At 59.9% G+C, this 265638-nt stretch overlaps 4 protein-coding genes, 1 long non-coding RNA gene and 1 other non-coding gene across 9 annotated transcripts; 1 reads left to right on the top strand and 5 right to left on the bottom strand.

Moving 5' to 3' along the window:
- Window positions 1-29588: 29588 nt before the first annotated feature.
- Window positions 29589-45653, bottom strand: IHH (Indian hedgehog signaling molecule). Its single transcript, XM_075932930.1, has 3 exons — window positions 44668-45653; window positions 34032-34293; window positions 29589-31512 (listed from the first exon to the last, which is right to left on the bottom strand). Exons 1-3 carry the CDS (start codon window positions 44968-44970, stop codon window positions 30851-30853), a joined length of 1227 nt encoding a protein of 408 aa, XP_075789045.1. The 5' UTR covers window positions 44971-45653; the 3' UTR covers window positions 29589-30850.
- A 5658-nt stretch (window positions 45654-51311) lies between these two features.
- NHEJ1 (non-homologous end joining factor 1) lies at window positions 51312-216404 on the bottom strand. 2 transcript variants are annotated; one of them, XM_075932929.1, is made up of 8 exons: window positions 216282-216404; window positions 213238-213424; window positions 209576-209785; window positions 199488-199626; window positions 197993-198051; window positions 55086-55203; window positions 54720-54847; window positions 51312-51846 (listed from the first exon to the last, which is right to left on the bottom strand). In XM_075932929.1, exons 2-8 carry the CDS (start codon window positions 213421-213423, stop codon window positions 51766-51768), a joined length of 921 nt encoding a protein of 306 aa, XP_075789044.1. In that variant the 5' UTR covers window position 213424; window positions 216282-216404; the 3' UTR covers window positions 51312-51765. The 2 variants fall into 2 exon arrangements, with proteins under 2 accessions (XP_075789044.1, XP_075789042.1); XM_075932927.1 differs by lacking the exon at window positions 216282-216404 and adding an exon at window positions 213803-213932.
- On the bottom strand, window positions 141665-141802 carry LOC112544616 (U4 spliceosomal RNA). The gene has a single exon (XR_012905501.1). It is a non-coding gene; the product is annotated as a U4 spliceosomal RNA (small nuclear RNA).
- Window positions 183853-190328, top strand: LOC102462157 (uncharacterized). Its single transcript, XR_012905090.1, has 3 exons — window positions 183853-183897; window positions 184077-184211; window positions 190018-190328. It is a non-coding gene; the product is annotated as an uncharacterized LOC102462157 (long non-coding RNA).
- A 14947-nt stretch (window positions 216405-231351) lies between the features above and the next one.
- On the bottom strand, window positions 231352-248386 carry LOC112544615 (solute carrier family 23 member 3). 3 transcript variants are annotated; one of them, XM_075932942.1, is made up of 12 exons: window positions 247907-248385; window positions 245967-246124; window positions 244853-244938; window positions 239787-239860; window positions 237176-237357; window positions 236731-236854; window positions 234951-235098; window positions 234616-234869; window positions 233887-233992; window positions 233180-233347; window positions 232801-232896; window positions 231352-232269 (listed from the first exon to the last, which is right to left on the bottom strand). In XM_075932942.1, exons 1-12 carry the CDS (start codon window positions 248012-248014, stop codon window positions 231971-231973), a joined length of 1803 nt encoding a protein of 600 aa, XP_075789057.1. In that variant the 5' UTR covers window positions 248015-248385; the 3' UTR covers window positions 231352-231970. The 3 variants fall into 3 exon arrangements, with proteins under 3 accessions (XP_075789057.1, XP_075789059.1, XP_075789058.1); XM_075932944.1 differs by lacking the exon at window positions 233180-233347 and having other exon boundaries at window positions 247907-248386; XM_075932943.1 differs by lacking the exon at window positions 244853-244938 and having other exon boundaries at window positions 245967-246069.
- A 920-nt stretch (window positions 248387-249306) lies between these two features.
- On the bottom strand, window positions 249307-258322 carry CNPPD1 (cyclin Pas1/PHO80 domain containing 1). The gene is made up of 8 exons (XM_075932947.1): window positions 257751-258322; window positions 256276-256378; window positions 255547-255628; window positions 254661-254781; window positions 254300-254428; window positions 252011-252072; window positions 251140-251257; window positions 249307-250435 (listed from the first exon to the last, which is right to left on the bottom strand). The coding sequence occupies exons 1-8, from the start codon at window positions 257817-257819 to the stop codon at window positions 249797-249799; spliced, it is 1323 nt and encodes a 440-aa protein (XP_075789062.1). The 5' UTR covers window positions 257820-258322; the 3' UTR covers window positions 249307-249796.
- Window positions 258323-265638: the final 7316 nt, after the last annotated feature.

Below are 265638 nucleotides of genomic sequence, written 5' to 3'. Positions count from 1 at the left end.
AATGGCACGAACAGACTCCACCAGCCGGTAGAACAGAGGGAGTTTATTGCCTCTCCAGAATACAGCACAGCACAGATGTCACCAGGTTACAGGGCAGGCCTAGGATGCCTCAGCCCCCCTTGATATGGGGGAGGGGGTCTCGGCTTCTAAACCCCCCAGCCTGTTGCTGAGGCTGCTTCCTCCATGCTCCCAGACAGACACTCACTCCCTCTCCTCCAGCCCTGCCCCCCAGCCAGGGGCAGCATTCACCTTCCTTTGTTTCTCCCCATGGGGGGTAGCTGGTCAGACAGGTTTGGAGCCCCCTTTGCATAATGACTCGTGTTACAGACAGCAGAGGTCGCCACAGCCTTAGCAAGGTACCCCCACTACGTCACACAGCCCCAGAGAGGAGCTCTCAGTGGTTGGCAGTCATGCTGGAAGGGCACAGGTGGGGTCCCTGGGGTCAGTCCTGGGGCTGGCTCTGTGCAGTGCGTTAGCGGATGGCCCAGCGCGGCTGATCACGTTTGCAGCTGGTCCCGAGCTGGGAGGGGTGGCGGGTGCTTTGGAGGAGGGGGCAGAATTCAAAGTGATCTGGACAAAGTGGAGAAATGGTCGGAGGTCAGCAGGATGAAGTTTAATAAGGACAGATGCAAAGTGCTCCACTTAGGAAGGAACAATCCGTGTCACACACAGAACAGGAAGCCACTGGCTAGGCAGGAGCCCTGCAGAAAGGGATCGAGGGGTCAGCGTGGCCCACAAGCTAAATGAGTCAGCAGTGCAACACTTGCAAAAAAAAGCCAACATGACTCTGGGCTGCTGTGACGTAGTGGGGGTACTTGCTGGGCTGTGGTGACCCCTGCTGTCTGGAGCAAGACCCAGCAGGGAAAATCTCGCTAGGCAGAGATAAGGCCAAACTTGTCGAACCAGTGGCCAGACACCCCCCATGGAGAGGAACAAAGGAAGGTGAATGCTGCCCTGGACTGGGGGGCAGGGCTGCAAGGGAATTTAGTTGTTACTGGGGGAGAGCATGGAGGAGACAGCCTAGGGAGAGGAGCTGGAGTTTAGGGGCCCAGTCTCCCCCCAACTCAAGGGGGCCTGAGGCATCCTAGCCCAGTTCTGTGACCAGACTACATCTGTGCTATGCTGTATCCTGGAGAGGCAATAAACTTCCTCTATTCCACTGGCTGGTGCAGTCTGTTTGTGCCATCTCGGGGTGCAGGAGACGGGGAACCCCCAACACGCCGTCACACTGGTGTCAGGAGTGGGATGCACTGCACCCCGTGGATGAAGCTTCCAGCGGTGAGCGACAAGGCGCTGTAGAAGCAAGAGCCCTGGAGCCAGGCGTGCTGGAGACAGAGCGAAGCGGTTCCTGGGAATCGTGGGGCGCTGCAGCACTAGACTGGTGAGTCTGCACCGAGGGGCCCAGCGGGCAGATGGCCTACGCCCGACTCTTGAAGGCAGAGCTGGTGGGGCTGTGCAGAGAGAGAGGCTTGCCGGTGCGGAAAGCAACCAAGGCCCAGCTGATTACCCAGCTGGAAGAGAATGACCAGCCACGGGGCCAGGATCTTGTCCCCAGGGGAAGCAGCCAGACCCCCCCTGAGAGTGTGTCAGGCTCAGAGAGGGGGAGGAGCGCTGGAACCCACCGGAGAGATGAGACAGCGTCTCCCGGGAGGCCTGCAAGCCGTAGCCCATCTAGGGCAGGGGCCAGCCCAGCGGAGCTGCGGCGGCTGGAGATCCAGCTGCGGATGAAGGAATTGGAAGTACAGGACAGAGAGAAGGAACGCCAGGACCGAGAGAAGGACCGCCAGGACCGAGAGAGGGAGCGCCAGGACCGAGAGAGGCAGCGACAGCATGAGCTGGCCATGGCAGAGCGGAGAACCTGCGGGGCCCCGGCTGCGCCAAGAGTGGATGGGCCCCAGAGTCCCGGGGATGCCAGGCGCTTGGAGAGGCTCACAGTGGCCCAATTGAAGGACGTGGGCGACATAGACGGGTTCCTCAGCTCCTTTGAGAGGGCCTGTGGGCTGCAACAGGTCCCCCCAGCTGACTGGCTGCAGGAGCTCGTCCCCGCACTGAACCAGGAGGCGGCCGGAGTGCTCAGTCAGCTGGAGGACCTACAGCCAGGGGATTACAACCGAGTCAAGGAGGCCCTGCTGCACAAGTTCGGGCTGACCCCCGAGATGTACAGGAAGAAGTTCCGGGGGGTACAGAAAGGGCCACGGGAGACCTATGTGGACCTGGCCTCCCGCCTGGCGCAATACTGCCGCAAGTGGGTGTCTGGAGTCGGAGCCCAGACCGCAGAGAAGCTGCTCAAGCTGGTCATGATGGAGCAGTTCTATGAAGCGTGCCCACCCAAACTGAGGCTGTGGCTCAAGGACCGGAGACCAGAGAACCCCCAGGAGGCCGGGAGACTGGCGGATGAGTTCACGGAGAGCCGGTCCGGGGGTGAACGGGAGTCCCGGAGAGAAAGAGAATCGCGCAGAGACCGGTTCTCGGCGGAGCAACGGAGAGAGACACCTCCGAGGCGAGCCCCAGGGACCAGGACCAGTCGTCGATACCCCAGAAAACCAGCCAGGGCCCGGGCAGAGCCGACCCGAATGGGCCCACAGAACCTAACTTGCCATCGCTGTGGGCAACGAGGCCACAAGAGGGCTCAATGCACCAGGCGCAAGAACAGGTCCCATGACCTGGGACGTTCCAGGGTTAACTGGCTGGGGCGGGAGGAAGGGCAGGCTGCCCCAGAGGCAGGGGCTGGCAGGCAAACCTCAGCTCAGAGAGAGGGGAAGGATGCTCAGTGCACCTCCCCTGGGAGGTCTGACCCTCGGGAGACAGATTTCTCCGTGCACCGGGTGGGGGCGGGGCGGCCCCTACGGAGGGACTGCCTCGTACCCCTGGAGGTGGATGGCAGGAAGGTGACGGGTTTCTGGGACACGGGGGCGGAGGTGACGCTGGCCCGGCCCGACATAGTGGCCCCAGACCGTATGCTACCCGACACTCAGCTGACACTGAGGGGCATAGGCGGCACCCCCTTTGAGGTACCTGTAGCCAGGGTGCATCTGAAATGGGAGGCCAAGGAGGGCCCCAAGGAAGTGGGGGTGCACCCGCACTTGCCCACCGACGTGCTAATGGGGAGTGACCTAGAGGAGTGGCCAGACGGACCCCACAGGACGCTGGTCACCACCCGTAGCCAGAGCAAGCGAGGGGCTTGTGGCCCGGAACTCGAGGAGGTTCCCCAACAGGGGGCCCAGGGCCCCGTCCCAGCGGACCTAGAGTTGGACCTAGGCAGTGGGGGGAACCACGGCCCTGTCCCAGCCCCAGCCGCTGAATTCCAGGCGGAGGTGCGAGCGGATCCCTCCCTGCAGGCCCTGAGGGACCGGGCTGACCTGGGTGCCGCTCAACCCCTAGGAGGAGATTGCCAGGAGAAGTTCCGGTGGGAGAGGGGATTTCTGTACCGGGAATGGCTTTCCCCCGGGGCGGTAGGCAAGTGGGGGCTCCAGCGGCAGCTGGTGGTTCCCCAAAGGTATCGCCGCAAGCTGCTACACCTGGCCCATGACATCCCGTTCTCGGGACACCAGGGGATCCGGCGCACGCGGCTGAGGCTGCTCCAAAACTTCTATTGGCCGGGGATGTTTGCAGCTGTCCAGCGGTACTGCCGGTCCTGCGACTCCTGCCAGCGGGTGGGGAAGGCCCAAGACAGGAAGAAAGCTGCATTGAGACCCCTGCCCATCATAGAGGAGCCTTTCCAGAAGGTGGCGATGGATATTGTGGGGCCCTTCAACAGAGCGACCCGGACAGGGAAGAAATACATCCTGGTGGTGGTGGACTTCGCCACCCGCTACCCCGAGGCCGTGGCCCTGCCCTCCATCGAGGCAGACACGGTGGCAGACGCACTGCTGACCATTTTCAGCAGGGTGGGGTTTCCCCAGGAGGTTCTCACGGACCAGGGATCCAACTTCATGTCGGCCCTGCTCCGGTGCTTGTGGGAGAAGAGTGGGGTGCAACACACCTGGGCCTCGGCGTATCACCCCCAGACCAACGGGTTGGTGGAGAGGTTCAATGGGACTCTGAAGCAGATGCTACGGACCTTTATGCACAAACACCCGCAGGACTGGGACAAGTACCTACCCCACCTGCTGTTTGCGTACAGGGAAGTGCCCCAGGAGTCCACGGGGTTCTCGCCGTTCGAGCTGTTATATGGGAGGCGAGTGAGGGGCCCCCTGGACTTATTGAAAGACGAGTGGGAGGGGAAGGTCTCCCCGGAGGGTGAGCCGGTCGTGGAATACGTCCTGACATTCCGGGAAAGACTTGCCGAGCTCATGGGCCTGGCCAGAGAGAACCTGAGCAGGGCCCAGAGGAAGCAGAAGGTCTGGTACGACCGCAATGCACGGGCCCGCGCCTACGCTACCGGGGACCAGGTGATGGTCCTGATCCCCGTGCGGAAGAACAAGCTGCAAGCCGCCTGGGACGGCCCCTTCAAGGTGGTTAAGCAGCTGAACGAGGTGAACTACGTGGTGGAGCTGACGGGCCGGACGCGCGGCCAGCGGGTATATCATGTTAACATGATGAAGCCGTACTGGGACAGGGAGAACTTGGTGCTGGCCGTGTGTAAGCCCTGGGAGGAGCAGGGGGAGGATCCCCTGGTGGGCCTGTTCCCTGGGACCGGAGAGGACTCTTCGCTGGAGTCAATTTCCCTCTCGGACCAGCTCACCCCGGCCCAGCAGGCCGAGATCCGGGAGGTGCTGCGCTCCCACCAGCAGCTGTTCTCCAACAAGCCGGGTCTTACCAACCTGGCTGTCCACCGGGTGCAGACGGGCACTCACCCCCCGGTGCGCTGCTCCCCATTCAGAGTCACAGGGAAAACAGCCCAGGACCTGGAGAGAGAGGTCCAGGACATGTTGGCCCTGGGGGTGATCCAGCCGTCCTCCAGCCCCTGGGCCTCTCCCGTGGTGCTGGTTCCCAAGAAGGACGGGTCGATCCGGTTCTGCGTGGACTACCGGAAGCTCAACGCCATCACGGTGTCCGACGCCTACCCGATGCCAAGGCCCGACGAGCTCCTGGACAAGCTGGGGGGAGCTCGCTATCTCACCACCCTGGACCTCACCAAGGGCTACTGGCAGGTGCCGCTAGACCAGGAGGCCAGACTGAAATCGGCTTTCATCACGCCACTGGGGCTCTATGAGTTCCTGGTCCTACCCTTTGGCCTCAAAGGGGCGCCGGCCACCTTCCAGCGCCTGGTGGACCAGCTGCTGCGGGGAATGGAGAACTGTGCCCTAGCGTACATCGATGACATCTGCGTCTTCAGCCAGTCCTGGGAGGACCACGTGGCCCAGGTCAGCCAGGTACTAGATCGGCTGAGGGAGGCTGGGCTGACCGTAAAGGCTGGGAAGTGCAAGGTTGGAATGGCCGAAGTGTCCTACCTGGGCCATAAGGTGGGGAGCGGCTGCTTGAAGCCAGAGCCGGCCAAAGTGGAGGCCATCCGGGACTGGCCTGTGCCCCAGACCAAGAAGCAGGTCCAGGCTTTCATTGGGATGGCGGGGTACTACCGGAGGTTTGTGCCCAACTTCAGCTCCATCGCTGCCCCGATCACAGAGCTGTGCAGGAAGGGGAGGCCCGACAGGGTGGTCTGGACGGAGCAGTGCCAGAGGGCTCTCTGTGCACTGAAGGGAGCCCTGGCCAAGGCCCCAGTGTTGGTAAACCCAGACTTCGACAAGCCCTTTATCGTGTTTACTGACGCCTCGGACACCGGGCTGGGGGCGGTGCTGATGCAGGCGGATGAGAAAGGGGAACGCCACCCCATCGTGTACCTGAGCAGGAAGCTGCTGCCCCGGGAGCGGAGCTACGCGACCGTAGAGAGGGAATGCCTGGCCATGGTGTGGGCCCTGCAAAAGCTGCAGCCGTACCTGTTTGGCCGGCGTTTCACGGTGTTCACCGACCACTGCCCCCTGACCTGGCTGCACCAGATGAAAGGGACGAACGCCAAGCTGCTGCGGTGGAGCCTGCTCCTGCAGGACTACGACATGGAAGTGATCCACGTCAAGGGGAGCGCCAACATCATCGCCGACGCGCTGTCCCGTAGCGAGGGGCCCGAACTTCCCCAGGTCACGAGCGGAGTGACCCTGCTCAGTTCGCTCTCGGAGGGGGGAGAACTGTGACGTAGTGGGGGTACTTGCTGGGCTGTGGTGACCCCTGCTGTCTGGAGCAAGACCCAGCAGGGAAAATCTCGCTAGGCAGAGATAAGGCCAAACTTGTCGAACCAGTGGCCAGACACCCCCCATGGAGAGGAACAAAGGAAGGTGAATGCTGCCCTGGACTGGGGGGCAGGGCTGCAAGGGAATTTAGTTGTTACTGGGGGAGAGCATGGAGGAGACAGCCTAGGGAGAGGAGCTGGAGTTTAGGGGCCCAGTCTCCCCCCAACTCAAGGGGGCCTGAGGCATCCTAGCCCAGTTCTGTGACCAGACTACATCTGTGCTATGCTGTATCCTGGAGAGGCAATAAACTTCCTCTATTCCACTGGCTGGTGCAGTCTGTTTGTGCCATCTCGGGGTGCAGGAGACGGGGAACCCCCAACACGCCGTCACAGCTGCATGAGCAGGAGTGCTGTGAGCAAGCCACGAGACGTCCTTCTTCCGCTCTGCTCTGCGCTGATTAGGCTTCAGTGCTGAGTGAAAAACACTCCGTAGTACTAGGCCCAGGTGTAGAACAGTGGTTGGTACTGGGCAAGGTTGAGCGCTCAGTCCAGAAGGATGGTGCCACCAGCTCATTAGAAAAGCCCTTGGTACCCACTCCCCACACATACGGACCCGTGTTCAGGAACGGCTCTAAACTGACAGCCTGATGGACAGAGATGTTGGAAGCAGACACGAGGCACAGGGTGATGGGTGGTATCTAAGCAGTGCGGCGTGTGGTAGCCTGACACGCCAGGAGTGATGCGTAACTTGTTTGTACCTGTATGTACAGGAGGGTCCTGGGGGGACAGTCCGTGTCCATCCAGGGGTGGCAGTGGGACCTCGCACTGACTGTCCATTGTTATGGGGTACATGTGCGTAGTGGTTGGGTTGAGTCTGCGGACAGCTCTGACCAGGGCTCGACAAAGCATTGAATCTTCGCGCCCATGGTGAGTAGATTTCAGCCGGGCGCCCGTTTGTTTCCGGCGCTTGTGCGATATGGGTCCTGTGCGTGCGCAGTGCAGGGCTGGCGAGCGGCTTTCGCCGCCGTCCGTCAAGCCCTGGCTATGACTGTACTTTGCTTAACACTAAACCTGGCCAGGCACCTTCGATCCTGATCTGGTGTGTGGTCTTCGGGGACTCTCGTGGGGTCTGCGCTGTTGCCTAACTGCACAAGTCGACAGCACATGACTGAGCACACACGCGGGCAGCAGGAGCAGGAGACCAGTCGGGACACCACGACTGTAAATCCCAACCTACTACATCGATGGCCCTACTATACTATCCAATCGGGCTTCGGCCATGTGTGGCTGACCAAACAGCTGCTGGTCCCCACCCCAGAAGTGGCTGCATCTCAGCAGTGAGCACAAAGTACTTGGTGCAGCTGTGGGGTCACATCTGACAGACCCAGTTCATGGGTCACAGGGGGAGGGAGCAAACCCCCAGTGTCTCCCCAGCGCCTTGGCTGGGCGTCATTATGCGAAATGTCTCCAGTTTGGAGCAAAGGGGTGAGAAGAGAAATTGGCTGTGACCTGCAGCAAACACCTTTGCTTTCTCCCGCGCCTGTCTGATACTATCGGCCTCTGATCAACTGCACTGTGCTTTCTAGCAAGAACTGTCTGGCTTGAGAGAGGAAATATCGTGCTGCTCTGGATAACGCCATGGCAGCCCACAGCTTGGATCCGGCCTGCAGCTGTGGTTGCCTCTCTCAGAAAAGATCTAGATTAGAATTGGAAAAGGTTCAGAAAAGGGCAACAAAATGATGAGGGGCTTGGAATGGCTGCGGTGTGAGGAGAGATGAATAAGCTGGGGACTTTTCCGCTGGAAAGAGAGACCGCGAAGGGGGGAGCTGACAGGTCTATAAAATCATGACTGGAGTGGAGAAAGTAGGTTAAGAAGTGCCATTCACTCCTTCCCAAGAACTAGGGGGCACCCAATGAAATGAACAGGCAGCAGGTTGAAACCAAACCAAAGGCAGTATTTCTTCATGCAGCACAGCGTAAACCTGCGGAACTCCCTGCCAGAGGATGTTGTGAAGACCAGGACTTAAACAGGGTTCAAACAAGAGCTGGATAAATCCATGGATGACAGGTCCAGCATTGGCTGTTAGCCAGGTTGGGCAGGGATGGGGCCCCCACCTCTGTTTGTCAGAGGCTGGGAATGGGGGACAGGAGAGGGGTCACTGGATGGTTCCCTGTTGTGTTCCCTCCCTCTGGGGCACCTGGCACCGGCTGTGAGATGAGAGGACACTGGGCTGGGTCTTATATTTGCCTCCCTTTCCCAGTGTTGTCTATACTAGCCCTGTGCCTCTCCCCCAGGCCAGGGCCCTGCTGGCTCACTGCAGCCCTCAGGCTGTGGTCCTGCAGCCGTGGGCACAGCTCTGAGTGTTGGCTGTGGAGGGTGGCCCCAGGCCATTGCAGGGAGTGGGAAGGCGACGGGTGCGGGAGGGGGGGGAGGCAGCCCTCTGAGCCCCTCCCCCCACCCTGGGCCGGGTTTAATGAGAGCCCGTTCACAGGGCATCCATGAACACAGACGCTTCTCCCAGGACCTTGGGCCCTAATGTCAGCTCGTTAGCGAGATAACAACCCTTTATTGCCTGGCCTCCCTGGTTTCTGATTAACTGCTTCCCCTGCAGGGGAGGGGGGCGAGGGGGACGGGGCGAGTGTGGCCCCACCAGGGGCTCCAGTGCCAGGCCTGGGAGGTGCCCGGCGCAGGGCTGGCGGAAGGGCAGGGCACAGTGGCTGCCAGGGACTGGCCTGGCTGCACAAGGCAGTGAGCAAAGGCTGGTGGGGGGCGCAGCTGGCATGTCAGGGCTCCTGGCGGTGACACTGCGCAGCGTCAGGGAGCATCCGCCCCCCATGCTCCTTCTCTGCAGAGAGCTCATGTGGCGCAGGCCGCTGGAGGGGCCTGGGGCCACCCCCTCCCCCCACCGGCTGAGTGGGTCGGTCTGTGGCAGGGGGAGCCGGGAGCTCACGTGTGACGCAGGCCACGGGAGGAGTCCAGGGACCCCCCCCCCGTGTCGGCTAAGGGGGTGGGACGGTGGCAGAGGGAGTCAGGAACTCGTGTCCTGCGGCTGGCACGAAGGAGGCTGCGGGCCGGGGACTGGGCCGGAGACAGCAGCAAGGGAGTAACCAGCCCCCCCGCCGTGGGTTGTCCAACAGCCGGTGTCCAGCGAGGGAGCTTCCGCTCAGCCGGGGGTTGCTCGAGGACTCAGCCATACCAGGACTTGTGCCCGCCTTGCACATGAGACCGGGGGCCCAGGCATTGCTTTCCTCCCCACCCCCACTGCAAGCAGCCACTGAGAAGGCGCCTGGGTTGGGGGGGGGGGGGGGAGAGAACAGCTCATGGGGTTTCAAACCGTGGGTCAGGATGGAATTAATGTGTGGAATTAATGTTGTTCTGTGCACCGAGGCCTGGGGGGATGTGCACCACCAGTAGACACACAGGCTGCCAGCAGTGGGCGCTCTGCTGATCAGCTGGGTGGCACCTAAATCTCTCCTGGGCAGTTGCCCCAGGCTGCAGCTTAGAGGGAACCCTGGTCACCACCCCATTTAATGGGGTCACCAAGGCAGGTGTCCCCTCCCCCGCCTCAGCAAGTCCAACACCTGGGTGTAAGGGGCAGACTCAGCACCATGGCGCCTCCTGCTGGCTGCTCTGGGAATTAGCTTGTGGCCTCACCGGGCGCCCCCCTCTCGCTGGTGTCTCCCCGTGTTCCTTTGCCCCCAGCATCACCCCAGGACACGGCCCCCCAGCAAGGCCCACACCAGGGTCCGAGCCCCCTTCCAGGGGGTGCTGTTTACCCAACTGCACACTCCAGCGTCCACCCCCCTCCCCAGGGGCCCCCAGTTCCCCTGCCCCCGCCTTGTCTCAGGGAGCCACTGCCAGTCTCCCTGTAGCCCCTGCCTCGGGGCACCCTGCCGCCTGACAGCCACTCAGCACCGGCAAAGGGGTGCAGACCTGCTGCCTCCCTACAGCCCTAGCAGCTTCAGGCCTTGCAGCCTGGGGGCTCCCTTGGCCGGGGCTTGCCTGAGCTCTGCTCTTCCTCCCGGATCCTCCCCGGCAGTCAGGTCCCTCCTGCTCTCTGTCGACAGCCCCCCGCCCTCCGGGAGCCCTTCTTTATACAGCCCCAGCTGGGCCCCCCTTAGCCAGAGCGGCCTCAGCTGGGGCTTCACTGGCAGCCCTTGCTCAGGGCTGGGGGTTTCCCTTAAAGGGCCAGTGCAGGGCAAACGCCCCGTCACACTGGGCCAAAGCCCCCCCGCCCAGGGCAAAGGTGACTTGCCCCCGCCCAGGGCCTTGGGCTTCAGCTTTGCCCCAGCCCTGGTGGCAGCTGGGCGGGCTGAGCGGTGCAGCAACTTCTGGTGGCAGAAGGGGCTGGCGGCGCGATGGCGCTGGGGGGGGCGCTGGGGGAGGGGGCCCAGGCTCGCGGCGATGGGGCTGGGGGGGCGCTGGGGGAGGGGAGCCCAGGCTCGCGGCGATGGCGCTGGGGGGGCGCTGGGGGAGGGGGCCCAGGCTTGCGGCGATGGGGCTGGGGGGTGCTGGGGGAGGGGGGCCCAGGCTCACGGCGATGGGGCTGGGGGGGCGCTGGGGCTGGGGGGGCGCTGGGGGAGGGGGGCCCAGGCTCGCGGCGATGGCGCTGGGGGGGCGCTGGGGGAGGGGGGCCCAGGCTCACGGCGATGGGGCTGGGGGGCGCTGGGGGAGGGGGGCCCAGGCTCACGGCGATGGGGCTGGGGGGCGCTGGGGGAGGGGGGCCCAGGCTCACGGCGATGGGGCTGGGGGGCGCTGGGGGAGGGGGGCCCAGGCTCACGGCGATGGGGCTGGGGGGTGCTGGGGGAGGGGGCCCAGGCTCGCGGCGATGGGGCTGGGGGGTGCTGGGGGAGGGGGCCCAGGCTCGCGGCGATGGCGCTGGGGGGCGCTGGGGGAGGGGGGCCCAGGCTCACGGCGATGGGGCTGGGGGGTGCTGGGGGAGGGGGCCCAGGCTCGCGGCGATGGCGCTGGGGGGCGCTGGGGGAGGGGGGCCCAGGCTCACGGCGATGGGGCTGGGGGGCGCTGGGGGAGGGGGGCCCAGGCTCACGGCGATGGGGCTGGGGGGTGCTGGGGGAGGGGGCCCAGGCTCGCGGCGATGGCGCTGGGGGGCGCTGGGGGAGGGGGGCCCAGGCTCACGGCGATGGGGCTGGGGGGCGCTGGGGGAGGGGGGCCCAGGCTCGCGGCGATGGGGCTGGGGGGTGCTGGGGGAGGGGGGCCCAGGCTCACGGCGATGGCGCTGGGGGGGCGCTGGGGGAGGGGGCCCAGGCTCACGGCGATGGGGCTGGGGGGCGCTGGGGGAGGGGGGCCCAGGCTCGCGGCGATGGGGCTGGGGGGCGCTGGGGGAGGGGGGCCCAGGCTTGCGGCGATGGGGCTGGGGGGCGCTGGGGGAGGGGGGCCCAGGCTCGCGGCGATGGGGCTGGGGGGCGCTGGGGGAGGGGGGCCCAGGCTTGCGGCGATGGGGCTGGGGGGTGCTGGGGGAGGGGGGCCCAGGCTCACGGCGATGGGGCTGGGGGGCGCTGGGGGAGGGGGGCCCAGGCTCGCGGCGATGGGGCTGGGGGGTGCTGGGGGAGGGGGGCCCAGGCTCGCGGCGATGGCGCTGGGGGGGCGCTGGGGGAGGGGGCCCAGGCTCACGGCGATGGGGCTGGGGGGCGCTGGGGGAGGGGGGCCCAGGCTTGCGGCGATGGCGCTGGGGGGGCGCTGGGGGAGGGGGGCCCAGGCTTGCGGCGATGGCGCTGGGGGGGCGCTGGGGGAGGGGGGCCCAGGCTCGCGGCGATGGCGCTGGGGGAGCGCTGGGGGAGGGGGCCCAGGCTTGCGGCGATGGGGCTGGGGGGCGCTGGGGGAGGGGGCCCAGGCTTGCGGCGATGGGGCTGGGGGGGCGCTGGGGGAGGGGGGCCCAGGCTCGCGGCGATGGCGCTGGGGGAGCGCTGGGGGAGGGGGCCCAGGCTTGCGGCGATGGGGCTGGGGGGGCGCTGGGGGAGGGGGGCCCAGGCTTGCGGCGATGGCGCTGGGGGGCGCTGGGGGAGGGGGGCCCAGGCTTGCGGCGATGGCGCTGGGGGGGCGCTGGGGGAGGGGGCCCAGGCTCGCGGCGATGGCGCTGGGGGGGCGCTGGGGAGGGGGGCCCAGGCTCGCGGCGATGGCGCTGGGGGGGCGCTGGGGAGGGGGGCCCAGGCTCGCGGCGATGGCGCTGGGGGGGCGCTGGGGGAGGGGGCCCAGGCTCGCGGCGGTGGGGCTGGGGGGGCGCTGGGGAGGGGGCCCAGGCTTGCGGCGATGGGGCTGGGGGGCGCTGCGGGAGGGGGCCCAGGCTCACAGCGCTGAGGTTTCACTGTGCGCTTGGTCATTTTCTTCTGGTTACAACTCCGACCTTTTACCTCTCAGTCACTTTCCATCTCCACTGTGGGCAATGCACCTGCCCACCCCTTCTAGCCACGGCCCTGCGCCTTTCCGGAGCAGGTAACCCCGCCCCCCGCCCACGGAGCCCCGCCCCTGCAAGAACTTGTGGGCCTGTTTGTCTCTCCTGGCGTGCTGGTCGGTGCCAGGCGGGTTGTGCTGAGGTGCGGGGGGGCGGGGGTCCGGCTGGTGTCTCTTGGGCAATTTGCGAGTGGCTCTGGGGGCAGGTCCTGCGATCACCGTGCCTGGAGGGGGCCGCTGCCGGTCGCTAGCGGAGCCTTGCAAGAGGCAGCCGTGGCTGGAGAGTTGGGGGCCCCAGCAGCCCCACGGCCCCAGACTGCAGCATGGGGACCCCATCACACCGGGCTCTAGTCCCAGCCGTGCCCATGGGCAGGACTGACGGCCCAGGCCTAGGACCCGGGCTCACTCCTTGCGTGAACGCAGGCCAGGCACTTCGCCGCTCCGTGCCTCGGTTTCCCCTCCTGGCAAAGGGATGACAGCCCTGCCCAGCCTGCCCGGGACAGCAAGGCCAGTGTGTAGGCGCCAGAGCGGGTGGGGCTGGTGGAAACCAGGGCCGGGTGTGGGGGGGAAGCAAGGTGGGAGCAAGCCCCCGGGGAAGGTGTGAGGCCCCGAACCGACCTTCCTCTGCACCCGGGGCCCGTTGGCCGGGCACTAAGGGAATAAACAAAGCTGGCGTGGGCCCCTGGGCCGGCAGCGCCAAGCGAAGCCACTGAGTCCGTCCCTCCGTCCGTCCGTCCGTCCCTCCGTCCATCTGTCCACACTCCGCCCGGCGGCGTTCTCTGACGGGAGCAGCGGCTGGCTAATCAGGCGAGGGCTTTGGCTCGTTAAGCTGACACCTGCATTCCGGGAGCAAGGGGGGGGGGGGGGCCGCTCGGGGGCCATGTCTTTACGGACCCTTTGCCGGGGAGCAGAGAAGCCGAATGAAATCCCTGGGCCGGCCAGGCGGCTGGGCCAGGACCCGGGCGAAGCTGCCGCCCATCCCAAATCCTGAAAGCAGGTGCTGCCCGCTGGCCTCCCACGTGTCCCCAGCAGGGCATGAGCCTGGCACTGGCACCCCCCGGCCAGCTGCTCCAGGCCCCACAACCCCTTTTGTGCTGGAAAGGCGTCTCTTTCCCACTGTCCAGGGCTGTGTGATTCCCAGCGAGTCCAGCTGTGGCGCTGTTACGGGCCTGCTGCTCCACCCCAGAGCTGGCTGCATCTCAGCAGCTGTGAGATGCCAGGTGGCGCCTAGACAAACCGACAGATCAGCAGGATTATTGTCCGTTTGACAATGTGGAACAAGCCCCCGTGTGGCGAAGAACCCCTCCCCTTGCCCGGCGTCTGCCGGCCCATCCCGCCCCGCACACCTGGCTGCACCCTTCAGTGCTGCTCCTCCGAGGCCTGGCCCCACCTTGCCCGGGTGGCAGGGCGACTCCCCGGAGGTTAGTGACGAATTAGAACTAATTGAATTTACCTCTCTCGTCAGGAGCGATGATGAGCTGAAAGGCCCTTGTCAAGCGGCGAATCCATCTTCCTCCAGCCTTACATCGAATTTCATTCACTAATTAGAAACTCTTGGCCCGGCGCGCCCCGGGCCCCCAGCCCCCCCCTCTCCCCGCCGGCACCATTATGAAAATAAATTGTTCCATTAGCCGCATTGTTGCGGCTGCCGGCTCCCGGACGCGCTGAGTTATTAGAGCAGGGGGAGGGCGTTTGATTAAGATGAACGATTGATTAAGGAAAAGGGCTCTGATTAGATTTTATTCCCCCACCCCCACCCCCACCCGCAGCCCACTGGCCACCCCTCCCCCCACCGATCTGTCTGTGGGAAGGTCACCATGAAATCGCTTCACGTTCCTTAGCAAAGCTCCGGCTGAGCCCTGGCAGGGGGTCCCCTGGCTCTGGGGGCCATTTAGAGGGGTCCCATGGTAACTGCGCTAGTTATCACGTGGCCCCCTGGGTGTCTGTGGGCTGCGCCTCTCGCTAGTGACCAGTCCGTATGAGAAGGTAACAGCCTGTTATTGCTGCCAGCTGGGGGAGTCGCTCCCCTCCTGGGGGGCTTGCACCCAGCACTGGGGTCAGATCCCAGGGAGGCCCCATGGCGAGGGAAGGCAATAGCCGGGCTGGGGCGCTGGGCACTGCAGGGACACGCTGCCCCCGCTGCGGGCAGGCAATGGCCGGGCCTGCGGGCCTCTCGGAGCCGCTCACAGGCTGCATTGCTGGGCTCCACACAAGGCCACGGGCAGGCTCCTGCCACCAGGCCCTGGCAGAGGAGGCTGGAGCCCCGTTGCCCGTATGGTGGGGCTGGGGCGGATCCAGCACTGTGCTGTGGGGGGCACTGGGGCGCAGCGCTGGGAGCAGGCCCCTTGGCGAAGGGCGGGGGGGCTGACAGGCCGGTGGGGGGCTGCTGGAGAGTCTCTGAGGATGGGGGGCAGCTTTGCAGGGAGCCCGTCTCTTCCTTGGTTGCCGTGTGCACTGGGGGCCGGGAATAGCTCGGTGGGACCCTGGGGGGCAGAGACGGGTCGCAGCAGGAAAGGCTGGACCCCGAGCAGGCCCTGTTGCACCTGCTGCCGACCCAGGAGAACTCGGCCCTGGGCTCCCTGGCGCCCCATGCAGAGGGAGCCGCGGCTGGAGGCTGGGGAGGGCGAAAGGGAAGGAAGCCCTGGGCCGGGCAAGCGGCTCACCAGCCCCCGAGCCCTTGGCCTGCACGTGGTCCTCGCTCCGCCCCAGAAGTGGCTGCATCCGAGGAGCAGGAGGGAGCGATTCCAGTGTCTGGCGCTTTGGGACGGGGCCCCGCTGGAGCTAAGGCCTGGGGCAGGAGGGAGGGATGTGCCCCCACACGCCTGCCCGCCAGGCCCACGCGCTGCTTCCTGGCACGGGGGTGGGGAGCTGAGCACTCGCTGGGGAGGGGAGGGCTGCACCCCCAGGCATGGACAGGCCCCAGAGAGCCAGGGCCCAGCCCCAGTCAAACACCAGGGCACTGCCAGCCCCAAGCGCCTGGAAGGAGCCAATAGTGGGGCGGGGGAGTTCGGGGGGGGGGGGGCTGGATTTGGGGCCAGGTACTTTAGCGCTCCCAGGCTTTGGCATGTAGGGGACCAGAGCTCTTGGCTGTCGGGGGAGGGGGGCCCTGGGGTGTCCATGCCGGTGTTGGGGGAGGGGGGTGCCCTGGGGTGTCCATGCCGGTGTTGGGGGAGGGGTGCCCTGGGGTGTCCATGCCGGTGTTGGGGGAGGGGGGTGCCCTGGGGTGTCCATGCCGGTGTTGGGGGAGGGGTGCCCTGGGGTGTCCATGCCGGTGTTGGGGGAGGGGTGCCCTGGGGTGTCCATGCCGGTGTTGGGGGAGGGGGGTGCCCTGGGGTGTCCATGCCGGTGTTGGGGGAGGGGTGCCCTGGGGTGTCCATGCCGGTGTCGGGGGTTGGGGGGTGCCCTGGGGTGTCCATGCCGGTGTTGGGGGAGGGGTGCCCTGGGGTGTCCATGCCGGTGTCGGGGGTTGGGGGGTGCCCTGGGGTGTCCATGCCGGTGTCGGGGGTTGGGGGGTGCCCTGGGGTGTCCATGCCGGTGTTGGGGGAGGGGTGCCCTGGGGTGTCCATGCCGGTGTTGGGGGAGGGGGGTGCCCTGGGGTGTCCATGCCGGTGTTGGGGGTTGGGGGGTGCCCTGGGGTGTCCATGCCGGTGTCGGGGGAGGGGTGCCCTGGGGTGTCCATGCCGGTGTTGGGGGTTGGGGGGTGCCCTGGGGTGTCCATGCCGGTGTCGGGGGAGGGGTGCCCTGGGGTGTCCATGCCGGTGTTGGGGGTTGGGGGGTGCCCTGGGGTGTCCATGCCGGTGTTGGGGGAGGGGGGTGCCCTGGGGTGTCCATGCCGGTGTTGGGGGTTGGGGGGTGCCCTGGGGTGTCCATGCCGGTGTTGGGGGTTGGGGGGTGCCCTGGGGTGTCCATGCCGGTGTCGGGGGAGGGGTGCCCTGGGGTGTCCATGCCGGTGTCGGGGGTTGGGGGGTGCCCTGGGGTGTCCATGCCGGTGTCGGGGGTTGGGGGGTGCCCTGGGGTGTCCATGCCGGTGTTGGGGGAGGGGTGCCCTGGGGTGTCCATGCCGGTGTTGGGGGAGGGGGGTGCCCTGGGGTGTCCATGCCGGTGTTGGGGGTTGGGGGGTGCCCTGGGGTGTCCATGCCGGTGTCGGGGGTTGGGGGGTGCCCTGGGGTGTCCATGCCGGTGTCGGGGGTTGGGGGGTGCCCTGGGGTGTCCATGCCGGTGTTGGGGGAGGGGGGTGCCCTGGGGTGTCCATGCCGGTGTTGGGGGTTGGGGGGTGCCCTGGGGTGTCCATGCCGGTGTTGGGGGAGGGGGGTGCCCTGGGGTGTCCATGCCGGTGTTGGGGGTTGGGGGGTGCCCTGGGGTGTCCATGCCGGTGTTGGGGGAGGGGTGCCCTGGGGTGTCCATGCCGGTGTCGGGGGTTGGGGGGTGCCCTGGGGTGTCCATGCCGGTGTTGGGGGAGGGGTTCCCTGGGGTGTCCATGCCGGTGTTGGGGGTTGGGGGGTGCCCTGGGGTGTCCATGCCGGTGTCGGGGGAGGGGTGCCCTGGGGTGTCCATGCCGGTGTTGGGGGTTGGGGGGTGCCCTGGGGTGTCCATGCCGGTGTCGGGGGAGGGGTGCCCTGGGGTGTCCATGCCGGTGTTGGGGGTTGGGGGGTGCCCTGGGGTGTCCATGCCGGTGTTGGGGGAGGGGTGCCCTGGGGTGTCCATGCCGGTGTTGGGGGAGGGGGGTGCCCTGGGGTGTCCATGCCGGTGTTGGGGGTTGGGGGGTGCCCTGGGGTGTCCATGCCGGTGTCGGGGGAGGGGTGCCCTGGGGTGTCCATGCCGGTGTTGGGGGTTGGGGGGTGCCCTGGGGTGTCCATGCCGGTGTCGGGGGTTGGGGGGTGCCCTGGGGGGTCCATGCCGGTGTTGGGGGAGGGGGGCGCTGGGGGGTCCATGCCGGTGTTGGGGGAGGGGTGCCCTGGGGTGTCCATGCCGGTGTCGGGGGAGGGGTGCCCTGGGGGGTCCATGCCGGTGTTGGGGGAGGGGTGCCCTGGGGTGTCCATGCCGGTGCGCGCCTGGCCCTGCGCGTGCACTGTTTGTGTGCCGCTGTGAGTGCGCACGGTGCGTACCCGGGTGCACCCTCCACTGCCCGCTACCGACCAGCTGGCGGCCCTGCTCTGCCTCGAGCCCCGGACCCTGCGGGGAAGGGGGGTTCTCCCTCCGCCCCAGCGGCCGGGCGAAGGGGCCAAACCCCGAGCCGGCCCCGCCGATCGCGCCTGTCCCGGGCTCCCGCGAGGCCCCATTAGCTCCACGGGAACGTGCCGCAGCCGGGCCGGGCCAGACACGCGCGGGTCCCCCGGCTACGGGGCAAGGCGGCGGCCCCATCCAAAGGGCCGGAGGGAGCCTCTGCGGCGGGGCCGCCCCCGGGGTCCGAGGGGCCGAAGTGAAACGCGGGGCAGGCGGGGCGGCGGGTGAGCGCTCTCCGTGGGTCCGGCAGGGCCCGGAATAGCGAACCGCCCCCCCCCCCGCTGCGCTCGGCGGCTCCTGCCCGGGACGCCGCAGGCCCGGCGCTCTTGGAGAAGTAATTAGGCTAATGAACGTGTCAGTGTCGGGCCGGCATCTGGGACCCTCCCAGCGCCCCCCCCCCCCCCCGCCAGTCGCACAATGGCGCGGCCGGGGGGGGGGGGGGCGCAGGCTGACAGACTCCTCCGGCATCTGTTGCTATTTCACTACAATGAGCAGCGCCCGCGCTTTGTGCGGCCTTCCCGGCACCTTCCCCCGCCCCCAGACCCCCCACAGAGCCCCCGCCCCCCGCCACAGGACCTCTGCCCCCCCAGGGCGCCTGCCCCCGCACAGAGCTTCCCTGCCCCCCCCAGGGCGCCTGCCCCCCGCACAGAGCTTCCCTGCCCCCCCCCCAGGGCGCCTGCCCCCGCACAGAGCTTCCCTGCCCCCCCCCAGGGCGCCTGCCCCCGCACAGAGCTTCCCTGCCCCCCCCAGGGCGCCTGCCCCCCGCACAGAGCTTCCCTGCCCCCCCCCAGGGCGCCTGCCCCCGCACAGAGCTTCCCTGCCCCCCCCAGGGCCCCTGCCCCCCGCACAGAGCTTCCCTGCCCCCCCCAGGGCCCCTGCCCCCCGCACAGAGCTTCCCTGCCCCCCCCCAGGGCCCCTGCCCCCCGCACAGAGCTTCCCTGCCCCCCCAGGGCCCCTGCCCCCTATGCCCGCGGGTACTCCCCTGCCGGTCACACAGCCCCGCTCCCCACAGCCCCTCTGCCCTCATGCGCCCTGTGGGGCCCGGGGCTGGGGGGCTGAGTCCCAGGGCCGGGCCTGCCTGCAGCTCGCGGCCGCGGTGCGACTCCCCTCTTCCCTGCGAGCCCGCCCCGGGCGCCCCTTTGGGGACGTTTCCTCCCCAGGGCCAGGCCGGCGGGTGCGGGCTGCCTCGACCGCCCGGGGCAGAGGATGGGGGCGGGGCCGGGCTCCGTGCCGGGGGGTCCCTTTGTACCAGACCGAGCTCTGTCCCCGGCCCGGCCCCGGGTCCGGTTCTCGGGGCCCTGCCTGGCTCCCGGCCGGTGCCTGGATCCGGGCAGCGGCGACTCAGCCCAGCCCCGGGAGCGCGCGGCAGGAACGCGGGGACCCCGCCGCCTGGCAGATACCAAGCCCCCCCCCCCCCGGGAGCCCCGGCGGGGAACCTGTCCCGGGCCGAGGGGCGGGGCCGGGGCGGAGGCCCCTTGTTAACATCTCCGGGGCGTGTCGCCCTTTCGCGGGGGCGGGGGAGGCGCCTGCAGCTGCCCCAGATGGGAGCGGGGAGGCCGGGCCCGGGCCCCTCCCTCCCGCTGCCCCTTCGCCCCGCTCCATTCACACGGCAACGAGGACAAATTGGCGGAGACGCCTCCATTGTGCCGGGCCCATAAACCGCCACCCACAGCCGGGCGCATCGATCACCGCCGGCCGGGCCGGGCCACGAGCCAGGGTCCCGCGTCCCCGCTCCCTCCCCGCCGCCTTCCCCTCCTGCCTCACGCGGCCCCTGCCCTGGCCCGGCCGGGGGCTCCCAGCAGCGGGGCCACAAGGGCCCCAAGAGCAGGGCTCCCTGGCCCCATGGAGTCCAAACGGAGTGAGGGGACAGACCCTGCCCCATCCCCTGCCCCCCGGGACAGCCCGGCCCTGCCCCATCCCCTGCCCCCGGGACAGCCCGGCCCTGCCCCATCTCCTGCCCCCCGGGACAGCCCGGCCCTACCCCATCCCCTGCCCCCGGGACAGCCCGGCCCTGCCCCATCTCCTGCCCCCCGGGACAGCCCGGCCCTACCCCATCTCCTGCCCCCGGGACAGCCCGGCCCTGCCCCATCTCCTGCCCCCCGGGACAGCCCGGCCCTGCCCCATCTCCTGCCCCCCCGGGACAGCCCGGCCCTGCCCCATCCCCTGCCCCCCGGGACAGCCCGGCCCTGCCCCATCCCCTGCCCCCGGGACAGCCCGGCCCTGCCCCATCCCCTGCCCCCCGGGACAGCCCGGCCCTGCCCCATCTCCTGCCCCCGGGACAGCCCGGACCTGCCCCATCCCCTGCCCCCGGGACAGCCCGGCCCTGCCCCATCCCCTGCCCCCCGGGACAGCCCGGCCCTGCCCCATCCCCTGCCCCCGGGACAGCCCGGCCCTGCCCCATCCCCTGCCCCCGGGACAGCCCGGTCCTGCCCCATCCCCTGCCCCCCGGGACAGCCCGGCCCTGCCCCATCTCCTGCCCCCCGGGACAGTCCGGCCCTGCCCCATCCCCTGCCCCCCGGGACAGCCCGGCCCTGCCCCATCCCCTGCCCCCCGGGACAGCCCGGCCCTGCCCCATCTCCTGCCCCCCGGGACAGTCCGGCCCTGCCCCATCCCCTGCCCCCCGGGACAGCCCGGCCCTGCCCCATCCCCTGCCCCCGGGACAGCCCGGCCCTGCCCCATCCCCTGCCCCCGGGACAGCCCGGCCCTGCCCCATCCCCTGCCCCCGGGACAGCCCGGCCCTGCCCCATCCCCTGCCCCCCGGGACAGCCCGGCCCTGCCCCATCTCCTGCCCCCCGGGACAGCCCGGCCCTGCCCCATCCCCTGCCCCCCGGGACAGCCCGGCCCTGCCCCATCCCCTGCCCCCGGGACAGCCCGGCCCTGCCCCATCCCCTGCCCCCGGGACAGCCCGGCCCTGCCCCATCCCCTGCCCCCGGGACAGCCCGGCCCTGCCCCATCCCCTGCCCCCCCGGGACAGCCCGGCCCTGCCCCATCCCCTGCCCCCCCGGGACAGCCCGGCCCTGCCCCATCCCCTGCCCCCGGGACAGCCCGGCCCTGCCCCATCCCCTGCCCCCGGGACAGCCCGGCCCTGCCCCATCCCCTGCCCCCGGGACAGCCCGGCCCTGCCCCATCCCCTGCCCCCGGGACAGCCCGGCCCTGCCCCATCCCCTGCCCCCCGGGACAGCCCGGCCCTGCCCCATCTCCTGCCCCCCGGGACAGTCCGGCCCTGCCCCATCCCCTGCCCCCCGGGACAGCCCGGCCCTGCCCCATCCCCTGCCCCCGGGACAGCCCGGCCCTGCCCCATCCCCTGCCCCCGGGACAGCCCGGCCCTGCCCCATTTCCTGCCCCCCGGGACAGCCCGGCCCTGCCCCATCTCCTGCCCCCCGGGACAGCCCGGACCTGCCCCATCTCCTGCCCCCGGGACAGCCCGGCCCTGCCCCATCCCCTGCCCCCGGGACAGCCCGGCCCTGCCCCATCCCCTGCCCCCCGGGACAGCCCGGCCCTGCCCCATCTCCTGCCCCCCGGGACAGCCCGGCCCTGCCCCATCTCCTGCCCCCCCGGGACAGCCCGGCCCTGCCCCATCCCCTGCCCCCGGGACAGCCCGGCCCTGCCCCATCTCCTGCCCCCGGGACAGCCCGGCCCTGCCCCATCTCCTGCCCCCGGGACAGCCCGGCCCTGCCCCATCCCCTGCCCCCGGGACAGCCCGGCCCTGCCCCATCCCCTGCCCCCCGGGACAGCCCGGCCCTGCCCCATTCCCTGCCCCCGGGACAGCCCGGCCCTGCCCCATCTCCTGCCCCCCCGGGACAGCCCGGCCCTGCCCCATTCCCTGCCCCCGGGACAGCCCGGCCCTGCCCCATCTCCTGCCCCCGGGACAGCCCGGCCCTGCCCCATCTCCTGCCCCCGGGACAGCCCGGCCCTGCCCCATCCCCTGCCCCCGGGACAGCCCGGCCCTGCCCCATCTCCTGCCCCCGGGACAGCCCGGCCCTGCCCCATCCCCTGCCCCCGGGACAGCCCGGCCCTGCCTTGCGGCACCCAGAGGGGCCAGGCCCCGCGGTCTCCTGCCCTGGCCGGGGCTGTGCTTTGTTGGGCGGGGCCCGGCGTGAGGGGCCCCCGCCAGCTGCCGCGCAGAGCCAGGCCCCGGGGTCCCCAGGGGCAGCTTGATCAGCGTCTCCCGCCCCGGGTTGGAGCCTCGCTCCATAAAGCGCCTCCCGCCCCCGACCCCGGGCCCTGGGGACCAATTCGTCCCGCTCGGTGTAAGAAGCTAATTGAATTAGCGAAACCGCCCCCGCCCCCGCCCCGCCCCGCCCCCGCTCGCCACACGAGGGTCCTGCCGCTGCGGGGGGGGGAGGGGGAGGGGCTGGTGCCAGGCAAAACAATGGGGGGGGGTTGGAGGTTCAGGGGGTTTGTGGCGTGGAAGACTCGGGGTGTTGGGGGGCTCAGGGAATGTGGGGGGCTCAGGCGGGGGTGGGGGATGGTGGGGATTGGGGAGCATTGGGAGCTCGGGGGGCTCAGGCGGGGGTGGGGGATGGTGGGGATTGGGGAGCATTGGGAGCTCGGGGGGGGCTCAGGCGGGGGTGGGGGATGGTGGGGATTGGGGAGCATTGGGAGCTGGGGGGCTCAGGCGGGGGTGGGGGATGGTGGGGATTGGGGAGCATTGGGAGCTCGGGGGGCTCAGGCGGGGGTGGGGGATGGTGGGGATTGGGGAGCATTGGGAGCTGGGGGGGCTCAGGCGGGGGTGGGGGATGGTGGGGATTGGGGAGCATTGGGAGCTCGGGGGGCTCAGGCGGGGGTGGGGGATGGTGGGGATTGGGGAGCATTGGGAGCTGGGGGGGCTCAGGCGGGGGTGGGGGATGGTGGGGATTGGGGGGCATTGGGAGCTCGGGGGGCTCAGGCGGGGGTGGGGGATGGTGGGGATTGGGGAGCATTGGGAGCTGGGGGGGCTCAGGCGGGGGTGGGGGATGGTGGGGATTGGGGAGCATTGGGAGCTGGGGGGGCTCAGGCGGGGGTGGGGGATGGTGGGGATTGGGGAGCATTGGGAGCTGGGGGGGGCTCAGGCGGGGGTGGGGGATGGTGGGGATTGGGGGGCATTGGGAGCTCGGGGGGCTCAGGCGGGGGTGGGGGATGGTGGGGATTGGGGAGCATTGGGAGCTGGGGGGGCTCAGGCGGGGGTGGGGGATGGTGGGGATTGGGGAGCATTGGGAGCTGGGGGGGGCTCAGGCGGGGGTGGGGGATGGTGGGGATTGGGGAGCATTGGGAGCTGGGGGGGCTCAGGCGGAGGTGGGGGATGGGGATTGGGGAGCATTGGGAGCTCGGGGGGCTCAGGCGGGGGTGGGGGATGGTAGGGATTGGGCAGCATTGGGAGCTGGGGGGGCTCAGGCGGGGGTGGGGGATGGTGGGGATTGGGGAGCATTGGGAGCTCGGGGGGCTCAGGCGGGGGTGGGGGATGGTGGGGATTGGGGAGCATTGGGAGCTGGGGGGGCTCAGGCGGGGGTGGGGGATGGTGGGGATTGGGGAGCATTGGGAGCTGGGGGGGGCTCAGGCGGGGGTGGGGGATGGTGGGGATTGGGGGGCATTGGGAGCTCGGGGGGCTCAGGCGGGGGTGGGGGATGGTGGGGATTGGGGAGCATTGGGAGCTGGGGGGGCTCAGGCGGGGGTGGGGGATGGTGGGGATTGGGGAGCATTGGGAGCTGGGGGGGGCTCAGGCGGGGGTGGGGGATGGTGGGGATTGGGGAGCATTGGGAGCTGGGGGGGCTCAGGCGGGGGTGGGGGATGGTGGGGATTGGGGAGCATTGGGAGCTGGGGGGGGCTCAGGCGGGGGTGGGGGATGGTGGGGATTGGGGAGCATTGGGAGCTGGGGGGCTCAGGCGGGGGTGGGGGGATGGTGGGGATTGGGGAGCATTGGGAGCTGGGGGGGCTCAGGCGGGGGTGGGGGGATGGTGGGGATTGGGGAGCATTGGGAGCTGGGGGGCTCAGGCGGGGGTGGGGGATGGGGATTGGGGAGCATTGGGAGCTCGGGGGGGTTCAGGCGGAGGTGGGGGATGATGGGGATTGGGGAGCATTGGGAGCTCGGGGGGCTCAGGCGGGGGTGGGGGATGGTGGGGATTGGGGAGCATTGGGAGCTGGGGGGGCTCAGGCGGGGGTGGGGGATGGTGGGGATTGGGGAGCATTGGGAGCTCGGGGGGCTCAGGCGGGGGTGGGGGGATGGTGGGGATTGGGGAGCATTGGGAGCTCGGGGGGCTCAGGCGGGGTGGGGGATGGTGGGGATTGGGGAGCATTGGGAGCTCGGGGGGCTCAGGCGGGGGTGGGGGATGGTGGGGATTGGGGAGCATTGGGAGCTCGGGGGGCTCAGGCGGGGGTGGGGGATGGTGGGGATTGGGGAGCATTGGGAGCTCGGGGGGCTCAGGCGGGGGTGGGGGGATGGTGGGGATTGGGGAGCATTGGGAGCTGGGGGGCTCAGGCGGAGGTGGGGGATGGTGGGGATTGGGGAGCATTGGGAGCTCGGGGGGCTCAGGCGGGGGGATGGTGGGGATTGGGGAGCATTGGGAGCTCGGGGGGCTCAGGCGGGGGTGGGGGGATGGTGGGGATTGGGGAGCATTGGGAGCTCGGGGGGCTCAGGCGGAGGTGGGGGGGATGGTGGGGATTGGGGAGCATTGGGAGCTCGGGGGGCTCAGGCGGGGTGGGGGATGGTGGGGATTGGGGAGCATTGGGAGCTCGAGGGGCTCAGGCGGGGGTGGGGGATGGTGGGGATTGGGGAGCATTGGGAGCTCGGGGGGCTCAGGCGGGGGTGGGGGATGGTGGGGATTGGGGAGCATTGGGAGCTCGGGGGGCTCAGGCGGGGGTGGGGGATGGTGGGGATTGGGGAGCATTGGGAGCTGGGGGCCTCAGGCGGGGGTGGGGGGATGGTGGGGATTGGGGAGCATTGGGAGCTCGGGGGGCTCAGGCGGGGGTGGGGGATGGTGGGGATTGGGGAGCATTGGGAGCTCGGGGGGCTCAGGCGGGGGTGGGGGATGGTGGGGATTGGGGAGCATTGGGAGCTGGGGGGGCTCAGGCGGGGGTGGGGGATGGGGATTGGGGGGCATTGGGAGCTCGGGGGGCTCAGGCGGGGGTGGGGGGATGGTGGGGATTGGGGAGCATTGGGAGCTCGGGGGGCTCAGGCGGGGGTGGGGGATGGTGGGGATTGGGGAGCATTGGGAGCTCGGGGGGTTCAGGCGGGGGTGGGGGATGGTGGGGATTGGGGAGCATTGGGAGCTGGGGGGCTCAGGCGGGGGTGGGGGATGGTGGGGATTGGGGAGCATTGGGAGCTCGGGGGGCTCAGGCGGGGGTGGGGGATGGTGGGGATTGGGGGGCATTGGGAGCTCGGGGGGCTCAGGCGGGGGTGGGGGATGGTGGGGATTGGGGAGCATTGGGAGCTGGGGGGGCTCAGGCGGGGGTGGGGGGTGGTGGGGATTGGGGAGCATTGGGAGCTCGGGGGGTTCAGGCGGGGGATGGTGGGGATTGGGGAGCATTGGGAGCTCGGGGGGCTCAGGCGGGGGTGGGGGATGGTGGGGATTGGGGAGCATTGGGAGCTCGGGGGGCTCAGGCGGGGGTGGGGGATGGTGGGGATTGGGGAGCATTGGGAGCTCGGGGGGCTCAGGCGGAGGTGGGGGGTGGTGGGGATTGGGGAGCATTGGGAGCTGGGGGGGCTCAGGCGGGGGTGGGGGGATGGTGGGGATTGGGGAGCATTGGGAGCTCGGGGGGTTCAGGCGGGGGATGGTGGGGATTGGGGAGCATTGGGAGCTCGGGGGGCTCAGGCGGGGGTGGGGGATGGTGGGGATTGGGGAGCATTGGGAGCTCGGGGGGCTCAGGCGGGGGTGGGGGGATGGTGGGGATTGGGGAGCATTGGGAGCTCGGGGGGCTCAGGCGGAGGTGGGGGGTGGTGGGGATTGGGGAGCATTGGGAGCTCGGGGGGCTCAGGCGGAGGTGGGGGGTGGTGGGGATTGGGGAGCATTGGGAGCCCGGGGGGCTCAGGCGGGGGTGGGGGGATGGTGGGGATTGGGGAGCATTGGGAGCTCGGGGGGCTCAGGCGGGGGTGGGGGATGGTGGGGATTGGGGAGCATTGGGAGCTGGGGGGGTTCAGGCGGGGGTGGGGGATGGGGATTGGGGAGCATTGGGAGCTGGGGGGGTTCAGGCGGGGGTGGGGGATGGGGATTGGGGAGCATTGGGAGCTCGGGGGGCTCAGGCGGGGGTGGGGGATGGTGGGGATTGGGGAGCATTGGGAGCTCGGGGGGCTCAGGCGGGGGTGGGGGGATGGTGGGGATTGGGGAGCATTGGGAGCTCGGGGGGCTCAGGCGGGGGTGGGGGATGGTGGGGATTGGGGAGCATTGGGAGCTGGGGGGGCTCAGGCGGGGGTGGGGGATGGGGATTGGGGGGCATTGGGAGCTCGGGGGGCTCAGGCGGGGGTGGGGGGATGGTGGGGATTGGGGAGCATTGGGAGCTCGGGGGGCTCAGGCGGGGGTGGGGGATGGTGGGGATTGGGGAGCATTGGGAGCTCGGGGGGTTCAGGCGGGGGTGGGGGATGGTGGGGATTGGGGAGCATTGGGAGCTGGGGGGCTCAGGCGGGGGTGGGGGATGGTGGGGATTGGGGAGCATTGGGAGCTCGGGGGGCTCAGGCGGGGGTGGGGGATGGTGGGGATTGGGGGGCATTGGGAGCTCGGGGGGCTCAGGCGGGGGTGGGGGATGGTGGGGATTGGGGAGCATTGGGAGCTGGGGGGGCTCAGGCGGGGGTGGGGGGTGGTGGGGATTGGGGAGCATTGGGAGCTCGGGGGGTTCAGGCGGGGGATGGTGGGGATTGGGGAGCATTGGGAGCTCGGGGGGCTCAGGCGGGGGTGGGGGATGGTGGGGATTGGGGAGCATTGGGAGCTCGGGGGGCTCAGGCGGGGGTGGGGGATGGTGGGGATTGGGGAGCATTGGGAGCTCGGGGGGCTCAGGCGGAGGTGGGGGGTGGTGGGGATTGGGGAGCATTGGGAGCTGGGGGGGCTCAGGCGGGGGTGGGGGGATGGTGGGGATTGGGGAGCATTGGGAGCTCGGGGGGTTCAGGCGGGGGATGGTGGGGATTGGGGAGCATTGGGAGCTCGGGGGGCTCAGGCGGGGGTGGGGGATGGTGGGGATTGGGGAGCATTGGGAGCTCGGGGGGCTCAGGCGGGGGTGGGGGATGGTGGGGATTGGGGAGCATTGGGAGCTCGGGGGGCTCAGGCGGAGGTGGGGGGTGGTGGGGATTGGGGAGCATTGGGAGCTCGGGGGGCTCAGGCGGAGGTGGGGGGTGGTGGGGATTGGGGAGCATTGGGAGCCCGGGGGGCTCAGGCGGGGGTGGGGGGATGGTGGGGATTGGGGAGCATTGGGAGCTCGGGGGGCTCAGGCGGGGGTGGGGGATGGTGGGGATTGGGGAGCATTGGGAGCTGGGGGGGTTCAGGCGGGGGTGGGGGATGGGGATTGGGGAGCATTGGGAGCTGGGGGGGTTCAGGCGGGGGTGGGGGATGGGGATTGGGGAGCATTGGGAGCTCGGGGGGCTCAGGCGGGGGTGGGGGATGGTGGGGATTGGGGAGCATTGGGAGCTCGGGGGGCTCAGGCGGGGGTGGGGGGATGGTGGGGATTGGGGAGCATTGGGAGCTCGGGGGGCTTAGGCGGGGGTGGGGGATGGTGGGGATTGGGGAGCATTGGGAGCTGGGGGGGCTCAGGCGGGGGTGGGGGGATGGTGGGGATTGGGGAGCATTGGGAGCTCGGGGGGGCTCAGGCGGGGGTGGGGGGATGGTGGGGATTGGGGAGCATTGGGAGCTCGGGGGGCTCAGGCGGGGGTGGGGGATGGTGGGGATTGGGGAGCATTGGGAGCTGGGGGGCTCAGGCGGGGGGATGGTGGGGATTGGGGAGCATTGGGAGCTCGGGGGGGCTCAGGCGGGGGTGGGGGGATGGTGGGGATTGGGGAGCATTGGGAGCTCGGGGGGCTCAGGCGGGGGTGGGGGATGGTGGGGATTGGGGAGCATTGGGAGCTCGGGGGGCTCAGGCGGGGGTGGGGGATGGTGGGGATTGGGGAGCATTGGGAGCTCGGGGGGCTCAGGCGGGGGTGGGGGATGGTGGGGATTGGGGAGCATTGGGAGCTCGGGGGGCTCAGGCGGGGGTGGGGGATGGTGGGGATTGGGGAGCATTGGGAGCTGGGGGGGCTCAGGCGGGGGTGGGGGATGGTGGGGATTGGGGAGCATTGGGAGCTCGGGGGGCTCAGGCGGGGGTGGGGGATGGTGGGGATTGGGGAGCATTGGGAGCTCGGGGGGCTCAGGCGGGGGTGGGGGGATGGTGGGGATTGGGGAGCATTGGGAGCTCGGGGGGCTCAGGCGGGTGGGGGGATGGTGGGGATTGGGGAGCATTGGGAGCTGGGGGGGCTCAGGCGGGGGTGGGGGATGGTGGGGATTGGGGAGCATTGGGAGCTCGGGGGGGCTCAGGCGGGGGTGGGGGATGGTGGGGATTGGGGAGCATTGGGAGCTGGGGGGGTTCAGGCGGGGGTGGGGTATGGTGGGGATTGGGGAGCATTGGGAGCTGGGGGGCTCAGGCGGGGGTGGGGGATGGTGGGGATTGGGGAGCATTGGGAGCTGGGGGGGCTCAGGCGGGGGTGGGGGATGGGGGGGATTGGGGAGCATTGGGAGCTCGGGGGGCTCAGGCGGGGGTGGGGGATGGGGGGGATTGGGGAGCATTGGGAGCTGGGGGGGCTCAGGCGGGGGTGGGGGGATGGTGGGGATTGGGGAGCATTGGGAGCTCGGGGGGCTCAGGCGGGGGTGGGGGATGGTGGGGATTGGGGGGCATTGGGAGCTGGGGGACTCAGGCGGGGGTGGGGGGATGGTGGGGATTGGGGAGCATTGGGAGCTCGGGGGGCTCAGGCGGGGGTGGGGGATGGTGGGTCTTGGGGAGCATTGGGAGCCCGGGGGGGCTCAGGCGGGGGTGGGGGGGGATGGGGATTTTGGGGTGTTGCGGCTCCGGGGACGCTGGAGTTTGCGGGTGTTGCAGTCCGAGGGGTCGGGGTTGGCTGGAGGCAGCGCGGGGCCCGGAGTGGGGGTGGGGTGAGCTGGCTCGGCCGGGGCTTGAGTCCCAGTGTTGGCAGAGCATCAGATTTAGGCCGGGGGGGGGGGGGGTGTCAGGCGGGGGCGGTCAGTGCCGGGTCCATGACCAGGTGGGTGGTGGAAACAGGCGAGTTGCCCAAAGCCCCTCCGGCAGCCCGGCCAGTGCCCCCCCCCCCGGCTTCAGGCCGGCCCCTAAGAGCCCAGGGGACCCCCAGGCGAGACTGGGGGGGGGCGCAGGAGCCAGTATCCGGATGCCCCCAGCCCAGATCCTCCGGGAGGTGTCTCCACAGCCCTGCCCGTCCCCGCACTGGGGCAGCCGCGGGAGGGGGGCCCTGGCCTTCCCGGGGGAGGGAGCCGCAGCTTCTCCCCCCCCCCCCCCCCGCCCGGCAGAGCTGGCCCAGGCCTGGCGCTCGGCTCCCCTGGCCCTGGCCGATTTGCTGGCGGGCAGCGCCCCCTGCTGCCCTTTGCGAGCACTGCCAGAGCGGCCCGGGGGGGGGGGCAGTGCGCGCCAGGTGCCACCTGCTACCGGAGCTGGGTCCTGCCCTGCCACGTGGGCGGTACAGGCCCCCCGGCACGTCCCACGCGTGGCCGCTCCCGGCCTCCCCCGGAGCTCTCTCCCAGGCCTGCTGCTCCTCTCCAGAGCCGGCTGCATTCTGCCGGCGGGAGGCTGCGCGGCGGGGGCGGGGACCCGCTGGAAAGCACCGAGAGGCGGAGACCCGTGAGTCCATCGCTTTATTGGCCTTGCCCCCGGGAAACCTCCCTCCAGTGACACAAACTGCACAAGGTGGCCAGCCACGGCCCCAGCCCCAGCCACGGCCCCAGCCCCAGCCACGGCCACGGCCACGGCCACGGCCCCAGCCACAGCCACAGCCCCAGCCCCAGCCCCAGCCCCAGCCTCCCCGGGCCGGGCCGGGCCAGCGAGCAGAGCAATAAATAAGGAGGGGGCACGTCCCAGGGCGCGGAGCCCTGACTGCTCGGGGGCCCCGTGGCAGGTGGGGGAGGGCCCCTGGCATCAGAGGAGCAGCCCTGGGGTTTCCCGGGGGCTGCAGGGCCTGGCCGCAGGCTCAGAGTCCCAGGACACCTGGCTTTGGGGGTGCCCATGGCAGATTGGGGGGCGGGGTGTCAGAGCTGCTCCTATTATTAAATGGGGGGTTTCCACCCCTTCCCCCTCCCCCCGCTCACCTCTGGCGAAGCGGCACCATTCCCGGGCTGTGCGGGGCGCCCAGTCTCCTCCATCCATGCCTAGCCCCAGCGCCAGGGGCACCCGCGCTCATACCCCAGGGCCCCCAGGCCCAGCTGAGTGGCCTCAGAAGCCATGTGGGGGGCAGGGCCACCCCAGGCCAGCTTGTTCTCAGCTGTGACTTTGCTCCCATCTGGCATGGGGGCTGCCCTGCCCAGCCCATGGGGTGCAGGTGGTGGCCTGGCCTGGCCTGGCCTGGCCTGGCCTCTCTCTTCTGCCGCCCACCCTACCATGGCGGCGTAGGGGAAGGGCTGGGCTCCCCGATACACCGGGCCCTGCCACCCCCATCCTCCTAGCTTGGGGTGCTCCACCTGGCCCCTCCCCCTTCCCCGGAACACGCTCGTTAGCAACTGGTGCAGCAAAAATAGCAGCATGTAGATCCCACGGGGGCCCCCCCTCCTGCATGCCCCCTGGGGCCCTAGGCCAGCCAGCTGGCAGGGCCCAGGCTGGCAGGGAGCTGGAGCAGCCCTGACGCTGGCAGCAGAGGGCAGAGACCGGCTTCCAGGCCCCCAGAGCAGCGGGGACGTGAGCTGAGTGCCCCCCGGGCCCAGGGGTCTGTGAATGGTGCTGCCCACCCACAGGATCCGGGCCCAGGGCAGGATGTGCCGCCGCCTCCCTGCCTCAGTGGGCCCCTCCTCCTCGGGCAGCCTAGGAGCTGGTGGCTCCTCTTCCCAGGCAGCTGCGCTGGGCGCAGCCCCCTGCAGTGTCCCAGAGCAGCACTCCTCCCCCAGCAGCCCTCAGCTCTCGAACTGGGCCATGGCCAGCGGGTGGAAGCTGTCGGGGGCCAGCAGCAGCCTGCCCAGGCGGTACAGCAGCCCTGAGTACCAGTGCACGCCCTCCGGCTGGGTCCTGGGCCCGCCTGCCAGGCCGTGGTAGAGCCGGAGTGGCCAGAACGCCAGCTGGGCCAGCCGCTGCTCCTGCACCAGGGCAAAGCAGGAGGCCACCACGTCATCTACCACCAGGGTCCCGTGGCGGGTGAGGGGGGCGTAGGCCCCAAAGTCTGTCTGGGTGGCGACATGCACCACTCTGGCCGGCTGCAGGCTCGTCCCCACCGCTGCCACCAGCACGTAGTGTCCGGGCCGCACGTGGCTGGCAAAGGTGGCCTGGAAGTGGGCGGCGGGCGCTGTGGCGTTCTCTGCCACGAAGAGCAGGTGGGCGGGGGTCAGGGCCAGCCGCCGGGGTGGCTCCTGGGTCTCAATCACGTGGAAGGTGGTGAGGGCCGAGGCCTCCTTGTCCAGGAAGGCCAGGAAGTCGCTGTAGGTGGCCCGGCCCTGCTCGTCCATGGCCAGCACCCGCTGCCCGGGGCGCAGCGCCCACAGAGGGGTCCTGGCCCCGCTCTCCAGAGTTGCCAGGGCCCGGGCGGGGAAGCAGCCGCCCGTCTTTGCTGCCGCCGAATGCTCTAGAGGGAAACATAAGAACATAAGAACGGCCGGACTGGGTCAGACCAAAGGTCCATCTAGCCCAGTATCCTGTCCGCCGACAGTGGCCAGCACCAGGTGCCCCAGAGAGGGTGGACTGAAGACAATGATCAAGCGATTTGTCTCCTGCCATCCCTCTCCAGCCTCTGACAAACAGAGGCCAGGGACACGATTTCTATCCTCTGGCTAATGGCCTTTTATGGACCTAACCTCCATGGGTACGTCTACACTGCATCCCTAGTTCGAACTAGGGATGCAAATGGAGACAATCGAACTAGTTAATGAAGCGGGGATTTAAATATCCCGCGCTCCATTAACATGATCTCGCCGGCGCGCTAGTTCGAATCACAGCTGATTGGAACCAGGAAGTGCGCGCCGGGACGCGTTAGTTCGGACTAAAGCCCTTAGTCCGAACTAATGTTACTCCTCAAAAAATGGGGAGAACTAGCGCGCCGGCGAGATCATGTTAATGGAGTGCGGGATATTTAAATCCCCGCTTCATTAACTAGTTCGATTGTCTCCATTTGCATCCCTAGTTCGAACTAGGGATGCAGTGTAGACATACCCCATGAAATTATCTAGCTTCTCTTTAAACTCTATTATAGTCCTAGCCTTCACAGCCTCCTCTGGCAAGGAGTTCCACAGGTTGACTACACGCTGTGTGAAGAAAAACTTTCTTTTATTAGTTTTAAACCTGCTCCCCATTAATTTCATTTGGTGTCCTCTAGTTCTTCTATTTAGGGAACTAATAAATAACTTTTCTTTATCCGCCCTCTCCACACCACAAGAGAGATAAGGCAGTTACCCTGCAGGCCCGGGGCCCACCCCAGCTGCCGTGACCCCTCATGTGGCGGGTAATGCAGCCACTTCTGGGGTGCGGCGTAGGGCCCGTTTATACACGGACACACAGCCCAGCACTGAGCCCTGGCTGCCTCCGGTGGGGTGTGCTTCAACCCAGCAGTCAGAGCAAAGGTGCGACCCCTGTTCCCCATTGTAAGGCTGATGCCCTGCACCCCGAAGCCCCAGCACCCTGCACAGCCTTCACGCCCCATTATAACACCCAACAACTGGAGCAACAGGGCTCCCTGGGCGGGGGGGAGGACTAAGCGGGGGTGGGGATGAGTCGGGGTGGGCATGATACACAGAACATGCCACATGGCCAGGCAGCTGCCCCGACACGCAGCACTGAGCGTAGGAAGCAGCCCCCTGGCCCAGGCCTGGTCCTGGCCAGGCCCCACGTGCTCCAGCAGCCCAGCAGTGCCGGGGCGGGCCCTGCCCCTCTGCTCCTGGGCACCGGGTCCGGGCTAAGGCAGCAGGATGGGCCAGCGCAGGGGGAGCCGGGGCCTAGCAAATGTTTCCTGCCCAGCAGCGAGAGCCCCTCGGGGCCTGGCATCACGCGACGGGGCACAGGACGCCGAGGTCAATGCCCGACCCGGCCCCGGCTCAGCACAGCTGGTCCCTGCCAGCCGGGCACTGGGTGCTGTGGGAGAGGGGACCTCACTGCCCCCTGCTGGGAGACCAGCACTGCCCACGGGCACCTTCTCCCTGGGCACCATTGGCCTGCCAGGGCCCCTCCCTCCCCCCCGCATCCCCTGCCCCTGCCCCCCAGCCCTGCCGGGGCCGCTCCCCCCCCCCCCCGATGGTCCAGGCCAGTTTCCCCCTGAGCGGACGTTGCCAAACGGGGCATTTGGAGAGGCCATGTCTGAGCCCTGCCCTGAGTGGCTTGTTATCACCATGGCAACCAGCCCTGCCTCCCCTCTCCCCACCCGACCCCCTGCACAGGTTGGGGGTAAGCAGTGGAGTTGGGAGGGGGAGACTCCCAGGGGGTGGGGGCAGGGGAGGTGCCGTGGGGCTCTGATGTGGGGTGGAGAAAGCACGCGGGGGGAAGATGAACGGGGCTGGCAGGGACCATAGCGGGCAGAGATGGGACAGCTGGGGGTGGGTGGGGCGGGGCGGCTCTGGGATGCCGTGGGCGAGCGCAGGCTGGCCCATGGCGTGGGGAAGGGGGGCGCTGGGGGGGGCGGCTCTGGGATGCCGTGGGCGAGCGCGGGCTGGCCCATGGCGTGGGGAAGGGGGGCGCTGGGGGGGCGCTGGAGGGGCGGGGCGGCTCTGGGATGCCCTGGGGAAGGGGGGCGCTGGGGGGGCGGGGCGGCTCTGGGATGCCGTGGGGAAGGGGGCGCCGGGGGGCAGGGCGGGGCGGCTCTGGGATGCCGCGGGGAAGGGGGGCGCCGGGGGGCGGGGAGGGGCGGCTCTGGGATGCCGTGGGGAAGGGGGGCGCCGGGGGGGCGCTGGGGGGCGGGGCGGCTCTGGGATGCCGTGGGGAAGGGGGGCGCCGGGGGGGCGCCGGGGGGCGGGGCGGGGCGGCTCTGGGATGCCGCGGGGAAGGGGGCGCCGGGGGGGCGCTGGGGGGCGGGGCGGCTCTGGGATGCCGTGGGGAAGGGGGGCGCTGGGGGGCGGCTCTGGGATGCCGCGGGGAAGGGGGCGCCGGGCCCCGCCGTACCTGACTTGACGGAGCAGTGGACGTGGGCCTTGGACTCGTAGTAGACCCAGTCGAAGCCGGCCTCCGCGGCCAGCCGGGCCAGCATGCCGTACTTGTTGCGGTCCCGGTCCGAGGTGGTGATGTCCACGGCGCGGCCCTCGTAGTGCAGCGACTCCTCCGAGTGGTGCCCGTCTTCGTCCCAGCCCTCGGTCACCCGCAGCTTCACCCCCGGCCACTGGTTCATCACCGAGATGGCCAGGGAGTTCAGGCGGTCCTTGCAGCGCTGCGGGGGGGGCAGAGTTAGTGCAGAGCCGGGGGCACCGTAGGGCTGGAGTGGAATGGGGGGCAGCGTGGGGGGACACAACAGAGCGGGGGCAGGACAGGGTGGGGGGAGGGTTTCTCAGTGGGTTCCCCGGCCCCAGGACACGGCTGGCAGCCAAACTGGCTGTACATGGGGCAGCAGCACCCCCCAACCTCCCGCCAAAGCTGTGCTGGGGGGGCTCCCTCCCGCTGCCCCATACGGCGAAGCCAGGCTCCTGCTGAGTGTGGGGGTCCCCATGACCCACAGAGTGCACCGAGCGAACCCCCCACCTGTAAGCCCAGCCTGGCCCCTCCCCCATCACAGCCCCTGCTCTGCAGCCAGCAGGGTCTGGCCAGGGCGCCTTTGGGAGGCAGCCTGGCTAGCAGCCCTATCCCTGCTTGCTCACTCCACTGGGGCAGAGGATCACAGGCCTTCCGCTGGGCTCAGACCCTGGCCTGCCTGCCTGTCTGTGCCAGCGCCCAGTGCAGATACCACAGGGAACTTGTAGGAGACCACCCAGGAGCAAATGGAGGGAATCCCCCCCCCCCACGCGCACACACACACGCAGATTGGCTCAAACCTTGAAGCAGGAGGGACAACAGCCCTGTCAGTAATTTCATGTGGCAGGGAGTTCCACAAGTGAATCAGACGTGTGGGAAAGTATTTGCTTGTGCAGTGAGCTTGCATTCCCCACTTTTTAGTGTCAGCCTAGTGCCCTTGTTCATGTTCCATGAGCCAGGGAGACGAGAGGGGCCGAGCTCCGATCTCTCGCCCAGCCAGTGCCTCCTAGCTGCCTCTCGGGGCCCCTCCTCTGCGAGGGCACAGGCAGCACCACTCGCCTGAGAGCCCTGCAGCCGGGCTGAGATGGGCTGCACAATGCGACTGGACATGGAGCTCATGCAGTGAATGCAGACCCTGCAAAGCGTCCACACACACACACAGCGGCGGATATAGGGCAGGGCGAGCGGGACGGCTGCCCCAGGCTCTGTGCTTCAATAGGCCCCATGCCAGCGGGATACCGGGAATTTCCCGATGGGCTGTCCGCTGAAAGGCCGGCTGGCGGCTGCTGGAGGAGGGGGATGTGGCGGGGCGCCGTAGCCCTGCACTTGAAATTCCCCACCGGCCAGTACGGGCTATGTGTGGCCGAGGGATCGCATGTGCGGTGTGCTGAAATGCCGTGCAACAGCTGAGAGGGGAGACGCCTGGGCGTGGCGTGACTTTAAAACCACGTGGCCCAGCGTTACACCGCTCGCTTCGGCACGTGGTCGCGGCCGCCCTGCACACTGGAAGGCAGAAGGTGGATGGAGAGGAAGGGGCTTGTGCTGAGGGGAGGGGGGCAGGTCAGGAGAAGAGAGGGGAAGGCACCAAGGGACAGGGTGGGGGAGAGAGAAATGCCAGGGGGCCAAGTGCAGACAATGAGGAAAAGGGCAGGAGGGAGGTGTCAGTGGGAGGGGGACAGGGTGATGCTGCGAGAGGAGAGGGGAAGGGCATTGGGGGCTTGAGGGGGGAGGGGGAGGTGCTGGGAGAAGGCTTGAAAGGAGGGGTGGGCGTGAGAAATGTGGGGAGCAAGTCATGTGTGAGGGCACAGAGGGGCAGGAGGGGAACGGGGGCAGAGAGTGGTGAGGGGGGGCATCAGGGAAAAAGAGGGCAAAGGGGGCAGGGGCAGTGAGGGAAGGGGGGACACCAGGAGGGTGCAGGGCTAAGGGAAGGTGCAGGTGCCAGGGGATTCTGGGGTGGAGCAGAAGGGCAGAGACCTGCAGGGGAGGGACCAGCACCAGAGGAGAGAGGCAGGGCAGGTGGAGAGGGAGGGGTTAGGAGAGGGGATGGGGGGAGCTCACACGATCAGAGTGGGGCTACTGGAGGAGTGGGCACAGGGGAGACACCTTTTTCTATTTTTTCTCCAAGGGGGGGGAGCCCATGAAACTGTGCTGCCCTGGGCCCCGCAAAACTCTCATCTGCCCCTGCACATAAGCGCACGCGCGCACACACACACACACCCTGGAAAGTGACTCCACACACACACACACACACACACACACACACACCCTGGAAAGTGACTCCACACACACACACACACACACACACACACACACACACACCCTGGAAAGTGACTCCACACACACACACACACACACACCCTGGAAAGTGACTCCACACACACACACACACACACCCTGGAAAGTGACTCCACACACACACACACACACACACACACACACACACACACACCCCCTGGAAAGTGACTCCACACACACACACACACACACACACACACACACACACACACCCTGGAAAGTGACTCCACACACACACACACACACACACACACACACCCTGGAAAGTGACTCCACACACACACACACACACACACACACTGGAAAGTGACTCCACACACACACACACACACACACACACACACCCTGGAAAGTGACTCCACACACACACACACACACACACACACACACACACCCTGGAAAGTGACTCCACACACACACACACACACACACACACACACACACACACCCTGGAAAGTGACTCCACACACACACACACACACACACACACACACACCCTGGAAAGTGACTCCACACACACACACACACACACACACACACACACACACACCCTGGAAAGTGACTCCACACACACACACACACACACACACACCCTGGAAAGTGACTCCACACACACACACACACACACACACACACACACACACACCCTGGAAAGTGACTCCACACACACACACACACACACACACACCCTGGAAAGTGACTCCACACACACACACACACACCCTGGAAAGTGACTCCACACACACACACACACACACACACACACACACACACACACACCCTGGAAAGTGACTCCACACACACACACACACACCCTGGAAAGTGACTACACACACACACACACACACACACACACCCTGGAAAGTGACTCCACACACACACACACACACACCCTGGAAAGTGACTCCACACACACACACACACACACACACACACACACACACCCCCTGGAAAGTGACTCCACACACACACACACACACACACACACCCTGGAAAGTGACTCCACACACACACACACACACCCTGGAAAGTGACTCCACACACACACACACACACACACACACACACACACACACACACCCTGGAAAGTGACTCCACACACACACACACACACACACACACACACACACACACACACACCCTGGAAAGTGACTCCACACACACACACACACACACACACACACACACACCCTGGAAAGTGACTCCACACACACACACACACACACACACACACACACACACACACCCTGGAAAGTGACTCCACACACACACACACACACACACCCTGGAAAGTGACTACACACACACACACACACACACACACACACACACACACACACACCCTGGAAAGTGACTCCACACACACACACACACACACACACACACACACTCACTCTACCCAGCGTTGGGCACATGGCTTCCCTGAGCACTCGCAGCCCGGCTGGGCCCCTTTTGCCCGGTGCCCATGGACCCATTAGTCCCCCACTTGCTCTGGCTCCTGGCCAGGCCTGGGCCATGCCAGCACTTGTCCCTCAGCCCCGGACCCTTCACTTCTCTAGTGGCCTTTACTGCTGTGGAGACGCCTCCCTGGCTCCCCTGGCCCCACTTGCTGGGCTGGTGGGGCACATGCTCCTCCCCAGGCCAGGTGCCCTGCACTGCCCCAACTGGCCTCCTTCGGAGCAGGGGAGAGCGCCCCCTGGGGGATGGTGGTGGGGCTGCGCTGCCGGCTGAGGCTGAGGCACTCCCTGGCTACGTCTACACTGGCACCCTTTTCCGGAAATGCTTAAAATGGAACAGTTTTCCATTATAAGTATTTCCGTAAAGAGCGCGTCTACATTGGCAGGATGCTTTTCCGGAAAAAAGCCCCGATCGTCATTTTCGCGATCGGGGCTTTTTTGCAGAAAAGACTAATGTGCCGTCTACACTGGCCCTTTTCCGGAACAGTTTTTCCGGAAAAGGACTTTTGCCCAAACGGGAGCAGCAGAGTTTTTCTGGAAAAGCGAGCAGCCAGTGTAGACACAGCCCCTGGGTCTGATCAGAGCCCCCTCCCCGGGACAGCCCTTCCCCCCAAGGACCCAGGGACCACCCCTGCTCCAGCCCCCAGGGGACATGGCCCGCTGCTTCCTCAGCCTGGTGATTATGGTGCCAGTCCACAGCCCCGCCCTCTGCAACCCCCACCCCAGGGGCCTGCAGCCCCGGGATCAGGACAGGCTCCCCAGAACCCAGGCTGAGAACCGGGAGGGGGCTGGAGCCAGCTTCAGTCTGACCTAGCGACCTCGGGGGGAGGGGGGCTCAGTCTGCCAGACCAGAAGCACCAGGCCCCTCTCAGCCGCATGAGGAACCCGGCTCGCCAGCCAACGGGCAGGGCAGGGGCAAAGAAACTGACCCCCCCCCCAGAACTGCAGGAAAGAGCCCAGAGCAGGGGCCGTAAATCTCTGCTTGGTGATTGCCACCAACCCAGGCCCCCAACCCCTCCTCCACCCCAGCCCTGCTGGACCCCTCCCTCCCTCCCGCCCCACAGCCCCTGCCGGCCCAGCCCTGGCTCCCCCCAGCCCCGCCGGTGCCCCTCCCTCCTGCCCCACAGCCCCTGCCAGCCCAGCCCTGGCTCCCCCCAGCCCCGCCTTGCCCAGGAGCAGGAAGGTGGCTCGTGATGAATAGCCATGTGGTGATAATTTGGGACGTTCCAAGTCAGGCCCTGGGACTGCAGCTGAGGCCCCTACACTCATGTCAGTTGTGAGCTGGAGGAGATTCGAACCCAGCTCAGGGGACTCCAGCAGGGAAAGGCAGGACAGGCCATCAGCCCAGGCTCCAGGCATTCAGAGCCGGCACAGGGCTCTCCCCCTGGGGCTCCCCCAAGTACCCCCTGCCCCTCCCGACCCAGGAGACCCAGCCCCGGCTGTCTGGCCACGACGCCTCCCCCAGGCTGGGCAGAGGGGTCAGCAGAGGGGGCAGGCCCAGGGTGGGTCACAGACAGAGGCTGCAATGTGGGGGGCTGAGAGCTCTTCTGGGTACAGCGCTGGGGGGAGGGCGGCTGGGATGCAGAGGGAAGGGGCAGGAGAAGGGGCCGTTGCCCCACAGAGGGTCCTCTCGGCCCTCACCCCTCCCCCGGGCCACAGAGAAGCCAGGGCAAGAATCTGACAAACCCAGTTCTAAGGGGGTTGTCCCCATGAACCGCCCATCCCAGCACCGCCCGCCCTGTGCCCCTGCCCCGCTGCACCCCCAGCCCAGCCACCAGCGCACCCAGGACCAGGCCCTGTGCCCCTCCCCCGCTGCACCCCCAGCCCAGCCACCAGCGCACCCGGGACCAGGCCCTGTGCCCCTCCCCCGCTGCACCCCCAGCCCAGCCACCAGCGCGCCCGGGACCAGGCCCTGTGCCCCTCCCCCGCTGCACCCAGACACCCCCTGGCTGGGTGGCAGCTCCTGAGGGCGGCTGAGGCTGGGAAGCGAGAAATGGGACCAGCCTGGGGCACCAGTTTGACTCCAGCTCCCAGCAGCCAGTGGGGAAAGGGCGGGGGGGGGGGCTGTTCTGCCTCCTGGGCTCTCAGCAGCCCTGCTCCTGCTCCTGCCCCAGCCCCAGCCCAGCTGCCCCTGCTGCCCTCCCCGGCAGAGGCGGGGTGCTCACGCCGAGGCTCCCAGCAGCGCCAGCCCCCTGGGCCCAGAGAATCGCCCGCTGCAGCCGGGCTGCCCTGGACCCGGACAGACCCTGACACCGAGCCAGGACACCCTCCCCGCCTCATCCCCCTTGGCCCCCGGCTCAGTCTGCACGTGGCCCCCAGCCCAAGCGCGCTGGGTGGGAGGGACAAATGGCCCGGCCAGGCCTGCACCCGCAGACACGGCATCTCAGCTCTCCCCGGCTGTGATCCCTGCACCGGACTGGAGCCGCCCTGCAAGCGCCTGGCCCGTCCCCGCCCCTCTGCCGTTCCTCCGGGCAAGTCCCCTTTCCCCTGGCTCGGTCTCCCTCCCGACAGGGCAGGACGCTCGCGCCAGCTGAGCCACCAGCCAGGCTCCCCCGGGCGAGAGGCCGCGAGGACGGAAAGATGCCTGCTCCCCCCCCCGGGATTCCCAGCTCCTCCCAGGTTAGCACCTGGAACCCCCAGACGTCTGATCTCACCTCCCCGCCCTGGGGCGCACTGCCCAGGCACAGGGCACACAGCGCTGCAGGGACGGGGGCTCAGACCCCATCGGCTACTGGCAAGGGAGCAAACCCGGCCCAGGCCCACGCCAGGGAGGGGGCGTGCAGGGGCAGCGGGAGAGTAGAGGCCCCTGTGGCTGCTCTGCCAGTCCAGGCTGTAGCCAGCAGGTGTCACTGCAGTGCCAGAGGCAGCCAGGGACGGGACACAGCTGGCAGCCTGGCGCCCCCTTGAGGGCCTGGGGCGCCCCTGAGTGGCTGGGCTGGCAGCGCGGGGGGGGGGGGGGGGCATGCAGGGACTTCACTGGGTTGCTGCGGGTGACAGGACTCTGGGGCCGGGGACAAGCCCGAGGACACGGGCCCTGCAGGGCAAGCTGCCTCCTGCCGCTCAGAAAGCAGGGCCTGGGCAAGGCAGCGTGGGAGGCCAGGCCCATGCCATCATCGGGGGGGGGGGCGCGAGAGGTGCCCAAAGCGGGGGGGGGACGGACGGACAGAAATCCCTCCAGACCTGGCAGCTCTGTACCTGGGCACCTTGCAGCCCAGCCGGCATCCACATGGCTACATGTAGGGTGGGGCCACGTCTCCTGGGGGGGCGGCCCAGGCCATCGCCATAGCGACAGGTGGCAGCCGCCACTCAGATCGGGATGGGCAGCGAGAGGGAGCACCCAGAGCTGGGCCCGGAGCCAGGTGCTCACGTCGCTGCCTGGGGTGGTGATGGCTGGGAAAGGCCCGGCGAGGACCCTGGGCTGTGGTAGGGGACTCAGACCCTCTGGCCAGCGCCAGTTGGGCTGTGGAACTCCCTGCCACATGAGAGCGGGCGGGCAGTGTCGTGGTGTCCAGTCCTGCGCTGCAGGGCATTCTGCGCAGCCAGCCAGGGGCATTGCAGGGGACAGGATAACACCCATCAGCTACGGGCCACGGCTGGAGACCAATGGCCATGCCCGCTGCTCAGGGCTCCCTGCGAGTTCTGAGAGGGCTGGGCCTCTGGGCCAGGCGTGGCCGCCCGCAGGGAGGCTGAGGGCCGAACGGCACCTAGGAGAGGGAGCTCCCTTCCCCCAGGGTGCTGCTGCTGGCAGGGCATTTGGCACCAGCACTTGTTCTGTGCCCGTCAGCTCCCATTGGAGTCATTCACAAGCCAGGCCAGGTGGGACCCGCTCCGAGGGGAGCCCTGAGATGGCAGGGCCAGGGGCCTGGGCCTTCCCCACTCACGGGCAGGGCAGGCAGCAGCCCCTTCCTGGAGGTGAGGCGGGGCTGGGGAAAGGGCGAGGGGCCCTGCCTGAGGGGCAGCACGCCGGGTCTGCAGGCCGGTGGGGCTGGGCTAGGAGGGTGTCCCGTGGGGCGCTGGGGAGGGTGCCTGGGACATTCCTCTGCCCAGCAAGGTGGAGAGGGGCTGGCTGCCCTGGAGAGGAGGGTGGGGCCTTCGGCCAGTGGGCCCAGCACAGAGCAAACATGCAGATTCTTGAGGCAGATGAACCGATAAGGGGAGGCGGGGAGCAGCCCTGCCCCCCCTCCCCCGTATCTCCCAGCACCACCGGGCCCAGACCCTTGGACTTGGGGAAAACAGGTTCTGAGTGAGTCACCAGCAGTAAAAGCCAGTGAGTGGGTCCCGCGGGGCCCCTCCGCCAGCCGCCACATCCCTGGGGCATCTCTCCGTCTGCCCTCCCCCCAGGGGGCACTGGAGGGCGGGGCAGCTCCCCCAGTCAGGTGTCCCTGCATCGTGGACACTGGGTTGCCAGTGGGGCTGGGTTCGGATGGACCGTCTGGGAGGAGGCCGGGCCCCACTGCGCGCCCGTGAGAAGAGAGCGGCCCTGGGACAACTTGGGCCCCAGAGGCAACTTGCTGCCCCAGAGGCAGACTCCACTGGGACACAGGAGGCTGGCCCTGATCCTGCCCCAGAGCAGGGACTGTCTGGCTTGGGGGGGCCCAGGGCCTGTCCCCCAGAGGGGGCACCAGCTGATTCAGCAGCTGCCAGCAGTGAGGGTGGGACAGTCGCGACTCGCTGTGGGGGCTCCGGGCTCCCAGCGCACAGCCCAGCTGCCCTGGCAGGCACCCAGGGGAGGTCCAAGCAGGCCAGGCAGGAGCAGTGCGGGTGCAGGGGGCTGTCCTGGGCGGTACCTCTCCAGGGATCACGCGCCACATTCACTTCCTGGAGTTCTGGGCCCTCGCACACACCAAGGCCAGAGTCCACTAACCCTCCGGCTCCACAGCCCGTGCTCAGCCCAGGCTGCGCTGGCCATTCTCCAGGAGCCAGAAACCCCCAGCTCCGGCGACTCGGCTGGGACAGTCACCTGGGCTGTACATCAGCAGGCTCCTCACCCACCCTGAACACAGGGCAACCTTCCTCCCGGGGCCCCCTCCCTGCCCCAGCCTGTCTGCTGGCTTCCCGGTGGAATTTACGACAGGCCATTGTCCCCTCTGTGAGACGCAGCCTCCCGGGCTAGGGTCATCCAAACACCCCACCCCACCCCTCAGTCATCCGCACCCCAGCACCCGCAGGTCCTTTCTCACACAGGCAGGGGAAACTGAGGCACAGAGCAGGTGAAGGGGCTTGGCCAATGCTCTGCAGCAGGCTGCCTGCTCCAAGTGAAGACTGCGCCCACTAGGCCATGCTGCTCAGGCTCCTGGCACATTAATTCCCTCGTCAGTGGTGGGGACTCGGTTCTGCTTTGCCGCCCTGAGGAATGCCCGCCTGTTGCGCTGACAGAGCCCTGCAAAGCCACTGCCCCCGCTTCCACTGCCATCCCAGGGGCTCAGCCCATGAGCACAGGCCAGGGAGTGGGCATGCAGGGCACCCACACCGGCCACACCCGAGCCCGCCCATCCATGGCCCCACAGCCCAGGGCTCTGCCCGGCCAGGCCAAGCTCCCAGCCATGCCCAGAGCCTTCCTGGGAAGCTGCCAGCGACCTGCCTCCATTCTCCCAAGTCACCCACACCAACAAGGGGCTCCAGCCACCCACGGAGCCCACATGGCCACGTCCTCCACCCGGACCCCTAGCCACGGGGACGCCAAGGAGGCAGCAACTGAGCGACACGGCTCAATCTGTGTTGGCCACACTGACAAGGGTCACGCCACAGGCCACTGCCCGTCCTGGCCTGGAGCCGCTCCAGCCTGAGCAGGCTCCACGCTGCTTTAAAGCGGGCACTGCAACCTTCAGCTGCTCTGCCCCCAACGCCGGGTCCCAGACCCCCTCCGGCGCCAGGTCCCAGACCCCCTCCGGCGCCAGGTCCCAGCCACCCTCCAGCAGCCCCCCCAGGCACTGAGTCCCAGACCCACCCCCAGCACCAGGTCCCAGATACCATCCAGCACTGAGTGCCTGACACCCTCCAGCGCCCCTCCCCCCTCCAGCACTGGGTCCCAGCCACCCTCCAGCACCCCCCCCCCCCCGGGGCACTGAGTCCCAGCCCCCCCCCCCAGCACCAGGTCCCAGATTCCATCTAGCACTGAGTGCCTGACACCCTGGAGACACCCCCCTCCCAGGCACTGGGTCCCTGACACCCTCCAGCACCCTCTCCCCAGCATTGGGTCCCTGACACCCTCCAGCGCCGGGTCCCTGACACCCTCCAGCGCCGGGTCCCTGGCACCCTCCGCTGCAGCACTGGGACCCGGAGCTGCCGGCCTCTGGAGATTCCAGACACTGAAGCCCTCCTCCGCCCGTGCCCTTCCCGCCCGCTGCCCCCAGCATCCGACCCCGACTCCCTCCAGCGCCTGGAACTTCCCAGCCGCCGGGGCAGCAGCTGCGCCCAGGTAGCTCGCGTGGCTCAGCGCATCTTGTGGCTCGTGGGGGCCGGCTGCGAACTCGCCTCCCCGGCGCGGGCTCACGCTCCCCGCAGATGAACCGGAGAGCCGCTGCCAGAGCCGGGGCGCTGGAAGGAGGGCGGTGGCGGGTCGAGAAGCGGAGCCGGGCCGGGCCGACGAAGCAGGCCCGCCTGGAGAGGGGACCGGCGGCAGGGCAGGTGCCGACAGCCGAGGGAGCGCAGCGGGCTGCAGCCCGTGGAGACTTGTCTGCTCGGCCCATTGCTCTGCCCCGCACTGCCGGGCACTTCCCGCTCCCTCCCGGCCCGAGCGCCCGGGGCTGCAGAGTCCCCGGAGCGGAGGAGCCAGGGCCCCGGAGCCCGGCGCGGACGGGCTGGGGGAGCCGCTGGGCCCGTACCTGGGTCATGAGGCGGTCGGCTCCCGTGTTCTCCTCGTCCTTGAAGATGATGTCGGGGTTGTAGTTGGGGGTCAGCTCCTTGAAGCGCTCCGAGTTGCGGGCGATCTTGCCCTCGTACCGGCCGCTGGCGCCCAGGGTTTTCTCGGGCACGTTGGGGCTGAACTGCTTGTACGCCAGCGGGATGAGCTTCCTGGGGGGCCGCCGGCGGCTGCCCACCACCCGGCCCGGCCCGCAGCCCCGCACCGCCGGGGCCAGCAGCAGCGCGCACCCGCTCAGCAGCAGCAGGAGCCGGGCCAGCTTCATGGCAGGCGCGTCCGGGGGCAGCGGGGACGCTGGACTGCTCCGCCGGGGAGGAGGCTGCCGACCAGGGGGCCCTCAGGCTCGGGCGCGGCGCTGGCGGAGTCCCCCGCGGGTCGCCATCCAGTGCGCCACGGCGGCGTGTGCCGGGCAGGTGCTGCTGCTGGCCGGCGCCGGGGCTGGCCGCCTGCTCTGAGCTCCCCCGCCGGCCGCCGCCAATAAATAGCGAAGGGCCGTTTGTTTTGGCAGCAGGGCGGCTGCTGCGGGGCCGGGGCCCGGCTGCCCGGAGTCCCCGCGGTTTGCGCCCTGGCGGTCAGGGCGGCGGTGGCTGGAGCCGGAGCCGGAGCCGCTGCAGCCTCCAGTCCCAGGGCACGAGTGAGAGGGGAAATTGAAGAGATCCGGGATCGGGAACCGCCAGGACCGCACCCTGCCCATGTCCCCTCCTTCCCTCCGCCTCCCCGCGGCACCGGCCATGGGCCGCCCGCAGCCTCCTCCCCCTGCCAGGCGCGCCTTCGGGCAGCCCGCCCCGCTCCACCTGCCCCCGAGGCGCGCTCAGCCCGGCTCCAACCAGAGCGCGGCTGGAGGGATCCCCCACCCCGGGAACCAGCCCTGCTCCGGGGGCGCCGCGCCACTGCCACAGGTGTCAACAAAACACACGTGGAGGGCCCGAGCCCATCCCAGCGGTGCCCCGGCCCTGCAGAGCAAGCGCCGCCTGGGCACCGGGGCTCCAGGTATGCGGGGCTCCTGCGGCAGAGCCTGCAAAGATGCCCCCCCCCCCGATCCCAGGTGCCCTCGTGCCCCGGGAGGGGGGATCAAACAGAGCGGGGAGGCAGCTGGTTGAAATTTAACCACAATATTCTCGGGCTCTATTGTTCGGAGGGAGGCCCAATATTTCCACAACAGGATTGTGGGATCTGATTAACTCGCTGAGACAACAATGCGGGGCTGGGATGGGCTTCCCCTTCCAGCTGCCAGTAGGGGAAAGTAAACACAACACCCTGATTTCACTGCCCGGGCCCCTGGGCCTGCCCTGGGGAGGGCCCGAGCCCCCGAGCTCTTCCCCAGGTGAGTGGACCCTTGGGGCAGCCTCCGCCGGCGGCCGGGGCTCCAGCAAGACCAGGCAGGAGACAGAGGCAGGGAGGGGCAGCGGGGCCGGGCCCAGCTGGTGCTGAGGGGCCCCACTCTGGCTCTAGGGGCCCTGGTGCAGGGAGCAGCCAGTGGGGTTTGCTCTGGGGACTCCAGCGGGCAGGCAGCTGGGGCCAGACTTCCTGGGGTGCTGCCTTCCTCATCCCCGGGCCTGGCCCCTCGGGGAAGCAGGACCAGGGCCCCAGCTGTGCAGCCCGAACCAGCACCAAGGGACTAGCTGCCCCCAGCCCAGTGCCAGAGGGACAGCAGCTCCTGGGGGCTCAGCCAGATGGAGCGCAGGGGCATGGGCAGCCTGGGGCCTCGTCCCACTGCACCCACCTCTCTGGGCATCGCCAGCCCATGGCAGGCCAGTGCGGGCAGCGTGGGCTGGGAAAGGCGCACGCAGACTGGCCGTGACGGTCCCTCGGCTGGGCTGGCCCGGCTGTTCCCAGGGCCAGGCCGTTGTGACGCTGGCCCTGACCTCTCCCTCCAGCCCAGAGCTGCCTTCTCCAGCTGGTGGGTCACCCGCTCGCAGGGTCTGCGTATGAGACACCCACCTGCCCTGCTCCGGGCCCCACGATGCCCACGAACGCCCCCTCCAGCACTGCAGCCCCCGAGCTCACAGGACCACGGGCCCCCTCACCTCACGAATGGCGCCACAGCTCCCTGACACCCACGTATGCCTCCGCCACGGAGCCACTTCCACTGTGGCAGGGCCGGGGAGCCCCAAGAGCCTCTGCCTGGCTGCGGCCCTCGGGCACAGGGACACCAGCCTCCAGTCTGGGTGAAAGCTCTGCAGCTTCCCCCACCGGCGGGCTGATCAGGAGCACAGACAGAGGGGGGCCCCCTCCCTTACTGGGGCAGGCTCCATCCCCCACAGCCCATCGGGAGCACACAGAGTGCCCAGCTGATCGCAGGGTCTGGGCAGTGCCCGGTCTCAGTGGGCACAAGGGGGCCCGGGTCTGTCGGGGGCTGTGCAGCGCCCAGCAGAACGGGGACCCCACCCGTAGCTCCCAGCACGGCTGCTGCAGGGCGGGGCAGGAGGCAGGTGCCCTAATGAAGAGAGCAGGGTGCCAGCCGATGGCCCACGGGGCAGGGAACTCCACAGCACATGGGGAAAGCCCCCACGTGTCACCTCCCAGCAGGGCAGGGCCTGGGTTAGGAGCATGGACAGGATGGGGACTCCCGAAGAGCAGCAGTCCCTCTACGCCCCCGGGCCTGTACCTCACTGGGTCGCTCCCACAGGCCAGCAGGGGGCGGCAGGGGTTAATCTTGGGGAGGGGCCTGGCTCAGCGCCAGAGATGGGACTGTGGGCACCGAGCACATGCTGGGCATGGGAGGAGGAGGGCAGATGAGAGCCCCCCGGGCTGGCACTGGCGCTGTGCTCTCTGGGCCCCGCAGGGAGGGGGGAGGGCAGGAGCTGGGCACAGGCTGGGGGTGCCCCCTGCTGCCAGAAACCCTGCAGGGTCTCTCTGCCCCGGCCCCATGGTGGGAGAAGGGCCATGTGCTCTCCCGCCCTGCACTGGGCACATGAGGGCGTCTCAACTGCCTGGACCAGAGCACCCAGGCCACGGGACACATGGGGCCAGGGCTAGAGGGACTCCCTGGCTCGGGGGCGGGGGGACACCCCCCTGCTTGGGAACTGCCCTGTGCCCTATGGGAAAGGCAGAAGCACGCTCAGCACTGCACAACGTGAGTGGGGGCATGGGCAGCACCTCGGGCAGGAGCCACAAGGCCCGAGGGACAGCGGGGCAGGGAACGGCCATCCAAGAGCCTGGACTGGTCCCGTAACCACTGGCAGGCCGGGGAGCGGGGAGCCAGGACTCCCGGCTCTGTTCCCAGAGCTGACTCACTGGGTGACTTGGGGCAAGTCCCATCTCTTTCTGTGCCTCAGTTTCCCCTGAGGCTGAGCCCAAGGAAGGTGCGCAGACGTATTATTGAAGCATTCCCCTCCCCCAGTCAGTCCGTGGGCACCTGGCGCTGGGCAGGGCTGGGAAGCCAGCGGGGAGGAGGCCCAGGCGCCCCATGGCCCCAGACCTGGCAGGGCGGGGGAGAGCACGGCTGGCCCAGCAGAGCCAGGCAGGGAGCTGCAGTCTAGGGGGTGCTATTTCCTTAGTTTTGCACCAGGCCAGCTCGGGAGTTTCCTCTCCTGGCTTGGCTGAGTTTTCCCCCCTTTTCTAAAAATACTTGAAAGCGACTGAAAGGTCCCTTTAATCGAGGCCACAGAGCCGTTATTAAGGCCACGGGGCCGTGCCCTGCATAACAGCTTCATTAAACCCTGCGAACACGTATTTCTGGGCTCAGCCTGATGGAGGCGGAGTCTGTAACGTGCACTGGGAGCCCGGACAGATCACAGGCGCACAGGGCAGGGCCGCAGTCCCTGAGCCCCGGGAGACACGGGGTCCGGCCGGCAGGATCCGGGCTGGGGCCAGAGCCCCGGGGCCAGCAGGGCTAATCCGGGGGGGGGGGCTGCCCCTCTCCCTGCTGCCATGGCTCTGAATGCAGAGAGCACAGCTGAGCTCTGCACTTCCCTGCCCCATAGCGTCTCCTTGGCAGGTGATTTCCCAGCCCATCTGCCTGTGGGTCCCCCATAGGGCCGGATTCCTGTGTAACCCCCCCACCGGGGCAATGGGCCGACTCGGGCAGGGCCACGTGGGAGCCCTCCCCACGCTCCAGCAAGCGCCCCCTCTCTCGCGCAGCACCCGCCGACCTGCACAGGCAGCGGGGGAGCGACGCGAGGGAGGGCCCGGCTGCTGAGGTTGCCTGGGGATCCAGCTGAGCATATCACAGGAATGGCACTGAACCTAGCACGAGTGCAGGCTGGCTGGGGCTGTGGGTCACGAGGTCGGGGGGCGGCCGGGCTGGGGGGGGGCGGGGGCTGTGGGTCAGGAGCGAAGGGCACTGGCAGGGCTGGGGAGGCTGGGGGCTGCGGGTCAGGAGGTCAGGGGTGGCAGGGCTGGGGAGGCGGGGGCTGCAGGTCAGGAGTGAAGGGCACCAGCAGGGCTGGGGGGGCAGGGGCTGTGGGTCAGGAGCGAAGGGCACCAGCAGGGCTGGGGGGGCGGGGGCTGTGGGTCAGGAGTGAAGGGCACCAGCAGGGCTGGGGGGGGCAGGGGCTGTGGGTCAGGAGCGAAGGGCACCGGCAGGGCTGGGGGGGGCGGGGGCTGTGGGTCAGGAGCGAAGGGCACCAGCAGGGCTGGGGGGGCAGGGGCTGCGGGTCAGGAGCGAAGGGCACCGGCAGGGCTGGGGGGGGCGGGGGCTGTGGGTCAGGAGCGAAGGGCACCAGCAGGGCTGGGGGGGCGGGGGCTGTGGGTCAGGAGCGAAGGGCACCGGCAGGGCTGGGGGGGGCGGGGGCTGCGGGTCAGGAGCGAAGGGCACCGGCAGGGCTGGGGGGGGCGGGGGCTGTGGGTCAGAAGCAAAGGGCACCGGCAGGGCTGGGGGGGGCGGGGGCTGTGGGTCAGGAGTGAAGGGCACCGGCAGGGCTGGGGGGGGCGGGGGCTGTGGGTCAGGAGCAAAGGGCACCGGCAGGGCTGGGGGGGCGGGGGCTGGGGGTCAGGAGTGAAGGGCACCGGCAGGGCTGGGGGGGCGGGGGCTGGGGGTCAGGAGTGAAGGGCACCGGCAGGGCTGGGGGGGGGCTGCAGGTCAGGAGTGAAGGGCACTGGTAGGGCTGGGGGGGCGGGGGCTGGGGGTCAGGAGCGAAGGGCACTGGCAGGGCTGGGTGGGGCGGGGGCTGCGGGTCAGGAGCGAAGGGCACCGGCAGGGCTGGGGGTTCTGGCCAGGACTGGGCCAGACATGAAGGGTTGGGCCTTAGCTTGTGGACTAAGGGGTGGGGCAGTGCCCCTGGGACTGGGGAAATCCCCACTGCTACTGGCCCCCTCTGCCAGTCCTGCCCCTCTGCCGTGCCCCCCACTGCACCTTGGGGGTGGGCTGCTGCCTCAGGGGCCACAGCCAGACTGATGGAGGCTCTGAGTGCCTTGTGGAGCCGCCAGCACGGCATGGGGGCCAGGGGATTAACCCCTTAGCCACCGGCCCCCCTCCAGGAGCTGTCCCTATGCACCCTGCCGTACGCAGCACGGCATGGGGGCAAGGGGATTAACCCCTTAGCCACCGGCCCCCCTCCAGAAGCTGTCTCTACGCACCCCGCCCTACGCAGCACGGCATGGGGGCAAGGGGATTAACCCCTTAGCCACCGGCCCCCCCCCCTCCAGGAGCTGTCCCTACGCACCCCGCCCTACGCAGCACGGCATGGGGGCAAGGGGATTAACCCCTTAGCCACCGGCCCCCCTCCAGAAGCTGTCCCTACGCACCCCGCCCTACGCAGCACGGCATGGGGGCAAGGGGATTAACCCCTTAGCCACCGGGCCCCCCCCTCCAGGAGCTGTCCCTACGCACCCCGCCCTACGCAGCACGGCATGGGGGCAAGGGGATTAACCCCTTAGCCACCGGCCCCCCTCCAGAAGCTGTCCCTACGCACCCCGCCCTACGCGGCACGGCATGGGGGCAAGGGGATTAACCCCTTAGCCACCGGCCCCCCTCCAGAAGCTGTCCCTACGCACCCCGCCCTACGCAGCACGGCATGGGGGCAAGGGGATTAACCCCTTAGCCACCGGCCCCCCTCCAGAAGCTGTCCCTACGCACCCCGCCCTACGCAGCACGGCATGGGGGCAAGGGGATTAACCCCTTAGCCACCGGCCCCCCTCCAGAAGCTGTCCCTACGCACCCCGCCCTACGCAGCACGGCATGGGGGCAAGGGGATTAACCCCTTAGCCACCGGCCCCCCTCCAGAAGCTGTCCCTACGCACCCCGCCCTACGCAGCACGGGCTCCCCACTGCCGACTGGATCAAGGCTTTTACCAGCCACGCCCAGCACAGAAGAAATCAGACTTGCCCACCTTGGGCTGGCACCCCTGCCCTCTGCCCACTCTGCACCACCGGCACCAAGGGGAAGGCCTGTTATCCACAGGGCTGGCCTGCAAGCCCCTGCAGGTGCCACAAGATTACACTGGAGCAAAGCACGCTGGGAGCTGTAGTCCCCACAGGCTGTGCCCCAGCAAGCGGACGAGGGTAGCTGCTTGGCCTCTGGGCTGGGCAGAACCTCTCTCACTGGGCACATACAGGCTGGAGAAACAGGTCGGGGCTGGGGCAGAAATTGCTCCCATGGGGTACCTGGCAGGACCAAATGGGAGGAGCCAGAGCTTGCCCCTCCCCCAGCCAGACACAGCATCTTGAGCAGTGAGGGGCCTTTATTGCAAACTAGTGTAAAACCAAAGCGTGGGGCCACTGCCTGAGGGAACAGGAGCCTGCCACTCCCACCCCCTCAGCTCTCCAGCACTCAGCCCTGTGGAGCAAGGGACGGCCAGCCCTAGAGCTGGGTTGGGGGGGTGGAGAGCCAGATCAGCGCGGGGCAGAAGCACTTGGGGTGAGGAGCAGAGGCATCGGCTGCCACACCTGCTCTGCCCGCGGAGAGGCCTGGCCGCATGCCAGCCGCATGCCAGCGAGGGGCTGAATGAGCTGCCACAGGGGAGGAGAGCAGCCCGCAAGCCCCCCAGGGCAAGAGCCCTGCTTGGCCCTTCTAGATGCTGTGTCATGGTCAGATTCAAGGCTCCGTGCTGGGGTCCTGAGCAGCTAGGCCCTGGGGCCAGACTCCTCCCCACGGCGAGGGGGCGGAGCAGCGATGTGTCAGCCAAACAGCCCCTTTGCCTTCTTCCTCTTGACCTTGGACACGGGCAGCTGGGCTCTCTGGGCCGGAGAGGAGGGAGTCTGGAACCAAAGGAACCTCTGTCAAACCAACAGGGATGCTCCTGCAGGCCGGGGCCGTGTGCACATCTCGTGCAAGCTCAGCGGTGCTGGGGGAGCTGCCACACGCCCTGAGGTGGTTTCAAGGTTGGCGTATGGTTCAGCGCTTTTTGCGCAAAAACTTGCCAGCTGTCTACACTGGCCGCTTGAATCTGCGCAAGAACATTGACTGTGTAATGTACAAAATCAGGGCTTCTTGCGCAAATCCCTTCACGCTCCCGCTCGGGAAAAAGCCCTTGCACAAGAACACTTGCTCAAGAGGGCCAGTGTAGACGGGAAGAACTGTTTTGCACAAAAAAGCCCCGATGGCTAAAATGGTGATCAGGGCTTTCTTGTGCAAATCGCGTCTAGACTGGCCACGGATGCTTTTCCACAAAAGCACTTTTTGCACAAAAGCATCCGTGACAATCTAGATGCACTTCTGCAGAAATACTTTTAACGGAAAAACCTTTCTGCTAAAAGTATTTCCACAAAATCATGCCAGTCTAGACGCAGCCCTTGAGTTTCCCAAGAGTAGCCCATTTAGGAAATTGCTAATTCGTTTGTTGGAGCGTCGCTTTCCTACACGTGTGTACCCCGGCTCCAGCCTCCAGTCAGGGCAGAGACTCCATTCAGAGTGTTGTTCTGGGACATCACAGGTGCACACAAGGTCACTGTTGTATCAGCAGACTGTCAGGGCTGCAAGCAGGTTTTCTGTTCAACTGTTTTCAAAAAGCAGCAACAGGGATGGAATTCACTTGCTGGGGTGTTTCAAAGTTCTAGAGAGTGCGTACGTAGGTTAAACATTTCCAGGCCTTTAAAACAACTCGCTTTTATAATCATTACAAAAAGCTGCACCTTTTAAGGCAAAATTGGTGGGCAATTTGTTTAGACATTTTGTGTGATGGACACACGACAGCATAACAGATTTCAGGCAAGGGAAAGCAAGTTCTTCCTTTCTTTCCACTGGCTCAGAGCAAAGGCCCATGCAGCCCAGGGTCCTGTCTGCTGACAGTGGCCAAGGCCAGGTGCCCCAGAGGGAGGGAACAGAGCAGGGAATCCTCATGTGATCCCTCCCGTCGCCCATTCCCAGCCCTGACAGAGGCCAGGACACCCTCCCTGCCCGTCCTGGCTAATAGCTATTGCTGGACCTGTCCTCCGGGAATGTATCTAGGGTTTGAAACTAACATTTACGGGAGGGACAGAAGTAAGAAGACGACGACGTGTCAAAAAGTATTTGACATGGTTAAGCCAGATTCGATTCATTTAGTAAGAATTGTCTGGGGCAGGATTGTGCCTCTTTTGTGGGATTTGCGGGAGCAGGTTTTGGCCAGTCTGCTCCGGGCTCCCTCCCATCTCGTAAAGCCTCCATGGGAAGTTCAGAGGAGACACGGCAGGGCGTCCTGGCTGGAGTGAGGGGGAATCAGGCTGGTGGAGCTACAGGAGCTGCCGTGGGGGTGGCACAACAGAGGAGCTGGAGGCTCTGCAGGCGAGCCAGGGTCACCTCGCTCCGTGCAGAAGGTGGCTCCGTACCTGCCCCACAGACGGGGCGAGGGCAGAGAAGGGGAAGTTCACATCCAAGGCTGGGAGGTGCCTCAGTGCTTGGGCTGGACACTTCCCATTAGGAGCTGAGACCCACCAGGTCCCCTAACAGCCACTGGACGGGAACAAGCTTTGATCCAATAGGGCCAGAAAGGCGTCATGCGCAGAGTGCTTGGAGCCAGCCAGAGCCAGCACCCCCTCGAGGGGAACGGCTCCTGCCCCATCCCCCGCCCCGAGCCAGCCAGCCCTGCATGGGGCCGGGTCAGCGCCAGCACCCCCTCGAGGGGAACGGCTCCTGCCCCATCCCCCGCCCCGAGCCAGCCAGCCCTGCATGGGGCCGGGTCAGCGCCAGCACCCCCTCGAGGGGAACGGCTCCAGCCCCATCCCCCACCCCGAGCCAGCCAGCCCTGCATGGGGCCAGGTCAGCGCCAGCACCCCCTCGAGGGGAACGGCTCCTGCCCCATCCCCCACCCCGAGCCAGCCAGCCCTGCATGGGGCCGGGTCAGCGCCAGCACCCCCTCGAGGGGAACGGCTCCTGCCCCATCCCCCGCCCCGAGCCAGCCAGCCCTGCATGGGGCCGGGTCAGCGCCAGCACCCCCTCGAGGGGAACGGCTCCTGCCCCATCCCCCGCCCCGAGCCAGCCAGCCCTGCATGGGGCCGGGTCAGTGCCAGCACCCCCTCGAGGGGAACGGCTCCTGCCCCATCCCCCACCCCGAGCCAGCCAGCCCTGCATGGGGCCGGGTCAGTGCCAGCACCCCCTCGAGGGGAACGGCTCCTGCCCCATCCCCCACCCCGAGCCAGCCAGCCCTGCTTGGAGCCAGCCAGAGCCAGCACCCCCTCGAGGGGAACGGCTCCTGCCCCATCCCCCACCCCGAGCCAGCCAGCCCTGCATGGGGCCGGGTCAGCGCCAGCACCCCCTCGAGGGGAACGGCTCCTGCCCCATCCCCCGCCCCGAGCCAGCCAGCCCTGCATGGGGCCGGGTCAGCGCCAGCACCCCCTCGAGGGGAACGGCTCCTGCCCCATCCCCCACCCCGAGCCAGCCAGCCCTGCATGGGGCCGGGTCAGCGCCAGCACCCCCTCGAGGGGAACGGCTCCTGCCCCATCCCCCACCCCTCCCCCACTGAGGCAGCCAGAGGGGCAAGGCCCTGCACCCCACACACAACCCTCTGAGGCAGCTACTCCTCGCTGCAGGCTGGTTTGTCAGGGCCTGAGGGGATGGGGCTGCGGAGCCGAACCCCTCCTTGGAACCCCTGGGGGGGGCAGGTACAGCTTGTCTGCTCTGTCCAGGCAGCTGCAGGCTTGGAAGCGGCACTTACCGCTGTGGCTCCCAGGCTCTGGGGCAGGTCAGAGGGCGGCTCGTCCTTTTCCTGCTGCGTGACCAGGGAGTCCAGAGCCTCCCCCGGCAGCGGGTGAGACGAGGCGAGCTCAGGGGGCTCGGCCTCCCCTGTCCCAGAGAGAGAAGGCAGGAGTCAGAGGCACGAGGGGCAGAGGCCAACAGTGAGGGGAGGAGCCGGTCCCTCGCGGACTGCAGGGAGCAAAGCAGCCCCAACACCGAGCTCCAGCTACCGGAGCCTCCCAGCCTGGCGGGCCAGACGCTCCAGGAGCACTGGGATGGGGCGAGGCCCGGGGGGAGGGCTCTATGGTACAAGCGGCCCTGGACACATTTCCATCTGGTTCCTCACCTGGGTGGGGGCGCTTCTGCCCTGCCCTCGCCTCCTGCCTGGCCACGGCCGTGTAGAGCTGCTGCAGGGTGTCCGCGAACGCCCGGCCGTCCCCCGCGCCGCAGAGCTGGGGCAGACGCTGCGAGGGACAGAGACACCGTCAGCCCCCTCCGGGCCAGGCCAGCGTCCTTGTCCAGACGGATGACGCGGCTGCTGACGATTCCGCTGGGGCAGCCAGAACCGCCGAGGGATCTCACCGATCCCGGAGGGCAGGCCTTAGGCTCCATCGCGTTGGAAACAACCCCCAGCGTGCTACACCGCCACTGCCTGCCCGGGGAGAGTCCCTCCCGGCACCACCCCACCCCGGCACAACCCCCTAGTGCCACGCTGGACCAGCCCCTCCCGACACCACCCCACCCCCCAGCACAACCCCCTAGTGCCACGCTGGGCCAGCCCCTCCCGGCAGCACCCCACCCCGGCACAACCCTAGTGCCACGCCGGGCCAGCCCCTCCCGGCAGCACCCCACCCCGGCACAACCCTAGTGCCACGCCGGGCCAGCCCCTCCCGGCAGCACCACACCCCCCAGCACAACCCTAGTGCCACGCCGGGCCAGCCCCTCCCGGCAGCACCCCACCCCCCAGCACAACCCTAGTGCCACACTGGGCCAGCCCCTCCCGACACCACCCCACCCCGGCACAACCCTAGTGCCACACTGGGCCAGCCCCTCCCGACACCACCCCACCCCGGCACAACCCTAGTGCCACGCCGGGCCAGCCCCTCCCGCCAGCACCCCACCCCGGCACAACCCCCTAGTGCCACACTGGGCCAGCCCCTCCCGCCAGCACCCCACCCCGGCACAACCCTAGTGCCACACTGGGCCAGCCCCTCCCGACACCACCCCACCCCCCAGCACAACCCTAGTGCCACGCTGGGCCAGCCCCTCCCGACACCACCCCACCCCCCAGCACAACCCTAGTGCCACGCTGGGCCAGCCCCTCCCGACACCACCCCACCCCCCAGCACAACCCTAGTGCCACACTGGGCCAGCCCCTCCCGGCACCACCCCACCCCCAGCACAACCCTAGTGCCACGCCGGGCCAGCCCCTCCCGGCAGCACCCCACCCCCAGCACAACCCTAGTGCCACGCCGGGCCAGCCCCTCCCGGCAGCACCCCACCCCCAGCACAACCCTAGTGCCACGCCGGGCCAGCCCCTCCCGCCAGCACCCCACCCCCAGCACAACCCTAGTGCCACGCCGGGCCAGCCCCTCCCGGCAGCACCCCACCCCCAGCACAACCCTAGTGCCACGCCGGGCCAGCCCCTCCCGGCAGCACCCCACCCCCAGCACAACCCTAGTGCCACGCCGGGCCAGCCCCTCCCGCCAGCACCCCACCCCCAGCACAACCCCCTAGTGCCACGCCGGGCCAGCCCCTCCCGGCAGCACCCCACCCCCAGCACAACCCTAGTGCCACGCCGGGCCAGCCCCTCCCGCCAGCACCCCACCCCCAGCACAACCCTAGTGCCACGCTGGGCCAGCCCCTCCCGGCAGCACCCCACCCCCAGCACAACCCCCTAGTGCCACGCTGGGCCAGCCCCTCCCGGCAGCACCCCACCCCCCAGCACAACCCTAGTGCCACGCTGGGCCAGCCCCTCCCGACACCACCCCACCCCCCAGCACAACCCTAGTGCCACGCTGGGCCAGCCCCTCCCGACACCACCCCACCCCCCAGCACAACCCTAGTGCCACGCTGGGCCAGCCCCTCCCGACACCACCCCACCCCAGCACAACCCTAGTGCCACGCCGGGCCAGCCCCTCCCGGCAGCACCCCACCCCCAGCACAACCCTAGTGCCACGCCGGACCAGCCCCTCCCGGCAGCACCCCACCCCCAGCACAACCCTAGTGCCACGCCGGGCCAGCCCCTCCCGGCACCACCCCACCCCCAGCACAACCCTAGTGCCACGCCGGGCCAGCCCCTCCCGGCAGCACCCCACCCCCAGCACAACCCTAGTGCCACGCCGGGCCAGCCCCTCCCGGCAGCACCCCACCCCCAGCACAACCCTAGTGCCACGCCGGGCCAGCCCCTCCCGCCAGCACCCCACCCCCAGCACAACCCTAGTGCCACGCCGGGCCAGCCCCTCCCGGCAGCACCCCACCCCCAGCACAACCCTAGTGCCACGCCGGGCCAGCCCCTCCCGCCAGCACCCCACCCCCAGCACAACCCTAGTGCCACGCCGGGCCAGCCCCTCCCGGCAGCACCCCACCCCCAGCACAACCCTAGTGCCACGCCGGGCCAGCCCCTCCCGGCAGCACCCCACCCCGGCACAACCCTAGTGCCACGCTGGGCCAGCCCCTCCCGGCACCACCCCACCCCCAGCACAACCCTAGTGCCACGCCGGGCCAGCCCCTCCCGGCAGCACCCCACCCCAGCACAACCCTAGTGCCACGCTGGGCCAGCCCCTCCCGGCAGCACCCCACCCCCCAGCACAACCCTAGTGCCACGCTGGGCCAGCCCCTCCCGACACCACCCCACCCCCCAGCACAACCCCCTAGTGCCACGCCGGGCCAGCCCCTCCCGCCAGCACCCCACCCCGGCACAACCCCCTAGTGCCACGCCGGGCCAGCCCCTCCCGGCAGCACCCCACCCCCCAGCACAACCCTAGTACCACGCTGGGCCAGCCCCTCCCGCCAGCACCCCACCCCGGCACAACCCTAGTGCCACGCTGGGCCAGCCCCTCCCGGCAGCACCCCACCCCGGCACAACCCTAGTGCCACGCCGGGCCAGCCCCTCCCGGCAGCACCCCACCCCGGCACAACCCTAGTACCACGCTGGGCCAGCCCCTCCCGGCAGCACCCCACCCCGGCACAACCCTAGTACCACGCTGGGCCAGCCCCTCCCGGCAGCACCCCACCCCCCAGCACAACCCTAGTGCCACGCTGGGCCAGCCCCTCCCGGCAGCACCCCATCCCCAGCACAACCCCCTAGTGCCACGCTGGGCCAGCCCCTCCCGGCAGCACCCCACCCCCCAGCACAACCCTAGTGCCACGCTGGGCCAGCCCCTCCCGGCAGCACCCCACCCCCCAGCACAACCCTAGTGCCACGCCGGGCCAGCCCCTCCCGGCAGCACCCCACCCCCCAGCACAACCCTAGTGCCACGCTGGGCCAGCCCCTCCCGACACCACCCCACCCCCCAGCACAACCCCCTAGTGCCATGCCGGGCCAGCCCCTCCCGCCAGCACCCCACCCCCCAGCACAACCCCCTAGTGCCATGCCGGGCCAGCCCCTCCCGCCAGCACCCCACCCCCCAGCACAACCCTAGTGCCACGCTGGGCCAGCCCCTCCCGGCAGCACCCCACCCCCCAGCACAACCCTAGTGCCACGCCGGGCCAGTCCCTCCCGGCAGCACCCCACCCCGGCACAACCCTAGTGCCACGCTGGGCCAGCCCCTCCCAGCAGCACCCCACCCCGGCACAACCCTAGTGCCACGCTGGGCCAGCCCCTCCCGGCAGCACCCCACCCCGGCACAACCCTAGTGCCACGCTGGGCCAGCCCCTCCCGGCAGCACCCCACCCCCCAGCACAACCCTAGTGCCACGCCGGGCCAGCCCCTCCCGACACCACCCCACCCCCCAGCACAACCCTAGTGCCACGCCGGGCCAGCCCCTCCCGGCAGCACCCCACCCCGGCACAACCCTAGTGCCACGCTGGGCCAGCCCCTCCCGGCAGCACCCCACCCCCCAGCACAACCCTAGTGCCACGCCGGGCCAGCCCCTCCCGACACCACCCCACCCCCCAGCACAACCCTAGTGCCACGCCGGGCCAGCCCCTCCCGACACCACCCCACCCCCCAGCACAACCCTAGTGCCACGCCGGGCCAGCCCCTCCCGACACCACCCCACCCCCCAGCACAACCCTAGTGCCACGCCGGGCCAGCCCCTCCCGGCAGCACCCCACCCCCCAGCACAACCCTAGTGCCACGCCGGGCCAGTCCCTCCCGGCAGCACCCCACCCCGGCACAACCCTAGTGCCACGCTGGGCCAGCCCCTCCCGGCAGCACCCCACCCCCCAGCACAACCCTAGTGCCACGCCGGGCCAGCCCCTCCCAGCAGCACCCCACCCCGGCACAACCCTAGTGCCACGCTGGGCCAGCCCCTCCCGACACCACCCCACCCCCCAGCACAACCCTAGTGCCACGCCGGGCCAGCCCCTCCCGGCAGCACCCCACCCCGGCACAACCCTAGTGCCACGCCGGGCCAGCCCCTCCCGGCAGCACCCCACCCCCCAGCACAACCCTAGTGCCACGCCGGGCCAGCCCCTCCGGGCAGCACCCCATCCCCAGCACAACCCTAGTGCCACGCCGGGCCAGCCCCTCCCGGCAGCACCCCATCCCCAGCACAACCCTAGTGCCACGCTGGGCCAGCCCCTCCCGGCAGCACCCCACCCCCAGCACAACCCTAGTGCCACGCTGGGCCTGCCCCTCCCGGCACCACCCCACCCCCCAGCACAACCCTAGTGCCACGCCGGGCCAGCCCCTCCCGGCAGCACCCCACCCCCCAGCACAACCCTAGTGCCACGCCGGGCCAGCCCCTCCCGGCAGCACCCCACCCCCCAGCACAACCCTAGTGCCACGCCGGGCCAGCCCCTCCGGGCAGCACCCCATCCCCAGCACAACCCTAGTGCCACGCTGGGCCAGCCCCTCCCGGCACCACCCCACCCCCAGCACAACCCTAGTGCCACGCCGGGCCAGCCCCTCCCGGCAGCACCCCACCCCCCAGCACAACCCTAGTGCCACGCCGGGCCAGCCCCTCCCGGCAGCACCCCACCCCCCAGCACAACCCTAGTGCCACGCCGGGCCAGCCCCTCCGGGCAGCACCCCATCCCCAGCACAACCCCCTAGTGCCACGCTGGGCCAGCCCCTCCCGGCAGCACCCCACCCCCCAGCACAACCCTAGTGCCACGCCGGGCCAGCCCCTCCTGGCACCTCCCACCCCCCAGCACAACCCCCTAGTGCCACACTGGGCCAGTCCCTCCCGGCAGCACCCCACCCCCCAGCACAACCCTAGTGCCACGCCGGGCCAGCCCCTCCCGACACCACCCCACCCCCCAGCACAACCCTAGTGCCACGCCGGGCCAGTCCCTCCCGGCAGCACCCCACCCCGGCACAACCCTAGTGCCACGCTGGGCCAGCCCCTCCCGGCAGCACCCCACCCCCCAGCACAACCCTAGTGCCACGCCGGGCCAGCCCCTCCCGACACCACCCCACCCCCCAGCACAACCCTAGTGCCACGCCGGGCCAGTCCCTCCCGGCAGCACCCCACCCCGGCACAACCCTAGTGCCACGCCGGGCCAGTCCCTCCCGGCAGCACCCCACCCCCCAGCACAACCCTAGTGCCACGCCGGGCCAGCCCCTCCCGACACCACCCCACCCCCCAGCACAACCCTAGTGCCACGCCGGGCCAGCCCCTCCCAGCAGCACCCCACCCCGGCACAACCCTAGTGCCACGCTGGGCCAGCCCCTCCCGACACCACCCCACCCCCCAGCACAACCCTAGTGCCACGCCGGGCCAGCCCCTCCCGGCAGCACCCCACCCCGGCACAACCCTAGTGCCACGCCGGGCCAGCCCCTCCTGGCACCTCCCACCCCCCAGCACAACCCTAGTGCCACGCTGGGCCAGCCCCTCCCGGCACCACCCCACCCCCCAGCACAACCCTAGTGCCACGCCGGGCCAGCCCCTCCCAGCAGCACCCCACCCCGGCACAACCCTAGTGCCACGCCGGGCCAGCCCCTCCGGGCAGCACCCCATCCCCAGCACAACCCTAGTGCCACGCCGGGCCAGCCCCTCCCGACAGCACCCCACCCCGGCACAACCCTAGTGCCACGCCGGGCCAGCCCCTCCGGGCAGCACCCCATCCCCAGCACAACCCTAGTGCCACGCCGGGCCAGCCCCTCCCGACAGCACCCCACCCCAGCACAACCCCCTAGTGCCACGCTGGGCCAGCCCCTCCCGACAGCACCCCACCCCAGCACAACCCCCTAGTGCCACGCTGGGCCAGCCCCTCCCGACAGCACCCCACCCCAGCACAACCCCCTAGTGCCACGCTGGGCCAGCCCCTCCCGGCAGCACCCAACCCCCCAGCACAACCCCCTAGTGCCACGCCGGGCCAGCCCCTCCCGGCAGCACCCCACCCCCCAGCACAACCCCCTAGTGCCACGCTGGGCCAGCCCCTCCCGCCAGCACCCCACCCCGGCACAACCCCCTAGTGCCACGCCGGGCCAGCCCCTCCCGGCACCACCCCACCCCGGCACAACCCCCTAGTGCCACGCTGGGCCAGCCCCTCCCGACACCACCCCACCCCCCAGCACAACCCCCTAGTGCCACGCTGGGCCAGCCCCTCCCGGCACCACCCCACCCCCCAGCACAACCCCCTAGTGCCACGCTGGGCCAGCCCCTCCCGGCACCACCCCACCCCCAGCACAACCCCCTAGTGCCACGCTGGACCAGCCCCTCCCGGCACCACCCCACCCCCCAGCACAACCCCCTAGTGCCACGCTGGGCCAGCCCCTCCCGGCACCACCCCACCCCCCAGCACAACCCCCCAGTGCCACGCTGGGCCAGCGCCTCCCGGCACCACCCTCACCCCCCAGCAGAACCCCCTAGTGCCACGCTGGGCCAGCACCGCCTGCCCGGGGAGAGCGCTCCCACCCCACAGCACCGAGGTAGTGCTTGGCAGTCTGCCATGCCAGTGCCTTGGGCGCTGTGACGGAGCCTCGATACACAGCACAGCTCTGGTGGCCTTCTGGGAGTTCAGTGGGGTGCACTGGAATATGCCCCTGCCTGCCCCCCACCACATCACCCGCTCTGCCCAGCATGTTCCTGAGCTGGCTCCATCCGAGCACTGGCAAAGCCGTCTGGGAGCTCCTGGCTTGGCATTGCATCCCGCACTGCCCTGCAGGGGCCGCTGGCCAATTCCAGCTGGGCGAGTCTCGGCCCACCCAGCGCCTCATGCTGCCCCCAGTCTAGTGGGCGTTACTGCAGGGCCACAGATGGCAAGTGCAGCTCCCTGTTCCCGCTGGCGCGGCCGCAAACCAGGGCAGCTTCCTCAGCCGGTGGGGACCAGGAGAGGTGACATGGGCAGGCCCGTGGAGCCAGGGCTGCGGAGAGGACCTACTTTCTTCTCACTGCCACTGATGCTGCAATAGCACCAGCCGGGATCAGGGTGCCCGTCCCGAGAGCCTGGCAGCCCAAACCGACGGGCGAGAAGGCAGGGTGACGAGCCGAGGCCACAGACGCTGACCCTGGGCTTCCTGTCCCTGGCCTGTGAGGAGAGGGGGTGGTGCCCGGCTTGCCATGTGCACATGGAAACCGTGGAGCTGCCTTAGGTCAGGGGAGCTGCATGTGGCCACCTCACCCTTGGCCCAGGGCCCCAGGCCCTGCTGCGTGAAGAGGTGGCTGGACTCCTGTGGCGCAGTGAGGGGCTGTCTGCTCTGTGACCCGGGTCCCCCTGCGCTGGGAGGGGAGATTCTCACTGACTCTCCCAATGTGGATTCACCCAGACACCCAGGCTCAGCTCCCAGGGAGAGACAGAGGGAGGAGGGCGGAGACCAGCACCTGGCTGGGGGGCAGGGCTCGGAGGAAGGGGCAGGGGCTGTCTGGGAAGCACGGAGAGAACAGGCTAAGCGGGGGGCCTAGGGACGATGGGCCCCTAACCCTGGGGTCTGAGGGATCCTGGCCCTGGGCCCTGTAGCCACATCACATGTGCAGGGCTGGCTCCTGAAGGAACAATAAACCCCTCTCGATTGTACCATGCGGAGTCTGTTCTTGCTGCTACGGGGGTGCAGGAGTCTGGGAAACCCCAACTCGCCGTCACCCCCCATCCCCAGACTCGCTGGGACGCTGCTGGCCTGGCAGCTCGGCACCAGTCTAGGCCCTGCCAGGCCAACGGGCGCCCGGGCCTGCAGGTCCCAGTACGGCTGCGCTGGCCCCGGCCCAGCTCCTCCCACACGGGCTCAGCAGCTGGTGGCCAAGCTGCAGCACTTGGCAGAGCCCGGCGCGCTCAGCGGCGCGCACACACACCTGCTCCTGCCTGCAGCCGGAGTCCCATTCAGCAGAGGATGCCAGAGGCCAGGCCCAGGGCTGGGAGCTGAGAGTCATTCATGAAACGCTGCTGATAAGATCTAATGGGAAGGGCCGCGGCTTCCCCTGCAGCAGAGACTGAAGTCTTGAATCGCAGGCCGCCTGTGTGATAAGGGGCCGAGCAGGCTCTGTCAGCTGGGCAGGGGCAGAGACGCCCCGTCCCCCTGAGCCCCCCCGCCGGCCTAAAGCCAGGCCCAGGGCAGAGCTGGCATGTGGCCGGGGGTGGAGACAGGGCGAGGCACCGGAGAGCCTGCTGAATAACTCCAGAGCCAGCTCCGACCCAGAGCCCAGTGCTGCTCCTGCCACCTGGCCCAAGCCACCTGTAGCAACAGGCCATCCCTCGCTCTCTGAGCGCCCAGCGCTAGGGGGCCACCCTCTCCCAGGACACCCCCCGACCCCATCGCCCACCTGTCCAGGGAGCAGAGAAGCCCCGCACAGCCGGCCCCGCCTTTATTTCAACACGGCAAGGAAGGAGCAACAGGGCTTGGCAGAGGTTCCCCGTCCCAAAGCCACCAGGCAGAAGAGAAGCTGCCCATGCAGCTCCTATGGGAGCAGGCCAGACTTGCAGAGAGCATCTCCCTCCACTTCCCCGCCCCCTCCGGGCGCAGGGCCCAGCAGCCCTGTGTGCCCACAGGGGAGACTGGGAAACGCTGCTCCAAAGGCGGTGAGGAGTCCTGGGCACCTGAGAGACTAACTGACGTGTAGGAGCAAAAGCTTTCGTGGGCAAAGCCCCGCTTCGTCAGATGCATCTCATGCTCCTACACGTCAGCTAGTCCCTGAGGTGCCCCAGGGCTCCTGGCCGCTTCTGCAGATTCAGACTAACACGGCTCCCCCTCTGATACTTGACACGCTGCTCCAAAGGAAAGCAATGGCCAGGCAAGGCTCTCTGCTGCCTAGCTCATCTTCCTCATGTCCAGCCAGCGGTGCTGGGGAGCACCCAGCTACTCCAGCCCCGCCTCTCCCAGCAGGGGGCGCTGTGGGTGGGGGCGAGACAGGCGCTCTGGCAGTGGGGGGTCTCCCAGCTACTCCAGCCCCGCCTCTCCCAGCAGGGGGCGCTGTGGGTGGGGGCGAGACAGGCGCTCTGGCAGTGGGGGGTCTCCCAGCTACTCCAGCCCCGCCTCTCCCAGCAGGGGGCGCTGTGGGGGGAGGCGAGACAGGCGCTCTGGCAGTGGGGGGTCTCCCAGCTACTCCAGCCCCGCCTCTCCCAGCAGGGGGCGCTGTGGGGGGAGGCGAGACAGGCGCTCTGGCAGTGGGGGGTCTCCCAGCTACTCCAGCCCCGCCTCTCCCAGCAGGGGGCGCTGTGGGGGGAGGCGAGACAGGCGCTCTGGCAGTGGGGGGTCTCCCAGCTACTCCAGCCCCGCCTCTCCCAGCAGGGGGCGCTGTGGGGGGAGGCGAGACAGGCGCTCTGGCAGTGGGGGGTCTCCCAGCTACTCCAGCCCCGCCTCTCCCAGCAGGGGGCGCTGTGGGGGGAGGCGAGACAGGCGCTCTGGCAGTGGGGGGTCTCCCAGCTACTCCAGCCCCGCCTCTCCCAGCAGGGGGCGCTGTGGGGGGAGGCGAGACAGGCGCTCTGGCAGTGGGGGGGTCTCCCAGCTACTCCAGCCCCGCCTCTCCCAGCAGGGGGCGCTGTGGGGGGAGGCGAGACAGGCGCTCTGGCAGTGGGGGGTCTCCCAGCTACTCCAGCCCCGCCTCTCCCAGCAGGGGGCGCTGTGGGGGGAGGCGAGACAGGCGCTCTGGCAGTGGGGGGTCTCCCAGCTACTCCAGCCCCGCCTCTCCCAGCAGGGGGCGCTGTGGGTGGGGGCGAGACAGGCGCTCTGGCAGTGGGGGGTCTCCCAGCTACTCCAGCCCCGCCTCTCCCAGCAGGGGGCGCTGTGGGGGGAGGCGAGACAGGCGCTCTGGCAGTGGGGGGTCTCCCAGCTACTCCAGCCCCGCCTCTCCCAGCAGGGGGCGCTGTGGGGGGAGGCGAGACAGGCGCTCTGGCAGTGGGGGGTCTCCCAGCTACTCCAGCCCCGCCTCTCCCAGCAGGGGCGCTGTGGGGGGAGGCGAGACAGGCGCTCTGGCAGTGGGGGGTCTCCCAGCTACTCCAGCCCCGCCTCTCCCAGCAGGGGCGCTGTGGGGGGAGGCGAGACAGGCGCTCTGGCAGTGGGGGGTCTCCCAGCTACTTCAGCCCCGCCTCTCCCAGCAGGGGCGCTGTGGGGGGAGGCGAGACAGGCGCTCTGGCAGTGGGGGGTCTCCCAGCTACTCCAGCCCCGCCTCTCCCAGCAGGGGGCGCTGTGGGGGGAGGCGAGACAGGCGCTCTGGCAGTGGGGGGTCTCCCAGCTACTCCAGCCCCGCCTCTCCCAGCAGGGGGCGCTGTGGGGGGAGGCGAGACAGGCGCTCTGGCAGTGGGGGGTCTCCCAGCTACTCCAGCCCCGCCTCTCCCAGCAGGGGCGCTGTGGGGGGAGGCGAGACAGGCGCTCTGGCAGTGGGGGGTCTCCCAGCTACTTCAGCCCCGCCTCTCCCAGCAGGGGCGCTGTGGGGGGAGGCGAGACAGGCGCTCTGGCAGTGGGGGGTCTCCCAGCTACTCCAGCCCCGCCTCTCCCAGCAGGGGGCGCTGTGGGGGTGGGGAGGTGGGACAGGAGTGCTGGCAGTGAGGAGCATGGTGGCCCTCCCCGACCCTGCACCCCCATAGCAGCACGAACAGACTCCCCCAGCCAGTAGAACGGGGGGTTGTTGCTCCTCCAGGACACAGCCCAGCACAGACGTGATGTGGCTACAGGAGTCAGGGCCAGGATGCCTCAGTCTCTTTGGGTTAGGGGGGGCCATGCAGCCCCCCCAACCCTCAGCTTGGGTTGTTCCCTTCATGTTTCCCAGCCAGGAACTGCCCAGCCCCCAGGCCCTGCCCCCCAGCCAGGTGCCGTCTCCACCTCCCTCCCTTTGTCTCTCCCCTGGGAAGAGCCTTGTTATCTGCCCAGGCTGGGACTGGGTGTCTGGGCCAATGCACGTGGGGGTGAGTCAGTGGGAATCGCACAGCCCAGCACAGCGGGAGACAGGGGGGCTGTCTACACTACCCCCCTAGTTCGAACTGGGGGGGTAATGTAGTCATACGGAGTTGCAAATGAAGCCCGGGATTTGAGTTTCCTGGGCTTCATTTGCATAAAGCCGGCCGGCGCCATTTTTAAATGCCGGCTAGTTCGGACCCTGTGCCGCGCGGCTACACACGGCACGGACTAGCTAGTTCGGATTAGGCTTCCTAATCCGAACTAGTATTATGTCTCGTTCCATGAGGTGTACAGCTAGTTCGGATTAGGAAGCCTAATCCGAACTAGCTAGTCCGTGCCGCGTGTAGCCGCGGGCACGGGGTCCGCACTAGCTGGCATTTAAAAATGGCGCTGGCCGGCTTTATGCAAATGAAGCCCAGGAAATTCAAATCCCGGGCTTCATTTGCAACTCCGTATGACTACATTACCCCCGCTAGTTCGAACTAGGGGGGTAGTGTAGACATACCCAGGGTTACAGAGTAGACAGACCCCCCCCCCATTATGCCACAGGGGGTCTCCCAGCTACTCCAGCCCCACCTCTCCCAGTAGGAAGCACTGTTGGGGGTGGGGAGGTGGGAGAGGAGCACCGGCTGTGGGGGGGGGTCTCCCAGCAGGGGGCGCTGTCGAGGGTGGGGAGGTGGGAGAGGAGTGCCGGCTGTGGGGGGTCTCCCAGCAGGGGGCGCTGTCGAGGGTGGGGAGGTGGGAGAGGAGTGCCGGCTGTGGGAGGTCTCCCAGCAGGGGGCGCTGTTGAGGGTGGGGAGGTGGGAGAGGAGTGCCGGCTGTGGGGGGTCTCCCAGCAGGGGGCGCTGTCGAGGGTGGGGAGGTGGGAGAGGAGTGCCGGCTGTGGGGGGTCTCCCAGCAGGGGGCGCTGTCGAGGGTGGGGAGGTGGGAGAGGAGTGCCGGCTGTGGGGGGTCTCCCAGCAGGGGGCGCTGTCGAGGGTGGGGAGGTGGGAGAGGAGTGCCGGCTGTGGGAGGTCTCCCAGCAGGGGGCGCTGTTGAGGGTGGGGAGGTGGGAGAGGAGTGCCGGCTGTGGGGGGTCTCCCAGCAGGGGGCGCTGTCGAGGGTGGGGAGGTGGGAGAGGAGTGCCGGCTGTGGGGGGTCTCCCAGCAGGGGGCGCTGTCGAGGGTGGGGAGGTGGGAGAGGAGTGCCGGCTGTGGGGGGTCTCCCAGCAGGGGGCGCTGTCGAGGGTGGGGAGGTGGGAGAGGAGTGCCGGCTGTGGGGGGTCTCCCAGCAGGGGGCACTGTTGGGGGTGGAGAGGTGGGACAAGAGCGACGGCTGTGGGGGGGTCTCCCAGCAGGAGGCGCTGTTGAGGGTGAGGCTGCGGGGGGTCTCCCAGCAGGGGGCGCTGTGGCTGGGTGCCAGATGCCACGCCCAGACACTGCTCTGCCAGGCAGCGGGCGGGATCCGGAGTGAGCACTTTACCCCAGCACAAAGCAAAGCCATAAACTTGCCTGCAGCCTGCGTGTCAAAGGTCTGAGGCTAATCTCCCGGCTCTGCCTGCTCCACACCCAGACAGCAGGGAGAACAAAGTGTACCAGATAACGGCCAGTTCCTCTGTGCTGCTCAAGGCCAGAGTCCACAGCCTGCGCCCAGCAAGTCACAGCAAGAGCCTGCGGCTGGCGTCCCCTCCTTCCTGGGCCGGGGTGTCTCCCTGGGGAGCTGGCAGGCCCGGGGGCTGGGGCTGGTGCAGCCCCGCAGGTCTCACTCCCGTTTGGGCCACACTTGCACTTGCACTAGCAGCGTGGAGCCGAGGGAGCTGCTGCCACCAGTGCCCAGGCGCCAGGCCCACAGGTGGTTCAGCTTCAACCCCAATCACTCGGGCCAGGAGCGTAGGGAACGTGCCTAGCCCAGCGCCCCTGGGACGAGCCAGCCAGCCCCCGCTCCCAGTGGCAGGCTGGGCCCACGGGACAGGAGCCAGAGCAGCCTGGAGGGCTGCAGGCCTCCACCGTGCTTCACCAGCCTGCTCTGGTTCCTGGGCTGGTGTTCCTCCCCTGAGCCCCAAGGCCAGCCTCCGGGCTGCGAGTCAGGGACCAAGAAATTCCTGCGCAAATGGAGCACCAAGGAATCAGCCCTTTGCGACATGGTCCCAGGGCTCCCGCTCCACCATCCCGGCTCCGCCAGCCCTGCTCTCTGCCTGAGCTTCCCCGCATTGCTGCTCCGACGTCCCCAGGGCTCCCGCGCACTCTGCCAGCCCCGCTCTCCACCCTGAGCTTCCCTGCATTGCTGCTCCGACGTCCCCAGGGCTCCCGCTCCGCCAGCCCCGCTCTCCACCCTGAGCTTCCCCGCATTGCTGCTCCGACGTCCCCAGGGCTCCCGCTCCGCCAGCCCCGCTCTCCACCCTGAGCTTCCCCGCATTGCTGCTCCAACGTCCCCAGGGCTCCCGCTCCGCCAGCCCCGCTCTCCACCCTGAGCTTCCCTGCATTGCTGCTCCGACGTCCCCAGGGCTCCTGCTCCGCCAGCCCCGCTCTTCACTCTGAGCTTCCCCGCATTGCTGCTCCGACGTCCCCAGGGCTCCCGCGCACTCTGCCAGCCCCGCTCTCCACCCTGAGCTTCCCCGCATTGCTGCTCCGACGTCCCCAGGGCTCCCGCTCCGCCAGCCCCGCTCTCCACCCTGAGCTTCCCTGCATTGCTGCTCCAACGTCCCCAGGGCTCCCGCTCCGCCAGCCCCGCTCTCCACCCTGAGCTTCCCCGCATTGCTGCTCCGACGTCCCCAGGGCTCCCGCGCACTCTGCCAGCCCCGCTCTCCACCCTGAGCTTCCCCGCATTGCTGCTCCGACGTCCCCAGGGCTCCCGCTCCGCCAGCCCCGCTCTCCACCCTGAGCTTCCCTGCATTGCTGCTCCGACGTCCCCAGGGCTCCTGCTCCGCCAGCCCCGCTCTCCACCCTGAGCTTCCCCGCATTGCTGCTCCGACGTCCCCAGGGCTCCCGCTCCGCCAGCCCCGCTCTCCACTCTGAGCTTCCCTGCATTGCTGCTCCGACGTCCCCAGGGATCCCGCTCCGCCAGCCCCGCTCTCCACCCTGAGCTTCCCCGCATTGCTGCTCCGACGTCCCCAGGGATCCCGCTCCGCCAGCCCCGCTCTCCACCCTGAGCTTCCCCGCATTGCTGCTCCGACGTCCCCAGGGCTCCCGCTCCGCCAGCCCCGCTCTCCACCCTGAGCTTCCCCGCATTGCTGCTCCGACGTCCCCAGGGCTCCCGCTCCGCCAGCCCCGCTCTCCACCCTGAGCTTCCCCGCATTGCTGCTCCGACGTCCCCAGGGCTCCCGCTCCGCCAGCCCCGCTCTCCACCCTGAGCTTCCCCGCATTGCTGCTCCGACGTCCCCAGGGCTCCCGCTCCGCCAGCCCCGCTCTTCACCCTGAGCTTCCCCGCATTGCTGCTCCGACGTCCCCAGGGCTCCCGCTCCGCCAGCCCCGCTCTCCACTCTGAGCTTCCCCGCATTGCTGCTCCGACGTCCCCAGGGCTCCCGCTCCGCCAGCCCCGCTCTCCACCCTGAGCTTCCCCGCATTGCTGCTCCGACGTCCCCAGGGCTCCCGCTCCGCCAGCCCCGCTCTCCACCCTGAGCTTCCCCGCATTGCTGCTCCGACGTCCCCAGGGCTCCCGCTCCGCCAGCCCCGCTCTCCACCCTGAGCTTCCCCGCATTGCTGCTCCGACGTCCCCAGGGCTCCCGCTCCGCCAGCCCCGCTCTCCACCCTGAGCTTCCCCGCATTGCTGCTCCGACGTCCCCAGGGCTCCCGCTCCGCCAGCCCCGCTCTCCACCCTGAGCTTCCCCGCATTGCTGCTCCGACGTCCCCAGGGCTCCCGCTCCGCCAGCCCCGCTCTTCACTCTGAGCTTCCCCGCATTGCTGCTCCGACGTCCCCAGGGCTCCCGCTCCGCCAGCCCCGCTCTCCACTCTGAGCTTCCCCGCATTGCTGCTCCGACGTCCCCAGGGATCCCGCTCCGCCAGCCCCGCTCTCCACCCTGAGCTTCCCCGCATTGCTGCTCCGACGTCCCCAGGGATCCCGCTCCGCCAGCCCCGCTCTCCACCCTGAGCTTCCCCGCATTGCTGCTCCGACGTCCCCAGGGCTCCCGCGCACTCTGCCAGCCCCGCTCTCCACCCTGAGCTTCCCCGCCTTGCTGCTCCGACGTCCCCAGGGCTCCCGCTCCGCCAGCCCCGCTCTCCACCCTGAGCTTCCCCACGTTGCTGCTCCGACGTCCCCAGGGCTCCCGCTCCGCCAGCCCCGCTCTCCACCCTGAGCTTCCCCACGTTGCTGCTCCGACGTCCCCAGGGCTCCTGCGCACCCTGCCAGCCCTGCTCTCCACCCTGAGCTTCCCCGCCTTGCTGCTCCGACGTCCCCAGGGCTCCTGCGCACCCTGCCAGCCCTGCTCTCCACCCTGAGCTTCCCCGCCGTGCTGCTCCGACGTCCCCAGGGATTCTGCGCACCCTGCCAGTTCAGCTCTTCTAGCCTGAGACCCCCAGCTCCTCCCCGCGCTGGGACCCAGATGCGAGCCTTGGTCAGCGCTGGAGAAGGCGCTGAGCAGGAAAGTGGGCGGCAGAGACAGGAGCGCCCTGGGGGGACACTGCCCGTGCCCAGGCAGCCTGCAGGGCTTCTCTGGGCAAGGCAGTCCCAGAACCACAGGCAGCTGAGTGGGTATGCTGGGAAAGCACGGAGAGCCATGGGGCAGGTACAGGCTGTCTGCCTGCCCCTCCTCCACAGCCAGGCACAGGACGCAGCTCCCCGCTGCTGCCGTGGCAATATGAAGATCCATGACCTGAAGCGGCTGCTTTCCCTGTGCAGTGACCCAGCCTGGCGTCTCCTCGCCCGCTGCCCGTGGCAGGAAGGACTGAACAGCCCTGCCATCCTTGGCACATTGCCAGCATGCTCCCGGCTGCCCTGCGAGGGAGGGGGATTCAAGGAACAGGGGGGAGATGGGCTCAGCCCTGCAGGTGAATAAACACAGAGATGGCGGGCTGGGATGGCAGGCTCAGAACCCTGTGGGACTCCCTGCAGCAGGAGACAAGTGAGGAGCCACCCCCCATGCACGGCAGGGGGGATTAGATGGCCACAGGTGCCACTTGCAGCTCAGCTCTCTGCCCAGAAGTGCCCCATGCTCTGCCCCCGGGGGGCTATGGACACCCCTCACAGGGGGCACGTCTGAGCTGTGCCCACCACCGAAGCATCCAGACCCGCTCCCCAGGTCTGCTCCAGAGGCAACACAAAGCAGGGAAGGTAAATGCACTTCAAAGGAAGGCCAAGAGCAGCCCAGATCAAAGGCACAAGCTGGAGTCATAATTCAGAGAAAAGCAAACAGCAGCTCCCAGAAAGCTGGGCACGGCCATGGAGTGAGCAAAGTGTACCAGATAGCGCAGCCCATGGATCAATGCCCCGGGGAGGGGCACAGCAAGCCGGAAAGCACAGGGCACAGCGACCTCTGCTGCCTGCCACCTCCAATGGAGAGTCAGTCCGAGCTCTACGGCGGGCAGGGCACTGGCGCCTGGGACGACACCCTGGCCACAGAGCTCTGCGCAGACAACACAGCGCTGGTGGCGGGTTCCCACGGACACCCCCGGACGGCTGCCCAGTGCTGCACCCTGGGAAGGCAGCGAGCAGGGAGAGACGTTAGGCGGAAGTCCCCGGGCAGTGCGGAGCAGGAGTGACTCAGCGGCTCCAGGCACAGCAGGAGCGCCAGGCTGGCACCCCCATGCGAGAATAGCTGGGCTTGGAACAGGCGTGAGCAGCGCCTCTCCAAGAGCAGCAGTGCAGAGGCAGGTCGCTGTGCTTCTCCGAGCGCCTGCTCGTGTGCATTCCGATAGGCGGCTGCCAGCAGGGGTCAGAGCTCATCCCTGGCCTGTGGGGACGTGAGCGTGTGAACGGGGCCCCGCTGCGGAACGCTGCAGCAGATGCCTGCGCTCTGGCAGAGTACGCTGTCCGTGCCGGAGCCGGAACCTCGGCCAGGTTGCAGCAGGTGCTGGTACGGGATGTGATCCCCGATGAGACGGGCAGCCCCTCGTCCTCTTGGCTACGGCAGCAGACCTGTGGGGGTTTACAACTCGGCTGTGTGTGCTCCCTGCAGAAGGCCAGGGCGCGCCCGACCTCCAGGGAGCAGAGGGCTTGCTCCTTACTGCTGGCCTGGGGTCTCAGAAGGAAAAGCAGCAGGAGGAGGGCCAGGTGCACGCGACAGTGCGAGGCTTCCTTCGGTAGGAATGCTGCATGTGGACAGAATGGGCTCCACAGGGATGGGGCTCGCCGGTCCCACTACTGCTGCGCCGGCCAGGGCTCCGTGGTTCCCCGCTGCTGCTGTGCCAGAAGAGGGCTCCGCAGGGATGGAGCTCGCCGGTCCCACTACTGCTGCGCCGGCCAGGGCTCCGTGGTTCCCCGCTGCTGCTGTGCCAGAAGAGGGCTCCGCAGGGATGGGGCTCGCCGGTCCCACTACTGCTGTGCCGGCCAGGGCTCCGTGGTTCCCCGCTGCTGCTGTGCCAGAAGAGGGCTCCGCAGGGATGGGGCTCGCTGGTCCCACTACTGCTGTGCCGGCCAGGGCTCCGTGGTTCCCCGCTGCTGCTGTGCCAGAAGAGGGCTCCGCAGGGATGGGGCTCGCTGGTTCCACTACTGCTGTGCCGGCCAGGGCTCCGTGGTTCCCCGCTGCTGCTGTGCCAGAAGAGGGCTCCGCAGGGATGGGGCTCACCGGTCCCACTACTGCTGTGCCGGCCAGGGCTCCGTGGTTCCCCGCTGCTGCTGTGCCAGAAGAGGGCTCCGCAGGGATGGGGCTCGCCGGTCCCACTACTGCTGCGCCGGCCAGGGCTCCGTGGTTCCCCGCTGCTGCTGTGCCAGAAGAGGGCTCCGCAGGGATGGGGCTCGCCGGTCCCACTACTGCTGTGCCGGCCAGGGCTCCGTGGTTCCCCGCTGCTGCTGTGCCAGAAGAGGGCTCCGCAGGGATGGGGCTCGCCGGTCCCACTACTGCTGTGCCGGCCAGGGCTCCGTGGTTCCCCGCTGCTGCTGTGCCAGAAGAGGGCTCCGCAGGGATGGGGCTCGCTGGTTCCACTACTGCTGTGCCGGCCAGGGCTCCGTGGTTCCCCGCTGCTGCTGTGCCAGAAGAGGGCTCCGCAGGGATGGGGCTCACCGGTCCCACTACTGCTGTGCCGGCCAGGGCTCCGTGGTTCCCCGCTGCTGCTGTGCCAGAAGAGGGCTCCGCAGGGATGGGGCTCGCCGGTCCCACTACTGCTGCGCCGGCCAGGGCTCCGTGGTTCCCCGCTGCTGCTGTGCCAGAAGAGGGCTCCGCAGGGATGGGGCTCGCCGGTCCCACTACTGCTGTGCCGGCCAGGGCTCCGTGGTTCCCCGCTGCTGCTGTGCCAGAAGAGGGCTCCGCAGGGATGGGGCTCACCGGTCCCACTACTGCTGCGCCGGCCAGGGCTCCGTGGTTCCCCGCTGCTGCTGTGCCAGAAGAGGGCTCCGCAGGGATGGGGCTCGCCGGTCCCACTACTGCTGTGCCGGCCAGGGCTCCGTGGTTCCCCGCTGCTGCTGTGCCAGAAGAGGGCTCCGCAGGGATGGGGCTCGCCGGTCCCACTACTGCTGCGCCGGCCAGGGCTCCGTGGTTCCCCACTGCTGCTGTGCCAGAAGAGGGCTCCGCAGGGATGGGGCTCGCCGGTCCCACTACTGCTGCGCCGGCCAGGGCTCCGTGGTTCCCCGCTGCTGCTGTGCCAGAAGAGGGCTCCGCAGGGATGGGGCTCGCTGGTTCCACTACTGCTGTGCCGGCCAGGGCTCCGTGGTTCCCCGCTGCTGCTGTGCCAGAAGAGGGCTCCGCAGGGATGGGGCTCGCCGGTCCCACTACTGCTGTGCCGGCCAGGGCTCCGTGGTTCCCCGCTGCTGCTGTGCCAGAAGAGGGCTCCGCAGGGATGGGGCTCGCCGGTCCCACTACTGCTGCGCCGGCCAGGGCTCCGTGGTTCCCCACTGCTGCTGTGCCAGAAGAGGGCTCCGCAGGGATGGGGCTCGCCGGTCCCACTACTGCTGCGCCGGCCAGGGCTCCGTGGTTCCCCGCTGCTGCTGTGCCAGAAGAGGGCTCCGCAGGGATGGTGCTCGCCGGTCCCACTACTGCTGTGCTGGCCAGGGCTCCGTGGTTCCCCGCTGCTGCTGTGCCAGAAGAGGGCTCCGCAGGGATGGGGCTCGCTGGTTCCGCTGCTGCCCTGCCTGGCCGGGGCTTTCCAGGGTCGGGGCTCGCCCATGGGATGGTGGGGCTCCCCTCCGCTGGACTCCCTGACTGGCTCACATTCCTGGGCACCAGGGCTCTCTGTCCAGCAGCATCTGTGAGCCTGCCAGACCAGAGTCCCAGGTTTAAGAAGTCCAACCTGTAGTTTTCCTAATATCCAAACTAGCCCTCCCGCACTGCACCTTGAGCCCATTGCTCCTCCTGCCACCTCTGAGAACAGCCTCTCCGGACCCCCATGAGCTTGGAAGAGCCCAGGTTTGTAGCTGGCCATGGTGCTGTGTGATGCAGTCTGGGAGCCTGTCCACTGACCGTTCCCCATGCGGCTGGACCTAGTGCCGTAGGGCCATGCCGATGCGGGATGCCTTGTCCTGCCAGCTCCTGAGGAGAACCCAGCGTAGGAGCAGGAAGGCAGGAATGCAGGCAGGAGGGAGGAAGGTATCCGCTGTGGTTCTGGAAGGAGCAGAGCCGGCAACACTTCCTGTGGCTCCATGTCACAGAGCTCCACTATGACGGTGCATCAGGGACCCCCCACCCTGCACCCCGTCTGCAGCCAGATGAGACTCTGCCAGCCAGTAGAACAGGGGGGTTTATTGCTTCTCCCGGATACAGCCCGGCCCGGGTTCAATGTGGGCATTGAAGTGAGGGGGCAGGCAGCCCCAGACCTCTTGGGAGGGGGTCCACAAGCCCCCGAAGTCCCAGTACTCAGCTTAGTCTCTTCTCTTCATGATTGCCCAGCCAAGACTAAACCCAAACCCCCAGCAGCTGGTCCCTGAGCCCCCGGGCAGCTCCGCCTCCTGCATTGTCCTGCTCCCAGACCCAAGGGGAATCTTGTGTCACCTGGACCCCAGGAGGTGACACACTGACACTTCCTCAGTGAGTCATGCCTGGCCTCCCCCCCTCATGCAGAGAGAGCTGCAAAAAGGGGGGGGGCTGAGGTTCTGCCACACACACGCACACACATTACAGCACACCCCACTACTCACATCCATGTGGATGTAGTGGACGTTGGCGAGGGCTCAGAGTGCCGCTCGTGGGTGCTGAAGAGCAGCTGAGGGGTCCGCAAGGTCGCTCTGTGCCATAGTAGGTCTGAGGCCTGCAGGTGGATGTGGCGAGTTATGCAGAAGCCCCACAACTGGAGGGTTTCTTGGCCTAGGGGAGAGGAGACCACCTCTGCGGTATGGCTGGGACACCCCTGCCCTGCAGTTGGGCAGGAGAAGTCTGGCAAAGCAGGAGAAGGCTCTGAACTGCAGCGATCGTTCTGTGACCCCAGCCCGTCTGCAATGTGTCTGAGCGGGGGAGGGTGGCTTGGGCCTGGCCAGGGCCCTCACACACAGCCCACTACCCGAGGCTGAGCCCAGGGTGGACAGCTCCTCTAGAGAGTCCCGCTTGGACTTGTAAAGCCTTGCTAACTAGGCCTGCAAGGGGTGCAGGCACACTAGGGCATGCTGCCCCACGGAGGAGCCGCCGTGTGCCTGGGAAGCCTCATGCATTTCCTGGCCGTGGTGCGTGGGAACCACAGGCTGTCCGTGAGGGCTGTGATGGTTCGGAGCCAGGTTTTGGACAGGTAGGCTCTCGCCTGCAGGGCGTCCGGAAAGGCCCCGGTGACCTCTGTCTTTCACAATCCGCATGGGCCCAGGCTGCCGAAAGTGGTTCACACAGTGCCAAGCGCTCCAGTGCCTGCTCTCGGGACTGGCCCTTCATGACCCGGGAAGACGTGTGCCCAGGGTCTGCGCTAGAAGGCTGATGCTACCGCTCTGCCCTCAACACCTGCGGGGCCGCGGAGAGTCCGAATGGTCCCACAAGCCACTCGGCAGGCCAGGACATCTGCTTCTGCTGTCAGTGCCGAGATCAATGCCAGGCTCTCGATCGGTGCCATGCGCCGTGGGACACGGCCACCCCCGACTGGGCCTGACACGGGAGGAGTGAAACCCAGCGGTGCCAGCGAGCAGTCCGGCGCAGTGATGAGCCATGCCTTGCCATGGTGCGTTTGCTGTGGCGGGGCCGCGGTCAGCGCTGCCGCTCAAGCTGTGGATGGCGCTGAGGACAGTACCATGGATGGAGCTACAGACGGTGGAGCGGGCAGTACCGTCTGCGGTGTGGTACCACAGTGGGGCCAGCGTTGGGGCCAGGCATGAAGTGGCAGCCTGGCGTGCTGACGGCAGGTGGCTGAAGAGCCAGGGAAGGGGCTGAGGACGGTGCCATCATGACGACTGAGTCCCTCACGGCACCAAAAGCATCCGGTGTGCAGGGAAGGTCCAAGTTCTTCTCCAACATCTCACGCACTGGGGAGTCCACTGTGACCAGACCCAGTGGCCCTGCCCTCGAGGCCAGAGTCAACAGCCCTGGGATGGAGGTGCCAACCTTTTGGTGTCCCGATGTGGGGGATCTCAGCTGGCCTGCTTAGCTGGGGAGCAGCCCTGGGTTGCTGTGAAGGGTGTCACATAGATGAGCCGGTCTCCCACCCTGGGGAGTGGCGTCTGTGCTCCTTGTGGCCATCCCCCCAGCAGTTCCTTCTGCCTCCGGAGATCGGCTCCCACCCCTTTGCGGCGGGCTCCCCCCGGCTCTGTGCCTTGGGAAAACAAGCTCTGGGGCTGCAGTCTCTCCACAGGCAGGTGCCCCAGCCAACAGCTCAGCCGCCCGCCCTTCTCCGTGCAGCTCCCCTACAGGATGCACCTGGCACTGCTCTGGAGTCTGGCTTGGGGGCCGGATGCTCTCTCTAGCTCCATGCCGGCTCCTACGCTGTGGACCCTGCAGGCAGACCCCAGTGGCCCTGGGAATTGAGGCTCGCCTTCCCAAAATGCAGCTCATAAGCTGCCCAAGCCCTGAACCTTCCCATTCCCCCAGGGAGCGAACACAATCCTTAGTGTCTTGCACTAATGGAACCAGCAAGTGCACCAGGCCACTGGCCACCTCCCCCACGAGTCACTGACACACGGGACTGGCCCGGTCCCTGCCTGGCACGTCCAGCTCTCACCTGACAGCCCGCCTGCAGCTGCGCTCCCAGCACGAAACCCTGGCCCTGCCCACCCGCAGGCTGTGCCTCGGGGTTGCTTTCCTTACCCCTCCCGAGGCTGAACTGCACCACTCAAGTCAGCTGGTGGCCAGCCTGGGGCGGCAGAGGGGAGCGAGGTAAATGGGGTTCTGGGGGAAGGCCCAGGACAGCAGCTGGGTGGTTCATATGAAACTCCTTGTCCAGGAAGCACTGCGGGGGGTGAAGCTACTTCACCCACTGGCGGGGTGGCACAAGCAGCTGATCCACACAGCCCCGATCCCAGCCCAGGCCGGAGAGCCAGCCGGAGCGTCGTGTGAGCGGGGGATGGCCAGCCTGTTTTGACTACCTGGCCACAAGGCCGAGTGCGCTGCATGGCTATCAGATGCAGCGCTCAAGGCTCTGGCAGGAGCGCAGGGCTCTTGTAGCATGCCCTGAGCTGTGAATTTGCAACCGACAAGGCATTCCAGGGGGCAGGCAGGGGCTCGGATCCCTGCCTGGGAGGAAGAGGAGTTGCTTCCCCTCCCTGGCCCTGCAGCTCCTCGGGAGGGTGGCTAGACAGGCTGCACCCCGTGTTGGCAGGGGACATGCTTGCTGGGAGGGAGGGGGCTGCAGACACTAAGAGCTGCCTTTCCTTCCTGCCCAGAGGGCTGCATGGCATGAGAAGGGAGGGGCACATCAGCACCAGAAGTTAGGGAGCTGTCTGAGAAAGGCCTCAGGGGCAAAAGTAGATTATCAGGAGGAAAGTTTCAATCTGGGCCACAGAAACTGCCAGGGAGCGCCAAGACGGGCTTTTCCACACTGGCAGGGCCGGCCTTACCATGAGGCGAACTGAGGCGGCCAGACTGTGGGGGGTGCCACGAGGACCCAGAGTGTAGACAATTGTGTCTGTGCTGGTGCAGCGAGGGGGATGGGGACGTCATTTGAGCTCCCCATCTCAGGTGCCAAAATGTTGTGGGCCGGCCCTGCACACTGGGCTAGCGCTGATGGGCAAGACTTCAATACTGCCCCGCCCCGATTAGCCAAAGATCCCCATGGAGTTTCTAGGTGGGGCAGGGGGACAGTCTGGCCCTGCAGCAAACAGCCGGGAGCACAGAGCTGTGTCTGGGCCAGAGAGCTCCCGCTGACCACGACCCTCAAGGGCAAACGGTGGCTTTGAGGTTTACAGCACAACCGAGCACACTGCACACCAAGCACAGCCCCTTGGTGCAAACCCACAACACGACATCCAACTCCTGCCTCCAGCCCAGCCCTGCCCCGGCCCAGCAGAGGACAGGCTGTGAGTTCAGGACGTCTCTCCAAGCCCTAATCAGTCTCTGACCCCCCTTCTGCGTTCTGCAGGGTGGACAGTAGCAACGCCCACATGGTTCTAGCTAGGCTGCAGCAAGGACTGTCCTGCAGGCCTGGCGAGAGCACAGGGCCCGCTCCGCTCTGCTGTGCCCCATCGTTTGTGCTGAGGACCACAGTCGCAAACAGGTGTTGGACGCATTTTCCATGTAGGGAGGGTTTGTCTCAGTCGCACCCGCGTCCCTGACAGAAATCCAGCCCGGGAGGTTCCTTGGCGGCCAGGGAAGAGCTGGTTTGAGTAGTCGAAACATTCCGCTGGGCTCGCCCCTGAGCCTCCGCACAGACACCGGCTGCAAAGGCCTTGAGGGATTTTAATCTTCTCTTTGGCGGGCTCTGCAGGTCATTGCGCAGCGGAAGCCTCACATTTGCATGGCCTGGTTAAGAAAGAGATGTCGGAGCGGCAGCTCTTCTAACCTGCGGAGGCCGGATGTGCGATGGGACCAGGAACCAGCTGGTGAGTCATGTGAGCGTCCCTGATACGGAGGGTGCACCTACACAGCAGGGCTAAACTCGAAAGAAGCGAGGCAACTGGAGCTTATTTCGAATTTGGGCACGTCTACCCAGCACTAACTTTGAAATGGAGCGCTCTTCCCTTTCTCCTCGTCCAGGGCGGGTTCCAGGAGTGGAGCCAGACGGCATTCCGACACCAAGGCGCAATCACTACTCGGTCACGGCGACGTACCCGAGCGCTAGTGTTACTGGGCAGAGCCTCAAGGAGGCGAGTGGGACTGTGGGGAGACCACACGGACACAGCACTCGGCTGCAGAATAGACCAGGGCAGTTGTGGCTCATACGGTCCGCTGACTGCAGCCCCAGGATGTTCGGGCAGGTCCCGGGCCCATTGCTTTACAGGAGAGCACTCTAGCATCCCCAGACGGTTCCCCAGCCTGCTCCTTCGCCATCCTGACGCCCCCTCTGCTCGTAGGACCACAATCCACGTTCAGCCAAGAGCCTCTCAGCTGCCACAACAGTGTGCAAGTGCCAAGGGGATCGAGTATCCACGATCGGCTTGAGACGAGGGGCGCGCAAAGGAGCGAAGGCGACGCCCTTGCTGAGCGCTGCCTGCACGCGTCACACACAGGCGGCCTGTGGAAGCCACTCACTGCAGCCCCAGCGGCGGGGGCACGTTGGCACCGCTCACACACCTGGTGTCGCACAGCCGCGGACGCCCAAAGGGCTCTCTGTGGCCAAACAGGGAGGTCTGCCCCCTGGGGTAGCCTCGCCCAGTCACGCCGGCAGCGGCAGGCCAGACTCCACTCCATGGGGAGTCGCAGGCCTCGTGGAGCGGTTCCAACGGGTCATTCACCTCCCAGGTACCAGTCTGCACCTTATTTCTTGGCTGCATGTTCCTGGCTCTGGCCCCAGCCACTTGGCCTCGCTGTGCCCTGGCCCAGAGGTGGGAGCCCTCTGCTAGCAGCGACCGTCTCTCCAGCGCCCCCTCCCTGGGCACAATTCAGTGACAATCTGGGGATGAGCAAATCGCCACCTCCTGGCACTAGCCCTTGTCAGGGAAGGGCAGCGCAGGACCCGGCCTGGCCTGAGACTTGGCTGTTGGCCCTGCCGGAGGCAGGTCACAGCCTGGCTGGACCAACAGTCTGATGTGCTGGAGCAAATCCTCAGCTCCGTGTTCGTGCCAAATGCCAGAGTCTAAATGTGTCGCTCTCGCGGCTGGGGACTGACCCTCTCATTATCACACCGGAGCTCTCTCCCTGGCTGCCAACACTCCTCTCTGCCACCCCGCAGCCCTATTTTGTTATATATTTTTAACTGAAAAACCGAGCGATTGGGGCCTGTAGGAAATTACAGGCTGGCTGCTGTGGCTTGTATGTCAGATCTGCCCACATTCTCGTGGCCAGCTTCAGCACATGTTCCACCAAGGGCACGCTTCAGAATTCACGCTGCAGCTGGGCGCCACAGGGCGTGGGCTGGGGAGGGGGAGCTCCGGCTTTCCCAGACTCACTCCCACAGCAGGCTCCATGGAAGCGCTGTGGTGGAGCGACAGCCAGGGAACGGCACTGTGACTGCCGGCATGGGCAGAGCTGCAGAGGCTGGCGGCTCCGAGCGACTCCACACGGGTACAGGAGGACGCGGTGGCCTGAGACATTTTGAAATCACCCCACCAGATCTCCTTGTCCCCAGGCCTCCCCATGTCGCCCCCTTCCAAAGCAACAGCCTGGCGCCAGAGGCGCGGAGAACACATGCCACCCCCAGCTGTCTCAGCCCGGGAGCTCTGGGAGGCCTTCCTGCTTGCTAGGTACCCCGCTCCCGCCAGCACAGGCTGGACGCAGGTGAGGGGATGCCAGCCGGTGCCCACAAAGGGCCCTTCAGTTCCCATCCCGGATCAGGCAGGGACCAGTGCCCCCCGCTCCTCTTCAGCCCACTGACCCAGGGCTTCCGAATACACAAGAGTCTGTCTGGCGAGCCTCCCACATCCCCCTGCCAGCAACAATCCCAACCAGTGGCCAGCAAAATCCTCCCCCAGGCCCCGTGTTGGCTGGGACCCAAGAAACACAACGGCCCCCTCTGCCCATCCTAGGCACACCACTGCCCCGCAGACCAGACCAGCCTCCAAACAGCCACCGTCCCGCTGCCAACAGCCAGCCTACAAACCGCCCCTTGGCTGCTCCTCTCCCTAGGCTCTGTCCGTCCCAAGGCTGAAGTTCCAGGCCAAGAGAGGGCCTGGCACATGGCAGGTGCCACCACAACAGAGCCAGGAGAAGCTACGTAAGGGGACCTGAAAAACTCCTGCCCTCTCCCAGTTCCAGGCCTGCCTGAGAAAAGGGGCTGCCCCGCCAGAGGGGAGGGGTCGGGGTCGGAGAGGCACTCCCGGCCTCAGCCCACTGCAGACACAAGAGACAACAGCGCCCGCGCGTTCGGCACAGCTGCTCCATTCACCCGCTTCAGGGACAGTCGCCTGCTCCCCGAGAGAGCTTCAATGGGCCCAGAAACACCCACACAGCGCCTGTGAGCTCACCCCCAGCACCCCACCCCTGCACTGCATTGCCAGGAAACACCCAGTCCCCCTGGAACCTCCCCACCCACCGGCCTCACCAGCATCCCCCCCCCCCACTCACCAGCCTCACCGGCATCCGCCCCCCCCCCCCCACTCACCAGCCTCACCGGCATCCATCCCCCCCCCACTCACCAGCCTCACCGGCACCCACCCCTCCCCACACTCACCAGCCTCACCGGCACCCGCCCCTCCCCTCACCCACCAGCCTTACCGGCACCTACCCCTCCCCTCACTCACCAGCCTCACCGGCACCCGCCCCTCCCCTCCCCTCACCCACCAGCCTCACTGGCACCCGCCCCTCCCCACACTCACCAGCACCTGCCCCTCCCCTCACCCACCATCCTCACCGGCACCCGCCCCTCCCCACACTCACCAGCACCTGCCCCTCCCCTCACCCTCCAGCCTCACCGGCACCCGCCCCTCCCCTCCCCTCCCCTCCCCTCACCCACCAACCTCACCGGCACCCACCCTTCCCCTCACTCACCAGCCTCACCGGCACTTGCCCCCTCACTCCCCAGCACTCCCCAGCACCTGCCTCCTCCCCCACACTCACCAGCCTCACTGGCACCTGCCCCTCTCCTCCCCTCCCCCACACTCACCAGCCTCACTGGCACCCGCCCCTCCCCTCACTCACCAGCCTCACCGGCACTGGCACTTGCCCCCTCCCGTCACCCTCCCTCCACTCACCAACCTCACTGGCACCCGCCCCTCCTCCCTCACACACCAACCCCACCTGCACCTGCCCCTCCCTGCTCACTCACCCACCCCACCGGCACACGCTTCTGCCCCCGCTCAAACGCTAAACCCGTTGGCATCTGCTGTTCCCTCCCCACTTCCTCAGGAACCCTTCCCCTATGGCCACGAACTCCCTCACACACATGCACCCCATCAGTAACTCTGGCAGCCCGGCACGGCTGGGCCCTGTCCTTCGGGGAAGAAAAAGCAGAGAGAAGTTCTGGGACAAGAGCTCAGCCCTGGACTCGCGGCCCCTCTGGGGTGGAGGAGGGCAGGCAGCGGGCTGGTCTTGGGATCCCTAATGTCCTTGGGAAAGGGGCGGAAGGGCGGCCGAGGGCCTGCCCAGAGCCAATGCACAGAACTCCCTGGCTCCACCTGGGAGGTGCCAGGCCGTCACCCCGGGGTGCTAGGGAGCCAGGCCTGGGCTCAGCACTGCAGTCTCACCTCCTGCTGGCTCGGCTGTGGGAGGTGGTGTGAGCACAGCCCAGCACAGCAGCTTTAGGGGTCAAATGGTGAATGGGTCGTGGCGCCTGTGCCCGGCCCAGCAGTAGGGCCAATGCCATGGCAAGAGCCGCAGGCGACCTGGGTCGCAGGGCAGCCTGGCTCAGCCCTCCTCCCAGCCCTGCTCAGGCACCCGCGTGCACGGTGTTTTCCTTTCCTCTTTCCAGAGAGTAAATGTCAGGCACATAAAGGCCGGCACTGTGAGCGGAAGGCAGGCTCTGTCGCGGCGTAAGTGCCGCCTCACACATAATCAAGGCAGTCTTTCCGTGCAAGGCACCCGCTTAACAACCGAGGGTCTATGCCGGCACGGAGACCACAGTGGGCCTGCAAGTCAATAACCTTTTCTTCCCCCCGTGCTGTTTGCTCGGCTTGGCTCGCAGGCTTTTCTCACAGACACTGAGTGATGGGGTGCTGGGGGAGGGGGACTTGTGGCAAACCCGGGTGCTTGCAGCCAGCGCAGCAGGGCTGCTGGGCATGTCCCCTTCCATTTGGAATTTCCTTGGCTTGTTACCACAGGGCTGGTTAGAAGGGCTGGACGGGCGGGGCAGGGCGGGCACCGCAGGGGCGCCGAGAAGGGCCTGACGGGCGGGGTCGGGCGGGCACCGCAGGGGCGCTGAGAAGGGCCGGACGGGCGGGGCAGGGGCAGGGGCGCCGAGAAGGGCCGGACGGGCAGGGCCGGGTGGGCTCCGCAGGGGCGCCGAGAAGGGCCGGACAGGCAGGGCTGGGCGGGCGCCGCAGGGGCTCCGAGAAGGGCCGGACGGGCAGGGCCGGGTGGGCTCCGCAGGGGCGCCGAGAAGGGCCGGACAGGCAGGGCTGGGCGGGCGCCGCAGGGGCTCCGAGAAGGGCCGGACGGGCAGGGCTGGGCGGGTACCGCAGGGGCGCCGAGAAGGGCCGGACAGGCAGGGCTGGGCGGGCGCCGCAGGGGCTCCGAGAAGGGCCGGACGGGCAGGGCCGGGTGGGCTCCGCAGGGGCGCCGAGAAGGGCCGGACAGGCAGGGCTGGGCGGGCGCCGCAGGGGCTCCGAGAAGGGCCGGACGGGCAGGGCCGGGTGGGCTCCGCAGGGGCGCCGAGAAGGGCCGGACAGGCAGGGCTGGGCGGGCGCCGCAGGGGCTCCGAGAAGGGCCGGACGGGCAGGGCCGGGTGGGCTCCGCAGGGGCGCCGAGAAGGGCCGGACAGGCAGGGCTGGGCGGGCGCCGCAGGGGCTCCGAGAAGGGCCGGACGGGCAGGGCTGGGCGGGTACCGCAGGGGCGCCGAGAAGGGCCGGACAGGCAGGGCTGGGCGGGCGCCGCAGGGGCTCCGAGAAGGGCCGGACGGGCAGGGCCGGGTGGGCTCCGCAGGGGCGCCGAGAAGGGCCGGACAGGCAGGGCTGGGCGGGCGCCGCAGGGGCTCCGAGAAGGGCCGGACGGGCAGGGCTGGGCGGGCGCCGCAGGGGCGCCGAGAAGGGCCGGACGGACGCCGCAGGGGCGCCGAGAAGGGCCTCACGGGCAGGGCCGGGCGGGCGCCGCAGGGGCGCCGAGAAGGGCCGGCCGGACGCCGCAGGGGCTCCGAGAAGGGCCGGACGGGCAGGGCTGGGCGGGCGCCGCAGGGGCGCCGAGAAGGGCCGGACGGGCGCCGCAGGGGCGCCGAGAAGGGCCTCACGGGCAGGGCCGGGCGGGCGCCGCAGGGGCGCCGAGAAGGGCCGGCCGGACGCCGCAGGGGCTCCGAGAAGGGCCGGACGGGCAGGGCTGGGCGGGCGCCGCAGGGGCGCCGAGAAGGGCCGGCCGGACGCCGCAGGGGCGCCGAGAAGGGCCGGACGGGCAGGGCCGGGTGGGCTCCGCAGGGGCGCCGAGAAGGGCCGGACAGGCAGGGCCGGGTGGGCTCCGCAGGGGCGCCGAGAAGGGCCGGACAGGCAGGGCTGGGCGGGCGCCGCAGGGGCTCCGAGAAGGGCCGGACGGGCAGGGCCGGGCGGGCGCCGCAGGGGCGCCGAGAAGGGCCGGACGGGCGCCGCAGGGGCGCCGAGAAGGGCCTCACGGGCAGGGCCGGGCGGGCGCCGCAGGGGCGCCGAGAAGGGCCGGCCGGACGCCGCAGGGGCTCCGAGAAGGGCCGGACGGGCAGGGCTGGGCGGGCGCCGCAGGGGCGCCGAGAAGGGCCGGCCGGACGCCGCAGGGGCTCCGAGAAGGGCCGGACGGGCAGGGCCGGGTGGGCTCCGCAGGGGCGCCGAGAAGGGCCGGCCGGACGCCGCAGGGGCTCCGAGAAGGGCCGGACGGGCAGGGCTGGGCGGGCGCCGCAGGGGCGCCGAGAAGGGCCGGCCGGACGCCGCAGGGGCTCCGAGAAGGGCCGGACGGGCAGGGCTGGGCGGGCGCCGCAGGGGCGCCGAGAAGGGCCGGCCGGACGCCGCAGGGGCTCCGAGAAGGGCCTCACGGGCAGGGCCGGGTGGGCTCCGCAGGGGTGCCGAGAAGGGCCGGACGGGCGGGGTCGGGCGGGCACCGCAGGGGCACCAAGAAGGGCCAGACGGGTTGTGGGGTTCAGGGATGCAAAGCTTCCAGGGGGGTGGGGGCAGACACAGCAACAGTGGCCGTGGGAAAGGAGCCTGCTGACGCTTCGCTGGGTGGGAGCAGCTGCAGGAGAGCCAGGGGACAGGCAAGGGACAGCGGATGCCCACGTGCCACCCCAGCCGTTCCTCAGTGCAGGCCAGGCTGCCTGGATTGACTCTTCCCTTTGAAAGCTGTCTCTGGCCACACAGCCATTCCCCTGCCCCTGTCCATCACGGCCCATTCACCTGACAGGTGACATGGACAGCGGCCCACCCCGCCCAGAGTCCGGTCTGCGACGGTGGCCACTGCCAGACGCCCCAGAGGGAAGGGTCACAACGGAATCCTCCCGTCACCCACTCTCCATTTCTCTACTCTGCCTGAGCTGGTGAAGACAGGAGCCAGGTGCATTCACTCCCGCGGGGACACCTGCAACCCCCTTTATTCTTCCAAATCTGGGGTGACACTTCAGAAGCCGGACGTCAGGCCCCTCCTCCCTTGTCCAGCGAAGTCTCTGTGCTCCGCCGGGGGCCTGGGTGGAAGGGCAGAGCACACTGCCTGTGCCTGCAGAGCCGGTGCAGGTGGAGGGGCGAGGGGGTGCGACCCTGCGGGTTTGTGCTGCTCTAGCCCTGGTGCTGACAGCTTGCAGACAATGCTGGGGAAAGGGCTTCCCTGCGCAGCTGGCTCCTGAGGGCCTGGCGCCGGCCCAGGCAGGGAGCAGTGAGCAGCCAGCGGCCGGGGGAAGGCCAATGAAGAGCGTGACCGAGCGCCTCGTGCAAGGCGAAGGAGGCGAGGCGAGGGGCCGGAGAGGGAACCTGGCACATTCGGGAGCAACACAAGCCGTGAGGGATGCTGGGAGCAGCGCCGGACCTGGGCCTCTCTGGCGACTCCACAGGAGTGAGAGCTGCCGGGGGCACCCCAGGCCAGCGCCTCCCCGACTCAATCGCAGCAGGGAGTGGCTGGACGCAAGGCAGAGATGAGAGAAGCAGCACTAATTCCACAGCGGACCGGGGCAGCCCCAGCCCTGACCGTACATCCCCCAGCCCTGACCGTACATCCCCCAGCCCTGACCGTACATCCCCCAGCCCTGCCGCCACCGATGGGCAAATCGACTGAGACTGAGGGCGCGCCCCGCTCCCATAGCACACAGTGCCTACCCCGTGCAGCCAGGCGCTGGTGCCAGCCAGGTTCCCAGGCACGGGCCTGAGGACAAAGCCCCCCAAGGCCAGTCAGGTTCCCAGGCGCCCCCACTCACTGTCCTGCAGCGCACAGAGGCAGGAGGCCAGGCTGCCCCACGAGTCCCTCCATTCACGGCCAAAACCACCTCTGGGCGTGTTCCCCAGCCTGCCCAGCCACCGCTAGCCAGGCAGCCAAGTAACATTTCCCGGGGCTCCCCTCCCCCAAAGCCCAGCGGGAGGGGCAGTTGCCAGGGAGTGGTCACAGGCAAGGCGCTGGCCACTCAGGCACCCCAAGCTCACCCACGCAAACCAGCCCTGCTTCCAGGGGCCAGGCAAGCCTCAGCCCAGCCGGCCATGCCACAGGAGCCCGCTCTGGTAGCAGTGCCAGGCCCAGCATTGCCCCCGGGAGCTCCCTGCCAATGCCCAGCCGCTGAGGAACGGGAGAAGGGCGGCCAGGGTTCTCCGCTCACTATCGCCAGGCCCCGTCACTCCCGCTCACTATCGCCGTCACTCCCGCTCACTATCGCCTGGCCCCGTCACTCCCGCTCACTATCGCCATCACTCCCGCTCACTATCGCCTGGCCCCGTCACTCCCGCTCACTATCGCCATCACTCCCGCTCACTATCGCCTGGCCCCGTCACTCCCACTCACTATCGCCGTCACTCCCGCTCACTATCGCCTGGCCCCGTCACTCCCGCTCACTATCGCCGTCACTCCCACTCACTATCGCCTGGCCCCGTCACTCCCGCTCACTATCGCCATCACTCCCGCTCACTATCGCCTGGCCCCGTCACTCCCACTCACTATCGCCGTCACTCCCGCTCACTATCGCCTGGCCCCGTCACTCCCGCTCACTATCGCCGTCACTCCCGCTCACTATCGCCTGGCCCCGTCACTCCCGCTCACTATCGCCGTCACTCCCGCTCACTATCGCCTGGCCCCGTCACTCCCACTCACTATCGCCGTCACTCCCGCTCACTATCGCCTGGCCCCGTCACTCCCGCTCACTATCGCCGTCACTCCCACTCACTATCGCCGTCACTCCCGCTCACTGTCGCCAGGCCCCGTCACTCCCGCTCACTATCGCCTGGCCCCGTCACTCCCGCTCACTATCGCCAGGCCCCGTCACTCCCGCTCACTATCGCCAGGCCCCGTCACTCCCGCTCACTATCGCCTGGCCCCGTCACTCCCACTCACTATCGCCTGGCCCCGTCACTCCCACTCACTATCGCCGTCACTCCCGCTCACTGTCGCCAGGCCCCGTCACTCCCGCTCACTGTCGCCTGGCCCCGTCACTCCCGCTCACTGTCGCCGTCACTCCCGCTCACTATCGCTGTCACTCCCGCTCACTATCGCCAGGCCCCGTCACTCCCGCTCACTATCGCCTGGCCCCGTCACTCCCGCTCACTGTCGCCAGACCCCATCACTCCCGCTCACTATCGCCGTCACTCCCGCTCACTATCGCCGTCACTCCCGCTCACTATCGCCAGGCCCCGTCACTCCCGCTCACTATCGCCAGGCCCCGTCACTCCCGCTCACTGTCGCCTGGCCCCGTCACTCCCGCTCACTGTCGCCGTCACTCCCGCTCACTATCGCCTTGCCCCGTCACTCCCGCTCACTGTCGCCTGGCCCCGTCACTCCCGCTCACTATCGCCTGGCCCCGTCACTCCCGCTCACTATCGCCGTCACTCCCGCTCACTATCGCCTGGCCCCGTCACTCCCGCTCACTATCGCCGTCACTCCCGCTCACTATCGCCTGGCCCCGTCACTCCCACTCACTATCGCCGTCACTCCCGCTCACTATCGCCTGGCCCCGTCACTCCCGCTCACTATCGCCGTCACTCCCACTCACTATCGCCGTCACTCCCGCTCACTGTCGCCAGGCCCCGTCACTCCCGCTCACTATCGCCTGGCCCCATCACTCCCGCTCACTATCGCCAGGCCCCGTCACTCCCGCTCACTGTCGCCTGGCCCCGTCACTCCCGCTCACTATCGCCTGGCCCCGTCACTCCCGCTCACTATCGCCTGGCCCCGTCACTCCCACTCACTATCGCCTGGCCCCGTCACTCCCACTCACTATCGCCGTCACTCCCGCTCACTGTCGCCAGGCCCCGTCACTCCCGCTCACTGTCGCCTGGCCCCGTCACTCCCGCTCACTGTCGCCAGGCCCCGTCACTCCCGCTCACTGTCGCCTGGCCCCGTCACTCCCGCTCACTGTCGCCGTCACTCCCGCTCACTATCGCTGTCACTCCCGCTCACTATCGCCTGGCCCCGTCACTCCCGCTCACTGTCACCAGGCCCCGTCACTCCCGCTCACTGTCGCCAGGCCCCGTCACTCCCGCTCACTATCGCCAGGCCCCGTCACTCCCGCTCACTATCGCCTGGCCCCGTCACTCCCGCTCACTATCGCCGTCACTCCCGCTCACTATCGCCGTCACTCCCGCTCACTATCGCCAGGCCCCGTCACTCCCGCTCACTATCGCCAGGCCCCGTCACTCCCGCTCACTGTCGCCTGGCCCTGTCACTCCCGCTCACTGTCGCCTGGCCCCGTCACTCCCGCTCACTGTCGCCGTCACTCCCGCTCACTATCGCCTGGCCCCGTCACTCCCGCTCACTGTCGCCTGGCCCCGTCACTCCCGCTCACTATCGCCTGGCCCCGTCACTCCCGCTCACTATCGCCGTCACTCCCGCTCACTATCGCCTGGCCCCGTCACTCCCGCTCACTATCGCCGTCACTCCCGCTCACTATCGCCTGGCCCCGTCACTCCCGCTCACTGTCGCCAGGCCCCGTCACTCCCGCTCACTATCGCCGTCACTCCCGCTCACTATCGCCAGGCCCCGTCACTCCCGCTCACTATCGCCAGGCCCCGTCACTCCCGCTCACTATCGCCGTCACTCCCGCTCACTGTCGCCAGGCCCCGTCACTCCCGCTCACTGTCGCCAGGCCCCGTCACTCCCGCTCACTGTCGCCTGGCCCCGTCACTCCCGCTCACTGTCGCCATCACCCCCGCTCACTGTCGCCAGGCCCCGTCACTCCCGCTCACTGTCGCCTGGCCCCGTCACTCCCGCTCAGTGTCGCCTGGCCCCGTCACTCCCGCTCAGTGTCGCCTGGCCCCGTCACTCCCGCTCACTATCGCCGTCACTCCCGCTCACTGTCACCTGGCCCCGTCACTCCCGCTCACTATCGCCTGGCCCCGTCACTCCCGCTCAGTGTCGCCAGGCCCCGTCACTCCCGCTCACTGTCGCCTGGCCCCGTCACTCCCGCTCACTATCGCCTGGCCCCGTCACTGCCGCTCAGTGTCGCCAGGCCCCGTCACTCCCGCTCACTGTCGCCTGGCCCCGTCACTCCCGCTCACTGTCGCCTGGCCCCGTCACTCCCGCTCACTATCGCCGTCACTCCCGCTCACTATCGCCAGGCCCCGTCACTCCCGCTCACTGTCGCCAGGCCCCGTCACTCCCGCTCACTGTCGCCTGGCCCCGTCACTCCCGCTCACTGTCGCCAGGCCCCGTCACTCCCGCTCACTGTCGCCTGGCCCCGTCACTCCCGCTCACTGTCGCCTGGCCCCATCACTCCCGCTCACTATCGCCAGGCCCCGTCACTCCCGTGCCTGAGTCTCACCACCGCATGGATTTTCCCTCCTGCTTAGCAGGGGGCAGCACCAGATCTCTGGACATCTCTGGAACTGCCAGCCGCAGGGTGCAGCTACTGAACACACTGAGCTATGTACCAAGCCAGCTGCCCAGCCTGGGCACTGAGCAGGCAGCGTGGGCCTTGCAGGGACAGTGCTGGAGCAGCAAGGGCCCAGCGAGGATGGAGGAAGCACGAGAACCAGCCAGGGCAGTTCTGGGTTATGGTCAGGCTGGAGCATGTGCGTGATTTAGGGCTTAGCTGGTGGCTATGCATGGCAAGGGATTCTCTTTCACTGGGGATTACACAGGGGACAGCTGGAAACACACAGACACAGCCTCTCCACCCCGTCCCTGCTGGGAACCCCGTACAGCCGGGTGCATGGCCGACAGGGGCGCTGAAATCCCAACGGCCAGGGAGAGATGCACGCGCCGCTTCCCACGCTAACGGACCCTGGCAGCAGGGGCAGGGAGAAAGGAGCCGCCCTGAGCCTTCACCTTGCCTCCCTACCTGTCTTCATGAGAACAGAAGGGCGGCCAGACGGGGTCAGACCAAAGGCCCGTCCGGCCCAGTGTCCTGGCTGCCCACAGTGGCCAGTGCCAGGTGCCCCAGAGGGAGGGCTCACAACAGGGAATCATCATCTGATCCCTCCTTCGGCCACCTCCCACCCGCACCTCTGCACCTGCAGCAGCCCCTCCCCACAAGGCTGCTCCCACTGCCGCCCCTCCAGGCCCCCTTTCAACCCTCCCCACCTCGCTCCTGTCCAGGGCAGCAGTCACAGGCTCCAGCGAGGGATGGCAAGTGTAGACAGCTACAGGATTACCCGCCAAGCCTGGATTGAGCAGTTAATCTTGCTGACTACATGCACTTCCCCACCCCGCTGCCTCTGTCGCAGAGGAAGCAAGAGGGGGGGTGGGACTGGTGCCCACGAGGAGCTGGTTTAAAAACTGGCTCCCCACAAGCACCGGGATCCACCTGCCCCACTGCCTCCTATAGAGAGGCTGTAGTGCGGAGGGTAAGGGGCCGGCAGGAGCCAATACGCATGGGGAGCTGGCTTTCCAGCAGGCTCTCCCCACATGCCAGCTCCGAGCTGCTGCCCTATCAGAGATAGCAGCCTGGAGGGGGGAGACTGCAGCGAAGCAGCCTCTGTCTGTGGCAGCCAGGGCTTGCCATGGACAGAAGCTACTCCATAGCAGCAGCCCCTGTCCGGAGGACGGGGGGAGGGGGGTCTGAGCTCCCCATGGGCAGGGGCTGCTGCTGCAGTGCAGCCTCTGTTTGTGGGAGCTCAGCCCCCCCCGCAGACAGGGGCTGCTGCCAGCCTGTGCTGCTGACTGTATCAGAGGAGGAGGCAGGGCAGCAGGCGGGAGCTGGCCTTTAAACTAGCTCCCCTTGAGAACTGGCTTCTGCCTCTGATAGGCAGACAGCAGTGTGAGGTGGCGGGGGGCTCCCTGGGAGGGGCCCGGGAGTGCGCTGGGATAGTCCCCCCCAGGGACTATCGAATTGCTGTGCACAGCTATATTTCCACGCGGTTACAGGACTATTCAATTACCCGCTTTCTAGCATCCCTGCTCCTAGTGTCAGCGCCTCGCCCCTGCTCAGCCCGGCCAACCCGCCAGGAGCCTTTGGGATCTCGGCGCATGCCTACTAGGGATGTATAAAACCGCGTAGAGTACCCGCGTGGCCATTAAAATCCAACATGCACCGCAGACTGCCGCAAAGCTTGTACTGCAGAGCCACAGAGCCAGCTCCAGACAGCCCTGCTTCTGGGGAACCAGCCTGTCAGGTTCTGACAGACACCTCGGAGCCACCCTCGCCGTTTCTCACTGCCGGCCAGACCGCGTGGATTTTCAAAGCTGTCACTGGCAGCACAGCGATCCCCGCCCCGGCTGCAGTGAGGGGTGCCCTTCAGGCTGCCCGGGGCCGTCCCAAACAAAGCTCGCTCACCCTCACAGGAGCACATCGGCTCCCAACTGCCAGTCCCGCTCCCGGGGAGCCGGCTGCACTGCAGGCTCTGCAGTATGAGCTTTATACTGCCACGCCCACAGCACCGGGCAGCAGCCAGGACCAGGCAGGGAGCTGGCGTGCGGTGAAGAGTATAACCATAACGGAAACCAATACGCTGCTGATGGTTTGAACGGTCCCACTCTTCCATCCCTAATGCCTCCCCGCGGCACACCGAGAGCCCAGCCCTCCACACATACCAGAGGGCTCTGGGACGGGGAGAAAGGCAGCCCGGGCCTTAGACCGCTGGCCCGAGTGGTGCAGCACGGCCATGCAAGGAGAGACGCAGACACATTGTCCCCAAAACCATTCGCAGACGCACATCTAGAAGGGCTTGGAGAGCCGCCCCTTCTGCCAACCCAGCACAAGCACGAGGAGGAGCCGGGCGCTGCCTTTGGAACCAAGCACCCAAGATAGGGGTAAGGGACATTCAGGCTGCCAGCCCCACGCTGCATGCTGAGCCCACCCTGAGGGTTAGACACACCCCATGGGCAGCAGCAGGTCACCAGCTGCTCCCCGTGCAGGGCTCTGCAGCATGAGCCAGGCAGCCGCCATGGCCGGTTTCATTCCTCTCTCCTACAGGCAGGCTCCTGCCACGTGGAGCCAAGCGGGCAGCCCATGTTGTGGGCCTGACAGGCCCCCGGGAGGCACACAGGGGACAGCCCAAGGTAAGCACTCAACACCATTGCTACGGAGACTCAAGCATGCCGCCACTTTTGTGATGCTCCGAGCTGTGCGGGTGCAGGGACGCTGGCAGGTGCTCCCTAGAGCAGCCGTCTGTGTTCCCACTGCAGGGATCTAGGTCGGCCTGAACTCGCACAGACAGGGCCTTGCAGCCAGGCGCTGGCAGCAGCGAGCCAGTGCCCAGTGGGGGCCACAGCACCGCTCCCCGCCCAGCGGCACCCCAGTGTGGGAGGCTGAGCTACTGCTGCCCTTTCGATTTCCCTGAGCACCCACAGCAGTGCAACCAGGCAGGGGGCCCAGAGGCTCCGAAGTGCCCTTTGAATAGGAGGGGGAGCTGGGACAATTCATTCCACTGCCCAGGGCACGGCGGGCAGGAGGAGTCAGTTACTAGCCGTCCAGGGGTGGAGAGGCTGTGGAATGGCCGAGGGCTGATGCTTCCCTCCTCCCCTAGGCCTTGCCCCGCCACTAGACCAGGCGGCCTGTCAGCGGGATGAAGAGGACTCCAGCTCCAGGACTGCCAAGCACACGCCTTTCCTCGGAGCGAAAATTCACTTTGACAACAGAAGAAAATAAAAACCCAAAACCAAGCAGAAGGGTGAAAAATCCCTGCCCATGTCTCCCCCCCACGTGCCGGGGGGCAGGGGAGGGGTGAGAGGCCCCGGAGTTTGTGGAGCAAACACTCACACCCTCAGCCCTCGGCGCACTGCAGCTGGCATGCCAGCTCCATAGGTACGCTCTGCTCTTCGAAGGACTCTGTCTGGAGCAATCGCCATGTGGGTCTGTGGGCCCCACAGCACAAACCAGAGGGGCATGCGCACACGCACACGCACACATGCACACACACACACGCACACGCACACACACACACACACACACCAGCCTTCAAGGTCATGTGCCTGTCAGGTCACGGGCTGGGCACGAGCGAAGCCCACTCAGAGCCCTCATTCTTATCAGCCAATGCTGCACGCGGGGCGGGGATGTTTAGGCTGGCCGGGGGCCAGCAGCAATTCTGCATTCCAGCGCACTGTAAAGTTAGTCAAAACGAAATGGTCCAGCCAACAAAGCTGGGGTCCAGGGAACCGACCAGGAAGTGACACTTCAGGAGAAACCGCCAGGAGTGGGGGAGGGCTGCGGGCAGGGCAGGGCGCCGATACAACAGGCCTGCTCTGAGCTCTCGGGCCGCGGGGAGTTGCTGGGCCAGTCAGCGTGCCATGCAGAGGAGCCTCAGCGTGGCAGAGCACAAAGGGGCCCCCACCAGAGTGCGGCGCACGCCCTGGGACGCAGCAAGCCCCACCTTCCAGAGGCAACTCAGCGTGGACAATGCCACTCCCCCCACGTGCCCCTTCTTCCCAACCGGACTCCCTTCCCCTAGCGCTCATCCATGCCCCAGGGAGACAAGAGCAGAGCCCTCCCCCGCAAGTGCCTGGACAGGCTGTGCTGGGCTCGCCTCTGTGCACACGCACGCTGCTGCTGCAGGGACGATGGGGGCTGCACATCCCCAGGAGCTGGTCCCTTCCCAGCGTCAGCCAAACCACCAGGCTCCGGGCTGCTCAAGAGAAAGGGGCTGCACCGCCCCAGCAGCAGGAGGCACTGAAAGGAAGGAGCATGCAGAGGAAGGCCTATCGCGGGAGGTTTGCCTCCTATAGCTCACGGTCGCAGGCCCTTTTTGCCCCCTGTGCCCTTGGTTCTCGGGGAACCACAGGGGCCTATCCCCTCCTGCACACAGTCAGGGGCAGGGGATGTGCTGGCACCAGGAGCAGGGCTGAGCTCTGAAGCCCTGCCTGCTCTAGGACCTGGGAGGCTGCAGGAGTTCAGCTAGGATGCTCTAGTCCTCGGCCCTAGGCAAATTCCCATGGAGGTTAGGTCCATCAATGGCTATTAACTAGGGCTGTCAATCCACATGCCTCAATGCCTGCGATTAACGCAGGGCAGGATTAACGCGTTAAAAAAAGTAACACATGAATCGCAGGTGTTAATGCTGCACTGCCCCTTTGAAATGCCACTCCGGTGCTTCAAAGGGACAGCCCAACGCCGAGCCTGGGTTCAGCTGGTGAGTCCCCAGCTGACCCTGGGCTCCACTGCCCCTTTGAAACACACGGAGGCGGCGTTTCTAAGGGGGAGCAGACTCACAGCTGAAGGAGGATCAACTGTGCGGCGGCTGCCCCTTTGAAACGCCGCCGCCGTGTGTTTAAAAGGGGCAGTGGAGCCCAGGATCAACTGGGGACTCCCCAGCTGATCCCAGGCTCCCCGCAGCATTTCCCCAGAACCCAGGATCAGCGGGAGTCCCCAGCTGACCCCAGGTGCCGCTGACATGCTGTGCGGAATGTCTTGCGCTCCCCCTGGAAACGCCGCCCTGGTGCTTCAAAGGGGCAGCGCTGCATGGAGCCTGGGGCAGCTGATCTGGGCTCCATGCAGCACTGCTCAGTTGAAATGCCCTGGCGGCATTTCAAAGGGGAGGTGCACGCAATTCATTGCAATTAAATTTTTTAATCGCTTGACAGCCCTACTATTAACCAGGCGGGGCAGGGAGGGTGTCCCTGGCCTCTGTGTGTCAGGGGCTGGGAATGGGCGACAGGGGAGGGATCACGTGACGATTCCCTGCTCTGTTCATTCCCTCTGGGGCTCCTGGCATTGGCCATTGCGAGGAGACAGGCTACTGGGCTACGTGGACCTTGGGTCTGACCCCGTATGGCCGCTCTCATGTCCCTGGGGATGGGAGTGGCTGGGTCCACAGGGAACCCTGCCCCTGAAGCTCTCACCGAGCCCAGCTGGGGCTGATTCCAGCACTCAGCACAGGGAAAACAGCTGGCTCTTGTCTCGGGATGCTTCCCCTTGGGATGGCTTTTCCTTTGGTCCTCCCTGTGCCTCCTGCTCCAGAGGCTGTGGCTGCAAGGGGTATTAGCGACTGGGCCCAATCCCAGCTGACAAGCCCCAGAGGGTGGAGATGACAAAGCAGAGGATGAGAGGACTGGGAGCCAACGTGGCCCAGAGATCGCTGCCCAAGCAAACAGCACCCCACAGCTGTGAAATTGCACTTTACACGCCTGTCACCCGTGGCAGCACCAGCCTGTCAAGCTATAAAGAGCTGACTACTTCATGCCTCTAGTTACAGCCTGGATAATCCTCACGCTGGGAGGAAGCGCCAGCCTGGCACCGCCTCAGGCTGACCCTGGGCAAGGATGCCCTGGCCCCCGGGTTCATCACCAGGTGAGGGTAGGGAGCGGCAGGAGGCACAGGAGATGGGTCGGATTACAGGGCACCTGTGGGCAATAAAACACTCTGGCAAGGGACTCTGGAGCCCTTCAGCAGGAGAGGTGGGAGGGTCAGAAAACACCGGGGGACAGCAGAGCTGTTCAAGAAGCTGCTGGGGAAGTGGGAGCCCATGCATGGGTGTCAAGCGGTGTCACCCTCACCAGGTAAGGGACTAAGGCATTGGGAGGGAAAAGAAGGTAGTTTAGGGGCAAAACCATAGCCTAGTCCACTGAGAATGCTGGACTGCTCTGCTCCACAGGCAGGGTGACCTGCAGGGACGCTCTCACCCCACAGGGGATGGTGATAGGCCCTCTGACCCCCAAGGCTCCTTGCATCTCCACTGAGTCTGAGCTAGTGCTAATCACAGGGCAGGGAAGCCAAGGAGAGGGCTGAGGGGCAGGCATGGAGGGGAGGTGGCCTGGCCCACCTCGCTTATCGTCATCCCAGTCACAGCAGCCAGTGGCAGGCAGCCACCTCGAGGTGGTGAGACACCTAGTCCCACAGCTGTGGAAGCCCCTGGGTTTAGGTGAGAGGGGCGCACCCACTTTCCCAGCACCCGCTTGGAGCCAGGCCTGAGAAACATGGCTTCCCAGCGCGTCCCTGTGGGCAGGCCAGAGCCCTGGCAGCACTGCCCCCCTCAAGCCAAGGACGCCTCCGCCTGGCCGTGGCCTGCAGTGCACAAGCGGCTACAAAGGGGGGCAGGAGGCCAGCCTGCTCATGGCCGAAGGGGGCTCCCTGAGCCCAGGACGACGGGCTAATCGCTAGCACAGAGATGGCCCCGTGTGCTATCCTGGCTCAGAGAGGTCTGCCCCCAAGCAGACGAGCTGCTGAAAGGCCTCTCAAGTGACCAAAGACACAATAGGAAACCAGGCCCCCGAGTATTCGGCCACTCGCTCCCCCCACACACCACTCGCACTGTCTTGGGGGGCGGGCCCAGTGGAGGTGGAAGAATTCATACCTACCCATCCCCTGCACGTCACCTCTGAGCTCTGGTTCTGACCCAGCTCCCAGGTGGGCTGGGTTCACTTCAGCCTCAGCATATGCCCCACCGCCGGGACCAGAGCAGGGCCTATCCGCACAGCATGCCCCTCCCCAAGCATCGCCCCTCCCCACCAGCGCAACCTAGGGGAGCATGTGTTCAGAAGAGGGGGCAGGAAACCTTGGCTGCCCATCCCTCTCTCTGCCCCCACAACCTTCCTTCACCAGCACGCCAGCAGCTCTTGCCAGCCCATGCACCCAGCCACACCCCAGGTGATCCTCACCCTCTGGCCAAGGAAAGCCAGAGCTGGTGAATCCTACGGCACACCCTGGCCTCCCTGAGGGGTCGCACTTTGACTCAGCAGAAGCGGGGAGAAGGAAGCGGATGCGGATCCATGCAGCCTCATGGATCCTAGATCCCTGCCCCACACCCCGGGGAGTGGAGAGACCCTCTGCTTTTTCCCCAGGGCAGAGGCAAAGCCCCAGCCTGCGGGGCTTCTCCAGACGGTTGCTGGCTTTGGCAATTGGACTGACCTATGCCACCCCACGAGCCCTCCATACTCCTCACACGGAGCTGGCAACAGAGGGGTCACCAGTCTCTGGACTGGCACTCTGGAACAGGCTGAACTGGAGAGATCACTCGGCCCCACACTCCACTCTGCACCAGCTCCCCCACCCGTTGAGGAACTGGCTGTGGGCACCCCACAGCCCCCCCCCATTCCACAACAGTGTTTGCCTGCAGCAGGTAGAGTCCTCAGGGAGTAGGATGCTGTTAGACCCAACGGGGAAGCTCATGAGAGTAGATGCCTGGAGCTCTTCAGCAACAGGAAACAGAACCAGTCCCAGCCACACAGCCCTGCGACAGCCTCACTGCTTGGACTTCAGGGCAGAGAGGAGGAGGAAAAGGAGGAGAAGGCAAGAAAGGAGACAGAGCAGGAGAGGAGGAGGAGGAAGGTCTGAACCCCAGTGCGGAGGGTTTCAGGACACTGGCAGGGAATGCTGGAAAGCAATTCTTGGCTAGTTTCTCAAAGAGCTTGACATTAGAAGTCGTTCTTCCACTTTATTTTGTGTGGATTAGGCCTCAGAGTATTGCGTCCAGTTCTGGGCCCCACATTTCAAGAAAGATGTGGAAAAATTGGAGAGGGTCCAGAGAAGAGCAACAAAAATGATGAAAGGTCTAGAGAACACAAGCTATGAGGGAAGATGGAAAGAATTGGGCTTGTTTAGTTTGGAAAAGAGAAGACTTAGAAGGGACATGAGAGCAGTTTTCCCAAAGAGTGTTACAAGGAGGAGAGAGAAAAATGGTTCCCTTTGGCCTCTGAGAAAAAGACAAGAAGCAATGGGCTTAAACTGCAGCAAGGGAGGTTTAGGTTGGATGTGAGGAAAAACTCCCTACCTGCCAGGTGGTGAAACACTGGAATAAATTGCCTAGGGGGGGTTGTGGAATCCCCATCTCTGGAGATATGTAAGAGCAGGTTGGACAGACACCTGTCAAGGATGATTCAGACGGTGCTGGGCCCTGCCGTGAGGACAGGGGACTGGACTCGACTTCTCAAGGTCCCTGCCAGTTCTAGTGCGCTGTGATTCTATGATTAGAAGGTTGTCTGCCAGGTCTGAGGGCTCACAACTTCATAGAGTGTAAGGCTGTCAGGGATCATGAGATCATCCCGTCTGACCTCCTGTATAGCCCAGGCTTGAGGATTCCACCCACTTCTCTCTGCATTCAACCAAATGACCTTGTGCTTAGCTAAAACCATTTCCCAATCAGTCTGGACTTGAAGCTATTAAGAGATGGAGAATGCACCATCACTTACCTTTGAGAACTCTTGGAGGACAGGTGACATCCCAGAGGACTGAAGAGGCTTTTAGCATCTCTTATCAATTCTCTACATTTCATAACAGAAGTGGGCAATGATTTTCACAGGAGGCAACAATGAATTTTGGGTCATGGTCTGGCTTCATCCCCTTGAAAGGGGCAGGGCCAAGGGTGGAAAGGGTGGGGCTGGGGACTAGCCTGCCCCCAGAGTTGTCTGGGACTGGAGGGTTGGGTTAAAAACACATCAAAGGGTGAACAGCCCCGCTGCTACTGTACTGCCTGGCAGCTGCAGCTATTTAAAGGGCTCATGGCTCTGGCATCTGGGAGCCATGAACCCTTTAAATAGGATTCTGCTGCCATAGCCACTGCCTGGAAACCTGGTGGCACAGGCAGCAAGGTATAAATAGAAAGCAGCCAGATGCAGTCAGCAGGCCAGATCGAAGTGTTAGGTGGGCTGCATCTGGCCCTTGGGCTGCATCTTGCCCAGCCCTGCTTCAGAACTTCGAATTGATATAAATTGTTCTCTAGTTCCCCTTTTCCACTTGCTACGTGTCTAATTGCTACCCCACCTCGCCTCGCAATCAGGATGCACTGTTAGCTAAAGTGGTCCTGTTTCTTGATTATGGAATTGATGTGCTTTTTGCCCATCTAGTTAAGAAGCATTTAAGATCTCCTGATTTTCATTCACAGGCCTCTGCCTACATTTCCTGCCAACTTCCAGGTTGGTGATTAATTCATCTTTATCCACAAGAAGAGGGCCAATACGTTTATCCCATTCTGAGAGAAATCCCTTCTGTGCTGGAAAATATTACCTGGCGTTTTTAGAAATTGCAATGACATGTTATCCCAGCTGCACGAGACTCCATCACACAGCTCCCAAACGGAAAGTCCCACAAGTAGGGATGTAAAAATTGGTTAAGCGGTTAAACGATTAAAATGATATTGTTTAAGCGGTAAACCACCGTGCCGTGGGGGAGGGGCTGCTCCAGCCCAGCTTCAGCCAGCCGCCAATAACCTAATGCTGACTGGTTAACTCTTGTGTTCCTCCCCATAACCATTTTGCTTTCCACACATTACAGACAGGTGTGTACAGAGGAATTCATTCTGTTCCTGGGCTTGCGACAGCTGGACAGGGAAGAAAGGGAAATCCATTCTTTTAAGATGGGCTGAAATTCAGCCCTAAGGCCTGCAGCGACAGAACAGAGCTCACTGTCTTCCAGGCAGGAGCGGCCCAAAGAGGGCTGCAGCAGCTGGCGCCCCAGGCGGAATGCGCAATCGGCGTCCCCGCCTGCACAGCCGTCAATGGAGTGACGTCATCATCGGGCGCCCCCCGGTGGCCCGTGACGTCATTATTGGGTGCCCCGTTGAAGGCAGCACCCTAGGCAACGGCCGAGTCGGCCTATAGTCATGGGTCACCCCTGCTCCCAGGAGGTGCATGGCTACTGTGGGGAAGGGTGACACTATAAATACTAGACAATCCTAGGCAGAGTGCTCACACTTGGATGCCCATCCATACAAAAGTGTTCACAGCAGACACCAGCCACCTGTGGACCACAACTCCGGCACTTCCTGGTGTTCTTCCTAGACCCAGGGCAGGGCTGCTCCCAACGGCAGATTTCTGAGCGCTTAGGCAGCGGAGTCCCGAGCAAGGGACGTTCTGGCTCTCAGGCTAGGGCTGCTCCTCCCCAGCCTCACAGATCACATCGTTAGGAAGGGCCAAGCAGCTTCCAATGTTTCCTTCTGTTCCCTCACCCAGACATGTCCCTGTGTCCCACCCTTAGACATTCCTCCCCCTCCTTGGCCCTTCGGCCTCCCAATCATTCCCACAGCTCCTCTAAGCTCCCTCAACAAGCTGTTGTCAGCACCACTTACGATTTGTCCCCTGCAGACAAGGTGCTCAGTGCTGCATGGATATGGGGAGTGGGAAAAGCCAGGCTCCAGTGGCAGTAAGGCCTGTACAGGACTCAGGGCCCAAGCCTCAGTATACACACAATGACACCTTGGCCTCAGATGCTGCCATGCACCCATCACCCCACTGCACCTCTGCTCTCTCCGCCAGTTGTCCCCTCATGGACAAGCTGGAATGTCCCAGATGGGATGGCAGGTGGGATCTTCTGCCCACACCTCTGGCCCCCCCACTGTCACATTACCGAATTGGAGGGAAGCAGCCAGATCGCTGCTGCACCCCTAGGTGGGGGTGTTGGCCCCAGAAAGTGGTATAAAAGGGAGCCATGTGGGGTGTTGAATGGGAGCTTGTTGTTTGCTGATCCTGTGTACACTGTTTATGTGAGTGTATAATGTCTGTGTGTGTAGATAGGAATCTGTGTGGAAGCTGAATATTTCTTGGAATCAAGTATCAGAGGGGTAGCCGTGTTAGTCTGAATCTGCAAAAGCGACGAGGAGTCCTGTGGCACCTTATAGACTAACTGAAGTGTAGGAGCATAAGCTTTCGTGGGCAAAGACCCACTTCGTCAGATGCATGTCCATGCATCTGACGAAGTGGGTCTTTGCCCACGAAAGCTTATGCTCCTACACTTCAGTTAGTCTATAAGGTGCCACAGGACTCCTCGTCATTTCTTGGAATGTGGTTAAGCATTGCTATGGACAGGCTGAGTAGCGAAGCCCTGTAGAACAATGGCACTTGATGGGCCAAAGACACACCTCAAGCATGAGGGTGGAGACCTAAGAGCTGCCAGCAGAGAGAGGCTGAGGACCAGGTGACCGGCTGAGACCAGAAGAGGCCAGGAAGGAGGTATAAAGAGGCCATGTGGTCGATGCCATTTTGTTCTCAGCTCAGCACTTCATCCCAGAGGCAGCATTGCAGGGATCGAAGAGCCCGGAAGACCTGTGAACCCATCCTGATGATAGGATGTGCAATAAGAACTTTTAAACCAGCAGCTGTAACATCTCTGCTAGAGCCTGCATCGAGGACTGGGAGATTCGGTGCATGTAATGTACTGTACTTTAATAACCTCACTCTCATGCTTTTCTTTCTTGTAATAATAAACCTTTAGATATAGATTCTAAAGGATTGGCCCAGCGTGATTTGTGGGTAAGGTCCAGAGGGTAAATTGACCAGGGATCTGTGGCTGGTTTCTTGGAACCAGACAGAACTTGTTCGGGGTAGGTGGGATTCGGCGTTAGGAGCCCCCACCTGTGTATGAGGCCCGGGGCCATCTGGGGCACGGATATTGCTGGGGTGTCGGAGGGGTTTTGCTCGGGAGGCTTCAGGCAGGCAGCTGAAGCGCTCTGTGGGACTGGTTTGTGGCCTGTTTGGAGAGGTCACCAGTCGGGGAGCTGTAAGGAGCCCCGGATTCGAGCAATTCGCCCTGAGCGGACGCCCTCAGCTGTACCCAGACACGACCCGGTCCGTCACACCCACCCCCCCCGCTGCAGGGCAGGGCAGAGCAGGGCAGAAAAGAACGTTTACTTACCTGTAACTGTTGTTCTTCGAGATGTGTTGCTCATGTCCATTCGAAGTAGGTGTGCGCACCGCATGCACCACGTCTTCCGAAGCATTTTCCCTAGCGGTACCCGTGGCGCAGGCAGGGCGCCCCCTGGAGTGGCGCCGCCATGGCGGGGCATAAGTACCCCTGCCGGCGCTGCCCCACCTCAGTTCCTTCTTGCCGGATATTCCGACGAAGGGGAGGTAGGGTGGGAGTCGAATGGACATGAGCAACACATCTCGAACAACAACAGTTACAGGTAAGTAACCGTTCTTTTCTTCTTCGAATGGTTGCTCATGTCCATTCGAAGTAGGTGACTACCAAGCTAACCCCAAGGAGGAGGGGTAGGAACAGTCATATCACCAGAGTCATGAAAGAAGATGAACCATAAACAGATTTATTTGAACAAATAAGCGGTGACAAATCAACCCAGAACAAGATAACCGGATCTATATATTTACAAATTTACACCACAGATTCAAGGACTGCAGAGCCCACCCTTGCATCCTCCCTGGCCTGTTGAGGTAGCGCATAATGTGTTGTAAATGTGTGTAGGGAAGACCAGGTGGCTGCCCTGCAAATTTCTGTGATCGGTACTTGGGCACCAAAGGCTACCGAGGACGCCTACGCCCTGGTAGAATGTGCCTTCATCCTGGGTGGGGTTTTACCAGCCAGTTGATAACACTCTGCTATACACTGCACCACCCATCTTGATAACCTTTGCGTAGAAATAGGTGAACCTTTTCCCTTTCCCCCAAATGTAACAAACAACTGTTGGGATTTACGGAAGGGCTTGGTTCAGTCAATATAAAAGGCTAGCACTCGCTTGGCATCCAGGGAGTGTAGAACACGCTCCTTAGGGGATGCGTGAGGTTTAGGGAAGAACACCGGTAAATAAATCTCCTGGGATAGGTGAAAAGGGGAAACCACCTTCGGGAGAAAGGTTGGATGAGGCCGTAGCCTCACATTATCACGTGAAAAAACAAGGTAGGGCGGCTCTATAGTCAGCGCCCTTAACTCTGATACCCTTCTAGCAGACGTAATGGCTACTATGAAAGCAACCTTCAATGAAAGGTGCCTCAGTGAACAGGTAGCCAAAGGCTCGAAGGGAGGGGACATAAGCCTGTGGAGAACCAGGTTGAGGTTCCATTCAGGGTATGGAGCCCTCACCGAGGGGTATAGTTTCTCCAAACCCATAAGAACCCTTTTAACCACCTGGTTAGAAAAAAAGAGAGGCTCCTGCCGTACCAACATGGAAGGCGGAGAGAGATGCCACATGGACTTTAATAGAAGAAAATGACAGGCCAGAAGAACGGAGTTGAAAGAGATAGTCGAGAATAGCTGGAACAGGGGCCGAGGACGGTTGTACTCCTCTCCGGGACGCCCAAGACGAGAAGCGCCGCCACTTGGCAGCGTACAACCGTCTAGTAGAGGGCTTCCTGCTGCTAAGGAGCACCATCTGTACCTGTCGGGAACATTCCCTTTCTGGTTGGTTCAACCACGGATAAACCAGGCCGTCAGGTGGAGAGACCGGAGATCCAGGTGAACCATTATTCCTCCGTCCCAAGGTTGGGTTAGCAGATCCCAAACTGGAGGGAGTGCTATGGGGTCTTGGGTCAGCATGTCCACCAGGATGGGGAACCAGAACTGTCTGGGCCACCTAGGGGCTATGAGGATGATCGAGGACCTGAAAGTTCTCGCTCTGGTCAACACCCTGGAGATTAGTGGGAATGGGGGAAAAGCATAGAGGACGCCCTTTGGCCACGTGGTCGTTAGGGCGTCTCCCTTGAAAAATTTCCCCAGCCCCAGCAGGGAACAGTAGTTCCTGCATTTCGTATTGCGTGCCAAGGCAAACAGGTCTAGGTGGGGATAGCCCCACCTGCGGAAAACCTGGCTGAGGACAGAGTCCTTGAGCGACTACTCGTGGGCTCCAAAGGATCTGCTCAGTGTGTCTGCAAGTAGGTTCTTGCACCCGGGGAGGTACTCCGCCTGAGGCGTGATGTCATGCGTGACACATAGATGCCATAGAAGCAGGGCCTCCTTGCATAAAGGTGGCGAACGTGCCCCACCCTGCTTGTTGAGGTAGAAAACCGCTGCAGTGTTGTCCATACATACCAGGATGGAGCGGTGGGAGAGCTTCCGCAGGAATGCTTCGCAGGCCTTCATCACCGCTCGCAGTTCACGGACGTTGATGTGCAGGGACCATTCGGAAGGGGATCAGAGGCCCTGAGTTCTGTGGCACCCGAGGTGTGCACCCCATCCTAGGTCTGATGCATCGGTGACCAGAGTCAGCGAGGGGGAAGGGGCGTTGAAGGGAACCCCGCTGCACACCACGGATTCCTGGGTCCACCAGAGTAGGGAGTCCAGAATGTCCGGGGGCATGATACCATGGAGTCCCATAGGCCCTTGGACTGGCAGAAGGCCTTCGCCAACCATGCCTGCAGAGGTCTCATCCTCATCCTGGTATGTCGCACTGTATAAGTGCAAGCCGCCATATGGCCCAGGAGCCTGGAGCAGACTTGAGGAGTCGTGATGGGGAACCGGATTAGTTCCAAGATCAGCTCCACTATGGAGAGGAACCTGCTGTGGGGCAGAAACGCTCTTGCCACCTTTGCATCGAGGAGGGCTCCCACAAATTCTATGCTCTGGGAGGGGGTCAGGGATGACTTCTCGACATTTATCAAGAGCCCTAACCTTAAGAAGAGAGCTCTTATGAGTGATACGTGAGCTTCTACCTGCTCATACGAGCGACCTCGGATTAACCAATCGTCGAGATACGGAAACACGTGTACCCCTCGATTGCGCAGAAAGGCGGCAACCACAGCCATACATTTTGTGAATACCCTTGATGCAGTACATAACCCAAAGGGGAGTACCGTAAACTGAAAATGGTGACGGCCCACCATTACCCGGAGGAACCTCCTGTGACCAGGCCTGATAGCCACATGGAAATAGATCGAGAGTCGCGTACCAGTCGCCCAGTTGTAGCACTGGGATGACCGAAGCTAAAGTCACCATTCTGAACTTGTGTTTTACCACCTCCTTGTTTAAGAACCGAAGGTCCAGGATAGGACGGACTCCCCCTTTTGGTTTTGGGACAACAAAATAACGGGAGCAAAACCCCTTGCCCCGCAGGTGCGGGAGAACCCTTTCTATTGCTCCTTTTTTGAGGAGTGCCCCCACTTCCTGAAACAGGATGTGTTCGTGAGGGGTGTCCCTTATTAGGGACAGGGTAGGGGGTTTTGAAGGCGGTGGGCCCAGGAACGGGATAGAATAGCCCAAATGTACAATGTTCAGGACCCAGGCATCTGATGTTATTCGGGCCCATGCCTGGGCAAAACGGGAAAGCCGGGCCCTGAACGGGGAACCAGGGTGGCAGACTGGTACGAGACTCTCTAGCGCCATGTCAAAATTGAGGCTTGCCCTGATTGAAAGGGCCGTGGGGGCCTGCCCGCTGGGGATCTGACCTGGGACGACAACGTCGACCCCTAGGCCCTTGAGGGTGCCCAGCCGCCCCGGAACCTCCACTGGAGGCCCGGGAGCGGCGCCTCCAGAAGTCCCCACGGGGAATCTGGGGCTGCGCTCTATCCTGTTGCCTAAATGGCAGTTGTTGCCGCTGCATGGCCGGCGTATGTATGCCTAAGGACTTCAGGGTTGACCTAGTGTCCTTTAGGGTATGGAGCCTGGAATCCGTGTGCTCTGAGAACAAGGCCTTCCCTTCAAAGGGCAAGTCCTGGATGGTATGCTGGACGTCCGCGGGGATCCCCGAGACGTGGAGCCACGCTCCACGGCGCATAACGACACCCGTCGCCATGGTGCAGGCTGCCGAGTCCACGGTGTCCAAAGCCGCTTGGAGGGCAGTTCATGTGATGACTTTACCCTCGGAAGCCATAGCTGCAAACTCCTGGCGGTCCTCCATCGGGAGTCAGTCTTTACATTTTTCGACCACCTGCCAGGTGTTGAAAGCATACCTGCTCAGCATCACCTGTTGGTTAGTGATACGGAGCTGCAAAGCACCCGTAGCGTATACCTTGCAGCCCAACAAGTCCAGCTTCTTAGGTTCCCTTGCCTTTGGTGAAGGCCCGGGCTGGGGAAGCCTTTCTTTTTGGGCCGCAGCTTGCATGACCAATGATCCCGGGATGGGTTGGGAGTAAAGAAAGTCGTGACCCGACTACGGGACGAAATAGCACCTTTCCACCCCTTTTTGGGTAGGAGTCAGAGTTGCTGGCGTTTGCCACAGGGCATTAGTAATTTTTGAAACCGTTTTGTTGAGCGGTAGAGCGAACCGCGCAGGGGTGTCCTCAGTGAGGATGTCTACCATCGGGTCGATATCCTCAATTATGGGCTCAACCGGAACAGCCAGGTTGGAAGCCATGCGCCGCAGGAGGTCCTGATGTGCTCTGGCACCCCACTCCAGGGGGCGCCCTGCCGGCGCTACGGGTACTGCTAGGGAAAACGCTCCGGAAGACGTGGTGTACGCGGTGCGCATACCTACTTCGAATGGACATGAGCAACCACTTGAAGAAGAACGAGCAGTGAGTCCGTCGGGGAGCTGCTCAGAGCTTCGCCCAGAGCACTAACGAACATGCTCAGTGAGCCTCGGCCATATGCTGGTCCCTGGAAATGAGGTTGCCAGACTCCACTGTCTGCAGCCAGTCTAGCCCTGGAGCCTAGGCCATGCTCTGATCCAAGGCCATCACAGCCAGCGCTCTCATTTACCCTCACATGCTGCAGCACCTGTAATTGGGGCTCTGCAGGCCAAACCACCCCCAGCGTCCATGCTGCCCCCCCGCCTATGGAGAGTCCCATGGCCCCGGCAGCGTGCCTGGTGCTAACCACACCCACCCCAGAGCGCCCCCGTGCTCCTCCTCTGCCCTCAGGGACGCCATGCATCACATCTGCCGTCACACCACGTAGCTAGCTGCACATCAGTAAGTGATCCGGTTCCTGACGCGCCCGAACGACGCGGCTGGGGTAGCTGGGCTCTGCCTGTCTGAGCTGTTAGCAACACTTGCTCCTGTAGGCACGTGGCATAATGCACCAGGCTCCCTCGCTCTGCCCTGGCTGCAGCCCATAGCTGTGTGAGTGGGCGGGTCCCCCTGTTTGGCTGACTGTTGCCCATGTGCCTCACTCACAGCACACGGCAGCCCAGGGCACGAGAGGGCACAGAGCGTGAAATGACAGGCAAGCAGCTCAAGCTGCAGTGACACAGCGATGCCAGAGCAGCTAGAGCCAGGGCTCTGACACCCTCACGGGGCACAGAGAGGGAGCCAGGGAATGGGCAGTTTCCCTCAGAGCTGGGTGGCGGTGTTGAACTGCCCTTCCCAGGGACGTGGAGGCTGGACTCAGTGACCCAACGAACAGATCTGAATGTGCCAAACAAGTGGTTTTGCTGAAATTGGTAGGACTATTCAATAGTGACCCGTACAAATGCTACACTTGGGAAGGGAAATCAAACGCACGGTTAAAAACGGGAGGAAAGCTGGTCGCAGTACTGAGAGTCACCAGTGCGCTGCTCTTGTGACAAAGGCTTAGCTTATCCCCAGGAGTGTTGGAAGACTCAGCAGGAACTGCCCCACTCTGCTTAGCACGGGTGCGGCCTCAGTCGGAGAACCGTGTCCAGTTCTGGGTGCGACGCTGTAAGAAAGATGTGGACACACTGGAGAAAGACCAGAGAACAACAAAAATGATCAGAGCTGTAGAAAACCTGCCCCATGAGGAAAGATTGAAAGAGAAGGCTGAGGGGACCTGAGAACAATCTCCACAGAAGTCATAGAATACTAGGACCTGAAGGGACCTCAAAAGGTCATTGAGGCCAGTCCCCTGCCCTCATGGCAGGACCAAGTACTGTCTAGACCATCCCTGATAGACATTTATCTAACCTACTCTTAAATATCTCCAGAGATGGGGATTCCACAGCCTCCCTGGGCAATTTATTCCAGTGTTTAACCACCCTGACAGGTAGGAACTTTTTCCTAATGTCCAACCTAAACCTCCCCTGCTGCAGTTTAAGCCCCTTGCTTCTTGTTCTATCCTCAGAGGCCAAGATGAACAAGTTTTCTCCCTCCCCCTTATGACACCCTTTTAGATACCTGAAAACGGCTCTCATGTCCCCCCTCAATCTTCTCTTTTCTAAACTAAACAAACCCAATTCCTTCAGCCTTCCTTCATAGGTCATGTTCTCTAGAGCTTTCATCATTCTTGTTGCTCTTCTCTGGACCCTCTCCAATTTCTCCACATCTTTCTTGAAATGCGGTGCCCAGAACTGGGGACACTATTCTAATTGAGGCCTAATCAGCGCAGAGTAGAGTGGAAGAATGACTTCTCGTGTCTTGCTCACAACATACCTGTTAATGTATCCCAGAATCATGTTTGCTTTTTTTGCAACAGCATCACACTGCTGACTCATATTCAGCTTGTGGTCCACTATAACCCCTAGATCCCTTTCTGCAGGACTCCTTCCTAGACAGTCGCTTCCCATTCTGTATGTGTGAAACTGATTGTTCCTTCCTGAGTGGAGAACTTTGCATTTGTCTTTATTAAACTTCATCCTGTTTACCTCAGACCATTTCTCCAATTTGTCCAGATCATTTTGAATTATGCCCCTATCCTCCAGGGCAATCGCAACCCCTCCCAGCTTGGGATCATCTGCAAACTTAATAAGCGTCCTTTCTATGCCAATATCTAAATCATCGATGAAGATATTGAACAGAGCCGGTCCCAAAATAGACCCGTTTTGGGACCAGCTCTGTTCAAAGGTTGTTACATAAAGGACAACGTCGACCAAGAGCAGGACAAGGAGGAACTGGCTCAGTGTGCAGCAAGGGAGACATGGGTTAGATACTGGGAAAAGCTTTTGAACGCTCGGGCTAGTTAAATTTCCCCAGGCTGGAATAGGTGATGCAGGGTGGTTGTGCTGTCCCCATCCTAACTGTCAGGGTGGTCAAATATTGGAATAAATTGCCAAGGGAGGTGGTGGAATCTCCCTCTCTGGAGATATTTAAGAACAGGTTAGATAGACATCTGTCAGGGATGGTGTAGGTGGAGCTTGGTCCTGCCTTGAGGGCGGGGGGCTGGACTCGATGGCCTCTCGAGGTCCCTTCCAGTCCTATTATTCTATGATTCTATGATTCTATGATCACAGAGCAGGCTGGATAAACTGCTGTCCGGGCTGGTCTTGGTTGATTTGGCCCTGCCTCAGTGCAGAGGGCTGGACTAGATGATGTTGAAACAATGGTAATTTGGGCATCTGGCTCTTTGGCTTTTGGCCGGGGAGCAGCTCAGGGTCACAGGGGCTGTCCTGCCTAATCCCCCACTCCTTGCCAACCAGGAGTCTAGGAACATCCTCCCCTAACTCCAGGACCCCAGGAGCTGGGGCTGTCACAAACACCCAAGCACTGCAAGACTGGCAGTAACGTCACCAGAGATAGCAACAAAGCTGGCTGGTCAGCCTCAGCAGAGGACAGGACCGAGTGGGCCTTGGAGACAGGATCTTCCCCGCCTGGGGTTGCTCCAGGGTAGGGCCACTTAAGCTGCCCGTGCTTGTCCCAGGGGATCGGTACCAACTACCCAGCCCTTTCCATCTGCACTGGACTCTCCCTGGCCTGACATGATCCCAGGTTCTCCCGTGGCTGTGAGTCAGTTTGCTCCAGGCCATTCTTCAGGCATGGGATGAGCCTTCTGTGCTGGGCCAGATAGAATACACAGGCTTTGCGTGCTGGGGTTTCCCTTTGAACCTCCCCCTTCCCCACCCCCAAGCAAAGCAGATGTACCAATGGTTCATGTCGACCACTTGAAAGCTCATGGTATGAAATAGCTGGTAACCCATGGCCACTCCTCTGCCGCTCGCTGGAAGTGCTATTTATGGAGCTGCTGGTGCCACCCCGGGTTAGTTCAACAGCTGTGGCACAGCCTCCTGCCAAGCTAGCTCCCCCCGCCCACCACTCCCCACAACCACCAGGGCAGCCTGGAGGCCCCGATGCCAGCAAAATCACCATCAGCGCCCAGCTGGAGCTGGCCAGGCACCCCCAGGAAGGCTTCCCTGCCAGGTTTTGATGGACAAACTAGGACGAGGCACCTGGGGATGCTACACTGCAGGTACCGGGACCCCCCCCCATTGCCCTGCACAGCTCCCTGACTGGCCAGCTGCTAGGCAATGGGGGATGCAGAGCCTGTGGGCAAGAGGCAGCTCGTCAGTCGCCAGAGAAGCAGCATCAGCCAGATCCCCTTGGAATCTTGGGGGCTAACGGAGGGAGCAGCAGGCACGGCGGAGCCAGAGAGCAGCAAGGACAACACACAAACAATGCTGTCCAAGGACAGCGCCTGCTGCAGGGCCCGAGCCAGTGACACAGGGAGAAACAGACCCATCCTGGCTCAGTGAGGGGCCGTCGGATCTGAAGAAAGCAACACAGTGGCACTGGCCCAAGGAGAATCGCTCCCAGCTGAGCAACCAGAGGGAGCACGTGCCCCTGCTATTGCTACACACACACACACACACACACACACACACACACACACACACACACACACACACACACACACACACACCCCCACACCCCTCAGGTGGTCAGAACTGAGCGACTAGAGAAGATGGAGTCTCCATGGGCTTCTCTGTGTGCTTCTGTGGCGAATCTGAGCACATCATTGCATCCTGGTGCCGCGAGGGTCCCTCCCCTGCACGGCGTGCCCGTCCTGGTGCCGCGTGGGTCGTTCCCCTGCACGGCGAGCCCGTCCTGGTGCCGCGAGGGTCCCTCCCCTGCACGGCGAGCCCGTCCTGGTGCCACTTGGGTCGTTCCCCTGCACGGCGAGCCCGTCCTGGTGCCGCGTGGGTCGTTCCCCTGCACGGCGAGCCCGTCCTGGTGCCACATGGGTCGTTCCCCTGCACGGCGAGCCCATCCTGGTGCCACATGGGTCGTTCCCCTGCACGGCAAGCCCGTCCTGGTGCCGCGTGGGTCGTTCCCCTGCACGGCGAGCCCATCCTGTGCCGCGAGGGTCCCTCCCCTGCACGGCAAGCCCGTCCTGGTGCCGCGTGGGTCGTTCCCCTGCACGGCGAGCCCATCCTGTGCCGCGAGGGTCCCTCCCCTGCACGGCGAGCCCGTCCTGGTGCCACTTGGGTCGTTCCCCTGCACGGCGAGCCCGTCCTGGTGCCGCGTGGGTCGTTCTCCTGCACGGCAAGCCCATCCTGGTGCCACTTGGGTCGTTCCCCTGCACGGCGAGCCCGTCCTGGTGCCACGTGGGTCGTTCCCCTGCACGGCGAGCCCGTCCTGGTGCCGCGTGGGTCGTTCCCCTGCACGGCGAGCCCGTCCTGGTGCCGCGAGGGTCCCTCCCCTGCACGGCGAGCCCGTCCTGGTGCCACTTGGGTCGTTCCCCTGCACGGCGAGCCCGTCCTGGTGCCGCGAGGGTCCCTCCCCTGCACGGCGAGCCCGTCCTGGTGCCACTTGGGTCGTTCCCCTGCACGGCGAGCCCGTCCTGGTGCCGCGTGGGTCGTTCCCCTGCACGGCGAGCCCGTCCTGGTGCCGCGTGGGTCGTTCCCCTGCACGGCGAGCCCGTCCTGGTGCCGCGTGGGTCGTTCCCCTGCACGGCGAGCCCGTCCTGGTGCCGCGTGGGTCGTTCCCCTGCACGGCGAGCCCGTCCTGGTGCCGCGTGGGTCGTTCCCCTGCACGGCGAGCCCGTCCTGGTGCCGCGTGGGTCGTTCCCCTGCACGGCGAGCCCGTCCTGGTGCCGCGTGGGTCGTTCCCCTGCACGGCGAGCCCGTCCTGGTGCCACATGGGTCGTTCCCCTGCACGGCGAGCCCGTCCTGGTGCCACATGGGTCGTTCCCCTGCACGGCGAGCCCATCCTGGTGCCACATGGGTCGTTCCCCTGCACGGCGAGCCCGTCCTGGTGCCGCGTGGGTCGTTCCCCTGCACGGCGAGCCCATCCTGTGCCGCGAGGGTCCCTCCCCTGCACGGCAAGCCCGTCCTGGTGCCGCGTGGGTCGTTCCCCTGCACGGCGAGCCCGTCCTGGTGCCACGTGGGTCGTTCCCCTGCACGGCGAGCCCGTCCTGGTGCCACATGGGTCGTTCCCCTGCACGGCGAGCCCGTCCTGTGCCGCGAGGGTTATTACCCACACAAAGAGTCTGTCCTGTTGCAGCATGGGTCTGTTTCACAGCAAAAGTGTTACCCGCACAAATTTCTCTACCCCTTCCACACTGTAGGGACACACACCTTTACCCAATTCCTAGGGCTCAGGGCGCATCTTCCTGCGGGTTTTGCAGGATCTTTAGCCACTGAAAGCCTCACACAGGGTGTGAGGCAGCACCTTGGAGGAGCCGCGGCGCCCTGGCGGTGGCGCATGTGCGGGGTGCGAGGCAGGCGTCTCCATGCCGGACGGCTGGGGATGGAACCGGCGTGATGCAGGGCAGCCCATAGAAAGGACGCGCCATGCAAAGGGAGGGGAGGCAGGAGGGCCCGGGAGCCAGAGAGCGCTGTGGGCACCCTAGCCCAAACAGAGCTGGAAGGTCAGAGACTCCCTGCTCTGGGGGAAGAGGGAGGACGGAAGCGAGCTAGGGAGGGGCTGCGTGGAAGCCCGTAGGTTGGCGAGTTTTGGGTGAGCACCCCACCAACCAGGTCGGGGAAGGTTTTCCCTGCCTTTACAGCCCTGGGTTGGGACCAGGAGAGAAGGCGGGCCCGGGTCCCCCTTCCTCCAGCACAGAGCTAACCAGTGGGAGGCATCATCCCACTTGATTGGTGAGGATGGACTAAGGCTGGTTAAGCAAGGACCGTGAATAGAGGCCTCCAGAGGGAGGGTAAGCCCCAGTGCATTTGAGGGGCAGGACTGCTAATAAAAATTGAGCCGCCTGCGAATGACTGGAGCGTCAAGGGGTGTCGTTGAGGGGCACGAACTGACCGCGTGACACCCCCCATTGGCTGGGGGTGGGGTAGCTGTGGGAAGCAACCAGATCAGGATCTCCACCAAAATATACTTAGTTTTGTTTCTCAAACTGGTTTTCTGTCCAGCGGTGCCCTTCCGCAGGTCACCCCAGCGCTCTAGCCAGGCAGCTCTAATTGGGACTAATGGCTGTTCTCCATCTCCACATGGCTTTGGATGTATCAGAAGTGCCCAGGCTCCTCAAAAGGAGTGCTCATCCTGAACACTGAGAAAAACACCCCAAGGAGCGGTGTCCTCAAAAGGACCTCCCACCCCAACCTCAAGAACACCCTCACCAGGGACAGCCTGGCAAAACGGGCTCTGCAAAGCCATCCATCGGCCAGGAGGGGGGCCAGAGGGCCCTGGCCAGAGGGTCTCCTGAAGTCACACAAGCGTTAGCTCAGGTGCCTCAGCTGATGAGCTACCAATGGGGAGGGCTGCCCTCTCTGGCACCTAGGAGCCAAGCCACGGGATTTCCTGAACCAAATGGTGCCACCTTCAACCCCCCACCCCCAATCAGGGCAACTTGGCCCCAGAGCAGCATGCTCCCTAGGAGTAGCAGAGCAAGCAGCTCCGTTGTGCAGCGAAACTGTGTTCTGCCCACTCCTCAGGGGACAGACAGCGGGATCGGCCTGGCAAGGGCAGGGTCCAAAGACAAGGCCATGACCTTCCTGCTAAGCATGGACACGGGGCCAACAGGACACAAGACAGCCTCTTTCCCTTCAGGGAGCCCAATGCCAAGGCCCCTGTGCTGCCCCTACTTCAGGCTGCACCATTCAGTCCTGCGGGAAGGTGTGGCCAGCCCTGTGTGGTTCTAGTGAGGTGAGACACCACCAGCTCCAGCACCGCTTGGCTCTGATGAGGCTTGGGTCTTGCTCTGAGCCCTGGCCACCCATCTCCAGTCCCCCGATTCCTCAGATGGCACCCCAATCTGGCTTTAACCCACTCTGCTCAAGATGCTCACTAACCCCACCATCTGGAATCATGCTCAAGCCCCGGCAGTGCAATCCATGAGCAGCAATGGATGGTCACTCCACACCCAACCCACTCCACAGACACAGGAGACTACCCCCATCCCACAGAGGAGAGAGCTGCATCGACAGCCTAACGAATAGTGTAACGGGGGGACAGACACGACCAAGCTCTCGCAATCAGTGGCAAAGTCAGTGCTAGAACCAGGTGGCCAGCACTGGGGCGGGACCCCCACCAATCCCGATCAATGGAGGGAAGGGCTCCACTGACTCCTCTCCCAGGCCTTCTCACGGCCATGCACTGAGCACAGAGTCCAGAGAGCCCACAGCTGGGGTTTCCTGTAAGGAGCACCGGAGGAGCTACATTTGGGACCACGGCTTTACTGGGTGTATTTGCTTAAGCGCATGGCGAGGCTGCTGACGTGGCTCTGGATGCTGACAGGTCTCATGTCCTCACGTCCATACTGCACACATTGCCTTTCTACAGGAAGAAGTCCCACCTGAGCATCCTCTCTTCACAGGCAGGGCTCCTGGGGCGAGTATCTCCCCTGCCCCAGCTGGCTCAGCTCAGTCAACCCCACTCGCGTGCCGGCATGGCCAACCCTCCTTTGTCGTCAGCAATGGGAACCAGAGCCCTTCTGGGCTGTCTCATAGGCACCCGCAAGTCCTGATTACAGCCCCATGGCCAAAAGTCTTTCCTCCCACGACCACAAAGGGAAAAGTTTCCACATTAAAAACCTAAAACTGGCAACAAGGTGCCCATGCAGGAACCTCTTAAACTGGCCATTAAAGTTTATAAGTTAGACGGGCACCAAGCACGAAGGAAAACAAAGCCGCTCCTTCTGGGGCAGCCTGACCACCGCTTTCCCCTGAAGCCACAGGGCTGATGTCACGAGATGAGTTCACTTCCATCACCCACTGCCTGACCATCAAGAGCCCTGTGTTTACGCGTGCAGCCCCCCAGCACTGTCACTCACAAGGCAGCCAGTTTGTTTGCTCTTTGAGGTTGGCAGCCCAGGGCCTGGCGAAGAAAAGGAAAAGAAATAACAGAAACAACAAACCTCAGCGCCCACGGGGCAGCCTGCAAAACACGGAAACGAGGTCAGTCCCACTGGCACCAGGACAACAGGCTACTCTGGCATCTCTGCGTGGGTGCATCAGGGCAGGGCGCACAGGAACCCTGGCCTACACATGGGGTACACCAGCGTGTCAGCCTTCCTGTTGTGGGGTGGAGCCTGGTCTCATCCTGGCCAGTCTGTCACCAGCCTCTCCACTCTCTGATCTCAGCCAGCTGCCTGTCTCCCCTCTCTGCTAAAGGCCTGGCCCCAGAGACGGGGGAACAGAAAGACTCAAGGCACCTATGGAGACTGGTGGGGGCCAGAGACCTGCCCACTGCAGCTGGACAAGGAGTCCAGGGCTGCCCTGGAGCCAGGTGAACTTGCTCCCCAGACTCAGCATGGCTAGCAGAGAGCTCCACAGGATGCCTGCTCAGCTATGGCCAGAGGCAGGACTAGCTGGTTCAAGCCTGGAACAGGCCCCTCTAATGACAAGCCAGAAGAAGCCGCCTGACAGTTACCACACAATGAGCCATAGTTTAAGGCCAGAAGGGATTACCAGGTATCCAGTCTGACCTGCTGGGTGTCACAGGCCACCAACCCCGGCCTCCCAGGCGAACCCAGCCACCGAAATGAGACACACACACCCCAGAAGAGCAGCCCACGGTGCCACAGGTGGAGCAGAGGAGGGAGCGAGGGGCAGCCATGCCCGAGTCCCCGCCCTGCCAGGGCAATGACACCAGATACCCCCAGACGATCCTGGCCAGCGACCCGCTCCCCACATTGCAGTGGAAGGAGACAAAACTCCGAGGTCCCTGCCAGGCTGGGCAGAGGGAAAAATCCCTCCCCCCCACACGGGGACCAGCTGGACCCTGCGTGGGTGAGCCAGAGCCAGCCAGGCCCCTGAGAAACAGAGTGCTCCGTGCCACCCCCTGTCCAAAGCCCCTCTGCAGCCCCGAGGCTTCTGAGGCAGGTGAGAGAAAACTGCCCCCTTGATCCCAGAACAGCCATGGTGCAGGGGGAAAGCCAGCCAGGGGCAGGTGCCGATGCCACTCTGAGTGCACCTTGGCCATAGGGAGCACTCTGCTTCTTGGCCCAGGCTCTCCCTCCATCTGACTGCAGGGGCTGCATGGGTGCTCCAGCAGGTGTGTAACTTGGCAGCCCACCCCCTGGGCAAAGGCAACACACCACCCCAGCATGGAATGTGCATCCCTGGCTTCTCACTCACTCCCCATGCTCCACTCAGGACCCTGCATGTGAGCACTGCACAAACACTGGGAGGCCAAGTCCTGTCTCCAAGAGCCTACAGACCTAGAACCATAGAGCTGGAAGAGACCTTAGAAGGCCAGCAAGTCCAGCCCCCTGCCCAAGGCAGGACCAATCCCAACTAAATAAACCCAGCCAGGGCTTTGTCAAGCCGAGACTTAAATACCCCTAGGGATGGAGACTCCACTACTTCCCTAGGGAACCCATCCCAGTGCTTCCCCACCCTCCTAGTGAAATAGTTTTTCCTAATATCCAACCTGGACCTCTCCCACCACAACTTGAGCCCATTGCTCCTTGTTCTGCCATCCGTCACTACTGAGAACAGCCTTTCTCCAGCCTCTTTGGAACCTCCCTTCAGGAAGTTGAAGGCTGCTATCAAATCCCCCCTCACTCTTCGCTTCTGCAGACTAAACAGACCCAACTCCCTCAGCCTCTCCTCATAAGTAATATGCTCCAGCCCCCTAATCATTTCGGTTGCCCTCCGCTGGACCCTCTCCAGTGCATCCACATCCTTCCTGTAATTGGGGGCCCAGAATTGAACACAATACTCCAGATGTGGCCTCACTAGAGCTGAGTAAAGAGGAATAATCACACCTCTGGATGCTCCTCTTAATGCACCCCAATATGCCATTAGCCTTCTTGGCTACAAGGGCACACTGTTGACTCACATCCAGCTTCTCATCCACTGTAACCCCCAGGTCCTTTTCTACAGAACTGCTACTTAGCCAGTGGGTCCCCAGCCTGTAACAATACTTGGGATTCTTCCGTCCCAAGTGCAGGACTCTACACTTGTCCTTGTTGAACCTCATCAGATTTCTTGTGGCCCAATCCTCCAATTTGTCTAAGTCACTCTGGACCCTATCTCTGCCCTCCAGCATATCTACCTCTCCTCCAGCTTAGTGTCATCTGCAAACTTGCTGAGGGTGCAATCCATCCCCTCATCCAGGTCACTACTAAAGATGTTGAACAAATCGGTCCCAGAACCGAACCTTGGAGCACTCTGCTAGAAACCGACCGCCAACCTGACATCGAGCCATTGATCTCTACCTGCTGGGCCCAACCTTCCAGCCAGCTTTCTATCCATCTTACCATCCATTTATCCAATCCACATTCCCTTAACTTGCTAGCAAGAATATTGTGGGCGACCGTATCAAAAGCCTTGCTAAAGTCAAGGTCTATCACATCCACTGCCTTCCCCATATCCACAGAGCCAGTTACCTCATCACAGAAGCTAATCAGATTGGTCAGGCACGACTTGCCCTTGGTGAATCCCTGCTGACTATTCCTGATCACTTTCCCCTCTTCCAAGGGCTTCCAAATGGATTCCTTGAGGATCCCCTCCATGATTTTTCCAGGGGCTGTGGTAAGACTGACCGGCCTATAGTTCCCTGGATCGTCCTCCTTCCCTATTTTGAAGATGGGCACTACATTTGCCTTTTTCCAGTCATCTCTCCCAATCTCCGCGACTTTTCAAAGATAATGGCCAAAGGCTCCTTAATGGCATTTGCCAACTCCCTCAGTGCCCTCGGATGCATTAAGTCCAGGCCTGATGAATCATAGAGTCCTACAACTGGAAGAGATCTCAGGAGGCAGAGTCCAGCCCCTGCCCAGGGCAGGACTAACCCCAACTCAATCAGCCCAACCAGGGGTTTGTCAAACCAGGACTTCAACACCTCTGGGGATGGAGACTCCATCACCTCCCTAGGGAACCCATCCCAGGGAAACCCGCCCTCCTAGGGACACAGTGTTTCTTAATATCGCCCCACTGTAATTTGAGACCATTGCTCACCATTGGTGAGCCAGGGGTAAGGAGATGCCACAGACCTGCTAGAGGAGCTGGTGCTAGCTCCAAGTCTCACAATACTCTGGAAGGAAAGAAACCAGCATGAAGAGCATGGGCAGAGGGAGAGCTGTTGTGATCTGATCCACAGGCAGGAGAGAGAACCAAGAGCAGGGGCCTCCAAGAGATCAGAAACACAGCAGGGGTGGGAAACAACAACATGCCTCAGGCTTTCAATCCAAACCGGCCTGGCCAAAGCGCTAGGAACACAGGGGCTGCCCAGGGTGTGGTGAATGAGGATTTTCCATCTCTGCCTTCCATAGCACTAGGAGTGTGTGATCCAAGGGAAATGATCCTCAACCAAGCCATGTGGGGGGCACACAGGCCAGCACCAGAGAGCCCACAGCTGGGTTTCTCATGAGGAACTCCAGAGGAGCCACATTTGGGTCCTGGGTTTACCGGGTGTCTTTGTGTGAGGCTGCAGTGGCATCTGGATGGGGGTGGGGACATTATTAACCCCGCTCCAGAAGGCAGCTCTGCTTCTCTCCTACTCCACTGAGCTGGAGACATTTCACAGCCCCCACCAGCTCGCTGCCTGGGGTACACTCCAGGGAATTCCCAGGGCCTGGGGGTGGATCAGTGAGGTGGTGCTGCACTCAGTGGAAGGGACACTTGTCTGCCCAGTAAGTCTCCACTCTCAGAGCAGCTCAGGGTGAGTACACATGCAGACAAGATGGAGCCCCCAAGAGCAACTAGAGAGGGCGGAGCCAGGGGGCCACCAGCCACGTGGACTCCCCTAGACTAGGGAAGGGCTAGGACAACCCCCATCCAGCCCAGGCCACGCCTCTTCCCTCTTCTCCAAACTGAGGTGGCCCAAGGGAATAGCGGGGCCAGCACTGGCAGCAGGGATCTGCCCCCCCACCCCCACTCACTGACAATGGCAGGGGAAACAGAGCCATGTGGCCTCAGCTTGCTCTGCTCCTCTGGCCGTGTGGCTCCACTTCCTGTCAGAGGGTGGGGGGCAGTCCCGCCCCTCCCCTGAGCAACACGGCTCGGAGAGCTGAGATGAGCTAGAGTGTTGCTCTACTTCCCCCATCACTGCCGGTGAGTGTGGGGGCGGGAGGTCAGATCCCTAGAGGGTACCAGACACCCTAGTCTGCCCTGGCTGCTGGCCGGTCCCTCACCCTTCCCACCCACTATGCCAGGGGCACATGACCTCTCATGCCCCGCCTCCCCCCAGGAACCCCTCATGCAATACGGCAGCAGTGTGACAGATGGACAAGCTGGAATGCCACCTTCTGGTCCGAGTAGCACAGCACCAGAAAGATCCTGCCTCCTGGGGAAACTCAAGTGAGAGCCACGCAGCCCTTCGTGGCCAATGGATGGAGTGAAGAGGGAAGATGAGAAGACCTAGATCTGCCTGGCCTGCATGACAGCATGACTCTGCGACATCTGGGGGGGTAAAGGTCTGGTGAGGGCCCAGGAAAGCAGCTTTCAGTGCCCCCTACTGTTCCAAGCCAGGAGTCTGGGGGCATCTCACCTGCTCACATTCCCAGCAGCCTCTAGCCACTTCTCACCAGAGATTTGTGGATTATGAAGACAGCTTACTTCACTGGCCACAGTCCCTTCCACACACTCGCTGAACCTCAGCACCAGTGCCAGGCTGGGCTAAGCTGGGCAACCTCCTTTGTGTGCCTGAGAGCAAGGAGATGTGCCAGCCCTCTGCACCCCAGCCGCTGAGAGTCAGCACCCACCAGCACATGCTCACACGCAGCCCCACCTCTCAGATCCAAGGGAATGGAGAAATGAAAACACCCATACACAACAGAGCAGCCTCAGCAAACAACTGCTCGTTAAGTTAAAATTAAACTTTGAACAAATATTGACCTTAGGAGGGGACAGAAATTAATCCCGATATATTTACCAGCTTTATAAATGGGACTGACCACAGATGCTCTGTCCACATTGCCAGATGAGATGAGGCTGCAGTAGCACTTGGATGGGGGGGGGGGTTTTCCGAACCCCTCCCTACAAGGCAGCTCTGCTTCTGCACTGCATACTCTCACGGAGCTGGACACATTTAAAAAGCAGGAGAAAGAAGAGGTGGTGGCAAAGACCCTGGCCAGGTTTTACCTTCCTCTGCAGCACGGGGCATGGATCACTTGCTGGCTTGAACAAGAGTAAAGGCTGGAGTTTCTGTAACTTGAAGTCTTTAAATCAAGATCTGAAGACTTTGGCAGCTCAGCCAGAGGTTCTGGGTCTATTGCGGGTGGCGGGATGAAGCACGAGGGAGAGAGGCCTGTGATGTGCGGGAAGTCAAACTAGATCAGTGGTCTCCAGCCTTTTAAAGCATGAGATCACTTTTTGTATTTAAGTGCAATCCAAGATCTACCTCACACCCAAATACCCCTGCCCCGCCTCCTTTGTGCGCCTTCTCCAAGGCCCCGCCCCTGCTCACCCCATCCTCCCTCCCTCCCTCCCCCACTTTCACCAAGCTGGGGCTGTGGGTTGGGGTGCAGACTCTGGTCTTGGATGAAGGGATCTGGAGAGTGAGGGGGGCTCTGAGCTGAGCTTGGGGCAGGCAGTTGGGGTGATGGAGGGGGTTCTAGGTGCAGGCTCTGGGAAGGTGTTGAGATGCAGGGGTGCTCAGAGCTAGGGCAGGGGCTTGGGGTGCTGGAGGGGGTTCATGACTGGGGTAAGGTTTCGGGATGTGGGCTCCGGCTGGGCCCTGCTGACCTCAGGTGGCTCCTCGGTGGTGGTGCAGTGGGGCTATGGCAAGCTCACCCCTGCCCTGGCCTTGCACCACTCCCAAAAGCAGCCAGCAAACTCCCTCCATCCCAAGCCCTGTTGTGTCCCCTCTCTGCTCTGTGGAGATGGGATACACGGGGGGGGGGGAGGGAGGCACCCTGACATCAGCATCCTCCTCTCCCTCCGCTGCCCAGCCTGCTGAAGGCTCCTGAGGCGACAGCTCCAAGCAGAGGGCAGGCGCTGCACAGCAGTGCGGGGACAGGCAGCTGAAGTGCTGGCACTCGATAGCAGGATCACCTGTCAGAGGCTCCCAGATCTACCAGGAGATCCCGATCTAATGGTTGGTGACCACTGAACTAGATGATCAGGAAGGCCCCTTCCAGTCATAGGGCCTAGGGACAGGAGAGGAGAGGAAGCCAAGCATCCCATCTCAAATGGAGATTGACACAAACTAGGGATGCGAACAACTAGTTGACTATCCAATAAGCAAATGCTTATCAGTCGTCAGGCTAGTCAAGTAGTCACTTCCCCCGCTTGCTGCCTCTATCAGAAAGAGGCAGAGGTACTTCAAAGTGACAGCGCCACATGGAGTCTGGGGCCAGACCCCGGGCTCCACGGAGTGTTGCCACTTTGAAACACCATGTGCAGCCCAGGACCAGCTGGGGTGTCCTCAGGCTGCACGTGGTATTTCAAAGTGGCAGCACCATGTGGCACCCGGGATCAGCTGGGGAGCCCCCACTGACCCCGGACTCCGTGGAGTGCTGCCGCTTTGAAATGCCATGTACAGCCTGATGCCGGGCTCCCTGTGGCGTCACAAAGTGGCAGCGCTGTGTGGAGCCCAGGATCAGTGGGAGAGTCTCCAGCTGACTCCAGGCTCCACACGGTGCTGCCATTTTGAAACGCCATGGAGAGCTGGGTTGCCAGGTGTCCGCTTTTGAACCAGACAGTCCGATACTCCTAATAATAATAAAGCTTACCTAATTAGAAAGTATCAGTACGTAGTTGCGAACTGCCTGGCTGGTAGACGCGCTCACACTGCGTGAGTCACGCTGCGTCAGTGTGTCTACCAGCCAGGCAGTACGCAACTACGCAGGAGGGAGGCGGGGGGGGGGGGATGGAATCCCCGGGGCCGGACTCGCTCATGCTTCACCAGGATCATGTACAGGATGGGCAGCGTGCCAAAATCTGCATGCGCCCGGATCAGTCCCGCTTCCCGTCAGCCGATTCTCTTTCCCCGCTCCCCTCCGTCGGCCAGCCCCGCTCCCCTCGACTCCCTTCTGACCAGCCCTGCTTGCCGCTGGCCAGTCCCCCTCCCCATCTCCCCTGGCCAGCCCCGCTACCCGCATCCTCCCCCCAATCTCCCCGGCCAGCCCTGCTGCCCCTGCCCCGCCAGCCCTGTTTCCCACCGGCCGTTTCCCCCCCACGCCTCCTCCCGGCCAGTCTCCGACCCCATCTGAAATCAAGTGGTTTTTTGAAGCCACCTGGTAACCCTAGTGGGGAGCACAGGGCCAGTGGGGGTCTGCCCTGCTGTCCCAATGCTCCCCACAGTGCTTTCGCAATTGGGCTGTTGCTACACTTCAAAGGCAGAGGCACCTTATCCACTAATCAAATAGTCAATTAACTCAAACTGTAACATCCCTAACAGACCCAGCGACACTGGGTCTCTCTTTTCTCAGGACATGGGGCAGCAGGGTCTGGCGGTGTCAGATGCAAAGGGGATCCTGTGCCGACGGAAGCCCCACCAGACCTAGAGTGTAGCACCAATCACTCAAGAAAGCCCTTCCGCAAGAACCTGAGGCCCAAGAAATACAGAGCTGTTTGCAAACACCTGTGCAATGCCTCTGGGGCCCTATCAAGCTCTCCCATGGCTGGACAATCATAGGGCCATACGCCTGCCACAGAATGGGCTGCTCTCCTAGCCAGAGACCCCGGCACTACGCAGGGGGCGATGGTTCCATTCATTGGATGGAGGAAGGATTTCCACTGAGCCATTCTTTTTAGGGGACAAATCTGAGGAACTCTCCCAGACTGGGGTGTCAATAAAGGTTGTTCTGGAAAAACTGATACATTTAACAGCATAAGACACCAGGACCAGATGTGTTTCAACTAAAAGTTCTGAAGAAACTCAAATATGAGATTGCAGAACTACTATTTGTGGTGTGTAACCTATCACTTAAATCAGCCTCTGTACCAGATGATAGGAACATAGTTAATGTAACACTGATTTTAAAAAAGGCTCAAAAGGTGATCCCAGCAAATAAAGGCTAGTAACTAACATCAGTACCAGGCAAACTGGTTGAAACAATAGTAAAGAACACAATTACCAGACACAGTAATGACCACAATACTTAGGGGACAAGTTAACATGGCTTTAGCAAAGGGAAATCAAAATACAGGAAATAAAGAGTAGGAGTAAACAGTCAGTTTCCACAGTATAGAAAAGAAAACAATGGGATTCCCCAACTATCAGTACTGGGGCCAATGCTGGTCAACAGTAAGCTGGCAGAGTTTGCAGACAGTGTAAAATGACTCAAGATAGTTAAATAATTTCTGGTTGCTACAGTATTCAAGGTGTGAGCGTATTATGGATTTATATAGTGGCATTATAATATATCCTGTCTGATTATCTATCTCTTTCCTAATGGTTCTGAACATTGTTTGCTTTTTTGACTGCTGCTGCACATTGAGAATTATCCACGACTCCAAGATTTCTTTTGAGTGGTAACAGCTAATTTAGACCCCATCGTTTTGTATGCACAGCTGGGATTATGTTTTCCAATATGCATTACTTCACATTTATCAGCATTTGATTTCACATGCCATAATGTGGCCCTGTCACCCAGCTGTGCGAGATCCCATCCGACAACCAGCATACGCAACTAGAGTTCAGCATCTGATACGCGAGGTTTCGGACAGAGGACCAGAGAGTAGATGACCGGGCCCATGTAGAACTAGGAAACAACCCTGGGCAGAAAAGCTAGATGCAGGTACAGCTGGACCATATCCCTGTAGAACACTTTATAGGGAAGTTCTGAAGTGAGCACTCTGATCTCAGACACTTGCTTTTCCGACATTATGGCAACCAAGGAGGACACCTTCCAGGAAAGGAACAGGAGGGATCAGGAAGTTAGGGGCTCAAAGGGAGGGCCCATGAGTTTCAAGAGCACCAGATTCAGGTCTCACGGGGGAACCAGGTCTTGGACATGTGGGTAAAGGCAGTCCAGACCTTTCAGCAGCTGTGCCACCATGGGCTGGGCAACAACAGACTTGCTCTGTAGCAGATGGTGGAACGTGGAAATGGCCGCCAGATGCACCTTCACTGAAGACAGTGCCAAGCCCAGGAACTTTAGGTATGAGTCAATAGTTCAGAATGACCTGGAGCAAGGCCTCCATGGGATGAACGTTCTTGTTCAAGGTCCAACATCCAAATGGCTTCCACTTGGCCACATAGGCTCTGGTGGTGGCTTCCTGCTGCCCAGAAGGACCTGTTGGATTGCTGTGGAGCACAGTCTCTGGTCCGTGCTTAGCCCCAGAGCAGCCACAGTCAGGTGCAGCAACACCAGGTTCGGGTGCAGCAGATTGCCATGGTTCTGGGACAGCAGACCCGGATGGAGAGAGAACTGCAACAGGCCAGCCGCTGAAAGACTCAGCAGCATGCTGAACCAGTACTGGCAAGGCCATGCTGGGGCAATGAGAATGACCCATGCTCTGTCTTGCTTCACCTTCAGCAGAGCTCTGGATCAACAGTGCCAGAGGAAAGATGTACATCAGCGCTCCCGATCGCAGAATCAGGGAGGCGTCTGACAGGGAACCTTATCCCTGCTGTATAGGGGGCAGAATACATGGCCCTTCCTGTTCTTCCTGGACGCACACAGGTTCATCTGGGGAGTCCACCACCATGAGAAGATCAGACTGACCATCCCTGGATGGAGGCAGCACTTGTGGAGAAAGGAGAAAGCTCTGCTGAGGTGAGGTGCCAGGACATTCCTGGTTGCAGGTAAGTGAGCAGCCACCAGACAGATGGCGTTCTGTACACAAAGCATCTCTGGACGCAGGGCTGAGGTCCTGGCACCGCCCTGCTTACTGATGTAATATGTTGTGGCTGCATCTTCCATGAGGACCGCCACCACCTTGCTTTTCACCTGGGGGCAAAAATGCCTGGTAGGCCAGGTGCACCACCTTGAGTTCCCTGGCACTGATATGAAGAGCTAGGTCATGCTGCATCCAGCAACCTTGGGTACTGAGTTCACCCAGGTAACTTCCCCAGCCCAGATCTAACATGTTCGAGACCAGGGTGAGTGACTGTGATGGGGAGAAAAAAGGGAACTCCTCACAGCACTGACTTGGGCACAGTCTTGCAACGTGACCACTCAGTCTAAGGGGTGCCTGCTGGGAACGTAGACCATTGCCAGCCACGTCTGCAGGAGTCACAGATGAAGCTGGGCAGGCGTGCCTGACCACATGCTGCCATGTGGCACATCAGTCGCAGGCAAGCATGGGCCATAGTGACTGGATGTCTCCTCACATGGGTTGTGAGATCCACCATGCTGAAAGTTTGTTTCCAGAAGGAAGACCCTGGATTGCGTGGAATCAAGAACTACTCCGATAAATTCTATATGCTGGACTGGTGTCAATGTGGATTTCTGAATGTTTATGAACAGGTTCAAGTTGTTGCGGTGGAGTGTTGCAGATAGAAGCTTCTCCACACCTATTCTAGAGTCCTGCTCTTGATGAGCCAGTCATCAAGAAGAGCTGGACAACCAACATCTGAGGGTAGTGCCATGAACTGGAAGTGGCAACTTCCCTATGAAACATAGGAACGGTGTCCTGGGACTATGGAGATATGGAAGTAAGTGTCCTTTACATCTAGAGAGGCGTACCAGTTCTCCGGATCCAAGGAGGGGATAATGGAGGTCAGAGAGACCATGAAGAACTTCAACTTCTTGAGAGACTTGTTGAGGCCACGCAGGTCCCAGATGGGTCTGAAGCCTCCCTTGGCCTTTGGGATTAAGAAGTATTGGAAACAGAATCTTCTTCCTTCCATGTTCTGAGGAACTGCCTCCATGTCCCTCAATTTTAGGAGTTTGCTGGCCTCCTGAACTGCAAGTTGATTGTGAGAGGGATCCCTAAAGAGGGTTGGGAATCAGGAAACAAGGGGGCAACAAGGAGTGGTAGCCACAAACTTCAAGTATAGACCCAAGTTACTATATCTAGGACCTAGCGGTCCAAGGTAACCCATGACCAGGCAGCATGGGAGGGGGAAAGTAGTTGAGGAAAGGATGGGTAGGATCTGGCTGGCTGACTTGGGTGTTGCTCTAAAGCAGGGGTCTCCAAACTACGGGCCGCATCCGGCCCGCGAGGCCCTCTCATCCGGCCCGTGGAGACCTTTTTGTCTACGGAAAAAAAATTATGGAAATTTACGTGTATCCTGCCAAGATCAGCCGCCGCTTACGTGGACGTTATGTTTTTACCGAATTAAAATAGAGGCACGCAGTAGTGCGTTATGTTTTCCAACCGATCATTACATTGCAAAACCTTATTCGCTGCTTACTTTTTAGTAGTGTATCAATGTGTTATTAAATAATAACTTAATAAAATAATATTAAATAAATAATTAAAAACAACATCCATGTTTTGATTGTTTTTTATTTGGACCTCAAGTGTGTAGTCGGCCCCCGAACTGCTGTTTGATAGTTAATGCGGCCCTCGGGCTGAAAAGTTTGGAGACCCCTGCTCTAAAGCATACCCTCAAAACAATTGTTTTTGGCCCCCAGATGCTTGGTGATCAAGAGGAAGAAGGGCAACGATGGCTAAACCCGGTATCCCTTCTCTTTGCAGATCCCTGCTGGACTCGCCAAAGGCTCAACACTGGCTGAACCCAGAATGGTTCGTGGGTGACTGGGGTATTCATGCCCAACGAGTGATTGTCAGCCTTAGTGTCCTTCAACCTGTGTAGCCTGATGTCCACTTGACTGGAGAAGCACCTAACTCTGTCAAAGGAAAGGTCCCCGATAGAGGCCTGCATCTCCTCAAAAAGGTCCGACATTCGGAGTCAGGAGCTGCATCACATAACGACTGCAATCTCCCTCTCCACTAAGTCCTCGGCATCCCATGCCATTTGCAGGGATCTGGCTGCTGCGGTCCCTTCTATCAGGGTACCAAACTCCTGATCCTGAACAAGGGATTCCTGAAACTTCCAGAGATTGTCCCAGAGGCTAAAATTGCTCTGACAAAGCTACTAATAACACTGCAAAGGGAGAATCATCCACACTGGAGTGCCCCATGCTCCCCAATACGGTCACCGGCTTCACAGCCACTGTAGTGCCATGGAAAGCAGAACAGTTTCTGCTGCACAATCCTGCCACAGAGACCAGGACAATAGATTGAACTGGGCCTCCACACCAGAGGAACCATCCTCTGTTGATGAGGGAGGAGCTGCTGAGGCCTGGGTCTGCCTGCTGTTCGAGGCTACCAGGGAGCACTGACCAGGTGTGAGCAACCAGTGGCTGTACCAGATAGACTGATTCTGGTGCTGGGGAGATGGGCATTGTGAGGAAAGATGCTGCAGGGACTGATAACACAAAGGGGTGTGGTCCCATGTTGCTGGCAACCAGGACCTGCATCTAGACATGGATCGGCAACAGGGTGAATGGCATTGGTCATAATATGAGGAGCACTGTCCCCGCACTGGGGTAGAAGTTACTCACTCTGCAATAACAATGGTTCTTCGAGATGCATGTTCCTGTGGGTGCTCCATTCAGGTGTCGGTGCGTCCTCAGTTGGTGATCCAAGATTTTTAGCCTAGCAGTGCCTCCCCGCACACTGCATGCACAGAAGCTGTCTCATGCTGTTTTCGTTGTTAGTGGCACGGGTATCCCTTTGTTCCTTTTCTACTGGAAATCCTATAACGGACTCCAAAGTAGAGGGGAGGAAGGGAAGGCACTGGAGCACCCACGGGGGGACACCTCGAAGAACCATCGTTACTGCACAGGGTGTGTTCCTGTGGGTGGCTCCACTCAGGTGAGTAAGAAGCAGTACCCATCATTGTGGAGGTGGGCATTGGAGTCATCTACTGGCAGAGGCAAGGACTGCATCGCCCACAGTGTTACTCGCACAAATTTCTCTATCCCTTCCACACTGTAAGGACACCCACCTTTACCCAATTCCTAGGGCTCAGGGAGTAACTTCCTGTGGGTTAGTAGGATCTTTAACCACTGAAAGAGCCTCACACAGTAATATTCTTATCCTCTGCTTATTGACAATTCCCAAACAAGCTGAATACACATGCTGAGCACACAGTGTCATGCTCACCAATCCCGACAAGTCAGGCAGACTTCCCCTGTTGGCCAGGCAAGATCAGTCTCTCTGGATCTCAGCTGCTGCACGTCACGGTCATGCAGGAGAATCCTGGCAGCTCTGGTCTTTGGCTGTGTCTTGGAGGTGAGTGGTTCTTCCAGGTCTTCTCCCTTCTTCTTGGTGTTCCTTTCTGTTTTTGTTTCCCTTTGCTCTTCTTCCAGACTTTTGCTTCCTTCCTTCTGCTTTTGTTACTTCCGATCTTCTTCCTGGTCTCCTTCTTGGACCCCAGTGTATATAATGAAACCCGAGTCTTGCTTAGCTAGACCTTAACCAATTAGTATAATTTTACTAACCAATCATAACAAAATTACCTAACCAATCATACCCCACCACCTTAATTGATTTACACCTAGCAAAATTAATTATCCAGCAGACAGGAACAGTTACAAACCAGACAGAGATCACAGTGTCAAACAATAGGGAAGTCTAGTGACAATGATCATAGAATGAGGATTCCACAACATTCTCTATTGATAAGCAGTTTCTTGCCAGACAGAATGGTGTTACTTAAGTTTTCTTTATCCATCCTGAGATCTGTTTCATTATCTGGTGACAGTGGGGGAGCTATCAGGACAAAGTCCCCTCCTTACAACCTGGTGTGACACACTTTTAAAATATAAAATAGATGGAATATGAGTATGTGACTCCAGGCCTTACAACTAATGGCTGCTGCTCTTCAGTCTGGCTACAGAAGGCGGCTTTGGTTCAGGCCTAGCACAGGCCTTCCAACATGGCTACAGAAAAACCAGATTGTTACAGTCCCCTCCTTAATGACGCTTTTACCAAAGCTGTCATTACTATTCCATGAGTCCAATACTCAGACTGGCTGAGCTCGGTCTTGACTCCTGGGTATCATTAACAAGGGCCTCATTTGACTTTGCATGCCAGATTCCTGTATCCTTCGAACAGTTCTCTTCACCCAGCAAGCCAAAGCGATCATACTCACTAATAAAGCCAACTGGATTCCAATGATCACCACAACGGGGTGAACCATTATATTTAGCATACCTGTTCCTCTGGCAGGACCGGACGTGGATATAAAAAGTCTGTCAGATTTTCTAAAAGGGTTTTGTTTTATCTATCTAGAATGCGATAGTCCTTCTTGTATCGAGGGTAGGCCGTGCCATCTTCCTTGGGAAGGCATGCGGCTTAGGGTAGTAGGTGGGAAGATAAATGGGCTCATTCACATGAAAGTTAGAGATAACTTTGGTAAAAACTTCGGATGGGGTCTGAGAATAATCTCTCTGGTGAAGAGCGTATATGGTGGGTCCATCATCAGGGCTGAGATTTCGCTTACTCGTCATGCTGATGTGATCGCAACGAGGAAGGACACTTTCACGACTATATGTTGCTTTGAGGCTGTCACTAAGGATTCAAAGGGAGGTCTTGTTAAGGAGTCTAACACAAGGTTCAGGTCCCAAGGTGGGAGGAGTGGACATATATGGGGTTGTGCTTTTGAGAGACTTGCTAAGAACCATTTAGTGATGGGATGGGCAAACACCGAGGCATCGTTCACCGGCTCATGAAAAACAGTGATGGCCAACAGATGGATTCTTATGGAGCTAATGGAGAGTCCCACGTCACTAAGGTCCATCAAGTATTTCAAGACGGTAGGTACTGGGGAGGTATGTGCATGTAGATTGCCTTGGCTGCACCATTCCTGGAACCTCTTCCATATTTTTGGATAGGCGTATCTCATGGAAAGGCAGCAACTGCTGAGGAGGATCTGTTTCACTCTCTGGGAGCAAGTAAGTTAATTGTTCTGGAACCATGGAAAAGCCAAGCAGTAAGCTTCAAGCTCTGAGAGTTCAGGTGATGTGTTTGTCCATTGCATTGAGTTAATGACTGAGGAGTGACAGGGAGCTGAATGGGTTTGGAGATTGACAGGTAATAGAGGTATGGAAACCAATGTCTCGGCCAATATGGTGTTATCAAGATGACCTTCGCTTGGTCATCTCGGATCTTGTAGATTACTGTGGGGATCAGGGGAATTGGAGGAAATGCGTATGAAAGAGGAGCTGTCCATGGTATGGTGAACTCATCCCCTGTAGAGCGTTTGCCCTATCCCCCTTGGGAGTGGGAGCAATGTTGCTGTTGGTATTTGCTGTTGGTTTTCATAGCAAAGAGGTCTAGGACTGGGACCCCCATAGCCGAAAAATGGGTAAAAGGATTGTCAGGGTGAGTTCCCATTCTTGGTGGTATGAGAAATGTCTGCTCAGCTTGTCTTCTCTGGTATTCTGTTGGCTTGGTATGTACACTGCAGTCGGTGTAATGTTGTTCTTGATGCACCAGTTCCAGAACATGACTGCCTCAGCAAATAGTGAGCATGATTGGGCACCCTCCAGTCTGTTGATGTAATACATACAGGGAGTGTTGTCCGAGAGGACATGTATAGTATGGCCCTGGATCAGGGGTAAAAAATGGAGACAAGCATTGCAGACTGTTTGGAGTTCTAAGAGACTGATGTGCAGTCTTGTCTCCCACTGTGACCACCTGCCTTGCATTATGTGATGCCTGCAGTGGGCTCCCCATCCTAGAAGGGAAGTATCTTTAGTGATTACCCATGATGGAAGGCAGCTCCAGACAGCAGGTTGTGTAGACAGGTCCACCATCGCAGTGACGTGAGCACTACTGGTGTGGGTGTAACTCACTTGGCAGGACTGTGTCGATTGAGGATATACACGGATGCCAGCCAGGCTTGTAGGCATCTCATGTGGAGTCTCACCAGGGACACCAAGAAGGTCATGGCTGCCATATGCCCTAAGGTCCTGTAAATATATTCGGACGGTTGTCACCAGGACTGTAAAATCATTTGAATAATGGTGCACTGTGTTTGGAAATGGCTCAGGGAGAAATGCCCTAGCCACAGTAGTGTCTAGAAGCGCTCCAATTAATTCTGTTCTCTGGGTGGGGTCCAGAGTAGATTTCCATACATTTATTAAAAGACCCAGCTGGGTAAAAATGTCTTGAGTAAGGTCTGTCATGATCATTGTGTGTTGCTGGGAGGATCCTTTGATTAAGCAATTGTCAAGGTACGGGAATAGGACTCCTCCCTGCTTTCTGAGAAAGGCTATGACTGCCGCCTGGGTTTTGGAGAAGACACGTGGTGCTGTTGATAGTCCAAAAGGAAGGATCCGGTATTGATAATGACTCTTGCCCACCATAAACCGGAGGAACCTCCTGGGGCCCGGATGTATTGTTATATGAAAGTACGCATTTTGAAGGTTGAGCGATGAGAATAAGGCCCCCTCAACCAGTGATGGGACGATGGTTCTCAGAGTTAACATCATGAACTTGTTGTTGCACACGAACTTGTTGAGGTTCGTGAGATCTAAGATTGGCCTCCATCCCCCTGTCTTTTTCAACGTGAAGAAAGAGTTGGAATAGAACCCTCTTCCGTGAAATTCTGGTGGAACTCGCTCCACAGCCCCTAAGCTAAGTCGTTGTTACGCTTCTGCTTGTAGAAGGGACTTGTGAGAAGGGTCCCTGAAGAGGGATGGGGAAGGGGGTGGGTAGGGGTTGTGATGAGGTGAGTATACCCCGCACTAGAAGAGGGGAGGTGAAAACCTTGTGGGAGGAGGAAGGCCTGCCCCTTCGACCCAACTGGGCATGCTCCACGTGCTGGAACAATATAAAAGGCCAGAGAGCAGCTCAGTCTGGGCAGGCCAGTGAAGAGGAAGGTTCTCTAGACAGAGCTCTAGTGCTGCTACAGTCCTCATCCCAGACAGAGGGAGCTGACGCACCAGAAGGCTGCCACTACTCAGCCCCTATGGAGACCCACGGAGAAACCACTGCCAGGAAGCCAGGAGACCCCGCCGCTACGTGGGACAACGCCCCAGCAGGACCGGTAGGAAACAATCCAGGGAGCGTGCAGGAGCCGCCTCTCCCCCCCAGTATTCTTAGAGTGTTTTGACCAGATTCTCCACCGAGAGGGAGTGGTAGGCAGCCCCACCGCTCATAGGGCCCTGGGTTGGGACCTAGTGGAGCAGTGTGGGCCCAAGTCTCCCTACCAGGGGCTAACCCCAGTCATGTTGACTCTCACTATTAGGACCTACTGCCCTCACACAAGGGCACTCAGACTCTAGTTATTAGGCCCTACTGCCCTGAAGCCAGGAGGGCTTATTGACTCTGGCTATTAGGCCCTTATGCCCTGAACCCAGGAGGACTTATTGGCTCTCACTAGTAGGCCCTACTGCCCTGATGCAAGGGCGCTCAGTGACTCTGGCGATTAGGCCATACTGCCTGGAAACCCAGAAGGCTTATCGACTTTGGCCAGTAGGCCATTTTGCCCAGTGAGTAGGACTATTCACAGACTTAGAGTTGTGTAGGGTGCAAGAGATTTATGGACTAGTAATGCGGCCACAGGAGTATAGACAGGAACAGGATGGTGTAGCCAGTTCTTATCTTGAGGACCCATCAGTCCATAGTAATGAGGGCCCATTGGGAGCAGAAGGACCTCAATCTGTGATGCAAGATGTGGATGTGGTACACTGAATGGAGGGGGTGATCGCTCATACCCTTGACTAAAGCTTCAAATTTGCTGGCATGGATTGAGATGCAGATGTCTAGGCATGCTGCACCTTTCTTCTATTCGGCCTTTGCTTTGACCAGTTATCAAAGGGCCTCTGATGCTGCCTTTGACAGGATGTCTCTCTTGTCCTCTGATGTGGTGTGTATCTCTTGCTCTTATTGGCCGGCACGTATCAGAATCATAGGGCTGGAAGAGACCTCAGGAGTCATCGAGTCCAGACCCCTGCCCAAAGCAGGACCAATCCCAACTAAATCAGCCCAGCCAGGGCTTTGGCAAGCCAGGACTTAAAGAACTCTAGAGATGGAGTTTCCACTCCCTCCCTAAGGAACCCATTCCAGTACTTTCCCACCCTCCTAGTGAAATAGTTTTCCTAATATCCAACCTAGACCTCCCCCACTGTAACCTGAGCCCATTACTCCTCATTCTGCCATTCGTCACTGCTGAGAACAGCCTCTCTCCATCCTCTTTGGAACCTCCCTTCAGGAAGCTAAACACTGCTATCAAAGCCCCCCTCATGCTTCTCTTCTGCAGACTAAATAAGCCCAAATCCCTCAGCCTCTCTTCACAGGGCATGTACTCCAGCCCCCTAATAATTTTGGTTGCCCTCCACTGGACCCTCTCCAATTCGTCCACATCCTTTCTGTAGTGGGGGGCCCAGAATGTGACGCAATACTCCAGATGTGGCCTTACCAGTGCCGAATAAAGGAGGAGAATAATCACTTTTCTAGATCCTCTGGCAACGTTCCTCCTAATGCAACCTAATATTCTATTAGCCTTCTTGGCTACAAGGACGCACTGATTCATATCCAGCTTCTCATCCACTGTAACCCCCAGGTCCTTTTCTGCAGAACTGCTATTTAGTCAGTCGGTCCCCAGCCTGTAACAATGCTTGGGATTCGTCCATCCCAAGTGCAGAACTCTGCATTAGTCCTTGCTGAACTTTATCAGATTTCTTTTGGCCCAATCCTAATCTGTCTAGGTCACTCTAGAGCCCTGCCCTCCCATGTATCCACCTCTCCCCCTAGCTTAGTGTCAATCGCAAACTTGCTGAGGGTGCAATCCATCCCCTCATCCAGGTCACTAACAAAGACGTTGAACAAAACCGGCCCTAGAACTAATCCTTGGGGCACTCCACTTGAAACCGACTGCCAACCTAACATCGAGCCATTGATCACTACCTGTTGGGCCCGACAATCTAGCCAGCTTTCTATCCGCCTTACAGTCCATTTATCCAATCTATACTTCCTTAACTTGCTGGCAAGAATATTGTGGGAGACCGTATCAAAAGCTTTGCTAAAGTCAAGGTATATCACATCCACCGACTTCCCCATGTCTACAGAGCCAGTTACCTCATTATAGAAGGTAATCAGATTGGTCAGGCATGACTTGCCCTTGGTGAATCCATGTTGACTATTCCTGATCACTTTCCCCTCTTCCAGGTGCTTCAAAATGGATTCCTTAAGGATCCCCTCCATGATTTTTCCGAAGACTGTGGTAAGACTGGCTGGTCTGTAGTTCCCTGGATTGTCCTCCTTCCCTTTTTAAAAGATGGGCGCTACATTTGCCTTTTTCCAATTATCTGGGATCTCTCTCGATCCTCATGAGTTTTCAAAGATAATTGCCAAAGGCTCTGCAATTACATTTGCCAACTCCCTTAGTACCCTCAGATGCATTAAATGCAGATCCATGGATTTGCATACATTCCATGTATGCAGAGGATTGTACATGAATCTTTCACCAGTGGAGTACCCTCATCTGTTTTGGCCATGAAGAGTTGAGCTCTGTCAAAGGGTAGATCCTCCACTTTAGTTTGCAGTTCCCTGGGAACACCAGACTGTAGCCAGGAAGCTCAGTGCATAATGATCACTGTTGCCATTGACTGGGCCACTGTGTCTGCTACATCCATCAAGGCTTGAAGCACTGTACAGACAATGGACTGGCCCTCCTTTATGATGGGCTGCAGCTGTGGCCTTTCTTGTTCTGGAAGGCCAAGGAGCAACATTTGAAGTTTGGTGTAACTGGAGTAGTTGTAATTGGCCAGGAGGGCTGTGTAGTTGGAAATTTGAAACTGGATCATAGCTGAGACCTTCTGCCTGAAGTATCTAATATTTTGTGCTTATTGTCCTGGGGGCTGACAAACTGTGGTTGTCTAGACCAGTGGTGAACAGAATCAATGACTTAAGAATTTAGCTGTGGATAAGAAAACAGGAAATCCATGTTCTTTGCGGGGACAAAATATTTTCTATCGGCTCTGCATTTGGTAGGTGGAATAGAGGCAGGGGTTTGCCATATAACCTCCAAAGGCTCCATGATGGCCTCATTTATTGGTAATGCAATCTTGGAAGATGTGGAAGGTTGTAAAATTCGTAATAGTTTGTGCTGGTTTTCCTGTACCTCTTGTAAGGATATGACTTGTGACTGTGCTACCCTTTTGAATAACTTCTGAAATTGTTTCAGATCATCAGCTGGCAGAGAAGATGAGGGAAGAGGAAGTTAATCACCTGGCACAGTAAGGATGGTTCTTTGAGATGTGTGTCCTCGTGGGTGCTCCACTGTTGGTGTTGGGTCGCTCCAGTACAGCAGATCGGAATTTTCACTAGTAGTAGTCAGCTGGACTGTGGATACGTGGCAGGCACCTTGTGCTGTTTGCGCCACACTGCTCCCACATGCAGTCTGGCTCCCGCCAGTTCCTCATGTCTGCCCAAGCATCTGAAAAACATGATTAAAGACCACAAACTCCAAAGTGGGGAGGAGAGCAGATAGTGGAGCACCCTGGGGAAACACATCTCGAAGAATTGTCATTAAAGCATCAGGTGAGTAATTTCCTCTTCTTCTTTGAGTGATAGCCCCGTGAGTGCTCCACTATTGGTGACTTTATAGCAGTATCCGAGAACACATGGAAGGCAGGTCTCGGAGTCATGGTTTAACAGCTATGGAGAGTACTGGTGAGGCTACTGAAGTATTGTTAGATGAGTGCTTGTAGATTAGATTGCGTAATGCTTCAAAAAGTGTCATTGGCAGACCATTTGGCCACACGGCAGATGTCTTGGAGGGGAACCCCTCAGAGGAAAGCCATGGATGTTGCTACAGCTCTCGCGGAACGAGCTTTAGGTGTTCCCAGAAGTGGCTTATTTCAGATGGCAGAACACTAATACATGAAACTATGAGTTTGGAAATGCATTGAAATGAAAGTGGTTCACCCCTGGATCAATCCGCTAAGGAAATTAACAAGCATTCTGACTTACAGAGAGATCGAGTTCTGTCTGTGTAAAAGGCAAGTGTTCTACGCACATCAAGAAAATGAAGAACAACCTCCTGTCGGGATGCATGTGCCTTGGGATAGGATGGGAGGATGACTGATTCATTGATGTGGAAGTCAGAACATCCTTTGGGAATGAAGGAAGGGTGAGGGCACAATACAACATTGTCCTTATTAAAGGTCATATATGGCGGTACCACCATGAGAGCCACTACCTCGCCAACTCTATGGGCGGAATAGTGAGTAGAAAAAACACCTTGATCATCATGATTGAAAGCGGAGAGGTAGCTAGTGGTTCAAAAGGGGGATGGTTAAGGGTGTCCAGCACCATTTCTAGATTCCACGATGGAGGTGATGTTCTGTGTGGCAGGTGAAGATTGCAGAGCCCCTTGATGAATCTTTTGGTTGTGGGGTGAGTGAACACTGAAAAACCATCAATCACATGATAGCAGTGACGGCTACCAAGTGGACTTTCAGTGAAGCAAGGGCTAGTCCTGAGTGCTTCAATAGGAGGATATACTCTAGAATTTCATGTAGAGGCACTGTGTACGGATCGAGGCATTTACCAGAGCACCACAAGACGAATCTATGAAGATAAATGGAACATGTGGTTCACTTTCTGCTATACATGAGCACCTCTTTTACTTGGCTTGAACAGAAAATTTCAGATTCGTGGAACCAATGAGGAGTCAAACCATCAGGAGCAGAACCTGGGGTTGAGGTTGAAGCAGGGTCCTGTTGTTCTGGGTTAACAGGTTGTGGCATTTGGGAAGGGGATAGGGTAATTGAGGAGACATCTGAGAGAGATAAGGAAACCATGTTTGTTATGCCCAGGATGGGGCTATAAGAATCACTGTTGCCCTATCCCTGTTAATCTTTTCAAGGACCCTAGGTATGAGTGGAGTTGGAGGGAAGGCATATAACAGGGGGTCCTTCCAGTTGAGGAGAAAGGTGTCCCCTAGGGATCCTGGTCCAATCTCGGCTGTGGTAGAGTCCAATCGGGCTTCTATAAATGTTAGGACCTGTGTAGGCTGGAGAGTAGATTTTTGGCCGTTGATGATAAGTCCAAGCAACTCAAACATTTGTCTGGTTGTTAGTATCATGCGTGTGCAGCAGATAGTCCTTTTATTAGGTAGCTGTTGAGGTAAGGAAAGAATATGATTCGTTGTTGACACAAGTACGCTCCCACTACTACAAGTGTCTTTGAGAATACCCTAGGTGTGGAGGAAAGGCTGAAGGATAGCCCGCAATAATGGTAATGTTCTGATCTGACTATGAAGCAAAGGAACCTCCTGTGAGCTGGGTGGATAGTGATGTGGAAATAAGTGCCCTGTATGTCGAGAGCTGCAAACCAATCCCCTTTGTCTAGTGCTGGGATAATCGATGCCATAGTCACCATTTTGAATCGCTGTTTCCAAAGGTATCGAATCAGTTTTTGAAGGTCAAGAATAGGCTCCAACCACCCATTCTTTTCCACATAAGAAAGTAGTGGGCGTAAAAGTCCTTGCCTCTGAATTTGTCTGGTACCCTTTCCACTGCTCCGATAGAGAAGAGCTGATGGACCTCCTCTTGAAGTAGATCTTCATGGGAGGGGTCCCTGAAGAGGGACGTGAAGGGTGGGGAGGTGTGAGATAGTGTTGTGAATGGGATGGTGCAACCCGATGCCACAACCTCAAGAGCCCAGCGATTGGATGCAATGGTGGCCTAACAGTGATGAAAGGGCCTCAAACTGTGGAGAAAAGTGGGAACCCTGGGATCATGAAGGTGTGTCATAGGGAAGTTCTGCAAGCCCTCAACCAGTTAGTCAAACCTGCTGCTTATTAAATGTTGATTAGCACTGTGGTTATTTTGAAGGTGCCTTCTCTGAGGTCACTGTCTTGTTCAAGACTGGTCAAAGATTCTTTGTTGGTATCCTGAATATGAAAAATCACTGTGCTTCTGATAGGACTTGAACCACTTGCGACAATATGGGGGCGTGTACATACCCAATGTACGAAGGGTAGTTTTGGAGTCTTTACTTGAATGAAGAACCGCATCAGTCCTTTCAGCAAATAGCTTTTGCCTACCAAATGGAAGATCCTCTACTTTATTTTGCAGCTCATGAGGGACCCCAGCGGATTGCAACCACAAGGCTCTCCGCATAACTATGGAAGTTGCCATGGAATGGGCTGCCATGCTGGCAACATCAAGTGTGATCTGGAGGGCAGTTCTTGCAGAGCCATAACCCACCTGAATGATGGACTTAAGGAATGGTCTTTTACAGTCCGTTAGGTGCTCCATGACGGTAGTGAGTCTAATGTAGTTGTTGAAGTCGTGATTTGACACAAGGGCTGCGTAATTCGCAATGAGAAGCACGAGGATCAAGGAAGAATAAACCTTCCTACCAAAGAGGTCCATTCGTTTGCTTTCCTTGTCTGCAGATACATTGCTATACTGAGGTAGCTTAGATCTCTGCTGGGCGGAGTCCACAACCAGGGAATTAGGATGAGTGTGGGAAAATACAAATTCCACGCCCTTGGTATGCACAACGTACTTCTTATCTGCACACTCGTTAGTTCACAGGGCAGAAGCTGGAGTCTGCCAAATTTCATCGGCAGCCTCCATAATGGCCTCATCCATGGGGAGTACAATTTTGTCCCATTGGGATGGCTGCAGGTTTTTGAGGAGATGGTGCTGCTTTTCTTGCACCTCCATTAACTGAACCTCCTATCTGGTGTCCACTCTTTTAAACAAATCCTGAAATTGCTTCAGTTTCTCTGTGGATTGTGTGTCACCCAGAATGACTGCTTCATCCGGGGATGAAGAGGACTGGTCCATGGGGAAAGCATTGCACTGCTGCCCCTCCAGCTCCAATAGTTGCCCCTCCTCAGGCTCGGATTGCTGAGGTGGAGCGGGGGAGGTCAGAGGTACCAATGCAATATGCAATCTATGTGCAGGCGTAGGGGAAACTATCAATCTGTGTCTGGAAGAAGACCTGAGACAGCAAGGTGAACAGTGCCTGGAGTATGGGCTGTCAGTAATGGTAACGTGCCATCCAATGGGGTGGATGGTCGTAGTGGTATCCACGTCTATGATGCCCATAGTCTGACCCAGTGGGAAGGAGTGTCTTGAGAAGAAAACATTCCTACGGTCTCCATGGTAAGGTGCAGGCACGGATAATTCAGAGAGGAGGCAATCACACGGAACCCCCTTGAAGAAGGGGGAGGAGACATAGACATGTGTTTCTGATGGGCCCTGTGTCATGTTACTGGATCATGAAACTGCGGTGCCAGATGTTCCAGGTTTGTACACTGTACTTACCTGACTTGTCGAAGTCAGTGGAAGAGAGCACTCTGGCAAAGCCCATTTCTTAGTGGGGCCCAAGTTCGGGGAAGTGGCTCTACGCTTTTCAGCCCTGACAGGGTCTGATTGGGCAGTGGACTCTGACGGCTGGAGCGCTTTGTTGAATAGGAGCATACACAGTCGCAGCTCCCTATCTCAGCACGCTCTTGCCATCAGCTTGGAGCAATGTGGACATTTTTGAGGCACATGTGCCTCACCAAGGCACTTTATACAGGCAGACTACAAGTTTCATAGTTTTTGAAGCCCGGAAAGCCTGGCATTGTGCAGAGTCTTCTTTATCTTTTCTTCTGTTATTTTATCTCTCTTCTTCCTTTTTTAAATAAATGGAACAATTAGCTACTTAATTCTAGGATTACTATAACTAATTAACTGGAAAAAAACCTACAAAAGTACTAGCTAACAACTAAATTTCCTATCCCTGACTAGAATCCCTGAGAAGAGCTCGCTCCGTCTACGACCAAGGGTGGCAAAGAAGGAACTGGCGGGAGCCAGACCACTTGCAGGCGCAGCATGACACACACGGCACAAGGCGCCTACCATGCATGCGCAGTCTGGCTGACTACTGCTAGTGAAAACTCCAATCTGTGGCACCAGAATGACCCAACACCAAAAGTGGAACACCCACGGGGACATCACTCAAAGAAACACCACTTCATCTGGGGAGGACAAAGATTCCTGGAGAAGGGACAAGCTGTCTGAGTCCAAATGAGGTGTGTCATCCTCCTCCTCCTCTACTGAACTGGTTTGTCGTGGCTGCCGGCGAGGAGGGGGAGGGATGAGCTGGAGAGGACAGAACCATTTGTGGGGCAGATTTTGCAGGAGTGCGCATTGGGATAGGCACATCTGAGTGACGAGATCAGTGCTGATGAGGTGGTTGAGAGTGATATTGGTCCCAAGGTTCCCAGGGTGGCCACTGGGGTTGATACTGTTGGAGAGGATACGGCCATGGATGGTTGAGCCAAGGAAGTTGAGGAGGGTGGTATGAAGGTCTTGAACCTGCCACAAAATTTCCCAAGTGCTGCTCCCAAGGCATCAAACCATGGGCCCATGCTGCAGAATTAAGCGCACAGGCCTTCACTCCATGCAAGTGCCATGGAAACCACATGTGTGGGAGCTCCCTTTCCTCTGCTCCTCACCATGGCCCCTCTCTGCTGTGGTTCTGATTCCCCATGGCAAGCCCGGTGGATTAGTGAGCCAGTGGATGTGCTGCTCACCATGGTGCCTGCAGCAAGGTGTTCTGATCTCTCTGAGCAGAGCCTGGAACTGATGGCTGCTCTGCTCTCTGGTTCAGCATTATGACTCTGTTCCCATTGGGCACAGGTGTCAGGTTGAATTCCTGTAGGAGGCTACAGTGTTGACAGGGAACAGAAACAATCCTTGATCTGAGAATATAAGAACAGTCACACTGGGTCACACTCATGGTCCAGCTAGTCCAATACCCTGTCTTTCTACTGTGGCTGGTGCCAGGCTGGTGTCAGAGGAAATGAAAAGAACAGGGCAATTATCAAGTGATCCATTTCCTGTTGTTCAGTCCCAACTTATGGCAGTGAGAGGTTTAGGGACGCCCAAAGCATGTTGTGTCCCTGATTATCTTGCCTAGTTTCCTTGGGGGACTCCTGGTTCTTGTGTTATATCACTTTCCTCCACACTACTGATGATTTTATGGACCTCTGTCATATTCCTCCTGTGATACAGCAGGGCCAGAGAGCAGTAGGAGAGTGGTCCTATTGGGTTCTGGGAAACAGGTGGCCGTGAGCCTACTCATAGCTAAAGGTCCCTCCCCCAGCCTTTGGGGAGAATCCACAAGTTCCAGGAATTCAACTAATTGTAAAGAACAACCAAAAATATAACAATAGATGTGAAGGTCAAAGAATCAAACCAAGGGAACCTAAAGGGGATATTGAGCAGAGAACCCTGAATAGCACCCAAAGTCTCAACAGAGCCAGCAGATAGCTCCCAAAGGAATTCTGCCTGGATGCATTAATGGAGTCTATCAAATTTGCCAGAATTAGCTATATTTCAAGTTAACATGGTGGGATACTAGAAAAAGGTTTCAACTAGCAGTAATCACACTTTGGAATAACCTCATTGGCTGTGATACTGCCACTGGGCAAAGCTAGCAGGAGAGTGGTCACAGGGAAGTATAAAAGCCCCAAGATGATTAGTTTTATATCCTGGGGACTAAGGAAAGCTTACTGCAGAGTAATTGGAGCACTGGAGCCAATTAGGGCCCCATCCAAGACTTAATAAAAACCCACCTGCTTCACTCAGGAGGGAGGAGGGAAGGAGAGTTCACTAGAGTTTGGAGGAGTGTTGCTGCCACTCAGAGAACCAGAGGAAGAGAGACCCTGCCCAAGCATAGCAGAGGGGCTTCCTTAGCATGGAGGACTGAGGGCAATCCTACCCATGGAGAAAGAGGGTAAACAGTAGGAGTGCAAACAGGTAACCAGGTGATACTGGGCCACAGCCATCTGGCTGGCCACATGCAGCCTAAAATTTAACCAGATAACTGATTTTATATCCCTAGTAAGCAGCCTATAAAGCTGAAAGGACTGGGACCCAGAGGAAGAGAATGAGCCTGGATCCCTTCCCCACTCTCCTCTCTCCCCCCACCAGGGCATGAGCAGAGCCTACAACACCCAACAATAGGAGCAAGGGGTAATACCCTGACCCACCACAGTAACACTGCCCATTTGCCACACTCCTTACATGTCTGAGCTGAACAGTCCCAGTCTCTCTCACCTTTCATACAGAAGCTGTTCCATCCCCATAAGCATTTTTGCTGCCCTTCTCTGCATCATTTCAAATTCTAATACAGCTTTTTTGAAATAGGCACCTCCTACAACAAGAGAAAGAATTTGGCTGAATGGTACCTTGGAAAAAGGCACATTCCACAGACCCAGAATCAAGGAGTTAAGAGGACCCTGAGTGAGGTGAGTGGACAGTACCAACCTCTCTGAGCCATTGTTTCAGGCTCTCTACAGACCCAGTTAGGTATCGGTTATACTTGAGTCACATATTCAAGGTTCTCTTCATAACCATGAGGGCTAGAAATGTTTTCTAACCAGCTGAGATTGCAGATCACTGCTGTGCAGCATGGGTGAATTCTGCAGCCAGTTCCACATGGGACCCTGCACATAATCCAAACAACTTACCTCCAAAATCACAATCTCATTCAATTTCTCTAGAGCATCAACCCTCAGAACCAACCTCCCCTCAAGAGAGCAGATAATGCATTCCATAGCCACACACTGCATAAGACACTAGACAAAGGCCTAAGTAGATAATGTACTAGCTACAGAGAAGACCAGATTAAAATCACCAGCTACAATGCTATAGCTCCCTCCGGAAACCTTCACAAAATCAATTACCTTAGTAGAATAAAAAACCAAAGGACAAGCAGCTCTGCCCAATATCAACCCAGTCGTCCTAAAGCAGGTACAGTGCCTGGAAGACACCGAGCACAGTGAACTGAGCGCGCGCAAACCCAAGAGAATTTCTACTCTGCTGCCCCACGGTGAAGCAAAGTGAGCCTAATAAACCATCTTGTTAGTCTTTAAAGCGCTACCTAGTCCTGTTTTTTGTTTCAGCTACACCAGACTAACACGGCTACATTTCTATCACCAACAGAGGAGGCTCTCCTGTTGAGAGATAAGGAAGAGAAGCGGCACATAACTCCAAAGAAAGAGATGCTGAAAATTACCCCCCCCCCATGACCAAATCCTATAGTGAGCAGGAATGTGAAAGTGTAACCATTTTCATAGTTAACCGATGAGCCTTGGCTCATTGGTTCACATGCAGGCCCCCTGCTCTGTGCTGCTGTCTCTGTATCAGAGGCAGCAGTGCGGGGGGAGGGTGGGAGCTGATGCACACAGGGAGCTGGCTTAAAGCCAGCTCCCATCTGTTCCCCCCCACACACACATACACACACACACACATAACTGCTGACATTTTCAGTGGTTACACAATTACATAATTAAATGCATTTAACATCCCTAACACTGAGTGACAAGCACTATGTCACAGCCTGCACAGACAACAAGGGGACAAGAGCAAACCCCATCCTTGCTGTGAAGCCCAATGCCTGGTAGATGACAGACTTGGGTGATAACCTGGTGAACAGCGTCAGCAGGAACTGACCTGTTACGGGGTGTAATCACACAAAGACAGCGTGGAAGACATCTTGCCAGTGAAATCCCAGGCTGAGTACTGTCTCCCAGTGGAAGGATGATAAGCCTTGGTTAAAAGCAGATCCACTCAGATACTGGAGGGGACACTCTGAGGATCAGTCCTGCATGAGCCCTCAGGAGAGAGAGGCACTAGGGTGACTAGAGAGACTTTTCCATCCCTGTTTCTTTGATTTCATGACACTTCCTTTTCCAATTCTCTGTAAACCCAAGAGTCTCTGTTCACACATGAAAGGCTCTCCTGAGGGCTCAGTGCAGCCTGGACAGTGCTCCCTTGTCCCTGCAGCCCATGACATGATACCTCCTTCAGTTACAGCACACAGTTCTCCTACAGCTCCGTGTCTCAGATACACACAGAGGCACCCAGTACTGGAGCCTGGTCTCTCGCTCTGTGCTGCTGTTTCTCTGACCGAAGAGCAGCCAAACCCCGAGAACCGTGGCACTGCTGGAGCCCAGCCAGCTGCCCGAGAAGCCCGTCAGGCTAGGCCATCTAAGGTTTGAGGCTCCCTCGGTGAGGCAGGGAGGGGCAGCGTACAGTGGCTTGAGAAGTGATGCAGATGGTACCTCTAACCACATGCTGCAGTAAGAAAAGTGGAAGCACCTGGGAGCAGAAGCGGAGTCTTCCACCCAACCCAAAGTGCACTGCTGGGACTTCACGCTGAGAACGCCTCCGAAGAGCAGCGCAGCCCTGAGACCACAAGTGCACACTCCCCCAGAGGACATGACAATGCGAACAAACATGGGTGTGCATGCAAGCATATCTGTGCGCAGCTACTTGCATGTGCACAGAGTACAAGCCTCTGAAAGTCTCTTGGGGAGTGAGCACACAACCTGGCTGTGCCTGACAGCACCTGCAGGGAGAAGCGCAAGCACAGGCAATGGAAAGCATGTGCCTGGCAGCACAGAGGCGCGTGTGCGCATGGAACTGAAAGCATGTGCGAAGTGATGCATGTGCACATGCTGCTGTCACATCGCTCCAAACCCTGGAAGCAGGTAGACAGCACAGCTCCACGCATGCACAAGGCGACCCCGGTCCTAGGAAACGCTGAACAGAGTCTCATTCAGGCCGAAGTAGAACACAGCTAAAACACACAAAAATCCTTTGACTAATGGGCCAGCGGGAAAGAGGATCTATAATTACCAGTAACTATTTGAGATGGTCGCTGCCCAGAGACGCGGACGGAGCAAAACCACTTGAAACGGGCCCCGGATGAAAGGCGAAGCCTGGGGGGGTTTCAAGCAGTCCCGCATGTAACGATCCCAGCCCTTCCAAAATAATTCTGCCATATTAAAAAACCCCAAACCTCAGCTTAATCGGCCTGCACCACTGGGACTAGTGAGCCCTGGGAAGAGGGGAAGGGAAGCTGAACCAGCTTCCAATTAGAGCCTCGACAGAAAGAAAAACTGGGGAGCTATTCCAGAACAGAGCACTGTGAAGCAGGCCAGGAATGAGCTGACCTGTCCACTTCCAACCACCAGGAAGGACAGACAACAGCACAGGGGGGTAAGCCAGCGCTACCCCAGGCACACAGCCCCAGCCAATAGCTCTCGCAGGGCCATAGTTCCAGCTCTGCACGCTGTTTTATGAGGCGGAGAGAGCTGGTGGGGAGAGGTAGTAGCCAGTATCGTGGCTGGGAAGGAGGGAGTAGGGTGATACCAAGTAGCCCAGGGGGTTATAGTTCAAGGACGTTTCCAAACGGTGCTGTCTCTTCTCCTAGATAATGGCAAGATTCAACTGGCATGGCCCTCATCTGCCCCGCCCCGCCCCACCCCACCCCTCCATAGGCCACCTCTGCCTTGGTCCAGCCCCATCTGTGCTGGGGCACTCAAGAGCCACTGGTCAGCACCCACAGGTGTGGTAGGAGGCAAGTCACAGCAGCATAAGACAGATGGAACCCAGCAAATACTTGCCCACCCCAGGCAGGTCACACACACACACAAACAAAACCCCCACGCCACTCCATGTACACAAACACCACAGCCCCACATACACCTGGACCCCAGGAGCGGAAAGCAGATACCTGACCCCATGTGTGCTGAATGCATGTACTGCAGTGCAGTGAGGGGAAGGCTGGGGGTGTGCACATGCACAATTCCAAGCCACAGCCTGGTGCCCACTGTAGTGAAGACACAGGTCCCAGGGGCTCCCCACACTGAACACTCCGCTGAATGTGATGGGAATGAGGCAGAACTACTGGTTACAGGTCAGTGCTAACAGCGCTAAGCGCAAGATCTAGAAGCTACTCGCAGTCCTGCCACTGACTCACTGATGACCTTGGGCAAGTTCTTTTCCAACTGAGCCTCAGTTTCCCCTGTAGCTGCTGGAGGCAGAGAGGACAAGACAGTCCAGCTGTGGCCCACAGTGGCAGCGAAAGGCCAAGAGCCACCACCAAAAGCTTGAGCTGGGGGCTCATTTCTGTTTGCATTTTCCTGCCACTGAAGCCTGAGAGCTATAGGGCTCGGCGATATCACGCTCAGGGCCCTGGCTGCCACCGTGCCTACACAGCCTGGGACTAGGCAATGCCACAGAGACTATGGGATGGGCTCAGTCATACCAGACACTTGCCTCCTCAGCTCCCAGCTGGAAGGGGACCCCAGAGCCAGGCCAACTGCAGTACCTGCTGCTTCTGTGCGCCCAAGCGTGAGCAGCACCAGCCAGGCTCCTCCAGTCGCCCACTGAATGGTTAGTCTGCCCCTGCCCTTCTCCGAAGGCTGGAGCCCCCTGTGTCAGCAGCAGGGTGAGCACCGGATACCAGGCTCTTACCTGGCAACCTAAACCCCACAGTATCAGGCCTCAGCACTGGGCTGCTCCCGAGCCCCTTCCCCAGGCACAGTTTCTCTGCCCTTGCAGCACCCAACACACTGCACACCCACCCAGGCATCACCTCGGCGATTCAAAGGTAACGACCTTGCTAGAAAACCTGGGTAGATTCCCTCTTCTAGCCTCGCCTCTGTGCCCTGGATCACACCGCCCGTCCATCTTAGGGCATCCCACAGCACCCCTCATCCTGGTTTCCACTGACTGCACCTTACCTGGCTGTAGCCAGTACCAGATGCTGCAGGGGAAAGTGTCCAGCCCTGAATTCACATTGTCCTGTGCACCCACAGGTGACGTGTGCCCTGAGGGGGCCCATAGGGTCCCAAAGAGAGGAGGGGAGGCTCCTACAATTCAGGAGACTTGCACTGGCCTGGGGCAATCGAACAGAGGATGTGCCGGACCTGACAGCAGAGCGGCTGGCACCATCAGAGGGGTCAGCAGGTAAAGTCATATGCCAGGAGCCCTGCTGAAGAGCTTCAGCCCAGCACCCAGAAAAGGGTGGGGAGGACACACGGTTGCTCCGAGCGCCCCCACCTGCCCCTCAAGAGCCAGCATAGCTCCTCCAGCTTGTCTGCTACTGGCCATCAGCAGGCCAGGAGTAAACAGCTGAGCCGGTTATGCTCAGCAAGACCACAAGGGGGCACCCCAGCTCACAGCAGGCTCTGTGTCAGCCTCTACCTAGCAGCATATGGGTCTGGGTTTGTTTATCAAGGGGATTTTTGATTTCCCCAGCCCCAGCCCTCTGCTGCCCACCTACCCACCTCTGCTTCTGGGTTCTGGGCAGGGCCAGGTTTAGCTCCTGTGGCAGGACAAGTGGGTCCAGGGGGACAGGATGGCCTCAGGACCTGGTGGTTTGCCCGCAGACCTGCATGGGGGCGGGTGGACACAGCCTGCTCCATCTCTCCCCCCAGCCTGGGGCCCATTTAACCAAAGTTAATTTCTAACCATGGGTAACCACCAGAGCTGGGATGATTTATCTTCTGCGCCCACCCTGCTGCAGCACTGGCCACCAGCGAGTGGGCTGATAACCCTGTCCCAGCCACTTGGCCAGGCTGGAGCCAGGGTGAAGCTGCAGGAGGCCCGAGGCAGGGTGCTCTCATTCCTGCTCAAGATCAGCCACAGTCCTTCAGGGCATAAGGGGGAGTCTGCTCTGCTCAGATCTGCCCTCAGTAGCATCACTGCACAACACCTCCCAGCAGCCACCAAGCACGGCCTGCATTCGGCAGAGCCCGAGCCGCACCAGACAGGAGCGGATACTCCTGGCATCCAGAGGCCAGGACAATAGGATGCAAATCAGATTCCTTTAAACTTGCCCGACAGCACCCTGATCAGCTGTCCCAGCATGTAAGGGCATCGCCTTGCAACATGGTGCCTTTGCAAAGAGCAAAGCTGCCCCCACAGGCCCGCAGTCAGAATGCCACAGGGCAGAACGGACAGATCCCACTACACACTGATGAATGCAGTCCTGGGCCACCCAGGCATTTGCCAACTGGCAGCCCTGGATTAGCACAAGAAAATGGCAGGACTACTAGAGTGACGAATGCCAGTCTAGGGGCCACTTCAGCCCAGAGGTAGTGGGGCAGAGAGAGGTGCCATAAGGAGCAACTGGGAGAGACTGTCTGATCGTGTCCATGGCCCATAGGATCACTGTCCTGTCACTGTGCCCCACAGTGTGCTCCTTGGGGAAGGGCCTGGCTCTGAGTAGGTGAGCAATGCCCTGCAATGGGACGGTGACCCTGGCCAAGGCCTCGGAGCCCTATCACAATCAGACAACTCCACGGGGCGTAGTGCAGCAAGAACTGCAGGGGGACTGGCATGGCCAGACTTCAGCAACACTCAACAGGCAGCAACTAACCCACGCCCCTAAGGACAGGGCAGCCCTGCCAGCGCGCTGTCCCCAGGTGCTCTGCAGCTCTGCCAGGGAGAGAAGAGAGCCTTGTTCTGGGGCCAAGAGTACACTGATTCAGCGCTGGTCTCCCCTGAGGCTTTGCAGGGGAAGGCTGTGTCTGTGAGCGTATGAAATGCCAGCGAACGCTGGATGGAGATGTATACACATCTGCGGGTCAGTGGGGAGAACCATGAAGTTAAGAGTGCACAGGGAATTAGGGAAGGACGGCTCCCCCGAGCTGTAAACACACAACAAGAGACAGAAGTGAAACCACAGAAGCCAGCGGCAGCCGGGAGCTGTGGAGACAGCCAGACGCGGGGAGGGAGGCAGAGGGGTCGGAGGGACAGGCAAGCTCCTCCAGTAAGTGGTGCATCAGTGGGCACCACGAGAGACTATGCAGAGAAGGAAGCATCCCTTCTACAGGAGGGGAAACCCCTTCCAAAACCTTGCACTCAGCTGTGGGCCCCTCAATCCCAGGAGCCTCCAGGTGCAAAGCAGGATGGAGCCTGCCTTACTACCCTGGTTGGGGGTATCCATGAGCTGGTGGGAGCCCAAAGTGCCACCAAGCTGAGGGAAGAAGAGCGCTGGTCTGCACAGCTGGGCAAACGGGTGACTGGGCAGGGGCTGCTAACTGGCTGCACACATAGGAAGGAGGGAATGACGCTGGAAGGGGGCCCAAGCGGGAGACATGCAAATGGGACAAGCTAAATATGAGGGGAACATCCTGACATTGAGCTGTAACAAGAATGTGGATCTAAGGGTTGACCTCTGCCTGGCATGGCCAGACCCCTGCCCAGCCCCTCACTGGGCAAGGTGCTATGTGCCAGGTGGTGGGGCTGCCTCAGAGGTCCTGTGGGCTGGGTAGGACACGCAAGAGTCCTGTAGGGGCTCAAAGCACAGGCCCCCAAGCACATGGACCACTTAACGACAACACTCAGTCGAATCAGCCAACACCAGCAGGAGGCTCTGCCAAGCCCCGCTCAGCAGAGCAATGCCTGGAGAATCATCCTGTAACCTGTCCCCCATTGAGGCTCATAGCAGCCAAGGGCAAGTGAGTCCCAGAGTCCAGGGCCCTGCTTACACCCTTCTCCTCACCAAGCCAGAGGGCATTTAGGGCCAGCTGGGCCAATTCAGGGTAGGTGCCTGAGAGCTAGAGGGCCTTCTGAGACCCACTGGCTGTCCCCAGAGGCAGAAGTAGATCTGAGTAGGAAGCTACATTCATCAATCCTATAGGGACCCAGGGGTAGGGGGATGCTGGTGCCCCAACACAAGAGTTTTCCCAAGGGTCTTTAACAACAACAACAACAACAAAAATACCATCTGACAAAAAGGGAACCTGCAGGCCCCAGTCAGCCCAGCTTAGGTGTTCAGACACCACAACGATGGACAGGCCCTGCTGAATGCAGTGGGGTTAGGGGAGCCTTCTTGACTGCCACGCAGCCGCCACCAATGGGTTTGTAGAGTCTTAGTAGCACCTACTTCCTGTTTCGGATACACACTTCCCCAGATGATGAATTTTGGAGTGTGAAGACAATTCATTAATTACAACAAACAAAATCAATATTTTATTGCAAGGGGCAGAGTCAGAATTTAAATCATATTTTCAGTGTTGCTATCTCCAAATATTCATAAACAACAAGCCTGGCCCAAAACATTGTCACTTTACAAAATAATCACAGTTACATTCTTTTTATTTTCCCCCTGGCTGTCAAGCTTTTCTCCTTTCAAGTGGAAGTGGAGAATCTCCCACAAAGTCAGGACTCCAGCCCTGGGGGCTTCACCAAAAACACCAAATGTCACAAGACTTGAAACCAAATGAAAAGTCGTTTGTGCTTGTGAAGAGCCCCCTTGCCCTGTTTACCTGACAGAACCTCAAGGAGCTGTATAATTACATTTCCCCTTCCCCATGGACACTGGCTGCTTTCTCCCTTTTAGGAGACAATGAAAAGACCAGTGCAATTTTGCTCTCTCTTCCACATGCATTAGCACAAAGCCCTTGTACTGGGCTCTCAACCCCATGAGGAAGTTTAGATCCACTCCACCAGCTCCTGTCACTGAAAGAAGAAAAAAAATCCAGTGCTGACATATTTCCATTGTCTCTAGCTTTTATAAAGCAAGGTATAAGCCCCTCTCCACAAACCTAGGGCCTAACTTCCACAACAGCATCCTTCCTCCCCCCACCCGTTAATACAGCAAAGGAAAATACAAAGCATAGGGCTCCTCATGAAACCAACAAGGCACTTGTTGAGAGGAGGAAATCGAGGGCTAGAACTCAAACAAGCAGGCAGGAACATGCCTTTGCCGTGCCCCCACTGGATAGGCAAGCTGTAGGGTCCTCGCCCCACATGGGAGCCTCGCACTGAATGAGGAAAGGTGCCATGGTGAGAACAGAAGTACATTTGGGAAGCTCCAGACAGAGGCCTGAGCAACAGCTCCAGAATGCCTCCAGGATGGCACCAAAGTCTTGTGGAATAAGCCCCAAGATGAGTGGGATGCTAGGCACCAGCTGCCCAACAGACTCTTGAGAGGCTGCTTGGAGAAAGGCGCTCTCCTTTCCTTGCTAACTGGGAGAGCTTGACATCACCTGAGAAAATCAGAACAGGCGTAGCTCTGCTGCTGTGGAATGCCAGAGCACCTCTCCACCCCGCTGACAGGCACTTGGAAACTGCCAGCTCCCAGCAGTAATGCAATGCCCCCTTCTCAGGGCACATGGTGAATCCAACTGGCAGGGCAGCTGGGCTTCTGGGAGACTGAATGGAGTCACCAGCTGCAGTATGGCCAGGACAAGAGGGAGAACAGACCAGCACTAGGAGAACATACCCCAGGATCAACACTGATCAAAATGGCTGAGATCTTGGTTTTACCTCTCACCTGAAAGTCAGTCCAGAGCTTTCCCACACTATGCTGGGGGCATTAACACGTTGCTCCAATTGAGAGGGAAGAGCACCACCTCCTGTATCACCTACACAATGCCATGCCATTTCACACCTGGGCAAATACAGACAGGCTCCAGCTAATGCCAGTCAGTGATTCACAACCCCCCAGAGGGTGGATGTGTTTGTGTGCAAGTGGGGGGGAGGCGGGGCTCTGCACACTAGGGATGTTAAATGTCGGTTAATTGAATAGTTGTTTAACCTCATGAATTCTTATGGTTACTCGACTATTCTATAGCTCCCGAGGGTGGGGCTGGCAGCCAGTGCACTCCGGCCCCACTCCCAAGGAGCCCCCTGCCATTCCGAGCTGCTAGCGTGGGGTACCAGGTGGGAGCTGGTCTACGAGGGGAGCCACTTTAAAAACCAGCTCCCCTTGCAGACCAGCTGCCTGTCACCCCTCACTGTGGCCTCTGACACAGAGGCAGCTGTGCAGGGTGGCAGCAGCCCCTGTCCGGGGGGAGGTCTGAGCTCCCGGACCTGGTGCAAGCTGGAACTGAACTGGGCTGCCTGCCTGCTTGGCTCCTAATACACCTTAAATGCAGAGCTGCAGCTGGGGTAGGTCCCGGCTCTGATGCAAGCCAAGACTGAGCCAGGCTGCAAGCCAGTCTGCTAAAAAATTTCTGGCAGGGGGAGGGGGGGAGAGTGGGAAATGCATGTAGTCTATAGCATTAACCTATAAGCTTTTGCTTATCTGTTAATCGACTATACTATTACATTCCTACTGCAGACAGGCCAGTGATCCCCAATCCCAAGGTGAAGGGGGGCTGTGCAGACAAGAAGTTATATAGCAATCACAGCTTACATGCAAGAGAGCGTCCATTCAGTCTGGAAGCGCTCTTTCGAAAAAGCAGATCACTATCGATGCACTTTTGCAGTGTGGACACTCTCTTTCGGAAGATCTCTGCCGAAAAAAGTTTCTTCCGAAAAAAGCCTGCAGTCTAGACATAGCCCCAGAGTGCTGCATTGGACAAGACAGTATGGGGAGGAGGTGGGCAGCTCTCAGTGGTGAAAGAACAGGTTAAAGACTATTTAGAAAAGCTGGACATGCACTAGTCCATGTGGTTAGATCTAATGCTTCCAAAGGTGCTGAGAGAATTGGCTGATGTGATTGCAGAGTCATTGGGCATTATCTTTGAAAACTCATTGCAATCAGGGGAGATCCCAGACAACTGGAAAAAGGCAAATGTAGTGCCCATCTTTTTAAAAGGGAAGAAGGAGGATCTGAGGAACTACAGATCAGACAGCCTCACCTCAGTCCCAGGAAAAATCATGGAGCAGACCCTCAAGGAATCCATTCTGAAACACTTGGAGGAGAGGAAGATTAGGAACAGTCAGCATGGATTCACAAAGAGCAAGTCATGCCTGACGTAGCCGACTGCCTTCTATGATGAGATAACTGGCTCTGTGGATATAGGGAACATGGTGGATGTGCTATACCTTGACTTTTAGCAAAGCTTTTGATACAGTCTCCCACAGTATTCTTGTCAGTAAGTTAAAGAGGTATAGCTTGAATGACTACCCTATATAATGGATCAAAAGCTGCCTAGATTGTTGGGCTCAACGGGTAGCGATCAATGGCTCGATGTTTAGTTGGCAACTGGTATCAACTGGATCGGCCGAGGGGTCGGGCTGGTTTTCTTCAACACCTTCAATTAATTATCTGGATGAGGGGACAGATTGCACCCTCAGCAGTTAGTGTAGACACTTAGCTGGTAGAGAGGAAGCTACACTGGAGGGTCAGGACAGGGTCCAGAGTGGCCTAGACAAAATGGAGGATTGGGCCAAATCTGAAGAGGTTCAACAAGGACAAGTGCAGAGTCCTGCACTTAGGACAGAAGAATCCCAAGCACTGCTACAGGCTAGGGACCAACTGGCTAAGTGGCAGCTATGCAGAAAAGGGCCTGGGAATTACAGTGGAAAGAAGCTGGATATCGGTTAACAAGGTGCCCTTGTAGCCAAGAAGGCTAATGACATATTGGGGTGCAATAGGAGGAGCAATGCCAGCAGATCGAGGGAAGCGATTATTACCCACCATTCGGCACTGGTGAGGCCACTCCTGGAGCACTGTATCCAGTTTGGGCCCCCACAACAGAAAGGGTGTGGACAAGAGCTAGGTACATCCATGGAAGTTAGGTCCATCAATGGCTATTAGCCAGGATGATCAGGGTTGGTGTCCTTAGACTCTGTTAGAAGCGTGGAATAGATGACAGGATGAATCACTTGATTCTCTGTTCTGTTCATTCCCTCTGGAGCACCTGGCATTGGCAACGGTCAGAAGACAGACTACTGGGCTAGACAGATCTTTGGTCTGACCTTCCATGGCTGTTCTCATGTTCTTATGACACACTGGAGAGAATTCTACAGCGGCAATGAAAATGATTAGACTCTGGGGCACATAACTTATGAAGAGAGGTGAGGGAACCAGGCTTTTTTAATCTACAGAAGAGAAGAATGAGAGAAGATTGGATAGCAGCCTTCCCTGGGAGGGGAGTTGCAAAGAGAATGGAGCCAGAGTATTCTCAGTGGTGGCAGGTGACTGAACAAGAAGCAGTGGTCTCAAGTTGCAGTGGAGGTCATTTAGATATCTGGAAAAAACAACTTCACTAGGAGGGGGTGAAGAACTGGAATGGGTTGCTTAGAGAGGTAGCAGAATTTCCATTCTTAGAGGTTTTTAAGGCCAGGTTTCACAAAGCCCTGGCTGGAATGATTTAGTTGGAGGTTGGTCCTGCTTTTAGCAGTGGGTTGGACTAGATGATCTCCGGAGGTCTAGTCCAACCCTGATATGCTAAGTCTATGACTACCCCAACTTTCTAAGTTGTGTCGCTACTGCTGCCAGAGCCTTCATATAGAAGTCAGAAAAGGAGCACTCAGTACTGAAAGGGAATCTGATTGACCACAAATTACAAGAATCATTTGGGAGCGGGGTCACCATGATATGAAAGCATGTGTCCTGGGGGTCGAGGGCTGCATACCAGTCTCCCAGAGCGAAAGATAGTTTTATTGCTGCAAGTATCACCACCCTGAATATCTGTGCCTGGATGAAGCTGTTCAACATTCATAGAATCATTGGGTTGGAAAAGACCTCAGGAGTCATCAAATCCAACCCCCTGCCCAAAGCAGGACTAATCCCAACTCAATCACCCCCTCCCTAGGGGGCCCAACCTAGTGCTTCCCCACCCTCCTAGTGAAATAGTTTTTCCTAATATCCAACCTAGACCTCCCCCACTGCAACATGAGACCATTGCTCCTCGTTCTGCCATCTGCCACCACTGAGAACAGCCTCTCTGGACCCCCACTCCCTTCAGGTAGTTGAAGGCTGCTATCAAATCCCACCCCCCCACTCTTCTCTTCGGTAGACTAACTAAGCCCAAATCCCTCAGCCTCTCCTCGTAAGTCATGTGCTCCAGCACCCTAATATTTTTCGTTGCTCTCCGCTGGACTTTCTCCAATGTGTCCACATGCTTTCTGTAATGGGGGCCCCAGAATTGGACACAATATTCCACATGTGGCCTCACCAGTGCCTAATAAAGGGAAATAATCTGCCAGCGAAGTTCCTACTAATGAACCCTGATAAGCCATTAGCCTTCTTGGCTACAAAGGCACCCGGCTGACCCAAATCCAGCTTCTCCTCCACTGGAACCCCCAGGCCTTTTTCTGCCAAACTGCTGCCTAACCAGCTGGTCCCCATTCTGTAACAATGCTTCGGATTCTTCTGTCCCAAGGGTTGGAACTGAGGGATACGGGTACCAATCTCTAGTCCTTTGAGTGCCTCACAGTGTTCATGCTTTGCCAGTGCCAAGCATGGAGGCAGCTATTGGTACCAGACGATAATGGACACCATGGGACTTAGAAGTATCTTAAGCCTTCTTAGTCTGGTATCCTTGGTGTCGAAGGAGCTTGTAGACTCAGCAGAACTCTTTTTAAGACACAAGCAGCATTAGATGGAACGGGGTGGACTGCAGCCAGTGCGTAATGGCCCTGTCACGTGGCAGGGTCCTGACCTGTTGTAACCTTGACCCATGCCAAAGGCTAGAGCTAGGGCACAAAGAGGAGTTGCTCACCAACATCCCTTCGTGTCACAACTGTATAACAGGGGCACAGGAGGACAAGATAGGATGGGCAGGAGAATGAGAGCAGCTGGGAGTTTCATGGGGCAGTGATGCACTGGGGGCGGTGCTAAGTGCTATTCTACTGGTGGAACCTGAGATCTCGGACTGTCCCACTTCCAGATATCCTGGAAGCCCGAGACTTCTCCCACTGGCTCTGCCCATTCCCTGACTGCCCCCAGGGAAGGGCAAGAACTGGGATCATCCTCATGGAAAATGGTTCCCCAGAATAATCCCCCCCAAACCAGTACCACTGAGGCAGGGTGACAGAGAAACCCCTCCTCCCCGTACACACGCCCTGCCACCCAATCACACTATGCCCCAGCTATGACACAGGAACTGCCCCTCCCACCGGACTCTGCTCCTCTACCATGCTGCCACTGCCCTGGGCTCAGCTTTAGATACAGGCCCTTATCTGGTGAAAGCAGGTGAAAGATATGCATACATGGGCTGCGAAATCTGCAGAAGGGTCATGAATATGGATGAGCTTTTGTGAGCTCATGAATATTAATGGCCACTGTGGCTTTTAGGAATATCAACATGGCACCAAGTTCTAATATTAATCTTGGCAGTGCAAGCGCAGCAATAGCCTCACTTTCAGTCAACCCACCACTGCGGGGTTGCCACTGCCCCTGACAGACAGACATGAACGCATAGCAGGACCAGGGTCCTGTACCACCCACTCAAGTTAATCTCCCCTTGCTCTAAAGTGCCCGGCAGGGCTGGTGGCTTGGGCACAGGGTGAATAGGCCAGGTCCTGCTGGCCCTAAAGCGAAGTGCCCGTGGGCAACCCAGCTGCAGCATCACTCCTGGGCTCTGCCCTCTCCAGTGAGAGAGAGCTAAGACATGAGGAGCAAGCCCCACACAGGCACAGCCTAGCAGCTGGTCACCCCTGCTCACTTGGCCAAGCTGGAATAAGTGCCAAGCCCACTGCTGAAGACCCAGACATCAGACACAGGGAGTGGCTGCCAGCCCAGGTGGGGAAGGAGCACAGCGGGTGCCAGGCTGCGGGTGCGTGCAGGGCGTGCCTGCAACAAGCCGGCCGCTGGAGGGGAAGCTGCGCTAATTGGTTCCGTCCGCTCTGAGTGAGCGGCTGCCGCCAGTTGGCAGGGCCCGCACGGCCCATAACGGCTAATAACGCTTTAATAAGTGCCTTTGATGGAGTTTACATGAGGGAGAACGTGGATTCCCCAGAGAGCTGCGGGCAGCTGGAGAGTCCAGCTGGCCATGTCACCTCCAGGCCCGGTGGAAAGGCAGCAAGCGCTGCCCTCCTGTGGGTGAAGGAGAGGCTGGGAGAGCAGACAGGCCCTGCCAAGAGCAGGAGTGGGGCCCAGCAGCCCTTCCTTCCCCGTGTCTCTGGCTGCAGATTGAGTGCAGGCTGCACTAGATGACAAAGTTTTACTAGGTTATTCTTGGAGTTCTTTGGGCTCCTCCCAACCTGTCTGCAGCCGCCAGCCCGTCCCAGTGGCTCCCGAGGGCTGCCCAATTAGAGAAGGACCTAACAAACATTAAAACCATTCACAGGCGGGGAAGCAAACACTGTAGGTGCTCACATGACCCACAGGCATCATCCCCAGGGAGGCTGGCTAGCTCCACAACCCTACGCCCCTGAATTGGGAACAGCAGCTACACTGGGCTCCCAGCAGTCAGGTGATGCTAGAAACTCTGACATGCCAAGGAGGAGAGACCGAGCAAGTGCCTATGAAAAGCAGTTGGCTGGAAGCAAGCCTTAACATGGGGAGAGACCCCGACCAAGGGGGCTATCCAGCCATAGGACCAGGACCCTGGCTTTGTTAAGGGCCTAGAGGAACAAGGTGGTTCAGTCATGATCTGAGTTTGCCAAATCTTCACAGGAAAACAGTCATCAATCACTCCCTGAGGATTTGGGCCACAGTTGGAGCTTTTCAGAGCGCTCCTAGCCCAACAGCCAATGGCAAAGCAAGGGCTGGAGAATGGGACATAGGGTCCAAGCAGAGCAGCACTGGTCCAGGTGATGTGTTCGCAGCTCAGTACTTTCGTTTGGCCATGGAGGGATTTGGGGTTAAGTTCCTCTCCCCACGATGCTCCTTCAGGGTCCTGCTGCCCCTCCCCTCAGGAAGGGCAGCTCCCTCAAAAGGTAAAGCAATGGGAGGTCAAACAAACCGCTATGATGTGCTTATCAGAGGCAGCACTGCAGGCGAGGAAGGTGGCTCCATGGGAGCCGGCATGCACAGGAAGCCAGCACATACGAGCTCCCGCCTCCCACCTCTGCCTCTGATACAGCGGCAGCAGTGTGGGTGTGTGTGGCTGCGTGTAACTGTGAGGGTTAACCACGACTTGTGTACACAGGCACACACACATTCACATCCCAATTTTACAGTGCCCTGGTATGCTGCACAGAACCATAAATGAAGAAACCCCACCCCCAGGCTTTGAGGAGAAATTCTACCATCAGGTGTGATGGTCTGCATTCATTCTGGGGCACTGTGCCTCCCTCAGAGGCACCGGAGACCAGATGGCCTGGATCTGAGCTGGTCCCATTCAGGGGAGGGAAGGCAAGGGTTAGGCAGTAATTCATGTGGCGTGCAGGTGTGACTGGGGAAAGCCCAACGCAGCAGCCTCCTAGGCCACAAAAGCCATGAAGTGAAAGTGACCAGGAAGAGAAAGGAAGCTGGCCAGACAGGTGGAGCTAGGAATGAAAGGCAGGATAGCAACTTGAGGGACACTCACACCACAAGGCGCAATATTTATTCCTCTCCCTCCAGATGCCTAATGGGACAGAGGGACAAGCCAAGGAGGGCCCAGACATTGAACACTGCCAGGAAAATTACAGCCTGAGTGTTTTCAAATCGTGCAACTTGATTCTGCACGAGTGGATGCCCCCCACATTTCTAACAAATTAACGCCCCCCAACCAGGTGTGTCTGGCTCCACCTGGAGCCAGGCTGGGCCTGACAGCTCTCCCCACGGGCCCAGTGAGGCCACTGAGGTAAGAGCGGCTGTGGAGCTGCGTGCCATGCTCTCTCCACCCTCCTGGCCTCACAGCATCCTCAGCCAGCTGGGCGTGGGGTCACACCCAGGCATGTGAACCCAGGTCTGCACAGGAGTAACCTTCTAGTCACACAATTACTATATTATGTAGCACTAATAAAAAAAAGTCTTGAAGGTTTCCTAGTGCCACATAGTAAAGTATTTATAGAATTCCAGGCGTGAATGGTCTGCTCACAGGCCACGCTCCTCCTCGGCGTCAGGATCGCCAGGAATTATTCTGTGCAGTCACATTGTTGTATTCACCCAGAGACTGAGTTTAGTTGCAGACACCCAGGCAAACAGGCTGTCAGTGTTCCAGTCCCAGAAGCCTCACAGGAAAAGGGCAACTGAGCTTTCTTTAACAAACTTATTTCATTTTAAAAAGAACCAAGAATAGAATAGTGTGGGGGGGGGGTAGGGAGAGCGGGTCCGGATTGTGGGGCAGTGAGAGGGAGGAACCCACGGCTGGGCTGGCAGGGGCTTAGGGTCTGGATTGTGGGGCACCAGCAAAGCAGTGTGAGAGGAACCCAGGGCTGTGATGGCAGGGGCCAAAGGGTCAAGACTGAGTGGTACCAGCAGCTTTGGGTGTGAGATGAGCCCTAGGCTGGGAGGACAAGAGGCTGCAAATCGGGACTGAAGGGCACCAGCAGAGCCGGGAATGAGAGGAGCCCTGGGCTGGGATGGCAGGGGGCTGCGGATCGGAACTGAGGCTTCGTTAGAGCTGGGTGTGAAAGGAGCCACAGGCTCCCAGCGGGCTGAGAGTCGGGACTGAGGAATTACAGTGGTGCTGTGTGAGGCTGGGGGCAGAACAGAATGAGATGCTTAAAATGTTGTGCTCATATAGGTCTGTCTGGAGAAAAAAAACTGTCTTTGTGCCTAGAACTCCAGTGATGAGTGCCCAGCATGGGTGGTGAGTGACCCCATGGCTTAGGGAGGAAGCCTCCAGCACCACGCACCAGAGCCTCAGCCACCGCCCCCCACCCCCTGTGGCTACAGCTGGCCCCTGTCCAGCCTCCCTCCCCAGCAATGTGGCTGCTGGCCCATTGCCCTCTCCCTGTCCCAGGGTAGCGCTCCCAGCTTCCTCTAGCCCCAGAGCTCTGGAGAGCTGGCAGGTGACACAGCTGCAGCCTTCTCCAGTTCTAAAAGTCTGGAGAGCCAGCCAGCAGAAGTGGCATGGTAAGATTGGGGCTGCACCACCTGCACCCGTGATCAGCAAGACTTCCCCGCAGCCAAGTCGCCAGCCCCCAAGCCAGATGGCCAGAGTGGTGCCAGTGTTGGGAGGACAGGCTGTGCAGCACAGCCCCCAACTTGCCTGCCCCAGCCTCTGGACTCACAACAGCAGGCAGAAGGACTCCAGTAGAGCACGGGCAGGGCAGGTAAAGCAGTTTGGGAAGGCACTGCCTTCCCCTGCCTAGGATACCCACTACCCATGGTGCTCTGACATGCTGGTGACTGAGTGCTAGATGCACCTATTCACTAAGGTGGCTGCGGAACAGAGAAGATTTTACAATATTAACTGGACTCATAATAGCAACTTTCAAGTATCTAACAGGGTGTTACAAGGAGGAGGGGGAAAAATTGCTCTCCTTGGCCTCTGAGGATATAACAAGAAGCAATGGGCTTAAACTGCAGCAGGGGAGGTTGAGGTTGGACATTAGCGAAAACTTCCGACTTGTCAGGGTGGTTAAACACTGGAATGCATTGCCTAGGGAGGCTGTGGAATCTCCATCACTGGAGATATTGAATAGCAAGTTAGACAAACATTTGTCAAGGATGACCCAAGAGGGCAGGGGACTGGATTTGACAATCTCTCGAGGTTCCTTCCAGTTTTAGTATTCTATGATTTCATCTGATATGGTGGTGGTGGACAACATTTGGAGGCAATGATTGGGTTAATGATGTAATTAGCTCATTAAGGGGAGATATAATTGACAGGAACAAGAGATAAGGAGGAGAGTTATGAGAAGGATAGGGCATGTCTGTTCTGCAGTGCTTAGACTCAAAAGAGGAAAGTTACACGTGGGGAAAGGAAATAATATACATGTCCACTAAGAACCCATGCAAAGAGCTATTACAATTACACATGCAACTAAACTATGCTGTGCGGCATCTCCTAGCCAAATAGCAATTTCACACAGTACAAGAGCCTACGGCCTGGAGAATCCACAACTTCCTTTAAACTGAAGCTTTCTTCAGCTACCCGGCAAAGCTCCCCAACGGGGAGCCGGGGGGAGGGGTATGGGCGCAATAGGACAGGAGCACTCCTGAGTTATTACAGACCAGAGTATAAACAGAACAAATAAATATAGAGCTGCTTTATTACAAGGCTGGTCTGCTCTGGTGGTTGGCTGATTACAGAGCAGGTCTCTCCAGAGCTACACAAGTCCAGACCTCAATAAAGGCCAGATTGGAGCTCCCTTTTCTTATTTACAACTTCGGCGTGTGCCTTTGCTCTGGTGCGCGGCCCCAGCACACTGCTCGCCAACACCGGCTCACAGAGGGAAGCAACAGGGCAGCAGGAGAAAATAAAAGCTTAAACAAATACGGACTAAGTGATGAGCAGGGGCAGGCAGGATCTTTAGCCTCACAGACAAGCACTAAAAATACAGTTTGTTTTCCTAAGAAACCAGCAGCTCCCCAAACCAGAGATTAAAAAACAAAACCATAAAAATATAGATCCATGGGGGGAGGGGATGGGGAACCCAAGAACGAGGAAAGAAAAACACCTCTATGAGTAAGATACACACATGACGTACAGAAATATAGAGACGGAAATGTGCAAACCCTCTGGTGCACACATTCACACCCACACGTGGAAGCACACAGGCCCTGGCTTCATGACTCACTGCAGCATCACCTTCAAAGCTCAACTGGTGGAGGGAAGCATCTGCTCCATTGAGAGAGATGCAGGACACAGCACTCTTTCTCTTTCCTCTTCTCCTAAACCAAGGGAATTATGTCATTAACCTCCACACCCGCTCATCTTTCCAATGCTTGGGCTGAAAGGGCACCTTGTCTCATGGCCTTTTCAGCTGGGCTCCAAAGCCACCACTGAGGCATCCAGGGTGTGGGATGCTGTCTGAAGGGCAGCAAGGCACTAGCCTCTCCTGCACAGTGGACTTAGGAGATCTGGGCAGGAGACACCCATACAAGGAAAACCTAGGCCTGTAGTTGAACAGTGACTGGTACTCTAGTCTGGACGCATGCACGTTGGGCATGCCTGCAATTGACCAGAGAAATGAGCACTGAAACACTCATGTCTCGGTGCAATTCAACGCTAACAATGTTGATTTAGTCTTGTGTCCCTGCCTTGCAGTGGGGACTGTGGAAATGCTGGTAAACAGGCAGCTAGCTCATGCAACTAGCCATGTGAGCTGCCCTCAGGCTCCCTGCACTGCTAACCCCTCAACAGGCTTTTCAGCTGAGCGAACTTCACCCCGCTGAAAGCTGCAGGGAGCGCCTGTGGAGATGCAATGGAGCTCAGTGTAGTGGGCCAAGACAGGACTGCTTGGCTGCAGGGTCTAGTCTCTTTCAAGTAACCCAAGGACACAGAAGCTCTAAGTCAGTGTCACCAGCCTGACCTGCAGCCGAAGGAAGAAGCCATACAGCTGGGAGGGGGCGGGCATGGACAGTGCCCGAGCCTCCTCCCTACATGGGGTATGCACCCAGGAACTCCTCCCCATGTTTGTACAAAGCCTGCCTGAGCAAGAAAGACAGGGAACTCCCTCCCCACTCACAAGGGGCTGGGCCCAACACATGATGAACAAACTGCAGGCAAACTTTAAATTAGGGATGGAGAACCTAAAGCCCAGGGGCCAGATGCAGCCCCTGCTTTGCCTGGATCTGGCCCCAGCAGTTTGGGGCTCCCCCCAGCATTGGGGAGCCCATGCTGGTGAGGGGTGCGGATTTTTTCTCTCTCACTTGTGTGTAGCACCATCCCAAAGAGGTAGCAGACATGTGCCTCTGAGCAACAGCAGCACTCACACTGGCCCTGGCGAGGGGTTGGTGGCAGCCCCATATGCTCCCCAGAGCTGAGCCCTTTTCCATGAATAATGTTTGTGTCTGAGAGGAGGAACTGACAGGGAGCGCTGAGCAAGTGTCTCCCATACAGTTCTAGGCTTTATCTGCAGCATCCAGCACTGGATGCCCCAATCCCCCACACAATTCTGCAATGACCCTCAATCCTGACCCACAACTCCCCCACTATTTATGCCCTTGGCTCCCCATCCCCTGCTCAGAGCTGTCAGTGCCCCTCAATCTTGTCCTGCACGTTTCCAGGCCAAAGTCTGCAACATCTGCTAACTGTGTGCCTGTTCTGCAATATGCACAGAAGCATGCTGGGCTGAGGCTCACCTTAGCTCACTTCTACAAATTAAGCAATAAGTTCTACCATCACAGAAGAAAGGCTACTGCAGTGACCACCAGGAACCTTTAAGTTAGATAATAAGACAAAGTATCATCCTTCTACTACATAAATCCATGGTACACCCATAGCTGGAATACGCAGTTCAGCTCTGGTCACCTCATCTCAGTAACCTTTCATTACAACTGGAAAAGGTGCACAGAAGGAAAACAAGTGTGAGTAAGGGAAAGGAACAGTTTCCATATAAGGAGAGATTTAAAAGATTGGATCGTTCATCTCAGAAACAAGATAATTAAGGGGAGCTATGGTGGCGGTCTATAAAACCAGGAATGGGGAGGAGAGAAAGTGAATAGGAAGTGTAACGTACCCCTTCTCATAATGTAAGAACCACGGGCCATCAAATGAAATTTACAAGCAGCAGATTTAAACCAAACATAAGGAAGTGCTTCACACAACATTCAGTCAACCTGAGAAACTCATTACCAGCAGATGTGAAGGCCAAAACTATAACAGGGCTCAAAGAAGAACTAGAGAAGTTCTTGGAGAATAGGCCCATCAATGGCTACTAGCCAAGCTGGTCAGAGATGCAATCCCATGCTCTGAGTGTCCCTAAGCTTCCGATTGCAAGAAGCTGGGACTGGATGAGAGAGGGTGAATAATTCAGTAATTGCCCTTATTCTGTTCATTCCCTCTGAAGCATCTGTAAGGAGACAGGGTAGCGGGCTAGATGGACCATTTGTCTGACTCGGTACTGTTATATTCTCTCTCTCACTCACACACACACTCACACATTCTTTTACACACCCACACACAGGTGGTGTTATTCTCTCCCCCTCCCGGGCGCATATCTTGCCTGCACTGGGAGATGTCCAGCACAGTTGTACAGGCTGCTAGATCACACACTAGTGACTGAGCCCCTGGGAGCTTCTGGGAGCCCCTGGGAGCTCCTGGGAGATGGGAAGGGTGCTAACCTGACTGCCACATGCAGTCAGATTCCTCTACTGGAGAATGCCCAGGCTGGCTTTGATGTGCCAGCTGATTTTCCTAGGCCATCTTTCTAACCACAACCACATAGCACATCCTGGCCTACAAACCCCCTTTGCTTCCACGGAGTCTGCCCAGCACAAGGGATTTTATCCACTGAGTGGCAACTCTCTGACAGCAGCACCATTAGCTGGGTACATAGCAAGCTTCCTAACTGGCTGCTGGTGAGGTCAGAGTCCATCTGATTGGCTAGCCAGCCTGTCATGCCAATGGTCAGCTATCTAGTGAGCGCGACAGGTCTCAAAAGCTTGTCTCCATGGGAAATGTTCTCACTTGCCCTGCTCTAGTAAAACTGCTATCCTTTCCCCCGCACAGCTCTCTAAGGGGAGGGACACTCCTACCCTGCAGTAAGAATAGCTTAGCATGAATAGCTCCCAGAACGAGTGTCATCTCCCCACCGCCATCCCACAGGGACTCCGGGACAAGGACAGCAGTTGGAATTCCACCCCTCCTACGGTATCACTTCCTGCGTAGACAAGCCACACATGCAATTTTGGAGCAGCGCAGAGCCCCTCCAGACAACATATTTCAGAGCTACCACTGCCCTTCTAGGAGGGGCAAGGACACACGGGAAACGGATGAGCCTAGTGGCTAGAATTTGGTACAAACTGGCCAGCAAAGAAATCAACTGCAGAGAGCGCACTCTGTTACTCCGGCACTTCCACTGCGTGGATGCTGCAGGTAGACACCAATGGACAGATCTCCTGACAGCCTTCCTGTCTGCAAGCGAAATGCAAGGAGGACTGCCCCCACGGGAACACAGAAGGTTTCAAAGGCCTTGTAATTTTGTTTTGAATACACATTTGACTTGGTATTGCACACTTTGATTAAAAAACTAGAACAATACAAAATTACTATAGCCCACATTAAATGGATTAAAAACTAGCTAACTGGTAGGTCTCAAAAAGTATAGTCATTGAGTGGGTATTTTTCCAGGAGGTTCCACAAGGATCAGTTCTTGGACCTACACTGCAACATTTTTTATCCATGACTTAGAAGAAAACACAAAATCATCACTGAAATTAAAATGACACAAAAATCGAGGGAATGGTAAAAAATGAAGTGACAAGTCACTGATTCAGTGCAATCTAGATTGGTTGGTAAACTGGGGGACAGCAGAGAATGTCTGTTTCAATGTAAATGTGTACTTCTGGGAACACAGAAGGCAGGCCATGCTTACAGGAAAGGGAGCAGTAACTGAGATTTGTGTATTATTATACGATGGATAATCAGGAGCTCCCTGCGTGGTGCTGTGACCAAAAGAGCCAGCAGGGATGCATTAGCAGGGGATCTTGAGGAGGCGTAAAGAGGTTATTTCACCTCTGTATTTGGCTCTGGTGTGAATGATACTGGAATCTTGTGCCCAGTTCAGGTGCTCACAGTTCAAGGAGGATATTGATACATTTGAGATGTCAGAGTAGAGTCCAAGAATGATTAAAGGATTAGAAAATCCACCTTATCGTGATAGACTCAAATAGCTCAATCTATTCAGCTTAACAAGGGTAAGGGGTGACTTGATCCCGTCTGTACGTGGAATCCTACATGGGGAACAAATATTTACTAACAGTCTCTTCAAACTAGCAAAGAAAGCCTGACAGGATCCACGGGCAGACAAATTCAGAAAGGTGTAATTTTTTAACAGTGCAAGCAATGAACCATTGGGACAACTTACCAATGGCCCCTGGATACTCCATAGGACAACTTTCTAATCAAGACAGAATGTTTTTCTAAAAGCTCTGCTCTAGAAATGAAAGTAGGGCAGTTCCCTGGTCTGTGCGAGACAGGTCTCTTTTGGACTGGGAAACGACCCCAAACTCCTAACCTATGCTTTCCACAGGCTGCTTAGCCCAGAATTGTGAACTGCATAATGGGACCTGCAGTTCCCATAGGCCATGAAACTGTGTTACAGATGAGGGCAGGGGCTACATGCCGTGCTCTGTACCTTAGACCTGGTGCTTGCGGTTAGGGTAAGGGTCCCCTGCTGCATCTCACTAGAGCCCAGTGCAGCGTCACTAAAACAGACCAGGCAGCACCAACCCTGCCATCTCACCCCGAGGGACTGCAGGCCCAGACATGCCTTCCCTGCAATACACACCGCCCCTCTCCTTGGCCCTCCGCACACCGAGCGGAAAGTGAATCTCTGCAGAGGATAACAATGCGGAAGCTGTTCACATCCCCTGGTGCAGGCCGGGCGGGTGAGGCAGAGGGCAGCGCCTGGGTCGTTGGGTTATCGGATGATAACAAGGCAGTGCAGCCCGAGCACGCGACTTCCAGCAATGCAAGGCTGCTTCCTTTGTTTTGGGAAAACAAGAGTTGAACAAGACTTTTTCTGGCACGTTCCTGTGGCGCCTGAAACTGCCCCCCAATTGCACCAGCTCCAGCAGAAGTCATCCCCTCTGAGCCTCCACTCAAGAGGTGCAGCTCAAGGCAGCAGGGGAGGGGCACGAGGACCAGTCTTCACCCTTGTTTGCTTCTTCCCTTTCCTCTACTTCCTCACCTGCAAGGGGCACTCCAGATGCACAGAGTCTGGGCCCCTGGACAGGCACTCTGCAGAGCAAGGAAAACTAACTGTCAGCTTCACACAGCTGAAGAGAGCTCAGCTCCTCCAGAAAGACAGCCCTCATGGCCGGACACTTCCTCCTCCACAGCCCCACCAGCCAAGATGGGAAGGTGAGCGGACTGGTTTAATACACAGGGTTAAAGTAAGAAAACCTACTCCCCTCCCAAAACATACACAGGGGAAGACAGGGGGCAGAGGACATCCTTCACACAGCGGAAAAGTGGGGACTCAAGGTTCCCCATGACAGGGTTAATCAGTGTGAGAGTGAAGCAGGTCAGAGAAGCAGACGTGGGAAATCCCTCTGACTTCGGCCAGCACTCCTCTCTGAAGCTAGAGTTGCCAGGTGTCCAGTTTTGAACCGGACAGTCTGGTTTTTGAGCTTTCTGTCTGGGAAACAAATTGAGAAAATACCGGACAGAGAAATGTCAGGTATTGTCTAATTAAATAAGTTTTATTATTATCATGAGTATCAGTACGTAATTGCGTACTGCATGGCTGGTAGATGCGTTCATACTGCATGAGTGTCTCCCCCAGCCAGGCAGTACGCAACTACGCAATGGGGGGGGTGGGGGGGGGGGGGGAGATGGAATCCCTGGGGCCAGACTCGCCCATGCACCCCGCCAGGACCATAAGCGGGACGGGCAGCGTCCCAGATCTGCACGCACCCGGGCCAGCCCCGTTCCCTGCCGGCCAGTTCCCCCCTGCTCTTCCCCCCAGTCAGCCCTGCTCCCCCCAATCCCTTCCCAACCAGCCCTGCTCCCCACCAGTTGGTTCCCAGCAATCTCCCACGCCAGCCCTGCTCCTCCCAACCTCCGCCCAGCCAACCCTGATCCCCCCCATAGCTGGTCCCTCCTCCCCATCTGAGATCAAGTGTGTCCGGTATTTTTCTCAAAATCATCTGGCAACCCTATCTGAAGCTCTCTGGGGACCATCCCCACATGGGCCTGGCTTCATTCTGCCCTCCGCACCCTGCACCAGCAGTGCACAGTGAGGTGATCCATGGAACAAAGCTTTCCAGCTACAGTTTGGGAAAGAAAGAGAATCCCAGTACCATGGAGTTACACAGGAAACATCTCCTGCAAGGAGCTCTGGAAGCATCAAGACAGCAGCCCCCTCCTGCCCAGCAGGCACGATCCAGAAGGCTAACTTGGTCACAGTGCGCAGGACAGCATCGAGGGGCAGGCTCCAGCTCCTGGGGAGGCATCGCTGATGATCAGCAGGCCTGGGAAAGGGAGAGCTCCAGGAAGTCTCTCTGCCATACACAGGATTATTCTGATAACACCAGCTTTGGCCTGGGGACCAGTTAGCTAGACAGGGCCTTCTAGAGCACCAGGGCTGGAATTATCTTTAGGATTCCCCCTGCCCCCAAAAACCAAGGGAGTGAAGTGCGTCACTGGCTGGCTGGGCTCAGTCTACCCTAGCCATGCTCCTGCAGAATGTGGTTTCTGCCCCATACCCACAATGGTACCAAAAGCTCCTCAGAGACCCTGCTAAAACTGCGGTTTTGATGGAGGGCATCTTCCTTAGGCAGCTCATGTGCTGGAGGAGGCGGCGGTGGCAGTGGAGGAAACATAATAAGAAAAAAATAAAATTTATAAGGGAGGCAGTAATTACAGCATGGCTACAAGAGGCTGCTTCCTCAGGGCCATCATTATGTGGCTAAATTTAACGCCTGCATGGCTGCTCTGTGGGGGGAGCGCCGAGCATCCACACAGACGCCGGCTCCTACTACCTTCCCTCTGCGCCAGTCATGGCAGAACAGCTGAACGGCAGCCAAGAAAGCCATAAAGCAGGTCAGAAGTTTTTTTAATCATCTATTTACAAAGATGCTGTTTTTACTGCCGAGGTTTCTCTCGTTTTATCTCTGGCTTTTCCCCCCCTCACTCCTGAACAGACTGGGCTGTATTTTCTGCTTTGGGTTCCTCGCTCATTTGCTCACTCTAAATACTATTTTCAGAACTCTAATTTTATATGGTATGTCCCCTTTTTTTTGGTAAATATTTGCCATGACTAAGCCAGAACACATCCAGTTTAAAAGTCTCTCATCCCACAAAACATCAGCCCTTTAATGACATGAATCTCATTAGCTCTCCCCATGAAAAGAGGTATAGAAAGGAAGCATCGCTCAGCCTCTCTGAACTCTCATATCTATACAGGCATATATTTAGCCGTGTGTACTGTACAGTCACAGAAAGGGACAGGCTGGGCACACGCATGCCTACAGAATAACGGCCATTTCATTCAGCCAAAAGGACTGAGAGCAGGGGCCCCTGGGACAGATTCTGTGGTGAGTGGGTTCTGGGATATCCGTCTGTCTGGGATGGGGTTTGCAAGGACTCCAGCCCCAATGGAAGCTGAGCCAGTCCAGTGAGCCTGGGCACAGAGGATCCTCAGATTCGGCAGTTGGATGATTAGAGAGTCCCTTCCAGCTACGAGGGTCAGAGCAGCCCCCCTTTACACTGTGCTCCAAAGGCTAGCAGCAGGGACGCAGGACAATAAGCTACGCTTATGGGAGCACCTGAAAGGCTATTTATCCTGGGCCATGGGACTTTATTCGGTGACTTCTAACCCCCATGCCCAGTTCTTGCCAATAACCTGTAAAGATTTGGCGTTTTCCAGCCATTACATCAACCAGCCTCCTCTTAAAGTATAGTATGTTCTGTGTATTCCTCTAGCACGTTCACCCCAAAGGATCACCAAGTGTGGAATCTCACAGGAATTGCTTCCCTCACCCCTGCAGTGCAACCCGCTCTAGGGCAGAATATGCCAGCTGTTTAGCAATGAATAGCAACTGAGGACAGGAAGTGAAGGAGTCTAGCATATCCAATTGAAATGGCAGGTGACATTTGGTCTGTCTCAACCTAAACTGCTGTTTGGCCACAACACCAAGGTTACCACTACAAAGACTGCCAATGAGCACATGATGGCCAGAAACAGGCCAGACCTCAGTTGTGAATTCCATTTGAGTCGAGTCAGCTCCTACAGCAGCATAGCACCTTTAGCATGAGTGAAGGGACATTCACCTGTCTCAACCCTGAAACAGGCAGTGGGGAGAATGCACAAGGGACCTAGGGCTCATCTACAGCCATTATGAATGGCTCCTCAGGCAGCTTAAGCAACATGAGAAAGCACACACAGACAGAGCAGAGAGGTAGAGCCATCCCTTAGCCTGCCATTTCTCTAGGCCTGTACAGTTGCTATCCAGACAAGCTGTCCTCTACTGCCTCTCCACAGGACCCGCAGAGATGCCCAGATTCCAGTCCTGAATGGAAACTGCAAGCCTTGAGCCTCCATGGTGCAGATGACAAGTCGTCCCCTAATACTACCACTGCTGGCTGCTCCTTAGTCACACCTCTCCTCAGCCAGAAGTGGCCCTGCCAGCAGCATATGGTGCAAAGTCTTGGCTGAAGAGCCCCAGCAGCTCACGTGTACTATGTCACTGTATGCTAGCATACACAGGCACACACACAGGTGTACATACACTGTGTCTATCATGTAGTCAGAGAACAAAGTCAAAATGCTGCTTATCAGAGGATCAGGGCTGTAGAATAACAAATGCCATCCAAGCAGCTAGTTAGGCAACTAGATATCCAAAACTATAACAGAAAATAAAGGAGACTTGCTATGAAATTAGAGGCACTACACAACAAAACAAAATAATGTTTATATGCAGCACTTAACCTCTGGAATTCACTGCCACATGATACTGAAACAAACACAAACAGTTAAGTAAGGGTCACAAACAGGTTAAACATTGGGTGAAATTCAACACATTACAGAGGGGTTGCTCATGTTCAAACAACCCCACCCTCTGAGATCAGAGCAACAAGGACTGTAAAGGGAGAACAGAGTGTACACTAGTGTCCTGTGAAGCCTAGTTTTCAGTGTCTGCAACAATAGGGTTTTTCCACCCTCTCCTTGGCAAGGTGATCACACCTTTTGCCATAACACTTGAGGTTCATGCCATTCAAACAGCTGTGAACTTTGTCCCTGTTAGTCTCACTGAGTCAAGACAGAGAGAGCTTTTACAGATTCAGACTAACATGGCTACCCCTCTGAAACAAAACAGAAAGAGTTAGCTCTTATTCTTTTTCCTAGTTCAGTTTTGGATCATTTCTGTGGCTCTTCTCAGAAAGCCATTTCAGTTTGGTAATGTGTGGTGCAATACTAGCATCAATGGATATTGGCTTCAATGGAGACAGGATTTCACCTGAGTTTTCTAACATTTGCGGGGAAGAGAAAATCTCCCCAGAGCCTAGAAAGAGGCTCTCCCCTCCCTATCCCAGGACGTGACCCCTGTGCATATGCAGCCCAAAACTGCACCGGAATGTTCTATTACCACAGATTCTCTCTCCTTGCCCACTTGTCCCCTCTAACCCGGGTCAGCTCTCTAACCCATGCAGGCACTGGCTTTCAGATGATTTTCCCCCGACAGATTAGCTGCACTGTTTCAACGAGAACTGCATGGTATTTGCATCCGTGTTTCTAGTCCCCCTAGGATATGCTCTTTTTCTTTAGCTTTCATCAACGACGCAACATTCTTGCCATCCTAGTTTCCTTAGAGCAGTGTCACCAAGCTACAGAGCAGAATCTACTGGTAGATCCTGGAACCGCTGACAGATGATCCTGACTGATTTGGTTGGGAGGCTATTAAGTGCCAGCAGTCCAAGCCCTGCCCACCCTGAGAGCAACCAGACAGCCGATACAGGATATAGAACTCACCAAAAATAGGGAGGAGGGGTGGATTCAGCTCTGGGGCGGCCTAGGGGAGAGCACGTTCACCTGGAGAGCACAGGTTGGTGGGTTTAACTCCTGGGAGCAGCTGAACAGCCAACACAGGCTTATCCTGGGGAAGAGGATAGTAACCATTCTGCTCCTTCCCTCTGACCTGGAGCTGCATCCTACTGCGAGCTTCCTGTTTGCTGTGCAGGGTGGGATAGGCAGAAGAGGGGAGCCCTCATGTCAGGGTGTCCCCTACCCCCCCCCATGTAGCCCATCTCCACAGAGCAAGCAGGGTGAGCCTTCAGAGAAGAGGTGGGGCAGGGGGTGGGGCCTCAGAAAAGGAGCAGGGACAAGGGTATTTGGAGACATCTGCCTCAGAGAATTAACACCCTCTTTACTCCCTCCTTGAGATCTTTAACAAGCAGGCTGAATGCAAAACACAATGCAAACACTAACAGGCAGAGTTAAAATAAAGTCCAGAAATACAAGGGGAAGATTGTTTCCCACTATGTTCATTTGACTCTCTCTTTCAGATAAAAATGGAATCCTTCCAAGCCTATCAGTCAACATCAATTTCACTAGACACACAAATCCACGAAAAAATATTTCCATTGACAATAATCAAAATGTACAGCTAGGCAAAGTCAGAAAACATTGCTTGAGAAGTTAGTTTTGTTTTAAGGATAGTTACTTCATATATTTTGATCTGTGACATGGACAATTTGCATTTTAAATTATTAGAAAGCTTTAATTTTTTTTGAAACTATGTCTACTATCATTAAATAATTACTGCCTGACTCTATACAACCAGAATCAGGACGTACATTCTCGTAAGAGTATTTCCCAGATACCTGTCCCGCAGTCTTCCACATATACTATAAAAATTCCGGGGGGGGGGGGGGGGGGGGGGCGGAATATTTAGCAGAGCTATGCTCTGGACAGCTCCAGCTGAATTTAAGACCTACCAAAACTTCCCATAACAATGAACATTTAAACCGATAAAAATAAACATCGGCATTATCTGTCAAATTATAAAGACAGAAGAACTGGACTCTGCCCAGCCTATTTTAGAAAAAACAGCTGGCCAGAGTGCACTGCAGACAGGTCAGTGGTGCTGCAGGAACTTGCCCTTTTGCCTTTCCTCAGCAGTCTGACCTACATGGCACAATAACAGCATTTTGGGGATTTAACTTCTCTCTTGTTTTTTTAAACTTCCACTAAACTGCTGTAAAGATTTAATATGGCCTAATGGCTCAAACTGCTGAGCAATTCCAGAGATAAGCAGTACTTCCAATCCAATGACAAATCATGACTCAGGCCCAAAACACATACCATTCATTTTAAATGTGGGGTCTTTTTCTTTGCTTTCTGGTTTCTGAGTCTTTAGGTTCCTCTCAAGTCTTGTTTTCAAGCTTTTCTCTACATGCATAACTATAATTTTTCATTTAAAAAAAATTAAAGCTGAGCATCTCCCATAACAACATGACTCCAGAAGCTGGTGCTTTTATGGCATATATCAAATACCACAAGAACTGCCACCACTGGACAACTGAGCCTAAGCCTGAGCATACGTGGAGGGAATTCTCCATGTCCACCCCCGACTTCAAACAGGCTTTCCCCCTGCACATGCACAGCTGCCAACATTACTAACTCCCTTACCAATCACTGTGGTTCTCTCACAAACTCAGCCAGGGACTCCTCAAGTTAGGGCTACTAACAGGCCAAGGTTCATAGAATCATAGGGTTGCAAGAGACCTCAGGAGGACATTGAGTCCAACTCCCTGCTAAAAGAGAGACCAATCCCTACTAAATTATCCCAGCCAGGGCATTATCAAGCCGAAACTAAAAACCTCTCAGGATGAAGATTCCATCCCCTTGCTAGGGAACCCATTCCAGTGCTGCAATGCCCTCCTAGGGAAATAGATTTTCCTAATATCAAACATAGACCTCCCCCCCACACACACACCCAATGCAACTTGAGACCATTGCTCCTCAGTCTGTCATCTGTCACTACTGAAACCAGCCTCTCTCCATCCTCTTTGGAACCCCCTCTCCAGGTATTTGAAGGCTGCTATCAAGTCGACCCCCCCACCTCCGTCACTCTTTTCTGCAGACTAAACAAGTCCAGTTCCCTCTGCTTCTCCTTCTTAGTCATGTGCTACAGTCCCCTAATTATTTTGGTTGCTCTCCACTGGACTCTCTCCAATGCATCCACATCCTTTCCTTAATGGGGGGCCCAGAACTGAACACAATAATCCAGATGTGGCCTCACCAGTGCTGAATAAAGGGGAATAATTACTTCCCTCGATCTGCTGGAAATGTTCCTACTAATGAACCCCGATATGCCATTAGCCTTCTTGGCTACAAGGGCACACTGTTGACTCATATCCAGCTTCTCATCCACTGGAATCCCCAGGTCCTTTTCTGCAGAGTTGCTTAGCCAGTCGGTCCCCAGCCTGTAACAATGCTTGGGATTCTTCTTCCCAGAGGCATGAGGAGCAGGAAACTGACTCAAGGGATTGAAGGCAACCAGCACTCAGAGGGTACCACCAAAGCTGCTAGTGCTGCATTATGGACAATGGTGAGAGCAGAGAAGAGTATCATGCAAAGCATGGCCACAGCAGACAGTACATCTGGTGGGGAGCAGCACTGGGAGACAAAAGGGGATTCTCAGCCCCCCAGAAGGAGACTGCTGACCACATGTATTTATGTATTCTAATAATTCCCTGGTTTTGAATGGAAGGCCACATGGCCCTTTGATAAGGTGTTAGACTCACTGCAGCCCCCACATATATTTGTACAAATTCAAGTAAGCAGTAAAATGTATAAATATCTTATAGACACATGTCTCTCTATAAGTTGTCTATATATTTGTGAGTGTGTACACACACACACACACACACACACACACACAGATTTATTTGTGTTTTTAGAGTGGTTCAGGATACATTCCAAGACAAAATTCCAGCCAGCCCTGGAGCCAAGAACATCACTCAGCCAGGCATAATCTACCCTCTCTGCCTATGCATACACTAAATACAGAAAGGGAAAGGTATAAATAGAGACCTACATGAATGGCCCTGTTTCCTTACACAGATAAATACATACACAGCGTTGAGCATGCAGCCACAGGAAGGCTTAGAGAACTGCTTAGAGACCACTAAACCAAATTCAATGCAAAGGCTCGGATTATACCTAATATTGCACCCCACTTGCACACAAAACATCGCCAGGGATGTCACTTCCTGCACAGATGTGCTCAGCTGTTCTGGGCAATGCTCTCCACCTCTCGACACTGACTGACACACACCAGTCAGCTCACAGGAGTGTGGGATTTGGAAAGTGACTCCCACAAGGACAGAGGAAAGTAGTTGTGTCTTTAAAGAGGAGTGGAATGCAACTGGTGGGGGATAGGCAAGAAGGGAGCAGAACGGTTTGCAAAAGAAGGGACCTTGCACACAAGCAAGTACACATCAAGAGACCCTGATTGTTATTTTATAGAACCAGAGAGTGCTGAGCACTGCACAGAAAAGAGAGGTTACCCACCTTGCACAGTAACTGACGTTCTTCAAGATGGGTGTCCCTGCAGGCGCTCCACTGTACATATCCTGGCGCTCCTGCACTTATCATTGGAACTTTTTAGCAGCAGCATTCCCCTCGGGTGCTGGCACGCAAGCGCAGCACTGCTCACGCCACAACAAACGTGCCGATGCACATGCCATCAAGCATCCCTCAGTTCCTTCTCTACCACGGAGAGATGTTACGACTGAAGCAGAGGGGAGGAGGGAGGGTCCTGGAGGGCCCACAGGGACACCCATCTCAAAGAACACCAGTTACTGCACAAGCTGAGTAACTTCCCTTGCCTTCTTCAAGGAGTGTCCCTGTGAGGGCTCCACTATAGGTGACCACAGAGCAATACCCTGAGCATCTAGAAGGAGGGGATTCGGACCTGACCTGTGAATGGCAGAGAGGACTGCTGCCCCAAGCCTAAAATATTGTGCAGTGTAAGTATCTATTGCGCAATGTTTCGTAATGGTATGCGTGGAGGCCCATGTAGCAGCTCTACAAATGTCCGTAATGGGCATGTTATGCAGGAATGCTGTGGAGGCGGCCATTGCCCTGGTGAAGTGTGCCCACAACTGAGTCAGCAGTGACATTTTATTGATGTCATAGCAAGTTTTAATACAATGTGTTATCCATTTTGAAAGCCTCTGTTTCAAAATCGCCTGCCCTTTGGAGCGATCGGCTATGGAAACGAACAGTCTGGAAGAGCACCTGAACGGCTTTGTTCTGTCTAGGTAAAATGCAATCACTTGTCAAACATCCAAAGAGTTGCGTTGAGCCGCATTAGCATCAGGATGAGGCTTTTAGTGGAAAACAGGTAAGTATCTAGGTTCGCTGAGGTGGTGCTGTGAAACTGTCTTTGGGAGACGTTTCAGATGTGGTCTTAGTATCACTTTGTCTTTGTGAAAAATCATAAACGGCAGTTCAGCCATGAGCGCAACTAACTCGCTGACCCTTCTGGCTGTTGTGATGGCGAGTAGGAAAGCGACTATCATGCAAAGGTATGACAAGGAGCATGTTGCCATTGGCTCAAATGGAGAGTGGGATAAGATGTTACGGATACGGTTGATATCCCAAGATGGCACTATTGCCTTTACTGGGGGAAAGGCATTAAGAATTTTTTAGTGGTCGGGCGCGAAAAAACAGTGAGACCATCTACATTATCATACTCACTAGAAATAGCCGCTAAGTGGACCTTGATGAATTCGAAAGATTGTTTCTTTAAGGAGATACTCCAAGAACATCAGCAGCTATATTATATGAAGTTGAAGTGTCCTGTGCACGGCCCACTTAGAGAAATGGTGCCATTTCTGCAAATAGGTCTTCCTTGTACTTTTTTTTTATTACCGTTCATTATTAGAGTATGAACTTCTTCTGAACAGGTGAGGTGCTGCGTAATCACCCTTGGAGGAGACAGACCTTGAGATGGAGTTTGTGGATGTCGAGACAGAGAACATGACCCTGATCCTGAGACAGTATGTCCAGCCACTGTGGAAGAGAAATCAGAGGAGTAGCTGACAGCTAAGGGAACTAGGTCTGCCTGGGCCATGCGGGTGCCATCAGAATGACCCTGGCCCTGTCCTGTTTTATTTTGTGTATGACTTTGTTGAGGAGGGGAAGGTATATAACAGATTGTGAGAGCAACTGATCAGCATGGCATGTCCCATGGAACTCTTGCCCAGTCCCACTCTGGAGCAATACCTGGGGCACTTTGCGTTGCCAAATGTGGTGAATAAGTATATTTCAGCAAACCCAACTTCTGGAAGACGGTACATAAGGCTTGGGGGTGTATCTCCCACTTGTATTTCTGATTAAATACTTGACTTAATTGATCTATGGTGGCATTTTGTTTGCCTGGGAGGAAAAAGGCGGATATGGTGACTTGAAGGTGAATGCACCACTGCTAGAGGGCTGTGGCCTCTTTGCAGAGACAGCATGATCTGGACCCGCCTTGTCGATTTATATAAAGCATGCAAGCAGTACCGTCTGTGAGTATTCTCACGGACTAGCCCTGCATGAAGGGAAGAAAGTACTTGCATGCTCTTCTTACTGGGCAGAGTTCTAAGACATTGATGTGTAGGCCTGATTCTGGAGGGGTATACCTTCCTTGGATGCTGTAGTCGGTGGTGTGTGCACTCCCGTCCTCTAGGGAAGCGCCTCTAGTTATGTGTATGGGCAGTGGCATTTGTTGAAAAGGGACTCCGCAGCAGAGATTGCTGGCCTGCAACCACCATCTGATACAGCCCTTGACTTTCATTGTAGGACTCAGAAGTTTGTGCAAAGGTGCTTGTGAGGCCAAAGCACGTGTGAAGCCACGTCTGCAAGCACCGCATGTGTATCCTGGCGTGAGGGACTACATATGTTGTCACAAACATATCTCTGAGTAGTTGTAGGCACTGTCTGGTGGATATTGTAGGACTATCCATAACTGTCTTTGCTAGTGTGGCTAATTAATAAAGTCTTTGTATTGGTAGCTGCACCTGTGTTCGTATTCAATCCAATGTTGCGCGTATGAACTCTTAGCTCCTGAGATGGAGTAAGTTGCGACTTTTGCACATTCATCTATAGGCACAGATTGCTGAACGATCAGATTGTCTCTCTGGTGCAATCCATAGCCCTTTGTTCTGTAGGAGCCACTATCAGGCAATTGTCTAGGTAAGAGAAGATTACTACTCCTGCTTTCCTGAGATGGGTCACTGCCATGACAAGGACCTTGGAGAAAACCCTGGAAGCTGAAGACAGGCCAAAGGGCAGGACTCGATACTGATAGTGTTGATCCTTTAGTGCAAACCTGAGGAATTTTCTGTGCGAAGGTCGAATTCCTATGTGGAAGTATGCATCCTGTAGATCAAGGGACGAATCCAGTTTCCTTTTTCCATGGCCGGAATTATCGTCATAAGGATTATCGTGGTGAATCGTTGACTTTTTAAGTACTTGTTCAGCCTGCATAAATCGTGGATGGGTCTCCAACCTCTTGATTTTTTTGGAGTGAGAAAGTATCTGGAGTAAAAGCCCTTCCCCTTCTGATGTGCTGGTACAAGCTCTATTGCCTCCACCTGGAGCAGTCTGAGAGTCTCCTGCTGGAGCAGTGTCTCGTGAGGGGGTTCCTGAAGCGGGACGGGGAAGGAGGTTGGGTTGGTGGAAAGGTAAGGAAAGGAATTGTGAGGCCTTTTGCTATAACTTCCAAGGCCCATATGTCTGTTGTAATTATGGCCTATGCATGATAGAAAGGTTGAAGACTGAACCGGTACTGACTGTCTGGTGGAAACTGCGTCAAACCCTCAACCAGATGTTCAAAATGTCTGCCTGCCATTGGAGGACTGAGACGTGGCAGATTGTTCTTGAAGCTGCCTATATTTCTGTTGCCTCTGCCAGCATCTGAGGTCATTAACTCCTCTGGGTGGAGTATGACGATGACCTGCCCCATGGCTTGTAAAGGCGGTTCAACTTATTTTTGGGTTGTGACACATACATGCCCAAGGTCTTGAGCATGGCTCGTGAGTCCTTGAGCAAATGCAAAGCAGCATCCTCGGTGATAGAAAAAAAAACTTCTGCCAGGGGAGGTCTTCAGCCGTGTTCTCCATTTCCCTAGGAAACCCAAAGAGGTGCAGCCAGGAGGCCTGATGTATGACCATCAAAACTGCCAGTGACTTGACGTGGTGTACACTGTGTCCAGTGATGCCTGCAGTGTGGTTTCTGCTATGAGGATCCCTTCATCTATATTGGACTTGAAAGAAGCTTTGTAGTCCTCCAGCAGCTCTTCAATAAACGTCTGCATTTTTTCAAAATGGTAGTATGTGTATTTTGCTAGCAATGCTGAATAATTTGCTATTCTGATCTGGAGGGATGCGGAGGAGTAAGATTTCCTACCCAAAATGTCCAGTCACTTCCTTGTCGCAAGGAACGGATTTATATTGAGTCTGCTTGTCCCTGATACTGGCTGCATCCTCCACCAGAGAGTTTGTTGATGGGTGGGCGAACAAAAATGTAGCCTATCTACTCTTTGTGAGGTCAGGGAAATCGAGGACGGTGTTTGCAGCAGAATCTTTCCCAGGTCCAATATGGCCTCATTGACTGGCAAAGCTATTTTTGATGACACCGACACCTGAAATGTATCAATCAACTTGTTGTGTACCACAGGGACCTCCACTAAGAAAATACCAAGGGAATCTGCCATCCTCTTGTACAGGTCCTGACAGGATTTGAAGTCGTCACCCACCGTCAGCAGAGGGGGGCATTATCGTTTTATCCAGAGAGGAAGGGGAGCTGTGCAATGGAGGTAAGGTGTCCTCCTCCTGCGTCTCCTCCAGATCTTTCATCTCCTCCTGGGTAGTGTCAGATCTGGTGGATGCAAGTGGTTTAGGAACCACTGTGAGGTCTAGCTATTGCTGTCACTTGCAGTGAGTCTGCCTGAGCTCTTGCAGGACTCCAAGGATCCCAACCCTTCCATGACTGTGGGAATGGAAAGGGAGGGAACAATGGAAATGGTTGCCACATCTGGGGTTGGCTTGTTGCTGCAGCTAAGAGGATGGCTTCAGAGAGGAGTGTCTTGGGGAGAAAGACTTCTCTCTCATCCTCACTGTCACTAGAAAAAAGTGGGGCCAAGCTTGATGGTGCAGCCAAGTCTGCTGGGATCCTCTAACATGGGTGTAGCATTGGTACGAAATAGCGGTGTGCCCAGTACTGACAAAACCGCCAGCTCCTGATGTGTAGCGAGCGGCTTTGGTGGAGGAAAGACCAGTGGAGAAGGCTGATGTTGTTGCAGTACAGAGTCGCCCCCTGTATTGAATGTGATTGGAACAGGGGAAAATTTGGTATGTAGTGCCAGTGCCATCTTCATCAGAGTCTGTACCAGCAGTTCCGGTCAGTCCTTAGCCGTGGTCTGGTGCAGCTGCTTGGGTACTGACTGCGTCAGTACTGACGTTGGAAGTACCAATGTCATGGGGCGGTCTTCTTTGGCTTCAGTGCCCTAGACCGTGGGGCATGCATCCTTAGAAGGTACTGCCCCCCTCAAGGTTTGTCCGTACCAGACGTCCCCTGAAGCCTGTATCTTGAGTGTGGAGGAAGGCTTCTGCTGAGGGGATAGTCTGTTGGGTGGCCTGTCTACTGAGGATGACAAGTGCTTCCTCTTCACTGTTTTCTTGGTGGGAGGATCCCTCGGCCAATCCCTGATCAGTAGCTGCTGTTGGGGAGGTATGTGGTGGAGAGGCTTGAGATATTAGTTCTGAGGCTGGTCTCTCTGACTTCTCCATAGTGACAAGTTTAGCTTCAGCTCTCTCACCTTCCAAGATCTAGAAGAGAGCTTTTTACAGTGGGGGCTGTTCTTAGGAGAATTATCTTGGCTGAGGCAAAGAAAGCATTGGGCATGCCCACGAGAGATGGAAATAGACTTTCTACATATGAGGCACCTCTTAAATTCTGGAGAGCCTGGCATCACTATTCTATTCCCAACAAACTACTAACAAAGAGAATTTTAAAAAAATTAAAGAGGAAAAAAACGTAACAACTCTAAGAATATCCAATTGCTATCTATTAATTAACAACACTAAGTCAAGAGCTAAACACGTAGTGCTGCTAGATTCCAACCAAGTGTGGAGCAGTTGAGAAGGAACTGAGGGACAATTGACAGCACATTTACTCCAGCGTGTGCTGTGCCATGCATGCGTGCCAACATCCACGGTGGGGGGGTGGGGGGGGGGAGGGAGGGGAGGAAGTGCTACTGCTAAAAAGTTCTGATTATAAGCACAGGAGTGCCAAAGACTTGTACAGTGAAGCACCCACAGGGACAATCTTTGAAGAAGATATAATCCCTATCTCAAAGAATTTACAGTCTTCTACTAATCTTTGTAATCTGAGACTTGACACAGCAAGTGAAACAACGGGGACAGGACAGCAAGGCAAACAGCTCAGCCATGTGCACAGCACTGCACTCTCTCTAGCCTGTCTCCTTTGTAAGGCAGTCCCTAGTACAGGGACTGCCTGGTTCATCAAGCCAGCCAAGGTAGTAAGAGCAGGTGGGATTAAACGGCAAGATCAAGAATGTCAGAGTTGATGTAATGGGAAAGAGGAAGCAGGAACAGGAGCACTTGGTGTTGTGATGAGTTGCAAAGAAGACTATTGACAGGTAACCATCTGCAAAAGGCAGAGGCGAAGACCACTGGGTGTATCTCCCCCATTCATGGTTGGTCGAGAAATCGTGGCTCAAAGCATCTGCCATGGTGTTGTTCACCCCGAGTAGGTATGATGCCCTCAAGGTGACTGTGGTGAATGCACCAGTTCCACAGATGTATTGCGTCTGAGCAAAGAGATCGGGACTGTTCATATAAAACATGGTGGTCATGCTGTCCAGGAGTATGCATGCTACTGAGTTGGTAGTGATGGCAGCAAAGTGTTTGCAGGCGTTCCTGGTGATCCAGAGCTCGAGGAGATTGATGTGTTTCATGGGAAAGCCACCTGCCCTGGGCAGTGTGATAGTTTAGGTGAGTGTCCCAGCCTAACAGGGAGGTGTCTGTGGTGATCTGCATCGTTGGTTCGGGCTGATGGGAGGGGATCCCAGCTAGGAGATTGTCAGATGACATCCACCGTTTGAGAGAATGCAACATGCTTTTGGGAATGGTAACTTCTTTGTGAAGTGGATGGCGCGATGGCTTGTATATTGTTAGCCCATGTTGTAAGGCACGGAAGTGGAGCCATGCGTGCTGTGCAACGTAGGTAGTGGCAGCCATACAGCCCGTAAGTTTGAGGCAGGTGGTAGTAGAGGGGCTCACAATAAGAATGGTCACCTGTGGCACATCAAAATGATGACGTGGAAGGGACGCCTGAGCTGTCAAGAAATCGAGACAGGCCCCAATAAACTCTATGTCCTGCATGGGCTCTAGAGTGGACTTCGGCTCATTTATGAGTAGGCCTAGACAACCTATGAAGGAAGATTGAAACCTATGAAGGAAGACTGAAAGAATTGGGCTTGTTTAGTTTGGAAAAGAGAAGATTGAAGGGGGACATGATAGCAGCTTTCAGGTATCTAAAAGGGTGTCACAAGGAGGAGAGAAAAAAATTGTTCTCCTTGGCCTCTGAGGATAGAACAAGAAGCAATGGGCTTAAACTGCAGCAGGGGAGGTTTAGGTTGGACATTAGGGAAAAGTTCCTAACTGTCAGGGTGGTTAAACACTGGAATAAATTGCCCAGGGAGGTTGTGGAATCCCCATCTCTGGAGATATTTAAGAGTAGGTTAGATAAATGTCTATCAGGGATGGTCTAGACCAGTGGTCCCCAACACAGTGCCCGCGGGCGCCATGCATTTGTGTGCGCCCGACAAGTGCTCTTGGCCGCCCGCACCCCGGGTGCGCGGCACATGGGGAGCACCGGCCCTGGGTGCATGGCGAATTGGCTGCCCGAGCCCCGGGCGCACGGCTATGGACACCGGCGCCGGGCGTGCAGCGAATTGGCTGCCCCGGCTCCCGGGCGTGCGACTATGGGGGGTGCCAGCCCCGGGAGTCCAGAAAATTGGCATCCCCGCCCCCGGGCACGCAGCTATGGGGAGGGGGTGCCGGCTTTGGGCGCTCGGCTATGGGGGGGGGGTGCCGGCTTTGGGCGCTCGGCTATGGGGGGGGGGTGCTGGCCCTGGGTGCGCGGCTCTGCAGGGTGCTGGCCCCAGGCTTGCTGCAAATGGCCAGGCCCGCCCATGGCCATGCGGCACATAGGGTTGCTGGCCCCAGGCACGTGGCTCATAGGGGCGTGGCGTATGCGTGGCCCTGCTCCCGGGTGTGCGAGTGTCCCTGCCCTCTGGTGCCCAGCAGGCGAACGGCCACGCCCCCTGGTGCCCAGCAGCTTTAACTGGTTGGGGACCACTGGTCTAGACAGTACTGGGTTCTGCCATGAGGGCAGGGGACTGGACTCAATCTCTTGAGGTCCCTTCCAGTCCTAGTATTCTATGAAAAAGGCCTTTGGTCCTGGAGACCATATTGGTGGTATCCACATGAGATCACTCTTTTATAAGGCAGTCATCCAGGTACAGGAAAGTGACCGTACCCTGCAGTCTGAGGTAAGCCATTACTACTGCCAGGACTTTTGAAAATACCTCAGGAGCGGAAGAACGTCTGAAAGGGGAGGACTCTGTATTGGAAATGGTCCTGTAGGTAGAGAGCTGCGAACCAGTCCACCTTTGCTCAGATAATAGAAGCCAATGTAACCATCTTGAAACATTGTTTTCTCAGGAACTTGTTTAACCTGTAGAGATCTAGAATCGTTCTCTAAACCCCTGTGCATCTCTCAGTCAGGAAGTATTTGGAGTAGAAACCCCTTCCCCAGAACAAGGCTGGGACCCTCTCTATTGCTCCTAGATGGAGGAGGCAAGCGATTTCTTGCCTGAGAGTTGTGAGAGGGATCCCTAAAGAGGGATGGGGTAGGGGGCAAGACAGGGGATAGTGAAAAGAGGGGATGGTGTATCCTGTCTGGATGATAGCTAACACCCACTGGTCTGATGCTATAGAGTCCCACCGATGGAGGAAGGGACGTAGCCTGTGGTGAAAAGAAGATATTGGCTTGTTGGCACTGTTTGAATGGGGAGGTCAGGCAGACCCTCAACAAAAGGTTCGAATCTGCTGTTTGGCAGCCTGGGAACCAGAGGAGTGAGGTTGGGGAGGAAGCTTCCTCTGGGGACACTGTCTGGTTTGGCTGAAATCACAGGGCTTCTGTTGTGGATGGTTATAATAGCTGTCCTTGTTTCTGTTGTAAGGTTTATAATGCTTCCAATGATATGGTGGCGTGTACGAGCCCAGCATCCTTAGAACAGTTCTGGAATTTTTACTGCTATGTAGGACATTGTCCGTCTTGGATGCATAAAAGCTCCTGTTTGTCAAAGGTGAGGTCCTCCACTTTGACTGCAGTTCTCTGGGCACTCCCACTGCCTGGAGCCTGTCACATCACAACTGCTGTAGCTGTTGCCCTAGCAACCGTGTCCGCCACAGAGCGAGAACTGAAGAGCTGTGCAGGCGATGGTGTGGCCCTCATAAATGACTACCGTAAGTACAGGCCTTTTGGAGTGCAGGAGGTGCTCCATTAAGCTTGACAAGCTTAGAGTAATTATCAAAATCATGGTTTTCTAGGAGCACCGAATAGTTCACGATTCTAAGCTGTAGTGTGGCAGAGGAATACACTTCCCTGCCAAACAGGTCTAACTTTTTGTCTTCTTTGTCAACAGGTGTAGATCTGAATTGTGGAATTTTGGATCGGTTATCGGTGGCCTCCATTATTAGCGAGTTGGACAGTGGATGAGAGAAAAGGAAATCAAGATCCTTAGGAGAAACAAAGTACTTTTCTATTAGTTCTTTTATAGGTCAGTTGGATAGAGGCTGGAGTCTGCCATATTTTATCCAATACCTCCATAATAGCCTCATGGATTGGTAGTGCGACTTTCCCTTGAGGTGGGCTTAATATTTTTAAGGAAGTGGTGTTGTTTTTCCTTAATCTCCTGTAGTTGGACCTCTTGGGAGGCAGACACACTTTTGAAAAGTTGTTGGAATTGTTTGAGGTTGGCTGAGGAGTACGTATCCTCTGGTATAACAGCTTCGTCACGTAGCAATGATGAGTTGTCATTAGGTGAATCTCCAGCAACTCCTGTGTCAGTCTGCTCATTCAGGATTTGACCCTCCTCCTCCGAGTTGACTGTGGTTGAGAAGGTATGGGGGGGCAAAGATGATGGAGGTCTCTTCACTGGGGTGAAAAGAGCCATGAAGCAGCACCTGCAGGAGCCCCATTGTTCCCATGGTGGCCACTAGGGTGGATAGTGTGGCGGAGGGTATGGCCAGTCCAAGTACCACGAGGAGTGATGTTTGTCACAGTGATAGTAATAATGCCCGGATGCAGTCGGAGAGGAATGTCGGAAAGAGAAAACACTCCTCCGATCATCTTCCCCGAATCCCATGCACTCTGACAGCACAGGAGAATCCATAAGCCCTGGTGAAACATATGGGGAGAATTGTGCAGGAAATGGCTCCCTAGATGGAAGGAGGGGAGCATATCGTTCTCTGTCCCTATCCCGTGCCAGTGGGGAATAAAGGGGATCTAGCAATGCTGATTAGAACTCAATGTGGCATGTCTTCCACCCGTGGATACCCAAGGGAGGGAGCATTGTGTCTGGTGTTGACTCTGTGGAAGTCAGCACTGGCGGTTTGCAGTGCATGTGCTTAGGTGTCTGTGCCGAGATCTTGGGCACCGGGTCACATGTTAGTGTCAGTGCCAGGGATTGCTTGCGAGATCTTCCCAGTGCCGATGATGAGCAAGTCGGCACCGAGACACTGCAGGCAGTAACAGAGGTGGTTCCAGTTGGTGGTCCCTGCACCAGAGGTGCTGGGTTTATTGTCCTTGCTCACCCTTGGAGACAGGGTAGGAGGAAGGGACCTTATAGGAGAAGTTCTCCTCCTTGGGTGCTTTTGGGGAGGAGAAGCAGCCCTTTCCTTGTTAGCCTCCAAAGAGGACGAGAGGTCTCTGGGTCCTCTGAGGGCTGCATAGCTTTTTCAAATACAATCATACAAAGCCGAAGCTCCCTGTCTTTTCTGGCTCTTGCAGTAGTGCTCACAATTCTGTGGTAAATGAGCCTCACCCAAGCAATGTACACATGACAAGTGTCTGTCAGACAGGCATGGGATCCCCACATGCCTCACGTTTCTTAAACCCCGGCAAGCCCGGTATTGCGCTGCTGATGGTGACCACGGTTTTCTGGGTAGCAGTTTGGCTTCCTGCCTTGTATTATGATACTTTTTCTGTCTTCCTTTGTGGTAGGTTTGTTGTTTCTGTTCATTTGTTGGTTTTTTGGTTTGGGTTTTTTTTTTTGCGGAAAGTAACAGGATAGGGAGGCAAGTTGTGTGGGGCAAGCGCCGCCTCTCCCTCAAACAAAGAAACCTTTTTTTGTTTCAACAAAACAATAATATATGTGATAAGAGTGACACTAAACTAATAAAACTGAAGAAAACCTTCTGAGGAAAACAAACGCCTGAGGTGAGAAAGGAGCTCCGTCCGCAACCGAGTGTGGTAAGTGAGGAACTGAGAAAGGGTCGGGCCATGCGCACGTGAGGCGCCAGAGCACAAACAGCGCGAGGCACCTCTCATGCATGCGCAGCCCAGCTGACCACTGCTCTGAAAAAGCTCCAATCAGCAGCTCCAGGATGACCCAGCACCAACAGTAGAGCACCCAGAGGGGCATCACTCGAAGAAGAAAGGAGAGCACTGCTGTGACTCCGTCTCCTGCCAATGACGGTAGAAAAGGAGCGGAGGGCAGCTTGCGCCACACGCAGCCAACGGACGAAAAGAGCACGAGGTGGCAACTGCACATGCTCAGCACGGGAAAGTACTGCTAAGCAAAAATCTCTGATCGCTGGCACAGGGACGCACCAAGACCTGAGTGGAGCACACACTGGGACACCACTTGACGGAGCAGCAGAGGTTGGGCTGGGCAGGGCAGCAATGCAAGCAACAGCACTGGAGAGACCAGGGCTCATGATGCATAGGCTGTGGGGTCTGGATGGCTGTGGGGTCTGGATGGCTCACCTTACCATGTGCCCAAGGACACGTGCTGTGCAACCTAAGCAACAGGGGATTCCAATACTGTGGAACAGCCACCACCACAGACATCGGGGCTTAAGCCTCAGGCCTCCACACCCTGCCCAGAAGGGAACATGCTAGTGGAACATCCCTTCAGCCAGCCCACTCACCGCAGTGACTCAAGTGTACCAAGCACAGCCCTTGAGGCAGGGAAGGGGAGGGGACACAGCCAGGCTTGCAGAAATCACAACCATTAGGCCCACAGCCAGCCCTGGTCCCAGCCTGGCTCCTGGGGGCTTGTTCCCTGCTCTATTTTGAGCAGCCTGCAGCCCTGGGGCTGCTGTGCTGGGTCTAGTATTAGCAGCATGCAGCTCCGCTGACTCACTGCTTGTGTAAACTGTCTGTGGTTTCCCTGCAGTGGCTGGGAATGCATATGCCAGCCAAGTTCCCACCTCACCTGATCGTGGCTAAATAAATAAATAAAGCTGCTCGGCCATCTGCCACATGCTTTAACGGCAAACAGATGGGGAAAGGCTGGCACTCAGGCTCTGCAGCACAGGGGTCAGGATTGCTCCCCAAACCCACCCTACGCAGCACAGTTACAGGGAGCTGGGATCGCTCTCCCCACTACACCATGTGTCATCTCAGAGACCCCCATAAATGCCTGCACGGATCCCCACAGACATTCACCCACACATGGACTCATACTCTTTCACAGGCTGACATGCACCCTCATCCAGGCCTCCATGTTCTCTCAAGCAGACTTGCCCCTTGTGCTCTTACACATGTGCCTTTGCACTCATCCTTGCACTGGCAAGAAGCACACTCACACCTCCCCCTTCTACGGGTCACATGCACTTTTGCACATGTGCACATGCACACACTTTCCCCAGCATACACACATCCCCACCCACATACACTCGCACACTACAAACAGGCTCAGTTAGGGAGCCAGGAAGGCTGGCGTGCGACCCAGCAGGAATCAGAGGGGGCAGGAAGCCTGGCACGCGACCCAGCTTGGCTGCCGGGGGGAGCTGGGAAACCCGGTGGGGCAGCACGGCAGAGAGTGGGGCCAGCAGCAGGAGAAGACAGAAATGACTCATCCAGGACCAGTCAGGTTCCGAGGGTGCCAGACCAGGGAGGTCTAAACTGTATGGGTAAACAGTGAGAGGGCTGGAATGGATCAAGACCTCAGTCCCTGGAAAGAACATGCAGCAGGTCCTCAAGGAATCCATTCTGAAATACTTGGAGGCAAGGAATGTGATCAGGAGCAACCAACATGGATTCGCCGAGGGCAAGTCATGCCTGACCAACCTGACTGCCTTCTATCATGAGATAACCAGCTCTGTGGATACGGGGAATGTGGTGGATGTGATATACCTTGACTTTAGAAAAGCTTTTGATATGGTCTCCCACAACATGCTTGCCAGCATGTTAAAAGAAGTATGGCTTTGATGAATGTACTTTAAGGCAGATAGTAAGCTGGCTGGATCGTCAGACTCAATTGCTCAGTGTCTAGTTGGCAACCAGTATCAAACAAAGTGCCCCATGGGTCAGTCTTGGGGCCAGTTTTACTCAACACCTTCATTAATGATATGGATGATGGATTAGTTTGCATGCTCAGCAAGTCTGCAGATGACACTAAGCTGGGAGAGAGGTAGATTTGTTGGGGGCAGGGATAGGGTCCAGAATGACCTACACAAATTGGAGTACTGGACCAAAAGAAATCTGATGAGGTTCAGCAAGGACAAGTGCAGAGTCCTGCTCTTAGAACAGAAGAATCCCAAGCATTGTTACAGGCTAGTGACCAACTGGCTAAGTGGCAGCTCTACTGAAAAGGACCTGGGAATTACAGTGGACGAGGAACTGGATGTGTCTCAACAGTGTGTTGCCAAAAAGGCTCACGGCATATTGGGGTGCATTAGTAGGAACTCTGCCAGGAGATTGAGGGAAGTGATTATTCCCCTCTATTCGGCACTGATGAGGCCACATCTGGAGTACTATGTCCAGTTTTGGGGGCCCCATGACAAAGGATGTGGACAAATTGGAGCGAGTCTAGCAGGAGGGATTGGAAATGATTTGGGGGTTGGACACATGACTAATGAGAGACTAATGGAACTATTTCCCTAGGTGGGTGGGGAAGCACTGGAATGGGTTACCTAGGAAGGTGATGGAATCTCCATCCCTAGAGGTGTTTAATGCTCAGCTTGACAAAGTCCTGAATGGGATGATTGAATTGGGGTTGGTCCTGCTTTGAGCAGGGGTTGGACTAGATGACCTCTTGAGGGCTCTTCCAACCCTAATTTTCTATGATTCTATAAGACACATGCACAGGCAGGATTGCTGTAGGTTCCCAAGTAGCCAACAGCTAATCTGCTAGAGAAAGAGCCCCACACTGGCCTCTTCCTCCTCTCTTCACTGCCTGCCCTGAGCCAAGCTCTAAGAGACCCTGAGGACCAGGCACTGGTTGGAGCCAAATGCTGCCAACAAAGCCGTGGTGACATAGTTCCTTCCCGGTCCCCACTCAGGCCTGGCAAGGTCTAAAGGGCTCTGGCTCAGTCATACCATGGCAGGCCACCTGGTCCCTGTCTGCAATGTCACTACTGCTCATGTTCCTCCAGGTTCAAAACTGATTTCAGAGGTTGTTACAATGAGCCAAGGCGAGGGAGCAATGCCGCTGGCTGAGGTTTCAACTCCATGGGTTAATGGGATGGAACCACCCAGACGAGAGCTCAGCATCCTCTCCAGCAGGCTCAGCATGGAGCCCACAATGTCACTCTTGGGGAAGATGCAAAGAAATGAAACCGATGCCAGAGGGAAGAGCCCGTGGATGAGAGTAGTGGCAACAGTTTCCTCCCTGGCCCACTTTCTAAGCCCCAGTGCTGGAAGTCTTTTTGGGGGAAGAGGCCTCACAGAGGGGAGGGGGAAGAATGGGAGATTAAAGCCATGAATAGCCCCTCTTCTCCCAAGATTTGTCACATGAGAGGAGATGGTACATCACAGTGCCGTGCCACACCTGTGCACAGTGCTCTTCAAGCAGCCCCGCAATGACCTGTGCCATGCCCTGCAGGAGCCCTGCTCTTGGCCAGCCACAGCTGCAAAGCCACAACCACCTTGTGCTAATTAAAACCATTCCCCTTAGGAAGTAGGCAGATGGTTGCTTCCTCCCCTGCTGCCTGGAGCTGGCTCGTGTTTAAGGGCTGCTGTCCCTGCTTAACGTGGCCCATCACCGGCATCGGTCCTTAAACAAACACAGGCCGCTTCTCTCCCTGGGCTTATTTTTAGCACTTATACAAAGGGAGAGGCAGAGGGCGGGGGAAGTCAGACAGAGTGCAGGCAGGGGCTGGGCCGGGCCAGCTAGCGTGCCTCACTCCAGACCTGTGAATGACACAAGGCTCTTCCCTTCCACTGCTCACACCCAGCACTTCCAGTCTCTGCCACACGGGGCAGCCAAGGGCAGTGGGGTTCCCCCAGACAGATATTTCTCTGGCCCTAGACCCCAATCCCACCACATGGCACACTCATATTTGGGCAACGCAGCAGCTTGCTGGGAGATCCATTCTATACTGATTTAATGTACAGGCCTCTCTCCCCTCTTCCAGGACACAGGCTCCACGTGCCCCTCAGACTCCTTTCCCCATGAGACCTGGTCTCCCCTTGCAATCTGGAGGGGGCGCGCCTTGCCCCAGCGAGGCGAAGTCCAGCTCCTTGGCACCTCTTCCAACCGAATGCCTCCGGAGTGGGAAAGGACAGCTCTGAGCTGTGACCCCTGGTCTCCCTGACGTCAGCCACCCCACAAGCTCCATGCCTGTGCTCCCCGCTCACCCTGTCTGCATCAGCCAGCAATGCACTGGAAGCCGGCTATTTGTTTATCTTCCTATTCAGCCTTGCTTATTTTGATGGCATATCCTCCCAGCTCAGCCCAGGTCAACCTGTGAACCTTCCGCGTCCTGTTTGCCGAAGCCCTACTCTGCAAGCCAAGTGAGCAGAATGGCCAGAGGCCCAGCACAGCAGCCACCTTGTGCACTGGCCATGGCAGATAAAAATATTCACGGTGAAACATCCTGGGTCACGGGTCTATATTTGAACTGATTGTATCTGTGTGTTTATTCAAGCAGGCTTGATTGCTGCTCTATTGGTGCAGTGCAGCCAAAACAACCTTGGCTCCATAGGCCAGGGCTTCCCTCAAGGCTTCAAGGGTTACTGGGAAGAAAAGCCTGCTGCCCTTCTAGGATGGTTGGGCTCTGTACAGTGTAAAACTAAATTCCACACGTAAGGACAATGTTCCCCTGCTGCCCAGGACTCTTCCAGGGCAGCGAGGTGGGGAGTGGGAAGCAGACTCAGTTGCCTCTCCCCAGGTGCCAAAGCCACAACTGGCCCACACCCAGCTGCTAATCCCCCAGGCTTCAACCCTATCCACAGCAATAATGGCAGCGTCCACTGCCAACACAAAAATCCACGGTGCTTTGAAATGGAGAAAGGACAGTGCAAAATAAAGTGAATGTAATGAATAACCCAGGGAGGAAACTCAGAGATGCACTGTCTGTAGTCATTCACACTTCTAGTTCATTCATTCATTATCAAAGACCATTTTAGTATAAATGAAGCTGACCCAACATTTCAGCAAGCAGGGACCTTACCACAGAATTTAGGTCCAGCCTCTCTCAGACTTCAAGGGGACTTGGGACAGATTTTTAAAGGCATTTAGTCATCACTGGGCTCCTATCTGCATCTCAAGGTACCTAAATATCTTTTATCAGAGGGGTAGCCGTGTTAGTCTGAATCTGCAAAAGCGACGAGGAGTCCTGTGGCACCTTATAGACTAACTGAAGTGTAGGAGCATAAGCTTTCGTGGGCAAAGACCCACTTCGTCAGATGCATGGGCATGGACAGATACCAGAGTCATCTCACCTGCCCTTTCTGAATGTTGGCATAACATTAGCACTCTTCCAGTATTATGGAAGTCCCATGATATTCCAAGATTTATTAAAAATTCCCATCACCAGGCCAGAGATCTCCTCAGCCAATTCTATTAGGACTTTTGGATACATATTAACTGGGCCTATAGATTTTAAATGTTTCTCCAGCCAATTTCATTCAGTTTTCCTCAGCCTTAAGGTATCAGCCGCTTTGAAGCGCTACTTTTGATTGGTACTGTCCACATTAAATACAAGCAGATAGTGATCAGTGGTCCCTAGGAAACTACCAATTTCCAGTCCAGTGATTAATTAATCTTTTTCTGTCATAAGGTCTAACTTAGAGTTACCCTATACTGAACTCGGGATGTAAAAGATTCATCTATTACTCACATTAAAAGCCGGTTCCCGCCAGCACTGTCTCCGTGGTGCTGCTTGCCCACTCGATCCCCACTGCTCCAGCAGCAGCCCCTGTCCGTGGGGAGTCCCAGCAGGGAGTTGGGACCCGCCGTGGACAGGAGCTGCTGCAGCAAAGCAAACCATGTCCGCAGCCAGCCCTGGCCACCACGGACAGGGGCTGCCGCCGAAGCAGCCTCTGTTCTATGGCTGGAGATGGGAGCAGCCTCTGCTCACAGCGGTTGGGGCTGGCCACGGACAGGAGCTGCTGGGCCCAGTGCAAGCTGGAACTGTGCAAATCCAGCTCAGTCCTGGCTCATGCCGGGTCCAAGAGCTATCCCCGCTGCGGCTCTGCAGTTTAAATGTGAGCCCAGATCTTACTACATTTAAACTGCAGAGCCGCAATGGGAGTAGCTCCTTCTGAGCACCTTCCCTTATCGACTAATTGTGTAGTCAATATAAATTGTATTGACTACACGATTACCCAATTACCAACCTCTTAATATTCTTATACTGTATACAACACCTTTTGTATTAGGAAATTATCACCTATATTTTTTAGAAACTCCAATTATGTATTCCACTACTATACGAGACCTCCAGCAGAGGTCTCATAGATTGAATTTCCCCATGATAACACAATTCCCTCACACACATTTCAGATAGGTGTTTAAGAAGTAACTAATTCTGTTCTCTGTTTGATTTGGTGATATGTAGGAGTCCCCCAGTGGTAACCCTTGTGATGTAGTGGGGGACTGTCTGTTCTGTAACCCGGTGTCCCCCTGCACTGTGCTGTGTGATTCCCACTGACTCACCCACATGTGTATTAGCCCAGACACCTAGGCCCAGCCTGACCAGATAAACTGCTTCCCAGGGGGAGAGACAAAGGGAGGGAGGTGGAGACGAACACCAGGTTTCGGGGGAAGGGTCAGTGGCTGGCTGGGAAACATGAAGGAAAGAGCCTAAACTGAGTGCTGAGGGGCTGGGGGGGAGGGGGCAATGGACTTCCTACCCCAAGGGGTCTGAGGCATCCTGGCCCTGACTCCTGTAACCACATCACGTCTGTGCTGGGCTGTATCCTGGAGAAGCAATAAACCCTCCCTTTTCTACTGGCTGGCAGTCTCTGTTCTTGCTGCTACGGAGCTGCAGGATCAGGGGGAACCCCAACTCGCTGTCACACCCCTTCTTATGATTTGTTAGTTAGCACAAAGGACAGGAAAATATTTCATCAGCCTTATACAACATAAGCTCATCATCCTGTTTCTTTCCAAAGACAGAGTAAAAATATTTATTGAGCATTTCCACCCTCTCTTACTCATTATTAGCATAGGAACATAGGACACAGGCCTGGAAACAACCTCCTGAGTCAAGTCCAGTCTGCTGGTATCACAGACATCCCCATCATCTCATTCTATACATAAACTTATCAAGCTCGACTCTAAAACCAGAAAGGTGTCTTGCCACTACTCCTCCTATTGGAAGCTGTTCCAGAACCTCCCTTCTCTGATGGTCAGAAACTACCTTCTAATTCCCAGGCTATATTTACTCCTGCCCAGTTTATCCATTTTTGTTCTTGAACAATTAATTTTAGTGTTCTAATGATTGCTCTGGTTTATAAGTCAATGCAATGTTCAGACTCTCTGGAGCTTTCCTTTAAAATGCCACGTTCTCCTCAGTGTGCATGTTTAATTGTGAAGTTGGGGGGGAGGGGGTATGTGCTAAACCAAGTAACAGGTTGCAATGAACATAGGACAGCAACTTCTATGCACTTTAGCACTCCTCCCATTCCCCTTCTACAGCCCACAGCAGCCACTTGCCCAAACTACAAGTCAGTAAAAAGCTCTCTCAAAAGAGACAAATGTAGGGATACCAGACAGAGTGAGAGTCACCTGGTTTCAGGTAAAGGTGATCTTACAGGAATGCTCCTCCACTCAGTAAACTGGCCCAGATGGTACCTACAACACATCCTCTCCCCCTTGGCTTCCCACTAGCAGTGTGGAACAGATAGGTTCAGGACGAGCTGGACTTTGGAGCATAGCCTCCTTGCCCTTAGCTCCCTTAACCAGGAAAAAGGTAACGGCAGTTTTAACTGTTTCATTAGGGTCCATGCGGTAAAGCCAAGCTGCTGTCAAAATTGGTGACCTCGTGGTAGATTTCCTCAGTGGGTAAATGGCCAAGAGCAGTCTTCACTCCATCCCCATAAGCCCTCCCCACCACTCTGCCCCTGACATGCCCCTTCCAAACCACACCAACCTCCTCTTCTCCTGCACGCACTGACCTAGGCCCACCAGTGAGCGCACACAGCCAGGCAGCTCCCCAGGCCACATGTGATGAACCCACAGGCCCTACAGAACACTCTGAAAGGTTCCACACCCCCGGACTAACAGCACACTCAACGAGCACAGACAGTATGATGGAGGAGCAGGGCTGACAGCGTACATACACTCATCAGTGCCTCTGATTCGTGAGCCAGCTTCTCAGATCTCTCTGCTGATGAAATAGAGACCAAGTCCAAGGACATGGAGCTGGATCCCACAAGGAGATACCGAGGAGAGGACACACTGTCCCAGCCAGTGGCATTGAGCAATCATTCCACTTCCCTGAGTGGGTCACTCCTCAGAATTCCAGCTACAGAAGCACTCATCAAGTATTAACCCTCTGACTTCAGTGCTGCCATCCAACCAGCTCCTTTCAGAGAACCCCACAGACCCAGGCAGTCACTATCCATTCCTGTTCTGCCTCTACCATACCCCAGGCAACTAGCTGTCTGCCTGCCCAAAATGCCATACAAAGAGCAGTCAGTTGAGAAGGCAGCACTCCCCAGTAGCTTGACCAGTGATACCACACTATTCACGCACAGAACAGCAATCTCTTTCCAATTCAAGCATTAAAGGGAACATCTGTCTGGAATTATCCCCAGTTTGTATGAACATACAGGCTTGCTTCTCTCTCAGTTAGCATATGTCCACCCCGCAGGGATGTAGCCCTTGCTGCACAGGCTTCCACATGGAGAAGTTACCTAGCCAGGTGCCCTATCTGAAGCAGACCAGCAGGGTTTTCCATAGTCTCCCAGCAGCACCACATGTTGATATTGCTGGGCGAGTGTTAGGTGGGTTCACAGCTGACTCAGTAGGGCCATCTGGAGAGAAGGGCAGTCGGAACAGTTCTGGGAGGAGGAGAGAGTCTAGGACAGGGGTCAGCAATCTTTTCAAATCAAAGAGCCAAAGTACATCAAAATTCAGAACAAGTGGTCAACAAAGAGCCAGTATAAGAATGCCCATTTGCATGACTGAAAACATACAGCTTAATGATAGAAATGTAGCCGTGTTAGTCTGGTGTAGCTGAAACAAAATACAGGACTATGTAGCACTTTAAAGACTAACAAGATGGTTTATTAGATGATGAGCTTTCGTGGGCCAGACCCACTTCCTCAGATCAAATAGTGGAAGAAAATAGTCACAGCCATATATACCAAAGGACTGGCATTCATGCTAAAATTCGACACTCTCCGCGGGGGGCTGAACAAAGACCCCAGCTATCTTACCCATTACAAAGATAGCTTCCCCAATTATCACCTCTAATACCATTAACTCACAGACATCTACCCATCTCTAATATCATTAACTCACAGGCATTCACCTTCCTTTCCCCCCCTCCCCGCATCCCCCTTCTGTTCTGAAATGTGATTTGTCCTTTTCATATGTGTTCATTTTTTTTAATTGTATCCTTTGGTATATATGGCTGTGACTATTTTCTTCCACTATTTGATCTGAGGAAGTGGGTCTGACCCACGAAAGCTCATCATCTAATAAACCATCTTGTTAGTCTTTAAAGTGCTACATAGTCCTGTATTTTGATACAGCTTAATGCTACTGATGATTGACATGAGTACTAGCACGTATGAAACACTGTACTCGCAGACTTTATTTAATGGGACTTCTGCTGCTGCTTAGGGTGATGTTTGTGGATGGGGGGTGCAGAAGTCAGACTGGAGCGTATGAAGAGAACAGGGCACAGGGTTGGGGTCTGTGGGAGGTACAAAATGCAGAGCACTGGGGGTGGGACGTAGAGTATGTGGGGGCCCTGCGGCCGAATTACCTTACCTGGCTGGATAAGGGGCTGGGCCAGGATCGCCACAGCCAGATCGTGGCCTCCCCTCCTATCCATGCCACAGCAGGAGGGGGCCACCCTCACCACCCTTCCTGTGCCCAGATGGGGGCCAAACCACAGGGCCTGCCCCAGGATTGAGGTCAGGTTAGGGTTAAGGTCATTTTGCTGGGGCTGCAGCTAGGGAGAAGTTTAATTTAACCAGTAATACAGGAAATATTAATCAAAATTATTAAACAGACTAAGCACTTTAACTTTCCCACGTTAGTTTACCAAACTTCATTTTAAATAAAGTAAAATATTATATCCAACACAAAAAGTTTCAACATCGTCTTTATTTATGGCAGGGGTGGGGAACCTTTTTGGGTCGGTGGCCACTGACCCACAAAACAAATCAGTTGGGGACCACACAAGTTAAAAGCAAAAAAAAAAACAACATACCACCACCACACCACCCCAACTGAGATGTGGCCTCCAACTGAGATGCCTCACTCGCCTTGTGCTTCAGCCCCAAGGAGGATGGGGAGGGCAGGAAGGACTGAGGTTCAAGGCATCAGGTCAGATTAACTCTCCTGGGGTTTCAGGGTTAGTGCATTTTGTGGGCCCCTCAATTTGCTCTGAGGTGGGGCCAAAAATGAGTTCAGAGTGGGGGACAGATCCCACTCACTGGCAGTTAGGGATGGGGGAGCAGGAACTGGGCAGGAGGTAGAATGCAGGAGGTGGTGAGGGTGCAAGTTCTGGGTGGGAGATAGGGTGCAGGACTAGGGTGTCTAGCTCGGAGGAAGGGTGCAGGAGCAGACTGGAAGTGGTAGGTGTCTGGCTGGGGGGAGAGGGCAGGAGCAGGCTGGAGGTGAGCAGCTGTCTGGCCGCAAGGAGGGTGCAGGAACAGGGAGGAGGGGACAGGAGCAAGCTGGGGGTTGGTCTCTTGCCAAGGAGAAGGGGGCAGGAGCAGGCTGGGGGCAGATGTCTGGCCAGGGGCGAGGGGGCAGGAGCAGGCTGTGGGTGCAGTGTCTGGGCATGAGGAGAAAGAGATGGGGGCACTTGCTTTCGAGCCCCACACTGCTCCCAGCACTGTGTCGAAGGATTGGGAACGGGAGCAGCAGGGAACAGCTTCCAGGCAGTGAGTCTGTTCATGCACTGCTACTCTCACTCCCCTGGCTGGGGGGGAACAGCAGCACAAGTTGCCGCTCCGCTTCTTCCCTGAAGTCATGCAGTGAGGCTTGGGGCTCTCACATACCCCCTCCCCCTTGGCTAGAAGTCGGCACTTTAATCTTGGGGGGCAGGGGAGACGTGCCAGCCTCACATCTCCCCTGCCCCCCAAGATTAGAGCGCCGGCTTCTAGCCAAGGGGGAGGGGGTGTGTGAAAGCCCCAAACGTCACTGCATAACCACTATGGGGGCCACAAAGGGGGACTGAGCTTGAGCTGTGAGCTATATTTGGCCCCGTACTGACTCATCTTTGGCGTGCAAGCCATAGGTTGCCAACCCTTGATCTAGGCTGAAAGGCCTAGAGAGGAGTCCTAGGAGCAACCCAGCTTGGGGAGAAGGGCTGAACTGAATATTATGTTGTTTTAGGGCTCAGTCCCAAGGTGGGAGCCAGGATGGTTTCAGCTTGACTCCCAACAGGCCATTTCTCCACATAACGCCAGAGACATATGCAAGCGTCTGGAGTGACAACAGCAACTGCTGCTTGTTTGTTGCCTCAGGACCAGACAGAGTGAGACCCAGACCCATTATACTGCCCTGGTCTGAACCAGCAATGGCTTTGTCTCACCAGACTGCCCCCAAGCCAATCCTTGCACACCACAGCCCACTAACTCGAGCAGGAGGCAGACCAGCATGCTAAGCTGGGCCTACCAGAGTGGGTGATGGCCCAGGATGCTAGGCTGAACTAACCCAAGCGGGTGACAGCTCAATAACTTGAATGGCCTAAAGCGTGTTGACATAGGACACGGTAGCCACCTAGCCACATGTGGCTATTGGCCGGTCAAGTGGGGCTAGCTGGCTTGAACAATGTGGCTATTTGGCTGGCTAAGCGTGGCAAGTTTGCTATACCAGTAGCCACTATAATGGCTATTGCTTCAGAACTGGTTGGACATCACGGACATGGACACATCTAGGTCCCCTTTGCACTAACACATGACAACATCTTTCCCTACCTCATCCACAAACTTCTGCAGGAACAACTCCTCTTGGAAGGGTTCGGTCCTCAGGCGTCCTGAAGCAGAGATGGGAGTGTGAGCAGGGTGGGCACCACCAGCCTGGCCAAACACACTAGCTCGTTGCCCTTGTACTCTCTGACAGGGGGACATACAAAGTGGGTCTGGTTTTTGTTGTTAGTCTGAATTACTTGGGGGAGCTCAGATACTACAGTGACATGTAACATCTACCCAGGGGCACTGGCAGCACCAGTCAGGAAAGCGGGAACCCCCGTACTCATCAACCCTGGCACCAGAGGCCAGCAGGAAAGCATTACAGCCAAGGAGACCTAGGCAGCTCACAGTAATTGTCCAGATATTTTTGCAGTCTGTAGCAAGCAGCGCTCTGCTCATTTCCCCATCATTGTCTATACCCCAGGCTAAGCTTGCTGCTCCCCAAACCTACTGGACACTGTTGCGCTGCCTGAGAACCAGCAGCAAGAGGCAACCACATATATTTTGGTATATCCAAGAAAAATTAGCAAGTCTGAGATGGAGTAAGTCAGACAACAGGGCCTGGACCTCTTGGCATCACTTTCCAGCATGGCGCTTACTGAATGGGCTGTATAAATGACCAGTGATATAGCCTGCCTCCCTTCACAGCCCACACAACCTGCAGAGAGCTGTGTGTGTCCAAACAAGCGGCATTGGACCAGTTCCCACTACCTAATAGGTCCTGGAGAGCTGGTCAGGATCACAGCAACCCTCCAATGTGCAAGAGAAGCTCTGAGGAAATCAGGCCATGCTAGTGGAAAGAGGGCATGTCCCCTGGAAACACTGCCCTTCAGTCCAATGCATGCAAAGCTTCTGCCAGCTGTGAACCAAATCCACGTGCCAGAGGCTTCGACAGCTGAGTGTGGGATGCAGCACCCCCTCTAAGTGCTGAGAGACTCCACCCATCAGCAACAGCTCTGCCAGTCCTTATATCACTCTGCTCTAGGCCCTGTGCTTTGCAGCCTGGGGATTAAACCCAAGCCTCTCATTAACATCTCAGAGTCTCCACACAGAAGCAGGCCCACGTGCACAGTCATGCTTCCAATGTTCTTGTAAGGAAGCTGAGGAAAAGAGTCAGGAGCCCCTGGTTCCTCTCCAAGTGTTCTGTAAGCTACTGCATGTGGGAAAAAAGCCTGACTCTGCTCCAGCTCCTTCGCTAGCTGGCCTCTGATCTAGGTTCCTGGTCACAGGCCAGGTACTCTAAGTAAAGCAAAGAGCCTTTTGGCTATTTCCCAAGTCCTTCGGCTACCGGTCAATGTCCATTCCTCCTCCACCTCTCCCCTGGGGACTACTCCCAAGGCTTCTGGCTACTGTCTGTCTGCTGTAGCAGCTGAACACGAAACACAAGCTTCGTTGGGTAAGAGCCAGACTGAGCACTTTGTGCCAACCCTGTGCAAGGAAGGAAACTCACTCCCTGCTCTCTCCAGCCCTGGTTTCCCCATGAGTAGAACAGCCTCCATACCTCTGCTAAGAGCAGCTCCACTCTCCCTGTAGTCTTCGATCTCAGCATCCTTCTGCACCAGAAGAGATGCCAGCTCTTGCAGCTGGCACTGCAATGCCAGGCTCATCCTGATGAGGGGCCGCAAAAGATGACAGGAAATCTGGGGTGGGAGAGACAAGAAGGGCACTTAGTTTCTAGAACAAAAGTGGTTGAAGCGGGTCAGACGACATCAGCAATGTCTTGGCAGCTACAGCCAGAGGTTACTCAGAACTTCCCAGCATCCAGAGATTACAGGAATACCTGTCTGCCATTCCAGCATCTGCTAGCAGGAGGCTCTATATGGAACAAATCAGGTGTTCTGGCTGTGCAGGGAGGTCTCTGCCATCCCAGTGGGAAGCACTGAAGGGAATGGGATAGAAATGTTGACTGAGAGGAGCTGTAGAGAATGGGGCAGGAGCTCTGACTGGGGAATACATTCTACCTACCCCAGTCCCAGCCTCTCCCAGCAGGAGGTGCAATACAAAACACCACAGGCAGTGAGGAAAGAGATGGATATGTGGTAGAGACGGTTCAATGTAGGAGACACTCCAACTCTGACAGACAGCTGTGGAAGGAGGTAACAGCAAGTGCCTCTGCTCTGATCAACCCAATGAAAACTTCAGTAAGCAGCACAAACAGGCCCCTCTGAGCCTCACATCCCCCAGCTCCAATGGGCCCGGATGCCCATTCTGACACTGAAAACAGACAAAGCTAAGACTAAAAGCAAAAGGAACCACCAGTCATTTTGCAGCTTGAAGAAACTGACAAACTTTCATGGGAAGATGAGATCGAAGGCATGAGGAATCTTTATCCCAAAATCCTGTGCAGGCCCTTGCTGCTGCCCTGTATGCACCTATCCACACTCTTTCTAGGCTACCCTTACCCAAGGCTCTCTCAGAGCACAGTCCTGACCTCTTCCCCAGTATGGACTGGATGCACCTTGCTCTGATTCTCACCAACAGAACTTTCTTCATGGGGACACTCTCCCTCTGCAGTTTCCTGGCCCTTGGAGGGGGTCAAGTCAGGTCAGGACAACCTGCACTCCCAATGGACCATCTCACCCACAAACTCCAGTCAGATAGACACAGGAAACCGACCCTTCACCATCATCTCTGGGACAGCTGGGGCAAGACACATGCAGCAGGGCCCAATGTACTGTATGAGCCTGTCTGACAAACCCCTTCTCACTCTGTGCTTCATTTTTAATCAGCAAACCCAAGCCACTGAGATGGGGGTACAGTAAACTTAGCGCCACTCACAGGACAGCACAGCCCACTGAAGCTCTGCATCCATGGCACACTGAAGGCAGATAGGGGGTTGAGTTCTGCAGCCACCCTCCTCTTTCACCCAAAAGGGCAATTCATGTACACTACAGGTCTGAAAACAATGCAGCCTCCACTCTGGTCAGGATGCTGGGACCTGTGGTCTCCATGGGCCACTTGCAAAGCTGAGGAAATGGGCAATGTGCTCCATTTTAGGCCAGTTTGGCATAGGCCTGACTCTTGACAAGCAGCTGAGCAGAGTCTAGGCCCCATTCCTACATCACAAACAGTAGCACTTCGCATTCTGCAGGGTCTCTCATCATCTGAGTGCCTTACAAACATCAACCAAGATACGAACTAATGGGATAGCAGCAGGTGCCAGTTCATAGCTCACCTCTACAGCTGTGGTAATGCTGTGGGATTCATACCCTCTTTGAAAGGTGGCAGAATGTCTTTCCAAGGGCCAAATGTCTCATGCTGCTCACCAGGACCAAGTCTGCCCCATACCCTGTGCTCTTAATGGAACCAGAGAGAACATGGCTCCCCTTCTGTTACTTCTCCGCTGATGCACCAACAGAGACATGCACAGCTCTGGGAAGTTCTTGCTGCTGGAGAGGCAGCAGGGGCCAGTGACCCACAGTGGGGGTTTTGGCATGCTCCATTTGCTCTTTATAAAAGAATTTCAGCCAGGGCTGGTGAAAGGGGCTTCACTGGCAGGCTTGAGATGGAGGCGTCAATGTACCCCGGGAAAGGCAGAGTCTGGGCAAGCTCCACCCTTGCACACAAACACACAGCCCTGCTAGGTAGGACGAGCCTGTGGGGTGAGCACCATGCAGCCCCTGTCACTCTTTCAGTCCCTGGCACTACCAGTGGGTGGGCCAATTAGTGCCCACCAGATGGAGGGATTTTGTAGACACCTGTCCCACTAGCAACAGGACTGAGATCCCAGCTCTGCTCTTTCTAAAGTGCAAGTGAAGAATTTTAGTGCAGACATTTCAAATGCTCAATGTCAGAACTTTCAAGCACACCCAATGTTGGGCCTGATCAATGTGCCAAAGCCCTTTAAAGGGGCCTCGTCAGGGAGCCTCTGCCTGTCCTCTTGCTAGCTGTCCTATCCCACCCTTCCTCGACTTCTTTAGGGCAAGTCACAAATCCATCACCTGCCATTGAGCCACCTCTGTTGACTAGCAACAATTATAGTTAGGTGCACAGCACACTCTGGTGCGTACTGGACGCCACTACAATTTAATCAAACTACAGCAGCCAGTAGATTGGGATCTATTGCTAGATCTTGGAGCCTCTGACAGGTGATCTTGACTGGTTTGACCAAGAGACTATCAAGTGCCAGCACTTCAGCTAGCCCTCCCACTACGGCTGTGCAACGCCTGCCCTTTGCCTTGGAGCTGCCTCCCCTCACCTCCAGGAGTCTCCTGGTTGCTGTGCAGGGCAGGGAAAAGAGAGGCACTGATGTCAAGGTGCCCCCTCTCCCATCCTGTATTCTATCTTCACAGAGCGGGGGAGGGGGCCTCACAACAGGGCTTGGGATGGAAGTAGTTTGCTGGCTGCTTTTGGGAGTGGTGCAGAACCAGGGCAGGGGTGAGCTTGCCTTAGTCCCACTGCACCACCACCCAGATGCCACCTGAGGTAAGTAGTGCCCAGTTGGAAACCACATCCTGAAACCCTACCCCAGTTATGAACCCCCTCCTGCACCCCAAGCCCCTGCCCTAGACCCAAACACCCCTGCATCCAAACACCCTCCCAGAGCCTGCACCTAGAACCCCCTCTGGCATCCCAATGGCCTGCCCCAGGCTCAGCTCAGAGCCCCTCCTGCACTCCAGATCCCTTAATCCAAGACCTGAGCCTGCACGTCCCCCTCTCCAACACGCTGTCCCTGCCTGGTGAAAGTGAGGAAGGATGGGGGAGGCAGGGAGGATGAAGCGAGCAGGGGCGGGGCCTTGGAGAAGGGACAGGAAGGAGGTGGGACAAGGGTGTTTGAGTTTGAGGTAGATCCTGGATTGCACTTAAATTCAAAAAGTGATTTCATGCTTTAAAAGTTGGAGACCCCTGAACTACAGAGAGCACAGCCTTAAAGAGAATTGCATGTAAAAGTAAAGAATGCCCAAAATTTCCTCTATGCATACCATTGAGGAGGAATACACTCCTCGCCCGCAGAACCACAGAGAAAGCTGGAAGGGAAGCTCTCATGGGCCAATTTGTTCTATAAAGAAACAAGGGAACATCCAATTGGGTGTGAGCAAGGGGGGGGAATGGACTCTCAATCAATGGGGGCTCACAACTCCATTGGGGCAAGACAGTTCTTCTGGCCCTGGGGCCATGCAAGGAGACCCAGCTCCACTAACCACCAGGAAAGAGTGCGTTCCTCTAGCCACGGAGGGGATGTGGCGGGAAGAAAGCCAGGTCTTCTGGCTGTAGGAGCACAGAGAGTGTTCCTCCAAAGCAGCCACATTTTTATTCGTGTGCGCACTAGAGATGTTAAAAAGTGGGTAATTGGGTAACCATGTAACCACTGAAAATTTATATACACCCGCAGCCAGCTCCTAGACAGCCAGTGCATGACTAGCCATTTGTGTTCCTAACTAGCCCAGCACGTAGTGTGCTTGGTTCCTGATTTTCTTTCTGATCCCAGTTCTGAATCTCATGAAGCCTTTTAGCTGTTTGCATGGCACACCTATTAAAAGCAGTTACCCCAAACAATTAGCCTCTTCCCTCCTGCAGGTACACAGACTACTGTACAAAGGTCAAGGGATGTAAAAGCACAGACCAGAATCAAATCCCTCACCAAAGAGACAACATAAAGCAGTGCAGCAAAACAGTTTGGCAGGGTGTAAGTAAGCCTTGTCTCCCAGCTAGGGCAATCTTGGGAAAGGATGAAGCAGCTCGGAAGCTCTGTAAGATGTGGACTGTTAGCTGCAAAGCCAAAGCACCATTCATCATCAGGTGGCCAGAGCCTCAGTTTTAGGTTTCAACCAAAATACAGACCTCTAGCAGCACAGCACTGCAGAGCATGGCACGAAGGCACTGGGGTCAGCACTGGACCCCCAAGACCGGTCTGTTTCATGGGCATGCTCCTTGCAGCATAAGCACCATGTAGTATCCCACTGGGACCCAACGCCTTACTGCACCACTCAGCCTGGTCTTTGTATCACCTGCACATTCCTTAGACTAGAACCTGCCTCCCAGTCCAGGGCCTCATTAATGTACATGGGAGAGGGTTCAAAAAAGAGAGACAAAAATTATTATAGGATTTGAAAACACACCTTATAGCTAGAATCCTACCTAATTCACAGCCATGCAAAATCCATCATGGGCAGTGATATCTGGTCTTCTGCATGCTTTTATTCTATGCAGATTTTAAAGTGCAGACCGGTGTGTCTCAAATTGGAGGTCCTGACCAAAAAAAAAGGGGGTTGGGGGTGATAACATGTCTGGGGGCCCCTGACCCTGCACCCCCATCCACAGCCAGATGTGACTCTCAGCCAGCCAGTAGAGTAGAAGGTCTTTATTGCTTCTCAGAGATACAATGTAGTGCAGGATCAATGCTGACACAGGAGCCAGGGCAGATAGCCTTATTCTTCTTGGGGGGAAAGGGGCTTCACCCCATTCCTTGGTCCCAAACATCCTCACTCCCGCTAGCCCCACCAAGACTAACTCAATTCCCCAGCCCTACCCCCCAGCCAGAGTGTCTCCACCTATCTTCTGGCTTCAAAGCTGTCTGTCCACCACCTGCCATTCCCCAAACAAGCAGCTCTGAAGACAGCATGGCCACCAGCAGCCACGCAGAAGTAACAGTAGCAGTACCCCGCACAATAGCCTTACCATTGGCAAAGGTGCATCAGCCAAAATACTGTGTCTAAAGCTAATTCCAAGGCAAAAATAAAGTCTTACAGTTTGGATTTAAGTTTTAAAATTAGTAATGTAAAATAAATAAAAAGGTGTAGAAATTGGGGGTTTTTTAATTGTAATATAATGTCCTTATTTGAATGTGCATATTGCTTCTCTGTAACAAAGAAATCAATCTTGTTATGTATAAAAAATGAGAAATATATAAAAAATAAGTATAAAAGCCACCGAAGCAAAGTTTCTAAAAAAAGCCAAAAACAATTGTGAAAATGCCAAAAATTGCTGCATATCCCCATCAAAATGTAAGCAGTGGGCAAATCAATGGTTCGAAAAAAAAGGCAAGCATTTATCAATTAAAACAAAATATTTGTCATCAAAACTAGTTTAGCATGGTGTGATGTAGTGCCAGTACATTGCTGGTTGCTAGGCTTGGGCTGTGGGTGACCCCTACTGGCCTTTGTCTGTAAGCACTGCTCAGCTGGGGGCACCTTGAGGGCCCCACTGACAGTGACCGAACTGGTCCTACGGGTTAAGGGAAGGGACGGAACAAAGGAAATGAGTGTTGGGGGAAGGGGCAGTCTTGCGCTGGAACCATGAAGGGGACAAACTAAAGAGGGGGCTGGGAGTCGAAGGGCCCAGGCACCCCATCTCAAAGGGTCTGAGGCATCCTGGCCCAGACTCCGGTAACCACATCACGTCTGTGCTGTGCTGTCTCCTGGAGCAGCAATAAGCCCTCTCTATTCTACTAGCTGGTGGAGTCTGTTCTTGCTGCTACAGGGCTGCAGGATTGGGGGGAAACTCTGACGCGCCCTCACAGTGGTACCAGGAGTGGGGTGCACTGCACTCCGCGGATGGAGCTTCCAGCAGTGGGTGACAAGGAGCAGTAGAAAAGGGGCGTGCAAGAACCAGGCATGCTGGAGGCAGAGCGAAGCGATTCCTAGGAGCTGTGGAGCGCTGCAGTACTCGGCCGGTGAGTCTATACCCGGGGATTGGCGGGACGATGGCCTCCGCCTGACTCCTGAAGGCAGACCTTGTGGGGCTGTGCAGAGAGAGGGGCCTTCCCGTGGGGAAAGCTACCCAGGCCCAGTTGATTGCCCAGCTGGAAGAGAATGACCCGTCCAAGGGCCTGGATCCTGTCCCAGCGGGGAGCAGCCCGACACCCCCTGGGAGCGTCTCAGGCTCTCAGACCTGAGGGAGGGCTAGAGCCCACCAGAGAGACGCGATGCCCACCAGGCCACGATCTACCAGCAGCGGTTCGCCCAGGGCAGGGTCCATCTCGGCAGAGCTGAGGCAGCTGGAGATCGAGCTGCAGCTGAAGGAACTGAAGGTACAGGACCAAGAGAAGGAACGCCAGGACCGAGAGGCAGCGGTAGCATGAGCTGGCCATGACGGAGCGGAGAAGCCGAAGGGCCCCGGTTGCGGTGAGTGGGGAGAACCCCAGGAGGTCCGGGGCGGCCAGACGTTTGGAGAAGCTTGTGTTGGCCCAATGTAAAAACTTGGGAGACATGGACAGGTTCCACAGCTCCTTTGAGCGGGCCTATGTACTACACCAAATCCCCCACAGCGGACCGACTGCAACACCTCACCCCCTTGCTGGATCAGGAGGCCGCAGGGGTTCTCAATCAGCTGGAGGATCTGCAGCCGGGTGATTACGAACGGGTCAAAGAGGCCCTGCTGCACAAGTTCAAGATGACCCCGGAAACGTAGAGGAAGAAGTTCCAGGGGGTATAGAAGGGGCCACGGGAGACCTCCGGCCTGGCGCAGTCCTGCTGCAAGTGGGTGTTCGGGGTCGGAGCCCAGTCCACAGAGGACCTGCTTAAGATGATGATGCTGGAACAGTTCTATGAAGCGTGTCCACCCAGCCTGAGGCTGTGGCTCAAGGACCGGAAGCCAGAGGAACCCCAGAAAGCCAGGAGGCTGGCGAATGAGTTCACAGAGAGCCAGTCCGGGTGTGAACGGGAGTCCAGGAGAGAAAGGGAATCACGCAGAGACCAGATCTCGGCTGAGTGACGGAGAGAGTCACCTATGAGGCGAACCCAAGAGACAAGGACCAGCCTTCTGTGCCCCAGAGAACCAGCCAGGGCCCAGGCAGAGCCAGCCCAAAAGGGCCCGCAGGGACTAACTTGCCATCGCTGCAGGCAAGGAGGCCACAAGAGGACTCAGTGCATCAGGACAGGTCCCACGTCCTGAGACTTTCCGGGGGGAGGGGAGGGCGGGCCGCCCCAGAGGCAGAGGCCAGCAGGCAAACCTCAGCTCAGGGTGGAGGGGGGGGGAAGGACCCTCGGTCCATCTCCTCTGGGAGATCCGACCCTTCAGAGATAGATTTCTCCATGTACTGGATGGGGGCAGGGCGGCCCCTGCAGAGCAAGTGCCTCATGCCCCTGCAGGTGGATGGCAGGAAGGTGATGGGCTACTAGGACACGGGTGCGAAGGTGATGCTGGCCCGGCACCAGGGAGTAGCCCCAGACCATATGGTGCCCAACACTCAGCTGACCCTGAGGGGCATAGACAGGACCCCATTTAAGGTGCCTGTAGCCCGGGTACATCTGAAAGGGGGGACCAAGGAGGGCCCCAAGGAAGTGGGGGTCACCGGCACTTGTCCACAGAGGTGCTGATGGGGAGTGACCTAGAGGAGTGGCCAGACAGACCCCACAGGGCTCTAGTCACAACCCATAGCCAGAGCCAGCGAGGGGGAGGTGACCCTGGTCCAGGGAAGGGCTCCCTGCAGGGGGCGCAGGGACCCAACCAAGCAGACATGGGGCCCGGCCACGCTAGGACTCCGGACCTAGGGACGGGCAGGGAACAGGTCCCTGTCCCTGCCCCAGCTGCGGAATTCCATGCTGAGGTGCAGGCAGACCTCCCCTTGCAGAGGCTGAGGGACCAGGCTGGCCTCGGCACAGCTCAGCCCCTGGGGAGAGGCTGCCAGGAGAAATTCCTGTGGGAGAGGAGATTCTTGTACTGGGAATGGCTCCCCCAGGGAAGGTGGAGGTATGGGGGAGTCCAGCAGCAGCTGGTAGTTCCCCTATCACCGCAAGCTGCTGTATCTGGCCCATGACGTCCCATCTGCGGGGCACTGGGATATCCAGCGCACCCGGCTGAGGCTGCTCCAACACTTCTACTGGCCGGGGATATTTGCAGCAATAGAGATAGTGGGGCCTGTCAGCCAAGCCAGCCGGACAGGGAACAAATACATCCTGGTAGTCGTGGATTTGGCTACCAACTGCCCCAGGACCGTGGCTCTGCCCTCTAGCAAGGCAGACACGGTGGCAGACGCACTGGTGACCATTTTCAGTAGGCTGGGGTTCCCCAAGGTGGTCCTCACGGACCAGGGATCCAGCTTCATGTCAGCCCTTCTCCAGTGCTTGTGGGAGAAGCACGGGGCCCGGCTCACCTAGGCCCAAGCGTGTGGCTCCCAGTTCAGCAGGCTGGTGAGGAGGTTCCAGGGGACCCTGAAGCAGATGCTGGAGGCCTTTATGCACCAGCATCTGCAGGACTGGGACAAGTACCTGCCCAACTTGCTGTCTGCACACAGGAAGGCACCCAGAGGATCTGCCAGGTTCTCCCCGACCAAGTCAGGGTGCAGAAGGAGGAAGGACCCCCTAGACTTGCTGAGAGAGTTATGAAAGGAGGAGAGGTCCCCGAATGGAGAGTCGAGGGTGGAGGACGTCCTGGCTTTACGGGAAAGGCTTGCTGAGCTCATGCGTCTGGCGAGGAAGACCCCGGGCAGAGTCCAAAGGAAGGAAAAGGACTGGTACAACCGCAGAGAGTGGGCCCGCGCAAGCCCCTCAAAGCCATGCAGCTGTAGCCCAAGCAAAGGGGACCATCAATGTCACCAAGCTGGGGGGCCCAAACTTCCCCAGGTCACAAGTGGAGTGACCCCGCTCAGTTCACTCTCGGAGGGGGAGAGATGTGATGTAGTGTCAGTACATTGCTGGTTGCTATGCTTGGGCTGTGAGCTTTGGATAACCCCTACTGGCCTTTGTCTGTAAAAACTGCCCAGCCGGGGCGCCTTGAGGGCCCCCATGACAGTGACCGAAATGGTCCTACCGGTTAAGGGAAGGGACTGAACGAAGGAAGTGAGTGTTGGGGGAAGGGGCTGTCTTGCGCTGGAACCATGAAGGGGAAAGACTAAGGAGGCGGGCTGAGAGTCTAGGGGCCCAGAAACCCCATCTCAAGGGGTCTGAGGCATCCTGGCCCAGACTCCTGTAGCCACATCACATCTATGCTGTGCTGTATCCTGGAGGAGCAATAAGCCCTCTCTATTCTACTGGCTGGCGGAGTCTGTTCTTGCTGCTATGGGGCTGCAGGATCAGGGGGAACTCCAACGCGCCATCACACATGGCAAAACAAAAAAAGAAAAAAACTTAAAAAACTAAAAATAAACATCCATCAAAAAATAGCATAATGCAAAACCCACTAGTCCTAATAAAAAAACTATTATAAAAAAACCGTTTTGCCTTAAAAGCGGGGACATCCTGCCATTACTGGAGCATCACCGGACCAATAGACCCCCGCTCCTCCACCCATAATCAATCCACAAATCATAAATAAATACAACATCAAATAGTAAAACAATGTATGTAGATGTATTGTGTGTGTATCTGTCTATCTACGTATGCATATGCTGCTTTGCCACTATATTCTCAATAAACGCAACATGTTGCCTTTTCCCCCTCTAAAAATTCCATGTGCTTCTTATAAGCATAACAGTCTAACCTGAATGGGAAGCAAGAAGTGGCTTCATTGCATAGCAGGAGAAGGGAGTGAGGAATACAGGCAGTTAGTGCACACCTTAGTAACTCCAAAACCTCTATAAAATGTCTTTTACTCAATTAATTCAGCTCCTGCCACCCACCACAGCCCCTCGCCATCACTGGCTGTCTACTTTTGCTAAGCACCTCAGCAGGAGGGGCAGACATGTGGCTCATCGCAGAGCTCTTTCCTCACCATCTCCATAGCAGCTGCGAGGCAGTGGAAATCCCAGTAGAAAGGTAATCCGGAGAGATCACTTTTCACGTGGATGGTGAGTTTGCTGGAAGTCTGTTGGCAGGAGAACGAGGTGGCATCACTCTTCCTTCCTTCTAGCAAAGGGCACATCAGGTTGCTCAAGCGATTCAGGAAAGAGGACACATGAGCTGTCAGTCGCTTGTTCAGCTCCTGGGAAAGACCAATAGAAAGGAGCAATGAGTAGGAGCAGCAAGGCATTCTGGAGACCATAGTTCCAGCTAAGGTGCGTGCCTGCACAGCCGAGCACAAAAAATTCTTCTCCTGCCCACCTCCTCTGGAGAGCCACACAGCAGGCGGCTGCTTCAGCGGGCAGGCCAGCTGAGATGGCATGGTGAGGGAGCCACTGGGGCGGGGGGCCGGGGCCTGCCATAGATGCGTGGCAGGGAGGAGGCCTGCTCCGGTGGCCGGGACTGCCACGTGGTGGGGGGAGGGCCTTTTCTGACAGCTGGGGCCAGGAACAGGATATGCTGTGAAGGCTAGGACTATAATAGAGTTTAAGAGAAGCTAGATAATTTCATGGAGGTTAGGTCCATAAAAGGCTATTAGCCAGGGGATAAAATGGTGTCCTTGGCCTCTGTTTGTCAGAGGCTGGAGAGGGATGGCAGGAGACAAATCTCTTGATCATTGTCTTCAGTCCACCCTCTCTGGGGCACCTGGTGCTGGCCACTGTCGGCGGACAGGATACTGGGCTAGATGGACCTTTGGTCTGACCCAGTACGGCTGTTCTTATGTTCTTATGCTGCATTGCAGGGGGGCAGAGTTCTGCTGCAGCGGGCAGGAATGTGTGTGTGTTAAAATAATCTGGGTGCTATAGTGGCACACATCCAAACCAGCACACACGATCTCAATATTGGTGCACAAGCCAAAACTCACTCCGCTCAAGGTTAAAAAAAATATTAGAGGAAACACTGCTGGAGACCCCAATGCTAGACTCACTCAGCTCAGGATAGCAACCCAAGCAAATAGGGTCCATCCCAGCAGGCCCGGCCTCTGGGCAAGAAGAGTGAAACAGTCACCTTGGGCCCCGTGCATTCAAGGGCCCGCGCTGCCCAGCTCCTGGCCCTACCCACCCAGCCGGGAGCTGCATGGCCATGCGACTCAGCATGCTGCCTTTGGCCCTGCACACTCTTTGTCCGGGCCTGCATCCAAGTCCATTTCGTACCAAGGGCCTCCCACTCTAACAGTCCATCCTTTGGACTGTCAGTGTAGGTAACCTGGCTAAACATTCTCCTTCACTGTCTCTCAACCAATACACAAGGAAGACTCCAAGGGACAAACAAGACTAAGAGCAACAGACACCCATCTGGCCTATGCTTAGCAAAGCACTTTTCCTAATCAATTCTTCCCACGCTCATCGCGCCTGTGATCCGGGCATTCCCTTCTGACCCACCAGATCCCCAGCTCTGAGCAGGTGGAGTTTAAGAGGGCAAGATATAGAGGGCATAATAAAACATTTTCTCATGTGGTTCCTGGGATGGCCTCACTGCTCTCCCATCACCACCCCAGGGATCTCCTGCACTAGAACACCTCTCAGCTGCTCTAGCCTAGCTAAGAAACTTTTACAGCCTAACCCACTTGCCAAAAAACCAAATGGGAAGCAGCCATTGTAGAATATACCAGAGTAGCCAAAAGGGAAGGCAAGACTCCTCTGCCTATCATTATCCACTCTCCCACAGCTGCCAAATTCTATAAAATACTCAAACATTAAGCCCAGTGATCAGGATAACAGCCCTCTCCCAAAGGGCTCCATACAGGCCCTGCTCCCATTTGCCCCTTGGCCCAGAAACAGCGAGGACATAGAAGAGAGGTAGACGATAGCTTGTGTTGCCAGTCCTGGTTCTGATACTGAAGATGTGACATCATTAACACAAACATATCACTGAGGCTGCAGAAACTGCCAGGGTAGCTTCCCGGAGGTGTACAGGCAGTCCCCGGGTTACGTACAAGATAGGGACTATAGGTTTGTTCTTAAGTTGAATTTATATGCAAGTCGGAACTGGCTCCAGATTCAGCCACTGCTGCTGAAACTGACCAGGGGCTGACTACAGGAAGCTGGAGGCAGAATTGCTCTGCCCCGAGCTTCCTGGAATCAGTCACTGATCAGTTTCAACAGCGGCTGAATCTCGAGCCTGGGACAGAACAGCTGGGCTGCCAGGTAGGTCCCTGCAGGACCAACCCGGCAGCACCCCAGCTGCTCTACCCCAGGGTCCACAACAAAAGCCTGGCCTGCTGGGGGGGGGGGGGGCGCACTAGCTGCGCCCCCCCACAGCAGACCAGGAACACGGGGAGCAAAGCCGCAGCAGCGGCGGGGTGCCGCGCCTCTGAGGCTTTGCTCTGGCAAAGCCTCAGAGGCGCAGGACCCCGCCGCCGCTGCGGCTTTGCTCCCCGTGTCCCTGGTCTGCTGGAGACGGTCCCCAGCAGACCAGAGGCACCGGGAGCAAAGCGGCAGCGGCGGCGGGGTGCCGCACCTCCGAGGCTTTGCTCTGGCAAAGCCTCAGGAGGCGCGGGATCCCTCCGCCTCCCCGGCTTTGCTCCAGGTGTCCCTGGTCTGCTGGAGACGGTCCCCAGCAGACCAGGGGCACCCGGAGCAGCTTTTCTCGCCCCGGAGGTCGAGGTGGCGGGACCGCTGCGCTCTGGGCGGTCCCGCTGCCTGCGAGCTCCGGGGCGAGAAAGCCCCGTTCGTAAGTCCGGATCCGACATAAGTCGGATCTGCGTAACTCAGGGACTGCCTGTAGTCCTGAGGAGGAAGCTGCTGGTAGCCTCTGATGTGTCCACTAAAACTAACAGCAGCCTCTCCCTTGATGGTCACCCCTAATTCTACAGCATCACAACCACTAGAAAGACAGAGGGAAGGAGGGCAGGCTGCCAGAGGAAGATGCTGCCAGTGCACTGGCTTTGTACCTCCAAAAACAGATCAGGACTGAGGGAACATCAGCAGAGATTGGGTACAGAAGCCAGGACTAGCATAGCAGGGAACACTGTGGCTGTGTCTAGACTGCATCCCTTTTCCGTAAAAGGGATGCAAATTAGGCACATCGCAATTGCAAATGAAGCAGGGATTTAAATCCCCCCCGCTTCATTTTCATAAAAATGGCTGCCGCTTTTTTCCGGCTCGGAGCTTTGCCGGAAAAAAGCGCCAGTCTAGACGCGGATCTTTCGGAAAATAAAGCCTTTTCCAAAAGATCCCTTATTCCTTATTTTAAGAGGAATAAAGGATCTTTCGAAAAAGGCTTTATTTTCCGAAAGATCCGCGTCTAGACTGGCGCTTTTTTCCAGCAAAGCTCCGAGCCGGAAAAAAAGCGGCAGCCATTTTTATGCAAATGAAGCAGGGGGGATTTAAATCCCTGCTTCATTTGCAATTGCGATGTGTCTAATTTGCATCCCTTTTACGGAAAAGGGATGTAGTCTAGAGACAGCCTGTAGGTCAGAATAGAGAGGAATCAGCTGCCCTGTTTAGGGCTTCCCACATCAAGATTTTCTCCCTTATTCCTATTGAAGCTGCCACCCATCCTCTGCATGTCCCGTAAATTCATGCTGGAACATTAGCTGGCTTAGGCATAAAAGGGAGTTTGTGGATTTTGCAAACCTCATGCCAGACTCACCTTGGACCTTTTCCCAACGACATCAATGTCCGCATGTTCATACCACACACTGCTGAGGTCAGAGATCAACAAGACGTAGCCCGTATCTCTGAAACAAGCCTTGGCAATAAAAGTGGACTCGCCAAAGCAAACTGAAGCCCAAGGCTGTGTCAAGAGGCTGCTATCAAGATCCCCAGAGCCCTCCATCCTGCAAGAGAGCAAACAGGCTCAGACAGCAGCACTTCCAGCAAAAGAAGAGCACAACTTCCACCAGACCCCATTCCCTGGAGAGACTATGCTCCAGGAAAACCTACACGACCCTGTGAGAGGCCTTTGCCTCCCCCACTGGATCACACTAGTTTTGAGGCCTACAGCTGATGATACCAAACCAACTCCGAACACAAGCATAATTCCATAGCGACTGATGCCTGGTCCCAGCTCCTTCCATGTGAAACGCATAAAATAGGTGTTAGACAAATCTCTCATTACAGGAGTGAATGAAGGTCTGCCCAGAGGAGACACTACTTTGGCCATTTTTCATGCAGTTGCTATTCCATTTTTAAATAAAAAATGCACTCCTGGTTACCAGAGAAACAAGATGGGCATGTCAACGGTGACCATAGAAATCTCTGTGGTTGGCCCAGGAATTTCTGTCCAGCTTCTCCTCCTGCCAGATCCCATAGGCACATCACATGCATTGCCAATCACAGGAGCTCCTGCAGCAGCACACACAGTGAGTCACAATCTCACTGCAAGGTCAAATTAGAAGAGATGGGCCATCATCAAACTATTATTTGAATCAGAGTAGGGATCAGGGACCCAACAAATAAGATGCTATAGAAACAAAATCTGGATTAAAATATCACATATAGGGTGAAGGGCTTTGTGTTTCATAGCAAGCAATCCCAGGACTACTTACAATGACTACAAATCCCAGCATACAATTCTCTTCCATAGTTCAATGATGGAACAATGCATGCTGGGATCTATAATCCTGACATTGCTTCAGCATATGAAAGATGACTGGCAAAGGGAAAAGTATGGGCTCGTGTCCTTTTCTGTGTCTCTATGAAGGACTAGGATGGCTTGAGAGGGGATGGGTCCCACCTGCCCCTTTCTCAAGAAAAGCTCAGAGGCTTATTTTTCACAAGAAATTTGAGTCCCGTCATCTCCTTTTTCCTTAGAAGCTCTGGGAATTGGAGAACTGATAGAGATGACAATACCCTGTCTCTGACCGTGGTCAGGACCAGACACATTAGAGGCAGTGATCAGAACAGGGCAATTATTGAATGATCCATTCCCTATCTTCCAGCCTCAGCTTCTGGCAGTTGGAGGGCTAGGGATTTCCAGAGCATGGAGGTGCATCCTTGCCCATCCTGGCTAATACCCATTTATAGACTTATCCTCCATGGACTTTTCTTTTCTGAGACAAGTTATAATTTTGGCCTTCACAATATCCCCCAGCAGAGAGTTCCACAAGTTGACTGTGTGTTGTGTGAATTAGCCCCTCATTTTTTTTAAAGCCTGATACTTATTCATTTCATTGGATGATCCCTGGTTCTTACATTATGTGATGGGGTAAATAACACTTTTAAATTCACTCTCTCTACGCCATTCACCGTTTTATAGACCTCTATCGTATCCCCTCAATACAAACAGGGACACAACCTCATGCTCCAGGTATCCCTAAACCTCCAATTACTTAAAGCAGAGACTGAACAGCAGGGGATGTATCACTCAATTGCCATGTTCTGTTCACTTCCACTGTGGCATCTGACACAGGCCTCTCAAACTCAGGATACTAGGCTAGGTGGGCCATAGGTCTAACCCAAAGTGGCTGTTCTTAGTCATCTCTTTTCTAAACCCAAATGTACCAGTCTCTTTAATCTCTACACACACAGCACAGAGGCAGGCCCAGCCCCAAAGGATTTACAGCAGGGGTGGGAAACCACAGGTCCCCGGCTTGCCTGGATCTGGCCACCGAGGCTCAGCATTGGGGAACCCTCACTGGGGCACCAGCCCCTCTGCCACCCACCCGCAGGGCTGGAGCACACATTTACTAGCCTGCCCCTCCTCCCCCGGGCTCTGGTGTGCAAGGGGAACGTGAGGAGTGTCTTTCTCCCTCTGTCAGGGGTTTCTCATTTTGTTTCTCACAGGTGTGCAGCCCCCAACTCATTTTTCTGTGGGTCAGAGGCCCCTGACCCCAAAATGGTTCCCCACCCCGACTTAAGGTCTCCGAGGTTACTCCCCAGCCTTGCAGCTATGGGAAAGGGGGACTGGTGTGCATATCCACCATGCAGGCGAGTGCAGCCCATGGTCTACTCTGGGGTGGGATGGCACAGCAACGGCAGGGGGGCAATGGCACAGCAGGCCTGGCTCATGCCCTCCCCCCACCTTCACCTCAACCCCTTCCCCCGGTGTCCAAATTCACCCCGCCCCCAGTCACCTCAACCCCCCCTCAGCCCCCACCCCCATAGTCACCTCACCCCCCCGCCCCCAGTCACCTCACCCCCGCCCCCAGTCACCTCAACCCCCCCTCACCCCCCCGCCCCCAGTCACCTCACCCCCCCGCCCCCAGTCACCTCACCCCCCCGCCCCCAGTCACCTCACCCCCCCGCTCAGCCCCCACCCCCAGTCACCTCAACCCCCCACTCAGCCCCCACCCCCAGTCACCTCACCCCCGCCCCCAGTCACCTCACCCCCCCACTCAGCCCCCACCCCCATAGTCACCTCACCCCCCCTCTCAGCCCCCACCCCCATAGTCACCTCACCCCCCCGCCCCCAGTCACCTCACCCCCCCACTCAGCCCCCACCCCCATAGTCACCTCACCCCCCCGCCCCCAGTCACCTCAACCCCCCACTCAGCCCCCACCCCCATAGTCACCTCACCCCCCGCTCAGCCCCCACCCCCAGTCACCTCAACCCCCCGCCCCCAGTCACCTCAGCCCCGCTCAGCCCCCACCCCCAGTCACCTCACCCCCCCGCCCCCAGTCACCTGACCCCCCCCCCCACTCAGCCGCCCCCCCCATAGTCACCTCAACCCCCCACTCAGCCCCCCCCCGTACCGTGCGCGCCGCCCGGCTCCCGCAAGGCCCCGCCCTCCAGGCAGACTCCGCCCCGCCGCGCGCTGCTGAAGGGCGGGAACGGGGGAGCCAAGCACGGAGCGGCTGAAGGGGCGGGGCCAGCAGTAGGCGGGGCCAAGTTCGCGCGCGGCCGCGCTCCAAAAGCCCGGGCCAGCCCCTCCCCCCGCTTCCGAGCGTAGAGCCCGCGCTGGGGGCCTGGGGAACTCCCTGCCACGGGGCGGGAGGGGCGATGGCTCTGCGCTCAGACCGGGATCCCTGACCCTCTCTGGGGGCCTGGGGAACTCCCTGCCACGGGGCGGGAGGGGCGATGGCTCTGCACTCAGACCGGGATCCCTGACCCTCTCTGGGGGCCTGGGGAACTCCCTGCCACGGGGCGGGAGGGGCGATGGCTCTGCGCTCAGACCGGGATCCCTGACCCTCTCTGGGGGCCTGGGGAACTCCCTGCCACGGGGCGGGAGGGGCGATGGCTCTGCACTCAGACCGGGATCCCTGACCCTCTCTGGGGGCCTGGGGAACTCCCTGCCACGGGGCGGGAGGGGCGATGGCTCTGCGCTCAGACCGGGATCCCTGACCCTCTCTGGGGGCCTGGGGAACTCCCTGCCACGGGACGGGAGGGGCGATGGCTCTGCACTCAGACCGGGATCCCTGACCCTCTCTGGGGACCTGGGGAACTCCCTGCCACGGGACGGGAGGGGCGATGGCTCTGTGCTCAGACCGGGATCCCTGACCCTCTCTGGGGACCTGGGGAACTCCCTGCCACGGGGCGGGAGGGGCGATGGCTCTGTGCTCAGACCGGGATCCCTGACCCTCTCTGGGGACCAGGGGAACTCCCTGCCACGGGACGGGAGGGGCGATGGCTCTGTGCTCAGACCGGGATCCCTGACCCTCTCTGGGGACCTGGGGAACTCCCTGCCACGGGACGGGAGGGGCGATGGCTCTGTGCTCAGACCGGGATCCCTGACCCTCTCTGGGGACCTGGGGAACTCCCTGCCACGGGGCGGGAGGGGCGATGGCTCTGCGCTCAGACCGGGATCCCTGACCCTCTCTGGGGACCTGGGGAACTCCCTGCCACGGGACGGGAGGGGCGATGGCTCTGTGCTCAGACCGGGATCCCTGACCCTCTCTGGGGACCTGGGGAACTCCCTGCCACGGGGCGGGAGGGGCGATGGCTCTGTGCTCAGACCGGGATCCCTGACCCTCTCTGGGGACCTGGGGAACTCCCTGCCACGGGACGGGAGGGGCGATGGCTCTGTGCTCAGACCGGGATCCCTGACCCTCTCTGGGGACCTGGGGAACTCCCTGCCACGGGGCGGGAGGGGCGATGGCTCTGTGCTCAGACCGGGATCCCTGACCCTCTCTGGGGGCCTGGGGAACTCCCTGCCACGGGACGGGAGGGGCGATGGCTCTGTGCTCAGACCGGGATCCCTGACCCTCTCTGGGGACCTGGGGAACTCCCTGCCACGGGACGGGAGGGGCGATGGCTCTGTGCTCAGACCGGGATCCCTGACCCTCTCTGGGGACCTGGGGAACTCCCTGCCACGGGGCGGGAGGGGCGATGGCTCTGTGCTCAGACCGGGATCCCTGACCCTCTCTGGGGAACTGGGGAACTCCCTGCCACGGGGCGGGAGGGGCGATGGCTCTGTGCTCAGACCGGGATCCCTGACCCTCTCTGGGGAACTGGGGAACTCCCTGCCACGGGGCGGGAGGGGCGATGGCTCTGTGCTCAGACCGGGATCCCTGACCCTCTCTGGGGACCTGGGGAACTCCCTGCCACGGGACGGGAGGGGCGATGGCTCTGTGCTCAGACCGGGATCCCTGACCCTCTCTGGGGACCTGGGGAACTCCCTGCCACGGGACGGGAGGGGCGATGGCTCTGTGCTCAGACCGGGATCCCTGACCCTCTCTGGGGGCCTGGGGAACTCCCTGCCACGGGACGGGAGGGGCGATGGCTCTGTGCTCAGACCGGGATCCCTGACCCTCTCTGGGGGCCTGGGGAACTCCCTGCCACGGGGCGGGAGGGCGATGGCTCTGTGCTCAGACCGGGATCCCTGACCCTCTCTGGGGACCTGGGGAACTCCCTGCCACGGGACGGGAGGGGCGATGGCTCTGTGCTCAGACCGGGATCCCTGACCCTCTCTGGGGACCTGGGGAACTCCCTGCCACGGGGAGGGAGGGGCGATGGCTCTGTGCTCAGACCGGGATCCCTGACCCTCTCTGGGGGCCAGGGGAACTCCCTGCCACGGGACGGGAGGGGCGATGGCTCTGTGCTCAGACCGGGATCCCTGACCCTCTCTGGGGACCTGGGGAACTCCCTGCCACGGGACGGGAGGGGCGATGGCTCTGTGCTCAGACCGGGATCCCTGACCCTCTCTGGGGACCTGGGGAACTCCCTGCCATGGGGCGGGAGGGGCGATGGCTCTGTGCTCAGACCGGGATCCCTGACCCTCTCTGGGGACCTGGGGAACTCCCTGCCACGGGACGGGAGGGGCGATGGCTCTGTGCTCAGACCGGGATCCCTGACCCTCTCTGGGGGCCAGGGGAACTCCCTGCCACGGGGCGGGAGGGGCGATGGCTCTGTGCTCAGACCGGGATCCCTGACCCTCTCTGGGGGCCAGGGGAACTCCCTGCCACGGGGCGGGAGGGGCGATGGCTCTGTGCTCAGACCGGGATCCCTGACCCTCTCTGGGGACCTGGGGAACTCCCTGCCACGGGGCGGGAGGAGCGATGGCTCTGTGCTCAGACCGGGATCCCTGACCCTCTCTGGGGACCTGGGGAACTCCCTGCCACGGGGCGGGAGGGGCGATGGCTCTGTGCTCAGACCGGGATCCCTGACCCTCTCTGGGGACCTGGGGAACTCCCTGCCACGGGGCGGGAGGGGCGATGGCTCTGTGCTCAGACCGGGATCCCTGACCCTCTCTGGGGACCTGGGGAACTCCCTGCCACGGGACGGGAGGGGCGATGGCTCTGTGCTCAGACCGGGATCCCTGACCCTCTCTGGGGGCCTGGGGAACTCCCTGCCACGGGGCGGGAGGGGCGATGGCTCTGTGCTCAGACCGGGATCCCTGACCCTCTCTGGGGGCCAGGGGAACTCCCTGCCACGGGGCGGGAGGGGCGATGGCTCTGTGCTCAGTCCGGGATCCCTGACCCTCTCTGGGGACCTGGGGAACTCCCTGCCACGGGACGGGAGGGGCGATGGCTCTGTGCTCAGACCGGGATCCCTGACCCTCTCTGGGGACCTGGGGAACTCCCTGCCACGGGGCGGGAGGAGCGATGGCTCTGTGCTCAGACCGGGATCCCTGACCCTCTCTGGGGACCTGGGGAACTCCCTGCCACGGGGCGGGAGGGGCGATGGCTCTGTGCTCAGACCGGGATCCCTGACCCTCTCTGGGGACCTGGGGAACTCCCTGCCACGGGGCGGGAGGGGCGATGGCTCTGTGCTCAGACCGGGATCCCTGACCCTCTCTGGGGGCCAGGGGAACTCCCTGCCACGGGACGGGAGGGGCGATGGCTCTGTGCTCAGACCGGGATCCCTGACCCTCTCTGGGGGCCTGGGGTACTCCCTGCCACGGGACGGGAGGGGCGATGGCTCTGTGCTCAGACCGGGATCCCTGACCCTCTCTGGGGACCTGGGGAACTCCCTGCCACGGGACGGGAGGGGCGATGGCTCTGTGCTCAGACCGGGATCCCTGACCCTCTCTGGGGACCTGGGGAACTCCCTGCCACGGGACGGGAGGGCGATGGCTCTGTGCTCAGACCGGGATCCCTGACCCTCTCTGGGGGCCTGGGGAACTCCCTGCCACGGGACGGGAGGGCGATGGCTCTGTGCTCAGACCGGGATCCCTGACCCTCTCTGGGGGCCTGGGGAACTCCCTGCCACGGGACGGGAGGGGCGATGGCTCTGTGCTCAGACCGGGATCCCTGACCCTCTCTGGGGACCTGGGGAACTCCCTGCCACGGGGCGGGAGGGGCGATGGCTCTGTGCTCAGACCGGGATCCCTGACCCTCTCTGGGGACCTGGGGAACTCCCTGCCACGGGGCGGGAGGGGCGATGGCTCTGTGCTCAGACCGGGATCCCTGACCCTCTCTGGGGGCCTGGGGAACTCCCTGCCACGGGACGGGAGGGGCGATGGCTCTGTGCTCAGACCGGGATCCCTGACCCTCTCTGGGGGCCAGGGGAACTCCCTGCCACGGGACGGGAGGGCGATGGCTCTGTGCTCAGACCGGGATCCCTGACCCTCTCTGGGGGCCTGGGGAACTCCCTGCCACGGGGCGGGAGGGCGATGGCTCTGTGCTCAGACCGGGATCCCTGACCCTCTCTGGGGGCCTGGGGAACTCCCTGCCACGGGACGGGAGGGGCGATGGCTCTGTGCTCAGACCGGGATCCCTGACCCTCTCTGGGGGCCTGGGGAACTCCCTGCCACGGGACGGGAGGGCGATGGCTCTGTGCTCAGACCGGGATCCCTGACCCTCTCTGGGGGCCAGGGGAACTCCCTGCCACGGGACGGGAGGGCGATGGCTCTGTGCTCAGACCGGGATCCCTGACCCTCTCTGGGGGCCTGGGGAACTCCCTGCCACGGGGCGGGAGGGCGATGGCTCTGTGCTCAGACCGGGATCCCTGACCCTCTCTGGGGACCTGGGGAACTCCCTGCCACGGGGCGGGAGGGGCGATGGCTCTGTGCTCAGACCGGGATCCCTGACCCTCTTTGGGGACCAGGGGAACTCCCTGCCACGGGGCGGGAGGGCAGGGGCAATGGCTCTGTGCCCAGATGGGCCTGTCCCAGGGCCCCTGAGTCTCGCTGGAGAAACCCCTGCCACGGGGTAGGGGGACAGGGGCGATGGCCCGGTGCCTACACAGGCCTGAGCCAGGGTCCCTGGACAGCTGTGCTGACAGTTGCGTGCCCTGCACATTGGGCTTGCGGCAGACCCACACCACCCTGGGCAGTTTGTGAGGGGCCTGTCTCAAGGCAGGCTGCATTGCCGGCTCCAGGGCCGAGCTGTGGCTGTGTGGGAGCTCCACATGCGATAGGTCCAGCTCTCAGGCAGCCCTTCAGGGGCTGGATGGAGCCAAGCATCTTCTTCCCCCCGTTTATTACCTGTGCATGTCTGCAAATGTGGCCTCCATTCAGCAGGTACACGTACGGAATTTGTGGCCCAGAAAGGAAGACCTGGCTAAGTCCCGCTCCCACATGGTACAGGCCCTGAGTTATTGTCAGTCATTTGTACCCGTAGCCATTTTGGAACGTACGCAGAAATCACCGGGGGAATCAATGGGTCCGTTGACTTACAGGCCTGCCCTGCCCAGCATGAAACAGCGGCAAACAAGGGAGGAAGGAGACATTGGCATGCAGAAGCCTGAACCAGCTGCGTACCATCTCTAGCTCACCGGTCAGCTGCCTTTTAACTTTCCTTACAGAGACAGGAAAAGGAGAAGTTACAGGCTTTGAACTGGGAAGTGTTAAATAAGAGATTTCACCCGGCTTGTCTCAAGTGATACATAAGGCTTTCCTTGCGCCGGCATCCCGTGTGCTCCTTAGCTGCAGAGGCTGTGTCCAGACTCCATGCCTCCGTCGACGGAGGCATGTAGATTAGCCAGATCGGAAGAGGGAAATGAAGCCGCGATTAAAATAATCGCGGCTTCATTTAAATTTAAATGGCTGCCCCGATCTGCCGATCAGCTGTTTGTCGGCAGATTGGGAGAGTCTGGACGCGATGCCCCGACAAAGAAGCCTTTCTTCATCGACACAGGTAAGCCTCGTGAAACCAGGTTTACCTGTGTCGATGAAGAAAGGCTTCTTTGTCGGGGCATCGCGTCCAGACTCTCCCGATCTGCCGACAAACAGCTGATCGGCAGATCGGGGCAGCCATTTAAATTTAAATGAAGCCGCGATTATTTTAATCGCGGCTTCATTTCTCTCTTCCGATCTGGCTAATCTACATGCCTCCGTCGACGGAGGCATGGAGTCTGGACACAGCCAGAGAGAGTTTGGCAGAAAACTCCCCTTGTCTGACTGTCTCCGATCGGCATGTTCTATATCTGATCTGGCCTGGCTACAGAGCTTCCTTACACAAAGAACAAATCCTGCCAAACCAGCTTGATTTCCCTCTCTGACAAGGTAGCTGGTGTGCTGGATGGGGGAATGCAGTCCCACTGGACAGTCTGATCAATAAGCTAGAGAAATCGAGCTCGGTGGAACTATCATTAAGTCTGCTATATACTTGAGAGAGTTTGTCTGTCCATCCATCGGTCTGTTGTTCAAGAACTCCTCCTAAACCAGTGGTCTCCAACCCTTTTAAGCATGAGATCACTTTTTTAATTTAAGTGCAATCCAAGATCTACCTCAAACCCAAATACCCCTGCCCCGCCTCCTTTGTGACCCTTCTCCGGACCCCTCCCCTGCTCACTCCAATCTCCCTTCCTCCCCCCCTTTCACCAGGCAGGGGCAGTGAGTTGGGTTGCTAGCTCTGGTCTTGGATTAAGGGATTTGCAGTGTGAGAGGGGCTCTGACCTGACCTTGGGGCAGACAGTTGGGATGTAGGAGGGGGTTCTAGGGGAGGCAGTGCGGGGAGAGGCAGCTGAAGTGCTGGCACTTGGTACCCTCTTGGCCAAATCCCCTGTCAGAGGCTCCAAGATCTACCAGTAGATCCCGATCTACTGGTTGGTGACCACTGTCCTAAATGGTAAGAGCTAGGTCCACCAAATTCGGGAGGCAGCTTCCTCTTAGCCTAACTTACAGCAAGGTCAGGGGTTGGTTGTGCCTTACGAATGGCTCTGGGAGTATTCATGCAATCTAGCTGGGCGTGGGGCTGCACATGCCCTGGTGCAGGGTGATTGCTGCTCCTGGAGGGGGTTGCTGCTTGTCATTAGCAAAGCATTGCGTGAAACACCCCAGGGTGGAGCGTTAAGGGGACCAGCAGTTCCATAGTCCCCGGCTGCCGCCGGTCTGGTCGGGGGAGATCTCAAGTGGCGTTCCACAGGGATCTGTCCCAGACCTGCTGTTGTTTACCATTAATAAAAATGATCGGGCTGTAGGTAAGGAGAGCGGTCTGCTCAGATTTGCACATGACACAAAGCTGGGGAGTTTGCCCACACTTTGGAGGAAAGAGCTAAAATTCAGCAGGCTCGTGATGAACTGGAGAACTGACCATGGACAACGCCCTGAAATCCAACACAGCTACTGATAAGTAAGATGCTCCTCTCAGGGGAGCAAAGCCACGAGCCGCAGGCAGAATGGGGGAGACGCGGCTGGCGGCAGCAGTGCTGGGAAGGAGCCGGGATGGGACGCAGCCCCGACACAGGGCAGCAAGGGATCCTGCCATGCAATGTCAGGCTGTACAAAGAGGCAGAGCAGACAAGTCGCTGGAGGTGAGCGTCCCGCTTTGCTCAGTGCTGGGAGGCCCCAGCTGCAGCTGTGTCCGGTATTGGTCACCAGTGTCCAGAAACTGGCCAGGCTCCAGCGGGGAGCGACAAAGCTGAGCCAGGGGCAGGAATGCAGCCATATAGGCGACAGCGGACGGACCCAGGGAGGTTGGGGGACATGCCAGCAGGCTGCGGATACACAAGAGGCTGCCAGGAACAAGCTGGAGCGAGCTGGTCTCTCTGCCCCAGGGGCAGGGCCAGGGGCAATGGGGTCCCAGCAGAGCAGGTAGATGCAGCAGGACAGCGGAGCACCCCAGCAGGATTTTGAGAGGCGGCTGGAGAGCGTCTGTCTGGGATGGGTCAGGCCCCGCCAGTCCCGCATGGCGGCAGGGTCAGACCAGGCAAGCCGTGCGGTCCCGTCTCACCCCGGGGGTCTGTGGTTCTGCACACCCTGTGTTCATAGTCAGGCCCTTCGCTGCTCTGCCAGCTCTGGCTCAGGTCAGCTTAAGGAAGGTATTTGCGCACCTCTCAGCCGAGTCATGTAAGAGGCTCGTCGGGTCCGTGGCCTGAGAGGTGAGGGTGGTCTCTCAACTGGGAGCGGTATGGTGGGGAGAGGGGAGTGCCTAGGTAGGCTGAGCTGTGATTGTTCCTGCTGTTGAAGTCTGGCCCCTCTCTAGAACACACAACAGGACACACACACACAAGGGGGCAGAGATAAGAGCAGCAAAGGGAGGAAATGCAGCTTCGTCCTGTCTCTGGCCTTGTTGCTCACATCTAGCCTCCCTGCTGCAAAACCACAAGCACAGCCCACAAGGTGTGAGCAGCCGCTCCCGAGACCTGGCAAACTCGTACCAGCCTCCCCTTGCTCAAGGAAGAAAAGAGAGTAGCAAAATACACACCTTGGACTTCAGAAAAGCAGATTTTGACTCCCTCCGAGATCTGATGGGCAGAATCCCCTGGGATGCTAACATGAAGGGGAAAGGAGTCCAGGACAGCTGGCAGTATTTTAAAGAAGCCTTATTGAAGGCACAGAAAGAAACCATCCCGACGCGTAGCAAGAGAGTCAAACATGGTAGGAGACCGGACTGGCTTACAGGGGAAATCCTTGGTGAACTTAAGCACAAAAAGGAAGCTTACAAAGAGTGGAAACTTAGACAAATGACCAGGGAGGAGTTTAAAGGTCTAGCTCGAGAATGCCGGGGGGTTATCAGGAAGGCGAAAGCGCAAATGGAATTGCGACTGGCTAAGGATGTGAAGGATAACAAGAAAGGTTTCTACAGGCATGTTAAAAAGAAGGTGATCAGAGAGGGTGTGCAGCCCCTAATGGATGAAGGAGGTAACCTAGTGACAGAGGATGTGGGGAAAGCTGAAGCACTCAATGCTTTCTTTGCCTCTGTATTCACAGACAAGGTCGGCTCCTGGACTTTTGCGCTAAGTGACACAAGATGGGATGAAGATGGACAGCCCGTGGTGGGTAAAGAACAGGTTAGGAACTATTTAGAAAAGCTAAACGTACATAAATCCATGGGTCCGGACTTAGTGCACCCGAGGGTACTGAGGGAGGTGGCAAATGTCATTGAGGAGCCTTTGGCTATAATCTTTGAAAAGTCGTGGAGATCAGGAGAAATCCCGGATGATTGGAAAAAGGCAAATGTAGTGCCCATCTTTAAAAAAGGGAAGAAGGACGATCCAGGGAACTATAGGCTTACCAGTCTTACTTTCCAGTCTTACCTCGGTTGCTGGAAAAACCATGGAAGGGATCCTTAAGGAATCCATTTTGAGGCACTTGGATGAGAGGAAAGTGTTTAGGAATAGTCAGCATGGATTCACAAAGGGAAAGTCGTACCTGACCAATCTGATTAGCTTCTATGATGAGGTAACTGGCTCGGTGGACAAGGGGAAGTCAGTGGATGTTATATACCTTGACTTTAGCAAGGCTTTTGATACGGTCTCCCACAATATTCTTGCCAGCAAGCTGAGGGAATGTGGATTGGATAAATGGACGGTAAGATGGATAGAAAGATGACTAGAAGGACGGACCCAGCTGGTAGTGATCAATGGCTCGATGTCAGGATGGCGGTCGGTTTCTAGCGGAGTGCCCCAAGGTTCAGTTCTAGGACCGGTTTTGTTCAATATCTTTATTAATGACCTGGATGAGGGGATGGATTGCACCCTCAGCAAGTTTGCGGATGACACTAAGCTGGGGGGAGAGGTAGATACGCTTAAGGGCAGAGATAGGGTCCAGAGTGACTTAGACAAATTGGAGGATTGGGCCACAAGAAATCTGATGAGGTTCAACAAGGACAAGTGTAGAGTCCTGCACTTGGGACAGAAGAATCCCAAGCATTGTTACAGGCTGGGGACCAACCAGCTAAGTAGTAGTTCTGTAGAAAAGGACCTGGGGGTTACAGGGGATGAGAAGCTGGATATGAGTCCACAGTGTGTCCTTGTAGCCAAGAAGGCTAATGGCATATTAGGATGCATTAAGAGGAGCATGGCCAGCAGATCCAGAGATGTCATTATTCCCCTTTATTCGGCTTTGGTGAGGCCACATCTGGAGTATTGTGTCCAGTTCTGGGCCCCCCACTACAAAAAGGATGTGGACGCATTGGAGAGGGTCCAGCGGAGGGCAACCAAAATGATTAGGGGGCTGGAGCGCATGACTTATGAGGAGAGGCTGAGGGACTTGGGTCTGTTTTGTCTGCAGAAGCGAAGAGTGAGGGGGGATTTGATAGCAGCCTGCAACTTCCTGAAGGGAGGTTCCAAAGAGGCTGGAGAGAGGCTGTTCTCAGTAGTGACAGATGCAGAACAAGGAGCAATGGGCTCAAGTTATGGTGGGAGAGGTCCAGGTTGGATATTAGGAAAAACTATTTCACTAGGAGGGTGGGGAAGCACTGGGATGGGTTCCCTAGGGAAGTAGTGGAGTCTCCATCCCTAGAGGTGTTTAAGTCCCGGCTTGACAAAGCCCTGGCCGGGTTGATTTAGTTGGGATTGGTCCTGCCTAGAGCAGGGGGCTGGACTTGATGACCTTCTGATGTCTCTTCCAGTTCTATGATAAGGGGATGGTTTGAGAACATGATCTTGGTAACTAATTGACCATTCATTATCAGTGGGAAATAGGTCAATGGAGTTACTATAGAGAACTTTCTGGGTGTCTGGCTGGTGAGTCTTGCCCACATGCTCAGGGTTTAGCTGATCGCCATATTTGGGGTCGGGAAGGAATTTTCCTCCAGGGTAGATTGGCAGAGACCCTGGAGGTTTTTTGCCTTCCTCTGTAGCATGGGGCACAGATCACAGCTGGAGGATTCTCTGTATCTTGGGGCCTTCAATATCTGAGACATAGGTGAGAGGATTATTCTGGGAGGGGTGGGTGAGATTCTGTGGCCTGCACTGTGCAGGGGGTCAGACTAGATGATCATAATGGTCCCTTCTGACCTTAAAGTCTATGAGTCTATAAGGCATTGCTTTTAGCAACTTACAAACCTTGGCTGGCTAAGCCCAACTCTTACATGCCAGAGAGCTCAAGGAGAGGGATGGCAAAGAGAAGAAATAAAGTGGGGCGGAGGGGCTCATGCCCCAGGCGGTGTTTGGGATTCCCCTGGAGCCAGGAGAGATGGCGATGTGGCATCTGGGGGTGGCTCAGGACAGCTCTCTGGATCAGGATGATGGGGCCACAGGAGATAGTGGGGGGCTGACATGCTGGTGAAATGCGCCCCGTGGCTGATTTTCCTCCCCACGGTCTCTGTTTTGTAAAGAGGTCTCAGAGGGACTGAGGGTTGTTCCAGATGAGGCAGGAACAGCCAGAGAATTGGAGCAGTCTGATAACCGAGTAACTGTGTGTGACCAGCTTGCTGGGAAGTCAGTGTGTGTGGGACAGGATTGTTCCCAGGCGAAGGAGGAGAGTGGGAAGTTAGTGTCTCAGATTCAGGAGAAGGGCTGTGTAGCCAAGTATGCAGAGCAGAACAGCTGTGTGGTCACTCTCTCTAAGATGCAGGAGATGGCAGTTACGCTCCCATCTCTGGACACGGTGGACGCTCATAATCAATCAGGGAAGTGGATAGCTGGTTCTATGTGGAAACAGAGGTTAGAGAGGGACAGAGGAGAGACTTAGGAGTCTACAGCTTACTGCTGTTACCCCACTGAGTGGGGGAAGGGGGAGAATTCCAGGGCCATTGTGAGCCAGGGAGTCACGCCCAGCCAGCCCTTTGTCTTGGTCAGGCCAGAGGTTTCAGGCCTGGAGCCCAGAGGACAAGGGGGAGGGGCAGGACTTGCTTTGGCCAAGAAGATTTGCAGTTTAAACCTGAAGGGCCAAAACTGCAATGGTGTGGGGCCAGAGAAGGGGCAGGATGGAGAATGTCAATATACACCTGAGATAGGATTGTTCTTGTTACTGATGTTAATTCTTGTAACCAATGTATTATTGTTGCAGAGAATTGTAAGGGTATACAATGTGCATGATCTTACGGAAATACCATGTAATCTGTCCGGACACGTACCAAACAACAGACGGTATGTAAGGGGACATTGTGATGTTGCTATTTCATGGTTAACGCTTGTAACTGGTCTTGGAACTTCTTACAGGACAAAGAAGGGTCCGGCCAGAAGGTGCTGTGTGAAAAGGGAAACTGAGGCATGCCACCATTTTGTTTTCGTGGCTAAGTGCAAAGATGCCTGCACTATTTGGGATGAGAATACCTGCATTCGCACAATGTTAATTGTTGTTCAGAGAGTTGCCAGAGCTGGCCTGGATAAATTCACTATTTTCTTCAGCTCGGAGCAAAATCACCTGACTCACTTAGGGATCATGCTGCAAAAGCAGATCCAAGTAGCCGTGGTTTTCACCAAGTTTTACCTTGGGGTTCTAAGACAATGCAGGGATGTGGTTGTCGCTATGACAGACCTTGCAGTAATGAAACCTATTTTAGGCACACTGGGTTCTCATACACTGATCCAGCTCTGTACTGTTGTTTCTAACATTGGCTTAGAATACGTGATGACACAGAGCCAAAACATGGGGAGGCCTGTGATGCCCTCAGTGATGTTACTAGCATCACCTCCTGCATCAATTTTGCGTTGGGGGTGTCACATTACTGAATTTGAGGGGAGCAGCCAGATCGCTGCTGCACCCATAGGTGGGGGTGTTGGCCCCAAAAATGTTATAAAAGGGGGCCATGTGGGGTGTTGAATAAAGGTTACTGTCTGCTAATCCTATGTACGCTAGTCATGTGATTGTATAATGTCTGTGGGTGCAATTATAAGCCTGTACTTTGTATGGATACTGAATATTTCCCTGCATGTGGTTGAGCATTGGGCAGAGCCCGGCCTATGGACATGCTAATTAGCGAGGCCCTGTGGGACAATGGCTCTCAATGGGCCAAGGACACACCTCAAGAATGAGGCCTGATACCTAAGGGCTACCAGCAGGGAACACAGGGATAAGGACGCTGGCCAGGTGACCTGCTGCAGCCAAGAAGAGGCCAGGAAGGAGGTATAAAGATGCCATGTGGCTGATTCCATCTTGGTTCTCAACTCAGCCCTTCATCCCAGAGGCAGCAGTGCAGGGATCGAAGAGCCAGAAGAACTGTGGACCCATCCTAACCTAGGATGCGCAACAAGGACTTCTAAGCCAGCAGCTATAACATCTATGCTAGAGCCTGCATCGAGAACTGGGAGATTCGATGCATGTAATCAGGGGCGGATGAGAGTGCCGCAGGGCGCCGGGCAGCAAAATTTCGCAGGGCCCCCCCTTTGACACGGCGCATGCGCGGGGCCTCGGGAAGCACGGGGCCTGGGGCAGCCGCCCCGCGTGCCCTGCCCTAAATCCGCCGCTGCATGTAATGTATGATACTTTAGCAACCTCACTCTCCTGCTTTTCTTTATTGTAGTAATACACCTTTAGTTGTTAGATGCTAAAGGATTGGCTCAGCGTGATTTGTGGGTAAGGTCCAGAGGGGAAATTGACCAGGGATCTGTGGCTGGTTTCTTGGAACCGGACAGGACTTGTTCGGGGTAGGTGGGATTGGGTTCTAAGACCCCCCACCGGTGTATGAGGCCCGGGGCCATCTGGGGCACGGATATTGCTGGGGTGTCGGAGGGGTTTTGCTTGTGAGGCTTCAGGCAGGCAGCTGAAGCGCTCTGTGGGACTGGTGTGTGGCCTGTTTGGGAAGGTCTCCAGTCTGGGGGCTGTAAGGAGCCGTAAATTTGAGCAATTCGCCCTGAGCGGACGCCCTCAGCTGTGTCCAGACCCGGCCCGGTCCATCACAATGGTCCTTTTGGTTCCTGGCTTTTCAGTCTCATGCTGTTCCTGTGTGTGGCGCCTGATCTCAACACGGACCTAGAACGCTCTCAGACGGCCCTGTTGCTTGGGCTACTTCGCTCTTTGCACCTTTCCCCGTCTGTGATTTGGGTGACACTGTGTGAACTTTCACCCACTCTCCACAGGTGTGCGTGGAGCTGGGCACGTTTGGAGGCCCGGCTGTCACAGCAGTGCTGCGGGGTGCCCCAGAAATCTGGCCCCGGGCCGGTTACACTGCAGCCCCCGCCCCAAGGCCGTGCTGCACCGGCAGTGGTGACCCGCCACCGTGCGAGTGGGCTGGCCAGGGGCTGACTCTCTGTGGCTTGGCAGGAATAGCGAGAAGGGTGCAGGGGCCGCTCCCGCTCCCCCCTTGCCACTGGGTAGCCCTGCAAACAGCTCCCACCACACATCCAGAGGGCCCAGAACTCGCTGGGACCCTCCAGGCCGGTTCCGGCACAGCCCAGCCCAGGGACCGGCCCCCACGGCACAGCTAGAGCAGAGCTTTTACAAACACCTCCCGCTTCACATATTGCCAGCCTCTGGGCAGGCGGGGGCTGCTCTCCCCTTGGCTCCACGCCCAAGCAACTCCCCCGCTGCCCCAGGGAGCCGCCCCGGCGCTGGGCCCAGCGGGAGTGGTGGCACCCTGCCAGGGCACTACCATTGTCCGCAGCGGGGTTAGACACTGGGGCCAAGGCCGCTGTCCGAGGAGAGGTGCAGAGAGGCTGGGTTTCAATCCCCCCGCAGCGCCCTGTGGCAGTCCCCTCGCCTGGCCAGGGAGGGGTGGGGAAAAGCAGGGACTGGAGCCCCCAAAGGGCTGGTGCCCATGGAACCAAGGGGGCCCGCGCAGGGCACCTGTCAAGACTCACGCTGGCTGGGGCAGGAGCCTGAGGCTAGCCCTGATGTGCCCACTGGACTCCTGGGGGCAGCTGCAGCCGGGGGGGCTATTAAGCCAAGGAGCTAGCAGACAGCCCAGGTAGGACCTGCCACTGCCCTGTTCCCACCCCCAACAGCTACGGCAAGTGCAAGGGCATTCTGCCCTGCCCGGCGGGTCCCAGCCGCGCTCGCCTTCGCACCAGGGCGCACGCTGGCTGCGGGTCGGAGGCGGCCGGGCGGCCAGGAACCTTAGGAGGCAGGAGCAGACCTGCCAGGCCGGCTCTGCGTGAGCCGTTCTCTCTAAGACAGCCCCCGCCAGTGCGATCCAAGGGACAAGGCCTGCCAGGTGGAAGCAGCCGAGCCGGGAGCCCGCCGCCCATCTCAGCCCCAGGCCAGAGCAGAGCTGTGCCCGGGCTCCAGCACCACGGGGCCCCCGCTCTCTGCGAGGCAGCTGGGAGGAGCCCGGCCCCCTCTCCTACACACTCACACGGAGCGGACGGCTGGAAAGGAGGCCAAGCACCCAGAGGTGGCTGCACCTTTTTATAGGGCCCCGGCTGGGGCAGAGCAAGGTCCGTGCTGGGGACAAAGCAACGGCGGAGCCCACGTCCCTCGCGCCCTGCTACGGAGGGATGCCCAGCGCCACCCGCCGAGCAGGGCTCTGGCCCGGGCATGCTGCCAGGCGGCACCGGAGCACGTGGCCGGGGTGCTGCTGTTCGAGGGGCCCTGCGGTGAAACGGGCGTGGCAGTGAGCAGTGAATCCGCAGCGCTGCCCTGGGTGGTGGGCTCCTGGCGGGGCTGCTGGCTGCCCAGCATGCAGGGCTGGAGCAGGGTGCAAGTCCAAGTCAGCCCGCAGGAGGGGTGCTGGGAGTGGGGGCCGGGCAGGCGCCTGCTGCCGGTGCTGGGAGCGTGCCAGCCCTTTCCAGCCTCGGCCGCCCCGCTACCTCCTCCCTGTGCCCGGCAGGGCCCTGCTCGCTGTGGGGAGAGGTACAATCCCAGGCTGGCCCAGGGCTCCGGCATGCCGGGGAGGCTGCCTTTGCTTCTTTTCGTTCCATCTCCTCGGGAAGCTCGCAGGCCAGCCGTGGGCGGGGGCGCTGAAGATGCTGTGCCTGGGGCTGCAGGTGTGAATCCAGCCCCGCCCTCGCTCCATCACACAGCACTGTCCCCGCGGCGGCTCCCAGCTGTCTCCTCCCCCGGGGCGCTGGGTTTCAGCAGGAGGCCAGTGGCCTCCCCCGGCGGGCCTGCCCCCTCGTCCAGCACGCGGCTCTCGCCCTCCGGGCCCGGGCAGAGGAAGCAGAGGGGAAAGGCCTTACACCTGGCGGGAGGGAGCAGCTTGCTCAGGGCTGGGGGAAGCCCGTAGACCTGGCTGGCTTCGCTCCGGCACCCCTCTCCTGCGCCCGCTTTCCGCGCTGCCAGCTCCCGGAGCAGCCCTCGCTCCTCCAGAGTGCCTGGAAGCAAGAAGGGACGGGTCAGAGAACCCCCCGGGCAGCTGGAAGAGCCAGTCAGCCCCCACTGCAAACACGCACAGTGCTACCGCCTCCCTAGCCCCGGGCCACCCAGCCAGGGAAGGTGCTGCAGAGGGGCAGGGCACTGGCTTTACCGTACCCACCAGGGACCCCCAGCGCAGGCCCCTGGGCAGCAAAAAGCAACCCTCGACCGTACCAGGTGAGACTTACCGGTGGGGCTGAACCGGGAGGGGCTGGAGCAGCTCCCCACCCACCCTGGCAGAGGGCTACTCCAGCCCCACACGCCCACGACAGGCAGGGGTGACCCCAGCTGGGCGCCCAGTACAGCCCGTCCGTGGCAGGCCCAGCCCGCCGCAGGTGCCACGCTGGTTCCCGGGGGAGCGGGGCCAGCAGTAGAGCCCGCAGCGCGTGAAACCACGGAGCCCCTTGGATTTCAGGCAGTTCCACGGTTACCCTGAAACCCCTGATTTCTCGAGGGGGCCAGGCGCTGGGCGGGCCGGGGCGTCCCCTCACCTGAGACCGTGTTCTCCAAGAAGAAGGACAAGAGGCTGGTTAGAAAGACAGGAACCGTCAGCACCGAGAGGAGGAAAAGGTCCAGGCTGAGCCAACCTAGGGGAACAACGGCAGCGTCACCCCACCAGGAGCAGCAGTGGCCTGCGCCAGGCGCCCGGCAGACGGAGACATGCCAGCCCAGGGCACGCGGGGAGGCTCATCCCAGAAGCATGGCAGGTCGGGCGCCCAGCTGCAGGGCCCAGGGTGGGAGCTGCCAGCGGCTGGGACCGGCGCCCGCGTGGCGGGGTGGCCCCGAGGCGGTGTCCTGGGGCACACGAGAAGGGACGCGGTTCCTGGGGTCGGCAGCCCCCACCCCCAGAGAAGGCAGCTGGTACGGCACCTGTGGCCACGTGGCCAGGGGCGGCGCCGAGCCACCGCGGCACCAGCAGCGCCATGAACATGGTGAAGCCGACGATGAAGATGTTCCTGCCCGAGTCGATGCTGGCGAACTGGAAATAGGAGACGCCGGCGCCGACAGCGACGGTGTAGGTCACGCAGAGCACCCCGCCTGCGGCACAAGGGGGTCAGACGGGGGCCGTGGCACAAGGGGGGCCAGTGTGCAAATCCCAGGCGAGCCACACGGGCCTGCTACTGCTTTGCTCCTGAGCCCCCGCCCCCCAGGTCCCTGCTGCCAGGCCCCTCTGCTGCTGGTCATCTCTGGAGCGCGCCCAGCCTCTCTCAGGGGCTGCCCTGCCAGCAGCCGCCCACCCAGCCAGGGCACTGGGCTGCCACGCGTCCGCCAGCTCAGCCCCCTCATGCAGCACTTCCCGCGGGGCTCTGTCAGGCCCTGGTCGGCGGGAGCGGGCGCCGCGCTCCCCTGCCCTGTGAATGCGGCTCTTGACCGGCTGGGCCCGGCCGTCCCAGACAGTCGGGGTCAGTGCCGGCAGCAGCGCCAGCCGGGCCCCGTGGGCCACAGGGCCCGGCTCCCAAGGGCGCTCAGCTGCAGTCCTGACTCCAGTGGGAGTTTGGCCACCGATGCCAGCGGGGCCCCCGCGTGTAGCCCCCGCACTCGGCCGAGGGAGGGTCTCCCGGCGCTGGGACACTCACCGTGAACCGCCAGGGGGATGGCGGTGAGGAGCTCGGCCAGCCGGGGGGACATGCCCAGCAGCACGCATGCCAGCGCACCCACTTGCACGGAGTGGCGCGACCCGGCCTGGCGCAAAGAGAAGGGAAGCGGGGGGCTGGTGGGGCTGGGGGAGTCCAGGAGCACCCTGCCCATTTCTGCCCCCAGCGCCTCTGTGCACCCTGGCCTGCCGGGCACCCCAGCTGGTGAGTCCTGGCGTCTGTCGCTCCCTGGGCTGCCATGGGGCTATCCCAAACCACGGCCCCAGCTGCAGGGCGGCTGGTCCCAGCGGGACCTTCGCCCTCCCCCAGTTCTCTGAGCTCCCCTGACTTCCCGCCCTGCCTGCCCCGGCCAGCCTGCTCGCCGCCTCAGTGGAAGGGTTTCCCTTCATGCCACGCGCCACCCCCGGGCAGGCAGAGACCGTCCACCATGTGCTGCATTCCCCTCTCCTGCCCTCTGCCCGCAGCGCAGCAAGGTGCCAGCTGAGCCCTCTCTGGCATGAGCGGAGCTGTGGGATGCCCCCGGCGGAGGCACACGCCAGCCCCACGTACAGACCCACCTGCATGGAGGTGGCAGAACGACCCACAGAATGGCCCTGTGCTCATGCCAGCCCCTTTCCCTGCTGCCCCAGGAGCTGGCCAGACCCTGCCCCGCAGCGCAGGGTCTGCCTGGCTCGCCCACAGCCCCGCCCCGCCCCGCCCCGCCCGCCGTACCTGGGTGAGGCTGTTGGTGCAGGCGTTGGGGACGCTGGAGGCCAGGCCGCTCACGCCCCCCAGCGCCCCGGAAAGGAGGCTGCCCAGCCCTTCCATGCAGAGCCCGCGGTTGCAGGCGTGCCGGGGAAGGGCCGGGGCCTGCAGCGCTTGCGGGCACAGCAGGTAGCAGCCCACGGAGTTCATGCTGGAGGTGAGGCCCATGGCCACGCCCACGCCCAGGGCCCGCGAGCTGAAGGTCGGCCACCCCCGCTCACCTGGAGGGGAGGGAAGCAGGGACCGTCACTGGCAGCTGGGGCAAAGGGGGATGGGCATCGCCGGCCCTGCTCTCGTCCTACCTGGGTAGGGGACTTGGAGCCAGGGGCTGTGGAAGGTGCCGTTGGCGGCCGGCAGCTGCCCCGTGGCAGGGCCCAACAGGAGCCCCCGGACGCGAAGGTGGCTCAGGATCCCCCAGACAATCCAGGCAACGCAAAGCGGCAGCAGCACCTGCAGGGGCAGCAAAGGAAGCTGAGCAAGCCCTGAACCCCTCGCTCAGCCCAGGCCTGGGCCCCCCACCCGCGAGCCAGCCGCAAGCTAGGAGCCACCTGGCCAGCCAGGCCCAGGCTGCTCCCCGGGGCCTAGAGCCCCCCCCCCCGGGAGCTTGGATCAGCTTGTGGGGAGGGCGCCGTAGTACCCAGTACCTGATGGGCGGTCTGGCCAGGGAGGCGACTGGGAGGCTGGCCCTGCTGGACAGGAGGTGGGGGAGCTGGGCTGACCCTGCCAGGGGCAGAGTGCAGCACCAGACGCTGCAGCGGCAGGTGGGGGCTAATCCTAGAATCAAAGGACTGGCAGGGACCCCGGGAGTCATCGAGTCCCGTCCCCGACCCCACAGCAGGGCCCAGCCCCGTCTGGACCGTCCCCGACAGGCGTGTGTCCAAGCTGCTCGTCAATATCCCCAGCGATGGCGACTCCACAGCCCCAGGTAGTTTATCCCAATGTGTCACCCCCTGACGGGCGGGACGGTTTTCCTAATGTCCAGCCCAGGGTGAAAGTAATTTACATTTCTTACAGGTACTGTCCTATCGCAATCCCCACCCCCAGCCAGGGCGCCGCACTGGCTACTTTCACCTTTGGTCCAGCCTAAACCATCCTTGCTGCACATTAAGCCCTTTGCTTCCTGGCCAGTCATCAGAAGCTAATGAGAACAGCCCTGTCTCTTCTCCGTGTCCCCCCGCTGAGTCTCCTCTCCCCCGGCTCAGTACACCCAGCCCTGGCCATCTCCCCTCCCAGGGCGCTGTCTAGAACTGTAGCATTTCTGGTGCTCTTCCCCCTTGCAGCTCCCCAGGCCCTGGCCTCAGGCAGGTCAGAGCCGCTCACGCCCTGGCCTGGAGGGGGACAGCCTGGCCAGAATGTCCCGTGCTCGTCCAGCCCCTTGCGAACCAGGACTCCCTGTGCCCATGCAATCCACAGGCTAATTACACCCGGGGGCGGCCGCGCTACAGAGACGATGGACCTTCCAGGGTCCCACTGAGCGGGGCTAGCGCAGACCGCTCGTCCGAAGGGAGAGGGGCGCGCCGCTCGATGCTGGCAGTCCTGCTCCCACGAGGAGCGAGGGAAGTCAAAGGGCGAGCGCCCTCCCCTTGGCTTCCTGCAGCAGGGCCAGCACCAAAGGCCGAGGCCAGGGACTTCGACTCCAGCTACAGGGTGACCGCAGCTGAAGTTGTGTAGCTCAATGCGACCTTGTCCCGTGGGGCAGACGTGCCCTGAGTGAAACCCGTTTCTTCCTGCGCTCCCACCTGCCAGTCTCCTCCGGCGGCTCCGGCTCCGGCTCCGGCTCCGCGGGACAGGGCAGACCCTTCTCACCCCCCTTAGACACCCGGAGCCTCTCGTCTCTACGCTCCCAGGCCTGGATCGTTCGCCTTCCCGCTGCCAGCCCTTCCCGGCACAGGCTGGAGCTCTGCTGAGCCCGGGGCCCAGCACAAGCCCCTTACAAGCCCCCTCCACACGCATTACGGGGCCTTTGTCCAGCCCTGTGCTACGGCCTGACCCACGGCCCCTGGCTCTGGCTCTGCGCCATGCTCGAGGGGGCGGTGCCCAGCCAGGGGAGTGACGCGCCGCGGGCCGCACGGGGCCTCGTACCGAGAACATGCGCAAGGCAGGGATGCTCGTCTCCACGGAGACGCCCTGGGCCCGGGTCCATGTGCAAAGGGGCAGGCGGCAGGAACTCAAGTGCTGGGAGAAGAGCACCGCGAGGACCACGAGCCTAGGAGAGATGGAGCCGGGTCACGGCACGTCTAAGGCAGGGCAGGGAGCCCCGGGGCAGCCCCCCAGCGCCTCCTGCTGGGAGAGAGCAGTTCCTTCCCCCATGTGCACGTGCCATTCCCCCAGCTCCCCCTGCTGGGAGAGCCAGGAGCCAGGGAGCTCACCATTAGTGTCTGGTGAAGGGAATGCAGTAGCGGGCAGTTCCCCTGGCACCATTCTCCACCGTGCCCCCCCCACTGGGAGAACCAGAGCCAGAGCCCCATGTGGGTGCAACCAGACAGCTCCCCAAGTCCCCCCGCTGCAGGGCCCCAGACTCACGTACAGCAGGGCGACCCCCCAGCTGGCCGAGCAGAAGCGGGCTGCCTCTTTGTAGGCAGACAGCCCAATGATGGAGAGGCTGGGAGCTAGGACCATGGGCCCACAGCGCTGGGCTATCCAGCCGCCTGTGCCAGACACCCCCAGTGCCAGCTGCACCAGCCCCGAGACCAGCACGGCGCCAGAGACCTGCGGAGAACAAGAGATGAGATGGGGAGGGTGGCAGCTAGGCCACCCACAGCAACTCAGCCGGCCATTGGGTTCATCTGCTCCTAGAACCTGACATCTGCAAACCCCCCACCTCCACGTGTGCCTCCCACAGCCCAGCACTACACCCCTACATCCCCACAGCCATGCACTCCCACATCCCACCTCTAAACACCCCCCGCAGCCCACTCCTACACTCCCACACCCCACACCCGCACAGCCCACCCCTATACCCCTACATCCCCACACCCATGCACTCCCGCATCCCACCTCTAAACACCCCCCGCAGCCCACTCCTACACTCCCACACCCGCACAGCCCACCCCTATACCCCTACATCCCCACACCCATGCACTCCCGCATCCCACCTCTAAACACCCCCCGCAGCCCACTCCTACACTCCCACACCCCACACCCGCACAGCCCACCCCTATACCCCTACGTCCCCACACCCATGCACTCCCGCATCCCACCTCTAAACACCCCCCGCAGCCCACTCCTACACTCCCACACCCCACACCCGCACAGCCCACCCCTATACCCCTACGTCCCCACACCCATGCACTCCCGCATCCCACCTCTAAACACCTCCCGCAGCCCACTCCTACACTCCCACACCCCACACCCGCACAGCCCACCCCTATACCCCTACATCCCCACACCCATGCACTCCCGCATCCCACCTCTAAACACCCCCCGCAGCCCACTCCTACACTCCCACACCCCACACCCACACAGCCCACCCCCATACCCCTACATCCCCACACCCATGCACTCCCGCATCCCACCTCTAAACACCCCCCGCAGCCCACTCCTACACTCCCACACCCCACACCCGCACAGCCCACCCCCATACCCCTACATCCCCACACCCATGCACTCCCGCATCCCACCTCTAAACACCCCCCGCAGCCCACTCCTACACTCCCACACCCCACACCCGCACAGCCCACCCCCATACCCCTACATCCCCACACCCATGCACTCCCGCATCCCACCTCTAAACACCCCCCGCAGCCCACTCCTACACCCCACACCCGCACAGCCCACCCCACCCCATACCCCTACATCCCCACACCCATGCACTCCCGCATCCCACCTCTAAACACCCCCCCGCAGCCCACTCCTACACTCCCACACCCCACACCCGCACAGCCCACCCCATACCCCTACATCCCCACACCCATGCACTCCCGCATCCCACCTCTAAACACCCCCCGCAGCCCACTCCTACACTCCCACACCCCACACCCGCACAGCCCACCCCATACCCCTACATCCCCACAGCCATGCACTCCCGCATCCCACCTCTAAACACCCCCCGCAGCCCACTCCTACATTCCCACACCCCACACCCACACAGCCCACCCCATACCCCTACATCCCCACACCCATGCACTCCCACATCCCACCTCTAAACACCCCCCGCAGCCCACTCCTACACTCCCACACCCCACACCCGCACAGCCCACCCCTATACCCCTACATCCCCACACCCATGCACTCCCGCATCCCACCTCTACACACCCCCCGCAGCCCACTCCTACACCCCACACCCGCACAGCCCACCCCACCCCATACCCCTACATCCCCACACCCATGCACTCCCGCATCCCACCTCTAAACACCCCCCCGCAGCCCACTCCTACACTCCCACACCCCACACCCGCACAGCCCACCCCATACCCCTACATCCCCACACCCATGCACTCCCGCATCCCACCTCTAAACACCCCCCGCAGCCCACTCCTACACTCCCACACCCCACACCCGCACAGCCCACCCCATACCCCTACATCCCCACAGCCATGCACTCCCGCATCCCACCTCTAAACACCCCCCGCAGCCCACTCCTACATTCCCACACCCCACACCCACACAGCCCACCCCATACCCCTACATCCCCACACCCATGCACTCCCACATCCCACCTCTAAACACCCCCCGCAGCCCACTCCTACACTCCCACACCCGCACAGCCCACCCCTACACCTCCACATCCCACACCCATGCACTCCTGCATCCCACCCCTACACACACCCCATGGCCCACCCCTAAACCCATACGTCCCCCCACTACACGGACATCCTATGCACCCTGTATGCCATTCCTACACACACACACACACACACACCATGCACCCCCACATCACACCCATATACACACACATGCATCCTTGCATCCCACCCCACGCACCCAGAGCATGCACCCCCCACATCCCACCCCTATACACACACCTGCATGCACTCACACATCCCAACCCCCCACATTCCCTAACTGCCTGGCACCCCCTCGCGCCCATACATCCTGCATCCCATCCCTACACACACTCCCGTGCACCCTGCATCCCACTGCCGCATCCCCTGCGCTGACCCCCCAGCCCCACTCTGCCTGCTCTGCAGGGCACCCACCTCTCGGAGGGACTGACTCCAGCTGCCCGGGGCCAGGCAGTCTTGCTCGGCACACCCCACAGGCCCCTCTGTTCCTGGAAGGGAAGGACGGGCAGACCTGAGTGGGCGCCCTTGGGGCGGAGGCGCCTGGCAGGGGAGGGGGCCCGTTCCTGGGAGGAGCCGGGTGACAGGACGGGGAGTGGTTATCAGACATGACTGAGAGCGAAGGCCAGGACCTCCATGGCAGGGCCCGGCCGAGCCAGGGCGGGGAGGAAAGGCTGGGGCATTAGGAACGGGGGGACTTGGGGAAGGAGGCGCCTCTGCGGGAGGGACCCAAACGGAGGCAGGCTGCTGCTGGCACGGCCAGTTCCAACGGGCAGCGAGGGGCTTTTACACCACGGGCGGGGGGTGCAGGTGAAGGCATCTCTTGGCGGTGGTTCTGAGAGGCAGGACTCCGGAGCCCAGAGCAGAGGCTGCAGCTGGTGACGTCCGTGCGGGAGCTGCTGGGGCCCGTCCCACGTCGCAGAGCCCCGGTTCAGCACCACGCGCGAGAAGAGCCTGCACGCCCAGCGAGGGAGACGAGGCCAGTCCCATCTCCCCCTCCCCATCTGTCCCACAGCCTGTAGCCCAGCAGGCCAGACCAGAGGGCCCGGCGTGGCAGGGGGACTGCGACAGGAGGGGTGTCAGAGAACGCGCCGGACGCAGGATAATCCAGGGGTGCGCGACACAGGGGCAGGCCGCTGGCAGGGGAGCGGCCCTGTACGTTAGGGAGCATAGCGCTGAATGTGGTCACAATCTTAGAAGAATCAGACTGTTTCCTAGGCTAAAGTAATGCACGTTGGAAAAAATAACCCCAACAATACGGACAGTGTGATGGGGGCTAATCTGGCTACGACAAATCAGGAAAGATCTTGGAGTTATCGTGGACAGTTCTCTGAAAACTTCCACACAGAGCGCAGCGGCGGTCAAAAAGGCAAATAGGATGCTAGGAATTATTAAGAAAGGGATAGAAAATAAGACCCAGAATATCTTACTGCCCCTGGATAAAACTATGGTACGCCCACATCTTGAATACTGTGTACAGATGTGGTCTCCTCACCTCAAAAAAGATATTTTGGCCTTGGAAAGGGTTCAGAAAAGGGCAACTAAAATGATTAGGGGTTTGGAACGGGTCCCATATGAGGAGAGGTTAAAGCAACTGGGACTTTTCAGTTTGGAAAAGAGGAGACTGAGGGGGGATATGATAGAGGTCTATAAAATCATGAGTGGTGTGGAGAGGGCGAACAAAGAAAAGTTATTTATTAGTTCCCATAATAGATGAATTAGAGGACACCAAATGAAATTAATGGGTAGCAGGTTTAAAAGAAAGTTCTTCTTCACACAGTGTGTTGTCAACCTGTGGAACTCCTTGCCAGAGGAGGCTGTGAAGGCTAGGACTATAATAGAATTTAAAGAGACGCTAGATAATTTCATGGAGGTTAGGTCCATAAAAGGCTATTAGCCAGGGGATAAAATGGTGTCCTTGGCCTCTGTTTGTCAGAGGCTGGAGAGAGATGGCAGGAGACAAATCGCTTGGTCATTGTCTTCAGTCCACCCCCTCCGGGGCACCTGGTGCTGGCCACTGTCGGCAGACAGGCTACTGGGCTAGATGGACCTTTGGTCTGACCCAGTACGGCTGTTCTTATGTTCTAAGGCTCTCAGGGCTCAGAAATCCCACACTGGAACAGCCCTGCAGTGGGGCCGAGCTGCCGACCACCCGACCAGGCTGCTGACAGCCTCTGAGAAATGCCCGGGGAGACAGAGGCCACCGAAGCAGAAAGCACAAGTAACAATGGGGGATCCCCCACGTGAACTGGGAGCCTGTCCCCTCCGGGCGTGGCGCACGGGGCAGAAGTGTCTGCTTCTTGGAGCAGCCGGCCCCGGAACCCGCCCGGGGAGAGGCAGTTCCTGATGTGGTCCAAGCTGGCCCATGGGGTCCCGTCCAGGACGTGACTCTAGCTGGACCGCTTGGTACTAGCAAGCGAGCATCACGGAATGTACCATCCTTGCGGCGGGGGGGGGGGGGGAGATGCCAAAAATCCCAACCCAGTAACCTCTCACTTGCCAAACAGGAGCGGCCCCAAACGAGGGCACTTGGGTGGACGTGCAGAGGCGCAGTCACAGGGTAAAGCGCCTGCGCGGCGCGGGGGCTACGGCCAGACTCCAGGAGAGCGACGGCAGGCCTCAGATCAGGCAAGTTGTCAGAGGGTCCAAAGACCCCCCCAGCGACCGTGCAGCGTAGCGAAGGCTGCTCGGGGCCCGCGGGCTGGCCGCCGGCTCCTAGGGAGGGCACGAGGCCAGGCCCCATCCAGCTAGCGATAGGACGAGGCTGGGCGGGAGAGAATTGGAGACACAAGCCAGCAGAGGGGGTGTGAAGTGCAGCAGGCGCTGGCGGCGGAGGACCACAGTGAAGCCCAGCATTCGAGACGCACGGCGGGGGGATCCCCTCCCTCGCTCTTCGCTGGAGGCGTGGGCCAGATCCCACCGCAGAGTTGCCCTTTTCAGGAAACAAAATGTGAAGGCCTGTGCCCCCCCTCAGTGTGCCAGGGGGTGTTAGCAATAGGTCGCCAGGCCCCCGGGCTCCCCAGGCTTCCGACAGAGCTCAGCCACGACACTGCGGCACTACCCGCTGCGGTGGGAGCCTGTCCCCGCACGCAGCCTCAGCCTGCATCACCCCCATTACTAAAGAGGGCTCCAGAGGTGAGCCCGGCAGCCACAGGCCGGTAGCCCGACGCAGGCGGACTGGGAGAAACCATAGCGAGGAACAGACTCTCAGACTCTCAGACAGGCAACGTGGCGTTTGCAAAGGGAAGTCTGGCCTCGCCGGGCTCTTGCGACTGTTGGAGGGACGACAAAGCTGTGCCCAGGCGAACCCAAGGCCACCAAGTACCTGGAGGTTTGGAGACCTCGGAGACTGTCCCTGCCCCGGGCTCTGCAGCAAAGGAAGCTGCATGGGCTAAGAAGGCGGGCAGGGCCTCGCATGGATCCGTACCTGGGGAAAAGCCAGGGCCCCGGGCAGGAACGAGGGGTGAGTTTTCGGAACGGAGAGCAGGAACCGCAAGGGTGTGTGCTGGGGCCAGCGCGGGTCGACCTACCGACCACAGATCGGGACGCCAAGGTAGACCGGACGGCTGCGGCCAATACAAAGTTACTCAGAGCTGCCTGCAGCCACAACGCGGGCGCCTGGGAGCACGTCACAATTGCTGAGTGCAAAGGAACGCGTATTGGGAACCGTCATCGGATCGGGCCGAGATTAGCGCTTCCCACTCCCGGCAGAGACCCCATGGGCGACTCTGTGAGAACCGCTCAGGGCACAAAGGGCTCAGGAGCCATTAGGAAAGTGATACAGTGTCCTATTGCCGCTGTATAACCCCCCGAGTCCTGCCTGCCGGCCTGGACACCGCCCCTCCCCAACGAGTCAAGCGGAGCTGGGAAAGGTTGGGAGAAGGGGAGCACAGATGTCGTGGTGTCAGAGGGGGCCTGCTTGTCTCACCCCCGCAGCATTTGTTGGGTCCAACCCATCCAAGACAGGATCAAGGGGACGGAGGAGCTTCCATGCAAGAGACAGTAAAAAGACAAGGACTCTCCAAGCTAGCTAAGGGGCATGCAACGCGCTACAGAGCCGGGGCTGGGGTGGAGCCAGCAAACCAGGGAGTGCTATTTACCCCTTCACAGAACACTAGAACCAGGGGTCAGCCAATTAAATCAACAGGCAGCCGGTTTAAAAGCACCCAAAGGAAGGGCTTCTTCACCCAGCCCCCCCACCCCACCCCGTGGCTCTGCCAGGCCAAAAGTAGAACTGGGTTCCAAACGCACTGGAGACGTTCCTGGAGGACAGGTCCACCACTGGCTCTTAGCCACGCTGGCCAGGGTCACCGCTCTGGGGGTCCCTTGCCGCTGCCTGCCAGAAGCGCAGACAGGACTCACTGGATAACTGCCCGGTTCTGTCCGCCCTCGGAAGCGCTGGGAAACCAGGAGCCTGCCCTGGACGGAGCTTTGGCCCTTACGGGGGGCTGCTTTCGGCTGGGTTTGGGTCAGCCACGAAAGCCCCGTGCTGGGGCAGAAGCAGAGATGCCGGACTCCTCGCGCTGCCAGGCTGGGGCAGGGCGGCACATCAGCAGGTCTGTGACATCCCAGCTAGGGCCACGTGGTGCCACGAGCTGGAACTCCGGCCCCACCGCTGAGACACGCCCTGCACTGCTGCCAGCCCGGGAGCAGCGGGGGGAGACGCCGCTGGGGCTGTGGCACTGAGCAGAGGGGAGAGCAGGGACCACGCCCCCAGGAGGGTGGCCAGGTGTCCGGGACTGACCCGGGCAGTCCAGTATTTGACCTTCCGTCTGGTAAAATGAATTCAGAAAATACCAGACATCTAAAATGCCCAGTATTTTCTAGTTTCCCCGAGGCCCGGCTTGGGTGCCCGACGGGAGGCCGCTTGGGACATACAGTGCAGCTCACGCTGCCTGGGGTGGCGGTAGGGGGGAGAGGCCTGGGAATTAAGGGGGTTGCAACTGCTTTTTTTATTTGCTCAACAGAATTTTTTCCAGGCGTTTTTTGGGGGGGGGCGGGGGTTTGGTATTTTTGGTGAAACCATCTGGCAACCCTAGCCCCCAGCCTCGCCTCAGCCATCTGTCATGCTTCTCCTTCCCGCGCCGCTGGGCCGGCCAGGGCCACAGCGACATCTTGGGGCCAGTAGCCTGGGGACAAGCCCAGCTGGCAGTACTAGTGGGGGGGGGGGGGGGGGGAATGGACCAGCAGGGCAGCATCCTGGGCCGGTGGGAGAGTCTCCAGCAGACCCACAGCACCGCGTGTCCCTGGGCTAGAGGCGCGATGAGCTGGTGAGGGGCTCTGGCCAGGTTACCCAGGAGAGAAGAGTTTGTTTGATCCCCTGCCACCGGACCAGACCTGGCTCCCGTACCCCTCCTTCCCCCAGGCTGGACCCCACATCCCTCATCCCCAGGCCAGGCCCCCGCACCTCTCATCCCCCCAGGCCTGGCCCAGCCCCACTCCCCCACACCCTCGTGGGCCGGGCCGGGGGGGGCTGTGCTCACCGTTCCTGCCCGTCGGGGGCGTGTGGCGGCTCAGCACCATGGCGGGGATCAGGAACTCAAAGGACGGTGCTTGGACCAAGGGCAACCTGCCAGGCACAGGAAAGCCAGCTCAGTGGAGAGGGGCGGCCGACTAGGGATGTGACAGTGGAGTCGAGTAACCGACAGGCAGGAGCAGGTGGGTTAATGCCACAGACGACACCCATCCCCCCCCAGCCAGTGTGTCAGCAGGCAGGCAGGCCAGCAGCCCGGCTCAGTCCTGGCTCGCACCGGGTCTGGGTTCGGGTTAGCCCCGCTGCGGCTCTGCATGTCAAGTGTATTAGGAGCTGGGAGGCAGGCAGCCCGGCTCAGTCCTGGCTCCCGCCAGGTCCAGGAGCTCAGCCCCACGCCGGACAGGGGCTGTGCCACCAGGGCCGGCCCACGACATTTTGGCACCTGAGGCGGGGAGCTCAAGTGATGCCCCCTCGCCCCTCGCTTGGGCCAGAACTTGGAAAGGTCTCGATTCTGCCTCGTCCTGTTCGCCTCTCATGGGACCGCGGAGAGCACAGACACAATTGTCTACACTCTGGGTCCCAGGGCGCCCTCCCCCCGCCACTCTGGCACCTGAGGCGGCCGCCTCAGTTTACCTCATGGCAAGGCCAGCCCTGCCTGCCACCCCCTGACACAGAGGCAGCAGCGTGGGGCGACAGGCGGCCGGTCTGTGTGGGGAGCTGGTGTTTACACAGGCTCCCCTCGCGGACCAGCGCCCGCCTGGCCCCGCGCTGCTCTCTCTGGTATGGAGGCAGCAGTGCAGAGTGTGGGGGGCTCCCCGGGAGGGGCCGGAGCACAGGGGCTGCCAGCCCCCCCCCGGGGACCACAGACTAGTGGAGGGACCGCTAAGAATCCACGCGGTTACTCGGCTGTTCGATTCACCGACACGTCACCTCCCTGCGGCTGACAGCGGGTGCCCCAGCGCAGCAGGGCGCAGACACGGGGAGGGGAGCTCGGAGGGAAACCCCCTCGGTCCAGATGCTGCTGCCAGTGTCCGGGGGCCAGGCCCCTGCCCCCCTTTTCCCAGGCGCCGGGTGCAGGGGGAGGCTGGCCCCAAGCCCGCGGAGCGCCCGGGCGCTTGGCTCACCTGCTGCCCAGGCTGGTCTGCAGCCCCGTGGAGACCCCGCAGGCAAAGAGGCTTCGGGCCAGCAGCTCGCTCCAGGGCCGGCTCCGCTCTCCCCCCAGCAGGCCTGGGAGCAGCAGCAGGTGGTAGATGCAGATGAGAGAGGCCTGGACGGCGAGGTGCTGAGGAGAGCAAGGCCCGGGGGGTTCCAGCAGCCACTGGCTCTCACTGCCCAGCATGGCGTGTCACACAGCCCTGCCCCCCCAGTCCTGCCGGGGCCCCTCACTCCCACCCCACAGCCACTGCCTGCCCTGCTAGTGCCCCCCACTTCCCACCCGCCGCCCCTGCCAGGTCAGCCCTGCCCCCCCAGTCCTGCCGGGGCCCCTCACTCCCACCCCACAGCCCCTGCCTGCCCAGCCCTGCCCCCCCAGCCCAGCCTTGGGCCCCCCAGTGCTGCCGGGGCCCCTCACTCCCACCCCACAGCCCCTGCCTGCCCAGCCCTGCCCCCCAGTCCTGCCGGGGCCCCTCACTCCCACCCCACAGCCCCTGCCTGCCCAGCCCTGCCCCCCCAGTCCTGCCGGGGCCCCTCACTCCCACCCCACAGCCCCTGCCTGCTCAGCCCTGCCCCCCCAGCCCAGCCTTGGGCCCCCCAGTCCTGCCGGGGCCCCTCACTCCCACCCCACAGCCCCTGCCTGCCCAGCCCTGCCCCCCCAGCCCAGCCTTGGGCTCCCCAGTCCTGCCGGGGCCCCTCACTCCCACCCGCAGCCCCTGCCTGCCCTGCTAGTGCCCCCCACTTCCCACCCGCAGCCCCTGCCTGCCCAGCCCTGCCCCCCAGTCCTGCCGGGGCCCCTCACTCCCACCCGCAGCCCCTGCCAGGTCAGCCCTGCCCCCCCAGCCCTGCTAGTGCCCCCCGCTCCTCACCCACCGCCCCTGCCAGGTCAGCCCTGCCCCCCATCCCTGCTAGTGCCCCCCACTCCTCACCCACCGCCCCGCCTGCCCAGCCCTGCCCCCCCATCCCTGCTAGTGCCCCCCGCTCCTCACCCACCGCCCCTGCCAGGTCAGCCCTGCCCCCCATCCCTGCTAGGGCCCCCCCACTCCTCACCCACAGCCCCTGCCAGTGCCTCTCACTCCCACCCTGCAGCCCATTCCAGCCCAGCCCTGCCGGGCCCCTTCCTCCCCAGCTGCAGCCCCTGCTAGCCCAGCCTTGCCCCCCCCCAGCCCTGCCAGTGCCCCTCACTCCCCACCCACAGCCCCTGCCAGCCCAGCCTTGGGCTCCCCCTGCGTTCTGCCAGTGCCCCTCAGTCCTCGTGTGTCCTGGGCCCTCGAACCCTCCATCAGCTGCGACAGATCCACGTTCAGCCTTTGGGAGAAAGAGGCCGAGCCAGACCCTGTCCAAGAGCCAGGCTTGGAGCTCCAGCAGCCAGCAAGTCAGGGCGCCGGGTCGCAGCCCTCCTGGGATGACCCACAGCTCCTTATGTGGGGCCAGACCCACCATGAGTGAAAATCTGAGCCCCACCTGTGCCTCAGTTTCCCCCACAAAATGGGGCCGAGGGGCCCAGCCCCAGAGCACACCGGGGTTCCTGGGAAAGGGGCAGGTGCCTGGCTGCAGGAGGCTTCAGTGAATCGGGGGGGAACCACGTGTCACGGAGCCAGGGCGAGCTCATGCCAGGCTGGGGCGGCAGGGAGGGGCTGTGCCCTGCGGTGCCGGAGGGGAGGCTGCGTGCTGGCTCCCGCCCCGCTGGGCTGCAGGAAGCGCCAGGCAGGGTCTATCCCCTCCTGCCAGCTCCCCCTGCCCCCCACCCGGGCAGAGAACCGGCTCCGGAGCCGCCTCTGGCCGCGCCTGGTTCCTTGCCCCTCTGCGCTTTCCCCGCTGCTCTGGGCGTCACACCCTGGGGCCTGCTCCCTGCCCGCGATGCTCCCAGGGGCCGGCTGCTCCCGCATCCCCCGCCCCGGGCGCCTCTCACCTGCAGGGCGAAGCAGCAGCTCAGGCCCCAGGGTGGGGTGCTCAGCAGGGAGTAGGCAGCGCACACGGGGCTCCGGGAGCGAGGGCTCCTCCAGCAGCCCCCCTTCATGCTGCCCCTCGCCTAGGCTGCCGGCTCCCGAGTGGCACAGGGCATGGCAGCCGGGGGAGGGGACGGGGCCAGGCCGAGCCGTGGTGACCTTTGCCCGAGCCCCCAGGGCGGTTAGCCATTAACCTGGCCCTGGGACTCCAGGCACCGCCCCGGCTGCGTGCAGCCCACGGTGCCAAGCCCGCAGGCCAGGCCGCACCCACCCAGCACCTGTGGGGCACAGCGGGCAGAAGGAATCGCCCCTCCCTGTGCCGGGCGGGGGGACGGGCACCGCTGCCGAGCCCAGTCGCCAGGCCGGGTGCTGCCCTCCGCCCGGGCGCCAGCAGCAGCCCAGCCACCCAGGGGACGGGCGAAGCCACCCAGCACCCCACGCCCAGGGGCAACTGGGTCTGCGCTGGCCTCGGGCACCGGCGAGCTCCTCCTGCGGGTCCCAGCGTTCACTTATTAACTGGGCTCTGCAGCGGGAGCAAAGGGCCACGGGGGCGGTGCATTCCCCGCATTCCCGAGGGGCACCCGGCAGCTCCTCTCCCGGCCTCCCCCCTCTGCGCGCAGGAGCCGGGCTCAGCCGCCCAGGACGGCATCTCTCCAGGCGGCTCGGGCCCGGGCCAAGGGCAGAAGGCAACGCCCACCAGGGCCCGCGGCCGGTCGGAACACGCTGCGCAGGGCCAGGGCCAGGCTTGCCGGCAGCCGCATGGCCAGGGAACGTCGGTACCCAAGACACAAACCCCAGCCCTGCCGCCAGCCAGCACGCGCCGGGCTGGGCCCGGGCAGCCTGCGGGAGATGCCCTCCAGGCCGGGCGTCCGAACTCGGGCCCTAGCGCCCACACGCCGCAGGGGGCAGCTGGGACCGCGGTGACTCCAGGAAGTACGGCCGGGGAATGAGGAGGGGACGCAGGGAGGGCCAGGCCCATCCCAGCTGCAGCCCCCAGGCCCGCCCCCACGGCGCTGGAGGGAGCTGGCAGCACCTTGAGCAGGGCGCTAGGTGGCAGGACTCACCTGCCCGGCTGTCTCTCTCGCCTGGGCAAGCCGGGCAGAGCCGGGGGAGGGCGGCAGAGGTGGCTGTGAACACACCAGCAACAAGGGGGCCTGGGCGGAGCTTCCGTCCAGGCCATGACACACGGAGCCATCGTGCTGCAGGCTCAGGCAGCCAGCGGGGCCTCTGCCTCGCCGTGCGGCACAGCCACTGGGCCCCCCGCTGGCAGGTGGGGCTTTGAGCCGGCTGCCGTGCAGTGACCGGGGTAGCGCCCCGGCCGGGGCCCACGGGGGCGAGGAAGAGGCAGAGGCAGAGGCAGGCACACGGCCGGAGCTACCTTTATTGGAAGAGATTTTATCTACAAAAGAGTGAAAAAGAGCTGGAAAAGCCAGCGTAAAAAGAGCTGGCACGGGGGGCATGGCCCCAGCAGATCCCGTCAGGCACCACCACTCAGACTGGGGGGAAGGCACCACCCCTACCAGGGCCTCCTGCCTCCCCCAGCCTGCTCCGGGTCACCCCCTAGACTCTCCATTCCCCCCGCAGCCCCACCTGCCAGCCCTGCCCCCATCCTGCCCAGCAGGCTGAAATCCCTACTTCCCTAGGAGGCAGCGGCAGGTAGGGGGAGCAGGGTGCCCCCCCGCCTGGCCCCTCTGCTTGGGGGCACCCGCATCCCCAGCAGACACAGTACCCATGGCCACCAAGCCCCTGCACCCCCCACATCCCCGCTGAGCCGGACCCTCCCCCCAGTACGCAGGCTGGGGTACGACACGAGGGCCTGAGTTGAGCCGGGGAGGGGGAGGCCCCGCACAGCCCTAGCTGGGGAAGATGAAGGTCTTGATTCTGCCCAGCCCCACTGCTGCATCCAAGGAGCACTGCTGCAGCCCCAGGGGGCCGGGCCAGTCGTGGGGGCCGGGGGTCAGGGGCCAGGCCGAGCAGGCCCTGCCGTGGGGCGCCGGGCGAGCGGGGGCCAAGGTGAGTCCAAAGGGGCTGGGCTGGGCCAAGGGGCTGCCGGGGCTCGTGCGATTGGATGGCTCACAGGCGCTGCCCCCTCTGCGGAGTCTCAGGCAGTTTGGGCAGGGGGGGGGCTCTTGCCGGGGCCTCGGCTGCGGGGAAGAGCCTGGGGCCTCTGCGTAGGACAGGGCCGTCAGCACGCTGCCCCACAGGTACAGGGCCGTCGCCGTGACCCCGCCACCAGGGCGGCGCTGCTCCTCCGCCGTCTCGTTCTCCGCCGCGGGCCGGGAGCGGCTGTGGGAGCAGGGGAGCAGCGGACTGACAAAGGGGGCGAGGGAGGGCCCAGAGCCCAGCGAGCACCCCCCGTCCATGGGGGGCAGCAGAGGCCGCAGGGCAACGGGGCCAGCGCGCCCCTCCCGCATGACCTGGTGCACCACCGTGACGGAGGCAAAGACGGCAGCGACGCCAGTGAGGTACATCACGCCCAGCACGCAGGCCAGCTGTGCGGAGAGAGAGAGAGAGACGGGTCACCCAGCGCCCTTGTGCCTGGCCCTGCCGGGGGAGAGACCAGCAGCAGCCAGTTACCCCAAGGCCCCTCAAGGGGCAGGCAGCTGGGAGCCCAGTAGCCCCAGCCCCGCGCCCCCGGACACTGGCCAACACCACGCAGGCTGCTGAACCAGGGCTCGGCTGCAGCTGGGGTGCCGACTGCTCCCCACAGCCAGGTGTGACCCTCCCGCCGGGGCAGCGCCGCACACACTGCTCAGCCCGGGTGCAAAGGGGGCTCGTCGCGCTCAGCAAACGTTGCCAGGGAACATCGCCCCGTTGGCAACGGCCCCCACGCCGGCGCACGGCGGCGGAAAGCCCCGCCCCCCCGAAACGCTGCCAGGCCTCGTGCAACAGTCGCCCCCCCGGACTACATCTCCCATGAGCCTCCACCCGCCTGCGTGGGCGCCCTGGTGCATCCTGGGACTGGAACCCCGCACGCAAGGGGCAGCTGAGCGACGCTTCCGCCTGCAGGAGTTTGCTCCTCCCGCCACAAACTGGAATTTCATGGAAACCGGCCCGCCAAGGACCAGCCTCCGGAAAGCCCAATGCCTGCCCAGCAGGCCCCATCCCCTCCCGCAGGGGCAGCCCGCTCAGCCCTGGGCCCGGCGCCCCCCGGCAGGAAGGCTCCCCCTGTTCTCCGGGCCCGGCTCGCTCCTACCTTGGCCACCTGCTGGTAGAACTGGCCCAGGGCCTGCTGCCAGAGGGGCTGCTCCAGCAGGACGCACAGGTCCGTGTAGGTGAACCAGCCGCGCTGGGTGCCCTGCTTCTTGGCCACGCTGCGGGGAAGCAAAGCGCTCAGGTGTCTGCTCTGGCCACAGACCCTCCTGCTGACGGCCCCCTGCCCTGGGCGGCCCCCAGAGCCACGGAACAGAACGGCCACACTGGCTCAGACCACAGGCCCATCCAGCCCAGGCTCCCGTTGGCCACCAGTGGCCAAGGCCCGGTGCCCCAGAGGGAGGGAACAGAACCGGGAACCCTCCCGTGGTCCCTCCCGTCGCCCACCTCCTGGCACACAGGCCAGGGACACCGCCCCCCCCAGCCTGCCTACCAGCCATTGCGGGACCCACCCCCCATAAATGGATCTGGCTCTTTTCCGAGCCCAAGGAGTTCCGCAGGAGTGAAGAGAAGCTGCCTTGGGTCTGTTCAAACCTGCCGCCTGCTCATTTCACCGGGTGACCCCGAGTTCGTGTGTTGTGGGAGCAAGTCGGTCACGCAAAGCACACTCAGCGCAAGCCCTGGCCGAGAAGGAGCTGGCTCCCCCCTCCCCCGCCTGGCACGTCAACTGCCCTGAGCCCTGCCCGGGAGGAGGTGCAGACCCGCCCAGGTGGGTGATCTGGGCCCCGGGACACGCTGTGGCTCGCACCTGGAGCTGCGTGGGCAAGCACAGCCAGTGGGGGGGGAGCACAGCGGGGCAGCCCTGGGACCAACGCGGGCATCAGCAGACCCGGGCATGGCACCGAGGCGCGGTACCGCCTTAGGGCCAGGCCCCGGCTGAGACACTCCTCCCTCCCGCACGGCTCCAATCTTACCGGCCTTCCAGCCAGCTCAGCACGTCAAACAGCTCCTTGGGGTCGGTGTAGAGGCTCCAGTCCTGCAGGGAGGGAGGGACCGGTCAGACTGGTAACAGGAACCCAGCCCCCGCCGGCCTGGGCTGAGTGGGGTTGGGAGGGGCTCAGTGGCCCTCCCATGACAGTGAGCCGGTGAGACGAATTCCAGCTCCTTTGCCCCATCTCCCAGCAGGGCCGGGGGCTTTGCAGCCTGTGTCCCGTCCCGGCCCCAGCTGGAGTTCGGCTGGGCTCCTGGACAATCGCTGCCTGGGAGCGGGAATCCCAACATAGAATGGCCAGACTGGCTCAGACCAAAGGCCCGTCCAGCCCAGGGTCCTGTCTGCCGACAGCGGCCAGGGCCAGGTGCCCCATAGGGAGGGAACAGAGCAGGGAATCCTCACGTGATCCCTCCCATCACCCACCTCCAGGGAAACAGAGGCCAGAGACACCATCCCTGCCCATCCTGGCTAACAGCCACTGAGGGACGTAACCTCCAGGAATCTATCTAGCTCTTTTTTGAACCCTGTTCAAGTCCCGGCCTTCACTGCATCCTCTGGCGAGGAGTTCCACAGGTCGATTGTGCGCTGAGCGAAGAAAAACTTCCTTTGGTTTGTTTTAAACCTGCTGTCTGTTCATTTCATTTGGTGCCCCCTAGTTCTTATATTGTGGAAATAAATAACTTTTCCTTATTCACTTTTTCCACACCAGTCATGATTTTACAGACCTCTCTCATATCCCCCCTTAGTCTCCTCTTTTCTAAGATGAAAAATCCCAGTCTTTTTAATCTCTCTTCATATGAGACCTGTTCCAAACCCCTCCTCATTTTTGTTGCCCTTTCTGAACCTTTTCCAGTGCCAAGAGATCTTTTTGAGATGAGGCGACTACATCTGGACGCAGTATTCCAGATGTGGGCGTCCCATGGTTTTACAGCGAGGCAGTAAGATATTTTCTGTCGTATTCTCTAGCCCTTCTTTAATGATTCCGAATATTCAGTTTGCTTTTCTGACGGCAGCTGCACACTGAGTGGCTGTTTTCAGAGAACTGTCCATGATAACTCCAAGATCTCGCTCTTGAGTAGTTGTAGCTAAATTGGTCCCCATCATACTGTATGTCTAGCTGGGATTATTCTTTCCAATGTGCGTTACTTTCCAATTATCAACAGTACATTTCATTTGCCAGTTTGTTGCCCAGTCACTGAATTTGGTGAGATCCTTTTGAAGCTCTTCACAGTCTGCTTTGGTCTGAACCGTCTTGAGCAAATGATCCCAAACTGCTCATTTTGCCACCTCCCTGTTTGTGCCTTTTATCCCCTTGGTGCTGCTCCCGCCATCGCTATGTGGCGGCACGAAGGAACGTGCTGGCTGGCCCGCCGCAGACCCTGCTGGCCCGGGAAGCCCAGGACAGCCACAGCTAGACACAAAATGACCAGGAACCAAGGCAGGGCTGGAGGGGAAGTGGGGAGGGGAATCGTGCCTCCCGTGAGCTTGACCGGGGAGGCAGATCGCAGGCTGGACAGCACCAAGGTCCAACGAGCTGCTGCAAATGCTACAGTCCCACGACGGAACCAACTCCGCAGCAACCCCCGCTGGGCTTCCCGCAGGGGCCAGCCTCTGCCAGCCGGCGCCCTGGCACATCCCCCCTTCTGCACTCCAGCCACTGCTATCCTCCCGCCAGCCTGGCTCAGCAGCCTCCCCACCCCATGGAGCCTGCACTCAGCGGTGAGGAGCGTCCCCTGCTGGCCAGCGGCACACCCTGCACTGACCACAGCTTCAGGGAGTTGGGGGTGGGGCGCGAGGGGGCAGTTGTGGGGAGCAGGCTGTTCCCAGCCCAGGCTAACGGGATGGAGCAGCCCTGAGCAGAGCAGGGCCCGCAGAATGTCTGATCTTTGGGGGCACAGGAGCCAGTCCTGCTGCACCCGGGGAAGGGGCTGGCCACGCTCAAGCTGGAAGTCCTGTCCCCCTCCATCAGCGGTTCCCAGGCCAGATCCCTCCTGGAAGCCCCACGGACACTGTGCACACCAGGCCCGGCCCTGTGCTCTCACAGCGCCCTCTGCTCGCTGGCCTGCTCATTCCCAGCCACCGCCAGCTAACCCTGGTGCCCAACGCCTCTCCCCTGGCCCTGCGGGCAGCAAGGGTGCTCCCGGGGGGACTGGCCCTCACGCTGGGTCTGTGTGGCACCCGGGGCCCTGATCTCGGGTGGAGGGGTCTGTGCAGCCCCAGCGTCAGGGCAGCGGCCCGGAGGCGAGAGCACGACCCCACTGGCCGTACTTACAATGGCGCGCAGGAAGTTCATCTCCAGCCTGTTGAGGGTCTGCACGTCCACCTTGCCGGCCGCGCCCCACTCGTCATTGAACACCTCCTCCTCCTCCCCCTCGTCGTACAGGTACTTGCTGGCAACCATCTGCAGCCAGGAGCAGAGTGCCGGTCAGCCCGGCCCCGCCAGCCGCCGCCTGCCCGCCGCTCGCCCGCCCACCCGCCCGCCTGCTGCTCGCCCGCCCACCTACCACTCACCCACCCGCCCGCCGCTCGCCCACCCACCCGCCTGCTGCTCACCCGCCCACCTACCACTCACCCACCCGCCCGCCCGCCGCTCACCCGCCCGCCCACCTGCCGCCCACCCGCCCGCCGCTCACCATGGAGATGAGGAAGAGGTCCGAGGAGGAGATCTGCTGCAGGTACTCGGGGTTGCGGTGCCGGAGCCGCTCGATGTAAACCAGAGCCAGCATCATGGAGCAGGGCGAGATGCAGGCTTCCCTGTGAGCGCGGGGAGAGCACGGACTCGGGTTCCTCGCTGCCCGGCACACAGTGTCCCGCCCCATCCACCCGCCCCGCCATCCAGCACGATGCCGCTCCAGGCGCCAACAAGGCAGCGGTGCCCACGGGCATGTGCACAACAGCCCCCGCCGATCACCCGCCTCAGACCCTTCTGCTGGCCACCGGCTCCTGGCGCACGAGGCTTGTGGGGCACGACAGGCCTGGCTGGTGCCCGCAGAGCCGCCCCGGCGTTATGCCCATCACGAGAGTCACGGCTTCCGCTAGCGCACAGCGATGGGAACGGCCCAGCCACAGGGCCCAGCCAGGAACGGGCAGCGGTACCAGCTGGCTCTGGTCTCCCGGCCCAGCCAGGAACGGGCAGCGGTACCAGCTGGCTCTGGTCTCCCGGCACTGCCGTGCTATGAAAGCCACAAGCCTTGTTCCCCCCCCTTGGGCCTGGAAAGCTGAGCGCAAGAGGGCCCCTGGGACAGGGCCTGGCCTGAGATACAGACGAGACCTCAGGGGCAGTGTGCACGGGCTCGGGGCCCCGGCTGTGCCACGTCAGCCCCAGGCCAGACCCCATGTGGGGAGCAGGCAAGCGAATCGGCCCAAGGCCGGCTGATGCCGGTGGTGGGGACGCTTCCTGGCCATCGGCTCCCCACCTGGGTGGCTGCAGCCAAGCGGAGCGTTGAGCCAGGTCACAGGCCCCCACCTGCGCCGGTGCAGCCTGCTGCTGCCAGCAAGGGGCTAGGAGGAGCATCTTACCGGGACACATGGCAGACGTATTTCTTCTGGAGCCTGCGGATGGGGCTGGGAGCGGCTTTCTGGAGCAACTCGACAGCGATGTCTAGGACGGAGGCAGAGCAGCACAGGCATTGACACCAGCCATGAGCCCGGACCCCCAGCCATGAGCCCGGACCCCCAGCCATGAGCCCGGACCCCCAGCCCCCATCACCGCCACACGGCAGGGCACCCGGGGGGAGGGGCAGGGGGAGGGTCACTCCCCCTTCTGCAGGGTTTCAGCCCAGAATGAGTTCTGGTGCCTGGAAACCCCAGGCAGGAGGCGCTGAGCAGCCGCACTCAGAAACCTGCCCCCAGGAGGGCGTCTCTCGCCGGGCAGCCAGAAACCAGCGACCAGGTTCAGCCTCCGTGAGCCCGCCCAGCAGCAGGGGCTTGTAGGGATGCGGGCCCAGGTCGGACCCAGATGGGCACCGTCACAGCGTCAGAACCCCGCGGGGAATGGCCCAAACGGCTCTGAAACACACCCTGCTCATCAGCCCCCCTTCGGGCGGGGCCCTCGTGCCTCAGCCCCCGGGTTCAGAGCACAGACGCGATCGTGGGGCTGCAGAAGGGCTACGCTCAAGGGTGTGAAAAGTCCTCCCCGTGTGACCCCAGCCCACCTCTGTGCGAAGGCGGCGCCGAGGACCGCGATGGGAGACGCCGTGTGGGCACAGCGGTAGCCAGTCCCCACCCGGAGACGCTGGCACCACTCACCTGCCACCGGGCTGGAGAGATGGTCCAGGTTACAGTCTGTGTCCCAGCTGTAGTACAGCCGCTTCTGCACCCTCTGGCTCAGCTGCTGGTGCCCTGGCAGAAACTGACAAGGGGGATGGGCAGGGTGAGAACCAAGCAGCCCTGCTCTGGCCCCGTCCCAGAGAGCCGGGCTGGCTGCAGGGCCAAGCGAGCACTCGGACACCACAGGGACCGACACGGGCAGAACAAAACCAGAACACAGCCGGTCACTGGAGACAGCCGGGCTACGCCCACCCCTGCTAGGCCGCGAGCCGCGCCGGTCCCACACCACACGCTGGCCTCCCAGACGCTGCAAGGCCGGGCGGGCGACCAGGGGGTGGAACAGGCTCAGGGCGAGCAGCCGTTCCACGCCGGGGACTGTTCAGCTCAGCAAGGAGATGAGTAAGAACAGAGGAACGGCCCATCCGTCTGACCCAACAGCCCAGCATCCGGTCTGGCGCCAGGGCCAGGCGCCCCCCAGGCATGAGCAGCGCAGGGCGATTGCCTGCGGATCCCTGGCGCGCTGGTCACGTCCTTGACCCATTGGGGGCTAGGGGAGAGGGGTGGGTACAACCAGGACGGGGTGGCCTGCGGCTGGGGGAGTCATGTCACCCGTCTCAGAACACAAGCGCCAGGGGACAGCCAAGGACATCCGGAGGGGGGTTACAATTAGCACAAGGAGACCCCCATTTACCCAGCAGTCACCCCTGGAAACAACCCCCCTTTACCCCATAGCCACCCCAGAGACCCCCCCCATTACCCGGAAGTCGCCCCTGGAAACAACCCCCCTTTACTCCACAGCCACCCCAAAGACCCCCCCCATTTACCTGGCAGTCACCCCTGGAAACAACCCCCCTTTACTCCACAGCCACCCCAGAGACCCCCCCATTTACCCAGCAGTCACCCCTGGAAACAACCCCCCTTTACTCCACAGCCACCCCAAAGACCCCCCCCATTTACCCAGCAGTCACCCCTGGAAACAACCCCTCTTTACCCCACAGCCACCCCAGAGACCCCCCCATTTACCCGGCAGTCACCCCTGGAAACAACCCCCCTTTACCCCATAGCCACCCCAGACACCCCCCCATTTACCCGGCAGTCACCCCTGGAAACAACCCCCCCTTTACCCCACAGCCACCCCAGAGACCCCCCCCCCCATTTACCCGGCAGTCACCCCTGGAAACAACCCCCCTTTACCCCACAGCCACCCCCGGACCCCCCCCTTCACTCAGCAGCCGGGCCAACAGGTAACCGGGTTCAGACGGGGGGTGGCCGGGCTGCCAGCTCCGGCGCCCTTGGCTTTGGCCGTGGGGCTGCCCGGGGTAACTGGAGCGCCCGCCCGGCCGCAGGGCAGACAGGCCGTGGGGGTGCCGGGATCGGAGCCGGGAGCCCCGCGGTGCGTGCGGGCAGGAGCCGCCGCCGGGATCGGGGGTCGCAAGCGGGGCGGGGCCGCTCACCGAGAACTCCTGGAAGCCGCTCAGGCAGAAGGTGCCCTCCTCGTCCAGCAGGAGCCCGTCCAGGTCCATGGCGCCGGCGGGCAGGGGGCGCTGGGGGCCGGGGGCTGGAGGGGGCCGGGTGCCCGGTGCCGGGGGGCGCTGGGGACCCGGAGGGGGCTGGAGGGCGCTGGGTGCCGGGTGCCGGGGGGCGCTGGGTGCCGGGTGCTCGGGGGCCGGGGGCTGGAGGGCGCTGGGTGCCGGGTGCCGAGGGGCGCTGGGTGCTCGGGGGCTGGGTGCCGGAGGGCGCTGGGTGCCGGGAGCCCGGAGGGCGCTGGGTGCCGGGTGCCGGAGGGCGCTGGGTGCGGGGCGCTCGGGGGCTGGGTGCCGGAGGGCGCTGGGTGCCGGGAGCCCGGAGGGCGCTGGGTGCCGGGTGCTCGGGGGCCGGGTGCCCCGTACGGCGGCGGGCTGAGAAGGGCCCCGCCTCGCTCGCTCCTTTCCTCTTCCCGGGGCAGGGGGCGGCTGCAGCCCGGCCCTGCCCACCGCGGAGCGCGCCCGCCCCGGAAGCTGCCGGGCTGAGTCACCCCACAGGCCGCCCAGCGGGGCCGGGGTCGGCGCGCGGTGCTCGGGCGGCCCGGGGCCCTGGCGGTGCGGGAGTGGAGAGTAACTCGGGCTGTGCTAGTGGAACTTTGGAAGAGGAGGGCTCTCGGGAGAGTGTGTCTGTCAGCAGCCACCAGCTCCCCTTGTGTTCGCGTGTCAGATCAGAGTTTCCCAATTGTATTTGGCCGCGGAACCCTTTTAAACTCAAAAGAGTTTTGTGGAACCCCTAAGAGCAGGCTTATATATCTATAGAGCTGAAAAAGTAGACCACAAATAAGTAAGGGTAATAATACAAGGTCAAGGAGATCAACAAAATTGAAAATGGTTTTCAATAAAATTCATAAATGCTTAATATTAATTATTATTTTTGTAATAATAACATGTTATTGTAATGGAATTTTCTCATGGAACCCTTATTTTCACTTCGTGGAACCCTGGGGTTCCCTGGAACACCATTTGAGAAACAGTGATAGAAATGTATAGAAATGTAGCAGTGTTAGTCTGGTGTAGTTGAAACAAAAGCCAGGACTATGTAGCACTTTAAAGACTAACAAGATGGTTTATTAGATGATGAGCTTTCGTGGGCCAGACCCACTTCCTCAGAAACACTGTGTTAGATACTTGTAGCCTGTCATAGTGTGGTTGATTAAACAACTAACCGAGAAGCAAAAGCTTATAGGTTAATGCTGTAGGTCAGTGTTTCTCCCCCAGTGGTAGGACTCTCAGGGTACTCCAGGGAAGTCTGGGGTTACATCAACACAAATGAAATTTGTAGAAAACTGAATTTTTGGTTTAAGTCTTACAGAGCTTTATTATTGTTGTACTTTTTACACCCAAAAATGTCATTGCCTGCTAGCTACAATTAAGTTGTTTAAACAAACATGTTGCAATGTGGTAGAACATTTTTGTGTGTGTCTGAAAACAGGTGTTTATCTTTTTGTTGTTGTTGTTGAAAAGGGGGTACTTATAATTTTTTTAAAGGGATTCTTTATTCAGAAAAGGTTGAAAAACACTGCTGTAGACTACATGCATCCCCCCCCTCCCCCCCCCGGTAAATATTTTAAAAAGGCTGGCCTGCAGCTTGGCTCCGTTCTGGCTTGTGCTGGATCCGGGATTTGCGTGGCTCTGCATTTAAAATGTATTAAGAGCCGGGCAGCCAGACAATCTAACTCAGTCCTGGCTTGCACTGGGTCCAGGACCTACCCCTGCTACAATTCTGCATTTCAAGTGTATTAGGAGCCGAATAGACAAGCAGCCCGACTCAGTTCCAGCGCCCACCAGATCCACGCCCCTTTCTCCCAGCCAGGGGCTGCTGCTACCCTGCGTTGCTGCCTCTGTATCAGTGGCAGGCAGCCAGTCCAGGAGGGGAGATGGTTTTTAAACTAGCTCCCCTTGCAGCCCAGCTCCGCCTGGCACCCTGCACTGCTGCCTCTGATACAAAGACAGCAGCACGGAGTGGCAGGGGGCTCCCCGGGAGTGGGGCCGGAGCGCACTGGCTGCCAGTCCCACCCCCAGGTACTACAGAATAGTCAATGGATAAGAATTCATGGGATTATTCGACTAGTCAGTTAACCAATATTTAACATCCCTAATGGAGTCCCCTTGCTACAGGAGCCTTTGACTTTTACTTTTGTGCTGAAATCTAGTCCTAGAGACTACAACTCCCAGGCGCCCTTGGGAAAAAGGGGGGAACAGTGGCTCTTCCAGGCATGGAGAGTGTGACGGACCAGGCCTGGGCACCGCCGAGGGCATCCGCTCAGAGCGAATTGCTCAAAACCAGGGCTCCTTGCAGCCCAGACTGGAGACCTTCCCAAACAGGCCACACACCAGTCGCACCGAGCGCTCCAGCTGCCAGTCCGGCCGGCAGGAACCTCACGAGCAAGACCCCCAGCTCTCCCCGTGCCCCAGTCAGCCCTGGGCCTGCACACAGGTGGGGGTTATAGGACCCGATCTCATCTCCCCCGAACGGGTCCTCCTGGTCCCAAAGAACCAGCCCCAGATCCCCAGTCAGTTCACACCCTGGATCTTCCCCACAAGAGCGCGCTGGGCCCGTCCTTGAGCATCTAAAGTCTAAGGCTATGTCTATGCTGCACATTGTTGTGCAAGAAGATATGCAAATGAGGCACGGGGGGTGACTATCGCTGCACCTCATTTGCATAGCTAATGAGCCGCCATTTTTGCTGCAGGGAGTTTTGCGCAAGAAGGAGCTGTCCACACTGCTCCTTCTTGGGCAAAAAACCCTCTTGCACAGAGCCGTTCTGCCGCTTATTTTCAGGAAGAACGGCTCCCGCTGTGCAAGAGGGATTTTTTGCACAAGAAGAAGCAGTGTAGACAGCTCCTGGCACAAAACCCCCTTCTGTAAAAATGTATGCGGCTCATAAGGTATGCAAATGAGGCATGGCAATATTCACCCCACACTTCATTTGCATAGCTTCTTGCGCAACAATGCGCAGTGGAGACGTAGCCCAACGGTTTATTAACAAAAGAAGGAAACGGCGGCGAGTGAGGCCGTTAAGGAGAATCCGTCACACGCACCAGTCACCAGTTCTGGACGCGGCGCTCAGCAGATTTCCAACCGGCCAGCTTAGCAGTCCCTGGTGCCCAGCCTCTGCCAGGGCGGGTCGGCCTCCTTCCCGCTCGCTGCCCCTCGCACGGCTGCTCCTGGGATCAGTAGCAGAATTGAAGACAAGATGGAGACCACTTCATGGCATTTTATATCCATCCCTGGTGTCTCCCAGGCTGGAGCGGGTCACATGGCCAAGTGACCTGTCTGTGTTTCACATGCCGGCAGCCATTACGCCCTGGCTGGGTTGCAGGTTTCCAGACACATTCCTCAGGTGTGTATTGGCCACTCTGAGAGCCATGTCCCTGGGGCCATGCTAATTAGCACAGTCATTCATTGGCCATTCCTTCCTCACAACAGGCAGTGCAGGCCTTTGCTCTGTCTCAGACAGAAAACATTCCCAGTACCAGCACAGAGCCCGTTTTCAGAACTCCACAGACAGACATCACACACGTCCATGAGTAGCACACGCAGAATGAGTAGAGCATACACTTTCATTGACACCTTACATGGCCCCCTGGCGGTGTCTACGTTGGCGCGATCTTGCACAAAAGCGGCCGCTCTTGTGCAAAAACTTGCTGCCTGTCTACGCTGGCCACGTGTTCTTGCGCAAGTAAACTGACGTTCTAATTTGTGAAATCAGGGCTTCTTGTGTAAGAACTCTGACACTCCCGCTCAGGAATAAGCCCTTTTGCGCAACTGTTCTTGCACAAGAGGCCAGTGTAGACAGGCAACATGAATTTCTTGCGCAAGAAAGCCCTATGGTTAAAATGGCCATCGGAGCTTTCTTGCACAAGAGAGCGTCTACACTGGCACAGATGCTCTTGCGCAAAAGCACATCTCTTGTGCAAAAGCACATGCCAGTGTAGATGCTCTCTTCTGGAAGAGTTTTTGCACAAGAACTCTTCCGCAAAAGAGTTTTTGCGTGAGAATGTGCCAGTGTAGATGTAACCCCTTTGTACAGAATTTGGAGTAAACACCGCCCCCCCACGGGCGCAGCAGTGATCTGAGTGCTCCCCTTAAAATCCAGTAACATGACAGAGTGTGCCGTAGTGGGGGGGCTGTCTGCTCTGTAGCCCAGTGTCGCCTTGCACTGGGCTGTGCGATTCCCACTGACTCACCCACATGTGTATTAGCCCAGACACCTAGGCCCAGCCTGGGCAGGTAACAAGGCTCTTCCCAGGGGGAGAGACAAAGGGAGGGAGGCGAAGACAAACACCTGATTTGGGGGAAGGGTCTGGGAGCGAGGCAGTTGCTGGCTGGGAAACATGAAGCAAACAGCCTAAACTGAGGGCCTGGGGGGGCAAGGGACCCCCTACCCCAAGGGGTCTGAGGTATCCTGGCCCTGACTCCTGTAGCCACATCACGTCTGTGCTGGGCTGTATCCTGGAGAAGCAATAAGCCCTCTCTGTTCTACAGGCTGGCAGAGTCTGTTCTTGGTGCTATGGGGCTGCAGGATCAGGGGGAACTCCGACTAGCCATCACACAGAAAGAAAGAGAGAGAAAGTTAGGAGGCTCCATGGAGAGAGGAGCCAGACTCCTGGTCGGAGCCTTTTCCAGTCCAGGAGCTGTTGTGTCTGAGAGCCTGCGGGGCTTGGATCTAGCAGGCTGCTTCAGGGGCTGTTGATTGTCTCTGGAGGGGAGAGACTCTGGCTGTGCCTGTGGCTGAGAGGGGCAACACAAACCTGCACAGGAGGTGACTCTGAGTAACTGGGCTCCTTGGGAAAGTGCTGCCTGGGACAGAGCACAGACGACAAACTGACTCTGGGTCCAGCCCAGTGAACCAGAGCTGCTGGCATGTTGTGGGGCTGGCTCCAGTGGCAGAGGGATTTTGCAGCTGGCTGCTCAGCTTGGACTAACACACGCAGGACCTGCCCAGGGCCGACTCCACTCCAGCTGCAAACCTCTCAGCGCGCCCACACAAGCGCCTGGGACTCTGACTCCAGAGGAGTGCACGCTCTGGGGTGGGATAAATGGTGGCAGTGTAAATGCCGGATGGACACGTTTCCTTTATCTCTGTGTGCTTTGTTAATTGATTGTGTTCACTTTCAATCTGTTCAACTCTGTTTTTTAAGTTGTTAAGTAAAGGTGTGTTCATTCTATATTCATCAATGAGATGTATATTATTTATAATTGTTGTCTTGGACTTAGATTCAGATTATTACTGGAACAATTTTATTCCTGGAGGCTCCCAAGGCACAGCATTAAGTGTGTACAGGGCCAGCCAGGTGGAGGCACCGCCATTGTATATTCTTTAGGACCAAGGGGGTGGATAGGAAATCCACTACTAAACATCACCACCACTGGGGCGCTCACGATCTCCTTTTATGTTAAAAACATCAGGTGCCCAGGCAGACACACGTGAGTGTGACCTGCTCCTGAGCAATCCAGGGAGGAAAAAGGAGATTACATATTATATATAACACATGAATACAGCGTGAGCATATACAACGAGTCCCAGAGAGTATACAACGTGAGTACATAATATACTGTGGACTACATGTCATTTCTATTGAGAATCTATAAATATGAGCAAGAGTTAAGGCCTCAAAACTCAATGTTATAATTATTCAAATTGTAATGTTCCTCTTTACATGTACTGAGTCCTTCCTTTCATCCGTCCTTCTTCAGTTTTCTTTCCTTATTGAAATAGGAAATAATTTTGATGACCTGCACTGTATTCAAAGGAATAAGGTGAATTGCACATACCACAAGAGAGCCTAAATAGCGCCTCCCTCAAACTAATAAGTCCCAAAAATGTGACAGAGGCCCAAAACAAGAGAGTAAAAAAACCCCCCCAAAACTCTGAAGTTTAATTTAATGTGGGATTACTTATTTTAGTTCTGTACCACTTCAATTACCTAAATATTATGGGAGACCCTGGATAACTGAGATTGTGGATCATCAAGAGCATTTTCAATGTAATTAACATCTGTCAGGGAAGGTGACCAGTTTCGAATCACTGAGGTCTCAGCTGGCTTTTGCAGCTCGTTTCATTATTCTGCAAAGCAAATTCAACTTCTGATAAAAGTGAGAAAACAGCAGGAGTCTGGTGAGGAGGGAGGCGTATTTGTATCTAAAAGGAGAAGAAAATAGAGAAATAGGACAGGCCCTCAAAATTAAAACCTCCTACAACCCCGTCCAATAAACATGATTAGTCCGTGCTTTGCTTATGTATGTCAGGTGGCTGCCGAGCTGGGCTAGCCATTTTATGCCATCCTCTAGGGGACGGTGCCTTTTTTGTTGCTGATCACAGTTTCAGTCCTAGCCTGCTGGTTCTATGAAAGACACCACAATATGCAACGGTGGGGGGTTTCTTCATTGCAACTAGACACTGCAAGGTGGACGGAAGTGAAGGAAGCGCTGGTACAGGGAGGGCTGGGATTCAGTCTGCACGAAAGCGCTGCCGGCAGCAAGAAGAGACAGGGCGCGCCGCTGCGAACTCCTGCCCTACGTGGCAGGCGCTGGCGGGAAAAGCCAGCATTTTGGAAACTCAGCGTGTGGGAAGTGGCCGGAGCAGCTTGCAAGCTGCACCGCTGCCTTCTGCAATGCACCCCCCCAGCCCGCGCACAGCCCTAAGGCACCCTGCTCTCCCCATCATGCCTACCGCAGGGGCGCCAGGGAGTGGCAGCGAGATTGCCCACCTTTGTCACTCTGCGGGCCGTGGAGAGCCCCATCCCGTCCTGAACTTGAGCCAACTTCAGGGCAAACCTGTCCGGCACAGACATGCACAGCATTTTGCATTGACCCCATTCGCCGCCTGCTCCAGAGGAGAAGAGTTCACGAGGGCTTCCATTGCAAAGAGCAGGAGAAGGGGGAGGGTGCTGCGAGGGACCAGTTGCAAGAATCCCCCAAGGAGAGGGGAGGTGTCAGGTGGCTGCATCAGCTGGATGCAGAGGCCGGGTGCCCATTGGCTGGAAGTTTGGCTGCGGAGAGCCGGGCGGGCCCTGAGAGGGAGCGGCGGCCGGTGGCAGGGGACACGTTTGTTCAGCCACCGCCGATGAACCGTCTCTCGTTCCGTTGGCAGATGAGGAGCAGGGCCCAGCACGATGCCGGCGGCAGGGGACACGTTTGTCTTGCCACCGCCGATGAACCATCTCTCGTTCCGTTGGCAGATGATTCTAATATGATTCTAGGTTGTATCAACAGGTGTGTTGTAAGCAAAACTCGTGAAGTCATTCTGCCGCTCTACTCTGCACTAGTTAGGCCTCAGCTGGAGTACTGTGTCCAGTTCTGGGCGCCACATTTCAAGAAAGAGGTGGAGAAATTGGAGAGGGTACAGAGAAGAGCGACAAGAATGATTAAAGGTCTAGAGAACATGACCTATGAAGCCAGGCTTCATGAACTGGGCTTGTTTAGTTTGGAAAAAAGAAGATTAAGGGGGGACATGAGAGCGGTTTTCAAATATCTAAAAGGGTGTCACAAGGAGGAAGGAGAAAATTTGTTCCTCTTGGTTTCTGAGGACAGGACAAGGAGTAATGGGCTTAAAGTGCAGCAGGGGAGGTTTAGATTGGACATTAGGAAAAAATTCCTAACTGTCAGGGTGGTCAAATATTGGAATAAGTTGCCAAGGGAGGTGGTGGAATCTCCCTCTCTGGAGATATTTAAGAACAGGTTAGACAGACATCTGTCAGGGATGGTGTAGGCGGAGCTTGGTCCTGCCGTGAGGGCGGAGGGCTGGACTCGATGACTCGCGAGGTCCCTTCCAGTCCTAGTGTTCTGTGATTCCATCAGGAGCAGGGCCCAGCG

This window comes from Pelodiscus sinensis, chromosome 7, assembly GCF_049634645.1.
Source record: "Pelodiscus sinensis isolate JC-2024 chromosome 7, ASM4963464v1, whole genome shotgun sequence".
Taxonomy (NCBI): Eukaryota; Metazoa; Chordata; order Testudines; family Trionychidae; genus Pelodiscus; species Pelodiscus sinensis.
Note: the sequence above shows the minus strand (reverse complement) of the source record. Positions and strands in the feature narration are given on the sequence as shown.

Coding starts and splice junctions, on each gene's coding strand:
- IHH (XM_075932930.1), bottom strand. CDS start 44,970: ATGAAGCTGGCCCGGCTCCTGCTGCTGCTGAGCGGGTGCGCGCTGCTG. Junction 34,294..44,667: donor CCGACCGCCTCATGACCCAG/GTACGGGCCCAG, acceptor CCCCCCCCGCAG/CGCTGCAAGGACCGCCTGAA. Junction 31,513..34,031: donor CCACTGCTCCGTCAAGTCAG/GTACGGCGGGGC, acceptor GTTTCCCTCTAG/AGCATTCGGCGGCAGCAAAG.
- NHEJ1 (XM_075932927.1), bottom strand. CDS start 213,897: ATGGGATCTGGCAGGAGGAGAAGCTGGACAGAAATTCCTGGGCCAACC. Junction 199,627..209,575: donor TCGCAGCTGCTATGGAGATG/GTGAGGAAAGAG, acceptor CTCCCACCCCAG/ATTTCCTGTCATCTTTTGCG. Junction 54,848..55,085: donor GCAGAAGCGCCCCCACCCAG/GTGAGGAACCAG, acceptor TCTCTGGGACAG/GGGAGGCCGAGCCCCCTGAG.
- LOC112544615 (XM_075932942.1), bottom strand. CDS start 248,014: ATGAAGGGGGGCTGCTGGAGGAGCCCTCGCTCCCGGAGCCCCGTGTGC. Junction 239,861..244,852: donor GCCCCCGACGGGCAGGAACG/GTGAGCACAGCC, acceptor CTTCCCTTCCAG/GAACAGAGGGGCCTGTGGGG. Junction 235,099..236,730: donor CTGCCTTGCGCATGTTCTCG/GTACGAGGCCCC, acceptor CTGCCCCTGCAG/GTGCTGCTGCCGCTTTGCGT.
- CNPPD1 (XM_075932947.1), bottom strand. CDS start 257,819: ATGGACCTGGACGGGCTCCTGCTGGACGAGGAGGGCACCTTCTGCCTG. Junction 254,782..255,546: donor TACGTCTGCCATGTGTCCCG/GTAAGATGCTCC, acceptor CCGCGCTCACAG/GGAAGCCTGCATCTCGCCCT. Junction 250,436..251,139: donor TCTACCAGCAGGTGGCCAAG/GTAGGAGCGAGC, acceptor CTCTCCGCACAG/CTGGCCTGCGTGCTGGGCGT.